The following is a 286,888-nucleotide window of genomic DNA, read 5'->3' as shown; positions in this document are numbered from 1 at the left end:
GTATGCTCAGTCCTGGTACCGGGCCAAAAGTTGTCCCTTCGATGTAAGCATGGACTTAATAACTTTGAAAGATTTCAAATTCAAATTCAAAAAGCTTTTTTTGTCCCCAAGAGGCAATTGAAGTCAAGAGTTTTTCAAGAAACACTGGAGTACACTGGAGCGTTGAGGAGGTCCCTCCTGGAAGTAGCCTGGACCATTATTATTCCATCAGAGCAACAGCTAGACATTAGCTGGTGTCACCATCAAGCTCCGTTTCTTTTTTTAATTTCATTTCATCCAAAAAGTCATCAGCGCTGCTGCTTCATATTTATGGGAAGTCCTTAACCCGAATGATTGATTCTAATGAGACATTTTGATCGGCTTCTACACAAGCATGCATGATTAATTCAGATTTGATTAAAGTTTAATGACGCCCGTGGGGAACTGGACTGTTGTTATTTGCAAACAGTGAATTGGAATATGATTTCACGAGAATGAGCCAAACAAATGGCAAAGATCCAGACATGTAAAGTAGAAATGCGAGAATGAATCTTTACGGCTGCTGTTTGTTTTCATTATTGGTTAATGTGACAGTCATTCTTCTCCGTTAATCAGCCGGGTTGCCAGATGTCCTGGAGATGTCACAAGTTTGTTTTTTACTCCCAGAAATGCAACGCCCAACATTGAAGAGATGCTAATCCTCAAAGCTATCCTCTAGCTAGCCTACCGATAATGAAGCACCAACCGTCGGTAAATCCATTTCACTTCTTTGGATTGTTTGACCATTCTTGATGTCAAAACAGTCGTTATCATCCAATCTTCAGTCGCTTATCCCAATACAGGTCTCGGGTTAGACTGAAGGCTATCCCAGCTGACTCCTGGTACGACAGTCAAACAGCAGGAACATCCAGAACTTGGAAAGGAAGAGTGATCGAGTGTACAAGTACCTCGTACGAGTCAATAGGAACAGAGATTCCTTTGGCCGACGTAGACTGATACCTCGCTGGGTCCAATATGGACGTCACACACACATTAATGGAGGTAGAGATACTAACATGGTTGAGCCTGATCCTTGTCCACCGAGCATCTTCAGGTTGGGAGGAAGCCATGCCAGATCAATCGTGCCAACCCTGACCCGTCGATCTTGCCTTGAGGTTTTTGAGATGAAAAACAGCAATTCTTCCTTTTCATGTTATTATAATGACATTTTTAGGGAATCTTTTCATCACCAGGGTGACTTTGTGCAGGATCACCAATAACATAAACAAAAAATAATACTCCATTCATGACCGTTCATCCATCCAAAACTCCATCCGTCCGTCCATCCATCCATCGGGTTTTTCATCGTTCCGCCCGGTGCCATTTCACCATAGCAATCCTACGCCAACTCCTGTGTCAGGCCCAATCCAGGAGCTAATGCCTGTGACTAATGAGCGCTAATGCTTATCCACTGATACAACAAATGGCCTCGGATAGCTACAGTATTCTAATAGCGGGATGTGATTATGTGGATGAGCGGCTACCAGAGCCTGTGTCACTTTTCTGTTCTTCATCCTCCTCCTGATGGCGATGGCAGAGGTAGGGTTTCCATTTTCTTTCCCCTTTATTACCCCCGGTTGGTCGTTTTAGACCTGAGTGGCGGCTGAATTTCAGTGGAAGTGGAAGTTGTCCACTTCCAGAAAAGGGTTATTTATATTTCGTGTCACCGGGAAAGCCGGCGACAGGCGGTGAAAAGAAAGGAAGAGGGAGACAGAATAATTGAAATATAAAAGCCCTACAGCAGCCGGCCCGTGTGTCCATCAGCTAGGTGGGTGGGCGCTGTGTGTGCTAGCGTGTTAGCATTCGCCTCACAGAGAGAGGGGGGACCACATGCCCCAGCTATTCTGGTGCGAGGGCGAGATTGACGGCGGCGGTAGGGGTGCCATGCGACACACACACACACACCTGCACAGCCGGAACTTGTGGCAAGTGCTTATGTGTGTGACAGGTTGTTGGGGAAACATTTTCCGTGTTAGGTTTATGCGCTGTGATAAGGTCGGCCGAGTAAAAGTGCTCCGGTGTGGAGAGTGGGACCAGGGTACTTTCAGCCTCTGGGTTTGCCAAAGCTGGACTGGAATTTGAAGCGAAAACAGAAATTTCACAGAACGGAGCGGCCTGAGTCCGACCTTATCCAGGTCAGCCAGGCAGGAGGGATGGAGGCTTTACAGCCCTTCCAACTGGTGTGAAATCCCCGGGTGGACCCAAACCCCCCCACTGCAGAGATAATGGGATCTCGTCTGACCTGGGAACACCTTGGAATCCACTGGAAGTAGTTTAACTCATTGACTGCCAGCGCTTCACAGCAATTCATCTCCTTTGACGGACTTTCTCTGGACATTTCTTCATGTTTTCTTTCTGTTCTCGACCAATCCCAAGATGCTTTGCTCGTGGGTGAGCTCTGTCATCGATACCTGACACAACTTTTACGTCTTTCTCTGATTCTCCATCTTCTGTTCCGTAACTGGATCAGTCGTCAAGACGATAAATCCTCATGCCCAAGACGAGTGCTTCCATTTTGTCCTGCTTGAAAATGCAGGCATTAACTTGTAATAGAGTCTCTGGTATTAGTTAGATATGAGTTTAAAACAGATGGCCAAAACCAGAATACCTTCAAGTTAATTTGTCAAACCCTTCTGTAAGTCAGTGTCGGTGTCATCATCAACCATGAAGCACCAAAAACAGGCGACAAACATCAGTCCGAGGCTGGCATATGCCTCCTCTGCAGGGAAGCATTAAAGTCTCACAGTCTAGAGGGCAATCAGAGCCAACATATGTCGGCTGAGTAGTTATCATTGTGGGCTCCATCTTCGTTGCCCGTCGGGTCTTCCGTGGTCCTGATCACAGGATCCCTGGTATGGGGGTGCGACCCAGGGGCCACGCTTAAAGACCTAAAGCCTTTACAAGAGCCAGTAATTAGCCAACACCGTTCTGCAGCCACACTCCTGGGTTTGATCTGCTCGCTGATCAATTGCGAGGTCACGGTGGTTTGATAACGGGTTTACGACCCGATGAGCGGTGTGTGTGCACACACACATTCAGGGGCGGGGTCATACCTGAGGTCCTTTCATAAGCGTCGCTCTCCTGAATCGAATTCAGATGGAAATGAGCGTCACTCTTGACACTTGTCGAGGTGTTTGCCTCGGTCACATGACTACCTTCTTAAAGGGGCCACTCTGGCCGCTAACGCAGAATACCTTACCGCTAAACTGAAACTACCAAGCTAGCAGAACCAACAAGAAACAAACGTCGGTGTGACGTTATGAGGACACCGCTAATAAAGTTGATACAAACTGGATTCAACTTTATTATTATATTTAGAATAAAACACTTTTCATACCGGTTGTATCGTTTTATTTAGTTGTATTTATCCACCACACCCTAAAGGACGGTCCGCGAAAACATTGTCTGGCGTTAAATCGGTCTGTGGAGGCAAGAAAATGTTGAGGATCACTGGACTAAATCAATCGGGAATAGCCTCTAAGGTAATGCTAAGCTAATGCTACCTTGTCTGATCATGTCTCAGGTCGTAGGTGGGAACGTGGACTATTGTAATGATCCACTAATGCTTTGTGTACTACGCAGCTTGGCACGACCTCCTTCGGTACTTCAGGCAGGATTCCTGACCCACAGGGATTATTTTATATTTTATCTGGGTTTGTTGTCTTAGTTTTTAGTGATTCTCAACAACAGATAACAATTCCAACACAGTCCTCAGACACCACAAAGTTTTATGAACATTAGATAAAAGACTTGTGACTTGAAAAGAAGCACATTGATATTTAGGCCTTTCATCTGATTGACTAAGAACTGAGACATTGTTGATAAAGTGAACGCTGACTGTACGCAGGATTCTTTGGTTCAAATAATCCCCGCATTTTAAAAGCAGCACATCAGTAAGTGCTGGTTTTCATCCAGCTTTTATATTCCTTTTTGTGATTCTGACACTACGCAAAATGCCTCTTGTGAAAGAAATCCAAGAGGTAAAAAGGATGTGGAGCTCCGACGAGCTCCTTATTATGCATCAGAAGTTAAAAATGTCTGCAATGATCACAATAACCCAGAAAAAAAAAAAAAGTGGAAAAAGATGAGTCCTACTTTCCTCAAGTTACACAGTTTAGCAGACAATTTTTTCCAGCTTGATGGGACGGACTAACAGAACCACACGTGATTATTCCTCCCCGCCTGTGTAATTATTCCACTTGTAGTTTCATGCAATATCCCATCAGAACAGTCTCTGACTTGTGAAGGCGTCGTGACTGACGTAACGTCGTCGATATTTAACCAAAACATGCCTAAAAAAAGGAGGAGCTAAAGTACAGGGAATAAACCAAACCCAAGGTCTTACATTGTCCATGCCCTACTCTTTCTAGAGGTTTTTCCAGATCCAACCAACAAAAAGAAAACAAACCAGGTAGTCCCTACGAACGTTTGACTTATGATCAACCGCGCTTCATCATATCCAACTATTGTCCTGCAGTTCTTCCTTCTACCACAACCCCTGCGGGGGCAGCACCCCTGCGTTCATGCGGCTCCAACACTCGTCCCCCCTTCTTGTTGTTTGCTGTTGTCTGTTAGCATCCAGAGCGTCAGGCTCCCTACCCTGGATACTTTACTGTTTATGACTGATGATAAAGCGAAGGCTAGTGAAGGTAGCGGTAATGGTGACCATCTCTCTGATGACAACTCTGACTCTGACCACGATAACTCCTCCCTCCTCCTCCTCTTCCTTCCCTCTAAAGTGAAGGGATTATTTTTCCGTGTATTTTCTTTTGAAAACTGAAGTATAATCAGAAAGACTGAACTCTAAACGACCTGAACATGTATTTTATCTATTCTGTCTTGTTCTGATGTCCGGTAATTGTTTCTGGTCAGTCTAACGACTTATGAACAATTCAATTTACAAACAACCTCTCAGTACCGATCTCGTTCATAAGTTGAGGACAACCTGTACAGGAAAACTGGACATCTATAGAAGTGATGCCGTCGTTCCACCTGTCACCTATCCTGGTGTTGGGAACTTTCTGCGAAGTATCCGTGGTGTGAGAGGATCCGGACGGCGGGGGGGCGTGGCCCCATTAACACGTAGGTCGACGCCCACATTGATGGATGCACCACCGGTTTAGTCCTGATGCTGATTGTTTCAGCTAGTACAGAACAGTTAACGGCTGACCTCAAGGTGTGAACCTGGCGTCGGACGGATGGACAGACGGATGATGGATGGATGGATGGACGGATGACGGATGTTTATTTAGCGCCTCCTCATGTCGGCTGTCGGATGCACAAAGAAAGCAGAATGTCGACTGACGGAGGAGACAAACAAAGAACAGGACGCCTGACTGACAGTTCAGAGAGTACAGTACGTATTACTGTGTCTGCAGGGGGACGGGGGTGTCTTGGGGGGGGGGGTGTTCGTTCTTTTCTGCGCATCTCAATAATAATAATTAAGTCGCGACGTTCTCTCCTTTTGTTCCTCTCACACTCAGCTCCTCCTTTCCTTTTCATCCTTCTGTCTTCCCTCTCTTCCCTTCCTCTCTCCTGTCATCCCTTCGCTTTCTCTTCATTCTCCCATTCTTCTCCCCCCCGTCATCCTCCTTCCCTTTATTATCTACATCCCGTGACGTCCCTCTCACCCATCCCACTCCTTTATTTGTCTTTTATTTTGTCCTCCTCCCTTTCTTTCTCCTGTAATCGTTGCTATTCTCATCCTTTCACTTCTTATCCTCCTGTTCATCCCCTTCTTCTCTCATCACCGTCTTCTGCCTCTTCCTCATCCCTTTTCCTTCCATCCATCTTTCTCCTCTTATTTCTCTGTCCTTTCAGCCTCTCCTCGTCACGTTCTCTCTCATCCTCTCCCTACTTTTCCTCGACACTCGCTCCCCTTTCCTCCCCTCTCCTCCTCTCCTCTTCATCACTGAGAGCGGTGTTGATGTTGAGGCTTATATAAACTCCTCTTCAAGGGGATGAGATCAGAGCCGGCGGCGGCGGCGACAACAGACTACCTGACACTTCTACCTCAGTCATCCCATTCCAATCCCTCCTCTCTAAACATGGGTCATGTGACCTTTGACCTCACGACAACCCTTGCCCATGGACGGAGGAAATCGACGGAGAAGTCCAACCTGTTTCCTGTCAGATCGTTTCGTGCCTTCGGCCATCAAAACGTACATTTTGCTCATGTTGCACCTGCAGTTTCTGCCCCCCCCCCCCCCCCTTAAAGAACCAAATCAGTCTTAACGTTGGAGATGCCAGCGGCACCAGACTTCCCTTTTCCTCACGTCGCAGCCGGTTCCAGGAGTAAAGAAAGCGAGGAGCTGTTTGTCTCATTTGAAAGTCTGATGGCGGCGTGTTCTCGCTGCAGACTAATTGCTGGCTCATGGCAGCTCTCCACTTGATTCGCCGCTAATTTCAGCTCGTCATCACCATTCAGGCGGCGGTCGTCTGCAGACCTTTTTCTCGAGGCCTCGATCTGTATTTTTTTTTTTTAATATATTTTTTTAAACTTCCTTGCTTTCAGAATCCGCCGCCACCTCAGGAAGTGTAATTACGGTTTGTGTGCATTCGCCGTGTCAAACAAACCAGAGAATTGCTTCACACACACTTAGTCAAGCGGCGCTGAGCCTCACGCGCTGCATGCTGGGCCGCGGATAGACTAATCATGGCTCGCTAGCTGCAGCTTGATGAGGTGTGTGTTACGCATGTGGGTGGATGCATGCGCTCGTGGAAGAGTGTGTGAGTGTGTGTGTGTGTGTGTGTGTGGACCGCTTGGACAAGCCTGCACACAATTTCCTGGCACCTAATTGACAGGAATTGGAGTAGTTGTTGGAGTGGAGACATTTTTTTAATGCGGATGTCTAACAGTAGATTAGACGCCGTCTCTTCGCCATGGAGGTGCCGTTCCGTCATTGTCAGCACCCCCGTCTCCTTTCTTTCCCACTTCCTGTGACATCTCCTTCCCCGCTCCTGTCGTCAGCGTACCCGTTTCCGCTAATGAGCGGTGTTTAGACGAAGGGAGGATTCTCTTTTCATCCCATTCTTTTTTTCTTGCTCCTTTAGTTCGTCTGCCACCGCGATTCTGGAGTTTAATGATCCACTCTGGGACCGAGTCTTCTTAAAGTGCTCAGAAACATTAGTGGAGCTGCAGGGCTCCTGGGCCCGTCGCTGCTGATGCTACCTGAGCTTCAGGTGCAGCTGAGGCTTTACCGGTATCAGGTACGCGGCATCAACTCCGCCACTGGTGGCATCAGATTAGCAACCGCACGGGGACGCCGGCTGACGGAGGAGGGAGATGGGAAACCAAGGAGCTAAATATCACGTCTAAAGTTGTTTAATCGTCTTGTTTTTCCTCTGCTCTCCAAATAAAAAACTGAAGAACTTCATGACGGGGAGATTAAAAACGTCTCCCAGCACAGGGCCAGACAATCTGCCGTCGTCGTCGCCACCTTCTCACCGATATGACAGGTTTTTCTCACACTCCGACTAAAAACCCTTAACTTTATATATGAAGGCATTTTAATAATAGAAGCTTACAAACATGAAATATACATTTTAATATAGTACTGAAAACGAGATCTAAGTTACGAATACAATTTGCGATGTTGTCCATACATTGCAGATGCTTTATTTCTAAATGAATGATTATTAAAAACCCTTTTTAAGGTTATTAAGCAAATACAGAAATTATTACTCTTTTGCAATCGTAAAAAACTAATTTATTTTAAATTTGTCAATAAGTACGTTCACTTTGGTGTTTAACATCGTGAATATAGACTGGTGAACATCAATTGACAGCTAGTCCTCAACTTCCGAACATTCGTAGATACAAACAAACACGCTTCACCATATCCAACTGCAGTTCCCCTTTCTGCCAAAACCCCCACAGGGGCAGCACCGCTGCATTCTCACCAACAATAACTCCTCCCTCCTCCTCCTTCACGCTAAAAGTAAGTTACATGCTACAGTAGCGTACAGTGGATCATCAACAGCTGACTCGGACCTCTTCATCAGACGTGATGCAGCGGAACCGGGTGGGTTCTGCGCCCCGTGTTCTGGACTCCTGCGCTCTGGACCGTATGGATGGGGATAAATATCCGTATGGATATAAGACGAGTCGCTCTCCAGATGAAGTGGAAACGCGTGAAGGAACAGACTGTTTTGCTCCTGAGGACTATTTTCAAATGGTTCTGCTGAGTTCCCAGGAGGACTGTCATGTGTGTGTGTGTGTGTGTGTGTGTGTGTGTGTGTGTGTGTGTGTGTGTGTGTGTGTGTGTGTGTGTGTGTGTGTGTGTGTGTGCTCGCAGACGGCGCTGGTGGACGTGTGAGGCAGAGTGTGTTGTGTAGGTGGAACCTTCTGGAGTGTTGGAGGAAAACCCATAGGAGGCGACGGTGTGACTGGGCAGCAGCAGAAACCAGGCGGGTTGATTCATCCTGCATCCGTTCCTTCACTCCTCCGTCTCCTCTCCTTCCATCCGTGTTTACTTCTCCTCCATCTCTCTCTTCATTGCTGCATCGCTAAACAAAGAGAGAAGAAGGTGGTGCGTTTCAGTTCACGCTGATGTCACCATGATGTCATAGCTTTACTTAATCGTGCCAAATAAAGTGTTTTTCTTCAGTGGAATCTGACCCAGCTGCCCCAGCCGGGGTATTTCATTCCAATACACCCTGCAAAAATTTTTTTAAAAATCATCACAATTCCTCGCCAACTTGTAGAAACATCTTTCCGACAGGCAGACATGGAAAACTGTCTCCCCCCAGCTCTAAAAAAAATGAGATGCGAGGTCACTTCCTGCTGCTTGTCCACGCAGCAACATGTCCTGCCTTAGATCACACCTCTCCCAGCATCCCTTTGGCTTCTCACGTCCCTGCTGTCATGTTTGTACGTCTGAGTGTGTGTGTGTGTGTGTGTGTGTGTGTGTGTGTGTGTGTGTGTGTGTGTGTGTGTTGTGGTGGCAGCAGCCGGATGTCTGACAATATACTTACGCTCACTCCTTCTGTCTGTCTGCGACTGGAGGATAGTCGTCAGCGCCGCTCGCTGCCGGTCCCACCGGGCCTAATTGGCCCTGCCTGCTTAGTATAGCACTATTATTCAGCACTTCTGACAAAAATATTCTGTGTGTGTGTGTGTGTGTGTGTGTGTGTGTGTGTGTGTGTGTGTGTGTGTGTGTGTGTGTGTGCGTGCAGTAAAGCTTCCCAGTGACACTTAAAGAAGTCCCTGGAGAGCTTCATGTCGTCTCAATGCTTTGACACATCTGTCGCTCGCTAAGGAAGGAACACCTTTCTGGTTTTCACACAAGTTCAGAACATTACACACACACACACACACACACACACACACACACACACATAGAAGTGAAGGGATGGTGGAGAAAGAAAGTTTTTTAATTCCCCTTCACACCGCACAGCCGTGATGATGTTTTCCTCAGACGACTTATCAGAAATAATTTTCCTCTCCTCCTCCTGCGGATTGATTGCCTCGCAATAACAAACTAAAGCCGGTGTGTTTGGCTGGGGGCCAGCAGACCCCCCCCTATCCCCACAGAGGAAATCAGGGCCGTGGCATTGGCATCCCCATCCTGCCCCCCGCCCCACCTGATCGCTCCTACAATCAGCCGCCTGGCACTGTGAGATGATTATTCCTCTTCCTGCGGCGATTTGTGTCTTCAGTCGTCAACAGGTGGCTTCAGAATAACGGTCTCCCCATGGACACCCACCCATCATCCGGGGGGGGGGGGGGTTGCTACTCCGCTGTCCCGTGATGATGAAAAACTGGAACATCCTGGACCCAACATCTGATGGATGGATCATCTGTAGCCACAGTTTGGCCCCTAGGGGGCAGAAAAACACCCGCCTGCCCCCCTTTGTGATCTCATCCATACTCTGCATTCCTTCCATCCATATTTGCGCACGTATCTCCCGACCTTTACCCCCCCGGCTGCTCACCTGTTCCCCTTTCATCTCATTAGTCGGGGGGGGGGGTATTTCTGCTGATTCTCCGTCAGTTCCACCTTTTTAGCGTCGAGTCCCTGATAGCCTGAACCCGAACCTTGTCCCCCCCCCGTCTGCCCCCAAATCCACCTTTATTCTCTTTCTATTTCTGTCAGTCAGTCATTTAAGAACCATGAACAGTTTTGACTTTAGCAACACGGTTACCTGGTTTCTACTATGTTTGCTGTGTGTTTGTCAGGACAAATCTGCACATGCTTGTTAGGGAAAAGTCAACATGCAGCAAAGCAGCAGTTGGCTTGAAATAAATCTCAAAGTGCTGTCACAAGCACTAAATACCTGCTCAGTGCCGGTGACACTCACTTTAAAACTTTGATGAAGTTTTTTCCCTCTCGTTTGGTTCTCCATCTGCTCCGCTCGTACGACTGAACGACGCTTTTTGGTTTCCTCTTCCATCTCGCACCGTAAATCCGCTTTTTCCCCCGTTTTTTTTTTACCCTTCCTGTCATTATGTTTCCCGTCTTAAAGCGAGCACACCAAGGCGAGCAATAAACCACGTTTGAATATCTTCTGACACCTCGTCTTCACAAGGCCTGATTTCCCAGGGGTAAACGGGCATTTGGCGTGTTTACATTTGTTCCCGTCGCATCAAAAACCCTCCGTTTTCGTTCTCCTCGCCGCCGCGATGCAAACCAGACGTTCGCTGAGAGAGAACAGATGCTGACCCGTCTCCTCATCTTAAATAGGAAACGGGTCCTTAAAAAGGCAAAACAAGGTTTTGCCTATTAAATAGGCAAACAAGGTTTGCCTTTTTTAAAACTCCATCTTAAATAGGCAACCAAGGTTTTCCTATATAAGGCTTAAATTGGTAAACCTTGTTTGCCTATTTAAGCCACGGCAGCGTTTGTTTGCTTGAGAGATTCCTGCTCCCAGCTCGTGGCGTGTTCTACCTGCAGGACACGGCTGGCGCTAAAACCTGCTTCTGCAAAAAAAAGGTTCTTTATTATTTCCTATAGTTGCCTTTGGATCCGAAAGCCACCTGTAGGCTCGTCTGGGGTTGCGATCTCAGCTTGGGTAGGTGAGACTGACGGCAGCATGTTGACAAGGAGAGACAGGTTGAGACAGACTCGTGTTCGTTGGGTCTTGACGTTCCTGACAGGCCGCCGCGTTTTAACAAGCTATCGGAATCGCTCCTCGTCCGCCCGTCCAAATCCGATCGACTTTGCCTTCCTTTAACCGTTTCTGCTCTGCTTCCGTCTCCGGTCGCTTCGCTGCCTTGAACATCTTGATTAACATCAGTCGTAGGTCAGTTGGCCTCCATTCATTACCTACAACTAGAGTGTGTCATCGATTTCTCCACTTATTTGACCATGCAATGCTAATTTTTACTTGGCGCCAGCAAAGAATCTCCAAGAAAGGAGTCTTCAGTAATTACTGTGTACGCATCAGCACAGATTCTGATTATTCTATCCTTTTTTTCCCCTTCTTCTTCCAAAGTTTGGTCTAAAAATTCTCAGTTCATTGTCTGGAAGAAGGTCACATCTAGTGATGAAGGCCTTCCCGTCCAAAATGATTCGTTTCAATGAGCCGGAGACAAAAGGTCACGGTGGTAAACAACGAGTGGAGGAAGAAGGACTCTGATCCTCCGAAATTTTGTTCCGACACATCAAATCGAAAATAAAATCGCACCGAATCAAAATAAACCCTTTGGAAAACGCAGGTCGCGTTCGCAAAGACTTCAACAGAAGGTCTGGTGGGACGGGTCCTGACCCTGACCTGGGTTCAGTTTTAGGAGTTCTGATGAATTGTCCGTGATCTGTTGACATGTTGGGGAGTTTTTCAGATCAGGTAAACAAATAACCGAAAGGAGGAAGGAAAACAAGGAGAGAAGGGGCAGGAGTTCTCCTCCCAACACGAGTCAGGATGTCATCGGATCAGAAAAGTGTCTCTGATGATGGATTTGAGTAAAAAACGGCTGCTGTTCCGATCGATGTGATCGATCCAAGCAGCTCCATCACCTGATTGACGGACGGCATGATGCCGATACTGGACTGACATTTAGACAAAAGGAGTATCCCCGATTCCCCTGCCCCCACCTCGTTAGCCTCCTTACTTCCACTTCTACCCCCCTCCACTACCTCCTTCCTTCCCTGTCACCCCCTCTAATTTGAAGTGCAATAGTTTCCCTCTGGCATGAAAATATTGCGTCATTCATCATGTCTCTCTAATTCGTCTTAGATATCCTCCACCCCCCCACCTCCGACTCACCGCCTACCCCCTTCCAATCACCCCCACACCCCCCACTGCACCACTTAACCAGGATATTACCCAACACACACAAGGTGAGTCACATCCATCCAGGCTGTCATTTCAGGTACAGTTCTGCCCCCCCTCAACCCCTAATCGCGGGCCTCATCGCCAGGGGGGGCATTCTTGTGGCTGGATGCTCCGAGCTAAGCTGTTAGCCGGAGGTGCGTGGCTCCAAATTGAAGCGCCGGCTGATCAGATGGCGGCCCGTCGATAACACCCGAGTGGAGTTCCACTGAGGAAATGGAGCCGCCGGGGAGTCGGTTAGCGGGGGAATATCACCGATGAGCGCCGAGACATGAACCGCAACACGAGTGAACATTTCAAAACCCCCCATCTCCAAATATTCATCGTCGTCTGGTTGGAAAGTCTTCGCTTGTGAGGGGCAGAGAATTAAAAATCGGCGTTAGTCCGATTTTTAATTCTGCTCTATCTTCTTCTTCTTCTCCTTCCTGTTTTCTCACCGCCTCTCAAAAATGGCATAACTCTTTAACTGTCAAGAAAATGTTTCTACATTTTCAACCAGTTAACCTTTGACTTGTTTTTTTCATGCAAATGTTTAATTTTCTAAAGTTCTCAATCAGGGAAAAGCAGCACGTATTCTTATTTACCTTCATTTTAAATGACTCAAATGAATATTTGAGTTCTTTATTTTGAATTCTCTGATGTCTTCAAGCTTTTTAAGCTTCATTCTTGACACGAACTGAAGCTAAATGAGACTAACTTTATTTTTGACGTAGTAATTTAACCCCAGATGTCCACTAAACCTCTTATTCCAGGCTACCAGCTGCATTTCCGCTAACAGGAATGAATTAGTGTAATATATGGTTACCTTATAAGGAATAAGGAAACACCCATGTCTGCTCCGTCTAATTCAAACATATGATTCTGTGGCACAAGGTGATTATTATGTTATTATGAAGAAAGAGCTTCAGACCAGGAACATAAAACCAGGTCACCTGGTGCTGTTTATACTGATGTCAGGTTCATCTTCATTGATGATGATGATGATGATGATGATGATGATGCTGGAGCGCCGTATCGTTCTCATTCACAGGGGGGTCATTAGCCCCGCTCGTCATCAATAATATACATGATGGCGGCAGCAGCAACAGGGGTGATCGCCATTAAAGGTAATGTAGGAACTTTTAGTTCCAGCTTTATTAGTATTATTTTTAATAGTAAATATAGTCTATTAATAATTTAACACTAGGAGTTCAGTGTTGCTTAAAAAACAAACAAAATTCAATCCATCCAATTGAATTTCAGAGCAAACAAACAAACAAACAACAGGTTTATAGTTCCCGTCAGGAGTTTCGATTCGACTTCATTTCGGCGGCGGCCTTAATTTTCTTTCTGACTTCCTCGCCTTTGTGTTAAATTGTGTGATAATCACACACTTTTCTGTGCAGTGATAACATGGATGGATGTTGATCTCAGTGCGATCAAATCCTTGACCCGCAGTCCTCTGAGTCTGTTGTGGCGCATTCACAACGCCGGGCGCTCTCGTGAAAGAGGCTTTAAATCTCAGAGACTTCCTGTTAAATAAACATTTCATTAAAAAACTGATTCATGTGTAAGAAGGACGGCTCAAACGTCTTTAAACGACTGAAGACGCAGTTTATATCGAAGTTCAAGCTAAAAAAAAAAAGCATCTCTGTCTCGTCTTCAGTTGCTTCTTCCTCGTTGTGGGTCACGGGGGTTGCTACAGGCTAATAATATGATATTTTACTAGTTATTAGTTATTATTTTATTCTGATTTATTCTACAGTAATATGATAATATGTGCTTTTAAAGGTTTACTACTGATTTTATGATTCCGATGTTTGTGTCGGACAGACGTAAAGTGGAGTAAAATGACGCAAACTTGACATAGAATCGACATAGAATCGATAACGACGTAACTCCAAATGACGTAATGGTCGTTTTCTACAAACTGATGCACTTGTTGCTTCATTGGAGCCCAAACTGAAGGTTTTCGTTCTATTTCGTGTCGGTTGTTCCATCGGTGAGCGTTCCTGAAACAGGCGCGCTTTGGACAACCCAAACAGGCGTTAATGAATTGTTCTTAGCGATCAGGCGTCTGGCGACCCCCCTGTCGCTCCATCTCGCCCACTTGCTTCCTTACATCAGCGGCGGTCTCACTCCAGTGCATCAAGGGAAACGTGGCGCCTCTGACAGGAATACTTGTAATTATCCTCCCACGCTCCCGTCTCTTGAAGGTGATTGGACGGCAGCTTTCCTTTCTGACACGCGAGCCACCACCCACGACACACACACACACACACACACACACACACACACACACACACACACACACACACACACACACACACACACACACACACATACACACACACACACTTCAGAGGTCGCCTCCCACCCTAACCACATGTCATGTTAAATAGATTTCGGGCAAGCTGACAGGTGGGACACACACTTACTGTACGCACAAACACACACACACACACACACAAACACACCACAAGCCGGCAGTGACGCACATGCAATCACAACGGTGAGCAATTCTTCGTCAGTCGGCGCAGCGTGGCGGATCGCTGGAGCGCCGCCATGCTCCGCCCCCCTCATGCAATCACACCAGTCTGTTTCTACCTGGAGGTTAATTAGAACTCGTCAGACATGATGTTCTTAGTCAACTGACGGACCCGTGGTCAGGTACATGTAAATATAACACATATCCATGTATGTAGGTACCACATGTAGTTTCATTTATAACTAGCTTTTACTTAAAACTAAATTCATTTAAATTTCATGTAAAACCGGCTTCATTCAAAACGAGGTTCAGTTAGAACTAGCTTCATTTAAAACTAGCTTCATTTAAACTGGGTTCAGTTAAAGCTAGCTTCAGTTAAAGTTAGCTTGGGTTTCAAACCAGCTTGATTTCACCCTTGCGTCATCTTTACCTGTTTTGTAATACAGGTAACATTCAGCTGTATTCCAAAAATTGTATACAGAAAAATAAAAATCAAGTTTATGTCATTTTACTCCTCTTTATCAAATAATATCATGTTACTGTAAAATAAATCAGAATCAAAACATAATATAAGCCCGTAGCAACCCCCGTGACCCAAAACGAGGAAAAAGCAGCAGGAGGCGAGACTGAGCCGCTTTTTCTGTACTATATTAAAAAATAAATTTTAATTATCAGCTTCAAATAGATTCATATTAGCCAAATATTATTGATAATGATGATAATCTCGCGGTTTCTCCCGGCGGTTCTGATTGGTTGTGACGCCTCTTTTCCTCCGTTGCCATCGTTCGAGGTATCGACAGCCGGGTGTTAGCGTTCCGCTACAACACGGCATCAACTGGTCTGGTGTGTGTCTGTTGGAGGGAAACGGGACGCCGTCCTCTGAGACGGAGGAGGAAAATGTCCTCATTCGTAGTTGGATTCAGCAGATCGACGGAGAAGAGTTGTTCAACCTCATATTAACACATTTCATTGTTTCTCATCCTCTTCCTCGATCTTATTGTAAGAGTCAAGACACTTTTTGGTATTTCCTGCCCTGGTTCTCGGTAATTATTCCTCGTCTGAGTCTTAATCGCTTTGCATCTGATGCACGCAGGCGACAACAAGCTGAGCAGTTCACCTCTGACCCCGTTGGAAATGCCACTAACTGTCTTTCAGGCACTAATTGCTTTCAAACTGCGCTGAGAAGAAAAGCCGTAACCTCCAGAGTTCGCCGTGGCTGCAGCGACTGGAAGGCCCCGAATTCTTTGTTCAGCTGATTAATTAATTTATTAGCGCGGCTCATGCTAAATGTTAATTAAAGGCTTGTTGATCCTCTTGAACTTATTACCATAGTTTCTTGCTAACGACTGAAATGAAGCCAAATGCAGAGGAAATGAAAGCCAGGAAGAAAACAGGCCTTTATCTAAGAGACCGGAAGGAGGAAACTCGCTTCTAGCTTCGTTTCTTTGCTTCACCTTTACAGAGAAATAACTCTTTTTCTTCCCCACTGCCCATATCTGCACTCTAATGGCAAGTAATTTAAGGGAAATTAACATTTTGACATGCTCCTCGGGGGTTGGGGAGAAAGTGGAGAGGATAAGAGAAAAGAAGAGGAGGGAGGGCAGAAAGGAGACGGAAGAAGAGGATGAATTAGTCTGTAATTCAGAACGGATGGGCCGTGGGTCTGGAGGCGATCAGCGGTGGAGTCGAAGCATCTGCAGCGTTGCTTTTACAATCGTGGAAAGATGGCGCTACGAGAGTATTCCCTCGGAATGACCACCGATGATACAGATGATCGGTATCCTCCCGTTTTTTTGGGGCGGACTACCCAATGGGAACTTTAACCTCCAATGAAACAGCAAAAAGAACCAGGATGGAATGGGATGGAACACTCCCAGACTGCTTGATGACCATGATACCCCAACTTGTGCCAGCTCCCACTGGTTGGGGTATCAATCTGTGGGAGTTGCCACAGGTTGATACCCTAACCTGGGATACATCATACCACCAGTTGCCCCTGGGTGTATTGTATCCATTTTGCGTTCCAGACATTAATAATTTCCGACCCCTTCTACCGAACTCCAGAAAAAAAGGAAATAGACTTTCTAGTCGGTCTGAACCTGTCGGGACACCGCAGCGGTCCGACCCGTCCCATTTGACTCCAAGACAGTCTTCCATCCCAGACCGAACCTCCCGGAGATGGTTTCCCGTTCTTTACCCTCCATTGTTCTTTTCTTCTGCTCGTTCTCTTTGTGCCTCCATTGGTATCCCCGATAGGGTCGTGTGGATTAGAGCTGAAAGCTAATGAAATGTAATTACCTCCTTCGTCGATAAGAATCGATCGGCTCGGGTCTCGCAGGCCCCTTCCCGGAGAGGGGGCCCCCCCAAGGGCCGGTGAAGCCACGATGCAACCCCCTCCAGCAGTGCCCAGGCTGTATTTCCTGTCTGGTTGCCCTGAGCGATGGGAGATAGCATTGACGGGGCAGTATAAAGTGGATCTGATCTGTTCGATGGTTCCCCAGCGTGGTTCCACAAAGGGGAATGAGATTCCTTATCACATCAGCCGGATTAGAGCCGGGCTGTTTGGGGAAAAACGTCAATCCCTTCATCAGGTGTCGGCGTTAGCGTGGATCGAACGGAGACTCCGCCGCCTCGTCTGCTTTAACGTTTAACTTCACCTCATCTGAACCACCATGAATATTTCAGATTTTTTTTTTTTAAATTTCGCAAGTTTTACGATCTGGATTTTATTTTTATTTCTCATTACCACACAAGTTTGGTGGCTAGTTTGATTCTGGTTTGTGTTTTTTAATCAAACATTTCACGGTAGGAAGACAAAGAGAACATCTCAAATGACATTTTAATTAAACCGAAGCTAAACATAGAAATGAAGTATCTGACTAATTTGATATGAAAATAATCTGCATGTGTTTTTCTCTGGATTTAATTCCACTCGATTGTTCTCGTTGGCCGTGTGGCGGCGTGAGGATTCCCTTTAATTCTTCAATGGTTGAATCGTCGCGTTGGCTTTATTAGCGACCTTCAGCAAACGCCGGAACGGATCCGCTTGGCGTTTTTTCCTGTGAAAGTCATTTGAATCAAAGAAACGTAGCCTTTGGTCGATTTGAATGCGTTAGCTGCAAGATGATTACACATTCTCCAGATGGTTGAGTTTAATCATCTGGAGAATGTGTAATCATCTTTTCTTAACCTTAGAAGAACATTTTCATTAAGATCTTAAAATATTCCTTGAATCGCAGGCGTAGATGCGGTTCTACCAGTCTAGGCTGACCCTACGTCTTCACGGTGACCTCTAACCTTCCATCTCGTGTCGCTATCAGGTCAGACGAGGCTTTACTGTCTGGTTAAACCTAAACAAGCGAATACTTTTTTCCAGTTTACTCACAGCGGAATGTTTTTTTCTTCTTCTGTGGTACAAACTATTTCTGTGCAGGAAATGGCAGAAAACAGGCAAGAGGTGGACGAACGGAGTTGTATCTCTCCCACACACTGACGCACACACACCAGGAAGGGGCCAAGTGTGTGGGAGCGATGGAGGGAAGGATCGATAGAGCAGCGAAAGAGTGCTGTAAACCATGAAAGAAGACAAAAGCCTCCTGTTTTCCCACAGTGCACCAGACTCTGTTAGCCTGGGAGCCACAGCGCTACCGCCGGCGCTCTCTCACACAGAGACGCTCTCGTAGCATCGCCCAGTCAAGACGAGTAATAAAGGGAAAAAAAATAGCAGGAAGCCAGGAAATATCAATAAGCAGCGCTCCGTTCCGCTGAAGGAGGGACGGCTTCTCCTGCAGGTTGTCAGACGGCGTCTACGGGGATTCGTCGTTAGGCTTTGTTTATGTCCTGCAGTGCGAAGCAGAACTTATTTTATGCTTGACCTCCGATGCCCACGGTGTCTGTCTGCTGTGGGTTTTTTTTTTTTTGTTTATTTGTTTGGTGGGGGTTTTTTTATTTTTTTTTCATTTTTATTTAACCCTTGCGGCGCCTCCTCCACGCACCAGATGAGATACGTGTTTACCTCGTGTTGGTTGAGAAGATGTGTTATGATAGGTATGATAGATGCGGGACTCATACACATGTGACTGAATGTGGTCGCCCTTCTAAATGAGCTCTACGGGTGTGCTGGGAATGGGCGGGGCTTAAGCAGCAGCTGGGTGAACAGGTGAAATCCGTGTGCAAATTAGTTTTAGAATTTAAATCCGGGTCAGTGTACCTGGATTAAAAAGTTGTGGAAAGACTTTATAGTGCAATACATTATTAGATGAAATAATGGGGACATTTTTTGAGAAATGCTCTTTGTTTTCAACATTTCAAAATCTTCTTTAGTAAAATTTTTTGAAAATACTTTTAAAAAAATTCAACAATCTGTAAAGCATTTAAATTTTTAAAAAATATTTTTAAAAAATGATATAGATTACAAGTGTTTTTAATAATTGATACAATTGAAGGAGAATATTGTGATTTTCAAGCATATCAATTTTCTATATCCCCCAAAATGTTTCACATTATACAAATTTAATTCCTCGTACGACTGAACTTGTATTACAGTATAAACATAAACATGTGTTTACAGCAGGAGCTCCTCTAATTTCCTCATGTTTCTGGGTTCTGATGGTATACATCGTGTGTGTGTGTGTGTGTGTGTGTGTGTGTGTGTGTGTGTGTGTGTGTGTGTGTGTGTGTGAGGAACGGGGCATAGCATGTATCTGTTTGACCAATCAGAGCGTGGCAGTCGTTAGCACAGAGATTAGCTTTATTTAACAATCATCTGAGCAGAAGCAGCAAAGCCCCCACTAATAATAACCCAAACAAACGGCTTCGACGGTATGGGCGCGGCGGGAATACTATTAATGCGTATGTAAATAGCGGGGCTATTTTCAGCGGCTGCTGGTGCTGCTGGGGGGTTGTTGTAGCATCTCATTTGTTCTGCTGCGCGGAGCGGTTGCGATTTGACTCGACGAGGGGTGAAAAAGTTCTCTTTGTAAACAGTGTTTTTGCTGTTTGTGCACATGATTCACTGCATCTGGTTTGACGTGGTTTTACTGTTTGTTTTCCACGTCTCGTTACCGATGCGTCGGCCTTGGATTCTGATTGGTCCTCTGGGCGTGGAGGCCAGAAAGGAGTGGCGTTCTAACCTTCAAATATTTTTTAAAACTACATGAAGTACGTTCTTTATTTGCTTTAATTACCGGATCGACGCTTAATATGAAAGCTGTTTATCACATGGAGGCATTTTAGCGGAAGAAACGACTGAATGGATGAACTCATTGTTGGGGGGGGTGGGGGGGGGTAAAAGGGGGCTTAATGGTGCCAGTGGGGGTAAGAGAGACCTCCTCTGTTGTCACCATGGCAACTGGGAGGTGGATTTTCTCCTTCCAGGAAGTTAAACCGCTGCCAGCCGACACGTCTTAGCTCCTTTCCGCCTGACCTTCTCCGATCACCTCTCCACGCCAAGCCGGGTTGGTCGGGAGGTCTTTCCCCGCCGTCTACGTCATCTAAACACTCCCACCAGTTCCCCCCCCCCCACACCACCACCAGTTTCCTCCCATCCACTTGGAGCAGTTTCTTCCTCTTCCTGTCAGTGTGTCTTTCATTCGGTCCCCCCAGAGCGAGAGGATTCCAGCGGAGGAGTGGCATTTAGAGAATCCGACTCTCCTGTTGCTGCGTCTCCGCTGGGGTTAGAGAAAATCAATCCCACTAATTAGATCTGTGCATCACTGTTATTTTGTCTCTACACGTGTGTGTGTGTGTGTGTGTGTGTGTGTGTCCTGTAATCTATATTTAATGTTAGGAAGCAGAGCTTTAAAGAGCGCCACAGCTGGCCTGTTTGCTAATTAATGACATTTCCCCCGTTAATCACCATCCAGCGCTCTCCTCTTATCTGTCTTTGTCTTTGCTTTGTTTTTCCATTTATTTTTCCCCTTGATTTCTTTTTTTTAATCGCTCCTGTTGTCTTCTCCTTTTCACCAAATATGCTTTTAGTCCCCCCCCACCACCTCACCACCACCACCACCACCACAAACACCTGTCAGGAAGACCCTCGCAATTAGCTCGGGCAGGAACTTCTGTTCCGTTTGAGGCGTAAAAAAAACAAAAAACAAAAACTTGAATGGGTCGGAAATAAATAATAATGAAATCAACACCCGACTCAAATGTCACTCAGCCCCCCCCCCAAAAAAGAAGATGCAATCACCAGAACTGAGCTTTTCAAGCTCGGACCGGATCATTAGCGCCGCCACACGTGTGTTTTAATGAGATTATCTCCTAATATTCAGGAAATGTTTGTGTTTTCCAGGGCTCTGCTTGGGATAACGGAGGGGGGGGGTCATCGAGAAGATTCAAGCGTGGGGCTGCTGGACCGGCGTCCCCCCCTTCCCCCCTTTAGAACCACAACACTGGGGTAGAAGGTATTTACGTCGATTCCTAAAACACTTTGGATTTTTTTATTTTTGTTGTTGCTCGAATCTGAAGTTGGGGGTCGCTAAAAAAGAAACCCCACTTCGGCTCACGTCTCGCCTCGCTTGGCGTTTCTTTGTACCCCCCCCCCCCCACCCCCTCTTTCTTTCTCTTATTTCCATCTCTTGGCGGCTCAGATCTCATATCGGCTGTTTGTCTCCCCGGGGAGAAACGACGAGAGCCGAGTCTCCATCTGTCTCTCAGCCTCGTCACCCCCCCCCCCCATCCCAGCCTCCTTCCCTTCCTCACCCTCCGACTCTCCCCGGGATCTTGGTCTGTCACCACCTGTCAGATGCCAGTCTCCCCCCCGCCCCATCCTCCATCCTCCCCCAAAGCCGCCTCTCCCTCTGTCCAGCTATCAAATGAAAATCTGAGCTCTAAAACGTCTCAAAAACCCTGAAATGTGAGAATTTCACTTCAAACGAGCAGAAAATGTCACTTTTTCAGAGTTGAAAATGCCTCAGTTTTAAAATACTACTCATTCCTTGTTAGACTATGTTAAAAATATTAAGTTTGGCATTTCTGGGACACTGTAGTCACAGAAGATGTTAAGAAAAACATGTTTTAGCATCAGAAAGGTTCCAGCTTTATTTTTCTACTTCCTGTGAAAACTCCCTTTCATTTCCCCTCAGACAAAGTCACATAAATAAACTTTACTGAACGTCTGACTCCTTGTAAACCGCCGTTTATATGCACAGAATTGTAGTGTTTGTTTTTTTTTAAATCTCCTTTGACACGGCAGAAACGACCAAAGGTGAGGTGGTTCAAACCGCGTATGCAGACGATGAATTTCTTTCTGTCTGAGTTTCATCAGAGAGCCTTCAGCTGGTCTCTTCCTGTCCTTGTTTATTCAATATATTACATTCTTAGAGGAAGATTTTTCACTGTTTTAAATCCTTGTTTATTATCAGAAAGATGCATTTTTAGATGAATTCCATGCGTCCACGAGACCCAGATAGAGTCTTGATGTTTCTCAGCCGATCCCAGATCGATATATTCAGAAACGAAGGCTGTTTCCTCAAAGTGCTTGCACAATTCCAGTTAAACTTTCAGAAGTTGTGGGTAATTTCTCTGCTATTATTTAGCACTAAGTGAGGTAAAATTAGTCTGCAGCGAAATTTCAAGAAATGACCGTATTTTCTAAACCATTACGGAGACGAGTCAGAACGGAACTTTCACAGAGTCTTTGTGTGACTCATGATAGTCTCTCGGGGACCGGGTGTCAGCGGGGAGTGAAGTCGGTAATGAATCTGCCTTTGCCTATTTTTAATCTCTAATGAGAATTAAGAACCTCGGAGATCAAGCTCGCTCGGCTGAAGACTTGTCGGCTGCCCACACCTCGTCGTAGCACAGAACGCTTTGACATGGCAGACAAAGTGCCCGTTGCTAAGAGACAAAGGAGGAAAATAGCATGGTACCAGAAGAAAATGTACAGATCAACCCGAGGACATGACAGCGTTCCCCGCCTCAAGTTCCAGTTTGTTTGGATATCAGTTCAATGTAATCGGGGACGTCTTATCCTTTCAGGCCTGTGGAGGTCAAAGGTCGGCTTGGTATCGTCTGAGTCTCGTTTATACAGCGAGCAGGGAGTCAGAACTTCCACTCAATGCTGAACAAAGACATCCAGTTTGCTTCAACTCTGTTAAAAACACGAGTTTAAAAAATACAGTCGAACCTCGATATACCTGTTAAATTTGTTCTGAGCTCGTAAAAAAACCCCAAACTTCATAAATTATGATTAAAAAAACAAATTTTTATCAACCAGTAGACACGCAGACTTCACCTGTGTGTAGTTAATTATATATAAGTCACATAAACAATGATAAAGAGTGAAAATAAACACAAAAGTCATGAGAACACACGAGCTACGTCTTTACTCCACCAACGAGAACGAGATCCGGTCTCACTGATGTTGTATCCATCCGCCAACACGTGGTGGATGGATGTGCGACTCATATCTCGGACTTTGCTCGTATGTCAAACAAAAATATGGACAGAGTGACGACTCGTATCTCAAATAACTTGTATCTCGCGGTACGACTGTACCAAAAACGTGGATATCGATTGTGAAAAAGGAGCGAGGCCAGAAAGACATCGTCTTTAGCGAAGATCTCAAGATATCTTTCTCCCTCGGTTTGAAGCCGGGGCCTCTCCATCTCCTGGGGGACTCCAGCCCTCCAGTCCATGTGTTTATTTCGAGTGCTAGAACGACTCCATCCGTATGTATGTCTTGTTTTTCTTCTTCTGCTATCACGGCGTCGAGCTGTTTATCCGGCCAACTGCTCCTCGGGCCTCAGCTGCGACGCCACTTGACCGGAGACGTTAGATTGGCCGTTCGTCATCTCCCTCCAACCGAATCGGCCCATCTACTCCCTCGAGTGCCGCCACTCCGAAATGCACCAGTTATTCTAATTCTGCCCCCCACCCCATCCCACCCCCTCCCGGTGCAGATGCCCCGCTGCCAGTCGCCTGAATCAAATCTCACCCTCCAGTCATTCATTGAGGATTGTGGGATGTGGGCTGTCTCCTGCACTGCCTGTTCCTTCTGCCTTTATTCACGCTACGTCGATGAACATCCACTCGTATCCCACAGCAGCAGATGACATATCACATCCCTCTCAAGCTTTTGTCAGGCGGCTAAATCCCGTCCCCGATGCATTGGCGCACCGACGTGCGGAATGGAACCCCTAAGTCACTCGCCAAAGCCCCGACTGGGGCCCCGATCAATCCCACTTCCCCTGAATATCAGTAAATCAAGCGACGGGCCGGATCCCTCCCTTCCCCCGGTCCGTCGACGCGGACTAATTCTTCAGTTTTCCTCGATAGCGATCTCCTTAAGACCCCTAGTGAATGGCGAGGAACGAGAGAAAGAACTAGCACGGAATAAAAAAAAAAAAAACGCGAGCCAACAAGTCTACGGAGCAGGGATTAGCGGGTAAAGTGGATTAGGAAGAGGTATTCTGATATTCCGCCCAGGCTGCAGAGAAGGTCTTTAGAAAAGCAGAGAAACATCTGCTGGGGCTTAGCGAGGCGATGAAAACACCGCAAATCGGAATGGCTAGAAGACACGCGCACGAACACACGGGGAGATTTAACACAACGCGGCGACGAGGCAGCGGAACCGAAACCAAACCTTAAACACTTTTAACATGTATAAATGTGCACACAGCAGCACCCTGGGGTGCTCGTGTTCTTGGCGCCGGGTCGGTGCATCTGCGAGAGTATTTTTGAAGACCGGTGCGGTTTTTTTGTGCGATTGCACCATCCAGACAGGTCCTGGCAAATTAGAAGCTCTAGAATCCTTTGTGCCGGCGAAAGCCAACGGGACGCACCGTCTGCACGCCGCCGCGGTGGTTTTTTTTCACTCCCGTCTCCTGTTGTCTGTTTCCTCCACCTTTATTTACAGCTCCATCGCGGCGCTGACATAATGAGGACACGAGTTCCAAATGAGATGAAATGAAGTAAAACAAGATTCTCCCGTCAGCATCGCTTTCTGGACAGCTTCTAAAAACAGCCGGCGCCGCTTCCTTAACTGGGCCATTAACTCAGAAAGCCAGCCTTCAAAGTCCTGCTTTCCACTGAGCAAACAGTCCAAACGGATGCTAATGCGGCACTGAGTGTGATGTCACTTTGATGGGACGGCCACGCGTTGTCGCACGGATGAGCGCAGATGGGAAGCAGAGATGCGAGTCGGGAGAATTTAGCATCAGGGAGGAAAATTGGGTGACGGGACTATTTTTACTCGAGCCGGTAGGAGTTTGGTGCGACGTCGGTGATGTCATCAGTCTGCAACACAGACGCGAGGGATTATTTAATTCAGACGAAATAGAAATGCGTTATTCGCGGTTTATGCGTTCCAGGAATTGCATGCTAATAACGAATTCTGCGATAGAGCGACGAACGTAGCACACTTCCAGATGTCGTCAGCCAATAGAATGCACGTACGGTATCACATGACTCCGCGATGAGGGGAAGTCGTGAGCGTTGATACGCGAATGCGCGACGGATTACTGTAGCTTCATTATTAAACGGCTAACGCTAGCAAACCCGCATCCAGCCCTGCTCTGATTGGTGGAGAGATGATCCTACTTTAAAATGATGCATCAACAACTTCACCACCTGTTGGGGTTAGCTCGCTGCTATTGACGACGTTAGCATTCACTAGCATACGCTAGCGGCCCGACCTTTTCGGAAGCGTTTGCACGGGAGCGGCGAAACGGAATGGAACCTTTGAGTGTCGGAGTGTGTTCTCCGACCGCATGTGTGTGTGTGTGTGTGTGTGAGTCCAGTTGGGGTGTCGCGTGTTAAATATTGATGCCTGACCAGTCCCGGGGGGGAGTCGGAGTAAAGGTTGTGGCTCTAACAGCAGGCTCCAGGGAGCTGCAGTATATCGCTTACCCCTCCCCCCCACAAGAGCCACATTATTCTGCCTTATTTTTTTTATTTATTTCAGGCTTCTCGACTCCCAGCAGCAGCGAATGCAACCTATATTTCTTCTTTTATTCTATCTTCTTATTTAAACCCATGAGGTATCTGCAGGCGGCCATAAAACTCCATTTATCTCACACGGCTGCGACGGAGAGCCGGGTAAACCGACCAGGCTTTTCTGATGTTGGTTTTCATCTCACACAAAGTCTGAAAGCCTAAAAGGCGGCGTTTGTTTTTTCATACATGATGAAGATGCAGCCGAGAAAGTAAAGACGAGGGATCCAGTAAAGAAGGCAGTACGGAAGCCCACAAGGGCCAAATGAGGATGACGGCTGGTGACATGTTGGGTCTGGTGGTGTCGAGAAACGTAAGATGTTTGGGTTTAAATAGAAATTCATCAACAGAGGAAAACAGAGAAAACGCGACTTTAATTATGAGAACAAGATCTAATTTCCTTTCATAATCAGAGCTTCTTCTTTTTTATTTCTGTCCCACAGTTGTGATCAGTGAGCAATTAGTCCTGGAGATGAATGAGAATTACATTTCAAATAGTCGTACCTTTAAGAAGAAGAAGAAACCATCTTTATTCAAACCCAAAGGGGAAATGATTTTTACATTTTTATTTTGATTATGTTGTTATTTTTATTATTTTACATACATGTTTTATGTTATTTTTATTTTATTATTATTATTATATTTATTTATTTATTTAAATTTTTCATTTTTTTGAATTATTTCAATCATTTATGAATATTTACTGAAAGAGGCAACGTGTGAACATTTTGCAGCTGATTTCAAGAGCAACACGAGTGAACCCAGAAACGTACGCTTTTTAATTCAACTTAATTAAATTCATCTGCATTGTGTTTGGCCTGCGGTCTTTTCCCTTTATGTCGGAATAATAACCGGATTCTTATCCCGGCACCGTTCCTACGAGGAACGCGTTCATGCCGAGTCATGACAAAAAAAAGAGAAGTCCTAGCTGATATGCTCGGCGCTGGCGAGGCGAACCGAGGGCAGTCCGGGTGCGACGCACTTAATTCTCCTTTATCTGCTGCTGCTTTTTAGCGTTTGATATGTGGGAGCGTTCAGCGGCGCAACGTTCTCCTCTAATGGAACATGGCAGCGACGCCAAAAACCTTCTGCAGCTCCCGTCAAACAAATATTACCCGACCGGCTCGCCCAGAAAGACACGTTCACCCATGATGCCGTTCTTCCCGTCTCTTTGCGGTTGAATCGGTCTTTAGTTTCTGCTCACATCGGGATTTGGGTTCGTTTCGCTGCGCAGATTCCACGCCGTACGGTTGTTGTTCCTGCCAGATGTTCCTTTTCTCTTGCTCTTTCTCGCCGTTTTTGGCTCTCATTACCCCCCCCCCCGCCCCCAGATCCCTGATCCGGGTCCAGATGTCCATCTGTCCCGGGAACGCCTCTCTGTCGGCGTGTCACTGCTTGTTAGTCCGTCCCAACAGCTGGGCGGCGGCCGCAGAGGCGGCGGCGCTCGTCTCAAATAAATGTCGTGGAATATATGCGTTTGCGTTCACCCGGGTGGATTTTATACGCTTCCATCCATCCGTAGAACCGCTGAGCTCATCAGGCCCCTCCCCCCTCCTCTGGTAGTCATGGTAACCGGAGGTAAAAATACAAGCAGGTGTGTAAACGTGACTCACGCGACTCATTTCCACTCGCTTCTCTCTTGACATTGAAGTTTGTTTTTATATATATATATATATATATATATATATATATATATATATATATATATATATATATATATATATATATATATATATATATATATATATATATATATCCTTTTGTTTCCTCTTGATTCTCACGAGCGATCCAGGCTGAATCGACCAATCAGATGATTCCTCCTCCGGGAGCCGCGCCGCTGGGAGGGATGGACTAAAAAATCCAATTAGGCCGTTTTTTTAAATTTACAACAGGATTTGTGTTTTGCACGTGAAGATCGTCCGCCGAAGGTCACGTTTTTCCCAGCTTTTCATTCGACGCAGCGTCGACTCACGCGAGAACGAGACGGAGAACGAGTGAAGGAGTGAAGGAGTGAAGGAGTGAAGGAGTGAGGGAATGAGGGAGTGAACGGCGCCGCTGATTTAAACTCTTCCTCCTCCCCCTTCCTTCCTTCCATCCTCTCAATCACACTCACAGCATGCTCCGGGTACGAGACTGTGTGTGTGTGTGTGTGTGTGTGTGTGTGTGTGTGTGTGTGTGTGTGTGTGTGTGTGTGTGTGTGTGTGTGTGTGTGTGTGTGTGTGGGAGGTGCTTTGGCAGCCTGTAGTACAGTATAATAACAAAAACTGTCCGGTTGGCGTTCACTCGTACATCCCAGTTCGTCCTTCGCCCTGTCTCTTCCTCCTCCTCCTCCTCTTCCTCTGCGCTCCTCTTTTCTCTCTGCCATCTTTTTTTTTTTTTTTTCGCAGCACAGATGAAACGCTGTCCTTCTCCTCCTACGTTCCCCCACAAAGTCATCTTTTTATTATTTTTCTCAAATCATTTTCCTGTCTTAATTCTCTGGAAAATCATTCCCTCTCTCCTTCCTCCCTCCCGTTGCCGGGGCGTCGGATGCTCGGACGGCGTGCGCGCGCACACACTTTCATTTTGCGCAGATCACATTTGCGACTCTGCGAGCGTTCCTGTAAGAGTGTGTGTGATTTTATAATTCCATCTTCGCCAGCGCCAAACGTCCTAACAAGGTTAGAAAAGATGAGAGGAACCTTCTGAAGGATGGAAATTCTGGCTTCCGATCATGAAGCCGGGTTTGAACTGGGATGACCTGATTGAAGTCTTTTTGATTCGGAGCCTCTGGAATCTCTACGAAGCCAAACCACTGCAATTTAGAGAAAAAATGTTCTCATAATAATCATATTTTATGCATAACGTTGATGTTTTCGGAGCTGATCGTTCTTGTCCTACTCCTTCCATACATGACGACCTCTCTTGAACTTCACCACGCTTTTTGTGCTTCTTGAAATTCTCCGAGGAGACTTGTCAGTTTTCAGAGCAAAGCTTTAAGAGTGAGATTTGAAACATTTGAAAACTCCTGGGAGTCCAAACGGAACCGGTTTCGCTTGTTTACACCGTCGGAATCGCGCAACCGGATTGGAATAAAATCGTTTAATTATCTCCAGTAGAAATAAAATAAAACGTGATGGACGTTCACAGGATTAGAAGGATGTTCTGCCAGAATTTGATGTCTGATCAAAGTGTTCCCTCACCCCCACCCCCCTCCCACCCTGACCTGTCCAACAATCACACCTGGAGACACCTGACTGAGTCCAAGCCGAGTCCGAGGGATTGAACAAGACAGAGTGGACATTCCTTCAAAGTAATGTTCCACCTGTGAAATGAGCCTGAATCTCATTTTCCAGCCAGGAACCGCTCTATGGATTTGAGTTGGGGGAGTACATGGGGGGGAGCGCACCCTTGTCTCATGCATTAGAATGAAGGTAATCAACTGGATGGATTTGCTGGATGGTGGATGCATCGCCTGATTTCCATGATGAAGAGACTGATTAATAAGGAAGTGAAACTCGCCCACGCTTCACCACGCTTCACCACGCTTCACCACGCTCCGTGGGAGATTTGAGCAAAACTGGACCACCGACGGAAACCAACGACGTCCAGACGGGGATTTATTCCTCTGCTGTTTGCTCTATATATAATTTATCTACAGATGCTCCGCTTCAGGACGGGACCAACGTTTGATTTGGAACCCGAACGTGAGCTGAAGAGACGGTTCCTCCACTCGCCTGGCGCTGCCAACGGGGACTAGAGTTTGTCCAAATTCCATTTTTACTTTCAGGATCTTTCCAAAGATATTCTGGAAGATTTTTTTTTGCGGTTCTTAGAAACGACTTCACTTTTACTGACGCAGATTCTGGATCAATTTCAAACTTTTTCTGACATTTTTACAGTATTTTCTGGACTATAAGGCACACTGGACTATAAGGCGCACCTTCAATAAATCCAACATCCACGATTTTGTCCCTTTCAGCTCCACTTTTCCTTGTATATAATCACTTTTTGAATAAAGCAAAAAAATCTCCGAACGCTTCCATGTGAAGCGTCTTTGTCTGCATCAACATGTTCATGTGCATTAGAGAGGATTAAACAGGAGTACTCGTCGTGTCATCTTTTGTGCTAAGCTAATTGTGTTTTTATTTAGCGTCCAGCGGCTAAAGCAGCGACAGACGCTACCTTTAGAGCGCCGATTCTGGGACCCGGTCGGTTTTGTTTCCCAAACATACGCGAGACCTTTAGCCTCAATCAGGGGCTCCCATTGGCTGAAAAAGTAGTCCCGCTCCCTTTTTTCTTTTCTTTTTTTTATTCATTAAAAATATTCTGATGGGTTCAGGAAGTGTTTTGGTTTATGTTGAACAAAAAAAAAAAGGAATTTTAAAGGAGATAATGGCTCGTCGTTAATGGCTTTTTTCCCCTTCTTTTTCTTTTTTGCGTGAATTTCATCATTCGCTTTCTCCGTGATGAGTAGAGTGGCATGATTTGGGTTTATTTTATGATTCTTCCAACAGACACACACACACACACACACACACACACACACACTCAGAGGAACATAGTGATAATAGAATCATTGATGAATGAGCTGAATGCAGTTAGGCAAGCATGAAAGAGAGAGAAGGGGCGTGTTGAGATTAACGTAGCACAAAGCAAATTGGGTTTGCCATTATTACACAATTCACACTGCAGAAAGCCCCTAACCATGAGAGACAAATGAGGCCTGAGATTCATAAAAGCTCCATTAACGAGAGCAAAAGGAGTGAGGGCAGACCATCAATGGGTCTGTTTAATACCAAACATTTATGGATCCGTCTATGGCCTGTGGCGTGTAATGACTAGACTGCAGGTATCCTGCTTTCCAGGGACATCCAGACCGCTAAATTAAGATCGGAATAGATTAGTCCGAAGCTTTTCCTTTCTCAGACTGGTTTCGCCCGTAATCCTTGAGATAACCGGGCGTTGACGTTACCGTCCCGCGTCGGAGGAGGAGGCGTCCTCCTGCCTGTTTGTCATTTTAATTAAGCTAATTTCCGATCCGCCCTCACAAATCTGGCGCTATTCCGTCGCTCGCTCCGACGTCGGCATTAGCAGGTGCGTCTGGAGATCAATGGAGTTGTCAGCGACTCCATAAAACCATCACCATAACCGTAACGCCGCCGCTATAATGCCCCCGCTTAACTGGCTAATGTGCTAATACGTCTTGGTGCTAATGTCAGCGCCATGGCGCAACGCTACGGATGAGGCCCCCAGCGCAAACCAGATTATCCTTCCGTACGAGTCGCTCTCAAATGGCCAGAGCGAGGGGGGAATAGAGTGTCTCATTATCGTCGTCTGCAGACGGCTCTTCACATGTCGAGGAAAAAGGAAGCCGCCGCTATCAGAGTGTGAATATTTGCTTTAGCGTGCAAGCTCAGAGACGCCGCAGATTGCCAGACATAAGTCGCAGACACTCATCATGAGTGGTGTCAGCACCCGACGTGAGGGAATCCGTCAGCGGCGTCGGATGCAAACGGTGGGTCAAGTTTCAGACTGAGCGAGTGGGGGTGGTGGTTGGGGTGTGAGGGGGGGTTGGAGCGAATCTGGAATTGTTTATTGCTCAGCTGTAATTGGATAAACCTGACGTCTAACCTCTTTAGGCCTGTCACATTGCTTCATTCTCATGATGCCCTGATTGGGTTTACGCTCAAATTGAAACCTATCAGATTTTGTTTTCTTCTTCTCTTGTTTTAAGAGCGACAGAGTTCGGATCGGGGGAGAGGAGGGCGGCGTTTTCAATCAGCGGTCTCTTGGGAGTTTCAGTTCAGCAGTAATGTATTCAGTTGGTACCAACGGACCGGTACCAAGTGACCCACGGACCGGTACGGGTCCATGACCCAGGGGTTGGGGACCACTCTCTTTAATCCTATCTGGGGCTATGCTGCTAGCGATGACGCTACACGTGTTCTCCTCACGTAGTGGTATTTTTCCTCAGGGCAGGAAGTTGCCCTGGGAATGACTCGGCGTCCCGCAAACTGCTACACGTCCAAAGCGCCGCGAGCACACATGTACAATCTGCAGTAATCGCCTTGAGCAAACATATGCGCCGGTCTGTCGTGATGAAGAGCGGTGTCTATTAAAAGGTGGGGGGGTGGGACTCATCTTTCTCTTTTATGCTACATGATTACACTGAACTCATTTAAGTCGCGTCGAGTGCAGCAATTAGGCATGTAATTAAAAACACGGCGGAGTCACGCTAATTTGAGGAACAATACACTAATATCCCAGTTAATTCTGGAGATTTGTGATCAAATCAGCCTCCTTGATGCAATTTGTCACCTTTAACTGAAGTCTTTCCTGCCAGTAGATAAGAGATGAGATCTTTTGGAACTGGTTTCACTTCTGGGATTTATATCGATGTGATTCTTTTATCCCGACAGGTGGGCTGCAGATGTGGGGTCAGGCGACCGGTGATAAATTCCACTGATTGTATTTGAAGCCAACTGGTTGTCATGAATTACAATTAATGTCAAAATGAGTAACTGGTGGTTTATTAAAGGCCAAAGACTCTGACCTGGTGGCATCTGGACCCTCAGTCCAGAGACATGTAACCCTGATGATGGCCAGTCTGAACCACCAAAGAATTTCCTCTAGTCAGACCCTGTCAGGTCCATTTTATGGGTGAGAGTTTTGTGCTCATTGATTCTGCTTTGATTCTGGTCTGAGGTAAAATAGAAGCTCAAATCTTTAGTCCGTGTTGATCCTTTTATTAAGTTTAGAAAGTCTGTGGTCCTGGTAGTCCTGCTTGTTCCAAACACAACCACGCTTCATGACTGTGTCAGAAGTTATTGGGATTGGACCAGACTCACCTGAGAACCTCAGCCAACCTGAAAGTTTGGACCAGAGATCTCATCAGCGTTCCCGTTTGGTCTTTCGGTCCTTTGGCAGTGGAGTTCTTGTGAAGGTTTGATCCACACTCGCCCCAGCAAGAACAAGTTTTCCCTCCTGAGTCTTTCACACACTTTCTCCGACACACTTCTGGAGTGTAGTCAGTTTCTTTCAGCTCGGTCCATTCACCTCTCCTCTCATGCCGATCCTTGCCCCTCTACCTCTCCCTTCATGAGTTACTTTCCTGAACCAAGGTGCTCTTTACATTTGAAAGACGAGTTTCTTCTGTTGGATTAATTCATCAAAGTTTCCTCGGAGCGCGTTGACCGCGGCGGCAGGAGGAGACAAATGTGGAGACACCATGAAAGGCCAGTCTCACTAACTTCCTGCCTTTCTGTGGACATTTCACTCTCGTCCGTATTTCTGATTTATTCTAATCCAAAGATCCTTCCTGTGTCACGATGTTGAAACCGTCTGGCTGGGTTATTTTTTACTTCTTTCACGCTCGCTTTTCTTTTTCGTATCACTTCTATTGACTCGTTGAAGCGTTTCGGAACTGGATATGCTTCACCTGCCCCCTACTTTGACCCGATGAAAATACATCTCAACACCTGCTGGCCAGATGCTATATGATGATGGGTGTAAATAACCTAAGATGCCCCCACGGACACTTCTTTCATCTGCCCCACCAGTGAAGGTCGGTCATCACAGAAATATCCAAATGTTAAAGCGAATTATGAAGCAAACTATCCAAACTTTTAACTGAGTTTCTTTCCTTCTTCTCTTGTTTACATGATGTTGAAGTTTCACTGCGGCCCTGGAACCTAAAGGGTTCGTTTGGAATTTCACTCCTGTTTTGGAACCTTGAGGTGTGGATCTCATAATTGGTTTAGGCGATCTAAACTAGTCTTGAGTTTCTTTCCATCTCCTCTTGTTAACTTAATGTTGTGTTTTCATGGGATGTTTTACATCTCAGACTCAATGGAAGAGGTGAAGAAGCGTGTCCAGGCAGGATGGAACGGGTGGAGGAAAGTGTCAGGTGTGATGTGTGATAGAAGAGTTTCAGCTAAAATGAAAGGAAAGGTGTACAAAACTGTGGTGAGACCAGCGATGTTGTTTGGTCTAGAGACAGTGTCCCTGAGGAAAAGACAGGAGACAGAGCTGGAGGTAGCAGAGATGAAGATGCTGAGGTTCTCTCTGGGAGTGACCAGGATGGATAGGATCAGGAATGAGTACATCAGAGGGACAGCACATGTTAGAGGTTCTGGAGATAAAGTCAGAGAGGCCAGACTGAGATGGTTTGGACATGTCCAGAGGAGAGATAGTGAATATATTGGTAGAAGGATGCTGAGTTTTGAACTGCCAGGCAGGAGGCCTAGAGGAAGACCAAAGAGGAGGTTTATGGATGTAGTGAAAGAGAACATGAAGGTAGTTGGTGTGAGAGAAGAGGATGAGAAGACAGGGTTAGATGGAGGACACTGATTGGCCGCGGCGACCCCTGAAGGGTAAAGCTGAAAGGAAAAGAAGAAGAAAACTCAATGGAATTTGATTCCTGCTTTGAAACCTTAAAGTGTGCATCTCATAATTGGTTCAGGGTTGAAACCAGGTCTTTGCAGGGAAACACTATCACCCCATCCAAGTTCATCTGAGAGAATCCTAGACGTTACACGCTGTCACGTTCTAATTGAAAACTACCCACACACTGTAATTCAGTCAGTATTTTATTTTCCAATTTCTGCTGCTCTCATCGCCTGGACGACCACGTTAAGTTATTCGCCCCCGTCTCCGCCGCAGATTAAGTTGTAATTGGTTTTTTCAAGAGGCTACTGGGTGAACCGGATCAAAAGGCCCCCGATTTGACTTTCCTCTTCCTCTTGACCTGGGATACCTCGGGAGGCTCATGGTGCCACGTCTCCCGCGGCAACCAGCTCCTGGTGGAGCGTTAGCTGTATCCCTTTTTTGTTCCTCACCTGGCGTTTGATGCGGCCCCCGATGACAGCGCAGCCACTTTGCAGATTTAAAATCAAATTATCTGAAAGCCCTTTAAATCTCCCAGCACACACACACACACACACACAAACACACACACATACACAGCCTGATTCCTAATGCAAATCCTACATTTTAAACGTCTTGCAGCCCCCGCCGCGTGTCAAACAATATAAAGAAAGGAGTATATGTTGTACAAAATAAACATATTATGAAGAATATGGATATTACTCTCTTCTTATTTTCATAAACAAGCCCTAATAGTTCCTGCCGTTGCAGAACGCCCATCAATGCGACAACTAAAATGTGCTTGTCGTTCCTCTCGATTACCTAAAAGTCATAATTGGAAAAAGGCTAAGTAGCTGTCGTCTGTCTCCAGCGTGGGTTGGGAAGCACAAGTTCAGTCGCTGGCTTTTAAGACGCGTGCATGCTCTCCGGTTCCTATAGTATGATTTCCAGCAGCGCACAACTGTCAAAAGCAATGAATCATATTACTTCAGTCAGTCATTAAAGATGTGCTACCCCTGTTACACAAAGTACCCACATCAGCGACTCCCTGCGACACCAAAGGAAGCTTTTAAAGCTCTCACCTGTGACATTTACTGTTTTTTTTTTATTCCTGTAAAATCTGAGCGCTGATTGCTGTGTTTTTCCACCTGTCAGTCAAACGGCACCGGCAGCTGGATGTCGTATTTGTCCTTGTGAAACGTGACGTTTCTTCGTTTTCTGCAGGATCCATTTACGAGATACAACAAAAAATACAACAAGCCGACACACAGGACGGCGGTGCGTGCGTCAGGCGTGTATTGAAATGCTTTTTTTAAACCCCATTAGAGAAAAACATTCAAGCAAGTCGGCTTTGATTCAACTGAAGTAGTCCTTTACTTTAAGATGTTTGACCTTCGCCATACAGAATGAGGTTTGACATGAACTCTTTTCACATGGAATATCACGCTCTGCTAATCGAGAATCACAGTTTCGCATTTATGACGTCACAATTAACCATCCCAGAGGAAAAAAAAACCGTCACTCGGACCAGATTTACCTTGAAACACGTTTGGTTATTTGTGTTTGCCTGCCCCCGCTATCATCCAGATCGGATTTATCTTGAAATCTTGTGTTTGCCTGCCCCCACTTTCAATTAGATCAGATTTATCTTGAAATCTTGTGTTTGCCTGCCCCCACTTTCATCCAGATCACATTTATCTTGAAATCTTGTATTTGCCTGCCCTCGCTAGCGTGGTTAGCATCCGGTGGTTGATTGGCGGAACAAACCCGCACAGATCCGCCTCTTTTTTTCTGAGATCAACGCGATCCATTCCGAACCCCACCACCACCAGTTTTCCGAAGAAACCCGTTGAGCGGTTTTTGTCTAATCCTGACGTGAAACAAAGACCTCTCACCTGCAGGTAAATACGATTTCAATGCCGCTATTGCAGGAGCTAACGCGCTGATATCAAACATCCCAGCTTGATCATGACTGGAGTTCACCGGGGTCAGCTTCTGCTTTTGTTGCTCGGCTGAAACGATCTTTCAAATCTGCACTGGGCGGCTCTGGAAACAGCGAGAGGTGCGGATGGAAATGGAGCATCGGTAAATACTGTGGGGTAAACCCAGCAGGTGCTTCTTCCCTGAATATCCTGCTCCTCATCACCATGTTCTCGCTGTCACGTTGCAGACGCCCACGCAGGAAGTGGCTGTGCAGACACCGCTGCACGGCGGTCAGTCGTACACGCCGCGCCACGAGATGGCTAATAAGGAGGAAGCAGGCTGATGTAAGGAGTCGCAGTATCTCGCTCCCCCTGCTGTTTCAGTCACATGTCCACCCCGCCGTGTCGTCCACGCCGTCTGCTGTAATGAGGGCGTGCTGACCCCCCGCTGCGTGTGTTCAGGCGGCGTTCGCTCGCTGATTGACTGTCAGATTCATGTTGAGTGTCAAAGGAAGTGGACGGTGGTTTGATCATGAGGAAGAACGTTTTTACCTCCGCGGAGGAGGCAGAGGAACATTTGTCTGCCCGAGAGCGAAACATCGATGAAAGGTGAATTAATCAGCTTCGACTAAAGGATTAAAAGTTGTGTTTGAGCACCAAAGTTCAAGCTGGAGTCCAAGAAAGAGGAAATACAGTTCCAGGAGTAAAGCTGAATTAGAAAATTCTGAAATGATCTTTACTTGTAAAAACGTCTGAAGCCTTTAAAGCCTTGACGAAGGGGATAACGTAATAAGAGGTGGTAACGTAATAAAAGTCCTATATAACGTTTGGCTCATAACGTAATAATTATGAGCCAAACGTAATTAATAATGTAATAAATTATTTCATTATTGACCAATTATTTTTTTTAAAAATGGGCAAATTTCTTATATTTTTGTTGCATTTTTGGCTTTGATAAGCCTGAACTATGAACTAATTATCAAAAAAACTTAATTTTTGGAGTTAAGACTTCTGACAAATTTTTCTAAAATTTTTAGAACAAATTTGTTTATGCAGTATCTGAGCTTTAATTTGTATATTATTTGCTAAAACTGCTTTTTTTGCGTGCAAAATGCAGATGCATGTATTTGATTGTACGCATCAAGTTTTTCAGGAAACATGTATCGCAATTAGACGTCTCTAAATCAAATACACCTGTGTTTAAAGAGTTAAAATAAGCTGGTTCCAGTAAATTATGATTCGAATCGTGTTTCCAGATGGCTTTTTGAGGTTTGTATCTCTTGAAACTTACAAGAGTCCCGTTTCAAAAGATGAAAACTTTTAAAAGTCAATCAGCTTCATATTGTAAACAAATGGATCGTAACAACACAGCAGCGCTTCGTACACGACTAGTACGATCTAAACAACAAAAAAACAACAACAACTACAAACCTTCAGCGCCTCCTGGTGACCCGGTTCCGTCTCTCGACCCGCCATCTCACGCGTTGAAGTGTTTTCCTCCAAGAATGGAATTAACTATAAAATGTTCTCTATATTTTTTTATTTTTTTTCCAATGGACTGATCTTTTGTCCCTTTCTAAATGTCACCGCTGGGGGGGGGGGTTGGGTGGCGGGGGGGGGGGGGGGCAAGTACAGCAAAATCCCAGACAAAAGAATCATTGAGGCCCATTACATTACATGGAGATAGGCTGTGTGGGCATGTCAAGGACCTGCATAGCAATTACAGTTAAAAAATAATTGATTGCATTAACCTGGCCTTTGGCGCGTTTACGCAGCGGATCCATATTCCTGAGTGGTCGCTCCGCGCCGGGTCGCAGCGCCGGGTCGCAGCGCCGGGTCTAACCTGAGAGGAAGCGGCGTAACGATTTGTCAGGCCAGTATTGAGTCACTCAGTGGTGTTGGCGTTGCTCATGGTGTGCTGCCTTTCAGGCATCCACAGCACAATGGAAATGTCAGACACACACACACACACACACACACACACACACACACACACACACACACACACACACACACACACACACACACACACACATAGTGTGATAAAGTCTTCTGAGTTTGGGTCTTTTCTTTCCATTCTGCTGCCCCCCGTTCAGGGGAGTGAAAACCTTCTGTATGGTCTCAGAGGCAACTTTGTTAAACCAGAAATAGAAATCTATGAGTCATCGTTTCTTCATGGGGATGAAAGCTGATGGACGTAGAAACCAGAGGGTCGATGGTTTGGAGCCAGTTTGGTGGGGTTGATCTAATAAAGTAGAAAACCATGGGTTCCTCTCTTTCCACTCGTCTTCCCTCTTCCTCCACGTCTTCCCCTCTTTCCCCTTGTCTTTCCCCTTCCCCTCATATTCTCTCTCTCCCCTCGTCTTCATTCTCTCCTCTAGTCTTCCCCCTTTCCCCTCGTCTTCCTCTTTCTCCTCGTCTTCCCCCTTTCCCCTCGTCTTCTTCTTTCCTCTTGTCTTCCCCCTTTCCCCTCGTCTTCCCCATTTCCACTCATCTTCTTTCCCCTTGTGTTCCCCTTTTCCCCTCATCTTGCCCCTTTCCCTTGTCTTCTCTTTTTTCCCCTCTTCCCCCTCGTCTTCCCCCTTTCCCCTTGTCTTCTTCTTTCCTCTTGTCTTCCCCCTTTGCTTTCGTTTTCCTCTTTCCCCTTGTCTTCCCCCTTTCCCGTCATCTTCCCACTTACCCCTTGTCTTCATTCTCTCCTCTAGTCTTCCCCCTTTCCCCTCCTCTTCCTCATTCCCCTTGTCTTCCCCCTTTCCCTTTGTCTTCCCCCTTTCCCCTTGTCTTCCCCCTTTCCCCTCGTCTTCCCCCTCTCCGCCGGGGGATAAACATATAGTCTTGATAACACCACTTGCTCTCACTCGACTCCGATGTGGAGGAAACACATTTCCCTGCGGACCGAGCCGATTGTCATCCTTCCTCTCCGGGAAGATTACAAAGCGACCGACTCTACCTCACCACCCCCCCCCCCCGTCCTCCCCCCTGGCCCCCCCAGCATCAGCAGGCGACCGTAGGTGATGATGGCAGGACTCCCAAACTGCTCCATCCATAACGCGTGTGGCTGCACCTGTCGGGTTGCTGCTGTATAATTCATTATTATGTACTTATGGATTCCTGCTCGCCTCACGGAGATTCATAGCGCGGGGAATAGAAGCGCTCTAAACCAGCTTTATTACGGCGAGCACACTCCTCTGCCGCCGCTCAGACGGATGCTTTGTTATGCTAGCGGTCCTCTTGTTCCGCTAAATCACTCAATAACAACGGAGCTGTAACACGGCTAATTATCGACGTTGCGTCTTATCGTTTAATGACGCGACTCCGCTCCTTTATTCCTCTGTTTTCTATTGAAACTCACATTCCTATGATTCCCTCTTCTTCTCGCCGGCGCGATTATCTTCAGCCTTTCCCGTCCCTCGTCTTCCTCTCATGAACGTTGTTAACGGTCCGGCGGTTTTCCTGCCCTGCATTGCTACACGGCGCTGCTGCATTTAAGCCATTAGTCGTGAAATGTGTTTGTGTCGGTGTTGTTCTCCCGCCGCCTCCGCCTCCTCCTCTGCTTTTTCTAAGGCTGATGTGTCTTTCATTACCGGGGTCTGACAGCGCCGAGTCGGGTGGACGTCTGTTTGTCACCCTCTAATGGGGCTTGGCAGCCTACAAGGTGTGCACAACACCTCGGAGAGGCTGGCCTTCCCCCTCGGCAGAGGAAAAGACCAATAACACCACGACGCGCCCTTCAGTCCACCGCTCAATTCCACTCCACGTCCACGTCGGCGCCGTGAATTGGATCGGGCAGCGATGGACAAATTCCACGTCCATTTGACTTGATGGGAATTGACCAAACCTGGCCGGGATCTCACGCGGCGCTGGCTCTGATCCGGCTCTGGCTGTCAATCGCAATATACAGTTTAGAGGTAAAGCCATCTAATCCATTCGGAGTAAATCCTGCTTTTTGGTGCTGGCCTATCGACCCGCGTTCTGCTGTACTGTTGCTTATCTCTCCCTCCTGAACAAATGTTTTCATTCCCAGACAGACTTATATTAGGACCACGGACCGCCGTGTGATAAGATTTCATTGGGAGGAAAAAGTTGATTTGGCTTTGCTATTGTGCGGTGGAGCTTTACCGGAGAATAAACCCGCGAGTCCCCACGGAGACGTCCGGTTTGAGGACCCCAGGAACAGGAGTCCAATTCTGGTTGGGTTTGTTCTAACCATCTTTGCATGTAGGGAAGAATTTATCTGTATATATACTGTAGAACTACAGTAGACCCTTGAGATACGAGTTTAAACCTTTACGTAACTAAACTCGTAAATCAAATAATTCCCCATTTAAAAGTACTAAAATCAGTTTAATCCTTTCCAGCTTCAGAAAAAAGCATCAAACCCCCTAAACTATGAAAAAAACAAACAAACATTTTTTTCAACCAATAGACATGCAGACTTTATCTGTGTAAAATTAATTATATATAAGTTACCTAAACAATGATGAAGAATGAAACGAGATCCGGTCTCACTGATGTTGTATCCATCCGCCGAGACCTGGTAAAGAAATGAAATGAAATACGGAGAGAGCGATGACTCGTATCTCAAATAACTTGAGTCGGTTTGACCTATCCATCCACCGTCCTCCTCCTGAAGCAGTGGCTCTCGTCCTGCCGTTGATGGTTTTTTGCGGCGCCCTTCCTTCCGAACTCGAGGGCCTGAAGCGCCGCTATTTGATAACCTGACAGTGGCGACGGGGAGGAGGAGGGAAGCTGGAGAGGATGTGGCGGGGAGTTGAAACAGGATGTGGGAGTCAGAAAGCTGCTTCTCTCTGCTCGGGGGATGAAAGGTTAAAAAACCCGACTGATCTTTGGGTATTTAAATGCACCTCTGCGCCGGCATGAGCAGCTCACACACACACACACACACACACACACACACACACACACCTATCGGTGTCTGGGCCGATGTGTTTGTGCAGCGAGTGTTTGTCCTGGTGCAGAGTGTGTTAGGATGGGGAAGTGCTGGCTAATAACAAGATGTTCCTTTGAAAATTGCAGAGCATTCATCCTTTCAGGCGAGTGGCACAGAGCGAAATGTCAAATATTAGAAATAAACAGCCTTGTCACGACAACTCTTGATGGAGAGAACAATACCGGAGAGAAGGTGAGGGGAGAAGAGAGGTATGGATACAGCGAGGAAGGCGAGGAAGATGACAACACTTCCTCTCTTCTGCCTGCCAGTCCCTCCTTTCAAAGCCAAATCTCTTCTTCTTTGTTTTTTTTCTTTCATTCACCATCTCATTGGCTCTTTCTGTCATTTTTTTTTTCTTGAACAACCTCCTGATGTCTCACTCGTCTGTTTAACAATCCACACATCATTAGCGGCTGGCGAGCTTTTTTTTTTCTTTCATATCTTTTGATTTTGCGTCGCCGCCTGAGCTGCCGTTTCGGGATAATTTAAGATTATTAGCATCAGAAACGGAGACTCGAGTTTACGACTCGGACTCGAGTCGCGCTTGACACTTAACTCGCTGCTCTGCCTCAAAGGACTTCAAACCGGACTTGAAATTTGGAATTCATTAAATTAGAAAGAGAAGTCTGAGAAGTTCATATTTTTTGCTATCCTAGCTTCAAACAGCGCCTGAACCTTTGCTAATAGCATTGTGGCTAGTTTGAATTAACCATTCTGCACACGGGCACCATTCTGTATTTATATTACCTTTACTGTATGCTAATATTCCAAACCATCTGATGTTCCTGGGGGGGTCTGGCCGGTCGTTCTGCTCTCCTGTTGAGTCAGGGAATAACTTTAAAGTGATTTATTACAGGAGGATGAATATTTTAAAATGCATTAGTATTATCTATCATATTAAAATAAACACATTAAGTTCATTCACACGTTTATCCCCATCCCCAGATTGTTGCACGTCACTCCACACTCACGCAGGAGGCTCTAATCCCATTTTAGAGAGGAAGGGGTTCAATTGCTCAAGATTTTTTTAGATTTTATGTACAGATCCTAATTTGCTTTTGCAAAAACGTCAAAAATTTGCTTTTAAGAAACAGAAAACTGAAGTCATGACGTCACCACAAACACACAGAAATCACATGTAAAGATCCTTTACACCTCGATTCCAATTAACCAGCCTGTTGGTGGGAAATAATTTGCGACTGTTTAGGATAAAACGACCGCCTGACCTTGGAAGCGTATCTCTGGCTTTCGCCGGCAGTTCCACGATTAATAAAGATAAAAACAATTCAGGAAGAGCAGAAATCCTCCATCAGCATGGCGGCCGTAATCTAATTGACATCTCCTTCGCCCAAGGCCAATCTGCTCGCTAAATTTCACAGCTGATCTCCCTGACAGACATACTAAATATCTAAGGCAGCGTTTTGAACTGAGCTAAATATATCTGATCGATACACCTGAACCACCAGCGAATATTAACCAGTCTGGCTTTCTTTTTAAGTTTGAATTTAAGCAGCGCATCACTGAGTGTCATTAAACCCAATGCTGGAATGTTTTAGCTAATCAGAACCGTAATATCATGCATAAGCTGAATAATAAGCAACCCCCCCCCCCAAAAAAAAGCAATTATGCTAATGCCTCCCCAGGAGGAAGAGCGAGTGTCCGGCAAACAAAAAAGCTGCACCTTATCGTTGGCGTGACGTCAGCCAACGGAGGCTTGTTGTGGCCGGCAGATAAACGAACAGTCATTACCTGTTGTCAGCGCCGCGTCCACTTCACTTAAACTGTTTGCAGTGATGGACCTTCCTTTCGGCGCTGGGAGGCTTTACAAATTACCCGCTGCCAAAAACAAAAAGCGTCAAATTACTCATAACTACACTCAGGACAGAAAAAATACAAGATCAAAACGCCTCCCCTGGAAATAATATCCACATTGGACAGAATGCAGTTTCCAGTCAGTGTGGGCAGCAGTGTCCTGCCTTTAGCAGGGGCGTTCGCGTTAGCGCCATCAGAGCAATGATCTCATAGGGGGGTATGTTAACCCTTTAAAGCCTGAACCATGAGATTATTGCCAGAAAAATCTATTTTTTGGAAAATTAGCTCCAATGGAACCTTTTGGCAAAATTTTCCAAAATAAATTGCATATATGAGTTTTTATTTGTTGGATTATGTCCAAATCCAGAATTTTTTCACGCTGGAAATTGTTGATACATGCATCTGATTGTATATATATCAGGTTTTTCGGGGAAAAAAGTGTCAAATTTATCATATAGATGAATCAGAAAGTGAATGAAATATGATTAATTTGGCTTTAAAGGGTTAAAAATAGGTGGAGTCACATGTCAAGCATGCAGTACACCTGTAAATTACCTGTAGAGAGTAAAACCATAAATCTGCTTTTAGTATGTTTTCCTCCGACATCGGAAGCGACTTTCCTCCCGGGATGAAAAAAGTTCATCAGTCGATATCCTAACCTTCCAGGCTACGGGAGGATGTCGCCGGAATACGACCTTTACAAATCAGTTATCGGACGTTCATTTGCATCCTGACTGAAACTAATATCAAATTTAGCAGAAGTTGTAGAGAGTTGGTGAGAAATCTGGTCCGTGGGATTAACTGTAAACTTTAGAAAGTCGCGTCACCTTAAAGTTAAACCAGCGCATCATCAACGTATCGCATTACTTAGCATTGTTTTGTTGTCAATTTGGTTTAAGCTAACACTGGCTATCTTATGTAGGTTGCTTGTCGGTATCCAAGCACTCCCATAGAGGTTTTTCTATTTTCTTGAGTGATCAGTCGATGGATTAGTCCAAATTACGCGTCTAAATAATCTGGACGATAGAAAGCAGAGGTAACAGGAAAATAGTTTTTAACACCGCTAGAAGAAAATAAGCGTCTGAGTGACGTTTCTTTGCCGAAAAAAGATGTTTGCAATTAGATTCTATCAAGCTAAAGCTTGTAGCTTGACCAGCAACAGGACGGCCCTCTGCTTTTCATCGCCGCCGCCTTTGTTGTCGAAACACCCGAGTGATTACAGTAAAACGTCTGCACGAGCGTTAAGTTGAACAATGAAAGCTTCAAATCCCTGAAGAACATGTCACATTCATTATTCGGGCTTGTTTTGGCGTGTTCCGGAGGCTTCCAGCCTGTTTTTCGGCACCGTATTTATTTCCAAGTCTGATGAGGATGGAAGGTGGTGCAGCGCTGCGAGGCGAATCCCCCCCGCCCGTTTCCACGGCGCACCGCCAGGGACGTCAGGTCTGATTGTTCCAAAGTGACACCCAGCACCCAGATTCTGCCATGCTGGAGATGCTCACAATAGCAGCCTCCCCTCCGTCTCGCCTCCCTTCCTGTCTTTCCGTTCTTTTCGTCTATTCAGCTGCCTGTCTGTAGCTCTGACTGGTTCTTCCTCATTTGCTTCACTCATATCCCCAGACTTGACATCGCCGAGCAACCGCATCCCGCTTCCTCTCTCCCATCCCTGTCCTGCTCTTGATTGTTTCTCCGCTTAATCTTCAGGTTATTGCGGATTATTGGCGGTGTCTGGCTGTGATGTCTGGAAGTCGCCCCAACCCGTGATCGCAAACCGATATGAGGCGACCAACTCGTAGAATCCGCTTTTTTTTTTTTTTCGCTCTTATCTTGTTTGAAGGAGATTCACTTTTATTCCAGGTGTGTTTCATGTTGTTTTCCACACTTGAAACTCAGGTGAAACAACAAGGAGAGAAAATAGGATGTTCTAGGGGTGATTCTGATTGGCCTGTTCCTCTCCAGGGCTTAATCTGCCTGATCTGTAATTAGCGACGACTGTGCCGCAGCCAGACCGGCTTAGAGAGACGAGATGGTCCTGGAAGGCTTGCAGGAACCCACGGTAGGAAAATAAATTGCGTAAACAAGCGGACGTAAAGACCGGATGCGGCGCCGCCTTCGAGAGCGTCCGTCTTTAAGAGCGCGAGGCTTCAGAGAGCAGGGAAGGAGCCGGCTCTGAAGATTCCTACGCCCTTTTTAGGCGGACCAAACGTGTGATCGGAGGGTTGAAAGCTGCTCTTCCCTCTGAAGCAGATAAAACGAGAATATTACCCAGAATTCCACCGAGGCACCAAATCCCACGTTACACTTTCACAGTTGCCTTCTGTAAACACTCTTCAAAAATCACCCGTCGACACACAGTCGGGCCTCGCAGCCAATCCGATGCCGTCTTGTTGCCTCCGGTCGGAACGAAGGCACGCAAGAACCGTCTGGTGTCCATCTGGTGCGTTCGCATGTCCGTCCGGCGCAAGTCAGTTCAGTTTCATAGATGCCAATCATCTCAGTTCATATTTTGGAGCTAATTTTAATAACCTTTTTTGCTAATACCTGACTCATTCCGCCTTAAAACTGCTTTGTCATTGCCAGTTTTTGATCCCAAAGCTGATTTGGCAGCCGCCAACACAGTCCACCTGAAATCTGTTGACATACGCAACAGTTTAATCCACTTTAAACCTTTGGGAACCATTCATCTCGTCCGCCATCTGTCTCAGGAACCACAACTGACTCTTGGCGGTTTATCCCACTTTCCTAGAAGGTGTGCTGAAACATGTTGGGGAACGTTGGTACAGTCCAACGTCAACCTGTCTCAGGAGATATTGGTCCAATCCAACCAAAACTAGGGTAATTGTAGGTTTAGCCCAATTCTAACTTGACTTTCGTCGACCCAAACATCTCGGGAACGTACCCGACATCAACTGGTTCCTTTCACTTTCCTTTTTCTGTATTTGCTTTCTATATTTACAAAGTCAGACAAAAACACAGTCTAGTCGACTTCTCTACTCTAAATGTGAACGGGTTTTAACCTCTGGGTGAACGTCGCTCACGCTGACGGGTCGCGTTTCGGATAGAAACAGGTGTGAAATCTTGGTCGAGATTCACGGAGCGAGTGGGTTTTGTACATTTCGTCACGCGCACACAGCGATTTTATTTCCCTCAGTGCTTATCTGGTACTGTGAAGGCATGTTTCACGGGACGGGTGGGAACGCTGTACCTGTCGGTCCCTGATTGGCATCCACACACACACACACACACACACACACACATGCCACCCATGTTCATAAAGTCACAGAAGCTGCCGGAGCTGTTTTCTTGCTAATTGCCTATGCTAATTTTATCTCCAGAGTAGCAGTAAAAGTATTAGTGCAAAGCTTTTCTTGGCACTTAGATGTTTTCTTCTTCTCCCAACGTCTTTGAAATAATAAAAAATAAAAATCTGGCAAACTTCAGACCCCCAGTAAACGCTGATTGTAAAAAGTTTCTCATTCATCCAAACGGCGTTGGCACGAAAGCAAAACGCTGATTCATTATACCGACTCCTTGGCGGCGTTTTTTAAAATTTTATTTTGAAGAGTCATAACAGAATTCCGATGTTCTCACTCACTGATTCCCTTCGTTCATGCTAAGGCTACATAGCTAAGATTTTTAATTCGCCCATCAGCCCGGCTTGTGACCTCCAATCACGGCTTGACCTTTGAACCCTGGGACATTCCCATTTGGACGGTTCAGTATTGACTCGCAGGGTATTGGCTCAGCTAATTGCTATTTACATAGCTTTATGAGTATCCCAGCACCAAGTCCGTGACATTTCCGTCTTCTTTCCCTTTCCTCTGCCTCCCGTCTGGTTTCCTAACATTCCGAGGACAGGAATTAGACAGTGTTTGGCGTGTGATTAAGAATTCATGCTTAAAGTAGCGACGGGCAGATCTCAGGAGGACGAGAGCAAACATTAATATGCGTTTAATAACTCTATCTGCTTCCCCGTTTTCCCGTTCTGTCTGCCGATCTGTCTCCAGCTTCACTCGCTCACGTACTTTTGGTGAATTTCAAGATATTGAATTTGAAAAGGCAGACGTGTTCAGTCGATATCAACCAGCGCACGTTTGTGGAAACGCGGGGGAAAGTTGGCGTGACTGAGACTATCAAGAGTTCTGTGTAGAACCGTTATTGGGCAAAACCATGTTGGCGATTGGGTCGAAACATCTCCAGAACTACAGGACTTCCTGTTTCCTGTGGTGAGTCAATTTGGTACCCAAGCCAAACCAGGTCCATGAGCAGAAGACTCTCCAACCGGTGGAACCTCTGATCCATGACACCACATCGGACCTTCCGAAGGTCTCCTGGGGTCCGGAGTCAAGAGCACCAGGAGTCCTAATGTGGCCACACCTCCTTCTCCACCTCATTTCCTCCTTTTGAAGGATGCTGGAGGGACGCCACATGTTCTTCTTCCTCCAACAGTTGCGTCCAGATCCATTCCAGATCTCGGATCTGGAATGGATCCGCCCGGCGAACTCGTCTCTCTCTTTGCGGACGCTTGTATATTTGCGTGGCGTGCGCCTGTGTGCAGGTGCGTGCGCCATTTCCTGCCCCGCGCCATTGTATTTGTCTTGCAGTATCTCAGCTCAGGGACTCTACGAGTGTGTGTGTGTGTGTGTGTGTGTGTGTGTGTGTGTGTGTGTGTGTGTGTGTGTGTGCGTGTGTGTGTGTCTTACAGAGTGAAATGTCAGTCTCATTTCGCTTTTATTACTTGAGGGACAGGAAGGAGGGCTTTACTCTGTAATCTCAGCCTCCCCGCGGCCGCCGCTCGGCCCCCGACCGACCCGTGAACGCGTTCGGCGGCGGCGCGGCGAGGCTTTTATGCACCTTATCCTCAGACGGTTCCATTATGGCTGCAAAAACATTTTGTGTTGTCTGCATTCCTGCTGCGCCGGCAGGTGAAGGCCGGCAAATTGTATGTTTAAAAGCATCGTGGAAAGAGTTTGACTGGCTGATTGCGATGGATTGGCCTACGGGGAGGGGGTCGGAATAATGAGCACCTTCCCACCCCGGTTGAGGGCGACTGAATGCACAGAATGTCCAGAACTCGTGGCGAGAATTAGCGAAATAATGGCGCTGCGTGTGGCGCCGCTGAAACGTACGGAAGTCAGGGAGGCGGCGCCGACGTCACGCCAGGTGGACGTCTGATAGGAGCGGCTGATTACAGACGTCGCTGGGGGGGGGCGGAGCCAAACGCACGGTGTTTCTTTTTCAGCTGATGACGTCTTATTCTTTCCCCCGTCGGGCGTCGGCTGTGAATTTGTCGTCCCTAACGACGCCCAGCGGCGGGGGATGAGACTCCGCTCGTAAAAGGAAGCATGGAGCCAAATCCGGTTTTAGTATTCCGGATGTGAACGCGCTTTTCTGTGGCTTTCATCATTCAGAATCAGGAACTTTAGTATCTGGAGGGAAGAGTGTGAGAAAAAGGAGAAGGAGAATGTTTACCTCCGTCAGCCTGCAGGAGGAGAGAGAGAAGAGGAGAAATAAAACCCCAGTTCCTTGGAATGAAGGATGGAGTTAGATTTTTAGTTTGATTTGTTCTCCTCTCCTCGTCTCTCCTCCTCGTCTCCTCAGGTTTTCTCCTTCCTTCACCTCCTCCCTCCACGGTGTCGTTCCTCCTGGTGACTCCAGGCTGCCCTTCTGTTCTCCACCTCTGCTGGTAAAAAAAAAATCTCCTCTATAAATAAAATTACCGTTACGGCTGAACCTCAACCCGCTGGGGGGGGTCTGCTCTTCATCCTCCCGTCTGGTTCCAGCCACCGGCCCCTCCATCACGGCTGAATACGTTATCATGCCAATGAGGCCTCTGCAGTTCCACTGTGCACCTTTACTCGCCGCTAACCGGTGCGCCGCTGCCGCGTGGGAGGGGGACGCCGTTCCCCCAACCGCCCCCCCACCCCCACCCCCTGAGGCCGAGGGGAGAAGCTGTTAAAAATACCCACAAGTGTCGCTTAACTCGCCGCTAGATCCGTTCGGTGTCGCTAAGGTGTGTCCCCGCCCCCCTCCTCCACCCTCCAGAGAGACCAGGTGGCAAAAGGGCAGAAATGGAAGTAGTTGGGGAGGGGGGGGGGTGTGAGGGGGCAGGCGAAATTGAAATCCGAGTCAGTGGATAAAGAAAGGGGACTCTTCATTTTACCGTGTTGTGTTGTTGTGCATCCGTGTAGATTTCCCACCCGTGCCCCCCCCCCCCTCCATCTCGGCCCCCCGGCGTCCCCGTGATGATTGATATGCACCGAGAGCGAAGCTAGCTACAGAGAAAATCATGCATAAAAGATGAACACAGTTTATTGTGTTTTCCTGGGGGCCGAGGGGAGAGCTGAAGTTATGGATTTATGCGGCGTGTGATTGGATGAGAGCTCGGACTCATGGGGTATCTGCCGAACGAGGCGGGGGTTGGTTTAGGGTTTAGCGGTACGGGGGTGAGAATTCCTGTCGGACAGGAGTAGCAATGAAAGGTGGCATTGTAGTGACCTGGCCCCCGCCCGCCCTCACCTGTTCATTCAGGTGAGGGCGGTCGAACGATGGGCGTCGTTCTCCGATTCTACCCAGGATGGATTCAGGAAGTCGATATCGGATGCATCTGTGGGACGGCGCATAAATAGCACGCCGCTTTGAAAGATCCTCGCTCGTTTCTGCTTTTCAAATATCGGGTGTTCGAGGGAAGGAAGAAGTCAGGTGACCTGTGGTTGTAAGTCAGGTGACCTCTGGTTGTAAGTCAAGTGACCCGGGGCTGTAGCTCAGGTGACCCGTGGTTGTAAGTCAGATGACTCGTGGTTGTAAGTCAGGTGACTCATGGTGTTAGCTCAGGTGACTCATGGATGTAAGTCAGGTAACCTGTGGTTGTATGTCAGGTGACTCATGGTTGTAAGTCAGGTGACTCGTGGTTGTAAGTCAAGTGACTCGTGGTTGTAAGTCAGGTGACTCGTGGTTGTAAGTCAAGTGACTCGTGGTTGTAAGTCAGGTGACTCGTGGTTGTAAGTCAAGTGACTCGTGGTTGTAAGTCAGGTGACTCGTGGTTGTAAGTCAGGTGACTCGTGGTTGTAAGTCAGGTGACTCGTGGTTGTAAGTCAGGTGACTTGTGGTTTAAGTCAGTGTGGTTTTGAGTTCAAACAAGACTAACTTTTTAACGACGTTTATTTCCTTCAAAAACGTTTGTTTCTGCGATCTTCCTTAATCTCGCGGACCACAGCGTCTCATCGGCGACATCTGGAGAGAACCTCTCCAAACTTCTCCTAAATTTGTGGACAAACAATCCAGTACGAAACGGGGAACTTGATTTAAACGGAGATTCAAATTTATTTACATGTCGATCAATCCTGACTGGTGATCAATCAGTAACCTCCGATCAATCCCGTTAATATTTCCGTTCGAGTCACATGCAGGTGACGGCGGCGGCTCGCTGCGCCGCCGTTATGAAGGTTTACCTCTTGATTATGGACGGGGTCTCTGAGAGCAGCCGGTATTGATCGGTGGTCAGAGAGCACCAGCGAGTCTACCTTATTGATCGGCTTTGATTCCTTTGTTTCATCTCCTCCTAGCTCAACTAATTGGACTATTCTTTGTCGACAAGATTGACTTTTATGCCTGATATTACAGAGCTCTATTTATTCCCTTGAGGGGAAAAACAAATTAAAGGGAGTGTATTCTTCCCGCTCCTCTCCCTCCTCTTCCTCCCTGATATAATTCATATGAACCCAGTTTTTTTTCTGGAAGATGCTCATAAATTCAGAGAAGAAATCATTATTTTCTCATAAACGTGATGATATTGCTCTCATCAGGCAGGCTGTGATGTAAAAGCACTTTATGAGATGGGCTATCCATCCTGCTCGTCACCTGACTGCCTCCTCGCTCTCTGATTGGCCGGGCGCCGCTGGCGGTAAGTCCATTTCATTAAAAGGAGACGCGCGGACGTTTCCCATCTGGGGTGGGGTGGGGGGGCGTCATCTGTCTCCCTTAAAGATGAAAAGTGACCCTCCCCCGCTCCCCCCTGCGTCCGCTAGCTCCTCCTCCTCCTGTCGCCGTGACGACTGGCTGACCATCTCGTAAACAGAGATGCTTCGACACCCGTCCAGCACCCCCACAACCCTCCCCCAGGCCCGTATTGACCAATGCATTACTGGGAGGTTTTGTCCAACTGGAGTGATTACAGCGCTTAGCTGAGATTTACTCGGCGTTGGGGGAGACAGGTCTGTCTGAGGGAGATGAACTGGATGGCAGGCGGCAGGTTGTGGGTTCAGCTCCCCGGGGAGGGGGGGTTCATTAGATGCTTTGTGTTATTCACAGGCAGGATTACTAATGCGGGGAAGAGGGTCAGCCGGCGTGGAAACACACTCCTGTGAAGGTTACGGAGGACGCAGGTGGCCAATCTGCGCCCTGGTGGGGGCATCGTAGAAGCGGGGGGGTTGATGTAAACTGCATATTTACCTGATGTAAAAGAGGAAAACATCTTACATCAGGTGTTGGTTCAGTGCTGTTACCACAGACCGACCTTTAAGATAAAAACAACTAAATAAAACACGACCAGCGTTAAAGAGTTTTATTCTAAATATAATAATAAAGGTGAGTCCAGTTTGAACCAACTTTATTAGCAGCGTCCTCGTAACGGCACGCGACGTTTGAGACAATCCACTCGTTCCAACTGGGAGGTTTCTCTTGGTGTTTTTTAAAACGACTCGACTTAGTTTGGCTCCGCCCAGGAAATGACCCGTGCAGACTGGCGCCAACACCCCCCCCCCGAATGAAAAGCGTCCAGTAACCAACGAATTTAATACCATCCAAATAACTGTGTGTGTGGAAGTGGATTCAGCTTCTATTGGTTTTATGGTGCTTCCCAGTGGGGGGGCTGGAACCATTAGCTGTAATGAAGACGACAGAACCCCCCCCCCCCCAGCTTTCGGGGGGATTATTTCCCTGAAGACTCCTCGCTCGTTCGGCGCCGTTCACGCCTCATCTGGGACCGGCTCCATCGACTCGGCCCTGAGGGAAGCGTAGAGTCGTCCGTCGAAGCCACCTGGGGGGCGGGGGGAGCGCCGGCCTTGTCATTTCAGAAGGGGAGGGGTCATGTTTGGTTACGCTCTCCATAATGGAGAGCTCCTCTTTTCATTACCCTCGCTTTTCAAACGGGCAACATGTTGCAGCCATCAATTTGAATGTCATTAACACGGGCGGCTCCAGGTCCCGCCTCCATTCTCCCCGCTCCCTAAACCGCTGTAATTGAATCACGGCGAGCGGCGGCGGCGGCGAGCTTCTGGTCAAGCAAACAAAAGGATTATGAACGTCGCCGGTGACTTTGTATTTACAGGAGAGGCTGAGGGAACTGTGCCATTTACAAAGCAATTTGCCGCCGTGATGATGCAAGAATAAATAAATGGGAATTTGTTGTTGGGGGGAGGGGGAGGAGTCACGTACGTCCTCAGGCGAGCGCTCGGCGGCGGGTTTAATATGCAGCGCACTCGTCTTCAACTTCCTCTAAGTTTTAAGAAGATTACGGGTCGAGCCGAGGAGTGGCCGACTTGACGAAGCCTCCGCTCGTCTTTCTTACCCCCGGGTGTTCTAGTCGGTTCTGATGCTGCGGTTCTAGTCGGTTCTGATGCTGCAGTTCTGTTCTAGTCGGTTCTGTTGCTGCGGTTCTGTTCTGTTCAGTTCTGATGCTACGGTTCTAGTCGGTTCTGATGCTGCGGTTCTGTTCTAGTCGATACTGATACTGAGGTTCTTTTCCAGTCAGTTCTGATGCTACGGTTCTAGTCAGTTCTGATTCTGCGGTTCTGTTCCAGTCGGTTCTGAAGCTGCAGTTCTCTTCCAAACATCATCGTTCGTCTATTTTCTGAGCAGAGAAATAAAATCCAGGCCCATCTGCAATTTGTCTCGATTAAGCGGGGTCTCCATCTGCGAGCCCCGATCTCTTGTTGGTGTCTTCTCCCATTTGCAGTTTATTTCATTCCAGCCCCCCCCTTACACCCCCATCCTGTCTGCTGAACACCCCCCCACTTCTTCTCCACAGGAGATTAACAGATTAGAAGCAGCACAAATGGCTTGTTTCCTCTTTTTCATTCCTACCTGCCACCTTTTTCCTGACAGGAAGAAGAAAAATCCGCTCTGTGATTCGTTTCTTCTGTCGAAAACGACCACAGGTAGTCCTCAACATACAAACACAGTCAGTTCTGAGAGGTTGTTTGTAAATTGGGAGGAGTTATAGTGGAGGGAGCAGTTATTATTGGTGCCCTTGTGGCAGAAAGAGGAACTGCCGGTCGATCGTCGACTATGGTGAAGCTATCTATGAATGTTCGTAACTTGAGGACTTCTTGTATTCCCACCGTCCCTTCTCGCTCTCTCTGGGATCACATGACTCGTTCATTACTATGCAGCGCAGGTGCGCGGTGCGACCGGGGCCTATTTCTCCGGCGCGGCGCGGTGGAGGCCCTATCACACACTTCAGCAATGCGTAACCAATAACTGAGAAATAAACGCATGGATGGAAAAACGAAGCCAGATAGAGGAATATGAAGTGATGAGAGAGAGGAGTGGAGGAGGAGTTCTCACAGCGGGGGGGTCCACGGGCTGGGGGGGGGTAGAGGGAGGGTATTAGCAGGGAAAGCCTCTCCACCCCTGCTCGATAAGAGACGGCCCTGGCCAATGGTGTGGAATGGTTTTGATTGGCCGAGCCTGATCCTCCCCTCACTGCCCCCGACAGCACATCCGACCGTGGGAGGGGGCACCACCGTGACGCCGCTGGATATTTCATACTTCGGCCCAGCGGCCGTGACCGCCGCGGGGGGGGCGACCTCATGTCCACTCCTGCTGCCGTGGCGACCGGAGATGTTGGCGTTCCTCCGACGCGATTGGTCCGTCGAGACACCTGGGAGTTCCACTTGAAGTTCAGGTGAACTTGAAGCCCCTCCCGCTCCTCCGCCCCCCCACCTTCAAAGTGAAGCTTCTTCTCTTCACCATACTTCTGGGCATCCTGACCTCTCCGTTACCCGGGCAACCAGCTGGCTATGATTATGTAGCTTGGAGCCTTTGGCAGCGGGGGCTGAGGAGCCATCTGGAGCAGCGGGGCTTCTGTCCCCGGGGGTGGGGGGGCATGAACCGACGCCGGTGCTTAAATCAAGCAAACACTGTCGCACGGACGTCGAAGCGCACGTGAGTGACGGAAACGAGTGGGTGGGGCGGGGGAAGTCACCTCTGAGGCGGAGTTAAACGATGATGATGATGATGATGATGATGATGACTCCTGCTCAACTCGACTCCGTCGGGGTAATCTGATGAATCCGGGGCAGATTTAATCACCGCCTCCTCCGTCCGCGCTGACAATAAGTGACAGCTATCGTAGCTTCAGCCGGGGCTCCGATGGGGGAGCGACTATATTTATCGCCGTTTAACGAGCCACTAAGAGACTGAAAGTGTTAATTAGGTCTGATTATTTTAGATAAAACTTAAATGATGCTTGAAGGGAGACGGGGGGGACGGGGACGGGGGGGACGGAGACCGTGGGCGGAGGAGAAAACCACATTTAGCGAGAGGACGGAAAACAACATTACGCTTCAACGCTCGCCACTTCACCCTATCTTGGATTTTTGGTAGGCAGTCACGTGATACCGTACCCGCATTCTATTGGCGGGGTCGTCTCTGATAGGTCATCGCGCGACATGTGGTTTATGTTTCATCCCCGCCGTCATTGCCGTTTGATTCCGTTGTTATCTTAGCTTCAGCACGCCCAAACACGGCCGCGGCGGCGAGGTCAGACCTGGAGCCCGAGCCTCAAACGTTCGGCGTTAGCGGCGGCGGATTAGCGACGGCGGACCAAAGCAGCGGACTGTCGTCCGGACGCCGGGTGGCGCTTGAAGTCTTATCGCGGCGAGCGGCGACACGGCACGCCGCCGCCGCTATCAGATGACAGGAAGAGCCGCTAGCAGGAGCCGACTCAGCAACTCCTGCAGGACAGGAAACGGCGGCTCGATGCTGGAAAACGTAGATCCTCCAGCTGATTGGCTGCGTCCAAACTGCCCCCCTAGGAGTCCGTTAGCGGCGGTGGGTTTGAGTTGAAGCGCCGCCACCGTCGGCCATCGGGTCCAGGAAGTAAAACAGTGTCAAAAAAAAAGAAGAAGAAAGAAACAGGAAGTCACAAGTAGCACTTAAATGATCCTGTTTCTCTTTTTTTTTTAACAGAAGGACATAAAAACCTTCAGGCTGCACGTGCGTGCGTGTGTGTGTGTGTGTGAGTGTGTGTGTGTTTTCGTGCGGGGCAGGGTTTCCATAGAGACGAGGCCGGCTAATCCGGCGAGCCGCTGAAGACGGAGCGAGCGGGTTGAAGTGCTCAGCATCACGGCGGCGCTAAAAGCTCCCTGCCTCTCAGCGCCTTAGTCTTCATTACCTCCACATCCCCTTTTGATTGGCTGCATTTATCCTGAGCACCCCAGGTTTGGGAGGGGACCCCACCACCACCACCACCACCACCACCACCACCACCCCCCTCTCTGGCGACAACACACACCATCATTTAAGTTGTCATAGCAACCCTCCAAGGCAAGAATATGGACTCATAAATTAGATATTGAATCATTTTCTCTACCTGGTATTTTCAAGACACGCCCCCTCACCCCCCCCAACCCGCCTCCCTGGCCGCATTCCATTTCACAAATTATAGAAAACGGTACAGCTAGCCGGCGTTAGCATGCTAAAAGCGACCGTCACTTGGCTCAGGTGCGTGGAGGCAGCTGATTGGCTGCTCTAAAGGTGAAGCCACGAAAACGGAGAAAGTAAAAACAAATAAATAATGAAATCTATGGAACAAGCAGAGGAAACACCTTGACTCACACCTCCAGTGCTGCCTTCAATGTGGTCACTCCATGTCTTTCATCTCGACTTAGCCTCGTCTCTTCATTCCTAACACACCTGCTGGAGGCGTGTCATCCTCTTCTTCCTCCAAAAATGTTGGTTTGGACCCGTCTCTCTCTCTCTCTTCTCTCTCGTGGGTTTTTAACGTGTTTAAATTCTGACTTTCGTAACAGTGGCAGTCGAAGCGATGAACCAAAAACGCGACTTTTCTCAGGTGGTTTTATGGCCCAAAGCAGAATTGTCTCCACTGCTGTGACAGAACATAAAATTCCTCCTGATAACTCTGCAGCATAAACACCTCGGCTGGAGGTCTGGGGCGGGCGGGGGGGGGGGGGGGGCGACGCTATTGATTATAGTGTTCTTGCTTTGTGAAGTCGTTCTAAGGTTCCATTACCTCTCTGCTGAAAAAAGTCCCACTCGAACAACCACTCACGCACATATTTGGACAATTTGAAACCGACCAATCCGGATGAAGTGCATGTTTTAGGGGAACCAGGAGAGAACCCACACAGAACGGGACTCTAACCTGGAACCGTCTTGCCGCATCTTTCAAACCTTTTCAGTTTCGCGCATTTTTTAATTCCGATTGGATTTGACCAGGAATCTCAGAAAAGTGAAGGAAATCGAGTTTTATTTTGGTCTCCTTTCATCCTGACTTCTATTTATTCCTCACAACAGCTGGTTGCACCGTGAAGGTAGCGTTCCCTAAAGCCGGGAGCCGCGGGACGCCGGCACTGCCTCGCAGTTTAGTCTCAGAATAACACGCTGGCCAAAAGCTTTAATTACAAGCTTCTGAATCCTTGTTTACAGAAGGAAAAGCGAGACTTTATTGCAGCTTTGAGGACTTCGGTTTGCTGCTGGACTCCAGACATATTTCACTTCCTGCTGCTCGTATTCATAACTTCTCCTTCTACGGTCAAGCGTTGCTTAACCAGCAGCTTTAGCCTCATCGTATATTCCGATAATGTGAATCGGAGACTCTAATTAGGGTAAGGTCAGGCTGGTAACGCGCTAATCGCTTCCTATCAACGGCGCTATCATAAATTATGTAGAACAGCCATGAAATGATATTTATGGCGCCGGCTATGGCTGACGCCGCTATTAGCCATGCTGATTAGCAAATGAAACCTCCCTGTAGTCTTTTAATTCTCCGAGGCGATGATTCATGGGTACCAGAACCTCTACGAAAAGTCGCACATGTTTGCCCGTGCGGGATTGTTCTCGCACGTGCGCCGCCATCCGTCTCCTTCGCACGGCGCGAATAGGGGGGCGCGTTTAATTGGCGGCTGCGGCGTTCTCTTTCCCGGATCCACGTGCCGCCTGACGGGCGCCGCCGCCGCCCCGCCGCAGCTTCCGCCTCGCCATAAATCCGTAATGGAGGGGAAAGACAATGGCACGTGAGGTAATTTGTGTCCGACCACACCCACCCCGGCTCTAATTGCGCCGCGAGGCGTGTAAAGGAAAATCAGCGGCTGTGCGAGGAGACTGTCAAACCCCGGGAACACTGTGGCACTGACAACTTTAATTGGTAGTTGTCGTGTATATCCCTGTCTTCATTAGCAGCTCAACACTACCTGCCTCTCCTCCCACACACACACACACACACACACACACACACACACACACACACACACACACACACACACACACACACACACACACACACACACACACACACCGCTATTGGTGAAAAGGTCATTAGATGTGCTTGGTTTAATAGCAGATTGTCATCCTGAACTGTTCCGCAGACTCCTGGAGGTATTTTCATTCACTTTAATTCAAATTTTTGTGAATATCTGCTTCTATGCCTTGTAGTGGAGCAAAGTTTTATGGGGAAAAAAAGCAATTACAACAGCTGACAAGATGTTTTTTTGGGTTTTTTTTTTAACCGCTTCTAACCTCTGAAGGCAAAAGGTAACGCGCCTCCAGAGCTCCAGGAGGCGACGCGTCGATTCAAGACGAGGTTCTTTGCCTGATCCTGCAGGTGTCATTCATGCATTTAAAGAACAGCCAATCACAGCCCAGCGCACGCCAAACCATAAATTGCAGTGCGGGGAGCGACAAAAATGCAGGTTTGGGTTCAGAAGCGGCGGTGGCAGGGGGGGGGGGGGCGTCAGAGGTTCTTCAAGCTCGCCGGGAAGAAAAACAAGAACGCAGTGAAGGTTATTTTCTGCTCTCCGCGTTTCTGCCGACGCAGGAACTAAAAATATTTGATGAAACTGATCTCTGTGCTTTTCAAGTGGGGAAAAAAATAAAACCACCGAATGGGGAAAAAAAAGTCTTAATCCAGCAATGAATGAATGAAATAATGCAGATTAGGAACGTGTTTTGCTATTTTAGACTTTGTTGGTGAAACGTCGTCTGATTGGAGTCAGTGTTGAAGTGGTTGAACTCTTTCTGCGAGCTGCACCAGTAGGATTACTGGAACACCGCGTTCTACGCCTGACAGGCGAAATGAAGGGCACCAAAAGCCCAAAACATTGAATTAGACCCGAGCAGCAGAGCCGGGTGGGAGGTATCAGTATCAACGCTGGGTATTCATGTTTCATAAATACGTCATAGGAATGGACATTTTTTACAGTGTAAGTGGGGTGAATCATGTGATCACACTATAAAAAGAACGGTTTGGCAAACAGTCAACAAATCACAGAGTCAGAAATCAAGCGACCCCCCCTGAAACAGACGGAGGTGGTACGACAGATGGGGAGGAAGGCAGCGGGAGCGGGGAGGGAAAAGAGGCCCAGGTGACACCAATCAGGCGGCGCCAGCGCTCAGGAGGAGGCGGCTCTAAGAGAAGGTAGAAAAGTATAACAGGAAACGCGGGAGGGGTCGGTTTGTTTACCACAAGCTCTCCGTGGAGTCTGTCGGGGGTCCGGGGGCGGATCGGGTCTGGGGTTCAAAGGAATTTCGCCAAAATTCCGAATATGCTAAAAGCTAGCGTCAAACTACCTGAAAGAAACATTAGTTGTACAAATATAATTTGAAATATTTGATTAAAAAACTCAAAACTCACAGTTGTTTGAGCTTCTCGACTTCATAGTCTTGAATGATGTCACTTCCTGTTTGTGGTGTGACTGACAGGAAGTGTGTTGCATCAGTGCAATTGGATAAAGCATTTTTAAAACTAAAATAGCTCTTTTTAATATAATTAACACATTTCCTACTAAGAGGAAAGTATTTCTAACCATAAGAACAGTTAATGTTTGAGATTTGTTTGATATGTTTTAAGTTTTACATAACATGAATGACAAAAATGCGAACATGAAAGAATTATCGAAGTTCAACGAAAAACAAGTTAAAAATAAAAAAAATTGAGCATTTATTGTTTAATTACATATTTTACTTGATGTTAACAACTAAACTTGAATCACTGACAGCTTAATTATGTCTCCTATTCAGTTATCATGGAATTACCCATGATGCATTGCTCTCAGCTTTTAAGCCAACGGGTCTGTTCGGACCGGCTGTTGTCGAAAACGACGTCTTCATGCTAACCGTAGCTCCGCTTTACACGCTAGTGCGAGGGTGTGTCTTAAGCATGATGGCATGAGTGTAAGCCCCGCCTTCTTTCAAGTTCAAGCCCCGCCCGTGATCCAGGCCGCCGCCCCAGGCGTCCGGAGAAGATCTATGCATTATTGAGGAAGGGCTTAGGGGGGGTCAGGGTGGATTAGTCTGATATTAACCTCCAGAGGAGGACAGAAAGGGATGCGGCGACACGACGAGGATCACCCCTGGCCATTTAAACGGCTTTAATTAAATCCCGGACGGAGACGCCGCCGCTCCGACGCGGAAAAACCAGGAAGACGGACGACGAAGAAAAGGGGAACGAAATGAGGAAAAGTTAAAGCGGCGGCGAAAGAGACTGATTGGATGGAAGCAGGAGAAGAAGTGTGTGTGTGTGTGTGTGTGTGTGTGTGTGTGTGTGTCTGTGTGTGTGTGTGTGTGTGCGTCCCACTGTGATGAGGCAGACTAATGAGTTACCCTTTTGCCATGCCGGTCACATGTGTGTGTGCTGACAGCGACCGGGGCGAGCTGATAAATCAGCAGCAGAAATGAGATTTATAAAAACCTGATCTCCATCCCAACCCCCCCGCCTCGCTCCCCCAGCCACCCCGTCACCTCGTTGTCTTCATCGCCTCAACACTGAGGTGTCGGGGGGGGGGGGGACCACAAGAGGAACGTTTAGTAATAATAATAATAATTATTACTAAACTGGTTTTAGCTCGATTAGCATCGAGCTAATCTGATCACGCATTTTTATGATGACTAAAGAGGGGGCAGAAGGGGCGGAGCTTGAATCAGCCAATTGGGTTGAGTAATGAAGTTTAAATTTGCATTTTAATTTTGTTTTCGCAAAGCTTTTTAGCGTCTTCCAGCTTTGTTTTGGATTGAGATGATGTTTGTTTCATTGATACGAAGAGTACAGAATAATAATAATAGTGATGTAGAGTCGTTTTAGCTTCTTCCTCACATCGTGCTAAAGAGGAACAGAAACATCTTTTCTTCTGTGGTGGAATTTAGTACATTTGTTCATCGTCCAGCAGCTCGTCCATCAAATAAACAACATCACTAAATGGACTCCGCGAAGCGGCGACGACGGCCGATGGGTTCCGATCCACGCCGCTTCAAAAGGCTTCGCTTAGTTCGCCGCTAACCGTGCGTTTGCTTCCTCCTCTCATTAGAAGGACAGCGTTTCACGCCAGCGGGTGTTTTAAACTCAGACGAACAGCTGTTGTCCAGACCTTCATCATCCTCATCCTCGGGTTTTTCTAGCTGCTGTAAACATCATCTTAGCATCGCCAGCGCGGTTCTGATGCTCCAATCAGAGAAGACTCAGCCAGGCGTGGATCGCAGCCTTTGATTATCTCAGCTCTGCCTCGCTGGCTCCGCCCCCTGTGCATCTCTGATTGACCCACAAAGCAGCGTGGGTAATGAGCGAGCCGGAGGGTGACGTCATCGTACGTAGCTACCCCCATCAGCACCAAACGGGTTCTGCTGGAGTTTTTTTTTTCATCTCTGCAAATGTGAAAACAAGAAAAAAATATGGCGGGGCTCAGTTTTCATCTGTGAAAACATGAAATATGAGGCCAAAAAGAAACACAAACCAGCTGCCAAAGCGTTCAGAGACAATTAAAAATTTCTATTTAAAAAAAAAAAATTCATGTTTTTGTGTTTTTTAGGGACAGTAGATATTTAAATCAAAAAGTCGTCCTCCAGGAGTCAGGGTCTGCTCAAGGGTTCTGCCTGTTAAAGGAAGTTTTTCCTCGATTCTGTTTGCTCCTGTTGGGTTTGTGTAGCTAGCTAAAAATATTATATTTGGGGGTTATATAAATAAAATTTGACTTGTTTGATTTATTTTAACACCGGGTTGCAGTAATGGTTCTAACAGTTTTTTTCCACACAGTAATTAATACGTTTAATTTTCTGATATATGGACGTGAATTTGGGAAGATTTTCCTTCAGTTGAATACCTTCAGAGATGTTACTACAAATTTTCCCTGAACTTGAAGACATCCTTAAAATAACTTGAACCATCAGATAAACAAATAAGAAGCGACTAGAAATGAATCTGATTTTTGCAATGTGGACCAATCAGAACATTCCAGGAACCTGAAATCGATGCAGTGATTTGAGTCGTCCCTGTAAATCCTGATGCCTCTGAGTTCACTGCTACCTGCAGGCTGGATGGAGTGTTTCCACGCTTCTTCTGTCCGTTCTGGATCTCTGGCTTTCGGGGTTTGAGTGCATTCTTTTTCTTTCTCATCTTTTTTTATTCACATATTTAAACACCCTGATTTTTATTCCACCTTCCTTCTGTGGTTTGGGGGGATGTTCCAACTCTGTCTCGCTCCAAAGTTCCAGAAATGTTTTGCGAGCTCACAAACTTCGTAATCAAACGGCTGCGTCGTGGCGAAGGGCTTGACCTGCGTGGTCTTCTTTGTGTGGGCTGGAAACTCGGCGTCGGATCAGCGGAGGGTCCGGATCGAGGTCGGACGAGAAAAGACAAGACCATGAAAGGAGGACATCGGATTTACCGCATGCATAATCGTGTAACCGACACCTTTTTAGAAAGCGATTGTGGCCGCTGCTATTAAAAGTGAAATATTTCTACAGTTCTGCCCCGCGTTTCTCATTCAGCGCTCAGCATTTAATCAGGTCTCCTGAAATGGAACTCCTGTCCTTTGTGAGGGGACTATTCTGTCGCCGCGCCGCCAGAAAGGCAGGCTATCTTAGACGTCCATTGTGTGGCGCCGGCTCTGCCTCACATTTACTCCAGGAGCTGATAGCACCTTCTATTTGTTAGTGATTAGTGTGCGCCCTGCGTGAGGGCCTGTTTGTACCCACTCATATTTTATCCGGGGGAGATGGAGGTCAGGAGGACGGCGGAGAGAGGCTCTCCGTGCCCTATTACCCATTCAAGGGTTGTGTTTGTCTTCATCACAGCTCTTTTAGCGTCAACACCCTCCTCTTCCTCTTCCTCTGGACGTTATTCCGGTGAATCTTTCTGCTTTTGGTGAAACTATTCTGTGAGATTTAAGGCGGCGGCTCCACGCCGCCCTCCCCCCCCGGGGCGCCGAGCCCTAATAACTTATTGGGTAGTTAAAGAAAGCATGTTAATATTACGGCTGGAGAAATCATTGGCCGTTACTCCAGAGTGGTAAAACCGGCGCGGAACAAGTGTAGTGCTTTCAGCTGAGGCTAAATATGCAATTCCTCATCGTGTCCCGACCCAATAAAAGAGTGTTTGTGCGCCGCCGAGATTCAGATCCAATCAAAGCCGCCTTTACTGTGTTTACCTGCAGTTATTATGTGTTGAGCTGCACTCAAACGTACAAGAAGTGCTCCCGACGCCAGGCCGCGGTCGCTCGAGCCCTGATGAAAAATCACCCGTCACCGAAGCCCAAATCGCCGCGTCTGTTCCGCCTCTTGGGCAAGACCGCGGGGTTTCCTTCCTGCGCCGCGGCACCGGCCCACATGTGGTTCGAGTTGCTGGGAAAATCACAGGCTGCTAGGGCTTCCAGTGCGACCGCTAACCGCAGTGCTAACACATCAGCTGGGCTGCAGACACGACCGCAGCCGCGGACCGGCAGCGCTAACCTCACTGGGTTTGGCTGCAGCGCTGAGACGGCCTTCTGGAGTAGGGCACCCATATGTACCCGGAGGGGGGGTTACCGAGAGACTCATGGCACCTGTATACCTGGAAGATTGATGAGGTTCTCAAAGGTAGATGACGATCCTAAGGGTAGATGCGGTTCTCAAAGGTAGATGACATTCCTAAAGGTAGATGAGGTTGTCAAAGGTAGATGAGGTTCTTGAACATCCATGAGGTTCTACCCCAGTACAGCGTTTTCTATCCTACGTTCTCGGTGACTCTTTGTGTCGTGGGTTCATCTGGACGTCCAACCATCTATCCATGTTTTTCTATGACCCCGTCAGTGGTAGTGTCGTCATGGCAACATGCTAAGAAAGGAACCCCAAACGCCCGTCTGGAATCATTCCGTGTCGGACGGACCTCCAATCCCTCCGGTGGGTCGTCCATCTCAACCTGCTGCCATCACAGATCCTTCCATTTTTCCGTGGAAGTCTAATCCCACTCTGGGCTGTGGTCTCATTTGCGGCAGCGGTGACTAAGGTTCTAAACAGAACCCACCGGTTGGTTTAGACCCGTTAGCACCATGTGTTTGATGAAGATGAGTGTTTGGTGGTGGCTTTTAACAAACTGTCTGCATCTCATTCACCAAACAACCAGCCAGAGGAGCGACTTCAGACCTGTTATCCCAGGTGTTCTTCCTCTGAACGCTGCTGTCTGCTGGTTCCAGTTTGTATTAACGCTGCTCCGTTCGTCTCTGTTTGGCGAGTCCCCCCCCCAAATATTCTGCCAAACCCAACCCTGACCCTCCCTTGTGACCTCTAAAAGCTGAAACATCGCCAATGGGGGAACGGCGAGATGGTTTTTTTTAAACATCTCGTTACCCGACTTGTTCGTGATTGTTTCCTCTGCTTTCGCGCTAAAGCGAGCGTCGACTTTGACCCCGCCCCCCCCCTGATCTTTTGAAATAGAGAGAGGAACACCAGCGTGATTGAGCTCCTGTCTTTTATTTCCCCCCCTTTGCCCGTTTCCTCTGATTGAATGTGTTTTATCTATCCGTGGGGGTTGCTGGGTGGTTGTGTGGGGGGGTGGGCGACGGGGGAGGGGGTCCTGTGATGAAAGGGATCTTTCACTCTTTCGCTCTGCCCGTCTTTGAGGCATCTCATCAAACGGGCTTGAATAGTCGACGTGACACTATCTGCCTCTCCCCCACCCCCACCGCCACCCCTCCGCTCAGTATCTCCCTCACCCCCCACCCCCCATTTGCCTTCTATCTACCTGCGACCGCCGCCGTCCGTCCACCCATTCAATCGCCCACAATGCCGCCCGGTGACCGCTGACAGGAAGTCAGGAAGCCACCTGGAGTTCAGGCTGGACGTTAAATCTCCACTTCTGTTTCGACTGTTTGCTGTAAATGAGACGGAGGAGACACTCAACGGCCTCCATGTCCTCCATTCACGAGGATTCACGCCCCCTACAGGTGGGAGGTCAAATCTTAAGCAACGACAAGGACAAACTAACTGGTAGAGCCTTTGGACAGCCGTGGTTTCAGTTTGTTTCTTTCCATTTCCTGCTGCTAATCTGAAGTCAGGATGATCCTGATCAGATGCCCATCCCAAATTCCAAATTCCGTAGTCCCACCCATCTGGAAGCCCGATCCCGCCCACGTTACGATGGTAGAGCTCGCGACTCTCTGCGAAAAACGTCATTAAAATTTGCAAATGTAACATGTTTTGGATGGTATTTCCCATAAAATCATCATCACCTTCGTTTTTACTGTTCACAGTGACATGCTAATTTAAAAAATGCGCAAATATAATTTCCCCAGTAAATATGCGTATATTTCAACACATGTACGTAACTGTATGTGCGTATCTGTAACCACAAACCCTGATTTTTTGTTCTACGGTGTTGTTCAACGACAAAAAATGAGATTGGTTGTTTGATTTCTCACGCTAATCCTCAAATTTGTCTGCCTACTGCATAACGATGCTTCATCATACTTGAGTTTAATGTCAGAAAAATACATCATCCTCAAACCTCTTCTCAAACATCTCTGGTTGGTCGGTGTTAAGATTGAAGCCTCCAAATAAGCGTCTGAATTGTGGTGAAGTTCCCTAAATTTTGGGGCAGGATAGCTTCCCAGGTTGCCGAGGGAATGAGGGGCAGGCAAACGGAGGTGGAGGCGTTTAAACAGGAGGGGAGAAGGAAACTGGAAAACTGGTGGGGAGTTGAATTGGTAAGGAAAGAAAGGGCGGTTTAAGCAGCGGAGAGAGAGAGAGAGAGAAAACGCCGGCAATCGGGGGAGAAGAAAGATAAGGTTAGGAGATCTGCTTAAAAGGGTGCGCAGGAGATGGATAAGGGGAGGAGTGGAATGAGAGAGGGTGAGAGATAATGAGAGGGAGAAAAAGGGGAATGAGAAGATAGAGACGATTTCCTATTCCGTCAGACGCACTGTGGCTCATTCATTATATTCCCCAGGCAATTACCCAGGCCACCTGCTTTGTCTCTCTGCTCATTGTTTCCATCGCTCTCCTCCGTCTCTATCTTTCTCTCTTTCTCTCACTCCATCTCTGTCTGTCACTCCCTCCATCACTGCTTCACCGTTCCTGTGTGATACGCGCTATTTTCTCCGAGAAAAACCGCTTCGTTTCTCGGTTTCTCTCTCCCTGCATTGTCTGTAACCTCCTGCTTTTTTCGTGTGTGTGTGTGTGTGTGTGTGTGTGTGTGTGTGTGTGTGTGTGTGTGTGTGTGTGTGTGTGTGTGTGTGTTTGTGTGATGTTAGGCCAGTTCTAATGAGCTCAGCCTTGCATTTAGCCGGCTGCCAGGTCTGGGCTAGCTGCTGCTTTGCTCGTCTCTAATGCTTCCCTTCTCTAAATGCCTCTGCGGGTAAAACCTCCGACCTGTGCGTTTCCACCATTTTACTCTCTTATGTTCCATCTGAAGCCAAAGAAAAACTCCACATTTTCTTCTCCCTTAATCCTAAAAAGTTGTACGAATCTGTTTGTTCATTGTTTTCTGTTGGGATGCGTGAATTCGTGGGACCAAAAAAATGTTCGTTTACGTCGACGTCGAAACAAAAAGTACTCCAGAAACGGGCAAACCACAAATCCACCAAGACGACGACATCACAGCCCCGACTGACGCCGGCTTATTAAGTTTCCTGTCGGTCTTATTTGTGTAAAGAGACGACTCCGGCCAGGACAACAACAAATAAACAACGACAGACAGTCTGGCTTGGTTTTGCTGCAGCCTCTGGTTTATTACCAAACCTCTGGAGTAGATTTGCTGCATCACTCCCACCTTTGCATTTGTACGAGTTTCCGTCATTCTTGTGTGTGTGTGTGTGTGCATGTGTGCGTGTGTGTGTGTGTGTGAGAGAGAGAGAGAGTGTGAGGGTGTGTGTGTATGCAGGAAATATATTGTGGAAATGAAGAATACAGGAAGTCCTCAACATACGAACACAACTGGTTCCTAGAGGTTGTTCATAACTTGAATTGTTCGTAAGTTGTTATTTATTAAATTTCAATCTATGATCAGCATTTGAGGTCATTTAAAGGTTCCATTCCCTAACACTGACCAGAAACAATTACAGGACATTAAACATCACATAATAAATAAAGGGAGGAGTTAATGTGGGTCAGAGTCAGTTGTCATCAGAGAGTTGGTCACCACTGCGATTATCTTCACTAAACTTTGCTTTGTCATGAAAAAACAGTAAAGTACCCAAGTTAAGAAACCTAACGCTCTGAGATGCTAACAGAGACAACAACAAAAGGGGGAGATGAATGTTGCAGCGCTGATGCCCCATGGGGGATTGTGGCCGACAGCAGAACTGCAGGACAATCGTGAAGCGCGTTTGTTCGTATCTCAGAATGTTCGTATCTTGAGGACTAGAAGATCCAGGATCGGTAGGAGAAAACGATTGAGGCCAATAAAATCCATCCTTGCCTATTGAACTCTAAGGGAAGTCAGAATGTCTCTAGAGCTCTTTAATTGGTCGTCTCGACCCGCCACCGGATCTGTCGCCTCTTTCGTAGCCAATCAGAGGAGCCGAAGCCATAATGGAGCCCAGCTCATTAACCAGAGCTGTGTTTTGGGCTGTGATGGAGGGGGCTGTCTCAGTAAAGGTCAGGTGTCAAGTCCCAGCTGCCCGGCGTCCGGCGGGGGGTCCGCCGCGGAAACGAGCGGGATTGGCCACGGAACGGCCGGGGCGTCATTAGGACACAGTGGGCTCTACCATTAGACCTCATTACCACTGCGGTGATGGATCGACTTAAATCACACCCCGCGCCACAACACGTCCGCAGAGACAACGCCGACGCCCACATCCGCGAATCAACGGCGTTTAAAGTCATTTTTCAGTAAATAATACGTGTTTGTAAAGCAACCAGAAAGAATCGCGTCCGCTTCACCGGGCAGATATTATCATAAATCAATTTTTCCTTTTCTTTGTTTAACGCAGCGACATCCCCCCCCCCATCTCTGCTCGCTACGCCGTTTTATCTCTTTTTACAGTAGGAAATCACACCCCTGACATTAAACATGCTACATGCAGGAGCTGCTAATGAATATTTCACTGTGAAATCCGGTGTGATGCCTCATTCTAATGCTAGCTTATAAATAAATGCATTTAAGCCACTGAAAGCATTGCGGGCCAATGGGCTGCTTTTATTCGCTCCATATTTTGCACTTTACGTGTAAAGTGGATATTTATATACATACATGTATAAAACCCAGGAAGCTTTACGTCACGCTAATCCCTCCATCGTCTTTCATTTTAACTCAATTTCCTAATTTCATAACGCTCTAAATCTCTACCTATAAAAGCCTCTCCTCCGTTCCTCTTGCTCTCTTTTTCCCGAATTCCCATCCGTCCATCCACAAATACGCATTTAAACATCCTCCATCATGCCTGCAGGCAGAGCAGCGGACGCCCACGCTCGTCCCGGGCAGGAGAACGTCTTCCGATCCCAATGAGTGAGTGTATTTTTGGCGTCAGAGGAGAGGAGTGACCTCCGCCTTCCTGCACTCCAACACTCCAGCGATAAATGTGCAAAATGTTTGTCTGATTTCACACAACTTACTTTACGTTCACCTAGTTTCTCCAGCCAATAAGGCTTCTGAGAAAAAAGGTCTGTGATTGGATAAAACCTGACAGCCACGCCTATCCTCCCTTCCCGCCCACGGCTCCACCCGTTTCCAATTCCGTTACCTGATGGAACTGAACCTAGACCTGTTTCTAGACCCGTTCTGGACCTGTTAGAGCACATGTGTCAAACCCGAGGCCCGGGGGCCAAATGTAGCCCTCCAATCATTTTATGCAGCCCACTAAAGCATAAAAGGTCAGAGTGTAAAAATAAATAGGTCAAAAGTGTGTTTGACTAAAACTACATTTCCCACAATGCAGTAGTTCAGCTCATTTTAACTCTGACTAAAACGTTTTGAACAAAGTTAACGTCCTAACTTGTGTCTGATGTTATTTTTCTATTGATTTGATAGTTTGATCCTTGATTGATAGAGTTCTGTGGGTTTAATAACCTGACAAATTAAAAGGATTTATGTTACAACAGAGAAACAAACATGTTTTTCCTGTGTAACTGTAATGTTTGTAACTTGAATAATGTTTGTAAGTTGAATAAGTATTGAATTGAGAGTTATTTAACATTGAGGATTAGTTACATTTTGTTTGTAACTTGAATAATGTTTGTAAGTTGAATAAGTATTGAATTGAGAGTTATTTAACATTGAGGATTAGTTACATTTATTTTATAATACATTGAGTTACATTTATTATTATTTATTATATATATATATTATTTATTACATCTGGCCCTTTGAGGACAGCCGTTACGATGATGTTGCCCATGGTGGAAATGAACGTCCTCACTTGTTTTATTTGTCTCCAGTCTAATACTTCCTCCTTGATCCTGGTGTTTTTTCACTCCGTTTGTCCATTTCAGTTGCACACAATCAAATTTCTTCCAACCAACAATTGGCGTCTTTCTTGTGCTCGCTAACGCGTTCCAAGATGCTTCAGCTGGCTCCTGCTGGAGGACTGGAAGTGTTCAGGGAAGCGGGAGCTTCCTGTCAGCGCGGCCAACAAAACCAACGTCCCGTTGAAAGTTTTTAAGAAAGAAAATCGAGTGAAAAACGTTTTACCTCCCTCTGCCCCCGTTTGTAGACAAATCCCTGGCTGGTTGTAACAAAAGAGGCGCTCCCCCCACACCTTCATGACGAAGTTAATAAATTGGTTCCCGTCCCCTTGCTTTCCCCAGCGATGGCCGTCGCCACCAGATTTCTTGTTTTAATACCGCGTAGAGCGACCGGGACTCAATCCATACACAGTCGCGACGGCGAGTGGAAGCAGACACGCTGGCTTTGGTCGGCGTCGAGTATCTGGAGGCCCTGGGGGCAAATACACTCGTCTGTCCGGCGCTGGTCGATGGCCCGGCTTGGCTTTAACCACCGCGGACACACTCCTCCTGCAAGATGGAGGGTACTTCCTGTGGGCGGGCGCTACAGGAAGTGACCTCAAACCAGCACCAAGGTTTGACAGGTGATAATACAACCGATAATATCTGGTAAAAATGATGTGAACTCAACTTTTTTTGCCGGCTTCATCTGGTATTTATAGTGATAACGGCTATTTTTCTTTGCTGAGATAAGTTTTTACAACTCGAAGGTCTTAAATGTGACAAAAGCAGAAAACTTAAATAAATGTAGTTATTAAATAACCTTAGAAATAACCTTATCTCTAAACGTCTAGAAGGGAATACGAGGTTTAGCAACAATAAAAAGGAATTATTAGACCGCTTCATTCTAATATCGGATCCACAGGCTTTGATGTCTAAAGTAGAAATCTGGGAACTTTTCCTTCGATTACTGTAGACACTAAAGTGTCTGATTTCATCGGTGGACGTGGATGTGTCGGTGACATCACAGCAGGTCCCCCATTGGCCAGAGGGCTGCTGTTTCTCTTTTCTCTATTGGCTGAGATCTGGACCGCCCCCGACCCGCGGCATCCGACGAAACGGGCGTCCAAAGGAACGGGCGTCCGACAAATCGGGCGATGTTTTATCCAAAAAATAAGAGACTGGAAAAGAAAGCGCCCCACTCCCCCCCCCCCACACACACACACACTCACTTAACACCCCACACCCCCAGCCTGACACTCACCACACATGCACCATGGGAGCCTGTTACCATGGTTACAGCTGGCAACAGCTCCGCTAGGGCCCTGGCAACTCACCACCTACCGCCGCCGCTCCTGTTAGTTCTCTCGTTTTCTCTCCGTCATTCTTTTGTTTTTCTTCCTTTTCTCTCTCTTTCTGCTGTTTTGCCTTCTGAAGCCCCCCCCCCCACCACCACCACCACCACCTCCCCCCACCCCCCCAGCTCCCTCTGCTCCCTCTCAGTCTACTGTGGTGTAGATTTCAGGAGCTGTTTTCCCTTCAGTCTCATTGGACTCATTAGTGTCCTTTACCGAGCCTCCGTCTGTTCTGAGCGTGCAACGGAGCGGCGCACACGCATGTCGGTGCGTGCTCACATGTGTGCATGTTTTGAACCTGCAGTCGTCTTGCGGCGCGCACGCCGTTGTGTTTTTGCAGATCCCTCACGCTGGCCCTCCCAGAAGCCTATAATTACGTGAGCTTCAGGCGGACGCTTCCGGTTTGATTACAGTGATCAAGGCCCGAGTTACGGAGACTAAAGTACCGACATCCACCGGCGTGTTTAAGAGCACAGCCGTCCAGATGAATTTTTTCCATCCGCGTTAAGGTAGAGTTCCTCCCACGACAACTGTGGATGAAGCCGATCCAGTTTGTGTCGCGTACCGGCGCAGAAAACCCAAGAAAAGTCAAATATTAAAGTCAAAAGTTGACATTAGGAGGAGCAAAGTAAACCAGCGGGAGCTGAAATCACCGCCGCTGTGAATTATGGGTATACAAGAGCGTCGTCTGCAAACTTCGGAGTTTCATTAAGCCGAACGGAACTCGTCTCCTCCGGCGGCGGCGGAAACAATGAGTTTGCGATTCCCGGCGGCGGCGCCTGTTTAGCGTGGTGTGTAGAGGGTCGGCGGTTGATTGGCGGTCATCTATAAATGATGCTGCATAATGTAGTACATCCCTCCGATGTGGGGGGTGGGGGGGGCGGCTCAATAAAACATGAGGCCTGCAGTCAGGGGATGAAATATTAAATGGAAGCAGACAGGATATAGGAGCTGGTTCTCCCACGGGATTGGCCGGAGCTGTGTTAGCGCGTTAGCGCTCTGCCTCCCCGTACCGCCGCTAAACATCCACGCTTCCGTTTGTCGCCGAGAATAAAAACATGAAGGTGGGATGTAAAGCGAGGGAACTCATTTGGCTCCGCCCCTCCCCCCCCGCTGAGCCGCTGGTTTTGACGGGAGCGTCCGGAGAACGGTTTCCGTTGTGGGAGCTCGTCTACATTCTGCTGCTTGTCAGATCGGATTCCTCTCCTCCTCTAATAGGGGCACCGGAGAGGACCGGCAGCATCTGCTGTCAGAACCAAATTATCCTCTGTCAACAAAGCAGGGGGGAGACACACACACACACACACACACACACACACACACACACACACACACACACACACACACTCATATATCTCAGCTTCAGACTGTTACAGGTCACCTAATGGAAGGCCGGTTGTGATATATTATTTTTTCATTGACTTACGGCGATTTGTGGAAGCGGACCTCAGTTGGGACCGCCTGGATTAGGAATAATGGTGGGGGGAGGGGGGTTCGCCCCTCCTCTGACAGGTTTATGATGGAAGCTCCCGAGAGGACGATGAAGTCCTCGCCTTGGCGTTACAGGATCGCTCCGAATGGCGACTGGAATCAGATTGGCTCGGTAGCAGACTGATGGATCGGTGGCCGTGATAAACCGGTCTAATCTCAATCCAAGAAAGATTTTGTTGGGTAAGCATCGTGCAGCATCCAAAGAACCACCAGGAACCGGGTGAGGCGCCTCGACCTGCACCTAAAAAGGTCTTTGAGACGTCCGTCTAAAGCCACAAACACGTAAACACAAGTAAAACTCGTTTGGAGTTACGTCGTTCTTTTTAACGTCAGTTATCAAAAAAATACACAGAAAAATAAAAGTGAAGTTCACGTCATTTTACTCCGGTTGATGTCTGTAAATCATAAAACTACTAATAAAGTGCTAAAAGCACATAATATCATTTTACAGTACAATAAATCAGAATAAAAACATTGACCCTCATTGAGGAAGAAGCGGCTGAAGATGAGACGGAGACGTTTTCTTCTCTACTATATTAAAAAATAAGCTTCAAATTGATTTGTATTAACGGATATTATTCAAATGGATGTGTTAATAAAGTTCACTAGAGAAGTGGGAGTGGTTAATTCAACTTACATCTTTTTTTCAACTTACATCGGGTCTCTTGGAACATATAAACGACACAAACTTAGGTTTATTTATTTTTTGCTCCTATTGTCATCGGGCAGAAAATAGATAGTTAAATATATACTTTATTAATCCCGGAGAAAATGTGAGCAATTTAACGATGTGAGATTTCAGGTATGTGGAACCTCGTCTTTATTTTGCTGCTTCTTAGAAATTCAAGATCAAATCTGAAGCGTCTGAAACGACTGTCGTCTGAAGGAGTTTGGAAATACTCGATAGAAATATCAGTGTAGCGCTTTGTGCTGCTGTTTTAAACACACACACACACACACACACACACACACACACACACACACTCACACACACGTGTGTCGACTCCCCAGGCCTTCCCGTTTGTTTGCTCGACCACCCGTTCTCTCTCTCTCCCCGTCGGTGTTTGTCGCTGTTTTCCTCGGCTGCATCTATTTTTCATGGAGGTAAATTGCACGGCGGCGTTGTGCGCTGAACTCTGCCTCCGTAATCCACAGAGATGACCTCTAATAACTCACCCCCACCACCCCAGCAACAACCCCACCCCCCCACCAGCAGCTCCACACCTCAACACCGACATCTCACCAATCCCTCGCTTCTTATTTTGGATGCTCTTTACTCCTTCCTGTTGTCCGTCTTTTTTTTTTTAACGTGGTCTCAGTTTGTACGACCACAGTTCGTCCCGACCAATCAGACGCCCGGGATGCGTTGCTAACACCAGACAGCGACGCCTCACAGGAGGGCAAACAGGAAGTGTCGCGATCTCGTTGACACTTATTATTCCACCGTCCTGAAACTTCTTGTCGCCGACGGATGAAACACGTTTCTCCTCGTCCTCCGATGGAAACGAGGAAACGTGTTTCTGAACGCAGATAAAAATAGAAAAGACGTGTTTACAGACGTGTAATACGTGTTTACACGCCAACACGGGTCCAGACCACACGTGTCCAGGGTTAACAAAGAAAACACATGTTTAAAACGATCGTCATGTCAGTTTGTCTGTCCTCACCACTGTCTCTGATCCATCACCACTGTCTCTGATCCATCACCACTGTCTCTGATCCATCACCACTGTCTCTGATCCATCACCACTGTCTCTGATCCATCACCACTGTCTCTGATCCATCACCACTGTCTCTGATCCATCACCACTGTCTCTAATCCATCACCACTGTCTCTAATCCATCACCACTGTCTCTGATCCATCACCACTGTCTCTGATCCATCACCACTGTCTCTGATCCATCACCACTGTCTCTAATCCATCACCACTGTCTCTGATCCATCACCACTGTCTCTGATCCATCACCACTGTCTCTGATCCATCACCACTGTCTCTGATCCATCACCACTGTCTCTGATCCATCACCACTGTCTCTGATCCATCACCACTGTCTCTGATCCATCACCACTGTCTCTAATCCATCACCACTGTCTCTGATCCATCACCACTGTCTCTAATCCAATTAATTTAAGAGCATTGTTTAAATTAGTATATTTACTAGTTTAAAATCAGAGTCAGGAATGAAGGAGATTAGGGATGGAGAGATGGAGGAAGAGGAGGATGAAGGAGGAAGAGGAGGAGGAAGAGGAGGAAGGAGGAAGAGGAGGATGAAGGAGGAGGAAGAGGAGGATGAAGGAGGAGGAAGAGGAGGATGAAGGAGGAGGAAGAGGAGGGCGGCAGATAATCAGGATCGGGATTGGGGATCTTTAATGGATGTCAATTAAAAACTAATTAGAGGGTGTAAGCTCAGCGAGATCGGCTATCAGTCCATTTATCATCACAGCTGTCTGAGACACACACACACACACACACACACACACACACACACACACACACACACACATTGTATTTTCTTTTCAATTATCGCCGTCCTGCCTGTTCTGCACAAAGAAACACACATGCACCTGCACGTCCGAGCACACACACACACACACACACACACACACACACACACACACACACACACACACACACACACACACACACACACACACACACACACACACAGTAAATACATATGGAGCTCATTCAGCTGTAATGGACACGTTCCCTCCCCCGTCTCTTTCATTTACAGAACAGAATTGCCTCTGAATTGACGACAAATAGTGGAATTTGATTTCTATAAACGTCTGCGAGCCGAAGCGCCCATGAGATCACATGACCTGATCCCATGCACCAATCAGATCACATGACCTGAAGAAGATGCAGGGATTCCATGACAACCAAACGGAGACAAATGTCACCAACATCCCCCTCCTAACACACACACACACGCACACACACACACACACGACCCGCGTGTGTTAGCGTGGTTTAGCTTAGCTTAACATAAAACCAGAGCCATGCCTCCCAGCACCTCGGAAGCTAATGGAGTCATTAAGGCGCTATAATTAACCTGTAAATTAGCAAAAATCTAAAAACAGCTGGTTTTCTTTGTGGGGGGGTCTTTTTTTGGCAGCCCACACATTCAGGTCAGCAGATTTTCTATTTTACCTGCGTTTGCCGCTGGATTTTAAAACTTCTTTGCGTTATTTTATACTTCTAATCAGATTGATTGATTAAATATTCTCTTATTGATCATCAATACCTTTTCAGAAGGTCGTCCTGGAGACCTTCAGTCCTGGAGGGGTCATTTAAACCCTAATTTGCTCCCTCGAAATTGCTTATTTTCGGCGATGCTGCACTTTGTCATCTGCTTGTCGAAATCAGCTGCTACGAGTGTGTGTGTGTGTGTGTGTGTGTGTGTGTGTGTGTGTGTGTGTGTGTGTGTGTGTGTGTGTGTGTGTGTGTGTGTGTGTGTGTGTGTGTTTGTGTGTGACGTCTAGACACAAGCAGCCCAATCTATTTCCCTTGTTCCCATCCGGTGCTGTTGGAGCTTTGAATGGCAGATAAACGGAGTGGGGGGGCCCAGCCGAGGCTTCATCAAGAGGATTAATTCTAGCAGTCTTATCTGCAGAGGAGCCTCTCTTTCCTCACCCCCCCCTCCCCTCCCCATAGGCATCTACATCATCCACAGTTCACCCCCGGTTCCGGCATCGTAGCGTACGAACCGACGCCCCCACCACGCACCCGGCGGTAGGGTCCAGATCGCAGATCGACGTCGTCGAGCGGCGAAAAACAAAACGTCCGTTTAGAAGCGGTTTTGGCGTTGGAGGGAGTAAACACAGACGAGGAACGCAGACGGATTAATTATGAAAAAGATGGAAAATGGAGCGAAGACAATGAAGGAAGACAAAAATCAAACCGTTGTTAAAATATGCGGCGCCAGCCGAGGACGTCCCGCTGATGTGGAGCGGCGTCGCTTCTTAGAAGCTCCGTCTAGAAACCAGGACGAGATGAAAACGTGTCCCGTTTCCTGTGAGCGCTCCGTATACTAACTTACACTGCTGTGCTGAGTGAGGCTGCAACTTCCTGTTTGTCCAGACATGTGATGAGGTCACGCCCCCTTCACTGGGATTGGACCAATGAGGAACGAGCGGATCATCGGCCTTGGTGCTCTCTAAGTGCTCCTCGTTTAAAGGCCTGTCTGCCATTGTTCAGCAAGTTGGGTGGGCTGTGTGTGTGTGTGTGTGTGTGTGTGTGTGTGTGTGTGTGTGTGTGTGTGTGTGTGTGTGTGTGTCTTGTAGCCACCAGGCAGCAGCTGACGATAATCTCTCGGAGGGGTCGATGTCGTGGTTGTCACGGCGATCTTCCCAGGGCTGATGTTGGCTGACGGCTGGTGTCACCATTGCTTTCCATCACCAGCCCTCTGATGGCTCTCATTTCAGTGTGTGTGTGTGTGTGTGTGTGTGTGTGTGTGTGTGTGTGTGTGTGTGTGTGTGTGTGTGTGTGTGTGTGTGTGTGTGTGTGTGTGTGTGCAGCACAAATTTAGACTTGAAGACACTTCTTTCCTCAGTAACAGAGCAGATAAAAACACAACTTCTGTTATCAGCTTTAAGCAGAACAAAACCACCAAACCCTCCTCCCATGGATTGGCCCCGCCTCCTGATGATGTCATCCATCAGGATGCAACCCACGCTTTGATCCAAACTGCTTCCTAGTTTGTGGAGAATGTTCACGCCCACCCACCCCACCCCCAGAACTATGACATCATAGTCCTCAGCGTCCCGTTAGCATGATGCTAGCTGGAGATCCACATTTCACCAACCTAGACCACATGACCTGACTCGATCACCTCCGTCTTTATTTTCACATTTCCGTTATCGGACTCCCAGGATTCCTTCTGTTCTCGAATCCGTCTTCATATAAATATTCATTTCTTCCAATCAGCGGATCCACGCCCGGCCTCACCTGGTCGTCGCCTCTCGTCAGCGTCAGCGGCGCCTGGAACTCGTGTTTCTACCCGCCGGGTTGGAAATAGCAGCTTGTCCAGCCGACAATGAATGAATGAATAATAAACAAGTTCACGAGTGCAATTTATTTCCTCTGATGAGTTTTCTGATTAAATTAGACAAGTTGGTTTCGCTCTCAGCGGAGTCATCTGCTCGCCGCCTTGTGAACATCTCCCAGCACACATGTGTGCGCCGCCCCGCCTGCCGGCTGCGCTCGCCTGCAGATGGCAATGTGTTGCGTTTCTATAACGCTCTCTGGCGAGCACAAGCGCTGCCGCCGCCGCGTTCCTGTGGTGGAATGTTTAAATGTTAAAATGGTATAATAAAATAGAGAAGATGACAGGCAGAGTGTTTGCTGTTCCTGAGACCAGGTGACTACAGTAATCCCTCGCTTGTTCGCGCTTCAAGATACACAACCTCTACATCGCGGGTTTTTAGTAGGTAGTCATGTGATACCGTACATGCATGCTATTGGCTGACAGCATCTGGAAGTGCCTGCGTTCCGAGACTCAAGGAACGCAGGCACTTCTATGTGTTTAAGAAACACTTCAAAGTGCTTTAAACAGTCTGTAAGAGTGTGGGAAAAGGTAAAACAGATGTAAGAAGGTTTAATATCAGTATGGGGAGGGTTCATAAACGTTTAAATTACCGTAAACAAAAAAATAGTACATCCAAATGGTCCTGGAACGCATTAACCGCGAGTAACGAGAGATGACTGTATTGTCATTTATATCATCACTGTACTTGCATAACGTGTTTTGCAAAGATAGATAGATAGATAGATAGATAAATAGATAGATAGATAGATAGATAGATAGATAGATAGATACTTTATTAATCATGACCTATTAAGGTCAGTTTGACATATAGTCAGTTTGACATAGGGTCACTTTGACATAGGGTCACTTTGACATAGGGTCACTTTGACATATAGTCAGTTTGACATAGGGTCAGTTTGACATAGGGTCACTTTGACATAGGGTCACTTTGACATAGGGTCACTTTGACATAGGGTCACTTTGACATAGGGTCAGTTTGACATAGGGTCACTTTGACATAGGGTCACTTTGACATAGGGTCACTTTGACATAGGGTCACTTTGACATAGGGTCACTTTGACATAGGGTCATTTTCCAGTAAATCCAGTAACCGCCCACTCAGGTCCACAGCAGAGCTCATCTGTTAGAGTTCAGCAGAGAGTTCAGTTCAGGCGAGTTCCAGCTCGACTCCCAGAGGTCTGGTTAGAGATGTCTCTGTTGAAATTGTTTGTTTTTATCATCGATGATACTGTTGGTCCTCTCCACCACCTACGTATGATTTGAATTGACAAATAAATATTTTGTACTTGTGTACTTTGTAATGTCTGAAGAAAACCACATCTTCGTCCACCGTCTCTCTTCGAGGCAGACATTGAGCGCTCCTGAATCGACTAAAGCAGGACAAAAATGAACGCACTCTTTGCTTTTCAACCTGACTTCCTGGTTGGCTGGAGCGGCATATTGTGATCACGATAGGAAGAAACTATCGGCGCCGCCTCCATTTCCCGCCTTAATTCGAGCCGAGAGTCTAATTTCAGATCCAGGTTGTCAGCATTTACAGCGATCTGTCATCTCTCCGCTCGGCAACGCTGCACTTTCTCTGCAGAGAGAGGGGGGGGGGAGGGAGGAAGATGAAGAGAAGGAGGCACAGGGGCCATATGGAGGCTCCCAGCTTCAGATTCCTCTCTCAAACTGACTCATGTTGTTTGTGTTGCTCCTGACAGGAGTAAACAGCTGGCGTCGTGGGGCGGGGCGTCTGGAGTCCTGTCTGTTTGTGGGTTGGCGTGTTTGCGTGCACACGTGTCTTTACATATGCAAACAGCGGCGGCGGCGCGCTACCTATCCTCCGGTGTGGAGCGAGTCGATGCAGCCGTGTCCAATCGGAATAGATTGGAGCTGTGGAGGCGGCGGCTTCTGGGCGTGTTTGCGACCGTGTTGTAATCTCCACGCTCCGCCACGCCTCGTCTGCTCTCGTTCTCCTACTTTATATACATAATGAGATCGACGGCGTCGCCGCTCCCGCACAAATAGAATCTCAGGATGAAGAAATGAGTGTTTGTCTGCAGATAAATCTAATTTTGAGGCTTTTCATTGCTGTGTTTACAGGTTTAGTCAGAGTCAGATCCTTCAAACTTACATACTTTTAAACATTCGTTGAGGCAACCGCGATAGTTACTGTAATTTCCGGACTATTTTGCACACCTGAATATAAGTTGGGGCAGATTTCTTATTTCGACAGCCAAATTGATTGTCTTTAAATTAAAAGTTGCACCATCTGCATTTCTTCTTGTGTTTTCCATCAAAATGCATGATTTGAAAACAAACTCCAGTAGTGTCTTCCTCGGTCTTTCATTCATGGCGACTTATAGTCCAGAAAATACGGTCATTTCTCACGATCTCAGTCCCGTAAACCCGACACTCTGGAGCGATGAAGCTTTACTGTTCCCTCTTATCACGCCGCTACAATGATCTTGACAAAAACGCTCCGATCTCAGAGCGTTTGGGCGAATTTGAGATGTGTGTTCCCGATAAAAGCTTCACCATCGGCTCCTTGGATCCGTCTTCCTCCACAAATACTCCTGTTTACTCGTATTTACCGAACGCCAAACGGCGCCGCATCCAGACGCAGATGTAACGCTGATGGGATTCCATGTTTTTATCTCCCTGTTTGACTGACAGGCAGAAGCTAACAGCCTCCCTTTGCTCTCCTCCCCCCTTCCTTGCTTCTTGTTCTTTCTCTCCATCTGCGTCTCGCAGGACAGAAATATCCGGAATAGCACCAGAGGGGGGGTCGCACACACCTGACGACAACAGGTAACGCTTTTTAAAAGATGCACCACACCCTGATTTTGTTTCATCGTTCACCAGTTTCATTTTCATTGGACGGATTTATCCGTCGTCGCTGCGACACGTCCTTCAGGGACACGCCCTCAGTCACACCTGGGGGGGCGTGTCCTTTCATTTCTCACATCAGAACAACTCAAATTTGCCTCCGTTTACGCCGCCGTCACGTCTGAAAGTTACATCTACTTTTATCAGTGAGGCTTCTCATCAACCAATCAGCTCCGGTTGACGCTGTTGCTAGGCGATAGAAGCGACTCTTAAAGATACAGGATGAGGAATCTTATCTGGAACTTGTGCATTTTAAGCTGGAGGGAGCGAAATCATGCAAAATATTAGGAAATACTACATTTTACATCAACATTTTAATTATAAAATATGTGGAGAACATGCTAATGAAGTTATGCTAAATGTACAACATTATAGCCTGAATTTTATGAGTTTATTTGCTGGTTTAACTCTGAAATATTATGGGAGGAAGAGCTCTGAAGGGACACACACACACACACACACACACTTCCATTTGTCTGTTTACTCAGCTAACAGAGTCGACGTTTGTGCTGCGAGTCCTTTCTTTATGAGTCCTGAGTGATTTAGCCCTGAGAAGCAGAGTGCACTCTGGGAGCAGTCAGAGCCACTCAGCGCTCAGCGGCAGACAAGATGAAGGGACGTTCAAGTGTCGCCTTAAAACCTCGCACATCCAAACGCTTCTTAGGGTTCCATTCCAGACTCTTTCATCTGGAGGCGCTCTTAAAGACGCCCCGTGACCCTCGAGGCCCCGACAGACCACCGTGGAGGTTTGGACGAGCCTTCACTTCCTGTATCGGGAAGTCCTTCCTGTCGGTCCGACCGCCGCTTTCAGGCCAACTTCACTTCAATCTGATCCCCGTCGGCGACGGCGGCTGATGAACCGACCGGCAGACGTGGGCTACATGCATCAGAAATCTGCATTCATTAGCGAATCAAGCGCAGGGCTGCAGAAAAATCACGCCTGATTCGCTAATGAATGCAGGAAGACTCGGCGACAGATTAATACCAGTAATAATATAGTTCAGTTCTACTTCTGGTCCCTCCAGCTCCCACTGGGATGCAGGAAGTGATGTCATCGGTCGCTATGTAAACCAAGTGGCACTTCATCTGCCAATCAGCTGGTCTATATGTGACTCTGAAGCGTTGGGTGAACATTGAACCCATTTGGACGTCTTCTATACTTTTTTAAATGCGTGATTGGCTGGATAAGCCATCGGGGGGGCGGGGCCACTTTATTCCATGCTGTGTCAGGTGCAGGGCGACGCCCCTTCACTTCTCCGCCGTGCCCTTTCTCCACAACCTCATCTTCTGGTCTTTTGGATAATGCGAGACGAGGGCATTACCAACACACACACACACACACACACACACACACACTCACACACACACACACACACGCTGAATGCATCCTCTTCATATATGCATGATAGGGAGATAACGCCGGAAAGGTCAACTCCATTAGACGATCACCTTTTAATGTCAGCGTGGCTGAAAACAGCATCGGCGACCTTCGTGTCTGCGCGTCATGTGATTACACGGCGGCGGTCCGTCGCGCCGTCCCAGGAGCCCCCAGCTGATTGGCGTCGGGACGGATTGATATATCAGTCTGATCGCGCCGAAAATCACCCCGAAAGGTCATCGGAGACGGTCCCATGAGCGCCGGGCGTGAGCTAAATGTTTACTGTGCCGACGGTTTTAGATTATTATTTACGTCTGATCTGAACCGTCTGTCTCTGGGAATCTGCCTCCTGATTGGTCGGCAGGAAATGTAAGGGAACCCAACACATAGGAAACTTTATCTTCTAAGACAGCCTTATCTCGTCCCATCATCCCCTGCCCTGATTGGCAGATGCTGATATGCTCTGATTGGCTGGTACTCTTGGCTTTCCTTATTGATTTCACCTCCTTTTAATGACTACAGCAGGAAGCCGGAGCTAAAATATGCTGCCCCCCCCCCGTCTGCCTGTAGACATCGGAAGGTGATGTACGTTTTTATTAAACGTTCGCCAACAGGAAGTCGTTACAGCCGATAAAGTAAAAGAGACAACATCTAAGTAAAGAGCAGCTCTAGGTAGAAGTGGGGGGTTGGAGGGGGGGTTTACGCCAGGATTGGTTTTATTTGGTTCCAAACAGACCAGTAGAGGAGAGCGTTTGGATTTAATCACGGCGCAGCCAGGCAGCAAAATATTAATATTACAGCTCAGAAGAACAAGAAGGAAAACAAACCCGACATTTAAAGTTAGCAACCGGCTAATAATATGTTTTTATTCTGATTTATTGTAGAGTAAACTGGTATTATGTGGTTTTAACGATTTACTAGTGATTTTATAATTCCGATGCTTTTTTGTTGAGCACAGCCGTAAAGTTGAGTAAAATAACGTGAACTTGAGTAGTTTTTTAAAAAGTGACGTATAATCGAGAGCAACATAACTCAAAACCACGTAATCCGAGACTTGTTTCCATGACAGTAGTTTTGAGAAAGTTTGCGCTTTTCAATTTATAAAAATCCCGTGTTTTAAACGCAGTAGTGAGCATGCCACACCAGTAGATGGCAGCGTAACTTCTCACCATGTGTTCTCTCTGCCTGAACCCTGAGGAGATCGACCATGTGGTCACAGAATTGTCTAGTTCACACAACCAACATTCAAATTTAGCATTTTTAGCAAATATGGTAAGGCTTTCAGTATAAAAACATGCGGCGCGTCATCGTTATGCAGATGACGCCTGACTGTTGCAACGGATAGAGAAGCCTTGATTGGCTGATGCCAGCCTGAAATTGTAAAGCTAATCCCTTTGAAACACAAAAAGCAACACTCCGTCGGACATGCCCACAAACATCACACACACACACACACACACACACACACACACACACACACACACACACACACACAGGTGTTTTCTCTGTATGCCCGCCACATTGTCTGAATGTTAATTACATGCAGGAGGCATCTGGGCCCGTCCATCGCTAATCCTCTTTTAATTATATGTGTCCTCGCAATGACACAAGGTTTACAATGGTGATTACAGCCGTATTAGACATAGTGGAAAATACGTGAGGGGGTGTTGTTGGTGGTGGTGGGGAGGGGGGGTGTCAAGGGAAATGACAATCATCATAAAGCAAATAAGAGTGCTTGTTTGTCCGTGTCATCGTGTAGCGGCAACACTTTTGTGTACCTGTGTTTGCTTTACTTACGATTAATTTTATCTATTTTGTTAAAACAAGTGTGTACTGAAGTTTTCCTGTTTGCGCAGCAGAGATGATTAGCTTTAGCGTTAGCCGAGAGCAGCCAGTGTGTTCATTACTTAGTATCAAAGGGAGTGGCGGAATATTAATCCTGAGCTGTGTGAGCGGTTTGGCGCCGTCGTCATTTGACCGAATGTCCTCAAACGCAAGCCGACTTCCACTTCCTGTTCCACTTCCCTGTTCCCGTAACTGGATCAGTCGTCATGACGATAAATTCCATGATTAGAACCCTGATTTTCACTGAGAACCTCCAGCCCTCCGTGTTGATTTATTACGTGATTTGTTAACAGACGTATAGAGTCACCATTGGCACCTGTTCCTTATTGTCACCTGTGCCTCATTCTCCTCCGAGTTCCTCCGTCACCATCAGACTTCTAACTGCTGCTCTACCCTTCAGTTTGTTTTGCGTCGGAACCCATCTGCTATATTTTCCGTGGTGTTCGCCAGCTAGCTGATCACGTGATCCTGGATGGGGGGAGGGGCTACAGACGCCTCGGCCCGTCCGCCCGCTCTGCGTTCTGCTGAGGATTCCTTCCGTTTCCTGCATTTCCTGTTAAATCTGGACCGGCTGTTGGCTCGGCTCGACAACATGCGGTGGCTTCTTTGCCAGAGATCCGCTCAGGAATGTCCCCGACGCGGCGGAGCAACATCTGCTGCCCGGTCAGGACCAATCAGAACGAAGCACGCATCACGAGGACACGGTGAGGCGCCTAGCTTAAGTAGCTTCAGGCTACGAGGAGCATCGCCCCCGCGAACACACACACATCCAACACCTCTGAGGTGTGTGTGTGTGTGTGTGTGTGTGTGTGTGTGTGTGTGTGTGTGTGTGTGTGTGTCGTGGATACTAGAACTCATCCCGGTTGCGTTCAGGCGTCTGAAGACACTCCCCCCCCGCTTTAAAGCGTCCTGGGGGGCGGCGTAGGTGGACGTGAATGAAGTGCCCGTTTGACCCCGGCGCCTATAAAGCGTATCTTTGTTGGGCCTCACAGGACCCTCTTTATCCCTCCTCTGTCCCTCCCCCCTCCCTCTCAGATAAAATCTTGCCCTTTTGTCCCCCCCCCATCTTGTCATGTAATATTCACGAGGCATTGCGGTTCTGGTTTTCCTCCTGGTGATGTACAGTGGAGTCCCACATCACAGCAGCGACCTTAGACCCAATTGGAGTTGACCCCTGACCTCTGGCGGGCCTGGATGGGTGTGGGGTTGGGGGGGGTGGGGTTGCCTCTCATTAGTCACATGACCAAAGGATTGTTGTGTGTTCACGCAGACCCTCCGGCCTCCATTCGCGATCCACAGCGGGACAATAGACTCCTTCAGCCGCCGCCGTGTGTGTGTGTGTGTGTGTGTGTGTTTGTGTGTGTGTGTGTGTGTGTGTGTGTGTGTGTGTGTGTGTGTGTGTGTGTGTGTGCGCGCGCATGTGTGTGTGTGTGTTGGTATGCGAGCGTGCTTTGCAGAACGCCTCTCCTCACGCAGGGAAACAGTGAGCTCACATGACTCAGGTGTTGAACCGGGGTCACGGATCGGACCGCCCACTAACACAAATCACATGTCACAGTTCCCAGAATGCACTGCGTTCCGTCTGCAGACTTTTTTTTTTTTAAAGGCTGGAATGATCAGCTGCTCTCTCTCCCTCTTCACACGATGCAACTCATTTACTCGTTAATTCATTTTGTGCAGAAATAAAACTTTACGTATTCGGTTTTTAACCCATTCCCTTCCAGACCTTCATCGTTGATCTCCTGCGGTGAACTTCCTCCGAAATTTAACGGCGTTTTATTGATTCTTGACTAACCTCAAGAGAGGCATCGCGTTCGCTCAACATCGCCATCCTCTATTCTGTCATATAAGTCGTCATGACGATAAATTCCATGTTTAGAAACCTGATTTTCTGCTGCTGACTTCAACTCTCCGACAATAAAAGTGTTTCACAGGATTTTTTTTACCCGGCAACAGGAAGCTGCAGAGGTTTTATTGTTAAATTCTGCTGTAAATTGAATTTAGTTTTCTGGATATTATTCTCCTGACCCTTTAGTAAGCAGCGTGGAAAAGTTTACATGAAGTTTTTTTTTTTTTTCACCTGACAGCAACACCGGCAGTGAAATCCTCCCACATAGCGAAACACACGGCAACAGGCTGTCACACTTCAGCACACACACTGGTTGTACACACACTTTTTTTTTTTTTGCAGCTATAAATTCAAGAAACACACACCAGAAAAACACACTCTTTGTCAGAATGAGCCTGGGGGAGGCGCCGTCTCACCCCTGACCCTGTCAGAGCTCCTCCAACTGATCAACACCCCCCAGCTGAGAGGAAGACCATCGGTATCATCCTCTTCCTCCACCTTCCCCACCACCAGCTGGATCTGGCACCATCCCAGGACGCCCCCCTTGGGGTCCTCGGGGTCTCTACTGGGATTTAAATATCCGCTCCACGATAACGCGCCGCAGCCGACAGAAATAAATCATTTGCGTTTGCGTTAACGAGCGTTTAACCGCCATCGTTCACCGACGGAGCCGTTTGTTTCCGCGGTAATGAACGTATGTATTCTGGACAGCTGAGACGAACAGAAGGATCAGGAGTCTCTCCAGCAGGTAACCACCTGCTCCCCCGCCGGGTTTCAAAAGTGATTAATTTACCCAGATGGCATTGCTGCGCTTAACGCCACCATTAAGACAACCAGCGTCAAGGAGGAGCGCAAGCCGGACTAGAAAAGGTCACGCGTTGGGTTCAAATCACGGAAGGTACTCCAAGGATGCTAATCTCTACATATTAGCAAATATGGCTGCCCTTCATCCTCCTCTTCCTCCTGCTTCACCTCTGTAAGGTGAAGGAGTTGAAGAGGGGGCGACCTCGTCCCTCACCAGAGGACTTCCAGGAAGACTGGACCATATCCGTCGTGCATGTTTATGGTATCCATAGCGACGGAGCGCCTCCCCTCCCATCCTGCCTCTCCAGCCTCGTTCGTCCCTGCGTGGAGGACCCTCACACCTGGTGAAGAGCGCATTGTGAGCACCTGTGCCTCCTCCTACGCGCCGGCGAGCTCCGCCGACACCCGGGCGACGCTTTGTTTACCCCGACAGAGCCGGGTTAGCTCGCTCATTGTTCCCGCCTCCTCTCTGTCCGACCTGTCGGAGCCGCGACAATGACAGTCGGGTGAGAGTTCACTCGCAAATGGATGCTTGATCCGCGGCGGACGAGGGTTCCTGTCGCCGCTTTCATCAGCTGATGGTGGGATGAGTGCGTCGCTAACAGCTGGGACTTGAACACAACTCTTATGTGCGGCGTGTTTGAATGTCAGCACGGATGTTTGGTCGATCTGAGCTGCAGGAAGGAGATATTTAGCACCAAAGTCCGATTTTTCCAGTGGAATTACAAAGAAGTTTAACTTCCAATATCGTTACAGATACAAGAAGATATGAGAGAATCTTAGAATACTGTCTGTGTTGCATCCAGACCGCAATCACACACTCAGTCACAGCCTATCTGACTCAAGCTTCAGTCCTCGGAGAATGAAGTCATTGTGGAAGAAAGAAACGAGTAATTTAGAGATTAATGTCTACTGAACTCTATCGTTCTGTTGGGCCAGGAGCCGCCGTACCATCTGCTTCCCATCGTAGAGGGTAGTTCAGGGTTTATTTGTTCACACACGTCGTATCAGCGTTGTTCTCACTTCAGTTGGGTCTTAAAACAACGATCGGACCCAGAAACAACCGAAGAACCAAACCCAGAAGATACCCTCCATCCAACAACGAGATCTGTCAGGTCAGGTCTCAGCTGATGTTGACTCGTATCTCAAATAACTTGTATCTCGAGGTACTAATGTACTAAATTACTACAAAACATTCCAACATGACATCAGAATGATGCCACAGGGTTTCACACTATAAATGAAAGTTGATCCGCTCCATTACGGTTTCTCCCTCGGAACAGTTCTGTGGTCAACCTTTAAATCTTGTGGGGAAAAGAAAGTTTTAAGTGTTTGAAAAGGAAATATTTCTCGTGTACAACGAAGTTCATGCGTTTGTCCCTGAAACAAATCCGACCGCAGAGTCTCCAACAAGGTGCTTTTTGTGTAACCAAACACAAACCAAACCAAATAGAAGCCAATGAAATCATCACCTCATGACCACCCAACCTAATTCCAGTCGGTCTGAGGCGAACCGAAGCCATAAACAACAGTGGAGCTAAACACACAACAATCAGCTGTTTGTCTCAACCTGGAAGGAAAGCCCAGCTAACTTCGAGCTACAGCACTAGCTAGCAAACCATTTTAATCCTTCGGTACCAAACAGCCAACATGGACACTTGTGTTCCCGTTCCTGATAAGCCTGACTCTTCCTCTTGCGTGTTACTTCATCTCCAACCGGCTAACTTCCTGTTTCTGCGTCTGGGCGCCATTGAGCAACGATCCTGTGGTTTCAGTTTGAGGGTTTTGGTCATGTGAGGACCCCGCCTCCCTCTAAACATCTGTTTCCTCCAGATTAAAGTCAACACACGAGAACATGCATGTTCACTCCTGATCGCTAAAGCACACGCCATCCTGGGGGAGGGGGTCACGGAGGTTCCCCCAAGTGTTTGGAAAAAGCCAGTCATCAAACCCGACCACAGTGATGATGTTTCTCCCTCTCTTCACCGGCTCTCCTCGTGACTCTAATGTTCTATAATTTATTTCCTCCACATGTTTATTAAGAGTCTCCGCCTCCCCTTTAAGGCCTTTAAAACCACCAGTATGGGACTGATTAGCCTCAAGGCTAACACAAAGCAGACATTCACATGTTTACCACAATATCAAGTACCGTCCCAGATTTCTCAGGCGACTTCAAGGGTGGAGACAATTTTTTGGACACCATTTCTATCAGCAAGGGGTCAAAGGTGACCTCGTTTGTGGCTAAGGAAGTAAAGCTATCAGCCGCCGTGGATGTTAGCGGAGCAAGACCGTCGAAGAAAGGCAAAAGAAAGAATGTGGAGCAAAGCTTTGTAGCAGATGTCCCTTTAAAAATAGAGAACATGGGTTGTTTTCATGCCTACAAGCTCTCCATGCTCACAGCAGGCCTGCAAGGATGAATCACGGACAGACGGTTTACTGGGGCGGAGTCTAAAAGTTGAGAAGAAATGTTTGGAAAAACTAAATGAAGACTCAAAACCTCCTTTTTCTACCAGATGAACCGTTCTGTGATGTAACTCAGTGGTAGAGCGCAGGCTACCCTGGGTTTAATACCCGGCACCTACAGCCCTACAGGGGTACAAGCTAGTGCCAAAGGATTGTGACAGGAAGGGCATCCAGCACAAAAAACGTTGCCAAAACAAATGTGAGCGTTCATCTACAAATGGAAAAAGGATATTGATGAAACGCCTAACAGCACAAGAAAACAGGAAGTGTAAGATAGTCTGACGACTCGTAGGACTGGCGCAACAGCGGCCAAACGTTTTGTTTGGGTTGACGACTAAAACCAATGAGCGACCAGGACAGCCGTAACTTCATGAAACGAAGTCTTGCAGTCTTTATTGCGTCTTATCTGCGATGCTCGGATTTGTTTGTTCACCTTATATCGTTGGTCTATAAGCGTAGGTTCCCACACAAATGCCTGTTCAGAAACCCTAAACCCTACCGGTTGTTTTCCTGAGAGCACAACTCAGGACAAAACATGACTAATTATTTCACACTAAAATAGTAAAAAAAAATGTTAAAAAAACGATGAAAACTGGCAGAAAATCAACGACATCTGCTGTCAGATCAACGTTCCAGGTTTAGTCGCCGGCCGGCGCTCGTGTAAAAGTCGGGCTTTGAACACACAGCCTCCTGTTGGAGGGTCCCGAGGTCTTTAACGGGGAGCGGCGTGACCACAAGTCACCAGAATCAAAACCTTCTGTCAGAGCGAGAAAGTAAAAAGGCTTCTGGCGCGCTGTCACACACATCCTCCTTATGTTTTTGCGCATGTGTGTGTGTGTGTGTGTGTGTGTGTGTGTGTGTGTGTGGCTCGTCTCCACCAGGCCAGCACTAATGAGGCAGGTGACAGTGTGGGTCTGAGCGATGGAACAGAGTGTCAGCAGGCCTACCGACAACCGGCTGGCGCTGCATGACAACCTGGTCGGGAAGGACACCGGTAACGGGAACAAAGGGGGGATGGGAACAAAAGGTGGGGGACGGGAACAAAAGGGGGGGACGGGGAAGAAGGGACGACGGACGGAGAGAGAGAGAAAGGAACTTGTTCTGCCTTTAATGGCTGTGTATAAATAGTTGGGAAGTGAACTCCCGCTGGCATCGCGTCTATTTTTACCTGACTTCGGTTCAAAGCGCCGGACAGAACAAACGACGGTTGAAAACAAGCATTTTTATTGTCTGTCTGACCCAAAACTTTACGATTGATTTGTTGGGGATTCGTGAAACGAAGCGTCCGACTTGTGCGGCAGGTTTCCTCGATGATCGGCAAAAAATTAATAACCTAAAAAAAACCGCATCGTTACAACAGGTTTTAAAGGCGAACTTTTTCCAGTCGTCTCGGCGCCGCCGGAAAGGAGGGGGATGAATAAAGGAGTGAAGGAACGAGTCGATGGATTGGCTGCTGTGGAATTACACAGGAGGGACGTGGATGATGTACGAGTGTTATCTGCACAGGCAGGTTTTAGTGCTGGAATATATCCTCAGCAACAAACACGCACAGACGCACACGATACCCACAAGCCTCTCTGTTCGTTCTCTCTGTTGGGTACCGCCATTGTCCTCATATCTATAAATATCAGACTTTTTTCACTTCCTGCTTCTCTGTTTGCTCCGTTTCTGGGTCACCTCAGCCCTGACTGAGATATTCCAGCTGAGAAACATTCATGTATCAGACAGCGAGCGTTTGGGAGGATGCCACGCCCACTGGATCGCATGACTCCAATGCAAATGCAGAATATTATCCACGTTGTTAGCCGCTACTTCCTCCGATTTGAACTGACAGATCTTCCCTCATCCCAAGCAGAAACAAGTGTGTCACCTCGATTTTCCGCGGTGGGGGTGTTGCTAGCTTTAGCTTTAGCGTTCTTCGCTAACATTGTTTCTTCATGGCGGAGCTGAGCGGTGCGTGGTAACGTGCTAACTCGTGATCGTCTCGCTCCGGAGCAAACTGTGACGATTCCCACTTCTTCGCTGTCGACGTGGGAGTCCGGCTTTGTTTCACGCGTAAATTTAATTCACCCTAACAGATGGGAATCTTGTTGTTTTTTCATCTGCTCTCTTTTGTTCATTGTATCACAATAAAGACCATTATTAATGTTTTAGAACACTTTCTGCAGCACGAATCGCATATACAGTACATCCAACAAAACTAAACTTTGTGATGTGTTCTTGCGCAAATCAACGAAATATTTGACATTTTTTTGAGATTTTTGGTATTAAAATGCCTTATTTTAAACACGCGGACACACTGCAGAGGGGACAAAGCATACAAACTGTTTTATTTTTATTAATAAACGTGAATCCAGTTTGTATCAACTTCATCAACAGCACCTTCCTAACGTCACCAACGTTTGCTTCTTGTTGGTTCTGCTATCTTGGGAGTTTCAGTTTAGTGGCCCCTTTAAGAAGGTAGTCATGTGACCGAGGCAATAACAGAAACAGATGAGGGGAGGAGCTAAGGTGCTTCAATTATTAGAATTGAAGCTGTGCATCCTCTGCATAACAGCGACTGTGATTGTTGTGCTCTGGTTCAGAACTATAGCGGAACCAGAATGAAGCCCTAAGGGTCGCCATAGCAACAAACACAAGAAAACAAAATAAAACCATACGACCAGCATAAAAAGTGGATTCTGTCTGTGTGACCCGGTACCGACTGACCCACGGACCGGTACCGGTCCACGACCCAGGCTTTTGTAACCACTGCCGTGAAGGACTCTGACAATGAAGCGCTGCTTTATTTTTACGCATCATCTCCATGAATACATCGACCATCCAACCCGACGATAACTAGACCGACGGTTCTTTTCAGATGTTTCTCTTAGACGTTTGTTTGTTTTTTAAAAAAAATAAAGGAATAAAAGTCGGCGTAACATCCATTGTGGAGCGCTTCTTTTATTCGATTCGATTGTAAACCAGGACGCGCCGGTGGAAAATGTCTCAGCTGGGACGCTCCCGTCCCTCCAGAGGTGTGAAGTGAGAGAATATCGGGCGCTCTGATTACATGATAACAGCAGAAATACAGAATTAGCACTTCAAACAAGCAGGCATCGCGTTTAAAACAAATAAATAGGAACGCACTCCTCATATCCGCTGGGGTAAACACGGCCCGCCGAGCCGGAGCCCTTTTTAACGGGAGATTATCCTGGATGGAGGAGGACAAACATCCAGTGCCACTTGTAGCACCGTTGTGTGTTCAGATGTTTACCCAGATGATTGCTTATCTATGGGATGGCGACGGCACGAAGATGCTAACGTGCATCTATTCTGTCTGTTTTTTCCCTGCTTCAAACCCAATAAAGATCGAATCAGCCCCCGTCCGATGGCAAAAATATTAAAGGAATAAAACAAACCGCGGCGTTCGCGTCATCTCCGCTCAGATTTCAGTTTTGATGGAGAAAGTATTAAAACCACAGTTCACCCAGAAATTGACATTCAGTCATCGACGAAACGACGAACTGTAATTCCAGAAGTAAAAAAGTTAGCATAAACAAAACTTCAGGAAATCTGTTATTTCTGCTCAGAAAGTTTGAGAAGATTTTGGTACGTCTCAGCCGGGTGGAGTCAAATCATTTGTTTCCCGTCTCTGTCTTCCTCTGATGGTGGCAGAAAAGCCGCGATGCGAAATGTCTCCGAAGGACCGACAGACTTCACTGACCTTTCCATCTGCAAATCCAGAGAGGAGATAATGAGTGAAATTTTATTTTTGGGGCAACGCCTGACATCCTCCTCTCCAGCCGCTACACTTCGGTAGCGCATCGATGACTCACGTCTTGATAAATATTCAGCTTCCAGAGGGTCGGACCCGAGCTCGGATGGGCAACGAGCCAGCGCCGAGAACCAAAGAGGCAACGAAGTCGATCAACAGCCACTCAAGGACAGGAAGGGAAAAGGTGGAGAAGCCAGAGAAATGAAGATATGTGTGGATTTGGACAGATTCGACGGAGGGGGTGGATGTATTTCAAAGTGAATGTTTGGCAGTTTAGACGGAACACGGTTTTCCTTTCCAAAAGGAGATGAAAGCGGACAGCAGAGGATGAAAGGATAAAACGGCAAGCAGCGGGAAGGAAGAGCGAGCGGCTCAGGTATCTTAGCCTGGGGACACGGAGAAGACTTTAAAATCCTAACAAAATTTAAAAATGAACTGCAGCTCACATCACAGCCGAGTGACAGAAACGAACCGGTGACAGAAACGACCACGAGCAAGACGAGCAGACCTTAGTTCACTCTGGAGTTTGGTGGTTTGTTTGTTCGGTTTGACCGAAAAGAGTGAATATTACAGAGGAACCTACAGGAGAACTTACAGCAAACCTAATGGAGAAACTACAGTAGAACCTAAAGGAGAAGATTCAGTAGAACCAACAATAGAACCTAAAGGAAAACCTACAGTAGAACTTACAGGAAAACCTAAAGGAGACCCTAGAGTAGAAGCTAAAGTACAAGGTACAATCAATCCTTGAGCTGATGTTGTATCCCACCACCAACACGCTGTAAAGAACGAGATCCGGTCTCACTGATGTTGTATCCATCCACCAACACGTGGAATACAGTGCCTTATTCTAAATAAGCTCTTATTATTTATTGAGCCAACAATTCAAGTCCGTCCACGTTTCACTGGATAAACAATTAGCACCACACTTAGAACCTGGTGGCCAAATAAGCAGCTATTTGAAGCGTCCCCTCTCCATCAGACCTAATTCCACTTGATCCCAGTCCTTTGTTCAAACGGAACAACAACCATCATCAATCAGCCACAGGAACAATTCATTACGGCAAACAATGGCTCGCTTTAGTCAAGCAGAACACGCATTTAATCAAATTACACCAATTTTACTTTTAATTAAGCCAACAATCATACTCTGCAACGTGGAAGTAGATGTAAATGAGGCATCATGTTAGGGCGGTTCAGAGCCGACAATTAAACCCAGACTAAGTTGTTTTTTGATTGATTTAAAGACAAACAACAGCTGCATGCGAAGAGGAAAGGAAAAGGTGAGGCGAAGACACGTCAAATCTGGAGCGTAGACCGTCCAAACGTTCCTCCTGTAAATCCTCCTGCAATAAATAAAATCCATGAATCTGCCTGATGTAATCCGCTGCATGTCACCGGCACTGGAACGACACTGGCTAGTGCTGATATGGGAGCGTTTAGAGAAGCCAACTGGTCTTCATACCCAGGATGGACTCGTTTCTGGACCTAAATGGTCTGCTAGCGCTAAGGCTACCAAATCCAGAACAGTCTGAAAAAGGTTTCCAGGCTTTCTGTGACATTGTAAAGACGTCTTCGTGGAACATAATGGTTCGGAACCATAATACGCATGATTGAGATGTGAGTCCAGGTTCCTAACTTCCCTAGCATAGCCTTTCTGCTAGCATTTGCATCCCTAGCCTCCTCCACTGGGGTACAGTTGAGGGACTTTTTTGTCTCAACACCCCCCAACATCTCTACGTAAGCCTATCTGCGGGGAGCGATGTGATAAATTAAAGCGTGCTGAAGCGTCGCTAGCGCCGCTATCCGGCGTCTCATTCTAGACGAGTCGAGTGGCAGTGAGGCCGGCCATCAGCGCTGAGAGCCTCTTAACCATTCCTCACATCTCAAGCCGCCACCTCCAATCACACGATGCCATCCTCAGCTTAATGATTCCGCGTAATCAGGAGCGGCGACTGTTTGATTCCACGCAGGAGCCCTCTTTGGTTTGACTTCCGGTTCCTCGCTTTCGGTTTCTACCACATTTCCCCATCCTGATCACGATCTCAGTCGATCACGTCTTCCTGAAGCTTGTCTTTATCTGTTTTCTGGCGAACATACCTCAGCGGACATCTGAAAATGAGTAATGTGGAATTCATGAGAGGAGTTTCAGACGCGTAAAACATTTTTTATCTGTTGAGAAATGTCGGAGGACGAGAGGAGACGACTTCATTGGTCTGTCCGCCTGCAGGGTTTATGATGAAGACAAATGAAAAGACGTGATATAAAAAAAATCAACATAATCATCTGCATATTCACAACGTTGGCACTCTGCTCTCAGCGTGAGCTCATAACGGCGATATGAAATTGGAGAATATTGCATTAATCATGTAAACGTTGCTCTTGTGATTAAAGCAGAACTGCTGTTTATTGCTTGTAATTGTATTCGGGTCGGGCTACGCTCCCAGGAATGCCGCGCGTCGCATTAATATTTGATGAACTGACTCCGGATCAGACGCGTTGAGCCGGTTCCACTTTTATGTCGATCCGGGCCCGCGGTATCGGGGCTGACCTCGGAACAGCATGAACGCTTCACAGGAGAGGATTTAAGGACTTGCGTCGAAAGTGAAACCTCGCAATATTCATTCCCATTTTCCCATGAAAAATGTCAGACCATACGATCACTCAGGAGGAGTGGGAACAGGAAGAAGCTACACCACGGAGTGACGGATGGAGAAGAACTAGCTGCATGCTTCACCATATCCTCGTGACCTCGACCAACCTCAACTGGCCTTGACACGAAGCAGCACTCCGCCTCTTTGCGTGCTGCACCATGTCCTTGTGACCTCACCCAGCATCGACAGTGCTCCGCCTCTGCATGCTTCACCATGTCCTTGTGACCCCGGCCAATCTCAACTGGCCTTGACACAAAACAACGCTTGCCTCTTTGCTACTTCACCATATCCTTGTGATCCGGACCAACCTCAATCGGCCTCATCCCAAAGCAGTGCTCCGCCTCTTTGCACGCTTCACCATGTCCTCCTGACCCTGGCCAACATCAACTGGCCTCGACATGAAGCAGCGATCACCTCTTTGCATGCTTCACCATGTCCTCGTGATCCCGTCCAATCGTAACCAGTCTCGACACAAAGCAACGCTTGTCTCTTTGCTACTTCACCATATCCTTGTGACCAGGATCGACCTCAACCGGCCTCAACACAAAGCAGCGCTCTGACCCTTTGCTACTTCACCATGTTCTTGTGACCCGGGCCAACCTCAACTAGCATCAACACGTAACAGCTCTCCACCTCTTTGCTGCTTCACCATATCCTCGTGACCCCAGCCAACCTCAACCGGTTTCGACATCAAGCAGCGCTCCGCCTCTTCCCTCGATATCTCTCTGTTTGTCTTTCCCAAACGCAATACAGTCCGACTTCCCTGCGCTAAACGTGTGGGGTATAAACTTCAAACGGCTCTGATGGATCACCGCGGCTCAGTGCACGTCTGAAGCATCCGACGGGCTCGCGCTCAGCTTTCATGTGACGTCAGATTTAGTCCACGCTAGAGGGTGAAAAGCTTTGTCGAGGAGGTTTACAGGGGCTGTAAACACGTGTCCCAGCTTAAGGAAACTTCCTCCAGGCGATCTGGATGCAGGCGTACCCGGAAAATTTGATCGCCCTTGTTTCCCAGAATGCGGCCGAGTCGGAGTCTTGCTGATTCACTCACATGTCAGCGTGTTTGATTCGCTTAAAACACACAACAGGCATGACAAGTAAAAAAATGCTGCTTGTGCAGCCTGTCATCGGAGGGAGTATTGACAGTTCCATGATGCAATTATGCAGAACTCTCTGGACGTGAAAGCTGAGCTGGTGTTTTTCTTTCTCTCCATGGAGTCCTGACCCGGGCTCGTCTTTGGCCTGCCTCGCACTCCTCCTCCTCCTCCTCCTCCTCAGATGATGATGAAGTAGCTGCCAGAGATGTAGATGCTTGGTGCACAGCCACACTTCCACAAAGTTGGGGGTTGGGTGTAAATCTAAAACATTTTGACACCTCCAAGACTATTCAAACAAGTTGGGACGGGAAACAAGTCTTGGAAAGTTGTGGAATGCTGGAAAACACCTGTTTGGACATTCCGCAGGTGAACTGGTGAAGTGTTAGCGTCAGGATTTCCATCGATTATCCGTAAACTACCAGATGGATTTTGATGGTCCAACTTTCACATGATGGGGTCACCCAAGCAAACGTTGGGTCTCCATCTCCACCCTGATTATAGTTGCTGCCTCCTCATTTATCCGGGTTTGGTACCAGAACCTCGGTTGTGTGTCCTGATAGTTAAACTAATTGACACTAATGCGGTTCCAGATTCCGGAGGCGGGTTTTCGTCACATTACGAGGGTCAGACCATCATGTGGACTTCAGTTGCATTGAGATAATGAGGATGCTGTGGTGGAGTCTGTTTATGCATTAGATGGATACAGGTAGTCCTCAACCTACAAACACGATCTGTTTTGAGAGGTTTGTAAGTTTAATTATTCGTAAGTCGTTATTTATTAAATTTCAAGCTATAATCTCCGTTTTACGTCATTTAAATATCATTACTACTCTAAATACTAAAGTTCTATTCCCTAAGACTGACCAGAAACAATTACAGGACAAAGTTATTGTGGGTCAGAGTTAGAGTTGTCATCAGAGAGATGGTCACCACTACCACTATCTTCACTAGCCTTTTATCATTCATAATAAACAGTAAAATATCCAAGGTAGGAAGCCTGACGCTCTGAGATGCTGCCCCTGCGGGCGTTGTGGCAGAAATTGGAACTGCAGGACAATCGTCGGATATGATGAAGCATGTTTGTCCGCATCTCTGAATGTTCGTATGTTGAGGACTAGCTCTATTTATAAGTGTATTTTTTTAACAGTGAATAAAGATGACATCACACATAAGTATGACAAATCCACAGATGAAAAGTGAAAGCAGCCGCTGAGATTAATTCATGTGATCAGAGTCCATTTGTTTCAATTAAAAACGCATTAAAGCAGGTGTGTGTGTGTGTGTGTGTGTGTGTGTGTGTGTGTGTGTGTGTGTGTATGTGTGTGTGTGTGTGTGTGTGTGTGTCTTTAGCATGTTTATAGCATTACTAAACCATCAACAGGCTCTCCATGTGACGGCCTTGACTCCGTTTCAATGCTTTAACCTGAATAGATCCATATCACATTTCTACAAACACAACAATGGGCTCCTTCCTCGCCGTTTGGGGGTGGGGGGGGGGCACGAAAGATTCCTCAACAATGCGAACCAGATGATGTTCTTCTCTCCGCGGCGGCGGCGTGTGTCCATGTGTGAGTGTGTTCTCTAAACTCCACCGTTAGCGCGTTTGGCTAACCCCCCCCCCCACCTCCTCTCCAAGTCGTTCTCGTTTTCCAGACCTCTCCCTCCTCCCTCTATCCTCCCCTCTCTCCCCCCTCCAGCGGGTTGAGCAGAGGTGAACGTGTGTGGGATGGCGTCGCCGCGGGACTTTGCAGGGAAACAATGATTTTTTTTTCCTCCGGCCAGGAAAAAAGGACGGCTCGCGCTCGTGGAGAGTTCTGCCCGGCGTTACGAAACGCCGTCTTGGCAGCTGGTTTCCTCCCGCGCCCACCGGTTAGCGGCTAAGAGTCGTAGCCTGTGAAGCACACATCCAGAGATGATGACATCCTGGCTCCTATTAGCGCCGTTAGCTTTGTTAGGAGTTTGTTTTTAGCTCCGGTCTGCTAAACTGCAGGCTGGCCCCCGGCTGCTGTTTGACAGGTCGGGTGGGTGTTTCTGGTAAATCACTTAAAATGATTAAAGCTGGGAGCCAGAATTCAGCGTGTAGATTTAAAACCTTTGATTTCCAGCTCAGATCTCATTCCGCACGTAAAATCTTGTGTGTGTGATTGAAGGATACAACTTTACACCGTTTTCAGCTGCGACGCAAATCAAAAGATTACGTAAAATATTACATTCCAGTTCTGCTTATTACTTTATGAATTAATGTTTTTTTCAATAAACTTTGGTTAATTTTGATCTATTTTAAACAGTTTAATTTTATTTTTTAATATAGTCTATAACCCCTCCCTCGTATAAAACGCCGCTCCATCAGACGCCCGTAAACGTCTGTGTTTCCAGATGATTTATGAGCCTTTTGAATGTCGGGGTGCCATCTTGAACTTAGGGGGGGTGGGTGTTTATTCTCCACATCCATCTCTGACCTTCCATTCCCCCCCCCAATACATGGAACACTTGGATGGACGTGTTCCATCAAGCCGGCGAGCGATGCCCCGTCCTGCCCCGCGGCAGCCTGGGAAATGAAGTGTGCTGGCCGGCAGTGAAAATGAACGCATTCTGTGGACTGACGACCCCCCCACCCCACCCCTGGGTTTAAAAAAGATTGCTACTGGTCCCCAGGAGAACGCTGAACACGGCGCCCCTCAAGCTGGACGAGGAACATGCAAAAACTTTGTTGGAGCTCAAGAAGATGGTTCCGTGCCCCCCCGCCCCCAACAGGACCTAGGAATAATGTTCCCAACCCCCCCCCCCCGGGTCGAGTCTTCACCTGATTTGACAAGACGACTCGGGTGAAGATGGAAAAAAGAAAGACGTCTAAAAAAAACACACAACCTAAAAATATACAGGTGGGCGGGGGGTCTTGGTGACCAGGCCCCCCCCAGGCGGAGGTGCACAGATGGAGCTGGAGATTGTTTCCTCCTGGTGTCAGATCTGCAGGGATTTAATTGGCTGCTGCTGCTCCGGCTGACCTCTGACCTTTCGGCACAAATGACCGCCGCACCTGAGACGAGGAGAAATTTCCCATCAGGCCCGGGTTTGTGAGAGGATTCCCAGGACTGATTAATGTTGCTGGATCAATTGGGGGTGGGGGTGGGGGTTCTCTTTATTAACAGGAGAAAGAGTTCCCCCTCCCAACTACCTGGTCCCATTCTTTATGGTTCAGGTCCGCTGGTTCTTGTCCACATTTAAATATAATATGCTGACGATCATCAGCTTTACGTGTAGCATGTTAGCATTAGCATTATAGCATCAAATGGCGCAAAATTTGTGTTTTCGCGTATGTGCATCCAATTAGACCTGCAACCCAAGATCACGCAGGTATCAAGATTATAACACCTCCACCAATGAGAATCAAGAGGCCACGTGATTGGTCGGTGTGAACCGAGATCCGGTCTGACTGTAACTCGTATCTCGAGGTTCTTTTGTATTAAAATTCAGCTCAATATAAAATATAAAAATATGCATTTACATATGACTCTCTTTCATCCTGTCGGGAGTACATTTCTAAGTTAACGTTTTTATATTTTGTTTAAATCTTGCATATTAAAATGTTAAAATGTTTATCCATACGTTCTGCCTCTGTCAGCTCCCTGCTACATAAAAAAATAAAATCCTGACTCTGGGAAGCCCGGTTTGGAGCGGCGGTGACAGCTGGCATTATTTTATTCATGATGGGAGTGAATTAGTGCGCCGCATAATGCTTTTTAAGCTATTCACACGCGGGGAAGCGATGGGAAGGAGATTGGGTGAAGCGTAGGAAATAAGAGACGGCGGGATGGAGAGAGGTGAGAGCGAGTGGGAGGGAGAGAAAATGAAATGGAGAGGAGAGAGACGATAAACAGACGGGATTTATGCAGGAAGCCATGAGGCCGCCTCGCTGGTAGGACGCCAAAGAGGAAGTGAAAGTGAGGGCACTTCCTTCCTCAGTGTCCACCCCCCCGAGGGCAGATTCAGGGTTTCTTTATTCCGATGGATTCCAAAGAGTCCGATGGAATCTGACTGATATTTCAGTTATATACAGATAAAAACTAAAATCGCTCTTCCAGGGGAACCGCCGCTCGTCCGGATTGCGACCTTTAAAACAGACGATAACGGAATTAGAGCTGGACAGACGCCAAAGACGGCCGTCTGAGGTCGTTAAAAACCAACTAATATGAAAAATCAGGTGAACATCACCAAAAAAAAGCCTTTAACATTTCATAAGTGTACATAAAAATTTAATTGGTGTGAAATAAAGAACTAAAAGGGGTAAAACAACAAATCCTCTAAAGACCAGCGAGACGCTCTAAATGTTACTCAAATATTTATTAGTCGGATTTATTTCCTGTGTTTGGGTAAATTAAGGAGAATTTAAGGTTTTAAATGTAGAGTTTAAAGAATTTATACAAATGGGAGAAAGGCTTTATGGGAAATGGAGTCTTGTTGCTGTAGCGCGTTAGCATGCAGCTAGCATGCCCGTAATCAGGATTAAATCTCCGCGTCTTCGTTTATCCTTCGTCGCTCGTCTTCATCGACCCTCCATCTCATCTCAGTTTAGTCACACCTGCCCCCCCCGTACTCCCTCACCCCCCCCCCACACCTCACCCTCTCACCCTTTGACCTCTTCATCACCCGCCCGCTCGCCCGACGCCAGCGATGATCACCTCCCCAGCTCCGGTCGGCGCAATCGTTTGGTCGATGCTCTAATTGCGTTTTGTGTGTGTGGGGGGGGGGGCAGAGGGAGGGGATCGATCATCGGCTAATGAGAGGTGTGTGTGTGTGGGGGGGGGGGGCTACTGTATATGAGCTGCCCCCCCCCCTACATTAAGTGCTCTAGCTGCTTCATTACAGCCCACACAGTATTGACCTGGAGTTCAAACCTATCGATATCCTCACGCACGCGGGGGCGGGAACCAAAGTCACACGGCGTGAAGAAGCTAACGCTAACGAACCCGCGTAACCGATTGTCGGTCCGCGTTAAGATCGCGGAGGATTCATGATGCTTTGACCTGCAAGCGCGACATCCGCGCCCAGTTTGACCTCGGCGCACGTTAGCTCACTCATCTACGCTAGTTTGGACGCTTGTTAGCGTCGTTAGCGCAGCACAGCAACGCTGCTGCACCCGCCTAGCTAAGTGGGTATCGCTAGCGCTAGCGGTGTCGCCCCTAGAGGATAGCCTCGTTTGCAGAAACGTTAGCTTTCATTTCCGTTTAATTTCACTGGGAGGGGGCGGAGCCTGATCAAACAAATTCAGGTGTTCATTTCAAGGGGCGGAGTCGAGATGCAAATATTCTTTAGGTTTAAATTTATTTTCTTTATTTGCTTCTAGATTAGAAATATTCTTCTGTCACGTGATCGCCTGAACTTCAGCGATGAAGCCCTCCTCTTCCTCCTCCTCTTCCTCGTCTCCATCCTGTCGTTCTCTCGTTCTCTTCCTCTCCGGCGGGCGAGCGAGTGGGCTGCATATTGATTCTCGGCGTTGAACCGGTGTACCCCCCCTCCCTCTCTCTCTCCCTCTCGCCCCCACAGACACAAACTGACGGAGAAGTTGATTAGGAGCAGCTCTAAATATATCCTCCATCTCTTCCTCCTCTCCTCTTCTTCCTCTTCCTCACCCACTCGCTCTCCCACGCTCGCTCTCGCCTGGACGCCGTTCTCTTCCTCCCCCCCGTTTCCTTTCGTTATCTGAGCACCCCCCCCCCCAGGAGAGACGAGATGCATTGCCAGGTTTGTTCTAAAAATCATGACAAATCCATGATGGGTTGGTTCTGTTTCCTGGATGTGGACGCTCTTGCTAATTAGCATTCTAATTGATGCTAATAGTTTGGCGCCTGTTAGCATCAATTAGAATGCTAACAGGTGTATTTTAATTGATCAACAAAACCGGATAAACAGAACCGGCTCAAGAAAACCAGATCAACAGAACCGGATCAACAAAACCGGATAAACAGATCCGGATAAACAGAACCGGATCCACAGAACCAGATGAACAGAACTCCACAAAACCGGCTCAAGAAAACTGGATCAACAGAACCTGATCAACATAACAACATTGTCAGAACCGGATCCACAACCAATCAAGATCGACCCTGATGCTAACAAGTTAGCATCAGGGTCGATCCTGATTGGTCATGAAGGACGAGTTTCTGCAGCTTTTTTAATTTAGACGTTGAGATGAGAAGGAGCGGAAATGTCTTGTGTGTGTGTGTGTGTGTGTGTGTGTGTGTGTGTGTGTGTGTGAGTGTGTGTGTGTGTGTGTGTGTGTGTGTGTGTGTGTGTGTGTGTGTGTGTGTGTGAGTGTGTGTGTGTGTGTGTGTGTGTGTGTGTGTGTGTGTGTGTGTGTGTAAACAGATCAGCTGTGACGGCGTTAGCTACGCCGGGTCCAGATGAGAGAAGGAGAATCTCTGTTTGTTCTCCGTCCGGAGGTAAACCTAACAAACCAAAAGGACAAAACAAACAAACACACACACACACACACACACACACACGCTGGGTGTGTGTGCTGCAGATTTAAATCTCATTTACCTTCTCTTGGCTTTCTGAGGCTGATGTGGAGCCGAGCAGCTCTGCTCATTGTTTGAAGGGTGGGGTGGTGGTGTTGTGGTGGTGGTGTGGTGGTGGTGGTGTGGTGGTGGTGGGGGTGATGTTGGGGGGGGGGTCTCATAAACTGAGCATTTTTCAAACAATGAGGACGTGGGCGTTTGGCTTTAGGCACATTTGACAGGATCAAATGACTGAGACTGAGAAGCAAATTCTGTCGTTTATGAAATAATCCCTCCATACTTATTTCATCCACATCCTCTCCTTCGCTTGTTCCCCCCTTTCTTCTCACCTCCAACCCCCCCTCACCCACTCCTACCCCCCACCCCCACCCCCCGCACCCCAAATGAATGGAGGTAAAAAGGGAATCTGTATTCAGTGGGTGGTTTTTAACACGTAAACCTCAAGGCTCGTCCTTAGATCTGTGTGTGTGTGTGTGTGTGTGTGTGTGTGTGTGTGTGTGTGTGTGTGTGTGTGTGTGTGTGTGTGTGTGTGTGTGTGTGTGTGTGTGTGTTATTGTTTGTGCTTCATGGCGAACACGTGTGTGCGTGTCGGCGAGGGTTTTTTAAATCCGCTGCTGAATAATGGGATCAGCGCGAGAGGAAGCTGATTGGAATCATTTGCATCCGGAGTTGACGGATCTGCATCCCGGTCACACCTTTGGAACTGTGTGTGTGTGTGTGTGTGTGTGTGTGTGTGTGTGTGTGTGTGTGTGTGTGTGTGTGTGTGTGTGTGTGTGTGTGAGATCAGGATCAGGAGGCCTCCTGGTGCCCAGACTCGACCCGACGCCGGTGAAGCAGCAGAACTTTCTGTTCCGGGTCTGTTGATCCGGTTTTCTTGATCTGGTTTTGTTGATCCTGTTTTGTTTATCTGGTTCTGTTGATCTGGTTTTCTTGATCTGGTTCTGTCTATCCAGTTTTGTTGATCCGGTTCTGTTGATCCAGACTCCCTCCTGCTCGTCCTTTAGCTCCTCCCACTCCTTCCAGTTTGTTGTGTTTCTGCTCAAACCGGTTGCGGCGTCAGAATTAACGCGGATTAAACTCGCGTTCAGAAATAATCCCAGAACTCTGAGTTCTGAAGAACCGACGGAACAAAATGTTCTGAGAGTTCTGATCGGAACGAGACGCTCGATAGCGACGAGAAGAAGATAATTAAAACCTGCAGGTCTCACCCTCCTCTGCTCGCAGGTGTGTGTGTGTGTGTGTGTGTGTGTGTGTGTGTGTGTGTGTGTGTGTGTGTGTGTGTGTGTGTGTGTGTGTGTGTTCAGGAGTGTGAGAGACAGAAATAGACGGAGGAAGAGGAGCGATGCTGTCTCCTCCTCCTCCTCCTCCTCCTCGCTGGAGGTCCACCGGTTCTTTTTAAGGCGGCGCCCTGAACCCGGGGGGTCAGGATCATGGAAGACTCATCTTGGGGGGGGGTGTTGGGGTTGTGGGGGGTGACTTCAGGCCTCACCCAACGCTCCTCCTGGGGCGCCAACGGGTTTCTCAGAGGCTCCGCCCCCTCTGCTCTGGTGGCTTCTACTTCCTGTCATCAGGTCTTATCTGCCCCCCCTAAAATAAGTGAATTGATAGGAGCCTGGAATCATGAGTGGAACTTGTCTGGGGGGGGGGCTCATCTGTGGCAGGGGAAGCGGTTATCAACAGGAAGTGGCGATGTCGGACAGGAAGTCGGCGCTGACGGGGGTTACAAACAGGCGGGCAACGAAAATCATTGGTTGGACTAACCTGACTTCAGTGAAGTCTTCACGTGGGCGGGGTCACAGGTGTGTCTGCACCCCCACCCCCCCAACATGATAAAAAAAACAACCTCACCAGAGATGGACACGTTTTACAGTGTGCATATTCAGCAATGAAACAGGCTTGTAAACTACCCCCCCTTTCTTTACCCCCCCCCCCCCCATCGTGCATAAAGGAGGTGGTGGTGGGGGGTCGCCCTCCTCTTCCTCCTCCTCCTCTGCTGTGCATCTCGGCTGCTGCAGCCCCGCTTTATGAGGAGGAAGCGCGGAGACGCGTCTGCAGAGCGCAGGCTTGGAACGGGAGGGGGCGGAGGGACAGAGAGAGAAAGAGAGAGGGGGGAGAGAGAGAGAGAGAGAGAGGGGAGGGAGGGAGAGGAGCTGTGACAGCGCTCATCACCCACTGAACAACCAGGACGGGTTTCATCCGCGCTGCTCGCCGCCGCTCAGACGGACTTTAAGCCTTTGCGCCGCTTTTTTCTTTCGATCCTTCCGCCGCGCCCCCCTCCCTGACCCGGTGCCGCCCAGCCCGTCGACCATGGTTTCTATAATTTCAGACCTGGACCCTCTGAAAAGCTGGAACGTGTTAAGGTAAGCTGCCCCCCCCCCCGTCCGCTTCTCTGCAGCGTCGCTGTTGGCGGAGCGCAGCGAGTTGAAGTGTGTGTGTGTGTGTGTGGGGGGGGGGTGTCGAGACGGGGGTTTGGAAGCCGACCCCGCCGGGTTTCGTTTTCTTTTTGGATCTCATTCGGGTGGGACGTGGCGCGGGAGAGAGGTCCCCGCCCCCCCACCCCCACCCCGGGCTCCGGTTCGGCTCCGCGGTGCGTAATTACGCACGGAACTCATCCGCGCTCTTTCTGCTTTGCTCCGCGGCTCCGCGCTGTCACGAGTGTAACTCACGCAAGCTGCTCCGTGTCTGCGTGCATCTCATTAACCCCCCCCCCCCATTGCCCCTCTCACCGTAACCCCCCCATCCTGCCCCGCACGCACTCCATCATCACCGGCGTGTCCAAACTTCATCCAGTGCAGCTTAGAAGTAAGAATAACACTCATTTATCACCATCACGCGCCCTCCCCTCGCCCCTCCTCCCACGTTTGCCCCCCCCCCCCATTTTAAAAAATGCTGAAGCGCCTCCTGCGCTGCCAGAAGAAAAGTAACCCCCCTCCAGGAATTTATCTTGAAACATTTGTGGGCCGGTCGCCGTTCAGAACCGTAGATTTTATCTCCGTGTTTACGGCGTTCAGAACCTGACAGGAGGTTCAGATCGACTGGCTCCTCCTGCCAGGAGGTCAAAGGTCAGACGGTTCTGTCTCACCTGGTCTGGGGGGGTCTGACTCCGACCCCTCGTCGAAATTAAGGTGGAATTTTAAGAAGCTTTGATAAATAAATCATCTATGGCAGCGGCGGCGATCGCACGTCCTCCTTTAGAACCAGAGACAAGAGACAGGACCCCCCCTTTTTATTATTTCAACAACCCCCCCACCTTTATCATGTCAACCCCCCACCCCCCCACCCCCCTTCATGCCATAATTACCCACAAATCCGAAATAGAAAGTGAGTGGAGAAACGAGGAGCGGGAATATTTCAGTGAACTGCTGATGGATTGGGGGGGGTGTTGGAGTGGGGGGGGGTAATGATGTCATTTATAAATAGGCAGACTGAGAAATAGGGCATGGAGCTGACACACACACACACACACACACACACACACACACACACACACACACACACACACACACACACACACACACCTGCCCGTTAGAAGTGTCTCTTCTAGCTAATTTTAGCGTTTCTTTTTGGTTTCGCGGCGGCCATGTTGGCCCGACAGCGGCGGGGTCAAAGGTCAAATTCAAGTTGAAGGATTTTTAAATACAACCAGGAAGGACGGGTGATTGGGGGGGTAAAGTGGGGAGGGTGTTTACCCCTCCTTTCGTCTCTTTGTTGAACCTTTTTTGTTCCAGATGAGAGGCGGGAGCAGCCGGTCGTCACGGCGACGTCTCCATCAGTTGTTCTCCATCGTCAAAAAACAAACGAGTCAAAGTTTGGGTTCCGGCGCCGGTCGGGTTCTTTAAAATCAGAGCTCCGCCCCTTCGACCCCAACGTCCACATCCGAACCCCGCCCCCCCGCCGTAACCCCCGGCAACCAGCAGCGTCGTCGCGTGAAAGTCGTCAGCTGATCGAGCAGAATCTGGTGTACTTTAAAAGCAATTAGGAGTGTGTGTGTGTGTGTGTGTGTGTGTGTGTGTGTGTGTGTGTGTGTGTGTGTGTGTGTGTGTGTGTGTGTGTGTGTGTGTGTGTGTGTGTGTGTGTCGTCTGCCCAGCAGCGGGTTGCGTTCCATTTCTGTCATCTCACAGACGGTTTCTCTGTAAACACACAACGCTGTCTGAACGCACACACAGCTGGGTTATTATGAGAACACACACACACACACACACACACACACACACACACACACACACACACACACAGCTGTAACAGGAAGTAAAAGACGACTTAAAGAGGAAACCTCAGAAGAAGACGACGGTCGCGGTCGTCTTCCCCTCCTCGACCTCTGCGGCGTCTGTTCTCCTCATCCGCCAATCATCCGACGCCCCCCCCTTCAAGCTGGGGGAGGGAGAGGATGACAGCATGAGAGGGCTTGACCTTTGACCCCGCCATGTTGGTTTTAATTAATCTACTTAAAGAGTTCGTCCGTCGCTTTGACTCCCCCCGGACCGCCGGGAGAGGCTCCAATCCATCCGCCTAATTACCCACAAATCCCCTCTGATAGCGTGTGTGTGTGTGTGTGTGTGTGTGTGTGTGTGTGTGTGTCCGTTCAGGTTTGTTACAGTTTATTCCGTCTCATTTCTTCTTCACGTTTCGGATTAACGACAGCAGAAACAGGAAGTAGAAACGTCCGACGTCACCCGAACGCGTCGTGACGCCGCCGCCGGATGGTTCACACAAGATAGACCTGAGAGGCTTGAACCCGTGCTGGTCGTCGTGCAGACGGAGCTCCTCCCAGGAAAAAACAACAACTGAGTGACACATTTCAAAATATAAGCGGCGTCCGCGGGGGGCGCTAGAGATCCGCTCCCCTCAGCTGTCAATCAAAGCTTTGTCGCCGACGACGACAATGAGGGATTCAGCATCCGACCGACGGTGGTGGTGGGGGGGGGGGTGAATTCCTCCCAAACCTCCCTGGGAGGGGCGAGGGATAATCACACGGACCAATCAGGCGACGGCGTGACAGCGTCATGGAAACGACACGCTAGGAGCGTGTTCCTTTATTTCCAGAGGGAAATTCCAGAGGATTTAATCTGATGATGCGTCATGTGACTCGACATTTTTACGCTCATACGTGTTGAATTATGGGAAAAAAGATCCCTGAAAAATTGAAAGTTTAATGAAACTTAATTTACATTAAATCTGTTTGTCGCTGAAAAGCTTCTCCATAAAGTTGTTAAAGTTTAAACCCGTGTCAGCAGCTGATCACAGGAAGTCGACGTCTTTTCATCTTCCATGCGTCGTCCGCGGCGACGCAGTTAAGCCCCGCCTCCACGCTAGAACGAGGCGTCGTTATCGGCGAATCAGAGCGCACGCCGGCGCTCCTTCTCTGCATCTGTTACACGTTTCATCTCGCTGCTGTGGATAAAACACACACACACACACACACATACACACACACAAACACACACACACACACACACACACACACACACACACACACACACACACACACACACACACACACACACACACTGATGGCCCAAAGTGACGAATCTGTTTAATAATGAAGCACCTGGAATCCGTGCGTTGTTTTATTCTTTCTCTCACCATAACCATAAAAGAAATGTCATATCAGTGTGTGTGTGTGTGTGTGTGTGTGTGTGTGTGTGTGTGTGTGTGTGTGTGTGTGTGTGTGTGTGTGTGTGTGTGTGTGTGTGTGTGTGTGTGTGTGTGTCTCTGATTTCTCCTTCACCTCCCAATCATTAAATTTCCATCGTTGTCTTCCAACACATCGGATTCCTCCCCCACCTTCCACCCCCTCCTTCCACCCCCTCCTTCCCTCCCCACTCCCCCCCCCCTCTCTGTGATCCTCTACAAGTGTGTCACCGAGGGGGGAGGGAATGGAAGGGGGGGGAGAAGAGAAAGGGAAAAATAGATCTCGTTTGAATAAATAAACAGCTTTTCCCTCACAAACGGAACGGAGAGCTTAGTGGAGTGGGGGTGGGGGGGTGAGGAAGACGAGGGGGGGGTGAAGAAGACGAGGGGGGGGTTGAGGAAGATGAGGGGGGGGTTGAGAGTCAGCAAAGAAAGGGAAACATTGGCTCTCTGCCCGGTGGAGATAGGAGGGAGGAATGAAATCTCTTTGTGTGTCTGACTGATGGAGAGACCGGAGGCCAGACCGGACCGACCAATCACAGCCCGCGATGGGTTTTTGGCTCCAGTCCCGTCAGCCAATCAGAGGAGAACGCTTTCCTTCACGCAGACAAACGCCGGCGACTTTCATCGGACGTCCGTCGTCCGGTTTGAACTCCTCTTCCTCCACGCTTTAAAGGTGTGGGGGGGTATCAAGGGGTGAGGGGGTGGGGGGGCATTAAGGGGGGAGGGGGGGCATGAAAATGGGCCAATTTAAAACCTGCTGAATGGCCGAGCGTCAGGCCAGCTCCCAGAAGCCCCATCGGTCACGCTGCAGGGAGGAAGACGAGGAGGAGGAGTAGAGCAAATGAATTATGGGTAACCGGCGAGGGAAAGAGAGGGAGGCGTGCCCCCCCCCCCCCGGGTTTACGGAGGTGTCACGCTGGGGAAAAAGAGACAGGAAGTGGTTTTGTGGTTCAGACTGAGAGAGGCAGTCTTCCTCCTTCGTGTTGGTGGTGAAGAACTCATCTGGTACCCCCTCCCACCCCCCCCCATTCATCAGGCGGGGTGGGGCGGAGCCCCGCTAGCAGGAATGCTGGGTGATGTAACAGCCGGCGCTGATTCAGTCCAGATCCTGACTCACGTTGTTTTCATGAACGAAAGGAAACCCCCTTGACCCCCCCCTCCACTCGATCCCCCCCCTATCCTTGATCGCCCCCCACCCCTTGTTCCCTGGTTCTGTTTCTGCTCGGTTCACGGGTTAGTTTGACGTCAAACGCCGTTGAGGTGTCCAATTGTGTGTAAATTTCCGTTCCGCACAGTGTAAACGGTGAATCCGGTTCCACTCCGGTGAATCCGGTTCCACTCCGGATTCACGTCTGAACGCCGTCGCACCATTTCAGGGTTTCCGTCGTTTCCCAGCTGCAAAGAGGAAGTTTGAATCGCCGAGGTCTCGCAACATCCGTGACGCATCTCTGCCCAAAGCCGCGCTCTGATTGGCTCGCCGGTAGCCGTGTGACTCCAGGACGACTCATCGATAGTTTTTGTGTCCGTCACACACGTTAATCCGGTTTTATTCAAGTATATTTTTTGCTTCAACCAATCAGAAACGACGTCAGACTTCAACATATTTTCACCTTAAACCCCAAAAAATCCCGTTTTAACACATTAAGTGAAGCTTTTTCCTCCTTTCTTTGTCCTTAAATTCCCTAAAAAACGGGGCGTCGCGTCTTTGCGCCCCGACCGTGTGATTACCAGAAGGCAGCGCCCCCAGCAGGAGCCCCCCCATCCTGCCCTCCACCTCGTTTATTCCCGTCTTTTCTCAGTTTGAAACAAAGCATCTTCTGATCTTTTGTGTGGCTCTCTTTGACATAATCCCGGTGTCTGTTGCCGTGGTTACGCCGTCTTAATGTGCCATTGATGTAAGTGTGCGTATTAAAAACATCGCTGACTCGCCGCCAGCGGGAAAAAAATTGAAAGGGAAAACTTTCCCGCCTTCCGTTCCGTTCTGTCGCGTTTCACCTCGTCCTTATCGATCGATCGATTGCCTTTTATACTTATCAATCGGCCTCCGTCGCGTCGCCGTGACAACATTCCCTCTCATCCCTCGACGCCCCGCTTTGGAAGACGACGGTAATTTGGAGGCGGCGTTCTGGGCCTCGGGTGCGTCAGGACATTCAGGCGACGACGGCGTATGAACGTACAACCGACTATTAAACGACAATCACACACAGAAGAGCTCTTTTATAGACGAACACATTTCTGCTTCATCGCTCTCGGAGCGGAGTCGTCCAATCGTGGAAGCCCTCGGAAACGCCGCCGCCGATTAAACCCCTCGCTGGAATCTTTCAATTTATCCGTTTTTCCTTCGACCGGAATCAAAACCTGGAATTCTCGGCTCCGATAACAGCATCACGCGCCGTTAGCTCGACGCTAATGGCGCCGTTATCCCAGAAACATCCCGCTCCCTAACGGCTGCCTGTGGGCGGAGTCACCACCGCCATCAGCTGGTCGCCTTCGTGCCCCTGGGAGTCCCCGCTCCACCCCGCCTCATTAATTTCAAGTGCTACTCACATCCTCGGTCGTCCCCCCCCCCACACTCCTTCCATCATCACCTCGGCGCGCCCGGCCCCAATCTCAGCGCTCTCCCGGCTCATTTTGAGCTGTAATTGGACGGGAGTCTCAGGGGATCGCCGTCAGCACGCGCCGGTGCCTCGCGTCCCGTCTGGCGCCGGGGGCACAGTCGATAAGCAGCGCCCCCGCGCCGTCATGTCCCGACGTTCCCCGACCGGCTCGGGAAGAACGACCGGACATTCATCACGTCGAAGGGGCCCGAAAGGACCGACGGCGAGGAGTGACACCCCAACGACTCCACCGATGAGTCCTGAGTCCAAAACTCTGCTCCCATTGGCTGGAACACCAGAACAACAGCTTTGACTTCCTGTGCAGAACTTCCCACAGACCTACCCCCAGAAGCGCATGAATATTCGAGTGTCCCGCGTCTCGACACCCATCAGGTGCGAATCCGATCCCGCCGTTCCGCCCGACGCCATCGGCTTCGCTCTCACACCCGCCCACTATCCAGCACGCTCACTCCAGCATCCGACGGCGCCGTCTTCGGATCGCCGCGCCGGTTGCCAGCGTTTCCTGGAGGAGCATTTGTGCTGTAATCTGTCTTAGGAGTCTGATCGGAGGCGCAGGAACATTTGGAGCTGCGAACAGAGAGGCAGGATAACACCCTAAACGCTCCCCGCGCCGCTCGCATTGTCCACGGATCAATCCTAGTGCCGCAATCCTCTCTCCTTATCGCCTCGCCTTTATTGTCGAAGCTTGACAAGTGAGAAAAATGCCCCAAATTAGGGCCACGTCGGCTGTTGGTGCTTACCTGCAGCGCCCCCCGAAGGCCGGGCCGCTCAGGATGAAGAGTTTCTGACTTGACTTTGTCTCTCTTGAGTCTCACCACCGACCTCCAGTGTTGTATCCATCCACCAACACGGCTCATATCTTCCATTTTCGCTTGTATGTCGAACAAAAATATGAACCGAGCAACGACTCGTATCTGAAATAACTCGTATCTGGGGGTTCTACTTTATTCATCTGGTACTTTCTCCTCCTACGACCTCCCTCGCTGTCCACACCGGAGCGATGGAATGCTTCTACAGAATCATTTTCCTGCCATCAGGAAACACCGAAGAAAAAAAGACTCCTGTGTGCTCGGTGTTAAAGTGGCGTCCATTGTGTAGGAAGCTGTTGTGAACCGCGTCTATTGACAGGGGAGTGTATTTACGACTTCCTCCACATTACCCCCCCATCCTCGCTGTCTCGTTAAAGATACGTATTTGTTTACGGCACCGCTCCATCTTCACTCTTAATGCACTCGCCGCTCACCCTCATTAATTGGCTTGATGGTCTTTGATTCGCCGGGCATCACTAAGTCGCATTAAGAAATGTATTTCCCAGCTCTTACTTAACGCTTCCAGAACCAACGCAATTAAATGCACATTTACATACTCAAGGTTTCCCTCTGCGTTCACGAGAGGAGGCGGCGGCTTGATGAGCGCCCTGCAGGAAATTAAGCAACCGCAGAAAGGTGACGCTAACGTACTCTTACTGATAGCGTAGCATTAGCTCCGGTCATGGCAACCGTATCCGCAAGATTTAGCGTCCACCAGCGTGACGGCGTCGCTAGCTAGCTGATAGCCTTCTGGGTATAGCGTATGAATGCATACGGAGTGAGTTGTCGGTCTTTATTAATTCATCCCATCTCTCGTGATTTTCCCCCAGTTTTTGCTCACTCATCTCATTTTCATGTTTGCATACCTCTTGAGCGCCGCCATTGAATGGGCCTAATTGAATAGCTGATCACATATTAATCTAATTATTGCGGTTCAGACCTGGTCATTGTGAGCGGAATTCATTTATTCCATCTTGTTATTGTGTTCTCTCAGGCCAGAGGCTGTCATTGGCCCCAGATGGTTTACCGCGGCCAACGGGAGCCACTTCCTGTTTTGTTGGGATCAGACTTCCATACGGCTAGAACAGAAACAAGGGATCAAGAGACTGTGGAGTGAAAAATGGGGCTTGGGCAAAAGGGGGAAAAAAGAGGATAGAACCATTACTGTCAAGGGTGATCATCACCATATCAGAGTCTTCCATGAAAAGGCAACAAGTGGAGCCTAATGGGAAATATGCAAATGTGCGTTGGATGGGTCGCCCAGAGGCCCAGTGGAGATTAAACCTCTTCGGGATGGAGAGGGCTGTGGAGAAGACGAGCTCCATGAGCTCAAAGCTGCCAAATGAAACGTAGGGAACCAACCACGGGCCAATCAGGGGGCTTGTTGTCCAGCTTTTTGCCATTAATCTCGGAAATAGAGTGACGCTAACAATAGCAGACCTGGCAATCTGTCAAACAATATTGGTAGTTGGAGAAGTGATCCATGACAGACGCCTTTAATTTGATGGTTTCTTGGTGAAGATGGAAGTCTTTCATTGTTCTCCTACAATGTGGTTACCATTCCCCAAACGGGCCCCTCCAGGGCGCTCCACCAGGACGTGATGGATGACATCCCCGCGTCGCTATTTCAAAGTTGTCTTCTCGGGTTGATCCGCCCAAAGCAGAAAGACAACGAGGCAGTAAAGACTCTATCTCCGGTTCTCCACCATTCACGCTCCACTTAAACGTTTGATCCACGGCAGTCCCTCCACCGCCGTCTTCAAGCTGCCGGGACGAAGGTGCAGCTGAGAGAGCGTCAAATTGAGCGGCGGAGCAAATGGAAGCCGGCGTTTCTGGCAGCCGGGGATATATAAGTAACCCAGAACGCCCTGGAAGTGCTGAAGTAAATCCTTTAAATTGTCTTTATAGACTGTGCTGAGAAGTAGCCGGCAGGTGGAACACTCAAGGATCAGATGAGGAGTCGAGTCATCAGTAGAGAACAAGAGCTCTAGGAAATATCGGGTGAAGGATTGTGGCGTCATTCTACACTTCATCCAGACTAAACACTGATATTCCACATTAGGACCTGACCTAGAGGGGGAACGTTTATTTCTTTATCTTTATGAGAAAATACAGCGCTCCCTCGTCCCTCGCGGTTCCAGGAATCACACGCGATTAACGAATTCCGCGATCTGTATTACCTTTTCCCACACTCTTATCGACTGTTTAAAGCAGTTTTGTGTCTCATGGAAGTCCGAGACTCATGAAACGGACTGTATCACGTGACGGTATCACGTGACGGTATCACGTGACGGTGTCACGTGACGGTGTCACGTGACGGTATCATGTGACCAAAATTCCGTGATGAGGTGAAGTTGGGAGCGTTATTGCGCGAATCAATCTGGATTGACTCTACATCAATCCAGATTGACCAAAATGCCAACTGGCTAAATTCAGTCATGAAGTGAGTCAGTTTGAACACTGCCACAAGACCTCCCCAACACTAGGGGGTGTTCCCAGGCAGGGTAATCCCGAAACCATAGTACCGTTGACCCAACTGCCGTATTTGGAGTTGGAATATCTCGCCATTGACCCAACACTTTGCCCTGTGTTGCGTCCCATATGAACGGATCTATTTCCAACCATCTGTGAGGTATTCCAGGATGTGGCTCGCTGCCATCTTTAAGTCCAAGACTGTATAGAGGTCTTTATATCCAGGCGTACGCCAGCAGGTGTTCGGTCTCAAATGTTCACATCCGTTCAGCGGTATTTGGTATCTGGCAGTGCCGTAAATCTACAGTTTACTGTTAAAACAGGCCGTCTCTCCTGTTAGAGTGCCCACAAATCATTAGCGTGACGTTTATAACTCTCCCAAACCTCGTGAAAGACTCTCGCCTGCAGGATTCCGACTTTTTACACCTTGTTTTTATAGAACTCTACTCCGTTTTGGTCCTCCGACATTAATGAAGGATCTATTTTCTGTCCAGAGAGAGCAAGTTTGGCTCATCACGGGTCTGGTTGAGTCAGAGTGTTGGCGGCGTGCTGGTTGTTAGCTAGCAGCTCTGTCTTTATATGTTTATACCAGGAGAGCTGGATGTGTTGGGACCGCTGCACACGGCACAGCTGGACTTTAGCACCCACATAAATCACCTTTACGCCCCGCCACGCATTACCTCCCCTCTCTGAATTTTCCAAAAGGCTCTCCGTTTGGTCATTTGCTTCTCGGAGGAGATGCTCCTTCTTAGGAAACAACCAGAACGGGACTCTTTCCCGACGGCGGAAATAACCGTCTGTCACCCGTCTTTTACTTTCTTTTCTACGTGCCTCACTCCGTCGCACTCACCTCGCCGAGCCGCGTCAGAGCCAAGTGAAACAAGATGTGATCGGCCTAATGTGATTCTCATGTATCACCACACTCTCACTCTTGTCAGATTCCGACTCACATAAGCACTTCATTTCTTCTCCGACCACGCCGGGGCCTCATTTATCCTACTTTTGGGGGCATGTTGCCGTAAAGTGGGAGTGTTTGGGGACGTCTTTGCCGTCTCCATGGAGAAAACCAAACAGTCACGAAACGCTACGAGCTCGAGTTCGGGCGCCGAGCCAACCCCTGATTGAGGCCATTACTTCATAACAAGGCAGTGCTGTTTTCTAGGAAAACGCAGAGCGTGTCATACCGGCGCAGAAATCTCGCCACGAGGTAGCGAGCGAGGGATTGTCAGGCTGAGAGGTGCTTCAGGTCGAGAGCGTCCCCCCCCCAGGGCTTCAGACCGCTCTGTCTGGACGTGCTCTCGCAGCGACGCCTTCCTTAATGGTATTCGTCTGCACATCAGCTCCCTGTCACATCCCTCCGACTCATTCCGTTCCTCATCCTCTGCTCGCTGTCGGTGCATAGGCCGTCGCCGCCTGCTTGGGCAGCCGGCTGTGATTAATCCAGGAGTCCCAGGCGGTTTGGACGGATCATTCCTGAACAAACTAACTTTTTTTAACCCAGTCAATCCGACTGTTTCCTCCAGAATACCCAGTTGAGTGTTGAATTTTAATGCCTAAAAAGGGCAGGGTTTGGTATTTTTATGGATCTCGGAAAAGAAAAATGCATATTTGCTCAAGGCATCGAGGGTTTTTGTCAATGAAGTTGGGCGATGAATGTCGAGGGAGCTGCGTTTGTCAAATAATGCCGCGACATTTACAGCCGGAAGCTTCAGAAGACTCTTCGTTATTCGAGATGGAGGTGCTGCAACCTTTAGGACTCTTCGTCAGTGACATCATCGTCACTGATGTTGCCTACTTTAATTCTAACTCCTGCAATCAAATCTGTTTGATTCGGCGACAAAATTCTACCTCCTGTAATTCTCGTTTCTCATAGTTTCAAAAGTTATTTCAAATCCTTCGCATTTCAAAGCCGCTACGAGACTTTATCTCCGTATCCGGGGGCAACATCCCTTCATCATAAATCTACAACTCGTCTTTTCGTCTTCCGTTCGCATTCCTTCCTTCCTTTTACCTTCTAACCGGAGTCTCCTACATGTGAAGCTGAGCAAAGCCCACTGAGACCCTCTTCACGGGTCTGGAGTGGGACTCATCCACCAAGTGGGGCTAATTATGCAAATCCCTGCCTCATCCTCATTGGCCGGGGTCAAAGATTTAATATTAATGACTAAGGAGTGATGGAGTGACAGCAGGAGGAGAAGAAGAGCGCTTGTGTCGGGAGTCTGACGGATTAGACGAGTCTTTTTCATGTATGAACCGCGGCGCGTGTAGCCGACAGCGTGCCTAGCTTAGCATAAAGCTAGCAGGACTTAATCTGAGGTTACGGGGTGGATTCTGCCGCTTATGATTTGTCATATCAGTTATAAATTGGACAAAGTGGGCTAGCTCCTCAGAGACGGGACATTATTCCACGCACGGACTCCAGAACCAAGAGTTTAGATGAGGTTACAGACTAGTCTGGTTCAAAGCTCTGATTGGATGATGACTGTGAGTCGAAGCGAAGATGAAATGAAAACAGTTTGGCGTTGATTTGGATTCCTTAATCTGCCGTCAACAGGTTGAGCTAACAGTTAGCTAGCCAGCATCTCAGCTATTTCTACAATTGTGTCATTTAAGAGTTATCTCAATTTTTCAACACATCATTGAGGCTTAGGTGCTAATACTCGAATTCTTGTTAGCTTCAGCTGCTATTTCAGCTATTAATACAATTGTGTCACTTAAGAGTTGGCTAGCTAAATTTTTCACGATTGAAGCTGAAGTGCTAATATTCAACTTCTGGTTAGCTTTAGCCGCTTTTTTCAGCTATCACTACAGTTTTGCCATTTTAAAGTTAGCCAGCTACGTTTAGGTGCTAATACTTACTCAGCTTCTGGTTAGCTTCAGGTGTATAGCTGCTAAACTGTTTGATTTGAAGGTGGTTACATTTAACACCAGCTGGAGGCCCGTTAGCTTGGATAAGGCTAGTTCTGTTAGCATGGTGCTCTGCATAAAGCTGCTAGATGGAATTTGGTGTACTACCGTAGCGGTAATGCTACAAAGACATAATTTGTGCCATTAGCCACATGATTAGCTTTAGCTTCTGTGGATACCAGAGAGTAGATAATGAAAGCATTGGAACACAAGTGTGTTTTCACACACACACACACACACACGAGTGTGTCGGCTTCACTCGCTAAATCGTACCCGAAAGCACGAGCATCGGATCTCAACGTTAGCATCGTTAGCTTGAAACCAGAGCTCCTCAATGACGCCGCCCGAACCCAACAAGTCCAGGAACAGCGCCAAAACAAAAGCAAGCCAATTCCCCCTTCCGTCCCCCTTTTCCTCCCCCACCCTCACCCCCGCCCCCACCCCCAGCGTGAGCAATTCACAGCTAATTCAATTTCCCGCGGCCGGGCTCACATGGGACGGCGTTGGAATTCCGGTTTGTCATGATAAAATGATTACACGGCATTGTGTTTCTGCGGGCGCCTCCCAGCACATTTATTAGAATCTGTCAGTGTCGATGTAGATCGGCCAGCCAAAGTGCACACCCCCCCACCCGAAACCCCCCCCCGACACCCCACCACCACCACCACCACCCCTGGAAACTGGTTATTCCTTATGAAATACGTCGCTCCTGGCAGACGCATAATCTGATTACATCCGCTAGATTAAAAATATATTGAATTTTTTTCCCCCCTCACATTTTTAACCCCTCGTTCTCCACTTCCTGCCTCCCCACCCTCCCCCCTCCCTCCACAAAGGGCTCGTTTCTTTTCCCAGTGACTTTATTATCTCCGGTTTGACGGATGACGCTTCGCCAGCAGTGGCCATTTTTTTTTATTTTAAATGAGATCCATGCCGGTGGAATCCAGACAGATGGTGATGTGATGATTGATACGATTGATCATTAATATTAAATCCATATTAAAGTGATCCTACACCGGGAACACCCCACCCCCCCCGGGGGGGACCGGAGCTAATGATCCGATCTGTTTTTTTATTCGATTTTAAGGTCTGCGTGAAATCGTATCGCCGTGACAGTTTGGGTTACGATTCGACCCGGTGGGGGCCGACCAATCAAATCAAAGCCTCGTAAAATATCGTTAAAGTGACATCAAAGTCAGTTTCACTCCTTTATCACGCCCCCTTAACTTTTAAGACGCCGCTCGAGTCGTTTCGGAGCCTCCGATTCGCTCGTTCCGCTGAACGAAACGTCGTCGACCCGGATTGGATGATACGCCGTTTAGAGGCGGAGCCTGGACAGAGGAAGAGATGAGGTCACGTGATCAGCGTTGTTTATAGTATAAGAGGAGAAGAGGGCGTCGATGATGTCATCGGCGTGCTCCGAAATGCTGAATTAGCAACAAAAAAAAAACGCGCTGAAAAGGAAAATTTGAATTTAATGAGTTTAGAAACGAATTTAGAGACTAAAACTTTTGGAATGTTAGCGTTTTAAAAATGAGTCATCGTTTTCTGTTTTCCTCTCACGCACACACACACACACACACACACACACACACACACACACACACACACACACACACACACACCTCCTGTCTGGATCATATTACATCTTATTATTTTTCATATTTCCATCCCTCCCCTGCCCGCTCCCACCTGTCAGTCAGGCTGTCAGGTGTGATTTGGAGCCGTCACTCCCACTCCCAGTTTGAAGTGGGGGGGGGGGTATATGAGAGGGGGTCCAATGGCTTGTTTACTGAAATGTGACTGGAGGTGTCACGCTGAATAATCCCACCTCACCCCCCTGGTTTCCTATCGCCCCCCCTCCCAGGGTGGGCCGGTGCCCCCCCCAGGTGCCAGGTGGGATTCGTCTAATGGCCATCTTGCCGTGCCACCTTCGATTTCAGGTGTGTGTGTGGAGGGGGGGGGTTACACTGGAGGTGCGCCGAGCAATTACTGTCCCGAGGAGCTGACAGCTGTCGCCGCCGCCGCGCCGCTGTCTCCTCCTCCTCCAGCGCCATCTCCTCACTGGGGGGGGGGTGTGGAGTGGGGGGGTCTGAGAGGAGTCTCCGCTCCGGGTCCCGCTCCCTGGGGGAGTCATTACATAGCTGTGGGACACACGTCTCCTTCCATCTATCACCACGCCACCGCACCCTTCAATTAAGCACACACACACACACACACACACACACACTCATCTAATCCTAATTCCACCTCTATATTTGTCATTTCCTTGGTCCCAGATGGGACTCGGCCCCGTTTCTTTTTTTTTTGGGGGGGGGGGGTTGGACTATTTTCCAGATTTCTTTCGGTATTTTTTCTCAACAAATTCTTGAAAACTGGAGTTTTATTCCACATTTTTTATTTTTTTTCTCTCTCTCTCTCTCACACACACACACACACACACACACACACACACACACACACACAAAGCGACTTTCTCCTCATGCGGTTGCCACCGTGGGGGCGATTTAAGCGAGAGTGTTGCCATCCCTCGGCAGCGCGGCGCTATCTCCCCCCTCGCCACTCTTTTTTTGTTATCTGAGACTGTAATACAAACCAGATTGGTCTTATCTGGCTCCTCACACACACACACACACACACACACACACACACACACACACACACACACACACACACACACACACACACACACACACACACACACACACACTCCCAACTCTCCCTGATTCCCACTTCTTCATGTAAACACGCACACACTCCGCTAGAGCGTACACACGCTATCGGTTGCCATCTGTGAGTGGATACGCCAGCTATTTCACTTAACCATGCAGGCTATGAATGTTGGCGGTTTTTCCTGGGGGGGGGGGTTGGGGGGGAGGGGGGTTACATTGGAATAGACGCGGAAAATTTCACTTCAACCATGAATGCTGCGAGTAGATAAGCCGCCACTCACTCCCGGTAAGCGGTGGTACGTGTGCGCTCACACAGGTGTGTGTGGTTCGGTACAGTCTTACCCCGACACACTCGTTAATCACAGAATTCATTAGTCACCGACTCTCTAATTGTTTACTTCCCCTGCGGCGCTGCTACACAAGGTTGCTGGCCCTCCCTGTTACCATTTTGGAAGAACATAATGGTAAATTAATTTTCCTGCTACCTCCGATTCGATTAGTCATTTCTGAGTACACTCTATTAGCTGGGAAATCGTGTGTTTGGGAGTCAGGATGGAGAGTCTGGGTTTGATCGTGTTGCTTACCTGGAGAGAAGGGGGGGGTGGCGGGGGGGTAATGACCCCGAGGGTCCGGTCGCCTTCGAGTGGCTCCGTAAAGAGAAATCGATCTATTAATAAAAACATAATCTGCTGATGAAGTCACATCGATTAACCGGCCGGCTGGAAAGAGACCACATAGACCACTTGTGTCACACTCAAGGCCCGGGGGCCAAATGTGGCCCTCCACGTCATTTTATGCGGCCCCTCAGAGGATAAAAGATGTCTAATTTCCCACAATGCAGTAATTTAGCCAAATTTAACTTTAACAAAACGATTAAAAAGATTTATTTTATAACAGAAAAACACACTTTTTTCAAGTTACAAACAATAATGTTTGTAACTTGAAAGAGTAATAAATTCAGAGTTATTTAACGTTAAGGATTAGTTACATTTATGTTACATTACACTGAGTTAAATGTAGTTACATTTATTAGTTACATCTGGCCCTTTGAGGACAGCTGTATGCTAATGAGCCCTTGGTGAAAATGAAACTATACGGATTGCTGCAGCTATTTGCATAGCGGCTATGGGTTGTGGATCAGCCGTTAGCCGTTAGCCATTAGCGGCTAATTCATAGAAGAAGAAAATCTGACATGTTCAAGTTGGAGCGACTGAATATCTTGTGGCCTTTGCGTTCTAATTCCACGTTGTAGGAACACGTGAACCCGTTCCTGACTAATTGGCTCGGTGGTTTCTGGAGGAAGCAGGACCTGGAGCTGCTAAAGCTGCTCTGCACGTCAACATAAAGACGTATATTCATGTCGGCCGGTGTGTTTGTGGGCGTCACGGCCTGAGCTGCATATGGATGAGCTAACACGGGGCAATCTGCGCTTCAAGGGGCGCTAACACGCGCTAGCACGTCCACTTCTCCCACAATACTGTAACACAGATGCAATAGAGCGTATCACAAGTGAACTTACTGAAACTATGCATTATAGATCAACGCTCACACACACACACACAAACACACACACACACACACACACACAAGTGTTCGTCTTCCTCGTTTCATTGAATCCTGGCGCTCGCACGCCACATCACAAATGATGGGATTTAAACATCAACAGTATGAAATATTCATGTGTCAGCGCCCAAGCAGAACTACCACCAAGGGGGATTTGCCTTCAGATCTGAGGATACCATCGCATTCGCCCCCCCTCCCTCACTTTCTGCCCCCCCACCTTACGGTTGTGTAGCAGCAACGGGAGCCATTGTCACGGTGTTGCGTATCGCTGTTGTTCTAGTTTTTTTATGATGTTGCCTTCACGCTCTCAAGTATTGCATCTTGGGGTGTTTGTGCCCCCCCCCCCCTACTCCCCCCCAAGCCTTACATGGTTTCTGATGATGTATTGATTTGTGATTAACTGTTAACGTGGCGATTCTTGCTGACGGATCAGCCAGTGTTGCGCTAAAACCTCCGGCCACTAGATGGCAGTGCTGCAATCCATCGGTAGCTTCTGAGGTTGCTCTGCGTATGCCTTGTCACTCTGCTGACCTAGGCTGACGCTAGAATACTAGCCTAGCTTAACGTAGCCTATCCCATAACTCAATAACGACAAAATTCACAACGAATAGCGGCCAAAGAAAACGTTTAAATAAATAAAGACGTTAAAATACTCTCCCATCAGTACGGTAAACTTTTGAACGGAGTCCTCATTACTTTACTGAAACTGAAAGCATGGCTTTGATGTTGCTAGCGGCTCTTGACGAGTCACATTTAGGGAAAACAGCCAATCACAGGCAGTGATTAAGGGCTAACATCGGAAAACTGTGTTTACGCTAAGCTCTCAGACCCTGAAGGTTTAATTCTAGAGAGAGATGAAGATCAGGTGACTCTGATGTCATTGACAGAATATTATTCGTGTCGTACATGTGATTTTACACGTTGAAGTTGGCTATAGGTTGGATTTTAAGATATTATTCTGCAATTAGAGGCGTGGTTTCAACCTTTAACCTTTTAAAGACAAGTGTATTTGGTTAGATATTTGATGCGCTTGGCCTTTCAGGGGTTTTTTTAGTAAAAACTAATAAATACAATCTGACGCAGGCAAACATACGAATTAAAGGTCATTAAGACAATTTTTTTTTAAATGTTTTGACAAATTAGTCGGACAACACCTCGTTTTCCAAAAATGTGATTTTTCAGGCGATTACTTAACAGTTCAGGCTTAAATGGGTTAAAACAGGGTTAAGATTCCACGCTGGTCACAGGCGGTGAAAACAGGCGACTGGAACAGCCGACTTGTTAAAAAGTCTAAACGGACAGAAGTTTCAGGAGCTGGAGCGAAAGCAGGAGTGAAGTAGAAAAGTTTGGTTCGATCACCTAGCGGAAGGGAGCGTGATGGAATATCCACAGATACGAGGAACCGGGTGGGTGGGGGGGGGGCGGGGGAGTCAAATATGGGTCCAGTGGTCATTGTTCCTCCTGAGATCCATCGCTTTTTCCATTTAAAAGATGTGATTACACCGCAACACCGCACACACACACTTTCACACTCTCACACACACGCTGCCGGCAGCGGTGATCCAATTTAGGAGGTTAGAAGGGAGGGATAAGGAGATCGAGGGAGCAAACTGGGGGGGGGGGTGGGAGATGAAATGGAGGCGGGTTGAGAGTGGGGAGGGGGGGGCGTCCTCCGCCTCGCTCTCGTTTGTCATTCTGTCAGCGCCGTATGCAGATGAGACGCTAATATGATATCTCTGCTGAGCTGATGGATGTTTAAAGTGATATGGCGACCCCGAGCCTCGCTGCTCGCCGCCTGCCAGCGATGGAGCGGCGAGGATCACTCAGCGAAAAAACCAGATCCTGATCGCCGCGGCAACCACCGCAAACTCCCTGCTGCCTTCTCGGGGATCACGGCGGCGTGGCGGCGCTTCCACGCCAACATGTGACACGGTTGTTAGAAACCGGTCAGACATTTAGGTTTGTCGTCCGAACCAGGAAGACAAAACCGATTTACAGGAAGTTCCATATGGGAACAGGAAGTTCTATGTGGGCTGAATTAATGCATTGTGGGAAATGTAGTTTATTTTTATACATTCTGACCTGTATGCGCTCGTGGGCCACATAAAATGATGTGGAGGGCCACATTCGGCCCCCGGGCCTTGAGTTTGTCACATGTGAGCTAAATGAACCGAACCGGTTCAGTTTGATCCAAAAACCCGCCAAAAATATAAAGTAATATATGAAGCTAATGCTAATATATGAGCTAACATTATGTTATTGAAAGCCAGGGGTATTTCCTGGTCGGGTGCGGATACTTCCTGGAAAGTCGACGATGCTTTTCAGGAAATCATCTGACATGAACTCCAACAGCAGTTTGAGGATGTGTTCATTTTTCCACCTGGGGGGGCCAGAAACAGGGTAGGGTGGGGGAGGGGAGACGGATCAGATTCTCCACGGACTTCATTGGTTAAAACAAAGCCGCTCGTCCATTCGGGCGCTTTCACAACCTAATTGATATCGATCTACCGATTCGCCATCATCGACGCGGCCTTTCCTCTCCATCCTCCCGTTGCCAACGGAAACGCATCACCAGGAAGCTCCTTCATCACTGTTTATTTTACACCGATTTTCACCAATGTCCCCCTCCTGACACGCCCACGGAAGCGATCACCGAGGGTTATCTCGTCCTCGCCTCCTTCCCCCCCACCCCACCCCTAACTGGATAATAACAGTTATCATAAGCAGTTAGCGGTTGGCTAAGTGAAGCATTGAGATCAATGGCGGCGCTGTTAGCGTGGGAACGAAGGAGGCCTTTCATCATGTTGATGGATGGCGAGCCCGTCGTTAATGTGACGTGTTATGATCATATCAATTTGTCCTCCGTTTTCATCGACATCGCTTTACTGCCTCACCCCCACCCCCACCCCCACCCCCCCACACTGTAAATCCAGTCTGGAAATGGCAGCGCTCCATAAACCAACCATTCCTCTTCCTCCTTCCACTCCTCTCCTCTTTTTTATTATTTCCTGGCTCCGGCTCTCTTTAATCCACTCCATTTTGATACCCCTCTCTCTCTATTTACCCCCTCACCCCCCCTCCATCCGTTGACAGGCGTCCGCTGACAGCCTGAACCAAAAGAGTGAAGGAATCAGACTGGGATTAAAATGTAATATCAGACTATTAAAAAGATTAGTGGTTGAGATTCCAGCGTCTGAGCCACATCCCAATCTAATGAACTGACATTCATGATATTGATTTATTGCCCCGGCTGCTTTATCGCGGCGCGCTAGCACACGGCTGATACGGTGGCCTTTTATGAGGGCGCTTGTCACGGGGCGCTAAGTAACCGCCGCCCGGCTGACAGAAATGTTTTTACATCCAATCCGTAGCTTTGAAAGAACGGCTAAAAAAAAAAAAAGAAGATGACGGGCAGACGAATGGCAGACAAGGGGGCAGACGAGGACATGACTGATTTGCGTTTGTCGCGCGGACAAAAGCCAGGTCCGGCTTCCGGAGCGGCTAATGAAAGCTTCAGACGCGCCGGCATCGCCACAAAAGAGCCGTAATTATTTCCAATTATGACAAACAATCATTTCAGTCTGATTATGTCGGACATACGGCAGCGGCCGTGTGACGGAGGCTCGCTATGAGCGCACAAAGCGTCGCTAGCGTTACGCACCCCGCCGTCAAACGGAGCACACGTACGACTCGGGTTCGTGAATGTTCCATTCACGCTCCTCAGCGTGGGCTTGGCCGTCTTACGCGCCGCATTGTTAGCAAATGCGTTTTAGTCGTTAACTAAATCGTCATTTCTGCTGAGTCATGTTTACTGCGATGGAATGAAAACATGTCCGTCCCGCTACTTGTGGCTCTTGCCCTCCATCAGGATCCACCCAATGAGGAATTAGCATCGCAAGCATCCACCAATCACCACCTTGATGCCCCGCCCCCACCTGTTCCCGCCCACTCCCAGGTCACACGGGCGGCGGCGATGACGTAATCCTCATTTGCATGTGTGAAGAGGTCTGGACTAATGGAGCTGATCTGTTGTGCTGTTATTAAATGGGGGGGGAGGCAATGGGGTGGGGGGAGTGCTGGGAGGAAGGGGGGGTTGTTATTGAAGAGGAGGGGGAGAAGAAAAGGGGGGGTCTTCTCTCCACTCCCAGAAGTATGATGGATGATTGGGGGAATCAGCGAATAGTAGACTTTCTAGCGGTCACACGGCAACACACACTGTACACGTGTGTGTGTGTGTGTGTGTGTGTGTGTGTGTGTGTGTGTGTGTGTGTGTGTGTGTCCTGCGTACCCTTTGAATATCACGGGGTAAATGAGGCCTGCTGCTCGACGACCACTTCTCTCTTTTGTTCACCCGTTAGCGCTCAGGTCGCGTTTAAATGTCCTCCGTGTGTCACACACACACACACACACACACACACACACACACACACACACACACACACACACACACACACACACACACACACACACACACACACACACGGGGTAAATGGAGCCTGTTAGGGCACTTGTTCCAGCCCGTCTTTACGGCGCTCACATGCAGCTTTACTGCAGTGTATTATGGGTATTATAGCGTAATGGTCGTTCCGCCGCTACGCCAGCATCAAACTGCAGAGTGGCTGATTGAACAGACTGTAATGTTTATCATTACTGTGCATCGCACACACACACACACACACACACACACACACACACACACACACACACACACACACACACACACACGTCCAATCTTTTCTCATTGTTTAGCATAGTTTAGCTTAGCATACGTTTATTTGTTTAGATGCCTTCAAGGCGTCGGTCACATGATGTCGTCCATCAATCAGGCTCAGCTGACATCCTATGAAACACACACACACACACACACACACACACACACAAACACACACACACCTGCAACAGAGATGTACATGACAAAATAGGTGTGAAGGTGTGAAAGTGGAGCGCAGGAATGTATTTATCTGTTAACAGACGTGTTGATTGGCCGGGGACCGTGAGGCGTGTGTGTGTGTGTGTGTGTGTGTGTGTGTGTGTGTGTGTGTGTGTGTGTGTGTGTGTGCGTGTGTGTGTGTGTGTCTGTGTGAAAGGAGGGAAGGCAGGTGAGGAGGAAGTAAGTGCTAAAACCACTGAGTGTTAAAACCACACAGATGGGCCATGGGGGGGGCAGCAGCACCATCAAGCGGGATACGATCGGCTTTTCTCGATATTTGATTGATTATCATCGTCTTTCGTCGAGATGGTGACCTGGACGTTCTTCACGTGATTCGAAAGCGTCTTTAAAATCTGCGTCTTCCCTAAAATCTCGTCATGCTAATTCAGAATTAACCCTTTTCCTTCCTGTCGTTGTCCATCTGCAGCTTTAACGATAACGACGGGTAAAAAAAACCCAACAAATATAAATTACTGATGTTTCTTTTTTAAATTCTAAATCATTTCATGCAGAAAATTTTAAAATTTGCAGATTCTACAAGTAAATAATAAAGGTTATTATCGTTTGCGGGTGCTTTTGTGTCAGCTTCAAGGCTTTGATGTCATCCACCTTCCGAACGGAAAAAGTGATGCGACCGATGTTCACCTGACGTCTCAGATATCTGAGCGTCCGTGGGCGTGTCTCCGTGGGCGTGTCTCCGTGGGCGTGTCTCCGTGGGCGTGTCTCTGTTGTGCTTGAGGGGACGACCCAAACTTGGAATTAGAATCCGAAAACCTCGTCTGAATACGTCGGCGTTCGTTCGTTCCGATGGCTTCAGGTCGTGCGGTAACCGGGTTACGGCAGCGCGTCTGATTTCCTTCCGTAACCTGATTTCTCCCGGTAACCTGGTTTCCCGTGCCACCGATGATGGATTAACATCAATCCCGTCGGCGGTACCCAATGTTTCAAACCGCCACAGAAGCATCCGTGTCACTTCCAATATGTGTTTGTGTTTATTAAAAAGACGGAGGGGGAATGCTATTGTCATCGACGTGGCGCCGAAGAGCCATGACAGCTGCTTGGCGGCACCCCCCTCCCCCGCTGTAGTCCGTATGGATGTGTCTGCATCCAAGAATACCGGCGCCGCTCACAGGGTCTCCCCCACCTGCTCCGTCTTTCTGGCGTCGACTGCCGGCGGCGGACTTACACGGGTTGGCACTCGCTTGCTTCCCTTCCACCTGGACGCCGCCGTCGCCCCATCAGTTCCCCTCCCGTTGGTCAGTCCAGACCCAGATCCTGTCACCGGGGGCAACGGAGGCGGGTTGATCCCCTTGAATTGACAACTAAAAAGCTTCTTCCAATTTCGGAGACGTGTTTACGTTTTAAGTGGTTTTAAAGCCAATAAAACTCCGATACTGTCGGGACCTAAACGCTTTGGGTAATAAAAGAGGCTCCCGCGGGATTCTGGGATCATAAAAGGCTTTTTAAGACTCCGATCTTCCTCTAAATGCCAACTTGTTCTGACCTGAGACAAACGAGTTTGTTTGGAACTTTGTTTCTGGGCATTTTTTATTTTTTTTTGCGCTAATTGGAATTTTAGGAGTTCTGAGAAATTGTGGATTATGGCTCTGAATCCAAATATTTCTCTCTCTGGAGAAGCGTTCACTTCACAAACTAAAACAAATTAATTCATTTATTTATTCATTCATTCATTCATTTTCTTCTGCGTACGTGGGTCACGGGGGTTGCTGAAGCCTATAGGCTCGCACTTATAGGCGAGATAAAATATGACTCTAAATGTTAATTTAAATGTTTTCGGATTAGCACTCATTTTAAAAATCTGTCCATCATCTTAATACGAACCAACAAATGAAGTTTTTTTTTTGAGCCGTTTCTGTTCCGTTTAAGCGGCGGCGAGTTTTTTAACCTCCAGCGGTAATATGGACTAAATCAGTAATAGGAACCACGCGGCGCAAACGTTTTACTGGTATATAAGTATGCAGATTCAGGAATATGAGAGATGGTGTGTGTGTGTGTGGGTGTGTGTGTGTGTGTGTGTGTGTGTGTGTGTGGGTGTGTGTGTGTGGGTGTGAGCTGTGTGTGTGTGTGATGCTCCATTTACCCTTTTTCATAATTCATTGCATTGGGAAAATGGACTCTGCAGCGGAGGCGGGCTTCATGTGTGTGTGTGTGTGTGTGTGTGTGTGTGTGTGTGTGTGTGTGTGTGAGTGTGTGTGTGTGTGTGTGTGTGAGTGTGTGTGTGTGTGTAGCAGGATAACAGGATGAGCGTTCTGTGGTCGGAGATGAAACGGACAAGAGTACGTCTTTGAAATGCAAAGAGTGGCAGTGATTGGCCGCTATGTTGAGGAGGAGCATTTCATCATACACACACACACACACACACACACACACACACACACACACACACACACACACACACACACACACACACACACACAGGTTATTAATGACAGCATTGTTAATTCATTATTATTTTATTTACCTCCGTGACTTAAAACCCGGCTAATTTAGAGCGGCTCAGAGCTCTGGAGGATTTATTGTGCTACACACACACACACACACACACACACACACACACACACACACACACACACACACACACACACACACACACACACACACACACACACACACACACACTCACACACACACACACACACACACACACTTAGGCTCGGTGTCTACTGGTTGGGCCTTTGGGACCAATTTATTTACATGCAGAGGAAGAGGAACAGAGGAGTGGAGGAAGGGATGAAACAGGAAGCGTCCCCAGTGGGGGGTCTCTGGAGGAAAACCCGGTGGAACCGACCGGCATCCCTGCTGCTCCAAGGACACACCGATCACCATGGAGACGATCACTGTTTTGTTTTGTCAGAATCTTTTGTGATTTCCGCCGTATTTCCAGCCTTCAGCTGATCCACAATCAGTTTTAAGCGTAGCTAAATTTGAAGCCATCTTTTTCAGGGCGGGGTCGGTCAGAGCGTTTGGAAGCAGGATGCGTTATGAGTTGGCTCCACCCACCTGAAACAACTTAGCAAATAAACTTATCACTTTGAGACTTTTTAAGATCGGCACCCAAAACATAGAAATAAAACAAAATTGAATGATATTGAGTCAAATTACATCTATTTTTAAATCTAAAATTCCACTTCCTTTTAATCTTCCCTCAATAAATCCTCTTCTTTCAACTTGACAGCATCAACATTTGCATTTTTCCTCCTGAAAGTGTTGCGTCTTTATTGTGCAGGGGGGGGTTGATGAGGATTTATCAAGTGTGGTGACAGCAAAGTGTCATCAGCGTATCGAGAGATCTTAAAGGGTATGAATGAACGGATGAACGACAGTTTGATTGATGTTTAAAGTCATGTGATTCAATGCTTTGTTAAAAGAATTCATATGTAGCTTTTGTAAAATTGAGTAGTTTTTTAAAAATAAATTCCAAATTTTCTGTTTTGTCCGCAGGCAGGACGCCAACGACCTCTCTGGACCCATACAAAGGTAATGCCATCCACCTTTTATTCCCCCGCTTTCACGCCTCTCTTTACCCCCCACCCCACCCCACCCCCAGCCTCATCCTCAATGAGGCGTTCAGTGTATCTCCAGGCTCCGGGCCAAACGCCGCCGACATCAACGCGCTGTTGTTCAGGTTGACGGCGTCGAAGGACGGGCAGGAGATGAGAGGAGGAGGTGAATATATACATATATAGAGAGGAGAGATTTAACACGGAGCACATCGACGACCGCGGAGGGTCATTAAACTAAAGCCTTCGGCGACGGAGCGCTAGATCAAGCGAGGAGGAGGAGGGGGCTGAAGATGCTTTAAATAAGATCTGAAAATAGCTCCACCTATTCCTCATCCCGGGCGGATATAACAGGAAACGGATGAACATCCCGCCCTGGGAACTGTCGCTGCCCTTTCAACGAGAGGAATGATGGAGGGGGGAGGGGAGGAACCGTTTGTCACCTGTTCCATTCGTTTCGCTTTAATAACACTCGTAAAGGGCTATAACGCACCTATAATGCTTTATGAGCTGGAATATAAGAATTAAATATGAGCAACCCTAAAGGCCTGAGTGATGGAGCCTCTCGTGAAGGTTTATCGGATCCATAACGCGTGAACATATGTGGCTGTAAGCGTGCTCATTACGCATGATGAGTTGGTTTTAATCTTTAAATCTTTAAATAGTAAAATTCTGGAAGGTTTTGAGACGAGTGAAAATCCTAAACGTTCCTCCCGACTTATACTCGTGTCATAAACGGATGGTGGCGTCAAGGAAAATGTGGACAAAGGTGAAACACGCTCCCGATTTGATAGATGATCTCCGTGGCGACGGCTTTTAGTCTCCGAGAGCTGATTTTCATTGGGAGATGAAATGAAGTGCATCTAATGGATAATGGTGCGAACGCCGTTTCAGCACCAGCGTCTGCGGCGGTAATGTAAAGAATATGTGATTTTAATGGGCTGGATCGCGTCCCAGTGTCGACGCGCTCTTTTAAATAACTCGGCGCCGCTTTGAATCCAATTTTGACGTATTATTTGTGGTTGTTCTTCATCGACGTGGCCTTTAAATAAGTCGTCTGTCGATGGGATTGATTTTTAATCAGAACCTGTCGGAGTACGGAGCGCTGTCGTTCACACCCCAGCAGGTGAATCAGCTGCGATCAGAAACGAGATCCGGCGCTTTAACGAGACGCCGCGAAACACCGGAGGAACGGGAAGAGACGGCGGCGACGACGGCGGATAATTAGGCAAAATAGTTTGGCTTTTGTTTTTCTCTCTGATTGGAGGAGCTGTGACTGCAAGAGGTGTGTGTGTGTGTGTGTGTGTGTGTGTGTGTGTGTGTGTGTGTGTGTGTGTGTGTGTGTGTGTGTGTGTGTGACACGATAATCCCACACACAGCTGCGTCATTCCAGAATGTGTGTTTACTTCCTCCCTGCCTTCACCGCCGCCGCCGCCAACCCCCCACAATCCATCTGCAAACACACACACACACACACACACACACACACACACACACACACACAAAGGAGAACTGGGCGTGTAATTTGATCCTGTGCGCTCTCCTCCTCTAATGAAGCTCTCCGGCGGTTTGACTGACACCCGGCTCGTTATTTAAGTGTGTGTTTCGGTCCGGGAGGAGGAAGACGAGGGAGGGGTGATTGGGAGATGGAGGGAGGAAAAAGTGGAAACAAGGGAGGTGAGAGTAAAAGATTAGGTTTGGAATGGGGGGGTGCAACCTGGATGGAGTTTTGGCGGAACGGAGGTCGGTGGGAGGAGCTTAAAATGAACAAGGGGCCGAGAAGGTTTTAAGGAAACAGCAACAGCAATCAGGAGGAAAGGAGGCAGTTTGGGAGGAGAAAGAGCTGATGTCGGAAACAGGGGTGATAAAGGATGGGGGGGCATCATCAGTGGGGGGGGTAATTGCAGGTCTTTGTGCTGATAATGTTCTTTGAAGGCACACAGCTGATAATTAGCAAGCGTGGCTGCACAGGCGACTTTCAGCATCGGTCATTACGAACCACTAACCCTCCATTGGCTCTGACACGACCTCCTGAGGCGGCGATTGCACCCCTCCCCCCCGATATCCCCACACCCCCCGACACAACAACAAAAAATACACACATCTGCACAGGAGAGCAAAACGATGGGCGCCGATTAGCATCCGCTCACGAGTAGTGAGCCCCTGAAGACCTGGATTTCCTGCTTGGCCACAGGTGTGTGTGTGTGTGTGTGTGTATGTGTGTGTTCACATGTGTGTGAAGCACACACACACACACGAAAGGAAGTGTAACTACACGGATCTGCACAATAAGGCGTCTGGAAAGGCGGGTTCCCACAACGGATGGTCTGTTCCTGAAGCCTCAAAACGGTGGAAAGACAAGAATTTGTGTGTGTGTGTGTGTGTGTGTGTGTGCGTGAGTGCGTGCGTGCGTGCGTGCGTGCGTGCGTGTGTGTGTGTGTGCACATAACAGGAAGTGTAATTACAGGGATCTGCACAATGCGGCGTCCCGGTTCGCTGCCTCTCCGGTTGCCGCTCGACGACGGCGGTCCCTCGCTACGCCGAATGCTCATCGTGGCGTTTCCGGGCCCCGCCCCCTCCAGTATTCCCTTTTGTGAATATTCATGAGGTGGGAGCAGGCAGCGAGGAGACGCAGTCATCTGATTCGTCCCTAACTCAGACTGGAACGTGGATGAATTTGCCGGCTTGGAGTTTCGGTTCTGGATCCGGGTCCAGGCTCAGCTCCGGACTTTGTGATTGGTAGAAAACTTTCAGCATCAGCTGCAGCTTCCTGTTTGCGTTCACACCGACCAATAGGAGTGCTGAAGTGATGCATCCTGGATGATGTTTTTTGTAGCAACGTTGCATCGGCATATCATGTGCTTTGTTCCGGCGTTTCCGGGGTTACAAGCTGTTGTTTACACGCCGAGCGTTTGTGACCGGGTTTTCAAGATGGCGGTCGATGGCGCCCCTCACCGCCTGTAGAGGTCCAGTCAGGACTTTGTTCTTGAGAACCTGGGTCGCAATCGCCGTCTATCCATTTTTCATCCAATCAAATGAGTTATAAATGAGGGGGAGGAGTCAGAGGCTGAGGGGGTGTGGTTCAGGGAGGGGGGCAGCAGTCTGCAGAGAGCTGAACGGATGTTTAGACGTCTTTTCTTCCTTCGCTTCTTCACAATCTGTCTCTTCTCTCTCTGGAACGTTTCCTGCTTCTCTGAGTGACAAGGGTTCAATTTGTGGACAAGATACACACACACACACACACACACACACACACACACACACACACACACACACACACACACACACACACACACACACACACACACACACACACTGGGTGGCAGGTGAACATACAGAGGCTCAGGAGGGGTTTAGTTCTTTCTGTGTGATTCAGACCATTGACCTGGAACACATTGGGTACTGAGAGAATAAAAACTATTAGGCACACACACACACACACACACACACACACACACACACACACACACACACACACACACACACTCACACACACACTGTTCTCAGCTCAGCCTTTATTATCAGCTCCCTAAGAGTAAAACAGGTTTTGTTTTTTTATGCGTCATTATTTTTTGTTCCTGTTTGTTTTAGATTTAAAATGTTTATCTTTGTTTATTTAATCTTTTATTTTCTGTCACTAATAATAACAATAATAAAAAAGATCGTATATAGACATTCAGTATTTATTTAATGCTTTTATATTGAATTTTATTTGCTATTTATTAGTGGATTTTTATTTTTTACATGCGCAATGTAGGAAGTGTTTGTTTATTAATTTTTTTATAGATTTTTTCCAATAATTTTTCTTTACTTTAAACATGTTTCATAATTTATTCATCAAAACATTTTCAATTATGAATTATTACTTTCTAATTGATCATTTCTGATATTATCTTGAATAAATCTTTATACGTTGGTGATGTCATAAGTTAACAATAACACACACACTCACACACACATACATGTGCACAGAGCATCAGCTGGGAGAGGAAACACTTCGCCCTCCCAGAATGCCCTAGGGCATGCCTTTCTGACTATGTATGTGTGTGTGTGTGTGTGTGTGTGTGTGTGTGTGTGTGTGTGTGTGTGTGTCTTCATCACATTCCTGCACCTTCCTAAAACATTCCAACGTTTCTAAAACACCGTTCTTCAACATCAAGTCATAACGCTTCATTATGGTGTGTGTGCGTGCGTGTGTGTGTGTGTCTGTGCGCGTGTGTGTGCGTGTGTGTGTGTCTTTAGGAGCCACACACTCATTTTTGTTATTAAGTCGTTTCTGCAACAAAAACTCTTCAATAATAAGAGACGTTTGGAAAATATCTTTACATCTGCTTGTTTGCACGTTTGTCTTTGCTCAGAGTCAGACACAAGTGTGTGTGTGTGTGTGTGTGTGTGTGTGTGTGTGTGTGTGTGTGTGTGTGTTTCTGTGTGTGTGTGTGTGTGTGTATTCTTTCCTGAGAGGCTCCAGATGGCTGAGAGACAGGTGAGCCAATTAGCGAGTCTCACTACATGGCAACATCATCACACCGACGGAGCGCGACACACATACCCACACACACTCACACACACACACACAACCACACACACACACACACACACACACAACCACACACACACACACACACACACACAGACACACACACACACACACACACACACGCGCTCCATCAATACGCCATCATGAGCTGTCAACGTCGCGCTGGATGTGGAATTGATTCCACGAGATGCAACGATGACAAACGCCGCTCTATATTTAGCCGCCATCCTGGCCCCGCCCACCACACATACACACACACACATGCTCACGGCGCCGCCCTTCAGGCGTGTTCCCCACCCCCCTCAGCGGGCCGATGAATCACACTTTTATTTTGAAAGAGCCGACCGCCCCCCCATCTCTTTCTTCTCCTCTTTCCTGGGAAATGCAAATTTTCCCGTTAATGAGCCGTCGCCGCCGTGGAAACGCGTCACATCCGACCTGCGGCTCCTATAAGCGCCGCATCGTCGTATGCGTCCATACGACACGTCGTATGCGTCCATACGACCAGACGTTATTATTATCCCGCCGCCTGTTTGTTTGTGTGCTCCTCTTTGTGTTAAAGCAATAATTGATGACTGTTTTGCCACCTAATGGAAGGGGGGGCAAATTAATCTAGCGGTACTAATGGAACAGGACCCCCCCACCCTGAAGGGACAGAGTGCCTTCAGGTATCGGATGATGATGGATGTGACGCAGTTTGTATAGAAACGCACTTATTTTCTCGTTTATGTTCTGCTGAGTCGAGATAAAAGGTTTTAAATCGCTGCTTCTGGTCGTTCAGGGTCACGACCCCCCCGCCTCACACGGGTGGGGGGGGTTAGGTTTACTTCTGATGCTGGTTTCCTTTTGGATACGGTCAAAAATTAAAACCCAAACTAGATGAACGGATACTGAATCGTTCCTGGTTTGGACCATCGTGACCTCCGACCCCGGAAAAGCAAATATTGGGTTCCGTCGGACACCCCAAAGCGACCCCTGACCTCTAGTTCTGTTCTCAGATATTTCAGGGTCACATTTAAATTCCTGTAGCCTCTAAGCCAGCAGTTAGCACGTAGAGCATCTCTAGCTCTTTTAACTTTTATCCATGTTTTCTGTTTTTGATGGATCACAAGACACTACCCTCAGAGTGACGCCGTGTTCGCTCGACAGACTTTGTAGCTCCCGCAACTTCTCCAGTTTCCTCTGACTCATTATCCTCCGTTCCGTAACGTGATCCATAACTGATCAAGTTACGTAACTTGATCAGTTACATAACGTTATGTACGTACGTATCAGTTACATATCGGTTACGTAACGTTACGTACGTACGTAACGTTACGTAACGTTAGATAGATAGATAGATAGATAGATAGATAGATAGATAGATAGATAGATAGATAGATAGATAGATAGATAGATAGATAGATAGATAGATAGATAGATAGATATTTTATTAATCCCGGAGGAAATTGTATACGTAACCTGATCGTCATGACGATAAATTCCTTGATTAGTACGTAACATCATCGACGTATGAAGATGTCTTTGACAGCCAGCAAGCTAAAGGTTAGCGTGTCTGAGAGGCGACTCCTGGGGGGAGGTCATTGGGTCTAATATAATTTTTTAATCCAGATTAACTCTTTTAAACTTTGTTCACGTCCAACTTTCCAGGATTTAAAATCTACAAGACTATCTAAAGTTTCCACCTTAAATCCCAGAACACTAACCGACCCCCTGGCGGTTCGACTCCCCAGCGACCGCCGGTCCGCATAGGAACCATCCCTAAACACACATTAGAGCAAAAATGTTCTTGTGATTCGATCTGGACTTTGCACTCGAGGACTCGACGCTAAAACGTCATCACGGCTAATTAGCATCGGCACGCATTGAAAACTAATTAGCTTCCCGAAGCGACTTGGCAGCGTCCTCCGTTGGAGTTCGTCTCTCGTGGAGGAAAAACCGGGGCTGAATGTCATCCGGGTTTCCCATCTTAATAGCCCCTGATCCCCACCCCCACCCCTCCACCCCGCGTGTGACCTCCAGGGGGGGATGGTGTCGCAGCCGTTCGAAGTACAGACGAGTTGATTAGCGGCGCGGCGGCGCTTTGTTCCCCGCGTTCGGCCGTCCTTGGCTTTGGAGAGAAAAGAGGAAGATGAGAAAAGGAAGGAGGAGAGGACTCTTATCTCTCCCTGGGGGGTGGGTGGCGATGGTGGTGTGTGTGTGTGGGGGGGGGGTCGTGCATCCTTTCATTCCAGATTGTCTTCATGACCTTTTTTTTTTTGCCCCCGCCCGGTTCATCCCGACTCTCCGCCGCCGCCTCGCCGCTTGTTTACCGTCCCGTAATGACATTGTCAGAGGTAACAATACAAGCGCTTATCGCCGGGTGTCCCCCCCCCACCACAATGGGAGAACAGCGGCGTAAATGGGGGGGCCCGAATTTGTCCTGTTGTTGTCTTGAAGTCTTGGGAGGCGCTTGCCGTCGTGGTCGTGTGTGCCAGCGGAAGATAAGATGGGTCTGATGGCGGAATCTTGTCTCTAATGCAATTTTTATCCCCCCCCCAACCCCCACACGCGCCCCCCCATTCCATCCCGTCTCCTCTCCTTTTCTTTCAAACTGCAGAGTCAAGCTTTTTTTTTTTTTTCTCTCTTTTTGGGAGAAAAAAAAAATCTAAATAATTTATCTGTATTTTGGTGCCCCCCCCCTCTTAAAAAAAACCCCTCCTGACCCCCCCATCCTGCACTAAGATGGAGACAGACGGGAAAAAAAGCAGATGAGTGGAGGGTTGTTTTTTTTTCTTGAATGGGATGAACGTGAGCTGAATGCTGAAGGGTGGTGGTGGGGGGGCAACAGTGTGGGGGTGTTGGCGAGGATGGGGGGGGGCAGAGAGGAGCTTGCAGACTTCGGTAATCCCTCTTTTATTAATGTGAAGCCGAGCTCAGCAGAATGCAAACCGGTGGGGCGACGGGCCGCGTCCCAATCCGCTCGTCCGCCTGGGGGGGTCGACGCTCCGCCCTCCAGTCCGGTGAGTTCCCGCCCCTTTTTTTCCGGTGCCGCCGTCCCAGGTCTCGCCGTTTGGCACGATAACCCGCCACGTTACCATGACAACCCCCCTGACATCACTCAGTGCCCCCCGTGTAGCCAATGGGCATTGACCTTTCGCTGTCAGAGCGTGTTAGGGAGCGAGAGATAGAGGGGGGGGGGGGCGGCATCGGCGGCCGTGAGGGAGGGGGGGGGCAACAAACACAAATAGGCCATTAAACCGTAAACACAACAGGAAGGGGGCGGCGGCCTTGAGATGGTTGTGATGTCGCAGGTCAGAGCGAAGGAGGCGGAGTCAGAGGGGTGGAGGCGGAGTCACGAACGTGTTAATATACGATTCATCTTCTTGTCCTGCTGAAAGGAAGTCAAGTTTTACCTTTGATGATGTCAAACATCGCCATGGAAACCAAACGCTAGCGTACTTCCTATTTACAGCAGGTGGGGCAGCCGAATAGCGACGTATCGCCATGGTGATGATGATGATGATGATGATGATGATGATGATGATGCTCATGTCAGGAAACGCTGAAGATTCCAGAGAGGGGGAGAAAAAATGACTCCAGGGCGGGTCACGCGCCGCCCGTGTCGCCTCGCATCTCGTCACGCGTGAAACGCTGGAAGCCTCACGCGGAAACGCCGCGTAATCGAGGGACATCAGTCGAGCGACTGTCGATCAAATCGACGCTTACCGCCGCGTCGCGTCGTGGAACGACTCGCCGAAGCCGTTGCCGTTTTGACGCGGCCTGGACGCTCTCTACGCCCAGCGCCGCGTCTTGCAGGCTCACGCAGGAAGCGTAGGCGTTGAAACGACGCGCGTGTAACTCAGCGAATAACGAAACTGAAGCGTTAGCTAGAGCGCCCACGTCCGCCGTTAGCATGCTAACGGCGGCGGCCGGAGCGCCGAGTCATTTTGGGCGAGATGCAGGTGTTTGGTGAAGACAGACGAGTAGCCCCGCAAACATTCTAATGAAGCTCACGTACGATCCATAATTTTAACTATCCCCACCTGCCAGCTAGCCACACACACACACACACACACACACACACACACACACACACACACACACACACACACACACACACACACACACACACACACACATTGTGCGCTAATGAAGCTGTTCTCGCTCCTCTTCTTCGTCCCTGGCTCGGTGAAACATGCATAAATCATAATAAACAGCGAGATGAATTTTTAATCAGCGGCTCCCTGCTTCAGCCTCTTGTGGGGGGGGAAGGGGGCATCATGTGCCAGGCTTGGGGGTGGGGCCTCCTTCTGGAAGGACCATGTAGTGATGTCATCGCACCTGTTTGTCGTCCTTTATTAATATTCCTGTTATATTAAGTTTTATTTCATTATTGCCCTGTAGGGGGCGCTCACGTCACCTGATTTCCACTTTTTAAGCAAAAGTTTGGAGAAACATTGAGCGTAAAGTGGCAAATAACGGATGCCAGAGGGGCGGGGTTACCTCCTGAGAAGGCGGAGTCTGTTCTATGAATACATTATTTCACCTGAAAACAGGAACCAATCGTTACTTGAGCATGGGGGGCGTGACCGGTCAGGGCCCGGTGAATTATTCCGGTGTGATGGACCCGCCTCCTCCTGGTGAACGTTCCAAACACGCCTGACTGGACGCTGCCCCCCCCCCCAAACTTTACTCCCACGTTTCCCTATTATTTACCTCATGAAAGCTGCATGAACGAGTCGGGTCGCTTTAGCCGAGCCCTACCAGACCTGGGTGGGGGGGGGGGTCCAGATCGTGGCAACATGAGCCGAGCTGTCACGGGGGATTACTTCAGCGAGCCGAGCCAGCGGGGGTCTCTGCTGTGGGGGGGGGAGCGGCGATAGAGGGAGGGTGGAGCGCTTGTTTCTGCATGAGGGTAAAATAGACGAGAGGAGAGGATGTGGTCGTTGCAATGCATCATGGGAGTTAATATGTGGGATGTTTGGCGCTAACAGGTTTCTGCAATATATTAGCAGCGCTAGCATTAGCGGCTAGCGCCGGACCCATCTTTACTTTCCATACAGTTTTTATCAAACAGTTGTTGTCTTTGCCCTTCAGCTCATTTACATATTCGTATTATTCCGCCCACGTGAGCATGAATATTTATCCGTTATATTATTTTTTCCTCTTCCTTCGTGTCAAGAGTTGCGCGATCCGTCGTTCCGGCGCCGCAATGAGAAGCTTCTGCTGATGAACTCGGAGTTTTAAAGCTCCTGGAAAACACTTTTAAATAGTAAAATAATCGATTTTAAAACTTTTTTTGTCGGGAAAAATGACGATAGTTTCAATATTTTCCAGTCCTGTAGAAGCTAACAATGCTACCAAACAGTTAGCATTTCGTCTCGAGATTCTGAAGGTGTGAAAAGAACCCGATTTAAAGACTCTGGCGGCAAAGATCAAACAGAAATGGGTTTGTGAGATTTTAATTTAAACAAATTAATTTAATTTAAATAAATAAATAAATAATAAAAATGTAATTATATATTTGTGTGCTAAATATTATATCATTAAAAATATTATATTATTATATAATATAATATAAAATTATATATATACAGTATATATATAAAAAATTGAAAGTTTATATTACTAAAAATAATTTAATTAAAATTTAATTTAAAACTTTAAGAGGAGGAGGAGATGAAGCATCCAAACGACGAACATTACCCATGTTTCACCTCCACTTCCCCCTCGCCGTCACTCTTTACGCAGATGACACTCTCTGATTGTGAAGGCGTTGCTTCCTCCCCTCCGGTCGTCCCCTTTCCTCACCCCCCCCCCTGTCCCCCCACTTCTGTTGCATTAAAGACTGAATCACGTGATGATGAAGAGCCGTCACGCCGAGGTCGGCTTGTTTTAGCGCGTAGTGAACGCCTTTCATTGATGTTTGCAGGTAGTAATTTATTGCCCCATAATTTACTGACTTGATCTGCCGACGCTTCATTGGCTGACAAATGAAACGGCGTTTGAGGCGTGAACTTCATTTGCAATTTCCTGATGAAAAATATGACTTTGAACGCGGCATGCATCACCCGCCCGCCACCAGCATGGGAGGAAATTTCCAGAGGTTTAGCCCGAGAGCGGGGCGGCGGGGAGGCGGCGAACATCAGAGGGGAAACCCCCCCACCACCACAAAAACAGGAGGGTTCAATAGAGGAGTTAATAATTCATGGGGGGGCGCAGAGGAAGCTTTCCAGGACGATGTGTTTGAATTGAAACGGCGACGTGATGCTTAACGGCTGGCTTTAATTTGAGCGTGTTCGCATGCACGTCGGCCGCAAAGCATTCTGGGACAGGATGAACCTCCTGCAGGGAACGGCAAATCCAACACTTCCTTAAGTGTTGGAGCTCCTGCTCCTGACAGTTCCTATTTAACGCTGTGGATCGGATTAGTCTCCCATTATAGATATGACCTGCCCCCCCCTCCCATCCTCACCCCCCCACTACAATGATTTAATCTGCCTCCACCTTTTCAATCTGGGGTGTCAGGCTGGACCAACTCTAATACAATGCACGGACACACACCAACAGGAAGCAGGGGGGGGGGAGGGGGCAATGGAGGGGCGGGGCACACGTGCGCCACACAACCGGCGCCGATCAATACTCGCAATCACCCAGGTGACAATGGGCGCCGGTTTATCATCCTCTGATTCACACAGCGCTATCATCACCTTCACACAATCACACAATCAAGACGAGGGAGGGGGGGGTGGAAGAACCAAGGGGGGGGCGGACGTGAAAGAACGAGGGGGGGGGGGCGTGCAGGTACATGAAATGTGTGAATATGTGCGTGAAATGAATTGAAATGGGTGTGAAGGTGCATCTATTTGGAGGCAGATGCAGAAACGCCTCCCTTTGTGTTGTTAGCGTGTGTGTGTGTGTGTGTGTGTGTGTGTGTGTGTGTGTGTGTGTGAATGCATGTTTTTAAAAAACGGCATCTTTCCATGGTGTGTGTGTTGCATGCACGGGTGTGATACGTCATTTTTTTCTGCTTGTATGTGTGTGTGTGTGTGTGTGTGTGTGTGTGTGTGTGTGTGTGTGTGTGTGTGTGTGTGTGTGTGTGTGTGTGTGTGTGTGACACCTCCCTGCTCTCTCTTCAGCCCCCCCAGAGGATCAGTGGAGCTGCACCAGTTTCAAATGAAAATAAATGAGAGGCAGTGACCGCTCCTGCCTGGGTCCCACTTTAATGAGGAAGAGGAGCAGGCGAGGGGGGGGGGGGGGGGCAGGAGGGAGGAGGATGGGCCGGGGGGGGGCCGTCGGTTGGAGTCGGAGATTAAGGTGCGGATGAAGTGTAATCGGGGAGGGAGGGGTTGATGAATGGAGGCCTCGCCGTGTCTCCGATGCGCCGCAGGTGGAGCGTATAGCGTTACCAGTAGCCCCGCCCCCCCCCGTCATATTAGGACATATTAGGACGACCAATCGCTGCAGCTTTACCGCACAACCGCAACGTGTGGGACCCTCAGCACCTAATATGGTCATCTGCACTTCCTGTTTGTGAAAGTTTCTTTGAGAACGGGCCGGAGGAGCCCCGAGCGCTCCTATTGGCTCAGAGCTACCAGCCCACCACCAATAGGAGGATTCCTTGGAGGTGACCGGGGTCACCTTGTCAGAACCAGGAGGCAGCGGTGTTCCAGCAGAGACCAATAAACTAGGACCGTGGCTTCAGAGGCCTCTGCAGAATGCGTGTCGTAAAATGCTGCGTCAGCAGTGCAGTGAAGTGGGCGTGGCTTGGTGCACCTCCAGATCGGACAGGTGACTCACCTGCGTGATTTTCTTTGTAGGTTTTGTCGCGTTTACTTGTTCCAGTTGTTTCTTCTGATTCATCTCAGTTGGACGTGACGTGACGGAAAGCTAACAATGATACGGGGCCTTGATACGGTGCTCGGGGGGCGGGGGGGTGGCAGGAGGGGGTGGGGGTGGGTGTCATACCTTCAGGCTATGTATAGCGCATGCCTGTGGAGGCCTCTGGCAGAGGGCGGGCCATCAATCTGCCCGCTGTCATGAGGAACCTGCGCTCAGGAATGCTCGTCGCTTAGCTAACAGCGTTAGCATACATCTCGTCAAACGCGCCTGGAATTAGCTTCAGCCGAGCTCTGGGGCTACGCAGATTAGCGATAAAGTAATATAATCCACAAATAATCCACCAACGTGATCCTGACGTAGAGCGAAGTGTCATCAGCGTGTACAGTATACGTATTTTACGCAAAAGATACTCATTCACGCCCCCTCTGGTTAACATTATATCGCATTTCTAGCCAGAATGAGGACATTTAGCATGAGTCAAACTTCACGATCAAAACAAAAATTTAAAGTACGATTTAAAAATAAGTAAACGCTGCGTCCTGATTGGTCAGTCCGACTGCTGAAGCAGGTCAATGAACATTTTGGAGGCCGCGGTCCCACAGGTAGCTAGCTCGCCCGCTAACTGGAACACGGTGTCCTAACCGGCTGACAGGGGAGATGGGGTGAGTGATGGAGGAGGGGGACGGACGAAATACGGGATCGGAGGATTGAACGGCGAGCGGCGGCGAGAGTGACGAGTTGATTCATCCGCAAACACTCAGAGCGCCCAGAAAAACCTCTTTTTCCCCCCCGAGTTTTTTCTTACTTTAATTTTTTTTATTGTCAGGATGAGGATGAACGGGAGCTGTCTGCTTCCAGGCTCCTCACATGTCCACTTAGGCTCAAACACAGCTGCTTGCTTTTCTGAATTATTCATGAGCCCTTCATTAAATATTCACGTGTGAAAAGCCGGCGCCATCAGCTTCCCACAATCCTCTCCTGCGGGTGATGCGGGAGGCAGAGGGAGGCTGATCAGGAGCGTCGACACGCTTTTTCTTTTTGGTTTCTTTGTCTCCTCCCCCCGCCCCCCTCCCCTCCCAATCAATCGATCCGTATCGTTCAGACAGCTGAGCCCCCCCCCCCCCCCCCCCCCCCCCAGGTGAGAGAAGACAAAAATAACTAGACGGGAGGAGAAGATGCAAGAAAGTTGGGGGTGGGAGCAGGGGCAGACCTCGCCAGGAGGGGCATCTGGGAGAACACCCCCCACCCCACTCCCCTGGGGAGGTGGTGGGGGGAAGAGATGGAGATCGGGGGGTGTGAAAACATCAATGCAACAGGGTGAAAACACAACATCAGAAATGTAAGCAGGGTGTGACCTCTGACCCCGTGAGAAACAGGTTCAAGGATGCCGTTCTTAAAGGGACAGCGCACCGACAAAAACGCAAATGTTTTATCGTTTTTTGCAAATTATCCCTTGAAGGATGCAAACAAACCTCTTTAAATTAAATATATTCCTTTTTGTGCTTCATTATTTCTTCTTTTTGACGAGCCAGAATAACAAACGATCAATCGGTTCCTGGATGAAGGGACCGCCGTGAAGCTCCGCCTCCTGACCAGAAGACGCCTCGTGTTTTTCATCGGCTTCCAGGAGAAGATCGAGCTCATTAATTCAGAAATTATTTTTAAAAATCCCAGCGTGTGATCGTCTGTGAGTAAAACCGGTCTCCGTGGCGACGCACGCAGGTCAAGGGGTCAGGGTCGGTCCTGATTGGGTTGGGTGGAGTTTGCGTTTAAACCACGCAGGCTGTCCCCCACCCCCCCGGGCTAAAGTGGTTGTTTGCTTCGCCCCTGGATGGTTTATGGAGCTGCACTCTGAGCACACGCAGCCCATTAGATGCTAAATTAAACAGCTCAGATTAAAACCACGTCGTTTTGTTCTTGTAAGACGTGGTTTCACACGACGACACGCAGAATGACTGACTTCATGTTTTATTAATGGACGCGTTTTGTTTGGCAAACGAGGGGAGAGGGTTTGATCGGAACGGGAGGCAAACGAGGGGGAGACCCGACGGGGCGGGGCAGGACCAGGCGGGATGGGGCGGGGCGAGCAAGGCGCGGCGAGCAGGGCGGGGCGGGGGGATTCGGCGTCACGTCAGGCCATGAAGCTCTGTGTTTCGCGATACATCCGACTAGCGATACATCCGACTAGCGATGCATCCGACCGGCGATGCATCCGACTCACAATGCGTCCAACTCACGATCCCTCTCACTCGCGATACATCCGAATGCGATGCGTCCAACTTGTGATGCGTCCGATTGGCGATGCGCCCGTCTTCCGATTCGTCGTGCTGCGCTGACCCTCCTCAGCCGGGGGTCAGGTGCGGTGAATCATGAGGCATCATGGGACGCCTCTGATGCAGGATCAGCGTTTCCCATCATGCCCTGACCTCAGTCCTCACACATAAACACTCAAGCCGACCTGGGGGCCAAGACCCGCCCACGCCATCCACTCCGCCTGCTGGAGGTGTTCACAGCGAGCGCTCTCTCTTCCCTCCCATTGACCCAGATACTCGTGCCCCCCCCAGACAGACGCCTCTCTCCGTCTGAGAGAGGCTCATTATTGTGCTGGAGTGCCTCCCCTCTTTTCTGCGATGGAGGGGGGGCGGAGTGGGGCGACGTGGTCGACGTGCTGCGAGGGGGGGGGCGTTTCCACAGGGACGCATCCCGGATCCACGCAATTAACACGGCGTAGAACCGAGTCAGCGAGTTTGAGGAGAATCACGGCGCGATTCGTTATTAGCAGACGACCCCCAGGCGGGATGGCCCCGCCCCCCAACCTCAACTCGCTCTGATGACGGCGTCGCCACGCCGACGCAGGCTCGTGGAATTTAAAGGGCGCGGTTTTATTTTACATTAAAAATATGGGATGTTAGGCGTGGGCGGGGCTAGAGAGAACGAACCGCCGCTAGTTCGACTAGCTCGTGAGTCACGCCCGCTAATTCTCCCAGGATGCACTGGGGCGGAGCACATGAACGAATGGAATGTGGCAACGGGTGCGTTTGATTTTGGCTCCAAACAAATGACATTTACTTCCTCCAGGAAGTAGAATGATGTCATGGTATTAGTCCAACAACGGGGACTCCTGATTGGTCCAGCCATGATGATGTCATTAATTCCATGTAACCTAACTGCTCGGCATCCATCCCATAATAACCAACAATTACACCCACGTGCCACAAACAAACGTTCGTCTTTGCGTTCCGCTCTGTCACGTGACACACAATTAAAACCTGAAAGGTTAATGGCGGTCACGTGACCGCCGGGAGCCGTCTAACGGCTGGATCTTGACATTTACCTGCTTGATTACATCCAGCTGATCGTCTGATTGATGACGCGCGCGCGTCTATCGGAAGGAGGACACCTAACAGTTAAAGATCAGCGCGCGTGCGCGCGCGCCCGGGCCACGCCCCCCTCCCTCCCCTCCCTCCCTCCCTCCTTCGCGGCTCGACACCTGGTTCTCCAAACAGTCCGTTAGTCGCGCTGCTGCGGAGCGGATCCAGACAGGACCCGCGGAAGAAGAAGAAAGAAAGAAAAAACCGCGCAGGAGGAAGGGAGGAAGAGGAGGAAGAGGAGGATGTGACAACTGGATGCGGAGGGACCGCGTTGGGGGAGGCCTCGTCTGGAGCACCTGTCCCTCTCCGTCTCCGCGGCAGCCGGGGCGCAGTGTTTGGGGGGCGAGAGCGACGCGCCTTGATTCCGTTCAGGCGGGAGCGCACACACACACACACACACACACACACACACACACACACACACACACACACACACACACACACACACACACGCGTCAACATGACTTCATCCTACAATCTGGATTTCCTGCCGGACGTGATGGAGAGCCGCCTGCTCGTGCCCGCGGACAGACTGTGAGTTCGAATCCCTTTTTTCTGCTGTCCGATAATGGAACCCGCCGCTCCGCCGCTCCGCCGCTCCGCCGGACGCGGCGGAGCGGCGGAGCGGCGGGTTCTCCGCTCACGCGTTAGTTCTGGTTTCTCATTAATACCCGTCGATATATTCTAAAGGTGGGGGGGGGGGTGTTGGGTTGTGTGGGGGGGTCCGTGGGGGGCTGTTATCAGCTGTGCAGACAGGACGGTGATGAATGAGCGCCATTACGGGGGGGATTATTGCCCCCGCCGCGGACAAACCGCGTCTTGATGAAGCCGTTACCGGCGGGCGAACCGACCTGTCAGACTCCCGGTTCCGTTCCGGTGTCCTCCTCACCGCTCCCGGGAAGTTGCTCCGGTTTGCGGCAGCTGCCCCCCACCCCCCCACCACCAGACCGAGCAGCCAGGCTGGAGGGGGGGGGGGGGGGAGCGCACCGCGCACAACCGGCACCGAGTCCGCAGCACCGGAGGCGCGATGCCCGGTTCCCGGGAGAGTGTTTGGAGGTGTTTACCGGAGAGAGCCGCACCGATGGGGGGGCAGGGGGGACGGGGGGGGGACAGAGGCTCCACTCAGACCCGCAGGAATGCGTGATGCCCGCGTCCCGCGTGCGTCTCTATTAGATTGGCTGTAATTCACTTCAAATCCGGAATTTCCGGGGGGGGGGGACAAAGGGAGGTTGTCGTCCCGACACCGCGTCAGGCCGTCTGGTGTTTTTTTCCCAGAGTGCATTTCCCTCTGCCGTCCCCTCACGCGCCCGCCCGGTTGTTTGTCACGCGCCACCGGTTCTAACCGACCCGCGCGCGTTCAGACGGTACCGGAAGGCTGCCCCGAACTTCCGTTTGACGGGGAGGAGGGGGCGGCACGTGAGGACACGTGGGTGTGGTGGTGCTGACGTCACAAACCGTGTTTCCTGTTGATGCTGTGGTTCTGGTTCTGATGCCAAATGCCGACTTCCTGTTACTCCTCGTCACTTCCTGTCGTCATGGGTTACCTGAGGGGCATCAGGGTCCTGGACCGCTGGGGTTCGACCCATTGGTTGGTTCTGGAGTGTTTTGGGGCGTGTCTAAGGACCTGTTTCCATGGCGTCTGGTTCTGTTGCCCTGGAGACGAAAGGATCATCAGCATCATCGGCGCCGGATCCGCCCTCCTCTCCCTCCCTCTAACGTCTCCGGTAGCGGGGATGCTAATCGACGTTCCTCTCCGTGGCGAGGGGGCGGAGCCATCAGACCCGATGGCGCTCTTGGGGCATTTTAACGGCGCTCTCCTTCTCCATTGGCGCCGTTCCCCGTTTCTTTTCGACTCCGACGGCGTCCGATGTTAGCTGCGTTCGCACGCGGAAGAGGTCATGCTAATCCGTCAAAAAGGGGGCGGAGCTTGAGGAGCGGGAACTCACGGAAGCGTCTCTGGGCAAAACGCGACGCCATCACCTCCATCCGGTGACAGAACGCATCGGGTTGTCATGGGAAACGCAAACGAGCGACGTATGTTTAGACCAGAGGGCGGGGCCATAGGCTTCATCTGGCTCCGCCCACTTGTTTTTCATACAGATTTGAAGTTTTGAAACCAAAAAGCATCAGAAATATTCAGAACTGAACCGACAGCAGCGGGAATCGTAATTCTGTGAACGCAGAGTTCAAACGCGTTTGTGAACAGGAAGTGACGGACAGGAACACAGGAAGTGACGAACAGGAACACAGGAAGTGGTTCAGGAACACAGGAAGTGGTTCGATGGGTTTGTTGTTGGGTCGAAAATAAAAAGACAAGAACGTTAAAAGAACACGAGGCGTTTTATTTCTACACAAACTAGGAAAAAAAAGAGAAAACAGGAAGTGAAAATTGGCGTGGGCGGCCTGGGAGCCGAGATTTACGGGTAGAGGTGTGAAAAGAGGGGGGGGGGGGTGAAGAGGAGGGAGGGGGGCGGACGGAGGGAACGGCGAACGGCTCCCCGGACGAACGGCTGGAGATGAAGAAACAAACGAGTGAAAGAACGACGCGGTCGTGTCGGAGGTTTTATCGTTCTCTGAAGCAAACTGAGGCCTACACACACACACACACACACACACACACACACACACACACACACACACACACACACACACACACACACACACCACACTGTTGTGATGCTGTTCTTTAGGCAGGAACACGTACAGTATGTGATCTATGATGTGATGGAGTCGTCTTCACGCATCAGCAGCTGCAGCGTCGCTTTATGGAGCGTGTGTGTGTGTGTGTGTGTGTGTGTGTGTGTGTGAGTGGAGTGTGTGTGTGTGTGTGTGTGTGTGTGTGTGTGTGTGTGTGTGTGTGTGTGTGTGTGTGTGTGTGTGTTGTCATAATGATGAATGTCTTTGCTCTGCTGGGGCTCAGGAGCACTTGTCTGAGGCTGACACGCCGTGTGTAGGAGGTGATGCATCGCGACCGTGTGTGTGTGTGACCAGGTGTGTGTGTGTGAGACCAGGTGTGTGTGTGTGTGTGTGTTCACGACGGGTCAACAGGCAGCTCGTGATAATTGTGTGAAGAGGTGGTGTGTGTGTGTGTGTGTGTGATCCAGGTGTTTCATTCGTGTCTCGCTCAATTAAAATCAAATCCAGCCAATCAGAAGCCAGCAGGGCTAATCGCACCTGCGCTAACAGCTATCTATAGTTAGCTGAGCTAGTTTAACACACCGTTAGCGACCGCTCGCCCTGAAGGAAATATATCTGGAAAAGCCAGGAGAAGATAATGAGATGCTAAAGCTCAAGTTAGCATGCGGATCGCTAAAGCTAACACTTCCCTCATGGCTAGCCTCCAGTGGCTACTAGTTAGCGGTTTCTTATCGGGTTTCTGCAGCTCTTCTACTTCTATAGAAGTAAATCAATGACTTTGTAGTGAAATAGCTTAGCATCGTTAGCATTGACTTTGGGTTTTCTTGCTAATGAGATGCTAAGTCTTATTTCTTATTGACATGGAGAGGAAGTGCTAATTTAGGTTTAGCAGTCTGATGCTAACAAGAGCTACGAGTTTTTGCGCCCGAGAAAGCAGACTATGGAGAGCTTGACCAATGATTGCTAATCCGAGTTAGCGCTTCCTGTTAGCATCCCCTGGGCGTACCCGTGACCCCGACAGCTCTTCCTTTTTTGTGGCGTTGCGTTCTCGTACTCCCCGCCCCTCCCTTCACAACATTTCCCGCACCAATCGAGCGTTAGCATCCCCGGCTAATGTCGTCGCGCTTCCTCGCCTCGCGAATCGAGCCGAGCGATGAAACCGTGCGACGGCACGCGCGGGTGAGACGGCGTTGTGCTTCCTGAGGGGAAGCGCGTCGTCACTCGGCCTTGAAGCGAGTGATGCAGGCGCTCGCTTTTCACCCGCCCACGTAAACACGCGGAGGGTAGTCGTCACGAGGCACCGGCGCGCACTCGGCAGCGGGAGCGCAGGAAACACCCCCCCATCCTGTCTTCATCCTCCTCTTCCTCCCCGTTCAGGCGCTAACCGCGTTAGCCTGAGAGGAGCTCATTATGGCGTCTGGATTAGCGGCGACATCCGCGGACGAGGCTTCTGATCGGCTGGAGGAGACGTACCTGCGTCAGGAGGGGGGTAATTCCCTCCCCAGAGTTGAGGGTTTTAGCGTGATTCTAAATTAGCTCCTCCCCCCAGACGTGTTTTTCTTTTCCAGGGAAGAAATTAAATTTGTCTCCGTAAATAAAAACTGATTTCAGGCAGAAATGGAGACGATTAATCGAGGCTCAGTAACGACGACCTGAAGGCTTCTCTGACGCGTCTCTGGGAGATTCTGGAGGCCACTTCATATCCACTGTGTGGACAGAAGTATTTGGACAGACTATGTGTGGCTGTGGAGGTGGGGTCACGGTCCGGGGTGTTTCCTGAAGGGGTTTGGATTGGGGTCGGAGTTAGGACTGAGTTGAACCCAGTCTGGGCCTGAGATCAAGACCCGTCCAGACGTCTGTCCGACTTCACAAACCCTCTGCTGAACGGAGGAGTTTAAGACCAGACGTAGTTCAAACACCTGTAGGGGAGGACACGCCTCCTCATGTTTTCTTTTGGTTTTCCTTCTCTCTGATTGGCGACAGCATTAACCTGCCCCCCCCCCCACCACCACCAACCAGAGGGGGTCACATAAACACCCCCTCCTCCAGGACGAGTCGGTGGTCCTGCTGGGAACGCTGCTCCTCATCCCGGTGGCGACCCGGTCGTCTCGCTCCTCATTGGGGGGGGGGGGGGGGGCTCATCAGGAATGCGGACGCCGCTCGGGTGTCGGCTGGTTGGGTTGCAGCTGCCGCGCCGCGTGACCGCCGCCCTGCTGACATCGGGCGTGTCGAGGGTTCAAAGCCCCGATCGGATGGCAGTTAAAGGTCACCGGGGGGAGGGGCATCAGGGTCAGTAAATCAAACGCTCCTTTTATTCCACTGAAACACTCCCGTGTCCTTGTGGTCGGGCTCGATGGCGTTCGGTTCCGTCCGGGGGGGAAGAGGATGTTTGATGGGGTCAGGCTGTCCATTAGCGCGCCGTTAGCTCCTCGGCTAACCTTTAAGAATTCACTACAAACTCACTAAAGTGGACAGAACGTATTTATCACCAGAGAACCGTAAACAAGTTCTGTTCCGCTCCTTTTGTGCAGACGTAGCTTTATTGTAATGCGAATAATAACATCATACGGAACACAGCCAGCAGGTGAGCAGTGGTTGCACCGCAGGTAAATTTACCTGCCCCGTTTGCCTCCGTTTGCCTTTTTTTGTTTCGGTCATTTTTCCGTCAAGAATCTGAATCCGACTTTTTTTTTTTTTAGCCCCGTCTCGTCGATTCGCACAAAGACAGGATTGTAATGCGAATAATAACGTCAAAACGGAACACAGGGAGGAGGTGAGGAGCGGTTGCACCGCAGGTAAATTCATCTTCCATATATGGACAGGGGCCATTTAAGGGGTGGGACTTTAGCGTGACGTTCAATTCCGTTGTAAAAAAAATGTTTTTCGGAAAAGTTAAGAAAAAAGGTGTCGAAATTTAAAAGACCCAACAAATACTGACGCGTATGAACCAGAACCAGATTAGCAGGTGGATTAGCAATCCGGATTATTCCCTCAGAGAGGAGAATCGAGACGTTATCGGAACGCCGCGCCGGGAGAGGAAGTAACGCGATTTGGAGTCCGTGACACGAGAGCATGTGCGAAATCGGCGCCGAGCCGGAGATAAAGTCCCCAGCAGTGATGGATGTGTGTGTTCCAGATAGCGGCGTGATCGATGGGGGGGTGGGGGGTTGTTGTGGAGGGGGGAGGGGGGGCGTTCCATTATTGTGTTTGGGAACGCTAAAGGGAACCGCAGCGCGAGCCGAGAGCTTGACGGGTTTATTGAGACGCGTGATCTAGTGCACCGCCGCGGGACGCTCCGACGAGGTTAGAGAGGCTCGTAAAGGAAAGAGGGATGGAGGGAGGAAGTGGAGGAGGAAGAGGAGGAAGTGGAGGAGGAAGAGGAAGAGGAGGGGCAGGAAGTGAGGGTGGGAATAAATGTGGAGGTTATCTGCTGATGTTTATCCGCCGCGTCCTGAGGGCGCGTGGAGTCATAACAGTGATCTAATCTGCACACATGCACACACACACACACACACACACGCACACACACACACACACACACACACACACACACACACACACACACACCAATCATCCATTTAAACCGTCATTTCTCTCCATATTTTAATTTATCCTCCTTTCCGCTGCAGAATTCCTTCCATCTCTGTCGTCCCCACATCCTGCTGAAATCCAATTGCCCCTGCCCCCCCCCCTCGCTGCCTCGGGGTTCACTGGCCTTTTAAACGCACACCTTTACCCAGAATTCCCGGCTGAAGCTGCTGACGGCTGATATTTTGTGCTGATAGTCGATATTTCTCAAATTGGCCAATTTCATGGCGAGAAAACGTCGCTAATATTCAAAAGATTGTCAAAAGCCCCGCAGGAGGGGGGGGGCAAGTGGGCAGATTGGGGGAGTAACAATGTCATCTGAGGTGATGCCACCGGGGGGGTTAACGTTGAGAGGGCGGGGCCTCAGCCTGGCGTTATAAACAGATCGCTGCTGGTGTGTGTGTGTGTGTGTGTGTGTGTGTGTGTGTGTGTGTGTGTGTGTGTGGGCAGAAAGCACGGATGAGTGTGTTACACTAGCCACGCCCCTTCCTTCGTTTGAACCAATGAGCTTCCGTCTGTTTTCTGCCTGAACATCTGATGGCGGCGTGTCGTTCAGGGTGTAGAGCGGCGGTCCCTCGACCTCCTAGAGGATGAGGTGGGAGTAGGTTGCCGCGGCGATGGGAGGATAAGTGGCGGATCAAACAGGGAATCACCGAGGGGGGGGGGACCCTTAAAGGAGCGGTTTGGCTCATTTCCTCCAAACCAGATCTATTTTACAACGTCCCAGACCATTTCACACCCCGTGTGTGTGTGTGTGTGTGTGTGTGTGTGTGTGTGTGTGTGTGTGTGTGTGTGTGTGTGTGTGGGCTCCATTTGTAGAACTGGAAACGGCGTCTGATGTGTGCTTCAAACGACAGCAGCTAGCATGTCGCCCTCTGGTACGCGAATTAGCTCCTTAGCACCTTAGCTAGTTCAGTGCCAAAGCAGCGAGTCTGAAGCCTCTGAGCATCAAATGTTTTATTTAATTTAACGATGAAGACTCCAAAGTGTTGTAGGTTTTTAGTTTTAGTTTTTTGTGGGAAGAGTTCATGTGGAGTTCTGAAGGATTTCAGGTGGGGCAGGTTAGTTTTGAAAAGTTTAGCTTAAGGCTGAAAGTCTTGAAAAGTTATTGAAGAGAGAAAAAGTGTTGATTATTGTTTAAATTTAGAAGCTGATCTCGATTTGGAGATAAAAACCCGTCTCATTTAGAGCGAAAGTCATTGATTTTTTTATCCAGCGACGGCCTATGAACAGCCAAACCTAGAGATGTCCAACTGAGGTAGCTGTACGTTGTCCTCCGTCAGGCCGGTGGAAGGAGATCTACTGAGGTAACCCTGCCCCGCCAAAAAAAAGCCAAAATTATGGGAAGTCTTTTATCGATGCGTTAAAAGAACGTAAAAACAAAACAAAATCGTCCTGGTTGGACGTTAGCCTCAGTTTGCCTCCTTTTTTTTTTTCCGTTTGCCTTTGTTTGCCTTAGTTTGCCTCCATTTGCCTCCATTTGCCTCCGTTTGCCTTCGTTTGCCTTTGTCTTCGTTTGCCTCTGTTAGCCTCCATTACCCTTCGTTTGCCTCCGTTTGCCTCCATTTGCCGGGGGACCAGCAGTAAAAATGCGCTCCGAGGCTAATCCACGTCGGCTCAGGTCGGCTGTGCGTTAATTTGATTTCAGAAACAAAAATGGAAATAATGAAAACGTCTCCGGGAGGAAACACAGCACCTGAAGCCCCGGCCGAAGTCGGCTTGTGACTGGTAATGTGCTGCTCATGCATATTCCGTTCATATCGGCCGGAGCCGCTCGACCTGCCGTAAAGCCTGCAGCGTCAGGTTATTACCGGCGTGAATGAAACCGGATATATTTGTCTGTAATGATCCTTAATCGCCATGACGACCGACAAAATCGCTTCCTATTGTTTCCCGTGGAACGGAATCCCCCCCGCCGCACCTGATTTCCCCGACGTTAAATCCCTTGATTTGTGGATAATGAAGCGTCTCGATGGACCGTTAAGCAATCACACACGATAGCGAAATATATTCAGATGCTAACAACGCCTTAGCGGCAATAGCACGAGGGAAAAGCCGCCAAAAGGTTTGGAGTTCATCAAGTAACCATTACGGACAGATTACACACGAGCACCATCTGGGGGTCCGGTGTGTGTGTGTGTGTGTGTGTGTGTGTGTGTGTGTGTGTGTCCCCTGGCCACAGTGTGATGCCGTTTTGGACGGCTGCCCTCATTCCGACGTCCCGATCGACTCGCTGGCCTACATGGCTGACGCCGGCCCGCTTCCCGATGCAGGTCGATGCGGACGCAGCCCGCGGCGCTGACACACACGATCACACACACACACACACACACACACACACACACACTGATGCATGGAAACACAATACCTCCCCGTGTTCGGAGCATCGTTTAGTCCAGGTTCTATTGAAGGGGAAGTGATCGACGCCCACTTCCTGTGAGGTTTTAGGAGATACTTCCTGTCAGGAAACAAAACAGGATGTCAGACCTTTTAAAAACTACAAATCTGGAGCCCAACCGATGAAAAACATGTTTAAAATGAGGATGGTTCTTCTTCTCTCTTCCTTCTTCTCGTCGTTTTCCTCCAGTTCATCCCGGGAAGGAAAGAACTTCCGCCGGCGTTTGAGGCGCTGCTTGTTCTCCTTCCTCCCCCGAACAGCTCCAGCAGTTATTACGACTTAAAGCACTACAGTTGCTGACAGGGAGGTTGTGTGTGTGTGTGTGTGTGTGTGTGTGTGTGTGTGTGTGTGTGTCGTGTGTGTGCTGTAAAACACGGGTCTGATGGCTCCCTTGGGTATTTCCGAAGCTGCAGTCGCTTCTCTAAAGTTCAAGCAATTACATTTTCCGACCGGGTGCCATTTGCCAAACAGTCTCCGCCTGTGTGTGTGTGTGTGTGTGTGTGTGTGTGTGTGTGTGTGCTTCTATGGCTCCTGTGTTTGTTTGTTTGTTGTATGTGTGTGTGTTGTGTGTTTACAGTCGTGTTCTCCACCTTGAACATTAAGACTCCTGGTCAAGTGCGCCTCTGAGGTGAATGGAATGAATATGCAAACGCTGACTCGGTGTGTGTGTGTGTGTGTGTGTGTGTGTGTGTGTGTGTGTGTGTGTGTGTGTGTGTGTGTGTCGGAGGCTCGTAAAATAAATTTTCCCTCCAAGGCCAGAATCAATTATTAGCTTCATTTTAAAATAACCTGTTCAGTAAATACGGCTTTAATCTGGCGTCTGTGGTGCATTGTGGGCCTTCATAATGACTTATAACGCATCGTAATGATGATGCTCGTAACACACGCCGTCAGCCGGCGTCAAACTTTATTGATGGGGTTGAGAACGAACGAGACGGTTATTCTTGACAAATATTTTAATTCTATCAAAAAAATCGCATGTATTAAAAAATCCCGTAATCGCGCTAGTCAAGCTAGCTCAAGCTAACCGTCATGCTAAAGCGCTACGAGGCGCTAAAGTGCGACCGGATGCAGGAAGAATCTGCTAGATTAAGTAGAGGCGTGGCTTATAGCAGTGGGTTCTACTTCCTGGTTAGCATCGCGCGATATGTTAGCATAGCGAGCGCTAACATGTTTACTTTGAGAACAGCTGGAGAACAAAACGGACATAAAAGACAATTTTTATCGTTACAGTCGGATTCTACATCCGACAATGGGTCTGGCATTGATTTATCGATTCGTCCACTAGGGGGCAGCAAAGAGCCCGTTGAATCAGAACGCAGCTGTACCAGTTTGAACTGGTTCTGGCTCAGTGGAACCAGGAAGCAACGTCATTGGCTGACAGGATGACAGCTGTCGCCGAGGAAGATGAGACATGCCGAGAACACACACATTCTGTGTGTGTGTGTGTGTGTGTGTGTGTGATGCGATGCGAATATAATTGGTTTGTGTTTTTGTCGTACACACACTTTTCTCCACACCAGCAATTACAGTGTGTGTGTTTAAAAGTTGCAAGACGGTGTGTGTGTGTGTGTGTGTGTGTGTGTGTGTGTGTGTGTGTGTGTTGGCTCTGCTTCATTAGTTCGTATTGTAAAATCGATGTCGCCCGTTTGCGGAGCGACCTGCCTCGTCTCGTAATCGCCCGTCCTCCGGTGTGTGTGTGTGTGTGTGTGTGTGTGTGTGTGTGTGTGTGTGTGCCCAGTAATAGTGACCCTGGGGAGGGAATCTGATGTGTGTGTGGGGGGTGAGCCCCCCCTAAGTGACCTGGAAAGGAGACCCATCCATCAACTCTTCTCCTCTCCATCCTTTCATTGCTTTTTTCTCTCCTCTATTACAGCAAACGTTGCTCTGAAAGTAGCGGCGTGTGTGTGTGTGTGTGTGTGTGTGTGTGTGTGTGTGTGTGTGTGTGCGTGTGTGCGCGCGGCGGTTAGTGGTGTGTTTAGTCGGAGCAGCGTGAGGTTGTGTGTGTTTAACCTGGACTAGCTGCTCCTGCTAGGCTAATGGTCTTTAAAGGATGGAAGGCGGAGCCAAAAGGAGGCGGAGCCAAAAGGAGGTGGAGCTAGCAGGAGGCGGATCTCGCAGTAAAATAAACCAGGTTTAACTTCGGATCAAAGCTGTTAGGTTTGGAACCAAACACTTCACTCATTCGATTCAGTCAAATCCCGATCCTGAGCTCTGATTGGTCAGTTTCTGTTCGCGGCCCCCCAGACGACATCGTCAGCCGAGCCGACACTAATATTTGTTTTCACAATTATTTCTGGATGAACAGTTGAACCTATGGACGAGTGGAACGGCGCTCAGGTGGAGTAAACCCTGCGCTAATCGTTTCACAGCGATTTACTTAAAAAAAACCCACCCAATCACGTTGAAGTGCCGCCCCCACCGCCGCCGCATCGACCGCTATCATTTCTGCTCCAGAGGTTCGTTAAATATCCAAAGTGTTAATTCACTTCCTGTCAATTCTCTGTTTGTCGCAGCTCCGGCTAAACGTTAGCATGTCACAACCGTTAGCGCTCAGGTACTCACATGCTAATGTAATATCGTCACATGACGCATGATTTCACCTCTGACCGTGTTTACAGATGGGTGGCGGCTCAGCGCATCAAACGCGTGGCGTGATGAACGCCGCGTCCTCCAGCCGCCCTCAAATAGGATGAAATAAGGAAACCTAAATCACGGTTAGCGCTGATTATTCCGCCGCGCGGGGGGGTCGGCTTTTATTTTTGAGCTGCTTAAATCGGGGAAATGATTCGGCGCCGACTGATATTGGCCTTTTCATCATCCTCACCTCTGATAGGATTTTAATGGACTACGTATTTACCGTCCCCTCAGTCCGCTGATCAGATTTACGCAAATGAAGGCCGCCCCCCCTCGCCGCCGCCGCCGATCAGCCGGGTGGGGTCAAACGACGGGGAGTTAAAATCGGGATCACGTTCCGGTCGCCCGGCGCGATTCTTGAAAGGTTACCCCGAGGCTACGGGGAGAGGAAGGGGTTAAAATGGGATGAGGGTGTATGTGTGAGCGCAGCAGCAATGCATTGTGGGATCATGGATGTGTATCATCATGGAGTGTCTCTGCAGCTTTGATTTGAATTTGATCTGAAAGCAAAACGTGTTTGTCAATCCTGCATCCATTTAGCTCCCAGTTAGCCGCCGCTAAGGTAGTGCTGCTAAGTAAGCATCGCTAAGTTAGCGCTGCTAAGGTAGCGCCGCTAAGGTAGTGTCGCTAAGGTAGTGTCGCTAACGGTTTCTGTTGATGTTTCGACAGCTAGCTGTGTAGCTGCAGCTATTACTCTTAAACTAGCGTGTTATCATGCTAAATATGGAAACATATTAGCAGCATGTTGATGCGTGTGTGATATTCTATCATTCCATTCCTTCTCTTTTCCCGGCGGTAATTATGTTCTTGTTGTGCAGGTTAGCTTGAAACATTAGCCAAACGATGCTACGCTATCATGCATTAGCCTGCTTGTTGTTGTTGCAACTTGTTTTTTATCAGTTGTGATGGCAATGCTGCAACCAAGCACACGCTATGCTATGATATCTATGCTATGCTAAGGTGGCACACGGTAGCGCCCGATTGATTTGTTGGAAATAGGAAAGCGTAACTCCCTCCCCCTCTCTGTTCTGATTGGCTACCGTTTGACACCAGCAGCAGGAAATGAGTCACTGTTAACGGCGGCGGCGCCACACGAGGTCCACCTCTGTCATTTAGAGGGAATTGTAATTATAATCCTGAAGCTTTTAGCATCGCTAGCTAGAAATGTCAGGCCGCGTGACGTCTGGCCACGGTTTGAACTCCACTACCCATAAACCCTTGAGGAGGAGGTATCGATAAATGTCAAGTAGCGTGTTTTTGATCGGGCGCCACATAACGAAAACGCCATTTTCAAATCCGGGATTAGCGCCTCTGTCCACACACACACACACACACACACACACACACACACACACACACACGGACCACCTCGACGTGAGTCGGCGGCTGGTCCTCCGGTTTGTTTGTCCTCAGTTTAAAGTTGTCACAACCGGTTAGCATCACGGTGGCGCACATTAGCATCCTGAATATTAGCGCTGACATGTCGCTAACAGTATGCGGAGGGTTTTGGGGTGTTTTTCTTGGAAAGTGGGGCCGTGGGACCGCCTTGTGGGGGGGGTCGCGCAGCGAGACACTTTGCAGGTTGTCAGGCGGCGATAGAGGCGGAGACACGTGATTGACGTCGAGCGGCACAGCGGGGGGCCGGATGGCGACGGTGGACGGCCGTGATTGGCAGGCGGCTCTTTTTAAGTGTGCTAATTTTACAGCAGTTCCCTGTGGGGGCGGGCCTTCACGCAACCCCCCCCCCCTCGGTTAGCCGCTAATGCTAACACCACCTCGGGACGTTACCGAAGTGTTTTTAATGAGGCGTTAGGACGTCGACTCTGTAACGTCCCGCCTTTTGGCCCCGGGAGCTCGTTAGTCTTGAGATTCCTACACACACACACACACACACACACACACACACACACACACACACACTACTCTCAGCTGGCCGGCTCTTACTGCAGCTGTCATTGGCTGGTTAGCGACACACACTCTTCTGTAAGAAAAAACACAAGTGCATGGTGCTGGTGTGTGTGTGTGTGTGTATGTGTGTGTGTGTGTGTGTGTGTGTGTGTGTGTGTGTGTGTGCAGGAAGTAGCGGTGACACAGCAGTTAGCATTAGCCTCGTTTGCCTTTCCCCGCCCATGGCTGTCAGCCCGCACTTAGCTTAGCGTCTTCATCTGCAGCGGATTAGCATGCAGCGCTAGGCGGCGGCGCGAGCGGAGGCTCCCGCTCTGATTAGGCGTGATACATTTGAAGCCTCCACGGGGAGGGGGGGCTGGTTTGTGGGGGGGGGCATGCCGGTCTGCATATCGGCTCATTGTGTTAAGCGGCGTGTGCGCCGGATGTTAAGCAGATGTTTAGCAAACGCAGCTTTAGCGGAGAGCTGGCGCGCGGCGGAGGGGGAAGCACTCGCCGCTCGGCCGCGTCCCCTTTCGCTTGGGCGTGTTGTGTTACACCACGTCAGCGCTTTTCAAACGAACAGTTGTTTTGCAGGAGGGTCGCCCACAGCGATATAACATCAGTGAGACCGCACCTCGTTCTTTACCACGTGTTGGCGGATGGACACGACATCAGTGAGACCGCATCTCGTTCTTTACCACGTGTTGGCGGCTGGACACGACATCAGTGAGACCGCACCTCATTCTTTACCACGTGTTGGCGGATGGACACGACATCAGTGAGACCGCATCTCGTTCTTTACCGCGTGTTGGCGGATGGACACGACATCAGTGAATCTAATAGAGTTGGGATGAGAAGCGGGGAGCGTTCCTTTATGGAAATGACCATTCCGTCTGTCGGGGGTCTCCGGGGAGCGGCAGCGGCGTCCCAGAAGTCTTTGCTGACTTTTTTTTGTGTTGCAAATCCCCGGAGAACTCATTATTGGAGAGTGCAGCTCCCTGAAACGCGGCGCAGATTGAAACGGGAGTTATCTTCGCTGGGGTGATTCTGGGGGTCAAGCGTTGGGACTGGAGTCGTGGCGTCGTCATGATGGATCAATCGGAACGTCTCCAGGAAACGGCGGCGGGTCGGCGCCGCGTGTTTGGTTGTTTCCTGCTTTTAATATCCGTCGCTGCTTTTCGGTTCTCAATTATTCTGTGTAATAATAATAAAACTGGTAATTATTACCGACACACTAATCACACACACCGAGCAGCTGTTCCCCCAAACTCCTCCAACACACTCAGCGCCGGTGCCTCCGCCTGTAAAACTACGGTTTTAATTTGCTTTTTGGCGTCTGTGAATGAAGACGTTCCTCCCTGCTGCTGCGTCGAGTTTGAACGGACAGATTACAGACAGAGGTGTCGGATTAGAGACAGTGGTGCACCAATGATGGATTTATTAGAGACAGTGGTGACAGATTAGAGACAGTGGTGACAGATTAGAGACAGTGGTGACAGATTAGAGACAGTGGTGACAGATTAGAGACAGTGGTGACAGATTAGAGACAGTGGTGACAGATTAGAGACAGTTGCTGCAAATTTCCAAACTGATAAAAGTACTAAACCATCCAGGAAGTTGACGTCTCTTCTATCTTGTCCAGGTGTGTGTTTGTGTGTTGTTTGTGTGTTGTTTGTGTGTTTGTGTGTTGTTTGTGTGTTGTTTGTGTGTTTTGTTGCAGCTCTTGTGTGAAGTGTGTCACTCTTAGAACCCGCTCACGTATGTCACTAATAAGGGGCGGTTCCGTGTGACGTCAGGACTTCTCCACCTGTCCTTTCCTGCTCCTTCTCTGCGAACGTGATGGGAGATGATTGATGCAAGGTGAGGCGAGACACAGGCGCAGACGGAGGGCGGGATGAACGGAATGGAATGAACGGAGGGAGGGGGGCGGGCAGACGCTTCCTGCGGCACCTCGGGGTGCTGATTGCGTGTCGGGGTGTGCGCCGCCGATGATTAATGACCTCTGACGTGCGCGTCTCCCTTGTCTCGTCCTCCATCCGTTTCATCATTACATCCCATCAATGTCCCCATCTCTCAATCTCCCTGTCAGCTCCCTCTGTTCGCCTTCTGCCCCCCCATCGCCCCGTTTCCCCCCACACCCCCGACCCAGACAGGCTCCTTCGGCGGCGTCCTTGAGGTGTTTAACTCCTCTTCCTGTTTCTCACCTGAGCCCCCGTTTAATTCCACCCAGACAGCGGCGCTCACGCCCTCGTGCGAACGCACTCCATCACCCTCGTGCACGCTCGCGTGCTTGCACACACTCGAAAAAAGGTGCTGTCAAGAGTAATGGTGTTTAGTGTAATTTACTGTACCGCCGTTGTGGCCCCCGCTTCCTCGATAGGAATCATTATAGAGATTACATAATGGGGGTAATTTTTCTTCCGCGCGCTGATGGCAGTACAAACCGTTTCGGAGGTGGGGGGAAACCCTGTTTGCCGCGGCTGAGGAGTAAATGGTGCCCCCCCCCCCCCCACTCCAAATCCATGCCTATTACTTTTAACAAACCAGAATGGATCCGGGGTATCGATCCGTCGGGGGAGGTAATGCTCTCTTTGTTCAAACACACACCTAAAAGGCCGAACAAGCGTCGGCGCTGACATTTACACCCCCCACCCTTCCCCCGCAGGAAGTGGTGGATCCAGGGTTCACCGGCGGTTTGTAAGACCCCCCCCCACCTCAACCCCCGTTAGACGGCACTCACAGGTGACGTCGTTGGGATATTAAAGGGATTGAGTCGTTCGTCTCGGGTTCATAGCTGGTTCCTTTGGCGGGGGGGTTGGATCCGACTCCAGCGGAGACCCGGAGGCGCTGAGGGGGTGGAATCAATCCCGAGTCTGGTTTCCATGAGTCCCAACTTGCTTTTTCCGAAAGGAGAAGTTTGATTTACGAGAAGCAGAAAAGCACCTTTTGTTCCGAAATGTCTCGAACGCCCGATCGTCGTCGTTGACGGGGATGTTTCCGTCACGCCAAACATCAGATGCTCCGGCGTTCATCAGTCACGAAGGGATGGATCCCGATTTGTCTCGTTCCGAGTCCGGGCAGCGTTCCATATCTCAGAGCACCAAAATCATAAAAGCAGGACGGCGAATATTTCCTTCGCTTCGTAAAAATCGGTGATTCGTTGGCTTCATACGCAGATGACACTTTAATGTTTATTAATGGACTGACAAAGATGTTTCCATGAGGCAAAACTGGGGACAAGATTCATTCTCAGGTAGTAAAAGACTTTCTGGGTCGGGCCGGTTGGGGGTTGTCAGGATGGACGACACACGTGGGGCACGTTAGCTTGTGATGTCATCGCCGCTTTGTGAAAGCAGTCCGTTATTTTACTCCAGGTCGCCGGAATATAAACGGCTTCAACCTGTTGGAGTCACCTGTTGAGCGAGTCTTTTCAGAGTCTCTTGGCCCCGAAAACTAAGATTCAATTTGCGAATTCGTAAGGGTGAACCAAAAAAATGTCATTTGAGGATTATAATAAATTAATGCTACGATCAGAGTCGTTAAATCAGTTCTGGAATGAGTAATAAATAATGTGTAACACGACCAAGTTGTGCTATGAGGGAGTAATTGACTCCCCTCCGTGGCGTTGCGAGGTCATTACCTCCCCAGCGATGATTCATGTGTTCTGTAATTGCGCTGACATCATCCGTGTTGGACGCACACGCCGTGTCTTTAAAACACACTTCATTTCCTCCCTTGGCTCGACCGGGGAGATGACGCGGCCGATGTCGTATTTACGTTGGCTTGTGTGTAATTCGATCAGGAAGAAGTTAGCTTTGGCAGCGGCGTGGCGACACAGGTGCGTCACCTTGACTCCGCAGCCAGAATGGCTCTTCATAGGCCATTAATTAGAGCAGGATTCCTCCAATTAACACACTCGCTTTCTCCCTGGCATGCTCGCTCGTACGTTCACTCCGCACTCCTCTCTCTTCACGTTTGAGTTCCGTTTAATGCGCCCTGTTTGATTTGCCCTACTAAAGTAATGAGTTTGGAAAGCAGACAAAAATTCTGAAGTGTGTTTTGGAGGAGCCTCGGGATAATTTGAAGTCCTGGGGCTGGGAGTAGAAGTACACTCGCTTGCTTACGCCCACGCGCGAGCACCAAAACACACAAGTGTGCAGCGTCGTTTGTCGAGATTATTATGTGTGTGTTTTCAGAGTAAAGTGAGAGGTTTTTTGCGCATTTTAAATGTTCTTCAGACGCCGAAGGAAAGTCAGAGAAAATAAGTCTTCATCCTGAAAGAACCGCTTGTGTTTTAACCTGCGAGTCATTTGCTGCGCCTTTTGAAACGACTCTATTGCTCTCTGTAAGATTCTGTTGATCGTTAATCAACTTAGCTAGTTATTTGTTTTCATGAGTCTTAAAGGACTCGTTCAAGTCATGTCTGAAGGCGGCGTAGACTTGTTTCAGTAATGTCTCGAATCTCAGAGCCAAAGGTCGGTTTTCTGGTGTGCAGAAAAGAATTGCCTCGTCAGGATAAATTCAAGTCTTTAAAGCAAGTCCAGAGTTCTTGAGGACAAGTTTAGAGTTCTTGAGGACAAGTCTCGCGTTCTTGAGGACAAGTCTCGCGTTCTTGAGGACAAGTCTCGCGTTCTTGGGGACAAGTCTCGCGTTCTTGAGGACTAGTCTCGCGTTTTTGAGGACTAGATTTGCGTTTTTGAGGAGTAGTCTCGCGTTTTTGAGGAGTAGTCTCGCGTTTTTGAGGAGTAGTCTCGCGTTTTTGAGGAGTAGTCTCGCGTTTTTGAGGAGTAGTCTCGCGTTTTTGAGGACTAGTCTCGCGTTTTTAAGAACAAGTCTCTCGTTTTTGAGGACTAGTCTAGATCTGGAGTTCTTGGGGACAAGTCTGAGTATCCTCCAAAGAAGTCAGCAGTCAAATCAGGAAATGCAGAAGGTCTTTTCAAAACAAGTCAAGTTTCGAGGTCTTCACAACTCGACTAAATCCGTTGTAGGACATTGAAGAAAAGGCAAAAGACAAGTCCCTTTTTAAGGTCTTTGAAATGTGTCCCAAGCTAATTGTGACGAGTCATGACGCGTTTTTAAATTATAAAATGTTTGTCAAAACAAGATAAAGTCTAGTTTTGATTTCATCAAGATAACTTTTGAGTAACCGTTCCAAACAAGTCCAGAGTCACTTTTACTAAGTCCAAACAGATCTCAAAACACTCAGATCACAAGTTGTTGACTCTCAATCAAAGTCTCCAACACTTCCTGTCGGTATTTATTCAAATTGTTCCGTTTCCACCCGTTAGAAACCGCTTCTTATTCCTCTGAACTTGCCCTCAGATTAATAGATCTAGTCTCTTAATCTGACCGAGTTCTCTCTGAAGCCTGACATGTTGGAGTTGCATCCTTCAGTTCACCTGCTAAACAACGGATGGAGTAGATTAACAGACGGAGCTGTTGAACAGGTGAAAGCCGCTTAATTCCGACAGGTAGGAAAGATAAAGGACGTCTTCCTCGGAATTGGGACGCGGAGACGAGTGCAGTAGATTAAGCCTAATGAAAGAGAGCGGCGTCGATTCCGCCGCCAAATCCTGTTGTCTAAACAATAACAGCTGTGACTCGGGGAGTTCACAAACAGCATTTCCACATCGCACCCTCCTGCCAAAAATATTTGCCAGTTACATTACAAGCACTTATGAGCTGGAACGCCGCTGCCTCACGCTTCCCTCATGTGGTTAACATGGAAGCGCTCAAGCTAGCATCCATTCAGGATGGCGCGTTAGCGTCTACCCCAGACCGTCCCGTCAGGGGAGACGCCCCGCCGGGCGCCGCAAATTGCTAAAAAATTTCAGACATGGAGTGAAAAAAGCGGAGTGAGAACAAATGATGTGGTTTTTTTTAGCGGAGGCTGGAACCGGGCCAGAGGGAGGCAGACGAGCCTCCTCTTCCTCTTCCTCTTCCTCTTCCTCCTCATCGGCATTCAAACCTCGTCCTGAACGAATGTGAGGTACGCGTTCGCCCGCTGGGACGGAGAGACGGGCAAACAAGGATGAAGTGAGAAAAAAGTGGATGATGGGTGAGAGAGGAGAGAGGGACGCTTCGTTAAACATTCAGAGGGATGGCGAGCAGACAGGCCTCCCTTTCTCTGCTCTCAGCGTTCAGGAGATTGAACGTCGGCGTTCCCGTGCGCCGCTGCACACCGTCGCGTGTTAGCGCGCCTTTTTCCTGAAACCCCCACACGTTTGATTCCGCGGGGCCGAGATAATGGTTTGGAAATGTAGCAGTGTGACCCTAAATATAGCCACCCCTGTCACGCCGCAGCAACGCGCCTAATCCCTGCAGACACAGGCGCAGACAGCGGCGCAGATGCAGTTCAAGGCTAGCTAAAGGAACATAGCGTTAGCCCAGTTTACCTTGCAGTGTGTCGGCCTTTGCGTATCGTCCCATTTAGCCCGGTTGCCACTCATGTATTCTGATGGCCCCTGAGGGCCCCCAAGGGCCCCGCCCATCTCTGCTGTCTATTAGCAAGCAGCACAGATCAATGGGTTCAGGCACCGCAGCGCTAGCCCATTAGCGCATCCCCATTCAGACCCACTGAGCCGTGGCTAACGCCGTGTTTGCTCATGTGAAGTCCCCGGAGTGGATGGAAGCACCTGTACCCCCCCCACCCCCCGGCCCCGCCCCCGCCGCTAGAGACGTAGCGCTAAAGCTACGGAGTCGCACAAAGCCGTTCCGCATCGCAAGACCGATCGATGGATTTACAAAGCAAACGATTCTGTTTACTCACCTGCCTCAGGTGGGCGACGCCCCCCGAGAACCCCCCTGACCTCGCCGTTTCCTCCCGGAGACGACGCGTCGGCGATAAAAGATGCGATATGTGTGGCGCAAACCGACCCCACCTGCACCGATCAATACCTCTGATTGGTTTGTAAGTCGTGAAGAATGTTCCTGTGGAGCTTCTGGTGCTTTTCCTGAGCGGGCGCTAACAGGAAGCAGCGGCGGCTCCGCACCGGCTTCAGGCCCCTGGGGGGCCCCCCGGCAGTCGGGATATCGAGTCGTTGCCGAGTCATCGGGCGAGTTTTCACGGCTCGACTGCTGTGGAATCGATCAATACAGCTGATGGAACGGAACGCGTTTATATTACTAATGTGGCTACGAGCGTTTTATAGTTATGATTAGGATTATTTATGTGGAATATTATCTTTAGAATATTATCATTCTGTGGAATCGTTTATTATTCCTCTCCATCTGTGTTTCCTTCTCCATTTATACGCCTGTTTACCTGTGAGGAAGACGATGCTGAATATCAACAACAGGAAGTGGAAAGTCGATCAGACAAACCTTTGTGTTCATTTGACAGTGTTCTCACACACACACACACACACACACACACACACACACACACACACACACACACACACACACACACACACACACGCCGTCAGCATATGTCAGCATATGGCCCCCTCCTCAGAGACTGATCCAGGTCTGATGTCGCCCCAGAGGTCCCCCGCCTGAGATGAAGGGTAGGAAAGATGGGAGGAAGAAAAGGAAATGGGGAAGTAGAGAACAGGAAGTGATTGAAAAAGGAGGAATTAGAGAAAAGAGTTGGAGACTAGAGGAATGGAACGCCCCCCGCTGTCCGGCCCCATGCCATCGTCTGGATGGTTGTCGGACTCCTGCTCCCTTTAGCACACACTCTTTAAACGTGTGTGTGTGCGTGTGTGTGTGTGTGTGTGTGTGTGTACATGCTAGCGTATTGAGCCATCTGTTCCAGTGCTAATTGGTATGCATGACAATGTTTTTCCAGCCCATAAAACCTAATGAAAACGAACACCCCCCCGCCCTAATAGCGCTTAACGCTATCATCTTCTCGTCTCCGGCCCGCCCCCGTCCCACCTCCCCAACAGCATTACAGACACAATTACCCTGCAGAGGGGATTTAGCGCTTCTTCTTCCAGAGCCCAGGAGGCGGGGCCAAAGAGGCATCCTGTGGCCTCTTTGGCCCCCAGATTGGGACTCTGTCCGGATTGGGATTCTGTCCGGATTGGGACTCTTGTCCGGATTGGGACTCTGACTCTGGTTCTGGACTTCCTGACTTGGACTTGCTCGAGATTTTAAATGTTTTGACCCAACTTGACCCTTCAGGACATGAAACTTAGACCTAAATGAGACCCGACTCACCAAGAAGAGACTCAAAGCTCAGGTCTGGACTTGGACTCGTCATGATCGTGAGTCCAAGTCCAAGACGGTCTAGGACAGTCAAGTCTAAGACAGTTGGACGAGTCGTAGTTGACAGACTTGGGACTCGAGTTTAGCATCATTTTGAAACCTAGACTTTTGATCAAGTCTAGCTTAAACCCAAGTGTTTGAGAAGACTCGACTTGGACTCATAATGGCTGGAATAACAAGGACTCGGGTTGTGTGACGAGTCTTTTCCGATCTTCAGGGAGCCAGAAACACGGAAGACGTTGAGCTGCAGATGTCGTGTTCGACTCCACTTCCTCTCCACGCGCCGCCGCCGCCTCCCGTGTTGCGCGGCACGCTGATGGCGCTCCATTAAAGCACCGGAGGAGATTTAGTGCGTGTCCTCGCCGCAGGAACACGCCACAGACAACAGGAAATGCTGGCATCACGCGTGTTTTCCCTCATTGTTATTGCCGCCGCTTTGCCAAATGCTAATGGAGGCTTTTGTAACCTTTGTGCTGCGAGCGGCGTGGAGTTTACTCACAATGGGACGTAATGGTGCCGAATCAAACGCACCCGTGTTGTTGGAGCGCCGGCGATTCGTCAGCGTGTTCCCTCTCCCATCCTCTATCACGCCGGTTTCTATCTCCACCCCGCGGTTTCCGCTCAGCCGTCCCCTTTAAGGAGTCACGACCGGCGAGCGTGATCACATGGGGGAGGGGGACAGGTGCGGCGTAATGAGGACATCCTGTAAATCTCTGAGGCGCTTGTGTGCGTCGGATGCGGGTCAATCGGAGCGGGACCGATCTGACGGCGGCGGAGTGTTAGTGGGAGGGGCCATCAGCCCCCTGCCAGCCAATCAGGTCATGGCTTCTGGCAGAATGGCGCCGCAGCGCTGCTGTGTCATCACACGGTAACACACAGCGACTGATGGGGTGGCAGGTGACAGCAGACGTGAGATGGGCGAGCGCCCTGCACCCGGTATACACCCCCCTTCCCCCCTGATGTTGTCATGGCAACCAGATACAGCGAGGAGGAGAGGAAGTGAGGTGAAGATTAGCTGGAATTTTGCTGCTGCCTGGATTTGACCAATCTGGTGTTGAGCTCTAAGACGCTCTGGAGCCATCCCTCTAACACACACACACACACACACACACACACACACACACACACACACACACATACACGACTAGACGAACGTTAATCATTCGTGATTTCAACCTATTGCAGTCGGCGTTTGGGGGCGTGGCCTTTACGTCGTTCCTGACCCCCCGGAGGAGGAACCCTTTTGGGTCAGCTGACCTCTTGACCTTTCCTCCATCGGATCTCGTCGCTGTGAAATCCTGAAGTTCCTTTTTTTTTACCGATTCATGGTGGCAAAATTCAGATGATTTTGATCCCAAATGAACTTTTGAAGTTTTTTCTTTAAAATCCATGGTGAACGCTCCCGTTCACCACAAGGCGACTCTAAATGGAACCCAGCCGCAGGAGCCAGATTAGCTTTTTCACGATGCTAAACGTTTGAATCGCTCGACGCTGAATGGCTCCATCAGACCCACATGGATTGTGGGTAAAATCCAGGTTTAATTTGAGCGATATAGACGTTTTTAACTCCTTTTTGGTATTTTATTTATTTTTCTTTATTAATAATCGCCTGACATCCAGTCAAACAGGAAACGCTCGGGACCTTTTCTCCTGCTCGCCGTCGTTCAAGGCCGCTTCACGTCTGAAGAAGTAGTCCCGGCGCCTCCGTTTTTATGGACGTAGATACGTTAGGAACCGATTCCATTCGTGTGTGTGTGTGTGTGTGTGTGTGTGTGTGTGTGCCGTCTCTCATTAGCAGGCGGCGGCGTGTGGTAGCTCGTTAGCGCAGAGCTAGCTGAGCGTCGGGGCACCGGTGCAGCTTCATTAGCTGCTGTGACATTTATCTGATCGTTTCCCACCGCGTTGCGTGTGTGCGCGCGCCGCCGCGTCGCCATGGCGACCGCAAACGTGCCGCACGGGCGTGAGCGTCGTGGCGCATGTGTTCTTTCAGTTATTCACCGTTTGCGTCCGCAGCAGAGGAGGAGGCAGCGTTGGGAACCGGTGGCGGTCGTTACGGCGATGTGTCACCAGGTGGGTGGGGGGCACAGTGGCGGCGATGTTGCTAATCATGTTTGACGCGACGACAGGAATTGTGTTTCTGGATGGAGTGAATCCTGATTGGTGCACGCATTAGCGTTAGCGCTAGCATCCCGCCCACTCACAACGTTTTCAGACAGCACGGGAACGCATGATTGGGCGTTCAGTTACTCATCGCTGGAAGCTAAGAATATTAGTCATCCTCCCCACGCCGGTCTCAGGTCAGGTGATGCTACTCAGGAGCTGAGTAGCGGATTAGCATCATGCTAACAACTGAAGTGTAAAACCAGCAAACGCAAACAACGACTCCGAACAGTGCAGATCTGAAACGGACGTTTATGTTTGTGCAGAAATCTTTACATTAGCGGCTGAGCTAACAGAATTAGCCTACACCCAGTATGAAGGTGTGCATTTCTATATGGTCACAAGTTTGTTTTGTTTTTTTACCATCAAGGAAATTTCAATTGAGAGAAAACCACTACAAACATGCTAATGGCTAATATTGTAAAGGCTAACCTAAGTTTCAACTCTTGGTTAGCTGTGTCACTCACCACCACACTAACGTCACCATGTTTAGCTACCTGTTGGCTTATGAACGATATGTGCTTCAAGCTAAGAGCTATTTCAGCTACCAGAAACAGCTGCTTTACGCTGATTAGTGTTGCTTGTTGCTAGGCTAATGGCTAATTTAAAATATGGCTATCCGAGATATTACCTGTTCCTTCACCTAACTAACATCTAATAAAGAGGGTTGTGTCAGGAAGGGCATCCGACGTAAAACTTTTGCCAATCAAACATGCAAGTCTTCACCTAGCTAACATCATTCGACCTAAACATAGCTCCTGGCTAGCAGTATTTCTAGCGAAAAGAAGATTTTATTGTTTTGTAGCTTACGCGGCTAGCTGACGCTGTTCAGAAGTCTGTCTCCAGAATAGCGAAAGTTTTTACGGACAACGAAGAAAAAATACTACTTCGTATTTTAGCATCTCGCTCTGCTGCCCACTGGTGGCCGAACCTGTTACTGCTGATTAAATTTGTTTTTTACATATATTCAAACTGCTAACTTTAAACGCATCACAGCTTTCAAAGTTACTTCTATTTGTTAAATAAAACTAACAATAATCAGCTTCTGTGGGTCTAAATGTGTTCAGGTGAACTCCTGACCCCCCAGGTACAGGGAGGAATTTCAATATTGTCACATTCAGATAAACGAACGATAAAGAAAACTTGTAGAATTCCGTGCAGATGAAACCTTACTGCTAAGCTAGGCTAACGGCGCGGTGTCGGAGGTGTCGGATTCGCTCCTTCAGCATGAGGGGGGTGAGGGTCTCCAAATGACCGTCTTTATGATCAATACGGAGCCGCTTTAGTCGAGCCGGCCGTGTAATGTGTGTGAGGAGAGGGAATAACAGCCTTCAGCTGCTTGAAAGACACACACACACACACACACACACACACACACACACACTGTGCTGCAGGGAGGCTGGAGCGATGGAAGCAATAGTTAAGCCATTAAGGCAAACTATTGGCTCAAATTGAGAGGAAGAGGAGGAGGAAGATGGAGAGGAGTGGATCCACTCAGTGACTTAATCCCAGCCCCGGGACACACACACACACACACGCACACACACACACACATACACTAGCCTCTAACACCTTGTCGGTTTTTGGCCGGGGGGGGGCATTCCGTTGTGGCGAGGATAGACCCCGCCCCCTTGGGAGGGACGCCGGCATGCAATCAGCTGAAGACAGCCGCATCAGCGTTCGCACACCGTGAAGCCGCTCATTGTTTAACGGGGGGGGGGGCGGTCCTCCTCTGACACCCCTTATTGTACGCCGTCCCCCTCTCCTCCCCCCGGATAGGTCGGCCCCCGCGGGTCTCGCATAAACAGGAAACAATGAGGGATTGTCTCCATCAGCTGTGCGTGTCAGGGGGCGAGCCGTCACATCGGCCGTCGCCGCCACCCTTCCCTCTTTCCTCTTCCTCCGGGGCCGCCGAGGCCCCAGCGATTTATCGGACGGCTTAGTGAGGAGCGGCTGTTGCCCCCGGGGGGCAGTTAGCATCGGTTTGACTCGCCGACACGTCGACATGTCCTTCAGGTCCCTGAAAGATTTGGGCGTTTCCGCCGAGCGCCTCGGTTCGTTCTGTAAACGATGGATGGCCCGCGTCCAGAGGTCACTTCGCTTTGGCATGGATTCCAGATGTGGAAATGTGTAGCATAGCTGCTTCTTCTGCTACCCCTAACGCCCCCTCTCCCCCCCCACCCCCACAGTAACGGCACGGCCGGGAAGATGAACGGGGCGCTGGAGCACTCGGACCAGCCGGACCCGGACGCCATCAAGATGTTCGTGGGTCAGATCCCGCGCTCCTGGTCGGAGAAGGAGCTGAAGGAGCTGTTCGAGCCGTACGGCGCCGTCTACCAGATCAACATCCTCCGGGACCGCAGCCAGAACCCCCCACAGAGCAAAGGTACCACCCCCAGCGAGGCTCCGCCCCTCAACTCCCGTGATTCTCGTCTCTTTTTCCTTCCTTTGGTTTTTCCTCTTCTTGTTATTTTCCTTATTATGTTTCATTTCCTCTCCACTTCCTCTTTTTCTTTTTCTTTCGTCTGTTTACTTCCTCTTCCTTCCTCCTTTCCCATTCCTCATGATTTTCCCTTTTCTCCTTTGGAATTTAACTGTTTTCTCCATTTTCATCTTGAAATACCTTTTCCACCCTTCCTTCCTCCTTCCCTTCCTCCTTTATTTCCTTCCTTCCTCCTTTCCTTCTTTTATTTCCTTCCTCCTTTCCTTCCTCCTTTCCTTCCTTCCTCCTTTATTTCCTTCCTTCCTCCTTTCCTTCCTTTATTTCCTTCCTCCTTTCCTTCCTCCTTTCCTTCATCTTTTCCTCCCTCCTTCATTTCCTTCATCCTCCTTTCCTTCCTCCTTTCCTTCCTTATTCTCCTCTATCCTCACTCTTTTCCTGATTCCTTTCTTCTCTCACCGCTGACAGAAGTCAACCACTAACATGTGACTGAACAACGCAGGCACACAATTAACACATGACTATCCTACACACACACACACACACACACACACACACACACACACACACACACACACACACACACACACACACCGGTGAGCCTGAGTGGGCCGTCCCATGCCGTTAGCGTCGGTAGAAATGATATATGTGCAGAATTACAGGAGAAAACGGGCATTTCGTGCACCGCTGGAAGACAAAGCGTCTCGCAGCCAGACTTACAAAGTCAATTGTGCAAAGCGCCGTTATTTGCAGCTATTTTCTGCCGCTGCTTTTCTTTCTCTTTTGATGAATTTGTCAAGTGTGAGAGCAAACAATAGAGACGGCAGCAGACAATGGCGCTGCCATATTAACGGAGTGGGGGCTGATGACACTCCTGATGAGACACGGGGAGTGGGAGGGAAGTGAAGAGACACAAAGACGCCGTTGGATGTTCCGTCCAACGGCGAAGAAAATTTCAAGGCAGTTCCAAAGAGTCACGTAGAAGAAAAGCTGAGTCTGGGCTGAAGCCAGTGAACGCTCCTCCAATTAGGAACGCATCATCTGCCTTAGCTAGCAGGCTAAACGAGGAAGCCCCGCCTTCCTATCCCATCAGGTGTGTTAGGTTGGTGACGCCTGACACCTGTGGGTCTTCCCCAAACGGGACGTCCCGAGAATGTCCGATGGATGGCAGGACGGCCAAGAACCCACGCCTGGAGATGCGTTTCTATGGCAATGAAGTGACGTGTTAATCCATCTTTTAGTCCGTGTCAGGTTAACAAAATCTGTCCAGATCCCACCGTTGGGGAAGTATTCCTGAATCCGACCCCCGCCTGGAGCTCCTCCATGTTTCATGATAATCTTTCCAAAGATCCGGAGGTAATGGATCCTGTTCTTTCACAGGGTAATAATAACTTCACTTTATTGCCGACTTAAATTGTAAAGTGGTTTCCTCCAAACTGTGAAGAACTGAAGATCCAGAATTATTAGCTCTTCATCGTCCGGGTCGGCCATGTTTTCTCCAGAGGAAGCTGCACAACATCTGCTCGTAAATCCTGTCACAGAGGAAGGCGACGAGTCTTTTACGTCTCCTGATCTTGTTGCCGGTGTTCTCCGCCATCCTGCTCTCATCCACTTAAACGATTCCCAGCGTGCCGCCGACCATCTGCCCGAATCCGCGTGAACGCAGTTTGAAGTTTTGTTGAGCTGCCAGAAACGGTTGTCGAAGTCAAAACGCTCAAAAGAACGAGGGACGGCGTGACGCAGCAGCTGCCCGATGTTCGTGGGTGGGGTCGACTGACTGGTGTTGACGGATGTTCAACCTTTTTTGGGTGGGGATGAAAGGAGTGGCTTTTCAGCGTCGTCAGGAACATGTCCTCCATCCTCACAGCGTTCCAGAACAGCTGTACCACGGTGTCCTGCTGGTCTTATTGTACTGAACATCCCTCCATCCAAACTTCTCTCTCCTCTGTAACATTTGTCAGCTCCTCCTGGGGTGTCCGAGGTGTTCCCAGATGTGTAATACCCCAACAACATCTACGTCTACCTGAGAGTCTCCTCCAACTTTGACGTGGCCAGAAAATTTCCAAAGCCTTGCCTCATCTTACCCTTCCCTTCCCTTATCTGCCCTGTCTTCCCCTGGCCTGCTTTACCCTGACCTGCCATCCCCTACCTTCCCCTGCCATACCCTGCCCTGCCTTCCCCTGCCCTGTATTGCCCTGCCCTGCCCTGCCTTGCCTTACCCTTTCCTACCCTGAAACTGCTTCCTTTCGACTCAAAGGAGGGTCTCCAGATTTCCTGGACCCTCACCTTTCCCACAAACATGTAGGGAAATTGACTCTTCGTATTGGGCAGAGACTTTTATGACTTTTTTTTACCATTTAGGGGTCAATAAATAATTCTCTGCTTGATCACCTGGTCGGGCGGAAGGTCGAGCTGCCATCTGTGGTCAAACTCCTGGAGGTGGGCGGTCAGAACCGTCCTCGTCCTTAAAGGAGTCTTTTTGGATTCTGCCGTCTCTACTGTCTGGCCTCGCTTTGAGATCCTGCGTTCCTCTCGTTTTCAGTCATGTGAGCTCACCTCATTCTCCTCCAATCATTTCTTTGCACACTAGTCATGAGCTTTGTGTTTGAGCCCTTCCCCCCGCCAGCTTTTATTCTCCCACCTCCCGTCCTTCATCTTCACCACCCTGGAAATGAGTTGTTTTTATGCCTGATGAGTCACGAGCGTTGCTCCGTCGTTCGTCTACGTGGGATAAGAAGCGCCGACCATGTCTTTTATTTTCCTCCTCTGAACGGCCGTCCCTCTTTATATACCTCTTTTTTTTTCCGGTCTCTCTTCCTCTGCTGTTTAAAGAGGAAATGTAGCATTTGATTGGGCTCTTACTGGCCTTGTTATTCACCGACTTTGAGCACTACTGTTATTTCCTCATAGTTAAATAAGCTGCCTGGCCTCATCTGCACTCGCTTAACTTGGAGGAACCGCGATGATCCTGCAGCCGGCTACACTGCGATGCTAATTCCACCAGTGTCAGAGAAACCGTGGCCCCTCTCTTCCCTCGCTGTGTTTATTTTAAATTAGCGATGGTGTTGTTTGAAAAAGATCTCAACCATTTGGGGCAAATGAGCCCTCTCCGATGCCCCGGCGGCGACCCAGAGGCCCTTTTCCCTTTTTTGTGAAAGAGCACATTTGGATTTAAATGAGTTTGTTAGTCCCGCTGAGATGCAGGAAAAGCTTCGACGGCTGCAGCCGTAACTCCAACAACTTCCCCGCTTCCTCCTTGGGTTTTGTTTGGATCCTCATTAGCTGACACTTCAGCTAGCGCTAGTCAAAAAAAACAAGAAGTACACCGACAACAAAAAGACAGAAAACTGCACAACAATGTAAATTTAAATTGACAGCGGAAAGTTGGCAAAGACGAGAACTTCTAAATGAAATGTTGGGCTCATGAATCCGTGGAGGATGTAAGGAGGAACTTTTGGAGTCCTTGTTAAATTCAGACTCATCAGTCAGCGCAGATTTTCTTTTTGGAATGGTTCTCATTTCATAACCCCAATCAGGAAGTTTGGAACCAAGTGGGCGTGTCTCGGACGGATAGCTTTCAGATGTTTGCGAGCTGAAGTCGGATCCATCGATCACTGGAGAGAAAAGCAAAAACACAATTATTTAGAGACTCATCTGTTTTCCACACCGTCTGAAAACCGATGCGTCCCCTCATCCTTCACGCGTCTTTTACGTTGGCATCCATACGTCCACCAGGAGGCAGCGAAGAGTCAAATCTTTGAGCTGAAAATTCTTAATTCGCGTCCAAACTGGGATGTTTGGAGTCCCGTCGCCGTCATCAGCCGTCACCGCCACCTCATTCCGTTTCACCTGCTGTAAAATATTCTACAATTTAGAAAGAAATAGCGATCGGATTGGGGCAGACATCAGAGCGGGACGGCTATGAATAAATTAATGATTAATTACAGGACGTGGAGATAAAACCCCCAGATTTAATGCTCGCTCGGAGCGACGTCTGGAACAGTTCTGCACATCAAACCGCAAAGTGGGTATCTGTGGATCGGTGTAATCCCCCCCTGATTTATTACTGTCATCATCTGGCGTCACATGACCGTCACGAGTGGCGTTGAGAGCCTTCAGAGCGAAAGGAAGTTCGGTTCGCACACTATTCCGATTTTGGCCTCAGAATCGTAAAGATTCCTTCTCGCGTTTGGAACCGGGGATACCGTGGCGCCGCTGTTTGGAGTTAATAACCAGATGAGAGGAAGAGGAAGAGGAGGAAGTGAGAAATAGAGCAATTTGGCATTCGGTGCTGAAAGAGAGGAAGAGATGGAGGAAGAGATAAAGAGAGAATGAGACGGGAGCCAGAGGGGTAAACAGAGAACGGTCCGCTCGCTAAAACACAACCTGAAGCGCCACGACGGTGTGTGTGTGTGTGTGTGTGTGTGTGTGTGTGTGTGTGTGTGTGTGTGTGTGTGTGTGTGTGTGTGTGTGTGTGTGTGTGTGTGCACGTTTTGGCAGGGGATGCACAATGTCATTTGTCTTAATGATACGAGGCGCCGACACACACACACACACACACACACACACACACACACACACACACACCAGCAGAATAAGTTTAATGTCTTCATTAACATCTATATCCTGCTGAAGAGTCCCAGAGCAGCGCCGGCCCGGAAATCATTCCCAACCGAACTAATAACACAAATGAAGGAGAGATGAGCTCTGGGTAATGTGGTCTAAAGGGGGGGGGGTCATAAACAATTTGGGGTGGGGGGGGTTTAAAAGGCCATGACATGAAATGACTGCGTTATAAAGAACTACTCCAGCACTCGTCTTACTCATTTAGCTTAAAAATGAGGCGTCGGCTTACTTATTCTGGCCACGCCCACCTCCTTCTTGCTGATTGGTGGTGATCGTCGTCTCTCCAGAACCGATGGTCCATCATCCGTCATTCCGGCTGATTATTTCACGGAGATAAAAGAGCCGCCTGTAAAAAAAGAAAATCAAACCTGGGAACCCCGACAGGCCGACACCCACGCCGTGATTGACAGCCCGTCTCCGGGGACGACGCCGCCGCCACGGCAACGCGGGCAAGAAGTGTTTAGCAGCAGCTTGAAAACAACAAGTACAATCAATACGGCGCCCCGAGAGGCGAGCGTTTGACCCGGATTCCTGAAATAGCTTCACCCACAGGAGGGTGTCGTCTGCAAAGAAACGCCCCAAAAACATTTTAGAGAAGAGATTCGAAAAAAAAAATTTGGGGGGGGTTGGGACCGCCGTCGTCCGCTCCATCCGACACAATTATCTGCTCTGATGGATTCAGTCGCGACCCGAGTAAGAAGAAGGTTTTTTTTTTATTTTATTCTTCCCCCAAAAAACCAGAGCGACCAATTAAACGGCTTTAACTAGACGTTAGCTTTTTAAGCCGCGACTGAGGCCCAATTAGCCGCCGCCGCCGCAGGTGGGTTTTAATGGTGTTTGTGTCCTTTTCCCGTCTGTTTGAAGTAAAAAAGTGGGATTTAGGGAGAAGTTGCAGAGCTTTTTTCTGTTTTATCTTCAGGGTCGGCCAGAAAGTCGCTCTGATTTTGCAGAAAAAAAGCGGTCCGGTTGTTTTCGGCGGCGGCGGCGGCGAGGGACGGTACGGATGGGTGAGGTGCTGCGAGTTGGAGCGTTTCCCCCCCGCTGACGGGATTAGAACATCAGCCAAACAGCCGTCAGAAACGTCGCTCCATGCCAGCCGCTCACGCCCCCCCCCCCCGGCATCCCCGTCTGACAATCTGTTCTTTATTGCGCTGTCAGACTCGCACGTCTGCGCCGCTACCCCTCCCCAGTCGCTCGGCGGCGGCGGATTGACGCGCATAAATTAGAAGCGCCGAGGCGTTTCCACGGCGATGCAAAACCTGGATGGAGATAGTCGGAGGGAAGTCATCACGGGACGAGGAGCCGATGCGGGTCAGCGGGGAAGTAGAACCCCAGGGGGGGTCGGGATGTTGCTCCGCCTCCCCTTCCCGGGCCAGGGTGACATCATCAGGCATCAAACATGGGTGATTGATCGGCGAGTTTCTCTGAGAGGAAAAAAAAAAAAAAAAAAGCGAGAAAAAACAGTTCGGTGCATTTTTATGAAAAGTTCATGTTCGGAATTTTACGATTTTATTCTGGGTTTTTTTCCCTCTGAATCGGAACGTTTGAAGAACTTTCTGAATTTAATTTCCAGAAGAGGCGGAGACATTTGGACTGATTCTACCCTGGGGGGCGGGGCAAGGAAGGGGGCTGGACCAGGATGTTCAGACTGCGAGGAGGCATCTGAGGCGTGTCCAAATAAAACGCTCATAAATAATGAAGAGGTCAGCGCCGCTGCCTCGCAGGAGGAAGAGGTCGACCTGTTGGAGGAGGAAGAGGAGGAGGAGGAGTATGATGGGGGGGGTTGTGTTGACAGAGGGAGGGGGGGGCATCTTTCACTGAGTCAAAGGCCGCCTTCAGAAGCCATGAAGCATTTATGAAGCGCCGTCTCCCTCCTCTGCTCGCTATTCCGCTCACACTCCTCCTCTTCCTCCCCCCATCCATCGCGCTCTTCCTCACATGTCAGCATCTAATAGATTTCCCTGCTTTCACTGTGTGTGTGTGTGTGTGTGTGTGTGTGTGTGTGTGTGTGTGTGTGTGTGTGTGTGTGTGTGTGTCCGTTCGTTTGAAACCCCTGTCGGCCTTCAGGTAAATGTTTGCGCTGCGACGCGGCTTCAAACACACACACACACACACACACACACACGTTGATGGAGGGAGCTTATTAGCGAGAGTCTCTTTCCACGCGTTCAAGGTTGTCGATGTTTGGCTGTAAATAAAAGCGGCGTCTGCTGACACGCACTTAAAATAATATCTGCAACCTCATTGGCTTTCAGCCGGTGTGCGCCGCCGGCGTGCTGACTCTTAAACAGGTGGAACCGGAAACACTGCAGGGAATGTCTATGGATGAGCGCGTGTGTGTGTGTGTGTGTGTGTGTGTGTGTGTGTGTGTGTGTGTGTGTGTGTGTGTGTGTGTGAGGTCCACTCCGCTGCTCTTTGATCCTCGTCTTGACAGCGCACCACCTGGGACGATCCGTCAGGCGCCGCTCGGGCTCCCCGGTGCCGGCTACACCCTGGGAATCACAAGCCCCGGCGGCTAACGCAGTGCTAACAGCCGGCCCCGCCTTCGCACATCATACACTGTCGGAATCGCTAATGCTAACACCAAAAGCTAAGCCTCCATATACAGATATGCAAAAAAAAAACTAGCCACCGGAATAATAATTGGCGCTGCGCAGCTAGCAGCCCGCCCTCAAACACTTTTATTGGAATTGCTAATCTCACACGAGGGGCCGGAGTTTGAACACAGGTGCAATTGGAATTATAATGGGATTATAATGCGGCGTACTGAGCTAATGCTAAGAGGATCCCTCCTGTATAAACATGGCGTCGCTCCGCAGCAGCCGGGCAGGAAGTCTAATGAACGGAGCTAACGCACCTCGCATGGAAATCACGCCACTGCTAACGGCTATGTGCGTTAGCCGCTTTACCTAGAGGGCAGGTTCACCTTGTGTGTTACACACACGCTAAAACAGACTAACACACTCTAACACATGCTAACACGTAGGACTGAAGACTACCGGTAGTCCTCAACATATGAGCACAATCTGTTCTGAATTGTTTGTAAGTCCAAATTTATTAAATTTCAATCTCTAATCTCCCTTTAAAGTCATTGGAATGTCATTACTACTCTAAATATTAAAGTAATTTTATTACAACTAAATACTAAAGTCATGTCATTACTATAAATACTAAAGTCATGTCATTACTATAAAAATTAAAGTCATGTCATTACTATAAATACTAAAGTCATGTCATTACTATAAAAATTAAAGTCATGTCATTACTATAAATACTAAAGTCATGTCATTACTATAAAAATTAAAGTCATGTCATTACTATAAATACTAAAGTCATGTCATTGCTACTCTAAGCTACTATTACTACTACTATCTACTGTGGTGCTGCTTGGAGGGTGTTGTGGCAGAAAGGGGAACTGCAGTAGTCGAATACAGTGGAGCATATTTGTTCATATCTCTGAATGTTAGTAAGTTGAGGACTAGCTGTCCATCGGTGATGGACGACGGCGTTTGTTGCAGGTTTTTGTCACTGAGATGAGTCGTGTCTGAGCTCCTCCCTGTTCGTTGCGTTCGTTCACCTCGTTAGCTCGTCACATGCTAACGTTTAGCTATGCCAATTAGCCCTGCGTACCTCCAGCCGTCCTGCCCTGCAGACCCGTCTGGATGCTGACAGCGCTGAAAGGCCCTCCGGGGCAGGAAGGCATTTGTTTACCCCAGAAGAAGACGAAGACGACGGTTTGCTGGAGGAGGTTTGCGGCGCCTGTAATCATCAGCACCAAATGACAACTGAAAAAACTCTTTTAATGGACGCTTTTCTTAAATTTCCACTTAATTTGCAAATCGGACTTTGACGGCGTGTTTCATGTTTTTCTCCTAACGCCACATTTTAGAGATTTAAAAGTGGATTTCAGTTTTTCAGTCCAGTTTTTACCTCTAACAGCGAGCAGAGACCAGGAGTTTTTTTTAACCTCAGAGGAAGTCGTAGTGGCGGCGGCGGCGTGTGAATCGCAACACCAATCACGTCGCTGACGCTAGGCTAAGGGCCAGACTTCACAGCCGCGGCGCCTGGAGGACGCGGCAGGATTCAGATCGTTTCGGCCCCCCAGCCCCATCAGAGGGACTCTGGGAGCAGAATGCTAAATGTGCTCCAGATGCTCGCTGTTGGGTTTCACTAAGATGCACCGCGGGTGGGGGGCAGGGGGGGTGTCGCCGTGGCGATACGAGCCGTAAATATGATGGAGGGATGTAAACAAGCGTCTCATCTGTGGAGGAATGAATGGAGAGGCAGGAGGCCAATCAGAGGCAGGAGACGGAGCTGAAAGAGGCAGTCAGGCTAATGCTAACTCATACTGATGCGCTGGCGTCGCTCTCGGAGTGTCCCCCACCGGATTTTACATCCTTATTGTGTTTACTCGGAGGATTTCTACGTTTTTCTTTCGTGTAAATCTGTTTTTTTATTCTTTTTATCTGTTTTATGTCTGTTGATGCTGCTGCGATCTGTCTGTCTGTCTTGACCCGTCGGCGCCAGGTGATGCTGGGCGGAGGAATGGAGGCGTGGCTCTGTGTTGCTCACCCCTCCCTCTCTCTCTCTCCCCCCTCCAGGCTGCTGTTTTGTCACGTTTTACACACGGAAAGCTGCTCTCGAAGCCCAGAATGCACTGCACAACATAAAGACCTTAACAGGGGTGAGTGTGTCTCCTCTTCCTCCTCTCTGCACTCATCACAGCGGTGGCCACGCCCCCTACACGCCCCCAAAGCGTGAGCTGGAGACCCGTCTTTATGTCTGTTATGATTTGCATCATTTCACAAGGGCTGGGTTCCATTTTGCTGCGTGGATCTCAGTGGATTAACACGGTTCTGGAACCCTCAGGGGTCGTGGATCGGACCCCTGGTGGTCTCCAGCAAATAGATGGGTCCTAACTCGGGTTGATTTCAGGGGTGGGCGGTGGAAGCGACTTTTGATTGGACAGATGTAGTCAAACGAGCAGGAAGTTGAAACGAAGCTCCCACAATGCAACAGTTCTCTACCTCTTTAGCAACAGTTTGACATCAGATTATATTTTGACGGATCGTCGTTGAAGGCGTGGTGGATAAATCCAACAGAATAAAGTCCTGTTTTATTCTAGCTATAATAATAAAGGTGAATCCAGTTTGTATCAACTTTATTAGCAGCGTCCTCGTGACGTCACACCGACGTTTGTTGGTTGGTTCTGCTAGCTTTGGGAGTTTGAGTTTAGCGCTAATGTATTGTGTGTTAGCGGCCGGAGCGGCCCCTTTAAGAAGGTAGTCATGTGACCGATTGACCCACGGACCGGTACCGGTCCACGACCCGGGGGTTGGGGGTTAAAGCCCGCCCATCCGTACAGAGGTCACCAGAGGTCAAACTCCCTCTAAGTGACGGTGGTTTTCGCCAGTCTTTCCTGTTCCTTCCTGCTGCCACCCCCCCTCCCACCCCAGGAGGGCGATAAAGGGAGCGGGGCGGGGTATTTACAGGCCTCCCGATCCCTCCCGCTGAAGGCGATTGGCTGCTTCTCTTCTTGGCTGCGCCGGCCCACTGGAGTCTCATCAGTCGAGCCTCTGATCGCTCGTTCCCCCGGTCTCCCGGATGCCCCCCCCACTACCCCCCAGCACCGAGGCTCCCGATTGGCCGCTGGTTGTTTTGCGTCTCGGTGTTAATTGCTGGTGGAATCGGCGCGTTCAAGTCGACGCGGTGAGAGTTACTCACTTATCCCCCGTTGGAGGTGTGAACCGGCCCCCCAGGACGACACGCTGCCGCAGCTCGGGATTATGGGAACATGAAATTGCCTTCTCCTCCAATATAACACCCCCCCCCCCACCCCATCCCCTCCTGGTGTTGTGGCCGGTCACCCCCCCCCTGCTATTGTCTCCTCCTGCGGCTCTGCTTGTTATGTTTGGTTTGTTCAAATTGCTCACCAGTAAAGTGGGACGCCGCTTGTTTGAACTGTTGGAGGCGCAAAAAGTTCCTCCAATAAAACTTTATAAAAGATAAACTCAGCGTTTCATAATCAAATTAAAAGCTCTTCTCTTATTTTTACCCACGTAAATAAAAAGATGAATGGTATATGAGATGCGCTGGCAGGACGTCAGTCTGCAGATGAAGTGTCTGAAAGCAGCGAAATGGAACCTGCCCCTTCCATCCAGACGCTGATCAAAGCTGTAATATGCGCATAATTAAAACCGCCTGACGTCCGTCGCTAATAAAACGTTATTGATGGACAGACGTGTTCAAACCTGATACACCAGTAAAGACGGGAGCCAATCAATGGCAGCGGAACCACGCATCATTATCTGGAGGGGGTGGGGGGGCAGTAAAAACCCGATACCTCCTCATAAAGCCCCCCCCCCCCGCTAGACTCGTAACGGGCCACTGGAACCGTGTTTGGATTGGAACGCCCCCCCCCATCTGCTTCAAAGGCCGAGCTCCGAGCAGGGGGAGGCGGGGCCAGGCAGGTGGAGGCGGTCCCTGACGCTGACAGCACATGTGACCCACATGAGGAGGCGGGGTTTTATGCGGCTCCAGATAGGCGGAGACGATACATAATTATGTCCCGCCCCCCGGTGGCAAAACACGCCCTGCATCTGACAGATGTCTAGATGCCCCGCCTCCCCTCTCCTCCCCCCTCACCTTGGCGGCGGGGCGGGAGGCGGGATGGAGGGGTGATGGGAGGGGTAAGAGCTAATCCAGGATGCGTCCTCTGGAGCGCCCTCCATCTCGGAGGAGTTCTCCCCTTCATCCCCGTCGTTCTGCCCCCCTCCCTCACCCGTCCATCCGCCCCCTCCCTCACTCTCTCCCTCCGTCTTTCCTCCTTTGTCCACTTAGGTCTCTCCCTCCACCCCCCCCACCCCTTCTTCGTGGAACAGGATGAAAAGCCCTTTGATTCCTAGTTTCTCTCAAGGATATGTCACCCTGCCACCGGGGGGGGGCGTTCAGACGCGATCAGTCGAGCCCCGTCCTCCACCCGGGTGGATCAGAGCGTTTATCGAGCGCCGAGTTTGATAAGAAGCGCGGGGCTCGTTAAAAGCGAGCGCTGCTCCGAGCCCCCCCCCCGCCTCCGTTACCTTTCTGCTAGCGAGATAATTAGCGACGCTCCGTCATGCGTGTTTGTGTGACATCACAGTGGGCGTGTTGAAGTGAGGTGAAGGTCGAGACGCGGCGGATGCGCTTCCAAACGGTCATTTGTTACAACGGGTTTCTGGAGCGAGCAGCAGATGGACGTGATGATGCGTGTTCCGCCCCCGCGGTCGTGCGGGATTGGCCGATTCGGGACGTCCTCAACGTGTCACAAACGACGGCCGTCCTGTTAGATGGCGGCGCTATCCGCTCCAAACGGCGCCACTCGATTGGAGTAGAACACAAACTGAATGAGCTCACAGGACCAAGAGGACTTTGCTGTGCTTCACCACGCTCAGGCGCCGATATACGACAGTTGGCCTGTTCGATGGCGGTGTTCTCCGCTCCGAATGGCGCCGCTCGATTAGCGTACAACGCGTGGTTCCAAACTGAATGAGCTCACAGCACAAAGAAAACTTTGCTGTGCTTCAGCACGCTCAGACGCAAACACGACGGTCCCCGCACCTGACTGACGCCGGAGGAGGGCGTCGTTACGCGATCACGCCGGACGAGGTTACTTCCGACGAGAAACCCGAGCGCCAGAAGACCAGGGGACGTGGATGTAGGTGGTGCTTCAGCACGATCCGGCGGCGTGGGATGTTAAATTTCTCATGCGCTGAGCCGTGCGTCATCAAACATTCATGCGTTCTCGCCTGGAGGAGATTATGCAACGCGCTGAAAGGTCAGGCGGCGGACAAGCGCCGCGGAAAAGTGGCTGAGCGGAGACGTCTGACCGCTTATTACAGCGGCGGGACGGGAGAGGCGTGTTCATGCGTCCTCCAATCCCGCGCCGGGCGTCGCACACACACACACACACACACACACACACTCGCCATCCCACGGCGGCGTCGTTACAGAGACTCATTATCAAAATCAATTCAATTAAAGGCTGTAATTGCTGTCGTGAAACCAAACGCTATCGCAAACAGAAAAGGAAGAACCTCATCGATGCGCCGTGTGTGTGTGTGTGTGTGTGTGTGTGTGTGTGCGTGCGCATACTCTTAACGAAAGAAATATTAATCGCTTTGTTTCACAGTAACTCTTTTCTCTACGTCGGCGGCGGCGTTTGAGTGTATTGACTCTGTGGCGAGAGGGGCGGGGCCTGGGAACTATCTTAAACACGAGGAGCGGTTACGCGGAGACGCCGCGCCGCATAGCTAATGCTAAATCCTTCCATCACGGCACCAGGTTAATTGTTTACTGAGGTAAATGAAGTGGGGCTAATGGAGGCTAACGGCGAGCTAAGCGGCGCTAAGACGACACAAATCGTAAAGGACAGTTTGATTTATGGGCGTCGGTTTGACGGAAGGAGGAGGAGGATTGAAGTCGACCTCCGTCTGGATCAAGGTGTGTCACAGGAAGGAGAGGGGGAGGGGCCAGAAGACGTTCAAACCTGACAACAACAACAACAACAAAGGGAAATATGCAAATTAAGTATAAAAGACAAATATTTTTTTACACCCAAATTGATCAATAACTTTCAGTTTCTGATCACCCTCCAGAGATTTATTGATTTTATTCTGATATTATTGGTTTAGAAAAAAACATCTTGATGAATGTAGTGTGTGTGTGTAGCAGCGTCTAGAGGTCATTCATGTTCAGGGGCCTGTGTGTGTGTGTGTGTGTGTTTGTGTGTGTGTGTGTGTGTGTGTGTGTTTGTGTGTGTGTGTGTGTGTGTGTGTGTGTGTGTGTGTGTGTGTGTGGTAAGTCGTACGGTCCCGGTCATTGATATTGAATCCCGACTGTGAGGACCATCTGTCTGACTTTGACCCAGCAGCACACCTTCAGAGTGTGTGTGTGTGTGTGTGTGTGTGTGTGTGTGTGTGTGTGTGTGTGTGTGAGCACACCCAGGTTCCTGGCACACACTCCAGTCATGTGATCTTCCTTTGAAGGCGCCTACTGCTGGCACACACACTCTGCGTTAGCCTCCAGTAGGTCCTCTGGCTCCAGGTCCGCTCGACCTTTGACCTTTTAAGCACCAGGAAGACGTCTCCAGGCGGGGGGGTCAGGTGTGTGGGGGGGTAATGCCAGCTCGGGGCGGCAGTTAACATTTCAGGAGCGTCGGGTTTCCTGCACTGGATCCACCAGGAGGGACTATTTAACGACGGGCCGCGGGGCTTAGCACAGGGGAGTTAGCGGCTGTAGGCTAGCCGACAGCGCTAACAGTAGACACCTGCCCCCCCCAGGAAGGGGATTAAGGAGGCCGTCCTGGAACTCCATCATGACCGCCCCCTGGTGTAATCGGACCGTATGGCTTCCACAGCTGGGACGTGCCTCAAATTAAAGCGCAATTACTGGGTTGTTAGCCGTGATGCTAACGGTTTCATGAAGCCTAGAGGGAATAGATGGAACCTTTAAGCCTGTTTTAGCTCATTGTTTTGATGATTCAGTCTCCTGGTGACGCAGTTTTTCAAAAAGACACTTTCTATAGATGAGCTAAGTTAGCAACAAGCTAGCTGGGTAAAAAAAAAAACGTAGCTAGAAGCTCACAGGGGGACGAACAGAATGAATGCTAACGTGTTTATGATTTTGGAGCGAAACCGCCCGTTTAAATGTAATAATTAGCATTAGCATAGCGATTCTGAATGACGGTTTTAAAGGTTTTCTTTTGCATTTTAGACATAAATAAATAATCAGTTGTGATTTTTTTTTTTTTTAATGAAAAATCCAAACAGACAAAAAACCTTTTAAATCATAAATATAATTTTTCGTTAGCATTAGCATACGGAGCTGTTATTGCGCGGCGCTTCTTAACCTTAAACATCGGAACGACACGGCGGTTTTAGCAGCTCGTAATTGGCGACTTTCCGCTAGCGTATTAATATGTAAATTAAATGTTAATAGATTTTCAAAGGTGTGCGTTTATCATGTGTTTTCCAGCGGCGCCCAGCGTGACGCCGCCAATCAGTGGCGAACCGTGTGATTCGTACCAAGGCGACGCTAGCCCTCTGAAAATTGATTAAAAACTAAGGGCGACACTAGAGTTCGAGAGTGATGCCGATAACCCCCCCCCCCTTCCGACGCGCCCAACGCCACGCCTTTACATCCCGGTTGATGATGCAGGGGCTTATGGGACGGAAGGTAAACAGGAAGTGGTTTACAGCCGCCACCGCGCACTGTTTCTGGTCGTCTGGGTTTTTTTACGAGCTGAGCACACACACACTGCTACCCCCCCACCCCCCACCCCCGCTGAGCAGCTAATGAATGGCGGGTTTCTGTTGCCCCGCCGGGCAACAAGGAGCAGCACTGTGGAACTATGGGATGGCAAAAGGAGAGGAGTGCATTGTGGGTCCCAGCGGGGGCCGGCTGAGATCAAACGTGCTGACGGCGGCACCGCCCGCCAGGCATTCTGGGTAGACGGAACGAAGGAGAGGGCGCCTGGAGTGAGTGTGTGTGTGTGTGTTGTGTGTGTGTGTGTGTGTGTGTGTGTGTGTGTGAGATCCTTTTAATGTATTCTATTTTCCATTCTTCTTTAATTTTGTCTTAATTTCTTTTATTTCTTCAGATCTTTAAACTCATTCATTACCCAGAATGCTTCACTCCACCAGCCGAACAATTGAACAAACTTTTAGTGATTCGTACGTGTCAGGTTGTTTCTGGCGCCGCCATGAGGCGGCATCTGTGTGTGTGTGTGTGTGTGTGTGCGTGTGTGTGTGTGTGTGTGTGTGTGTGTGTGTGTGCGTGTGTGTGTGCGCGTGTGTGTGTGTGTGTGTGTGTGCGTGTGTGTGTGCGCGTGCGTGTGTGTGCGTGTGTGTGTGCGTGTGTGTGTGCGTGTAAAGGAAGTAGAGTGTAGACGATAAGGAGGAGAGCGTCGGGATAAAGGTGTGTGATAGAATTGGCTGATCAAAGCCTTCTGTCACAGCGTGACTGAGCCAAGGGGTGTTATGGGTACACACACACACACACACACACACACACACACACACACACACACACACACACACTGCTATCTGACTGGGTGTGATTGATACTGGAGAGTGACTGTCACTCGTCTCTGCAGATCAAACGACCTTCTAATCTCCCATAAAGGAGTGGGGGGCGGGGATAAAAGGGGAACACAAGCCCCCCCCTCCCCCCCCCATCTGGGAAGTGTTTTCCTGTTTTCCATGAAAGGCGACCCGTCACCTTAGTAACCTTAGAAATAAATCCTGTCGTCTCCCGTTTTGAGTCGAGTTTGCACGGAACCGGGAGGCGGAGCCTATGCACCTATCCTCGCTCCTGATTGGCCGTTCCATCAGGTGTGAATGTCGTTGGGCTAACGCCACTCAGCATTTCTGCACACCTTTAATTTGGTCGCCCGTTACCCGCCGGGAGCGAGTCGACAAACATGATTCAGCAGCGGTGACTGACCATGAGCTCGGCGTTTGTGATCATTGACAAATCAATCGATTGATTTGGAAACGAGCTGATGTCCTCCTGTTGTCTCCACAGATGCACCACCCGATCCAAATGAAGCCTGCAGACAGCGAGAAATCCAACGGTGAGTCCACACACACACACACACACACACGCACACACACACACACACACACACACACACACTTTCACCACTAGAGGGAGCAAGAGCTCGTGCCTGACCTTTCACATCGGGGGGGAAATGTTCCACCCACACGTCACACAGCAGAACGTCTGCAGCGTCTGACTACATGTCCCAGAATGCATCCTGGCATTCTTGTTTGTTTCGCTTTCTGCGCATTTAAATGAGTGGATGCTTTTATTTTTCACGCGCTGACGCTAACAAGTTAGTGCGATGTCACACAGACGTCTGCAGCATTTTCACTGTAGTTAACTGGTTTTAGGAGTTAGCATGTGAGCTAGCTCGCTAAAAACAAAAGATAACGACATGACGGGGGGTAAATATTTTTTGCTAATAAAGACTAGCTAGGTTGCGTTTGTTTTTTTTTAACGTGGCTGTACGAGATTCAAAAAAATTTAATTTACGGCTGAAGTTCGAGCTAACGATGCTAACCTTTAGCGATCAAAAAAGGCAACAAAAGAAGAATGAAAGGAACGGAGGGAAGGAGGAGGAGCAGAGACAAACGCCCCCCCCCCCAAGGTGACGCTAATATGTAGCATGTTAGCATGATGTTTTAATATTTATGAATGGAAAAGGAATTTTTATGTTTATTTTACCAAAAACTAGAATCAGTTTCTTTATTTCTTTAAAAACCGTCTGAATTTTATCGCTCTTTTTAAAAAAAAAATGTTAGTCTTTCAGCAGCGAGGAAACTGTGTGAAAGACATGAATTCATCCAGATTTTAAAAATGAATTTCCATCTGCTCCAGAGGTCGGAGGTCAAAGCGGACTGAACCTAAATGTCGGATGGAATTAAACGTCTATGAAATGTCATTTCTGAGGCTCGCCGACCTCCAGGCCTCCACGTTTGATTATCTGTTTATCGCTTCTGAACGGAAACGGCGGCGCCGGAAACGTACGGAACATCGGGGTGGGGGTGGGGGGGGCAGATGTGTGAACAACCTGGGAAATAAAACCGAAATTATTTTCACGGTTAAGTGAGAAAATGTGTGTTTCTGTAATTTGTGAGAGGTGACCCGTAAGGCGGAGTAATGGAGGAGGAATACGGATGGAAGCGCGATTGAATGAAGCGACTGTTAAAATCTGTCGGATTAAAAAAAACGACGACGTCCTACTCATCCGCTGGAATCCGACGGAATCCGACGCGTCCGACGAACGTCAACAGTCGATCGTAAGCGTATCTCGTCTCTTTTCTCCTCCATCGACACGCAGTAAATTAATTACATCGCTGTTAGACCGGCGGTAATCTTCCTCTGGAGTGATGTACACACACACACACACACACACACACACACACATGCATGAACGCCGCGTGCAGAAGAAGTTCAAGCTTTTTGAAACGCCGCTCGTCCCGACGGTTCGTTTCTTAAACACACAAACAATTCAAACAGCAAAACAAACAAGTGCGCTATTGATTTCCCAGAGTGCATTGGGCCGCTTATCTCTTTCGCCTCGCGGTGAGAGCTGACAGTTTCCTCATTAAAAATGAATTGGATTAGCATTACATTGGCGCCGGCGCACACGTAGGGGTGTAGGGAGTTTGGGATTTTTTTTTTCTACCTGAAACCGACCCGATGTTGCACCGGAGCGGCGGAGGATTGTGTCAGCGATGGGGCGGGGGGGTGAAACCACCTGGGACAACATGTGAGGAGGGGTTCGGCGTGCGTTCCGTGTTGAAGCGATGAAAAGTGATTGATCGGGCGTGGTGAAGCACGCACACGTCTGATCGGCGTCTCGTCACGTTCTTCATTTTTTATCACGTCTTTTTTTATTCCCTTTGTTGTGACGCCCCCCCCTCCTCCAGGGGGGGGCGTCTTCTCTTGCTAACATGCTAACACCATATGCTAACCCTTCTTATTCTTCTGCAGCGGTGGAAGACAGGAAGTTGTTCATCGGCATGGTGTCAAAGAAGTGCAACGAGAACGACATCCGGGTCATGTTCTCGGCGTTCGGGCAGATCGAGGAGTGCCGGATCCTCCGGGGGCCGGACGGGCTGAGCAGAGGTGCGTGTGGCCCCGCCCACTCCCACCCGACACGCCGCACCTGAATGCATCGCCGGCGCGCCCTCCGGTGGACGCCGACCGGCGTCGCGACTCGAGTTCGACCCCTGAGGGAAGTACGAGAATCGGCTGGTTGAGAAAAATATTGTTTTAGTGTCGACCTTTAATGACCTTGTGATGCGGTTAAAGTGCACACGTTACCACGGCGATAAGAATGTGAAGCTTAGACGGGGTTGGGATCGTTTCTTTCACAATATCACAAGATTTGTTGCGTCAGGCAACAAATTATTAAATTATAAGTAAAGATAAATAAGCAATAAATCAAGAAAATGCAAATAACAAAAATCTAAAATAAATTTATATTTTATATAATTTTATAATAATATAAAGGTTAATAATATAAATAATACTCAGAGATAATATGATATTTTTTACAAATTAATTCATTTAATGATTTATTATTGTATTATTTTTTATTTATAAATGAAGTGTAATAAATGTTTACGCTGCCCCCTATGGTTTATGGTGGTATTGCACCATCTAATCCGTATTTGGAAGTTTTTAAAAATGTTCGAAAATAATCTATAATAATCAGATTAATAATCCCTGGATTGAAACATGATTCCCGGTGACCTGGATGACCCCTTCTGATTCTCAACCAGCTGACTCCTGGACTCAGGTTTCCTTCAGGGTGTTGAACGGGTCGGGTGGCGCAGCGCCACCTGGAGGCCGCTGTGAATACATGCTTCTCCTTTTCGCTCTATATATCTCCTTTGCCTCTCTCTTTTTTCTCCCCCTCTCGCTCTCTCAGCTCCAGATCGCCCCCCCGCCCATCTTCCCTCCTTCTGACCTCCCCAACCTCCATTCATATCCTCCACCTCCCCCGCCGTCGCCGTTTAGCCTCGCCCTCACACCTCTGACGCCGAGGGCATCTTCAAACGGCGACTCGCTTCTTTTCCACTTCTCCACAAATCGCTTCGTCTGATTGGTCGATCAGAAAACGTTCCTCACCCCTGAGTCGGTCTCAATTTGATTTTGCTGGGGGGGGGGGGTTTATACAAGAAATTTTTTATATTTTTGGTTTCCGTTAAAGAAAAAAAGAAACGGAACAAACCCCGAAATAAGTTTCTGGTTTGAATCCGCGTGATAAACGGTAAAAAAAAAGAAAGTAATTATTAATTTTGTCGCTCCGACTTTTCCAGAATTTTGGTAAAATATCTGGAAAACAAGTTTTTTTGGTCGTTCTTTTGCCTCGACTGGGGGGGCCACGTTCCATTCCGGAGAGGGAACCAGTCCACGAACCCTCACACCTTTTGAGGTCCGCGTCGAAACCCGAACGTATCCCTCCGCCATCCTCCCCCGCCATCCTCCCCCTCCATCCTCCCCCTCCATCCTCCCCCTCCATCCTCCCCCTCCCATTTCTATCTCTTCCTCCTTCCCCCCTAAGCCCTGCCCCCCTCCCTCCCCTCTGTGGTTTCTATGTGCCGAGGAGGGGGGGACACCTTCCTCCTCCTCCTCTTCCTCCTGTCACATGAGCTGTGGTTGGTCAGTGTCGTGGGTGTTTGATCGTCGTATTCTCTCCGTGTGGCTCCTCCCTCTTCCTCCTCGAGGGGCGGAGCCTCGACCTCCCTCCCATGATCCTCTGCTTCTCCAAACCACTCCTTGCTGTCTCCATTGACCCCCCCCCCCCCCCCCCCCGACTGTCCTAGAATCTAGATTTGTCCTCGCTTCCCTCCCTCCTCATCGGTTCCTCCTCCTCTTCAGTCCTCATGAATATTCATGATGCCGCCGCCCAATCCTCCTTTCTGTCTGATTTTAACCACTTAGACACCGACGCTAGTTAAAGAGGGGAATGATGGGGGTCCGGCTGGTCTGGGGGGGGTGGGGGGGTGGAACAGCCGTAACAAGGTTGGAAACAAACAGGCATCCTGGGGGGCTGCCTGTCCTTACACCGCCGTATCAATCAGAGGAGCGCTCCTCCATCCCGCTATTAATAAAATATGGATCGCCCCCCCAGCGGGCAGCGGGCCTGGGGAGCTAGCCTACTTTCATTAAAGTCCTGTTTGCCTCTCTGCTGACGACAGAATGCGGCCTGGGGGGTATTTTTAGCACCCGACTCCCCCGACTGAGAGATAAACCCAGGCGCAGACTGGACGGTACGGTTCCATTCCGCTCAGACGGTAACGGATCGGCGACCCGGAGCGGCTAAAGATGGAACCCCCCCCCCCGCAAAGGACTGATCCACTTCTGGGAAAGATGGGGGGGGGGGCGACCTCCTGGAGACAGGAAGTGTCTAAAATAGGCGGTGCCCTGGATCGGTTGGAGGATGACCCCGTTTCTGGTGACCTACGACCTTGAGTCCGTTTTTATCCAATCACAGAAGAGCTCGAGTCGGACTAGAACTCCCACAACGAAGGGTTCGGAGAGGCAGGATGAAAGTTTAAAGAAATAAACTTAAAAGTCGTAAAAACCTGCAGACGAGAGGAGGGGCGTGGTTTCCATTTCCTCTTCTCTGATTGGTTCCCAGACCAGCAGTGTTAGCATTAGCATTAGCCTCGTCGCAACAGCAGAGGAAGAGGACGGCAACGACATCTTCACCTGTATACCTGTCCCATCATCATCATCGTGTGTGTGTGTGTGTGTGTGTGTGTGTCCGCATCAGGCCTGGCTGTGCTAACACGGCTAGGTGAGCCTGGGGGGAGGTTTTTTGAACTCACTCCAGAATGACTCCGCCCAATTACACTCCACTAGTCCCGCCTCCTGCTGCTTGCGATCTGATTGGTTTAAATCAAGATGAGGTCGATTACACAAGGCCTCATCCCCCTCCCCCCATTAATCTTCTTACCTGCTTCCTGTCTACGGAGCCCCCCCACCCCCACCCCCCCCAGGTGATGTTAAGTCATTCCATTGGCTCCGCCCATCACCACAACGAGCCAATCAGATGCAAACAACGAATGATTTGAGCTTCCAATGAATTTGGCCGGAGGAGGAGGAGCAGGGGGGGGGTGAAGGCCGCCTCCTGTGGGCGTGGCGTTGGAGGTGGAGGGGGCGGGGCTTGTTGGAACACTGTTGTCTACCTGTGAGCTGTTCTCTGTATCGATCTGTTTTTATAACGACGTGTCCAACCCTCTGTCCTGTTTTTGTTCTTTCTTGTCTTCCCTCCTCCTCCTCCTCCCCCCCCCCCCCTCCGTCCCACCATCCCTCCTCCCCCCTCCCCCCCCCCCTACAGGATGTGCGTTTGTCACGTTTTCCACCAGAGCGATGGCACAGAATGCCATCAAAGCCATGCACCAGTCTCAGACCATGGAGGTACTGTAACCCCGCCAAGATGGCCGCCGTGTGTGTGTGTGTGTGTGTGCGTGTGTGTGTGTGTGTGTGTGTGTGTGTGTGCGTGTGCGTGTGTGTGCGTGTGTGTGTGTGTGTGTGCGTGTGTGTGTGTGTGTGTCTCACCTGTCTGAACGTCCTGACTCACTCCAGGTTCAGTTCCGTCGCGCTTCAGATAAAGATTCCAAAACGTTTCTTCATGTTTGTTCTTTTCTGTAATCAACCAGTGAGAGGAGGGGGGCGGAGCCAAAATGCGTAGGGAGGGGGTCAAATCAGAGGTTATTGGAGGTCATGCTAGGTTTAAGGGCAACTTTTGGGCGCTGGATTAGAACCAACAACCTCCTGCTTTCCTACCCGCTGAGAATCATTTGACATATAAAGAGAGACATCATCGGCGTAGAGACGTTTGCAGCGCCGTAACTGACGAGTCCAGTTAGCGTGTGAGCTAGCACCTGGCGCCAACTCACCTGAGGTTGCAGGTAATGGTTCTTGGGAGTCTCTGGTTGATGTTCGTTGCTTTCTGCCCCCCCTCCCCCCCACCTTTGACAGACAGACAGACATTTCCTGTGAGAATCTGAATCAGAGATTTGTCAAATGGATAAAAATAACAGACGGGAGCGTTTTCCCAGGTGAGCGGCGCCGCCGAGACGTTTATGATGTGAGAGCAGCGAGTCACGAAACACTGCAGCTACAAAATCCCCCTAAAAAAATAAACCCCGAAATAGACCGGTTGTTTCCAAAGATGTGGAATCAGAGACCGTTTAAGACGGAACTTTTTTTTTTTTTTTACGACTCTAAATTAGTATTCCTACGCCGGATGGCGTTATCCGTCTGCTGTTAATAAATTTGCTGTATTTTCTTTCGCTAATGGCCGACGAGGGTCTAATGAAATATTTTGGCGCCCGCTGAGAGGTAAAGTCATCACGTTGCCCCCCCCTGCTGTTTGTGTTCAGAAGTGGCCAATTCACAGCCAATCAGGCGCTTTGCAAATTTGGTTTCACACCACATGAGGCGTAATTGCCCCCAGCGGCAGGTTTTGCACCGACGCCCGTCAGCAATAAATTGGGAAAATCCACCCGTCGCACTTTTAATGATTTTTTTTGTTTCCCCCCAATAAATCTCTAACCGTTTACTCTTCAGGAGCCAATTTAGCTTCTAACCGACTTTAAACTTCTCCTTTTTGGAACCACTTCCTGTCAAGCTACTTCCTGTTTCCTGCTCATCCCCCCCGCGCGTTGGTTTTAAATTCCATTGAATGTTTGTTCTGCGGATTAAAAGAAGAGAAGTTAGATTGTTATCTCAGGAGTCTGAAGAGGTGTTAGCGTTAGCGTTAGCGACCGGAGGGAATCTTCATCAGGTTTTTTTTTTTTTTTTGGCGGGAAACTTCCCGTCTGTGGTGTTTCACGCCTGATTTCGGCGGCGTTTGATGGATGAAAGTTCAAGCTGTTGCTAATCTCAGATGAATTATTACGAATAATAATTCTCCTTCAAGTCGGCCGTTGGGGTAAAAAGGGGGGGTGGCAGATAGGAATACAGGTACACTGTAAAAAAATGAAAAACTTGATTCAGTATGCCGCCGTGAAATTGTACAATAACTGAGTTATAATTGGTTTGGATGTCGGCGCCGCGGAGCGCGAGCGGCTCGCTAACCGCTCTGACGCTTCACTACTTTGTCTCCCAGTTAGCTGTGTCACACGTTGTTATGCTAAAGATACGTTAGCAGCCGCCGAGTGGATTCGTCGGACCGAATCGACCAGGGGGCTAAAAAGGAGCTAGCCCAGAGTTAGCTGCTAGCAGTGAAAGATCTAATTGTTTGAATCTGGTGGTGGCGGCCGATGACTCTGCTGAGACTTAGTGATGTTAAGCGATGCTATTGGATGACGGAAGATGACAGCGCGGTCAAATCTGAAGGAATCTGGAACCACAACTTAATTAAATTAAAGCTAGCATAGCATCTGTTAGCGGTTAACACATGTTAGCTAATCCAACACATGTTAGCTAATCGGCTAACGAGAGAAACTGGTTCCTTCCTCTCCTGGAAGTGGGCGGGGCTTTTGTTTCTTCTCCGGGGGCGTGTCCTCTGTTTCCAGCAGCTCCGCCCCCGGTTGGGCTTTGATCGCGGCGTTCGAGTAGCGATGGTGTGATTGGTTGTTTCAGCGCTTCAGACGCTCCTGCAACTTTCATCCGGAGCGCTGTGTCACTCCACATTCATATCACACACACACACACACACACACACACACACACACACACACACACACACACACACACTCAGCTGCCATGGTGAATATTTAGACGATGTGTCACCTGATCGTCCAAAGTTTTAAATCTTCCTCTTGTTCTCTCTTGCTGGTCGTCCCAATCAATCAGGCTTCACTAGTCACACACACACACACACACACAGACACACACACACACACACACACACACACACACACACACACACACACACACACATCTAGTCTGTCTTTGTGTGTGATGATGAAATAGTTGGAGAACTCAGGAAATCTCAGTGGTGTCTCTGGACTCAGAGATAACTGAGTCGAGTTCCCCAAGTCACCGTGTGTGTGTGTGTGTGTGTGTGTGTGTGTGTGTGTGTGTGTGTGTGTGTGTGTGTGTGTGTGTGAGCATCAGGGGGAATTTGTTGATGGAAAATGTTTGTCAACAAATATTTAATAACTTGGGGGGGGGTTTCCAGTCTGATCTGGGATGGGGGGGTCAAAGGTTAACGGAACCATCCTGACAACCACCTGGCTGGCTTGTGGGCGTGGCAGACAATCGGCCAATCAGATCGGCCCGTTCCCTAAACTGACAGACATTCTGAACCATCAGCTGTTTTATCAGTTATTGATCTGATCGATCGATTTTCTTACCAATAACCAGAAATTGAAGTAAAAGCAGCATCATGTGATTTAAAATTTAAATATCTGACAGGTTCATCCTCGTCTTCCTCATCTTCCTCTCCTCTCTTCTTCTTTGGTTCTTCTGTGAGTAAATAACACTTCTCCTCTCCTGCCCCCCCACCCCTAATGCCCCACCCCTCCCCTAATGCCCCCCCACAGGGCTGCTCGTCCCCCATCGTGGTGAAGTTCGCCGACACGCAGAAGGACAAGGAGCAGCGGCGCCTGCAGCAGCAGCTGGCGCAGCAGATGCAGCAGCTCAACAGCGCCACCACCTGGGGGAGCCTGACGGGCCTGGGGGGCCTCACCCCCCAGTATCTGGCTGTAAGGAGAGCCGCCGCGTCGCCCACCTCCATCACCGCCTCCACCCCTTACTGCAGCCCAGTGGCCAACGCCGTCAGTGACACCCCCCCGCCATCTTCATCCTCCTCCTCCTCCTCTCCTGCACCCCCCTTACCCCCCCCCCCCCGAAATGAGGCGTCTGAATTGTCACGTTTAATTATTCTAAAGGTTTCGTCTTCCTCGACCTTCATCCACACAACAAACCGTTGCGTCACCCGTAATGGAATGCGGCCGCGTCGGCTCTCCTCTATTGCCATGGCAACCAGTCGGTTCATCATGACTGTCGCCCCAAAAAACTTTGACGTCATGGCTTTAAGATCGTCCGATTGGATCATTCAATCGAGGTCCGCCTCCGAAACGTTTTGACTCGTCTCCACGGCAACGCCCCCCCCCCCCCGACATTTATCGGCATTTTCCTTCTTGATCGATCGATGCTTTCGTTTGGCAGCCGGAGGGTTAACGACACAGGAAGAAGTTTTCTTCTGATCCGCTCCATGAACTTGTGGAGCGAATCAGAAACCCGCTTGAATTAGTCGACTTCCTGTCGGACACCCGGGGGCGTCGCCCTGGGGGACGCCGCGGCGCCGCCGGCGAAACGCCCCTGATCCCTAATTTGAGAGGCTCGACTGCACGACATCTGAGCGCCGCGGGTCGATTGGCTGATCGTGGGTGGGGGAGGTTTTAAAGGGGGGGTCAGGAACCTCATTTCCTCCTCAGCTCCCCAACCTTTGACTCACTGCTCTTCAGAATTCAGAGACGCTAAACAAGAGCGCTAATTAGCGGGCTAGTGTGTTAGCGCCCCTCCACCCTTTACTGGATATCGATTTATTTTTTTGGGGGGGGGGCGAGGCGAGACGCATTTAATGAATGGGGCGCCTCTTTCTCCGTTAAAAAGAAACAAACCCTTCGCTCACAATAGCGACAAGATGCTAATTAGCTGCTAATTCAAGTCGCTAACAGCATCGGTTTCCTTTTTTTGTTTGGGAATCTAATTAGCCGGCTAGATTAGCGCGCTGCAGCTACGTTAGCATTAGCGGCTCATTTACCCATTGAGCACTGAGGCAAAAAAGCACACGGCTAACCTTCTCATTAGCGTCCGCGCTAGCAGCCCCGCCCTCTCACCTGTGTCTCTCTCTCCCCTCCCCCATCAGCTGCTCCAGCAGGCGACGACCTCCGGTAACCTCGGCGCCTTCAGCGGGATCCAGCAGATGGCGGGTGAGTCCGGCGCCCCCTCCTGGCGCCCCATCGCCATGGCGACGCACTCGTTTGTCGTTGCTTCACTTTTTTTGTCCTCAGACGACCAATGAGCATCAGAGATGAGGCGGATTTACATCAGATAAATGGAAGGCGGGGTTTGGTTTGATCTGCTGCCGTCTTATTGGCTGTCCATCTGCTGTCCGTCTTTAATGTGACACGCCAAGAGGCGTCAATCACACCGACGGGCGTCCAATCAGGCGCCGCCGCCACCAACGTGCTTCCTCGTTCACGCCATCTGCACGGCCCAGAGACAGGAAGTGGGTCCTGTTGGGCTGGATTCCAAACGCCAGGAAGGATAGAAGGAAGAGGAGGGAACGGGACCCGCCTTGAAGAGGAAGAAGAGGAGGAGGAAGAGGAAGGAGAGTGAAGCACCAAGGAGGAAATAAGAGAACAAAAGGAAGAAGACGAGAAATGAGGAAAAGATGGTGAAGAGGAGGAAGTGAGGAAGCAAAGGAAATAAGGAGATGAAGAGAACTTGAATGAAAAAAAGAGGAAAGATATGGAAAAGTGGAGTAAATGAAAGGAAGAGGAGGAGGAAGAAAAAGGAAGAGCAGGAAGGAAAAGAGGAAATTAAAAAAAAAAAATACAGGAAAATGGAAATAAGAGGAAAGAACAGGAAGTGAAGGGAAAAATGAAATTCAGGCCAGGAAATGTAAAAGATTAGAAAAGAGAAACAAGGTGGAGAGGATGAGGAAGATGAGTCAGGAAGAGGAAGGAGGGAAGGAAGTGAAACGTGGAGACGAAATTAAACAGGAAGTGAGAAATGACAGGACAGGAAACGTGACGACGAAGATGACAGAGGTTTTATCCCCACTTGACGCCGGATTAAAAAATCCATTTAACATTGAACAGAGTCCGGTCACACACACACACACACACACACACACACACACACACACACACACACACACACACTCACTTCCTCCTGCAGCGCTTGTTTCCTTTCTACTGTTGGTCGACCAATCAGGAGCGAGAGTCAATCTGGTTGGTTGTCTGGGTGGAGTTTCTTCCTCGTGGCGTCTTGTTCATGTGTGTGTGTGTGTGTCGGTGTGTGTGTGTGTGTATTTCCATGGTACTGTATATACACCTGACTGTATATACGAGGCATACACCCCACATCCACCCGCTAATGTTAACCTGACACCTCCCTGGTAAGAACACCTGGTTCTGACACTACACACACACACACACACACACACACACACACACACACACACACACACACACACACACACACACACACACTGGATTAAAATGTAGATTATTCTTCTCCTTCACCCCCCCGGGTGCCCCCCGCCGATCGGGACATTGAACATCACACACACTCCTCTGCTGTTCCGACTCGCCTCGGGACGCCCCCCGGCTCCGCCCCCTGGGCCTCCCTCCCCCAGGTTTGACCCCCCCCCTCTCTGGCTCCTCCCCTCTGCAGGTATGAGCGCTCTGCAGTTGCAGAACTTGGCGACTTTAGCGGCGGCGGCGGCGGCGGCCCAAAACTCAGCCAGTCCCTCCACCGCCAACCCCCTGTCGTCCAGCGCCGCCTCGCTGGGAGCGCTGGCCAGCCCAGGTAACACCGCAGCCGCGGGGGGGGTGGGGTCCGACGCTGGGGGGCGGAGCCACCGCCCGCCTCCGCCCTGCGCCGCCACCATCACCCGTGTTGTCGCCCCCATGACCCCCCGGCACGCCATCGCCCATCCACGCCATGTCTCCGCCCGCCTCAGAGGCGCCACCCTGTGGCCATCCCATAATACACGCACCGTATATGTGTGAGTGTGTGTGTGTCCAGTCCCGTGTGTGTTCAGTGTGTGTGTGTGGGGTGAGAACCAGCAGGTTGGTGTCAGGTGGAATCTCGCCCCCCCCCCCCTGACAAGCTTCCTGTTTCCGCTCCATCATTTCCTCCTTCATGTCGGCTTCGCTCCGTCGTCTCGTTCCGGGCGCCGTCCCGACAGCATGAATATGGAAAGCCCCGCCTTCTCCCTCCCCACCCCCCCGACCCCCCCCTCCACATCCTCCACGCCGCTGCCATCCCGCTTCGCCGGCGTGAACGTCTCTCTTCGTTTCGCTTCGTCAGACCCGACCTTGAGGCGTCGGGCTGTCGGACGAGCATCCGACCCTCAGGGGGCGGAGCCGCTGGACCCGCTCAAGCCTTTTAAGATGTCAGGGGGCGGAGCCACCTGGCCCCCGTTCCCGCCCCTCACGTGTCTGAAGACGTCGAGCGCAGCTAGCTATCCACGTTGTTCTGTTAGCGTGTTAGCATCAGAACGACGTCAGCGTCTGATTGGACGATTCGGCAGCGAATCCAGAACTTTTTTTTTTTTTTCCAACATTTTTGTTGAAGCGCCGGAACTGGATCCTGGATCAGCTGTTCCGGCTCTACGTCGTCATGGCGACCATCTAAACGCACCTGGGGGGGGCAGAGGGGGAGGGGCTTGTGATCTATGTGCACCATCCCACCCCCCACCGCTGATGATCCATGCATCCACACCCGTGTGTGTGTGTGTGTGTGTGTGTGTGTGTGTGTGTGTGTGTGTCTCCTCAGAGGTGACCGACCCAGCGTTTAGCCTGGTCCCGGGCCACGATGCATCTCTGCATAATAAAAGCTGTTGATCCTGGAGGGGGGGGTCTCCTCTGAGGCACTTTTGTTGTTGTTTACAGTTATAAAGTAACAACGGTGGTGATTGGCTGTTGGATCGGACTTCCTGTGTGAAGCTGTGAAGGTTCAGCCGCTGGAAACGTTAACACGAGTTGAACAGGAAGAACCTGCAGGTTCAGGAAGTCTGGTGTAACACGTCTGTCTCTGTCTCCCTCTTCCTCCTCTTCCTCCTCCTCTTTCTCTCCCAGCAGGCACCACTGCCGGCTCCAACGCCGGCGCCATGAACTCTCTGACCTCTCTGGGGACCCTGCAGGGCCTGGCAGGCGCCACCGTGGGCCTGAACAACATTAATGCACTAGCAGGTAGCATCAACAGTGAGTATTCACCCTGTCATCAGACCCCACCCCCATCTGCACCCCCACCTCCATCTGCACCGTCCCCTCAGCCTGCGAGTCGACGCTGAGGGAAAAGCGGCCCCACAGTTTGACCCGTCTGATTTCCTCATTCAAAGATTTTATTCTAAAACAAATTAGATCCAGATTCAGGTTTGTTTTTAATCAAACATAGAAGGACGGAATAAAGAATTTAGTTTTTTTGTTATTTTAATTGAAATCCGACGTGAATTATTCTCAGATTTTTATTATTCGCACCTGAAAACACGTCCTTGTCTAGCTCTAAATGTCAGCGGCCTGCAGACGAGCGATTCATTGGATTTAAATGGAGGTTTTCTGTCCGTTTAAGTCGTTTCAGTTTGTTTTTCCCGAAATTTAAGACTCAATAAAATAAAACGATAAAAACTCCAACAGCTCAGCTTCCCATGAAGGTGTAGGAAAACACTGTAAATGAAGTCCCTCCTCTTCGGTCTGTGTTCCCTTTCTAAACAAATCTGTAACGGAGCTGACCTCCACGGGAGCTCTGTGCCCTCTGCTGGTGGAAACCTGCAGGTGCAGCGAAAATTTAGCAAAACTGTTTCTTTGGCGGAGGAAAAAAAAAAGTGTAACAGAAGACAGATTGTCCTCAATCGATGGACATGTTTCATCCATCCGTCATCCATCATCCATCCATCATCCCTCCATCTGCTTCCTGGTTGTGTCTCTGGTGATGCTCGCTGTTGCCGTGGCGTCCGCCTCACGTCTTCTATCTGTTTAGTGTTGATTGTTATTTGTGTGATTGTTGTTTTCTGTCGTTTCTACAAATATTTTAACAAAAAAGCAAAAACAGACAGAATTTAGTCAGATGTATAATTCAGTTTGTAAAAATATCTAAATGTAATTTTACAGCAATATTATACACAATTTTTATATGTTAACGCTTCATAAATTCAAATGTTTAAATATATCCGTAATTTTATCATTTATATTCCATAAAGCGCTAAATTTGTGAAATTTTAGTTTCACGTAGCAAAAAATCAATTATTTTTAAAATTAATGTCAAATACAATTATGTTAAAAAAAATAGTATTTTTTTTATTCTGACCAAATCAGAAAAAAAATGTCAAATTTGATCATTTATATGCTCAAAAAAACAATTTGACCGGGAAAATTAAAAATTTCTTAAGGATGATTTTAACAGAAATTAAGTAAAATGTCGTCACAACTAATTATTTCTTGGGATGTCAGAAAAATAATTCTCAAAAATGTTCACCGGCCCTGAAATAAATGGGTTTTGTAGCGTTTCCTGGATCCGCCCCCTTTGATAACAACATAACACTTTGAATTCTGGGATTTGTTCGTACGTTTGCTGACGACGCATTTCTTTATTTCGTTTGTTCGGTTTTGGCGTCGCTGCTTCGCCTCGAGACTCAGGCGTGGCTCGTTGGCGCCGCCCTGTGGCGGTTTCCGGAGCGACGCTTTGGGGGTTCTTCATCAGCGCCGTTCTGACCGCGTCGTTCCTGAACGCCTCGTCTTCCTCCACGTTACTCTCCCTGACCTTTCCCTCTCCTTGGCGCCCGTGGCGTAAATCACATCCGTGTCCGGAACACCGCGCGCAAGGAATGGACTGCTAACCGGCTAACCCGTCACTAACACCCCCCCCCCCACACAGACTGCCCTCAGTTAAACACATCCAGCCTCTAATTGAATTGCAAAGGTCAGCGGTGCAATTATTCCTGAATAAATGAGTGACCTATAATCCGGAGCGCCGCAGTGATCATTTATTTCTGTGTGTGTGTGTGACGGGGGGTTGGGGGTGGGGGGGGGGGGGGGCGACAGGACGGTGAGCCAGTGTCGACCCCCCCCCCAGACAAGCTGCCCTCCGCTGTGATATGAAGCCGTTACAAGCGGCTAATGAGTGTTAGCGTCGCGTTCCTTCACGTTTAACGCCCCCTCCCTCGTCGCTCCGTGTGACCCCCCTGAAGTGAGACGTCAGCGCACGGAAAAACCTGACCCGTCATGAACCGGATCCAGAGCCAATAGAGAGGTTTGTGTTAGAGCGCCCCCTTCAGGTGGGCTGACCTGCGTGGCCACACCCCCTGTTTGTGTCAGTCATCGTCATGCCGATGTTGTTCCATCCGTGTGTGTGTGTGTCTGTGTGTGTGTGTGTGTGTGTGTGTGTGTGTGTGTGTGTGTGTGTGTGTGTGTGAACACAACCTCCGGTGGGAGCGCTAACCAGTAAGAGCATTCTTCTTTCTTTATTGTTGGGTTTTATGTAAAGTTGCTCAAATGCTCTCAGGTATGGCGGCTCTGAACGGCGGCCTGGGGGGGGCCGGGCTGACCAACGGGACGGCGGGCACCATGGACGCGCTGACGCAGGCCTACTCAGGGATCCAGCAGTACGCCGCCGCCGCGCTGCCCACCCTCTACAGCCAGTCGCTGCTGCAGCAGCAGGGGGCCGCCGGCAGCCAGAAGGAGGGTGAGCGTCCCCGGGGGGGTCGGGTCGCCCCGTGTTTGGAAGCAACGACGAGCCCCACTTCATTACAAACCAATGCTGACCTTATGACCCCCCCCCCCCCTCAGGTCCCGAAGGCGCCAACCTGTTCATCTACCACCTCCCCCAGGAGTTCGGGGACCAGGACATCCTCCAGATGTTCATGCCTTTCGGAAACGTCGTCTCCGCCAAAGTCTTCATCGACAAACAGACAAACCTGAGCAAGTGCTTCGGTAGGAAGACGACCAATCAGAGGCTTCGAAGCGTCTCTATTCGCTGACACTGGTTCCGTGTTCAGGGGGGAGAACCAATCGGGTTTAGGTCGAACACAACCGAAAAGTTAGTGTTGGAGTTTGAAAACTTCTTGGATCGTCCCGTTTATCCCGTTGGGTCACGTTTCATTTCTGACAAAAGACGACCCGCATTAAATTGTTCTATTCTAACTATAATAATTACGGTGAATCCAGTTTGTATCAACTTTATTAGCAGCGTCCTCGTGACGTCACACCAACCTTTATTTCTGGTTGGTTGTTGGGAGTTTTCTGTGTTAGCGGCCCCTTTAAGAAGGTAGTCATGTGACCGAGGCTAGCATCTCGCAGTCACACTTGTCAGGATGTGGGACAAGCGAGACGCGGCGTTCTCGACAGGAAGCGAGGAACCGGATCCCGACCTCCGGTTCGGCGTTGGGTCCGGCGGAGGTTTTCGGGTCGGCGCTCTGCGGCGTTTTTAACGTCGGCCGTCATCTGTGTTTGTTCCACTGCAGCTGCATTCTTTCATTATTCTGTTGACGCGACACGGCGGCCCCCCCCCCCCTTCAGGAGTCATTAAAGTTTAATCCCGTCTTATTGTGCGCCGGCGGCGTCTTTTAATGTCGATGTAATCCAGATAAATCAGATCTGGAGGCAGACGACGCCTCCCTCAGACACTTTATTATTACCTTCATTTTTGAGACGGAACAAACTCAGTAAATAAACAGCTAGGAGTCCGGGCGGCTGCCGCATTGCATTATGGGTCAAAACAGCGAGAGATATGTGTGTTAGATTGTGGGAAATGTTTCTGCACTTGTTTCCCCCAACCTCAGGTGAAACACGTTAGCATAGCATGTAGCACAGGGGGGTCAAACTCATTTCATTTTAATCAAAGGGCCAGATGTAACTAATAAGTTTAAGTAAATGTAACTCAATGTAATTAAGTTCCTCGCAGTTAATGCGAAAAATGACATCAAACACAATTTAGATCATTAACTTTGTTCAAAATGTTTTTGTCAGTTAAAACGGGCTGAACTACTGCATTGTGGGAAATGTAGTTTTTGGTCAATCCACACTTTTGACCTATTTATTTTTAGACTGACCTCTTATGCTCTCGTGGGCCACATAAAATGATGTGGAGGGCCACATTTGGCCCCCGGGCCTTGAGTTTGACACATGTGATGGAAGTGGTGCCAATGTCTACTTTTGCCCCCCCCCCCAGGCTTCGTCAGCTACGACAATCCCGTGTCGGCACAGGCAGCCATCCAGGCCATGAACGGCTTCCAGATCGGCATGAAGCGGCTGAAGGTGCAGCTGAAGCGCTCCAAGAACGACAGCAAACCGTACTGATTAGCTCTGTTAGCCCCGTTAGCACTGCTAGGGTAAGTCCCCCCCCAACGAGAAAACAAAAAACCGAGCCACGACCTCCACACTGGGACTGGGTGGGGAGGGGGGGGTTGAGACACGCCCTGTTTTTCTCTTGTTTTTCTTGCTTTTTTGAAGGTTTTTCTGTTCGGCTTTTCTTATGATTTGTGAGTTCCTTTCGACACATGAACGCTTCCATTCCCGCCATCACTTTGTGCCGTTTTGCTTCGTTTACAAAGGAAGGAAGTCGCTTCGTCCTCTCAGTGATTATTCACCCATCCTTCAGGTTTCGAGGTCAACAAACGAAGCCGTGGGGATTTTTCTATTTTTTTTTTTTTTTGGTTTTTCCTCTCATTGGCGAAAGGTTTTTTGGGTTTTTTTGTTGGGTTTGTTTTGGGGGGTTTTTTTTCCCCATGCGCTCGCAGATATGCACATTTCGACCTTTGACCTCCGCGGTGTTGGTTGCAGGCCGCCGCTGCTTCTCCAAAAAAAAACAACAAAAAACCCCTGAAGCCTGCTGGCAACCCGGGAGCAAAGGCTGCAAAAGTATTAGTGGCCTCTTCACATTATTGTTAGCGTTAGCGCTTAGCCTCCACGACCAGAAGACACACCCACTCCGGCTATTATTTGTGTGAAAATATAAGGTTTTTTTATTTCTCAGAAGATGAAAACTAATAATTTTCTGGGTCAGATCACATTGGTCTAGAAAGGGATCTTTACGGCGAACATTTTCCAAACCACATTTTCCGATGAAGGCTCTAATAATAATAATAAAAAAAATTCTAGTTAGGAGTAGAGTTTATGGTTGGAGGTGGGAACTGACAATACTTGATGCTTGTTGAAAGATTTAAAAAAAAAATAATTCAAAGTAAAGAAAGCCACAGGCCTGTAAATTTTATTTGTAAAAAAAGCAGTTCTATTTTTATACATTTTTACTGCCTCAGATTAAAAAAAAAAAAGGATTTTATTTATTGCCTCTTCGTTAATTTATTGGACTCCGATAAACTTCGTTCCCGTCGACCCTCGTGGAGACGTCTCGTGGAATTGGGTGTCTCTCTTTTTTTGTTTTTTCCGTGTTTTTTTTATTTATTAATTTTTTTTGTCCGGCGCAGAACCAAATCCGCCGCCATTCGAAGCCCCGCCCACCACGCTCTCCCTGTGTCATTGATTGGTCTGTTTGTCCGTCTCTCTCTCTCTCCATCCGTCTGTCCTTCATGGGCTTGTCGACTTTCTACCTTTCATCCTCGCGTTTGCGTTTTTCGTTTTGAGTGGTTTTTTTGTTTGTTGGTTCGTAGCCCCGTCCCCCCCCCCCTTTTTTTTTTCAAATACTTCTAAATGATAAAAATTTTAAATAAATGGTCCCACCTCCCCCCTCACCCCCATTTTTTTTCTCTATTTTTTAATTATTTTTTTTTATTGTCTCCCAAATGACAACATCCATCCGGGATCTGATGGATCAAGATTTGGGGTGCTGTTTGTTTATTTTCTGTGTGTGTGTGTGTGTGTGTGTGTGTGTGTGTGTGTGTGTTGCCTGTCACTATAACCCTATAACCAGATATCACTTAAATAAAAAAGAACAAAATCGAAGCTAAAAAAAAAAAAAGCCAATGAAGTCGGTTTAGGTGTGTTGTTGTTGTTCTTTGCCTCGTTGTTGTTGTTGTTGTTTGTTGTTGATTTTTGACTAGATGCTGTAGTGTTGTGCTGCTCTGGCTCTCTGTGTGTAACTCTCTCCTCTCCCTTGTTTTTTCTTTCCCCCTTTTAGAACCATCTCCATGCCTGTTAGCTCATCGTTTGCCTAGCATGTCTCCGTGGCGTCCCAAACAAAAAAAACAAAAAAAATAAACACCAAAACAAACAAAAAAATAAGTGCCATCGTCCTCCTCCTCCTCTTCCTCCCCCGTCATTGTTTTTTCTGATGTCTTTTCCAAGCTCACCTGATCATAACCGGTTCTCCTCCTCTGCTGCCGCCTACTGAACTTTTTGAGCTTTTTTTTTTTTCTTCCTATTTTTGTGTTGTTTTCTTTTTATTGTTGTTGTTTTTTTTTTTGCATGTGACCTCATTTGGATCTGTTTTGTAGGGGGGGGGGGGGTTCAGGGAGGGAGCGAGGTGACAAAGGGTGGGGCCGGGTCAGGAAAAACGAATCAATGTGAAAAAGATATAAAGCTGCATTCATATGAAAAAAGACTGAGATTTTTAAAAACAAAACGTTATTTTTGTTGTTTTTTTGTTGGTTTTTTTTCAGGTTTTTTGGGGAGAAAAACGTGGCAAAATAATTTCCATTCAGTGTTTTCTTGCCTTTTTTTTTTTTTCTCCTTCTTCTTTGTGTTTTATTTTTCTTCTTCATTTAAAGTAAACTTGAACGTTCACCGCAGGAATTGGCGCCGTCTCGCTTCTGGTGCGACAATTTAAAATTAAAACAAAAAAAAACACAAAAAAAAGCCGGCGCGGACCAGAAGCGTTCCACGCCTCTTCCTCTGAGAAATAAGACTACTTCCAAACAGTTTTGAGTAAAAAACTGTCTGATCAATATTAGACTCTCAGAGCTCTCCAATGGTTTTTACATTTTTCAGGCAGTGTAAAGTTTTTTGATAAGGCCATTTTAAGTGGCTCTGTTTCTCATTCAAAGTCTATATATAGAACCACTTTTTTCTAGAGTAGTAAAGGTAAAAACAAAAAAGACATTTGCCCTGTTTGGGTGGGAGAAATGCTACCTACTTGTGTCACCTTTTGCTGAACTGACTCACAGATAGACAATCCGTGGTTTAAATGCACATGATGAAATGACCTATATTTTCTACTGTTTAAATGTATAGAGGAAAGAAAAAAAAAAACAACCTACTACGATACCTGTAACCTGCGTTAACGTCGGTGCTTCTCGTGAGTTTAGTTGTGGTTTCATCACAAAGTCTAACGGTCTTAAATGTTCTCATGTTTTTTTCAAGAGAAGACTAAAAAATCGGTTTACTTGAACAAATAGAACAAAGCCTTTCATATTACTATAATAGTTCATTTGTTGGATTTATTTCTTACTTTTCCTTTTTTTTTTTTTAAGGAGTCCCTATTTGCTAAATTTATTGTTGGTTAATTAGCTATATAAAAATTCCTAAAAATATATATAAATATAAATATATCTATATCTATATTATATATATATATATATACATATATATATATAAAATGTCAGCTTGTGAAGCATCAATGTCATTTTGATTTTATTTCTCTCGTGGGAAACAATATTTAGATGTGTTTTGTTGTTCGGCAAAAATGTCTTATAACGAAAAAAAGATCAGTGGAGTTTAGTGCCAAATCCTGGAGGTACTTCCTGCCTAGCGCGTCAGTGTATTTCTTGTGAAATGATTTGATAACATGGGTATTTTATTATAAGTGTTTTGTATGGATCCCTCATATTTAAAATATAGATTTAAAAAAGAGTTTGTTAACTTGCTATTCTGTGGTCTTGTTGCCTGAAAATGTCATGTTTGCTTTTTTTTTTTGCTTTTTTTTTTTTGGTTTGATTTCTTTGTAAAGATGTAAAAAAAAAAAAAAAAAAGTGCCCATGTGTTCTATATAAATATATCTATATACACGCACACGGACACGCACACGCATCCTCGTGCAGACCTCACACTTTTACTTTCTTGTTGTGCGTGAGAGCCCCCGAGCGTGAAAGCCTCCGCAGGTGACCGCCGACACACACACACACACACACACACACACACACACACACACACACACACACACACACACACAGACACTGAATTCTATTTTTACAACCGTTCCATTCATCAGAGCCTTACCACAGATCTTTGCACTCCTCTATTCGTCGCACACACACACACACACACACACACACACACACACACACACACCGACGTCAGGGTTCAGTGTGTGTTCTGTTTGTCCTCAGCCCAAAAATAAAAAATAAAAATAAAAATTTGAGGCGCGAGTCAAACGCCAAGCCTTATTTTATCCAAATCCTCTAATCCCCCCATCGTGGGGTTCAAACCGTTTCTGAGTTGTAGCCGCCGCCGCCGCCGCCACCTCAGACGAGCTTTGATGATGTAAGCACAGCGCAAGATGAGTCGCCACGTTTGGAGGAACCAGCACACGTGTGAAGAGAGGCGGGACGTTTGACTCGGACTCTTTTTCTCCATGCGTGAGTCTTTGTGGGCCAAAAAAAAAACAAAAACGTGTTCAGATGCCAAAGTGTGTCCGTGACATCCTCATCGTCTCGCCGTCGAAGCCCCTCCCCCCACCCCCTCCCTGAAAGCCTCGTTTACGCTCTGCAAAAAAAAGAAAAATGAGAATAAAAAAGGCAGCATTATTTTCTACAGAAGCTCACCAGTCGCCTTAACCAGGGAGCGTTAGTCGTCAGTCCCTCAGCGATGTGTGCCGCGTCCAGCTTCACCTGTGTGTGTGGTGGCCCCGCCCACTGGAAGGCCGCCGCCGCCTCGCCCCCGGTTGCCGTGTTATTGGAATGGCGATGGAGAAGGGCCTCAACAAAACCACAGTTTTTATTATCAGGAGCCGGCGGTCAGGTCTCGCAACGAATCGCCCAAAAACCTCCCCGCGGCCTCCGGCACCAAGCGTCTGGGTTTGAACGTCGAAGCACAAGGAGGAGGGGCGAGGAGAAAGGGGGCGGGGATAAGGCGGACTTCCTGTGGGAGGGGCTCACCTCGGGGGCTGCCATCGCCGATGCTCGTCGTGATCTTTCTATCTCGTCACTTGTTCACTTCTCTGTTCTCCTTCTTTCTTGATTATCTTAAGTGCTATTTATCAAACAATGAAAGGAAAAAAAAAAATCAAACTTGTCGTTTCTTTGCATTTTTAGCTTCTGTCGGAGTTTTTTGAGGAAACAAAATGTTTTGTGTGTTCTTTCTTTCTCTTCCTCCACCTCTTCTTTCTCTCTTTTCTCTCTCTGTGCCGTAAAAGAAAAGCTTGTTGTCTGTAGAAATGATCCAGATGATTATGTTTCTGTTTGACTTCTTTTTTCGATTCTCAGAGGTTTTTTCAGTAGTTTTTTTTTTCTTGTCTTGAGAGAAGCCAAAGTCAATGCATTTCAGTGGATCCTGTAAGCGTGATGTATGTTTGTTTGACAACACGGAATCTGTCACTGGATGGGATTTAAAAAGTACAAAAAATGCAGGCTTTCCTATTTCTACAACTGATTGTACTTATGCATTTTGTACCAGTGGAATTTTTTATACTGGAGATTAAAGGATACAACAAAAAAAAAACCTTAGAAAAAAATCGCTGTCTGGCCTGGTGGTGGTGTGGCCGACCCTGACTGGTCCCCGAGTTTGATTTCCTGCTGGCATCCAGAACGTTGGCTTTTGATATCAGATTTTCTAGGAGATCTTTGGCTTGATTTCTCACTTCTTTTTCCTCACTTTCTTTCTTTCTTCCTTTTTTTTTTCTTCCTGTTCTCTCTTTGTTCCCCCCCCCCCAAAAACCAGAGGATAGCTGAGCGTCTTTTTGCTTTCTCAGTAGTTCTAGCCAGTTTGTCTCTACAGCAGCGCTAAGTTTCATTTGACTTCTGTATTGTGCCGTCTACACGATAAGACAATTATAGAAAAAGAAGGAATAGAAATATTTAGTCACCTTCAGTGGATTAATGTATTAGTTTAATAAAGAGATCAACTAATTAGAACTTTTTTGCTTTTAGCTGTTTAGATTTTTCCGGTTTCTCTGTCCTTCTCTGTGAACTAACTGTGTAGCTGAAGCAGTCAGAATTATTTTTGTAAACGTATGTTCTTGTGTGATGCAGTTTTTTGCTTCTGTCTCCTATATTAAACCATTTTTCCTAATACTTGTCTCTCTCTGTGTTGTTATGTTCCAGTTCCTGTCTGATGTCGTGCCGTTCCACCTCTCCTCTCTCCTCCCTCCACAGTCTCTCATTCTCTTTCCCTTGTGTTCATGTTTTGTTCTTTTTTTTCCCCACTTGGTGAAGTCGATTCCATCTCCAGCGACGATGCTGTTCTCACCCAACATGGTGAATATACATCAAACTGTTTGTATGTATATTACTGTGTGGCCCAAGCCGCCGGGCGACAGTCAAAACACGCCAAAAACCAGCCGGGAACGATTGACCGCTGGCATTCCCTCAGCTCGCAGGAATAGTTTGACATTTTGGGAATTTTACATGTTTTGGAAGAGTTTTCCAGTTAGCCGCTAACTAGCGGCTAACTGGAAAAGGAGAAAATCGTCCAAAAATGATTTATCAGAGCAGCGATCAGCCGCCATGTAATCAGAGTCATCATCGCACCCAAGCTCTGGGGCTAGCTGGTCAGAATCCTCACATAGCTTAGTCAAAATACGGTGTCTTTTTTACGGTTTTTATTCTAAATGTGTGCCGATCAATAAAGTTTAATCGGACACACACACAAATGTCATTTTAGTTGGTAAACTTGCGATTACGTTGATCAGAGATTCAGACCATAGCAGAGACTTCTCGCGCTAACAGAATAGCTAAACCGCTCAGCTTCTAACAGTGCTGGTTGGCTGAAATTGTTGTAGTTGCTAAAGCTAAGCTAGCTGCTAAGCATAAGCTAATCATTAATCATATCAACACATTGATAACGAATCGAGAAGTTGGCGAATTTCCCAAAATGTTAAGTGTGAATCCTGCGAGTATTGACGAAGTAAATCTTCATCATTGGCTGGTTCTTCTAATAAAAGGGTCAACCGATTGGGGAACAGCTGCTGATTGGCCCTGATTGGTGTGTTCCCTCTTCCTGTCCGCCGTCCTGGGCGGGGCCTGTCCACCTGAGTGTCCACTTTGTGTCCGATCCACCCCCCTCCCCCGTTCTGTCTCACCGTCACAACTGCATCCCCAGTAGAGAGAGAGGAAACAGAAGTCAAAGGTCAAAGGGTTCACCTGTCCAGGAGGGTTTAGACGCGTCTATTTCCTGGCTGCTTCCAGGAAATAAAACATCCCATAAACTGCACATTTTCCACTTGAAGTTGCAGCGCTCTAAATATTTAATCTTTACGCCTTCGTGCGACGGATCTCCACGTCGCTGTACGTTATGAGCTCTCCGGCCCGTTGTGGTGTCTTCAGGTTTTATCGCTGCACCCAACGAGTCTCTTATTAAATATTGATTGTGAGGTTCAGTCAAGTCAAACAATAAACTGCCCTCAGCCGGTGAAACCAATCCGTGGACAGGTTGATATTACACCTCTATTACGGTACTGTCGACGTGCGGGCTTTAATTCAAGAAGGGTTTCAGTTTTTTCGTCAGCGTTCTTCAGATTGCTCTTTTGGTTTTATTCCCTCTTCAATAAAGACTTTAAAGGTCGGGAGGAGCAGGAGGGGAAGGCGAGGTGTGCATTTACAAACCAAACTAACACGATTGGTTGGGGACGCTCACATCAGGTAGCCTTGAACGGTTCGGTGATCCAACCTAGGATGAGATGATCAGCCATCGCCGTGGAGACTGAAGGTAAGGTCCACGCAGTTGGACGCGATCCTCCGGCGAAGATGCCTGAATGCCAAAAAAAACCACTTCAGTCTTTTGAATCGGACCGCGTCCGGGAGATTTCAAGGATTCGCAGTTGAAAAGTGTGCTTCCTTTCAAACTAATATTTTATTCAAAGTTCAACAAACGATTCACGAGTGAAGAGAAAATCACTCAACGAGCCAACGTGTCAAACGGTTCGCGATGGAAACCTGATGGCTTAACCTGCTTTTGTTGTAATTAACCGAGTAAAAATGAGCGAAAGGTGTCCAAACAACCTTGAAAACTTCAGTCGTTCACTCCGGCTGATTTCTCTCAACTAAAAAATGCCTCTCAGGTCTTTGAAGAATAAATGACACTTGAATAAATCAATACAAGACTATTTGTAGTGAGTAGCCAGGAAAGAGATTGGATCAATAACCCAAACATAAGTTATTGTGTGCAGAGCGAAACATTGGAGCGATCAGTCAAGTCATGCAGTTACTCCACAGGTTATTCAGAGACATAAGCAGCTGTAATGACGCAGAGAACGCAAAGTCGATTCGGTGACGTCCCCATGGAAACGTGAGCGGGTCCTTCCTGCAGACGCCAAGGAGGAGAACGAGAAATGAACGAGGTGAGCAGTTTAGTTTAGGTTGATGGCCTCCTGATGGCGCTACTATGCAGTTGGAGGCAAGACTCCAGGAAACGGTCGGTTTCATTGTCGGTCAGTCCGACAACTTTTTGGCTCATGAACTTTGCCCCACCCTTCTACAATTTTTAGCTTATTAGGGAAAATTGAGAAACTTTAAATGTCTGCAACTAGAAAAGTGTCAGGTTGGGTCCAAATTTATCCAAGTGGGGTTTTGTCTCTGACCTCAAGTTGACCAGTCAAATCTGGAGAGTATTACCTCGAACTAGCATAGGCTTGCCCCCAGCTATACCATTACTCAGTGAATTGACACCTTTAACAGGTAAGGCAGGGAGAACAACTTTAAAACTAGAGACGCATCATTAATCCCAAAGGAACTCACGTGAACTCGGTGGAAACACTGACGGTATTCTCTTTGCAAATGGATCAATACACAACCATCTCAAAACTCGACAAAGATCGGATTCCCTCTTAATGCCTCTGAATTGTTCCAGTGTCCATCCATCTTGAACAGTCTGGTTTTGGTTGAGAGCTCAGTGAAGACTCTAGTTTTAGCTTCAGGGTCAAACATTCCCCCATACTGGGACCCATGTGGCTGGAGAAGCGTCCAAGGGTCTCTTGAAGGTGGCAGTGGACACTCTGAGTTCTCATAAAGAGGAGGTCTAGAGAGTCTAAGAATCACTTTCACCTTCACAAAAGAGTTGGTGCTAAAAGGAGGTCTGCTGACACCAAAACTTGGTTTCTGAAGTGAGGGGGTGGAGTTGATAAATGTCTGAGGAAGTCAACGTAGGACTGCTGAGCATTATTTTCTTATTCACTAAACTTAGTCTACGAAGATCAAGTTCTGAACACGAGAGGAACGAAGTGATCAAGCCAAAAAAACTAAATATAACAAAAAAAATCTGAACTAACCTTGAAAAGAAAACCTCTTGACTAAAAACACCAATCAATCCTCAGCCTCCCTCTACTTTTACCTCATTTGTATACATAGTTGATCAAAACCATCCAAAGCTGCACAGCATAGCATAGCATTCAGTCTCTTGAAGTGAAGTCAGGTGACCCCCACACACTCATCTACCCACAGGAATGCTATGCAAAGTTTGCATTTGCTTGGGAGGACCTGGAAAAAGAAATGTCTACAATTTTTTCTTCCAGGTCTTCCAGGAGCGCCGTGTTTCCACGGTTTAGTGATGCGATGCCGCCATCTGGTGCCGACAGTGGAGCATTTAACCTGCTGGAGACACTCCAGCCTACAGCCAACCATAGTAGAGCAGAGAACACGTGTAACGTACAACTGGCTCAACTGTGTGGTTCACCTGTGTGGCTGGGAGTGGAATTATAATCTGCAACTGCACCTCGTGAGACACGGGTGGTGTGTTTGGTCAGAGGTGGGGAGGAGGTGAGTTTTCTGTCTTTGGATACCCCAGCTGGCCCTTCATGACTGAGGCGTTGTATTCCAATGTGTTTTGTTTCAGGCGATTGTTACTTGTAATGGCGTAGAATTGAATTGGATCAACATAGCGAATTTCTTTGGCTGATTTTGTTGCCTGGCAACAAAATCAAAGCACCGCAGGCCACATGGACATGAACCTGACGTTTGATCACGTTTCACTTTGATGGCCGCATATTTCCTTATCATGTTTCTGGTTGTAAGGGGACATCAAAGCTTGACATCTCTGTAATTTATAGTTATATACAATAAGCAGTAAAGACACGAGGCATCTGTCGGACGAGCCATTCTGAGGTTCGTATTCGCTGTTTGTGAGACTTCACTCAGAAAAAATTGTACCCATGCTGAGAACTACCCGCTAACACACAAATAGGTTCTCCCCGTGTTTACGTGGGTTCTCTCCGGGTTCTCCGGCTTCTTCCCACCTCCAAAAACATGCGCTTCAGGTTGATTGGCTGGTCTCAAATTGTTCATAGGTGTGTGTGTCTGTGTGTCTTTCATGTGACTCCGCCTTGCACCGGTGTCACGCCCAGAGTGTACCCTGCCTCTCACCCTAAGGGATAGGCTCTAGCAACCTTACAACAGCAGAAGAAGCACTTCATGAAAATGAATGAATGAACACAAATAGGAACTTTTTTGGCCTCTGTTACGCGGGTGATGTTTGTGTGCAGCAGCAGGAGTTCTGTCATGGGTTGACTCTCATATCTTTTGCGTCTTTAGGAAAAACATGCGCATCGAACAGACCTGATAGTATGTACTATCTGCACAGTGACACCGCTACCTACTCTGTCCTGACTACAGTGTCTAAACATGACTCTGGTTCAGTGCTCAAGGCCGTGACTGCCAATGGAGAGGAAGTCATGATTCAGACTTTCAATTATGCCATTGAGGAGAAACAACAGAGAGAGGTACACTTCTGCACTCCGTTTCACTCGTTTGAATCCTCTTTACTTAAATTAGTCAGTCCCATCACAACAAACTAAATGTTTTCTCTCTTTCCTCCCAAGTTATCCAAGTGGAAGGAGATATGTGTCCAAAATCCAGAGGGCAAATTCACGGTCAAGCTCTTTGAGTGGTTTGTCCAAAACGACATCACCTACCTGGTATCGGAGATGAGGGACGTGAGTCTCCTCACGATGTCCAAAGAGGAAGTGATGCCACTGTGTCTGCAGTTTATTAGGCCTATCGCAAAGCAGGTTTGTTCTGTCAGAACATGGAACCAGACCGTTAACATTACCCCTTGTCAAACTGATCCTACCTTATTCTGGCTTTGTTTCGGCAGCTGTTCCTGGCGTTGGAAGAGCTCCAACTTGCTAAAACTGTGCATGGTGACATCACACCGGTAAATGTTGTGTTTGTTGATGAGAGGAAACAACCGCACAGGATAAAATTAATAAAGACGATCAACAGCATGAAGCCTAACAGTCTTATTTCTGGGAACAAAGACTATTACAGGTAACCCCGTCTGATGAGGCTCAGTCTTTAGTCGGACATTGCTCACCGTCCTCCCTTCAAACATCTGCAGTGTTCTGTTGATCCTTGTTTCTCAGTTTTGGTTTTTGCACACCCTCCCCAGAGCTCCTGAAATTGGACTTGGACTGCCCGTCACCGAGGCCGTTGACGTGTGGGGAGTCGGCTGCACGCTGGCCTTCCTCTACCTGGGTTACCATATCACCCAGGAAGCTTTTAACAGTCTGGATGACCTTAATGTGAGAACTGTCCTTTTTCGTTAGGTCTGAAACACTTGCTAATGACTCGTCTCTGGGAGGTAGGTGGACTGAGCCAGCTTACCAGATGTTGTTTCCAACACGCAGGTCAAATCAATAGCAGAAGAAGCTGAATTTGAGGATGCGTGGGCATTTGTTAACCTCTTGAAACAGCTGCTGCAGCCATCCAGCGAGAACAGAATCTCTGCCCATGAAGCCCTGCAGCATCCGTTCATCACTATGGTCCACCTGATTCATCACTTTGACAGCAAAGTCTAGTAAGTGACTGGATGTCACTTTGGATGCAATGATGAATTAGTTGATTGCATGGCTCTGACTGTCATATTATGTTTTGCAGTCTGGGTGAATCCCGAACTGTCATGGGCGAGTGTCAGCTGTTTTCAGGGGAACCTGACCAAGAGTGCTGTGGTACGTTGAATGTCAGAGGTACAGCCTCTGCTGTCAGTGATGACCCTGATGCTACCAGGTCTTTTGATAGATATAAAAGTAGCTCAGATGTAGTGCAGTACAGAAGCACAGACACAAGGCAGAAACCTAACAGTTGCAGTTCAATGACTTGATATCAAAAAGTCCATTTCAGAAGTGAAATAAGTCAAGTGGTCAAAAAAATGGACATGGAAATGTTAGCCATCCAGATAAAACAGAAATGTTTCACAAGAATGGATCATTACTGAAACTGTTGCCCAAACAGAAAAGTTCTCATGGTGTTAAAACGACAAGTCTGTGGTTTAAAATGTGTTTTGTCGCTTTGATTCGAGTATCCAGGCCTCACATCTTTCATCTTTCTGCCTTCTTTTCTAACAGCAATCTTATCGCCAAGCAAAAAGAAATATAGACTTGTCCTGCACAGTACCACTGATTCCTACACCATTTTAGACAAGATTGGTTCTGGCTCCTTTGGTAATGTGGTCATGTGCCAGAATAGGACAACGAAAGAGAAAGTGGTTGTGAAGATCCCCAAGCCCTCTTGTAGAGGGGCCTTGATGGCAGAGGTAGATTTTGGATCCCACTGAATCATTTTCTTTCAATAATTTATGTGTTCCATACATCATACCTCTTTTTCCCCCCAGATGTCCATACTAAAGGAGATCGGTGTTCTGTTTCCAGACAACAAGCACATCCTCAAGTTCTTGGGGGAATGTGGCTTCCGAGGACGGACCTGTCTGGTTTTTGAGAAGCTGGACCAGAGTCTTCATACATATATACGAGCCAGAAAAGCAGAATCTCTCCTAGTGATTAGACCTATTGCAAAACAGGTTTGTATTCTAATATGGAACCAATCTATCGGATCTACGCATTTGCAACTCATGAAAGAAAAGCCAAACATCAGCAAATGGAAAACTGAATCCCGAACTTGTCCTCTCTTTGTTTCCACAGCTATTCCTGGCTTTGGGTGAACTCGGGACTGCTCAGATCGTGCATGCCGACATCAAACCGGACAATATTATGTTTGTCGATAAGCAACGGCAGCCCCTCTGGATAAAGCTGATAGACTTTGGCTTAGCCAACAGAGTCTTCAATTTCAAAACTGGCATGACACTTCAGGCGGTAGCATACAGGTATCTACAAGACTATCCTGCAAGACTCATCAAGTCCTTCATTCGAATGTCCACCTTGTTCCATTCCTACCCATTCCACATCTTTGTTTTTGTTTTCCCTTCCCAGGTCTCCAGAAATCTACCTTGGCCTGCCCATCACGGAAGCCATTGATATGTGGGGAGTCGGTTGCACCTTGGCCTTCCTGTTCCTTGGATGTCACCTCTTCACTTGTTTCAATGAGTGTCAAATGGTAGGTCAGCTACCTCAAACAAGTGTGCACAATCAAGTAAAGACTGTACTTACAAATTCAGCTCATGTGACTCTGACTTGTGTTTTGTCTGTAGGTAAGGCGCATCGTAGATCTTCTAGGTCAACCAGAGGACCACCTGCTCAGTAATGGGAAATTTACCCATAAGTTTTTCAAGTTTGATAAAGGAACAAATACTTGGGGATTAAAGGTTGCGTAACGATTTTGTCCTTTATTTCATATGATAATTCTCTGATACTATTTAAAGATGGTTCTCATACATTGTTTGTCTAGAAAGAAAAATTTTCATCGACATGGAAATCAGAGGTGAATAATATTACCAAACATCTGACATGTTTGCAAGACCTCATTCACGTGAGTAACACTGGCTCATGACCTGTCATTGAGAGGTAGGGATAGATTCACCTAGGTGACACTGTTTCCAAACTCAGATCCACCCAACCCACAGTGAGGAGACGTTGGTCGACACGACGGCTTTCGTGGACTTGATGCAACAGATGTTGCATCTTGATTGGAACAAGAGAATCTCTCCCCGTAACGCTCTGCAGCATCCATTTATCACGATGGAACACCTGACCCAACAGGGTACCTACAAAGACTAGTAAGTAACCGCATGTCTGCCGAAAGGTGTTGTAAGACTGATTGACCGACGGATGATTCACCAATCGATCGTCATACTTTTTCAGTCTGAATGCCTCTCAAGCCGTCATGGACGAGTGCCCAGCGTTTTCACGACCTTCCCAAGACTCCTCTGGTACGTTGATGTCACAAACAAACCCCCCCTGTCACCAAAGACACCAAGATGGACTCTTGATTAATTCCCTTTTTTTCTCCAGGTGCAAAGGTTTCAAATCCAGATCCACTTGTCAGTACATCTCAGAAAGGAACTGGTCAGCATTTCAGGTTGTCTGAGGAGGCTAAAGACAAAAACTCGAGTACTGCTGTCCTCGACTCTTCTTGTTGCCTGCAAAGACTCCTGACAAGGATTCCCAAATTCTTTCCTCGAGTCAAGAATTCTGATGGAGAAATTCCTCCAGTCCCAGATAAAAAAGACCTGGAAGTCGACCCGTTACACCCAGGACATTGTCAATGTTCTAAATATGAGAACTCTCCTGTAAGGTCGCCAGAAAGGCCTGAACAAAACAGCTCATGTTCTGATGTCCCCGCCTCCACTGGTCGCCTGAAAAAACTCCACAAGAGGATTCGTAAATTATGTTGTCGTGTCAAACGTTCTGATGGCAAAATTCCTCCAGTGCCAGATGGAGATATTTCTCAACGTTCCACGTCGGAGAATATTCCGGGCAGGACGTCACAAAGGACTGAACAGGACGAATCCAGGCCTGATGTCTCCACCTCCGCCGGCTGCTGGAAAATAATCCTGCGAAGGATCGGCAGATTAAAGGTGTTGACCTGTAGGTGGCGCATTGGCAAAAACAAAGTCGTTCCCCAACACGTGGGCAGTAGCTCGTCTTGACACATCCATCCATCCATCCGTCCATTTTCTTGTGGACGAAAAGACCACAATTTATCGTCTACGCCACTTCTTCCACTTTGCGGGTCACATGTGTTGCTGGAGCCTATCCCAGCGAACTAGAGGCGAGGTACACTCTGGGCACGTCGCCACGTGAAAGACCAAGAAACAATCACGCACTCAATCTGACATCGATCCACCTAAAGGAAGCCGGAGAACCCGGAGACAACCCACGCAGATACGGTGGTGTGGGTTGTTTGTCTTTCGCGTGGCTTCACGGTGCGCTGGCGTCACGCCCGGAGTGTCCCCCGCCTCTCTCCAATAGGTGATAGGGATAGGCTCCCGCAAAAGAAGAGGATAAAGAAAATGGATGAATGGATGGATGGTTCTATTGATAAATATATATAAAATAAATATTTATATTTTTAATAAACATTATTTTGTAAATGATGATTTTGTTGCTAAAGATGAGACCATAAGCAATTCAATGAGAATGAAATTAGAACAAATACCAAGTAAAAACAGATTTGCAAGGCCTGCAAAGCCACAGAAGGCAGCAGAAGAAACACTGGTAGAAACTTTTTGAAGACTGCGGCCAGTAGAAAACATGTCCTAGTACAAAACTATGGATGAATAAACCCAACCTGTTTATTAATAAGAAAGAAATTATTGCTAGTGTTGTTAAAAGTTAGAATATCATAATTATTCCTAAAACTTTGGGTAGAACCCTCCTTATTTGGGCAAAGTGACCCAAAAAAGACAACAGATCACAAATTTATCAATAACACTTAGAAAATCATTAAAAATTGATAAAATAACTATTTTCAAAACTACATCCATGCACATTTAATAAAGTAAAGCGGTTTCTGCAGGCAGGTGGACCGTGTGTCGCTAGAGAAAAGTAAACCCATCAGTTTAGACCTGAAAACTGAACAATCCAACTTATTCTAGATTAACGCATTCATGGGTTTTAAATAAATTAATAAAACCATCTACGTAGAAGCGGTGGGCTTTTTTGTTTGGGGCATCAACCTCTTTTAGGATTAAATTAATCTCCAACATGCCTAATGTTTTAATTTTAGGGTTCCATACTTCTTAAATGCTCGTCCGGCCTGAACTCCAACACACCCTCTCTGCCTACAGAGGTCAGTGTGAACGTTCAGATCAGGTCAGCTGACAGCTGACTGATGTTAAACTGTGGTCACATGACCATGTCACATGACGTGTCAAATAAATCACTTTACACTGCTGTGAATGTTGTTGCTCTGCAAACATCAGTAGAATGGATTCTACTGGGAACAAGGGGATCTAGAGAAAGACTTCAGATCATCAGCAGGTGATCGGTTTTGATTTGATCCTGTTTATGTAAGTTTTACAGGATGTAAAATGAAATTATAACATTTTAAATCCCATTTACAGAGAAAAGTGCATCATTTATCCCCTTCTTTCCAAGTCCAGCTTGAATGAAATATTTTAAAATATTTCTACAGAACATAATCAAACCCATTTACGTTGCATTACAACCAGGTTTTATAAAATGTGCAACTTTTAACCAAGAACTGATCATTTTTGCACTGATTCATATATATATATATGTATAACTGATTTACATGGAATTAATGAACGTAAACACATTTCTTCACTTACACGTGTTGTGTTTAATCACAATTATCTTATCAGATTGATTTTTTTTTTTATTATTTACACCATATCTATATATCTATCTTGGGCTGTACATTTAACAAACGTATTAATTATTATATAATTATAATAATTGTTATATTTTATTAATTTTTAAAAATCCCAAAAATAACACACAAAAAGTTAATTTTTTAACATAAATAAACCACCCGTGCCCGGTGAGCGGGGCCGGGCAGGCGGGCCGAGCCGCAGCGTCCCGCCGGTGACGGCGGGCGGCGCTTCGCTACCTGGACGGGATCCTGGCGGAGTTTCACACAACTGCTCCGGACTTCCTGGTTCGGGACCATGGACGGTTTGTGCTCCGGTTCAGTCCGGGATTCACCGGCGGCGATGTGATCCGGGACGAGCTGCCGAGCCGGGACCAAGGTGAGGTTCCGGGACTCTCACTCCGGTCCGACCCGGACGGAACTTGTCCCGCTCCCGAACGCGTCTGTCGGGGAATCCGCGGCGGCACTGCGGGCTTGAATGACGGTAGCTCGGGAACCGGAGCTGCGGGAAGTGACGGGAACCGCGGCGGCCGGGCTTCGGGGACTTTATTCGGGGTGTGTGTGGAATTATTCTCGTGGTTTTACGTCCATTAAGTTCTGAATGTTGTGTTTTATTAGAGTAAACTTTGTGCTTATTTGTATTCACCGAGGCCTACCGAGACCAACCACCAGCGTCAAGTTCTCATAGCACGACGGGGCGGCTTCCGGTATCGGTTTACAAAATAAAAGTCATGTAAACACTGACTTGACATGGGAGTTTGGGGGAGTTGTAGCTTTACATCGCGTGATTAAATTCTTTAATATTTACGTACTCGTTGTGCAGTTTATTCCCATGTATACGATTTATAGCAAATTTATAGTTACACATCTGTAATTGTTTGAATATGTAGATGTGGAGCTATTAATTTGGTAATCAAGTGAATTCCATTTCAAAACTAAGTTAACAAAGTTAAATTTAAATTATCAACGGCTAATTATCATTTCACTTTTTCTAAGATTCAAAAATCTTTTTTTTTTTTTAAATAATGGCTAAATATTTTATTGTTAATGTCTATCTAGATGGAGTAAGTGAAGATGGTAACGGCTGTCGGTTGTTAAGTAATACCGTGGACTTTTATTTTGAATGTCAATCCGCCGTACTTCCGGTCGGATGTCAGCTTATTGTTTAAAACTTCCACGGCCGAAACCCTCAAAGGCTGCCTCCCGCAAAGGAATCAATACTCCCAGAGAACCAATCACCTTCGCTCATTGGCTGTTGCCGCGGGCTGTGAGCCATCTGATTGGCTGAATCGGCCTGTCACTCACGAGGATGAGCTCGGAGCTGTTGCCGTTGCCGCATTTGTAACGTAAATGAATCGAGTTGTTTTTACACCGGGAAATGAGAGAATGTAAGGATAAAAAAACCGGAAGCTGATTGTCAGCGCGCGTGTCTGGTGAAGTTGAGGCTCGTGTTTCCATTTCCGCCTCTTGACGGGGGGGGGGGGGGGTTAGGGTTACCTGCGGTTACCTACGGTTAGCAGCGTGTGTTGAGGTATAGGAAACTCAACTGAAGCGGAAGTAACGCGGACACACTTTCAAAATAAAAGCATGAAACGTGTCACTTTAGAACGTGTAAATGCAGCAAAGCTGTCATCTTATCAGATAGATAGATACATACTGTAATGATCCTAAACCGAGATGTTCAAGTTCAAATTATTAGCTTTCATGGTAAAGAAAAATATATGAAAAAGCTACATCACACCTTATAATTAATAATTAATAATATATACTTATATATATGTGTAACGGTGCTAGAATTGACTGATTGGAGCATCTGATGTCTTGAAAACATATTCAGTTTATTTTATCACTTGTAAAACATCTATAACACATACTGACTGCCACATATCTATACCCAGTGTGAGCGATCCTATTTAAAATGTGTTTTATTTTGAAAGTCGTGTTGGAACAGAATGCGCTGTAGAGCTGCTGACTTGACAGAATTGCCCCCGTCCCGTTCCAGGATAATGCGGCTTAGCGCAGAGAGGGGCTTTACGGTCTGACAACACTACAGTAGGAACAGCATGAGGCCCGGAGGGGTTTAGAACCCACAACCCTTGTGAGAGATGTTCTCCGCCTGTGTTTGAGTCCCCAGAAACAAAAGTACCACAAAGCATTAAATGTGTTTTATTATTTAGAATTATTAGAAATTGTCAGGCGTCTCTTTATCTACAAAATGACCTTTTCACACACAAACTCTGACTTTTACTCCGTGTGTTATTCTAGCGTGGACACCAGCCGCGTTTCCTCACGCAGTTTCCTCTTTAACTTAAAGTCAGTCGTTCTGCCACTTAATTTTTTTGGGCTTCCCGAACTCAAACGCTGGTTAATTCTGGCGGTAGCTTAGCAACAGAGAGCGCTTGTGTCTCCGTCTGTCGTCTTCAAACTGGTTTCCTTTCTAACGCCTGCGGACGGTTTTAGCTTCTTCACTCGCTTTATTTTTGTCGCGTTCTGATTGTCGCGCGTTGGCTTTTGATCGCCGCTCCAGGCGTGATTTCCGCGTGAGATGCTTCCAACGGATTTCCGGGAAACTCCACGGAGAGGTTCGAATTAGCAATAAAACTTTGGGCCTTAAAGAGCGCCTGACCAAAAAAAACAACAACAAAAACTTCAAAACCCCCGTGACCCACGAATGCGGGATAAAAAGTTCGCGCCAGACCGCCCTGAACAGGCGTGGGTGTTTCTGGGTAACGGTTTCCTGTGGCGCGTTGGCGGGGCGCTAATGCGCTTCAGATCTCTAGCCGGCCTGAGGTTCCGCGGTTACTCTTTAACGGTGGTTACACATCCGCGGCGGCGGCCGGCCTGCTGGGTTTACGGCGCCGAACAAAAGAGGTCCTGTTCCTCCTGCGGCGCCGCCTTTAGATCCCAGATTGAAGCCGACAAGAAAGAAGCTTTTGTTTGTTGTTGATCCAACATGGAGGCAAATATTCAGTTTTTACAGCAGGGATCATAAAGGCTGGAGTTACAGACCAGCTCCTGCGCTAACGATTAGCGGGTGGCCGCCGCAGTTCCCCCGGTGTTTAGAAACACGTTCCACTTCGTAAACAAATAAACAAAATGGTAAACAATCGTTAGCTGTCTCTGCTGGGATCCGACCTCTTCTCAGACAGGAAGGGCTTGTGTTAGCCGCTAAATGCTACTAGCTGTTTTATTACGTATCTGGAGGAGGAGATGATTAGAAGGGCCTGAACTGCAAATGCATGTTTAAATGAAGATCTGCATTCAGAGCAATGGCAGGAAACAGACTCCGCCCCCTCTTTGGAACCCGGTTAGCCTAGCGGGCTAGCAGCGGGCTGATGGCGGGTCAGTGGCTCCGTTAGCGGACCTGATGGTGGACAGATGGTCCGGTCTAATCCCAGGTCACAGCTTCAGAGCTAATAGGGAATAAAACGCTTAAAACCTGCCAAGAACTCATGAAGACGCTCTGGTTTGTGTTTACTCGTCCATGTTTACTGGAGGTTTGTAGCAGTTGCTGATTTTTTTTAAAAAAAAAGAAAAGACAAAAAAAAACATTCTAGCAATAAAGTTGTGTTCAAATTACTGTAAGTTTACCCATTCAGACTAATTTGTAGAGATATTAAACTATTACTCACATTTCCTCCATCTTACTCTATGTAATAGTTAGCTGGGATGCTAGCTGTCGCTATGCTACAAATATTCACAAGGTTAACAAAAAGGTCCTCCACTATTACTGCATTTATAAACAATAAATAATATTGATAATATATAATGATTAAATATAAGATCCATTCACAAACCAAGTTAGCTACCTAGCCACTAGCAACGTTAGCTTTTTTCTGGAGGATGTTGGGTGTTTTAGCGTCTGCCGCTGTCGCGCTCGTGACAACGTAAGGGGGGGGTAATTTCAACATCACCCCCCCCTTCCTACTCACCCCTCCCTCCTCATCCGCAGGATGATCAGACCCCCCCATTATTACTGCACCCTACCATCAGATGGCTGTTATTTAGTCCAATGAAGGGGCCCATTTGGTGTAATGTTCATGTTGCTGTGCCCCCCCCAAACACCGTGACCTGCAATTTTATTCCAGTAAAAACTTTAATTGGGGGGGGGACTGGTTCATTTGACACAAACACATCCGAATGCTTCCGTCTTACAGAACCACGCAAAAAATGGTGAAAAATATCCGACAGTTTCCTGCAGAAGAAGATTTCAGACGTTTTTATTATTTATTATTGTTTACTTTATTATTATTATTTATTTTATTTTTATTATTATTTATTGTATTATTATTGTTTTATTATTTATTATTATTTACTTTATTATTTATTAGTGTTTATTATTAGTATTTATTTTATTATTCATTCTTAAAATAAACCTGAATTCTAGAATCCTGAATCAGCTGGTTTGACTAATGTTGTCTCTTCCTCCTCAGGTCATGAGTTCCTCTAAGAAACGCCCATTGGAGAAAAGCCTCACCTGTCCGAAGCCCCGCCCCACGTGGGCCACGCCCTGCCCCCCTCCCCCGGCCTCCCAACATGAGTGAGTGTTTTCATCTCTTCCTGTGTCGACGCCGTGTCGCGGTGAATGTTCCTCTGCTGCAGAAACGTGGCGCCGCAGCCCCCACCCCCACCTCGACACCCATCAATCACCGTGAGGGGCGGGGTGGGAGGGGCTAACAAAGCATCAGCATTTGTGTCCGTGTCCGTGTGTGTGTGTGTGTGTGTGTGGCGGTCTCACATGTCGGATCAGTGTGAGTCATCCACCCTGCAGTGTGTGTGTTCCCGTATGTTCATGCATGTGTGTAACGTCACACACACGTTCTGCAGCAGAGCAGCAGATCATTTTCAGCCCGAGGGAGTGTGTGTGTGTGTGTGTGTGTGTGTGTGTATGTGTGTGTGTGTGTGTGTGTGTGTGTGTTCAGTGATGCGGCGCCGCATTTCTCCATATCAATACACATCCTGATCATCAATACATGAAAGAGTCATGTTAAAGTTTTAATGTTGATGATCCACTACTGTAGCATGTAGCACGTAGTATGTAGCATGTAGCTTAGCTTTATATTGAAGTAAGAGGAGGAGCAAGGAGGAGTTAATGTTGGTAAAAACACAGCGGTGCTGCCCCCACGGGGGTTGTGGTAGAAAGGGGAACTGCAGGATGATAGTCGGACACGGTGAAGCATGTTTGTTCATATCTACGAATGTTCATAAGTTGAGGACTTCATGTAGTGATGATGCTTTTAACTCCTGGTTTCTGTGACTGAATCCTCTGAGCTGTAATATTCATGTTTGGCATGGATTGTGGTGGGGGGGTGGGGGTGGTGGGGGGGTTATTATCAGCTGTTACTTTCAGGCTGTTGTTGTTGTTGTTGTTTACCTCCCTCTCCTCCCACCAGTGCCGTAAACTCTCCTCGAGCCTCTCACCGTTCCGATGTGTCTCTGCAGGGCTGTTAGGTTGTAGCTATACTGGGTGTGTGTGTGTGTGTGGGGGGGGGGGGGTTACCGGGGCAACCCAGTGCATGTGAGGCGTTTCCTGGAGGGCGATTGGATTAAACAGGAGCTGACGAAGAGGAGCTGTAACCCGATTACTGGCCTTTACTTCACACACGCCGTTACACACACACACAAACAGGTGTGTGTGTGTGTGTGTGTGTGTGTGTGTGTGTGTGTGTGTGGCGGTTAGGTGGTTGATCTGATTGATTGTGAGAGATGAAAATGGAGGGAAGGCTGATTGATGAGTCGGCAGGAAGAAGCCCAGCAGCGGCTCGCTGCCCCCCCCCCTACCTTCACCCCCCCTCGACAAAATAAAGCGCCAGCCCCTCCCCCACGCTAAAGCGATGCCATGTCGAAAAACGGAGACATAGTTTTGTCACAAAGTCGCAAAAACAGCCGCGAGAAAATCTAAAACTTTGCGTCGTTTTCGGCTGAAAAATGGTCAAATCCAAGTGAGGTCAAAGGTCGTCGACGGCGAACGAACACGAGGAGCTTCGTACGCGTTACAAAGATCCGCGGCGACGACGGCCGATGAACCGACGCAGACGGTTTTAACGTGAAGCGGCGCACACGCTTCGAGGACCGCGGGCTCGCCGTCTGGGCGTGTTAGCGGGTAATTACCCCCTCTGTAAAACCTCATGTGGGCCCCGTCTGCTGGCTAGCGCCGTTAGCTTAGCCGCAGAACACACACGCTGCAGCCCCTCCCAACACAAACACACGCGGCCTACGGTCGCCCGCGGAGACGCTCCGACGGAAAACCGCTTCTGAGGAACCTCGGAGCGCCGGGAGCTAGCGCTGGCGACCGCGGCTAGCGGGTGTTCCCAACCAAAACGGTGTTTTGGCAGGGGGGCGTTCCACTTCGTGCCACCCAGGTTCTTTTTGGGTGGGGTTAACGTGTGATTCCAACACAAATAAACCCCCCCAGTGTTCTGTATTCAAAGCTGTTGGACTGAAGGAGGAGGCTGTTAGCTCTTAGAGTTTAGCGTTGCGGCTAACACCTGGAGCATCATGGGATTTTAAGTGTCTCAAACCCCCCCTCCCATTTTTTACCAGCTCCTTTGATCCCATATTTCCGACGACACCTGAAGGCATCGTGTGTTAGGCGGCGACGACGCGTGGAGACGTGCGGGGGCGGAGCCCCGGAGACGCTGGTATTTATATGTTCAGAAAACACCTGAGGAGAGAGGAGCGTTGGTTCGCTCCGCAGGTCGGGCGGGTTTATGGCCCCGCCCATTTCCTCCACCTGAAGGACTCGTCGCCACGGGAACGCCGTGAGGTGGCAGATTAAGAATGGGACGACACGCCGTTTGTGTCTGAGGCATCCCACACAGACGGAGGTCGTGTGTGTGTGTCCGTGTGTGTGTGTGTGTCCATGTGTGTGTGTGTGTGTGTGTCCGTGTGTGTGTGTGTGTGTCCGTGTGTGTGTGTGTGTGTGTGTGTGTGTGTGTGTGAGGGTTACAGGAAGGAAGCCTGACTGGTATACGATTCCATCCCCCAGTAAACTGGGCGGCGGTGGGAACGGATCCTCGGGCGATCCTCTTCTACTGAAAGCGCCTTGATTGGTCGGATTCCAGAGCACTTCCTGCCTCTCCTGATTGGACGGAGGTGGGGGTTCTGGAGGGTTTTTATTCCCGACATTCTTCTGGACGTCCGATGCGTTGCACGCGTTAAAAGCAGCAGCCTCCCGATTGCCTGAACCGCGTCATGTGACTATATGACCCCGCCCCTACGCTGCTAGCCAACAGGTCGCACAATAAAACACACAACCTGTCAAAACATGATGCACGACGTCTCTGACAGATTCATCGCATCGTTAATAAAATATCACACACACACACACACACACACACACACACCAGTTTGTGACAAACGCCTCCCCCGCCGTCAGCCCGTGACAAACGACGCCTGCCGCATCGACCCGCGTCAAGTGGGATCCACCTGATCAACCTTGCGATGTATGGAGCATGGGGCATTATGGGTAATATTCGCTCGCTCCCAGGCCGGTGTTTTTACCCGACGTCACAGGAGGTCTCTCTGCAGAGGTCGGCGCCGCCGAGTCTCGCTCCCGTCGGACTGATTGATGTTCCTTCAGGGGACGTCGGACTCCCTGTTTGCTTTTGAGTTCAAACCGATTGAAACCGGTTTGATGTGAGCTGATTGGTCGAGGCAGCAGCGACTGTTTCCCAATGGGAAAAGAGAGATCGTCCACTGGCTTCCTGCATGGTTTGATGCTCATATTTAGCTTAGCTTAGCTTAGCCTAGCATAGCTAGGAATTGTCGAAGCACTTGTTTAGTTCATTTCCGTCTGGTTCGGAAATGATGCCCGACTGGTTCTTCCTGGAGGGGTTCTCGGTCTGTATTCTGGGTTCTTAACAGAACCTGTCTTCTCGAATTAAGTCTCGTTAGCCGTTAGCCGCTAGTAGCATGAGGGAAAACCTCCCAGACTGATCCGAGGAAGCGCGTCCAGATGAAGTCTGAACGGTTAGCCTGTGACAAACGGCTGCGGCTCGCCGCAAACCTCAAACCACTGTTTACAGAACGGGTTCGCGTTTTACGACGCGACGCAAACCAAAACACAACGCGGTAGAACACAGGAAGTGGACCTGAACTGAAGAGGTTCAAGACAGAAACCTCCAGTCAGAGTTCTGAATTAGTTTTATCTAAATTTTAATACGATATTGATAGAATATTTGAGTTGTTCTCCCATAGGTTTCTACAAACGGGGCGGTTGCAGATGTTTATTAGGACCTGTGTTGCGACGGAGGCGTGAAGAAACGTTTCGTAGCCGTGAAGGTCACTGAAGCTCTGGCTGGAGCCGGATTGGTCGGAAAGCTGCACACTTCAAACAGGAAGTGACACGGGGCGGGCAAACAGGAAGCGCGAGGCGGAGAGGTGATGTTGTTCCACTGTGTTTTCTTTCCCGTCCGTTCCCATTCCCTCGCTCGTTGTGGCTCGGCGCCATCTGGACAGGAAGTGGGGAGGAAAGGGAGGCGGGGATTCTCTTTGTTTGCCCTGCAGACTCTCTGTGATCTTATTCTAGGGCGCTATGCCGCCAACTAGTGGCCTGGCATGTTTCGACCCTCGCCAACCCGCGTGGACGAATCACATGACGTCTAGCGATGCTAACGAACGTTGTTTCTCGGTCGATTGTTGAAGCGTCTGCTTTACCTCCAGCACCGTTGAATCGTGCTCTGCCTCCGGCGATCCATTCCCGCATTAGGCGTCTGATTGGGATTCAGTTTCAGGACTCTTCAGGACCATGATGCATTGCAGTGCGACGCACCTCGTTAATCAAGGCGCGGCGCAATCAGCACCGAGTCTAATTCAGTCACCCCGACAGCAGAACAGAGCCATTAAGCCAATGTTATGTCTGCGTGATCCAACTCCACTCGCCCCCGCCAGCCCAGAACCAGCCCCCCCAAAGAGTCAGGGTGGTGACAGGAAGTAGGCTGTGGAGGCGGGACAGTTTAGGGGTTTTGGTTAGTCTTTGGTCGACAGTCTTTGCTCGATGTCTGCAAGGGTAAATTCATTAATTCCAGCAACATTCAAACATTTCATTGGATGGAAACTGATTGACTCCGTCTGTTAAAGCAGCAGAAATGGGTGTACGTTTATTTTATCGTCCCTGAAATACCTCGTTTTGCTTGTTTGATCAATAAATGCCAAAAAAAACAAGATAATTCCAACACTATCCTTCGTCGCTGAGGAAAATATCCCAACGATAAGCGGCAGAGCGGCAGCGACTGTTTGATTGTTCAGTTAGTTGATTGAAAGGAAGTGAATCAGATGATTTTTTTACACATTCTTAAATTTTATAAACAAATCAGAACAAGAAACTCAAGTCAAACTGAACACGTCAAACTTTGTGGCCTCAAGTGGCTCAAAAATCAAAAATTCTTCCAGAATTTTTGTTGAAATCTGGACGTTTCTTGCGACGCCCTGCTGACGATCTCGACAACCAATGAAAATACAACCAATCGATATCAGTATTGATCTACGTCTCTTCATGCCTACAGTTTTTTTTTTTAATTAGTCGTCTCATCTTTCTGGCATCCGCGATCGAAGAGCCAATCACAGCATCGGTAGACTCAGTTCCTGTTTGAGCGAAGCCAGCAGGACGACCTCCAATGTGGCGTCAGCGCCCCCCCCCCCAGGGGTACTGTACCCATCAGCTGTTCTCACTCCCATTCCCTCGCTTTGTCTCCTCCATCATGTGACTCTTCTGATATCCCTGTTGTTGATTTTTAACCCTCGAGTTCGATGGCGAGGAAGCGGTCAATCACAAATGGGTGGCGCCGTGCGATCACATGACCTCCATCCAAGGCCCCGCCCTACAAAAATTCTGTTCAATCTTCTTCAATCTTGAAGAAGATAATTTCATTATTCTCACTTTTCATCTTCTTCCCTGGATCATCACAACTTGTTTCATGGAAGTCTGAGGACTTTAGCACTGGCATGAACAACCTCCGGCCCGCGGGCCATTTACGGCCCGTTTGGCTTTGTGATCCGGCCCTCCAAACGTCTTCAAATTATATCATTGATTTTATGAAGTACATGCAGTTGTATCATAATTTTTACAAGCCTTTTATATCTGTGCTTTGCTGCCTGTTAAAGGACAAGAATATCCATGCATTAGCATTAGCCATTAGCACGGTTTTGACGCTAATCTGTTTAGGAGTGACGCTGCTTTAGCGATAATTTCTTTTAAGTGGGCATTAAACCGTTTTTTGTCACTGAAAGATGACCCCCCATCGTGTTTACCCAGTTTCACCCCATGTGGGGGTCACAGCCTAGCAACGGTGAGTCTGTACGTAGCAACAGCAGCTGCAGTCAGTGGAGCAAAGCAATAATTGGACCTTTTGACTCGACGCCAACGAGCACAGACTTATTTATCACAAGGACACGGATGTATAGCGTCGCCAGAACGAGGTCCGACGCTGGTGTTATTACTGCTACTCTCCACACACGGCGCCGTCCTTGGGTGTGTGTGTGTGTGTGTTAGCGCTAATGTAGAGTGAGCTCATATGCCTTGAAGTTGTGCAAAGTGTCGCAGCTCAAGGTCGCGTCATCTCAATTCCGTCGCATTATTTTCAACCAGCAGCGGTTTTTTTTTCTAATCCAACAATAAATGCAAATATTTTTGAAGAAAGTGTCGTCACGTTAGCGCTGGGTGACGCCCCCGACACGCCCATTTTTAAAGGAACACGTCAATGTCGGTTTGATGAATTCTGGATGGAGAAATGACACCCGGGGCTAAACGTCGCTAACAGGAAGAACGCAGTGAATATGGAAATATGGAACTGAAAGCAGGAGAAACTGTTTGTGGACTCACGTTGGTTAGAATTAAATCCAATCAAATTATTGATCACAGCTGCTTTTGCTAGTAATTGTCTATTTTTTCAAAACAAGTGCTTGTAACGGAAGATTATCTCACCCTGAATGAATTTAGCTCATAGTAATATGCTACATCTGGTTAGCATTTCAAAGTAAAAAGCATTTTGCTGTTCGGTTAGATTCTGGTTGGGCTCAGAAAACGACGTGCGCTAAAACAACTTCAAAAAGTTTAAAAGAGGCCACCGTAATGTGAAACAAACGTGTTTGAACTATCCATCCACCGCCGTCTCCTCCCAGTGCAGATGTTACATTACAAGGGGATAGTGCCACCTTGTTGAGCAACTTTTGGGGGGTATTGCTAGCTTTATCATATTCTAAAACAAGCTGAGGTTAGGATCTTAATTTTCATTGGATCATTCCATGTTTGTTTGGGGGTTTTTTTTTGGGGGGGGGGGTGTAAACTGAAGGTGGTCCTGATGCTGCCGGATGCAAAACATCACACATTTGCGTCCTGCTCATCTTCACAGGAAATGCACTCAAAATAAAAGTCTGTGGTGACTGAAAGCAACACAATGAGAAGTGGAGGCGAGGAGGAGGAGGAGGAGGAGGAAGGGGAGGGAGGAGAAAGCAGAGAGAGAGAGAGAGAGAAGGGAGGGAGGGGGGAGATGCTGCGGGTGATGGAGGGGAAGCCGTCATTAATACGACTTGAAATGATGTGAAGGGAGGACGGCGAGCGACGCACGCCGAGCGAAGGAGAGGGTGATGGGAGAGGAAGAGGAGGAGGAGGAGACGAGGCATCGGCGCCGGTTCACGAGGAGCAAGTGCTTCTTCTGCCGGAGCGGAGAGGATCGCTGCGTTCTGCACGTCCGCCGCGTGCGAGAGCGCTCCAGCTGAGCGGTGCGTCGCACACGTGAACAACTGTCCGCAAAGAGTCGACACTGTCTCAGCAGTTGTGTTCCGATGTGGGAGCAGCAGGAAATAGAACACCAGAAGAAGAAGAGACTTTCCTAAAGTCCGGCGGAAGACGACGCCCCAACAGCGAGCACCGGACGCGTATTCTCCCCCGCCTCTCCCCTCCTCCGGGATGCTGGAATCGAGATTCCCCCAGAGGAACGCCGGCGGCGGCCATCAGAGGATGAGTCCTGATGAGGTTGTGGGGGGTGGGAGGGCGAAAGCGGGCTGCCACCGCCCCGCGGCGCGAAGGTGAGCATGCAGGTCCTTCAGATCGTCAAGGAGCTGGTGTCGCCGTCCAGACGCCGGGCAGCCGCCAGGTTCGGAGGTGCGTTGACGTCTGTTCGCGATTGTGTTTGGTTTTAAAAGTTCAAATGTAACGTGGTGATTCCGAGTGGCTCCCAGAATTCCGTTGGGATTGGCTCCAGCAACCCCCGTGACCCACGAAAGCAGAATAATCAGTGCGGAAATTGAATGAATGAAACTCAATCTAGGAGTAGGAGATCAGGTGATCAAAAATAGCGGCTAGCATGTTAGCATGATTGATTTCAAGGTAATTCAGTCCTTTGATCTGTGGGATCGGGCGACGCGGAGGTAAAAAATACGCTTTCTATAAAAAACTGTAATGGAGCTAGAAACTGAACAGTGGAACGCAGGTTCCTCCAAATGTGCACCTAACTTCCTGTTTGGGGAACGTCGTTAAAAGGAAGTTCCCTCCAAGGACCCCCCCCACACACACACACACACACCGCTAATACCCGCTACTACCTCCAAGGCAATCTCAATTCTGGAGAAAATATGTCGTAACTTACTCAGTTTCTGCCACAAACAAAACCATGCTAGCCACTTAGCTTAGCATTGACTTGAGATAGCAGCATGTTTGTTCTACAGATTATTTACACGTCAGTTTGAGGCGACTTGACCAAATGGAAAGTCACACGCGTATCGTCCACTTCCTGTTGCCGTGAGGAAGGTTAAACTTCCTGCTGGTTGTGCAGCTGTCCCCTGGAGTTCTCGCAGTAATAGCCTGTTTTGACTTCTTCTTCTGCCTTTTAAATAAAACTTAAGCGTCTGTCGCTGCAGGACGATTTAGCTGAGACTTAAAAAGGGTTGATGGAGAGGTAAATCACAGCTTAGCCTCAAATGTCACATAATGAAGTCATTAAACGTAATTATTAGTATACTTAAAGGTGTGTGGGTCCATATCTGCCTGGATTTGGGTTCTTTTCAGGATCTTTACCTCAACTAACTTCATTGAGCCTGAAGAAGATGTAAGTCTTGAATCTCTGTCGCTGCTAAAAAGGTGCTTTGACTCTGTTTTCCTGATTTGTCCAATGAAACAATCCAATACTCCGGCTCTGAGGCACAGGAGGACTCTGTTCAGACTGTTATTCAGGTAGAAACAGCCTGTTCTCTCCTGCCAGCTGCCTTTGACAGCTTTAATTTATCAAGTCCCCCCCCCCCCGGAGCCCTCGCGGCGGACCGATTGCACCCCACAAGGAGGTGACGCCGCTTGGGGATCCATCGGGATGGCAGCGTTTTGGGTGGAAATGGCTTTTTGATTGTCTCTCCCGAAGATCCCAAACGGATTGGAGAAACAAAATGTTGGGAAGTAGGAGTTTAGGGAATGTCTCACGGACTTCTGACTCTGGATCGGCTCATGATTGAGTCGATTGACTGCACAGAATCAATTGTTGCCTGAGGTAGGGGAACCAGTCCGCCCAGTGTCAGAGCTTCCAGTCTGGTTTGTTTGCCCTAAATACCCTAATGCAACCAAATTCCTGCTGCATTGATCTATCGATTGGAACCTTTTTGCTTTTGCCTCCACTTAGCCTTGCAGACGTTTTTCTTCCGCTTTCACGCCTGTCGGGGACGATTCACGCCGCCCGTTTGGGCCGTTGGCGTCTTTATCTGCGTCCATCAGGTTCACCTCGACTTCAGTTCATCGGATCGATGCAGGCAGATTTAGAGACCGCCTCCGCCAGACGCCGACCACGATGCTGCGCAAGATTTAAGGTGCTGAGCTGGGGTGTGACGAGTCGGCTGAAGGTGGAGACGAAGGTTGGTTCAGTCCCTTGCTGAGGGCGGAGCTCTGACTCCAGCGAAGAATAGACTTGCTACAAAAACCTGTAATGGAGCCAGAAACTGAGAACAGTGCAACGCGTGTCTTGATGACCTCACAGCTTTGTCTTCATAATTAAGCACTACCTCCTCCAACCGCCGTGTTTGTCCTCCAACCCTTCAACCCTTCGCTGCCCTCTAGTGGCGGTTTTGATAGCGGCGTGTAGAGTCACGTCAGTTTTCATCCGTAGATGTGGACTAAATGAGCCTCGGGGTCGGGGGGGGGGGGGGGACTAAACGTCGTTTGGATCTCTGAAGCAGTTCTACTGCCAGGTTTCCCTCTCAGGCCGGCGCCGGCAGAGAGATCTCGCTGAATTATTCAGCGTCTCCGCCTCTCGATGAGGAAAAAACCTGGCGATGGACGCTTCAAACGAAAACACGAATCCTCGTTTTGCAAACCTCTGAACTGGCGTTGTGTGTGTGTGTGTGTGTGTGTGTGTGTGTGTGTGTGTGTGTGTGAGGGACCTCGAACTGATGTGTGGAGCTGAACCTGAAAGGCAAACCACATGCTGGTTGGTTTGGGGGGTAGCAGGCGGCTAATTGCCCGCCTGTCCTCCCTAAAGGCCAGAGCTCTTTGCGTTATTGCCGCCGGCGTCCGCGGCAGGAAGTCGGTTTTAATCTCAAACTGCAGACGCTCGGCGTTATTTGTTTCGTACGTCGGGTCCGGCAGACGGTATCGATCCTTTCTCGACTTGAACTCACCTGCTGGAGGCGCGTCGCCGTTCACACTGACTCCCTGTTCGCTTCAGCATTGATTTGAAGCTTATTGATCACCTTGAAAGCTCTTCTCCGCCCAGCTTTTACTCCCTGGAGTTGTTCCAGATCCTCGGGTCACATCCAACGCTTCAGGACGCAGGAAAGCGTTTCCTGATTGGACCCCAGCTGGCAGAAACTTGCGGCCATATTTAGGTGGAATATTTGCACTATGCATCATGGGTAATGTCATTCACGCTGGGACACAAATACCTCGCTGATGTCCCCGTAAGATCGAGCACACATCAGAGTCTGATCCACATCCAAGTAATTTAATTAAAAGGGTCCGTTGGGCGTCGGCCTGCCCGACGGCGTGCCCGTCTGGTTTCATTACGGAGTAGAAATACGTTTGATGACGATACAAATCTAATGGATCCCACCAAAAATATTTATTAGAAGGGAGACAAAATTTAAAGAAGAGACGACATCCATCCAACATCGACTTAATGCTTTTATTTTGAAAAGGTAACAATCGTCACACAGGAGAAAGGAAGTGTCTCCAGGACTCTGGGCGATGATGAAGTTGGATGTAGAGCTTCAGCCGTCCTCCAGTAGATAATGAGGACGATTGATTGATTGGTTGATTGATTGGATTGGTTATATCTCATCGGGTGTTGGAAGTCCTGTCAGGTCTTGTGGGACACGTCCACTTCCTGTCCAGGATGGAATCCAAACACGTAGAAGTTCGACTTCCGTTTTCTGGAACTTGAATCCCTTTCATTTACCCTTTAATCGTCTTGGAGTTGAGTTATTGATCGCCCTCCAGCTGATTGATCGTCCTCGCCGCCGGTAGAAGCGTTGGGTTGTTGGGTCCGTGATGAAACGCCGTCGACGCCCAGCCTCTGGTGATAACAGCACTCGACTCTCCCAAACAGATACTTCCTGTTCCGATAGAGCGTGGAGATAGAAGGCCCCGCCCTCGCCCTCGTCTCCGATAGGCCACAGACGACCAGCTGATAACGAGGCTTTGATGGAGGCTGTTTATCACCAGACTGTCATCGCCGGTTCTCCCTGACCCAACTTCCTGTTTGGAGGAACTTCACGTTTTTCCGTAATGGTTCTGTGACGGTGGCGTGATCAGACCGGCGGCAGGCGTGACATCATCGCCGCGGTGCCGTCCCGCTCTGATGTCCTGAATAGAACTTGTTGTGTTTGCGAGGAGAATGTTGTGAGTGGGACCGACTCCGCGGCTCTGCGGCGTCCCGAACAAGCGGCGCCATTGTGAGCTCACTTCTCCTTTTCCCGTGGGTCGGGCGGCGCCACGCAGAGCCCAGCGAGGGCGATGGGACGAGCTGGTGTTGGGTTCTCTCGCCCCGGTGGACCCGCCTGAACCGTGACCGATGCGGACCAAGACTCCGACTCGCTTGGAGGTCCGTCAGGATCGCTGGCGTCGAGGTAAAGGAGGAGAAGGTGGAGCTTTGGGTCCGTTCTGGTTTAAGTGTTGGGACTTGTCTGGCGGTGCAGCTAGAGGACTTTTCTGGGTTGACGTGTTTGATGGTCTTTATACCGTTTTACGTCATTTTTCCACTCTTTCTAGCAGGTGTGACTGTTTTAAATGAAGCTAACAGTCACAGCTAATTCTGACAAATCAAATTAAGTTCATTTGGGTTCGGTTTAGCAAAGCAGCTGCTGTTCAAATCGATTTTTGGTGATGTTATGTAGCACTTAGCCGCTAACAGGCTAACCGTGATGCGTTTCCATCAGCCGCTAGAAGCTTTAATTTAGGCTTAAATGCCAAATCTACACAATTTAGCATTGCGCTCTTCTTATAATCAATTGTTAACATCAAATGCTAACGGTTATGTGCTATGATGCTAAGTGCTAACACAACGTGCAGCGTGTCAGGAGTTGCATCATCAAATTTTTGAGCAATTCTTACTTGAAAGAATGACAAGTTAGCAGTTAGCCCACAGCGGTAGCATAGCATGTAGCATCTTTCCCTAGTTAGCATCCTCACATTTCTTTTTTTTTGCATCAGCTGACCTCTGTCTTCATTTCTGTGGTTTTTACGGTTGTGAGGCAACTAACGCTAATGCTAATTAGCCGTCTGTTATCCTCCTTTGGGATCTCACCTGGCCGTCTGGGCGGGGCTGTGGCGGTCAGGTGGGAGGAGCGACAGGTGATTGTTTTGGAGGCCAACGTAACGACGCGTCTGCATCCTCCGCTTCCTGTCGAGACGATGACATCATCGTCGGGTCAAATGCGTGGTTAGCGTGAGCCGCCGCCGTCTCCACCGCTATCATTTAAGAGACCCACATCAGCAGCTGGCGAAGGGGGCGGAGCCACGAGCAGCAGGAAGCGGCGACTTGTTAGCATGAAGAACAATGAGAGGAAGAGGAACACGTTATTATTGTGCTGCCATGTTGTTATTAACAGCCCTGATACCCAGGGACAATTAGCACTTCCTGTCACATGACCTGAGAGTCTGGTTTAATGCAGGGAGATAATTATTATGATGGAAGGCTAAAGATAACGATCAGAGACTCAAGTAAACAATCAATGGGTAATTAAGTGAGTGAAGTGGGGGGGTGAGTGAAGGGGGGGGGGTCAGCTGACCTGGTGGTGACGGCCGGGACATTTCAATCACAGCAGGATGGGGGGGGGGGCAGCTGGAGATGACATCACCCTCACCCCTGGGGAGTTAGTCAGCTCAGTGGGGGGGTGGAGGGGTCAGTCAGCGTGGGGGGGTATAATGGACAAACAAGATGATGATGAGGGTTTTTAAAGGGATTATAATCCTGAACATCAAACTAAACCCTTTAATGTGGGGATTATTGTTGTTTTATTGGTTAATCCCTGTTTATTAGTATTTATTGTTTGATCCATTTCTATTATTATTTATTGTTTCATCACTTTTTAGTATTTTTTTTATTTTTATTGATGATCCATATTTGTCTGTTTTTGATGAAGAGCTGTGAACGTTTCTGCTCTTCATCATCACTCAGAACCAGACAGAAGAACCTTTAGTTCTGGAGCGTTTTTCCGTCAGTGGGGTTCATCCTCTGGGCTCTGAACCCATCACCTTCCTGACCCCCCTGAGGTCAAACGGGCCCACGAACAGGACCGTCGTCTCGTCTCCGTGACGGACGCCGGCGTGATCCTCAGAGCATGAAAAGAGCTCTGATGGAGTTCCTGAGCACTCCTCCGGCTGTAGAATACTAATACACACAAGTCCGGCTCTCATTCCTCCCCAGATTCCTCCCCTGTTACCATGGTAACCACAGGGCCTCCCGGGGTGGCGTCCCGCCGGCGAACAGACTTTACTGTATTTGTTTATTCGGCCCTCAACGACGCGCTTCACCATCCTGTCATAAAAATACCAACCGGCTCAAAGAGGAACGGGTTTGTTGGGAATTCCAGAGGAGCGTTTCCTCCCGTTGAACCCCCCCCTGATACCCCCGGGACCCCGAGACCTCCGAGAGGAAGTCTGAGAACGACTGCAGCCAGATCAGTAGAAAAGAGACGGATCAGCAGAAGTACACAACCAACTGATCTGTAATCAGTTTACAGAGAAACCTTTCTGAAAAAATACACGTAGAAATAATTGATTGATTAATTGTAATTGATCATAAATTTAAAAATATTGATTCCTGATTTGTTTCTTAGTGAAAAAGTGAAAAAGTTTGTTCCTGTTATTTTTAAAAGTGGCCTTAAGTTTTTAACTTTATATTTCTTCTCCTCCTGCACACAAAAATAAAGTTTTATTCCATCAAACTGTTAAAGACGGGTGTCGATGCTACGTGCTGCTGCTAAGCGCTACGTGCTACATTCAACACACACACGACATGACGCCGTTGAATGGGACGTGTGCCAGCTTTGTGAACACACCAGGGTGTGTGTGTGTGTGTGTGTGTGTGTGCACGTTACATCATCAGCTGAGTGTGTTCCAGCAAACATGCCCGTGACGCCCCCCCCCCCCTCCGATGTTCTTTAAAGGAGCGCCGTTTCTGCAGCAGCCAGCATAAACATGCTAAGGTCACATCTGCCGTTTGTTGATGCTAATGTTAGCAGCGTGTTTCCAGGCCGACAGGCTAAACCAATGGGAATCCAGTGTTCCTCCACCTTGAATTGTCCACAGGAGCCGGTTCCCGCTGAGGGGTGGGGTCCAACCCCCCCGCAACCCTGAAAAACAGTTGATGGTCATCAATAAAAGTCGGATGGAGACGACGTTCTCAGGCGTAGCTTGTCGGGTTCAGCCACTGGAGACAAACACAGACTCGATGTTTCCTGGCTGCTAACAAAGATGCTAATCAAGTTTTCTCTCTTTTCATTCCAGCGTCTGACACAGAGCAGGAGGCGGGGCTGAAACTCGAGCAGGAACGGGCCGATATCGTCGCCAAATATGACAAGGTAGGCTAACCGCGCCGCAGCGAAAATCTCCCATAACTGACTGCTTTAGAGCCCGTTGAGTAGCATCACTGTAGTTATTCACCTAGTAAAACAACCCAAAGGTCCCAGAGGATGAACCCTGGTGACTGGACTCCTGGGGATCCCACCCCTTCCTGCTAGTGTCCCTATGAAGTTCACATTGAGATTCAAGAGACTTATTGTAAAGTTTCTCTTGACATTTTGTACATTCGTGGTCCCCAGAGGACGAACCTGTCTTTACCGGACTGCGGCTGATCCCACCCCTTCCAGCTAATGTCTTTATGGAGCTCATATTGAGGCTTGAGGAGGGATTTCTGAACTGCTGGAAAGGTTCTCATTCATGGTCCCCACTGGGTGAACCTCTCTCCACAGGGCTCATTTAAGCCCCTCTGTATCCCCTTTAATGTCCACTTTTAGGTTGAAGAGAATTATCGTAAAGGTGTCTTGACATTTTGCAAATTTGTGGTCCCCAGAGGATGAACTGCGGTACATGATTGATATTTTCTCTCTGCCGCGATCAATTCTGTTTTGAATTCATTAGCCACTGCTAACATTAGAGTGTTAGCATTTGACCTAGCATAACTACAGATGCTTTGACTCACGGCGGTTGAATCGGATTTGTTTTCCAAATTGGCCGGCGTGGTTTAAATAAAACGGCGTCCTGACTCCAGAGCAGCGTCACCCGGACAAAGTGCTTCGTACGAAGGCGCACAATTTGATTTACGGTTATCGGTTAATAACTCCGATGGGGAACCGCCGCTCTGAAAGAAAGCGAGTCAATCAGAGCAGCGTCGACGTGTAATCACAGAAACGCTGAGCAGCCGGTTCTGCTTCAGTTCTGCTTCAGTCCTGCTTCAGATTGATTTTAGGCGACGAGAGAAATGAGAAACGTGTCGGCGGCGGTGATGAAGCACGAGGACGATGAAACGCTAACTTTAACGCTTCAGGGAGTCGATTTGTAGGAGGGACAAGTGCATTTCTGAAGAAATAAATATATCTTTGGTTTTTGTTTGTTAAAATCATGAAGTTACTAAACTAAATCATCTTCTGATGGAAAATAATGTTTTCTAAACCTTTATTATTATCTACTTCCTGTTTACATCCAAAATATTTTAGAAGTATAAAATGTTAAGAGCGGTTTTTACAGCTTCGTTCTCAAATATAATTTAACAAACTTCGACATTATTACATTTTCCTTGCGTCCTTAGCATCTAAGTCCGGTAATTCCCTCCCGTCTCCACTAGATGGCGACGTTTGAGTGAACCTCCTTTAATTAATTAAAGTTATCTGCGTACGCATTGAATACTTTTTGACGAATTTGTGGCCACGTGCGCTGATCTGTGGAGGTGTTTTTGAGAAGTTACATCGCCACCTAGTGGCCTGGCATGCTCCCTGCAGCTACACAACGTGAAAAAAATCCATCTCTTGTGATTCCAGGGGAAGGAGGCCACCGTGGAGCCGTGGGAGGACACCAACTTCCACCTGTACAAAGTCATCGACCGCTTCGGCTTCGTTCAGTAAGAAAAATCTCTTTCCTTTATTGCCAGTAGGGACGAGAACTTCCTCCGGGACCATACGATGCCTTCACTGACAGTTGGATAAGCTAACGTTGTAGCTCCACCAGTTACTTCCTGGGTTCTTCGTCAAAAAATGGAATAAAAGATGAAATTTTAGCGTTTAGGCGGCGCCGCCGAAGGCAAAGACAGACGTGAGGAATCTGGAGAGATGTTTTCCTGCAGACGGAACTCAATTAGAAGTGGTGCGTTTACACAGATTCAACAGAGATGAAACCAGATTAAACGCCCCACGAATTGGCTGCTGCAGGAAAACACAGATAAGACAGGGAGGCGTGGCTAATGTGTTATTTCCTGTTTGATGTCGTTTGATCTCTGGGGTCGAGAGTGAGATCCCTCTCTTTACTTCCTGTTTTTGTTCTCCTCTCATTCGCTCCTTCTCTTCTCCCCCCAGTGAGAATGAACTCCCGACTTACGACTCCATGGAGGAGAAGGTGAGTGACGTGGTAGCGGCGTTTACGATCGTCCCTGAAGGCATCACGCCGGCTGACGCGTCGCTTCTTCTTCCCTCCGCAGCAAAAACACACGGAGGTGGAGAGAACCGGCAAGTGGCTGAAGATGCTGAAGAGCTGGGACAAATACAAAAACAGCGAGAAGGTGCCCCCCCCCCCCCATCCGTTCACACCCGTTCACACCCGCCTCCTTCACAGGACGGAGCCGCTTCACACCAGAGAAAAACAAATTTCACATCCAGCTTTCAGTCACTGGTTTCCTTCCAGTTGTAATTCAAACACATTTAATCTGCATTTCTTTTTGGCCACCAGGGGGCAGCAGAAAACAATGATGTTTATGCTATTAGCTTGCTAGAACGCCATACATTAGCAAAAATCTACTTCCTGTTTACATCCTGCACATCATTTTGAGACGCTGAAAATGTTAAAAACTGTTTATGTGTCATCGTTTTCACATATACTTAAAAAACTTCCATATTTCCACATTTCCCTCGGCGGACGTTTATTCCGAGTATCAAAGTCTCATAATTCCCTCTGTGTTCCACTAGAAATAGAAAACAAATCTTTTAATTTCCTGCTTTCTTTAGATTCATTAGACAAATTTAATCTGCATTTCTTTTTCTGGCCACTAGGGGGCAGCAGAAAACACCAATGATGTGTTGAGATGCAATCATTTCCGTTAGATACTGCTGTTAGCGCTCCAGTACCCGATCAGGAGTATCAATCGGTGCAGGGTTCAGATCCGTTGTCACGCCGGCCCACCGTTAGCAGGAGGCGGAGTCTGACTGGACCCTCATCGCTCCGGGTCGGGTTGTGGCGTCGCCCGGAGCACTTCCTTTCTCCCTCGGGATGTCGTCTGTCCTCGCTGCGAAACATGTGAAACGCTTTTTGGCCTCATGAAGAAATCTTCACATGGAGACGGAGCCAAGGACACGGATCACACTCCTCCTCCTCCTCCTCCTCCTCCTCCTCCTCTCCTCCAGGGATGTCACTCTTCCTCTCTGCCAGTCCACTTCCTGTCAAACAGGAAGCAGCTCAGGCGCCACACATGCCACCCCAGTGATGATGTCCTTGTGAAGCCGAACACCCGGCAGTGTGGCGACTGCTAACAGGCTGTTAGCGGTGGCTAGTCCAGTTAGCACTAACGCCAAACTTCAATGTGGCATGAAGTTTAATAGGGGGACACGGTGATCTGTCCCTTTAATGTTAGGTCATGTGACTTCCAACAACATCCCCATGCAGATATCCAATTAAAAACACTGACGTTAGCGTTAGCAGCTAGTTTAATGTGATGTGGTAGCTGTGTCGTGAAAGTGGGTAACAGCCAGTTTAGCTTTAGCCAAAGTAGCTTTGGCAGCAGCAGGGGAAGGCTCGGTCACTAAGAGTTAGCATAGCGGTGGTGTTTGATGTTTGGCATTCAGACGCTCCCATTGGCTCACTGGGCTGGTGGCGGAGGCTGATGGAGCGTCACCACCAGCAGATGAGGGTCGACTCCCAACGCCGCGTCGTCTCATCCGTCGCGTTTGCTGCTCGTCTGAATGTTCCTGCTGGTTGGGTGTGAATGGGCGGAGACAGAGAATCCTCTGCTCTGATTGGCTGCTGTTGACCCCCTGCTGTGTGCTTCCCACCCCCCCAGCTGGTCAGGAGGATCTATAAGGGAATCCCGCTGCAGCTCCGGGGGGAGGTGTGGTGCCTGCTTCTCGACATCCCCAAAATAAAGGCGGAGAAGAAGGACTTCTACGAGGTACGACTTTATCCAATCACCTGAAGCCACGCCCACATCTGTGTGAGAGCTCCTCTGATTGGATATCTTGTCTCCAGAAACTCAAAGTCCGCGCCCAGGGACTGTCGCCCGACATCCGTCAGATTGACCTGGACGTGAACCGGACCTACCGGGACCACATCATGTTCATGCACCGCTACGACGTCAAGTAGGCGTCTCCACAGCCAATCAGCTGATTCCTAGACGTCCAGAAGCCCCGCCTCCGCCCCCGTCTCAATCCTGATTGGCTGTTTTTTGTGTGTTTCCAGGCAGCAGGCTCTCTTCCACGTCCTAACGGCCTACTCCATGTACAACACGGTGAGTGGAGGTCACGTCTACCTGTCGCCAGGTGAGGCGGGATCAGCTACTCATTGGCCCCTCCCCCTGTGTGTGTCGACAGGAAGTGGGCTACTGCCAGGGCATGAGCCAGATCACCGCCCTGCTGCTGATCTACATGAACGAGGAGGACGCCTTCTGGGCGCTGGTCAAGCTGCTGTCGGGACAGAAACACGCCATGCACGGTAAAACACGCCAGTAACACGTTAGCGCCGCCGCCATCACGGTGTCAACACAGGCAGTACAACATAAGTGTAGGGAAGTAATGGAGTAATGCAGTAACTTTTGACCAGTTAGCCTCTCGGCTCCTCCATGCTAACCGTTATGTCTTTGATGATGATGATGATGATGATGAAGTCGACGCCTCTCTTCACACCTTCAGGGTTTTTTGTCCCTGGTTTCCCGAAGCTGATGCGTTTCCAGGAACACCATGACCGCATCCTGAAGAAGACGATGCCCAAACTGAAGCAACACCTGGTGAGACGCTAACGCGCTAACGGTAGCATATCGTCTGCTAATGCTAACGTGTTTTAACGCGTGTGTGTGCCGCCGCAGGACGGTCAGGAGGTCTTCACCAGCCTCTACACCATGAAGTGGTTCTTCCAGTGCTTCCTGGACCGGGTGAGTAGCAGAACCCATCAGAACGCATCTCCATGGCGACGGGTTGCGTAACGTTTCCCGCCTCTCGTTCTATCCAGACCCCCTTCACCCTCACCCTCAGGATCTGGGACATCTACATCCTGGAGGGGGAGCGCCTGCTGCCCGCCATGTCCTACACCATCCTCAAGCTGCACAAAAGTAAGACCCCCGCACCTGCAGGTGGCGCCGTCTGGAGGTGGGGGGGTCTGACGGCGCGTGTGTGCCTCCAGAACACCTGATGAAGCTCTCCATGGAGGAGCTGGTGGAGTTCCTGCAGGAGACGCTCTCCAAGAACTTCTTCTTCGAGGACGACTTTGTGATCGAGCAGCTGCAGGCGTCCATGACGGAGCTCCGCAGGGCCAAGCTGGACATGCCGGCGCCAGGTACGCAATTGAACGACGGTCCCTGAACGCACCGCGGCCTCGGAGCTCCTATGATTGGCTCCAGGAAGCAGCAGAAATGTGGTGTTTTTGTGGCTGATTTACCTGAACGTAAAAACGTCTGTGAGGATCCGCAGAGGAAACAAACAGGAAGCAGCCCGGCGGTCGGCGCTAGCGCCCGCTAGCTGCTGGTCCGCGTTAGCATCCTGTGCTAATCTAACCTGTATGCTCACTGCTCTGCCTTCTCTCCCTCTCCTGTCGCTCCACGTTAGCCAACAACAAAAGCGTGGCGGTGGGCGGGGCTCGCATCCCCTCCTACAACAGTAACTGGTGGGCTATCCTGACTGCTGTCCGTGTCTCTGTCCATCTGTCCGTCCTGTCTGTCCCCCGTCCGTCCAGCGGCGCGCCGGTTTCTCCTCCTCGCGCTCGACTTACGGATGTCGATGTTTTAACCAAGAGTTCCGCCTCTCTTCCTCCTCTTCTTGTTTTTTTTCTTCTTCTTTTACAAATTTTCGTGTTCTCCATCCCTTAAAGTCTGTCTGGTGACAGCACGCCCCCTGGTGGCCGGTAGGAGGTACTGCACGGCGCTGTTTCATGGAGGACTTCTGATCAATATCTGTTTGATGGTTTATCAGTAATAGTTTATAATCAACAGCTGTTTCGGAATCAGCTGTTTAAAGGGACAGTTCACCTGTTTTTACCGTTTTATTCCGACGTGAATCCAGTGGGAGGTCTTAACACCCGGCGGCGAGACCCCTGCGGCGCCGTTCCTGTCCGACCTTTCCGCCGCAGCGTCGCCCACTTTTAATGAGGCCCAGTGAAAAGTCAGAGCGTCACAGGCGACTTGATCGAGTGTCACTTCCTGCTTCCGCCACCCCCCACTCCCCGGAGCAAACGACATCGGGTATCTCCGATGCTCGCCGCCCTCGTCCCCGTGGAGACACGTTTGTCCGGTTGTTGCTCCTCCCTCTCGATGGCGGTGGTGTTGCATGAATCCATGTCCCCCCCCACACACCCCCCCTGTTGTGACTCCTCATCCGATGTCAGTCCGCTCCACCGTGTCGAACCGTCGCCGCTTCTGTCCCCCCCACCCGCCTCTAAAGACTGTCCACCTTTTTTGCAGGTAAAGACGAGGAGTTTCCCAAGAAGCCTCTGGGTCAGCTTCCCCCGGCGCCGACGACAACCATCACCACGGCGATGACAACGACGGCGGTGAATCACGTGGCCAACGGTCAGAGCCACGCCGAGCCGGCCGAGCCGAGTCCCGTTCAGGGTCGCCAGCAGGAAAGCCGGCCCCCCAGCCGGGCGCGGCGGGATTCCCTAGATCGCCCGATGCGCCTCCACAAAGCCGACCGGAGGGACGCTCGCTCCCGGGGGTCGGGGGAGATCCCCCCCCAGGAGCAGAGGAAGTCGTCGTCGGGCGGCGCCACGCCAGAGAAGAAAACGGCTCCGCCCCCGGCCGCCACCCCCCAAGTCGCCGGGGATAAACGACGCCACAACGCCAACGCGGCCCCCAGTTCTCACCGCGGCATCACGCCGCGCTGGTTCAAGCCCTCCGAGACCAAACTGGAGGAGGCCAAAGCCGCCGCCGCCCAGGAGGTGCAGTCCAGCCGGGGGGCCACGCCGGCTCCCGCCAACCCCGAAGAAGCCGCTCCGCCCCAACAACGGCCGTGCTCTAGGGGCTTCGCCCCCGGGTCGGACCGCGGCTCCAATGCCTCCCAGTACGACAACGTCCCCGGGATACAGGAACCGGAACCGGAGCTGGAGATCCTGGATCTGGAAAGACCCCCCTCCAGGATGAGGGGCCCCCGCAGCGAGACCCCCCTCCACCAGAAAAGCCCCAACCGCGGGACGGGACAAGTGGTGGCCGTCACATCCGGGACCAGGTTGGCTAAACACCCTCTGCCCCCCCAGTTTACCCACAACCCCCCAGCAGGGGTCCAGATGGCCTACCAGAACCAGTACCACCCCCCCCCACTGCAACACTCCCCAGGCAGAACCACCACCGAGGTCCCCATCTTCCACCCCGCCTACAACGTGAACCTGGATCACCGGGGGGGCGAGGACAGACCCTATGCTCCGCCCTCCCGTTATGCCCCGCCCTCCAACGTGCCGTACGGCGAGCGGGCGTACGCCACCACCCAGAAGCCCAGGGGCCAATCGCCCGAGAGGGCGCTGATGAACTACGTCACCTACCGCCTGCATCCGCCGCCAAACCCCGCCCACATTCCACGCCATGCCCAGCAGGGAAGCTCCACCCCCATCTACCTGCAACAGTTCACCTCCGCCGCGCCGGCGTACGCCCCGGCGGACTACCGCTTCGACGGGCGACCCCGAGGGGAGGCGCACCCGCCGGTGGCGGACGACGCCCCCTGGGGGCCGGAGGACGGCACGCCGCCCCCGTCCCCCGGCGGGATGCCGCGCTCGCCCAGCTTCCAGCGAGCCCAGATGTCGCCCGTTCAGGAGTTCGGCTTCCCCGACGAGCCGACGCCCTTCAGGACTCCGCCCGGCGCCAGGCAGCAGCTCCCCCAGCTGTTCGGAGGACCGCACTACAGGCACGCCCAGGAGGCGTTCGCCATGCAGGAGTCCATGCTGCTGTGACGAGTCCCACACTGTCCCAGTCCCACACTGTTCTAGTCCTAGCACCGACACACCAGCGCCCCCTACTGACTGAAGAGCTTTTATTTTTGGGTGTAAATCCTGTTGATCTGTTAGTCTGACGTTGTTTTTTTCTGCATCTTTATTTTTTATATGTTACTTAATTAGAGGTCATTTAACTCTTTAAAGCTCGTGAATGTAATGAAATAATACCGACGGTGAGGGACCGCCCCACCCCCAGGTGAGCGTTCACACCTGTCGGAGGCCGGCGTCATTAATCATTTCCAACCCGATCAGAGACTCGTGAATAGAGGGCTAAGAATATATATTTATATATTTGTTTCCTGGTTTAACGTGTAAAAAACTACTGCATCCGACTAGCGGCACAAACTAGCGTGACGACGAACACGCGTCGCGATCCGCGTTTGTCGTCTTTAACAGTAATGTTCTACTGTTGCCCCTCCCCCCACGCCGTCTCCGTGTGAACGACCTGCTGACGTTCTGATACTTTGCTTAATAAAACGAGGCAAACTGGAAAACTTTTAGGCTCCGCCTCTGATTTATCGGAAACAGAAATGAGATAAACACAGAATTCCTGAAGATTCTGGTAAAACAATACAACTATATATATTTATATTTATATATTTATATTTTTGCACATTGATATGAAACTGAAAACATCTTTCCCGATGTCTGAAAATTCTAAATAGTTTTAAATTGAATTTAGAATAAATGTCAAAAATAAATCTCACTTAATTTTAAATTGATTTTCAGATTTGTTTTTGAGTTTATCAATTTCCTGACGTTCACAGTTCATCATTAACCAAAAAATGAAGAGAAAGATTATTAATGTACAAACAAACTGATTTAAACGACAAACATGAACCATAACTCTTCTAATGTGAAAAATTCTAAATGTTTTTTCCCTTTCGCTGCTTTTTTAAAATCCTGATCATTATATTTATATTATTATATTTTATTCATATACGGGCATATGTTAGAATATCGTTTTACGGCTTCATCTAGTTAACACAATTGTGCCACCCTGTGGTCAATCAGGAGCACTACAAGGTAATGTTATTACAGTATTCCCGTTACCCAAAGAGATCAACAGTCGGATTTTAACATCTATATTTAATTGTATGGACATGCACAATGTTTTTATTATTGATTAATCTTTTTAAAATGTTATCAATGACTCATTCAATCGTTGAAATGACAAACAAGAGGTGATGTTAACACATTTAGCTGCAAACTGTGAAAAAAGCAAGTCCTGAAGTAATTAATAAATGTAAAGAACAGGGGGGGGGGCACCCGTGGGACACGGTCTCCAGGGTTACCAAGACTCTCTTCTACTTATTTGCCCCTGGACAGCCCCCCATTACCCCGCCGCACATCCCTGTGTGTGTGGGCCCCTGAGACTCCAGCCGAGCCCCCCCCCGGCGATTCAATGACTTCTCCATGACCCCTGGAGGGGGCGGGGCTTCGTAAAGGTGTGTTGTTGTTGGTCCACGCGTGCGTGACTTCGCGAGACTTTGCGGGGGGGGGGGGGGGGGGGGGCGTGAGAGCGCGTGAACGAGCGGTGTGCGGGAGTTGTGACAAGAAACCGTTAAAAAAAGGCGTTAAAACCGTTAGAACCAGTAGTGACACCGTTAGAACCAGTTTGTTCACACACACGACCCGGCTCCTGGACGCGCGTTCCGCTTGGTTTTGACCTACATTTGCGTTAAATGTCAGCCGCCATAATACCGGGTCCGGAGCGGCGTGAAGGGATGTCCCGGATTCTCGGTTCCGGTCCGCGTTAACACAGAACCCGCAAGATCTGGGAAGGGAGGGGGCCTTGACCCGGGTTGGAACCCGCAACCTGCGTCAGAAGCCGGGTAAGTGACGGAATGCGTTGTGGTTCATCCTTCAGCAGCATCACAGCTTCATCCGACGCGTTCACCAGACCCCATTTAGAAAAGAGAGAATTTAAACCTCGGCCGCCTTTTGGCGAGAATCTGTACATTTAAATGAAATTAAACGCATTATTTGAATAAATAGAGGAGTAATCTTGATTTCGGCAGTCATGTCATTCACTGTTCACATGTACATGAGCTAAAATTGAGTCTAATTCACCAAACTGTTCAAGATGCGTTGGGGGTTCTTTTGTAGGAATGACACTGGGAGCGGTTCAAAAGATTAGGATTTTAATAAACACACAATTTTTATTACGTCTTTTGTTGATGCCGAATTTAAGTATGAAAAATTCAAATTGATAACAACACGTTAAATGACATTTTGTGTGAAGAGTTTTGTGTATACGCGTTAAAACTCAAAATTGGACGATTTCTAAGGGAGGTTTTGCTCGTCCCGGTGAAGGACAGCAGATCTGTTCCTTTGCTTTGTCTCTATTTTTTGCCAGAGATCTGCTCCTGCAGCCGGGATCCGATCCTTTCTATTCAGATCTAATGACACCGTCGACAAAAGGAATTTGTTTCGCTTCACTGCGCTCAGCTGAACGTTTCCAAGACAAGAGATTTCACATTCAGCTCCTCCTCAGCCAGACTTGGATAATTCATGATTTTAGACCACGCTGTTTGTGGATTTGAGGATTTCAATCATAAGAATAATTAAAACAATTAACATTCTTTCATAAATTCTACTGCAGCACTGTTTTTTTTCTCCTCAGAATCGTTTCAGTATATGTTAAAAGTAAATAAATGCATACAGCATTTTTTTTACACATGTATGTTTCATTAGTGTGATATTATTTTAATTATATAACAACCGACAACTGAATGAGTGGATTTTTTCCTGTAATATTTGTTTCAATTGCTAAGATGAAAAATTATTAGTAATTGCTTTCCTCGGGTTGCAGATGATTATTTTAGTGCATAGATGTGAACATGTGACCAGATGACGTCATACCAGCTCAGTTGCGGGTCTCTATGTGTCACACATGTCAGGTAACTGCTGCTGAAGCCCGTAATAAACCCGCAACTCACCGCTAAACTTGTTCAAGTTTGGAAATCCGATAGGATAGAATTTAATCAAAGTAGCGGCAATCAGACGCATTGTTACCGGAAGTTTTAAGTTGTGCACCTTCACAATAAAGTCAACATTTACCAGGAATTTAAGTGAACACAAACCTTGGAACAAATTAAATTTTAAGCAAAGAAAAGAAAAAATACAATACCTAAAAAAATGCCCTTATAATAAGGTTAATATCAAATGAACAATTGTAAAAATCCTTGTATAAATGGCATTCTTAAGTTTTTTATTCAATTAATCTAAAAGTAATTTGATTCAAATGGATTCCTGTAGGCATACTTAATGTTAAGGTCTGTTAATGCATTGAATATTTCAGTTGAACATGTTAAAATGACAACGCATTTTAATAAAATTATCTGATTAAATAAATCTACATTTCAATCAAAGTGCAACCATATTTAACAAAGGTTTAATTAGTCTGAGTCTGCGCTTTTTACCAGATAGTATGTTAATCAGAATAATACTGATGGTGTTTAGAAATGTCTAACATCGGTACTATTTGTATTCTCCAAAAGCTGGTGAGTCGATCCACTGGACGTTAAGAAAGTTCTTGAAGACGTTTCGTCTCTCATCCAAGAGACTTCTTCAGTTCAGAGAGTGGCTGAGAACCACTGACTGAGAACCCACACAGACTTATTTGTATTATTGTTAACGCGTAAAAACCGCGCTTGTTTTATTTTGTAGGGCACTACCGGAAGTGGCTTGTTGTCTTCCGTGTAGCTTGACGCCCTGACGGCAGCAGTATGCGGAGCAGCTGATGCTCTCGCCGGGCTAAAAATAATCAGCATTTTACGGTCCGACCCGGAGCGAGTTTTATTTCTTTTCTCCTTCTTTTTCTCGTGTTTCTTTTAATCTTTTCTTTCTTTTTTAAAGAATCCAGATCCTTGGAATGAAATAGTGTGAATAAGGATTACTACTTTTCTCTGAGGTAGGAAACTTTAAGATCTATGCAGTAGGTGGTTTGTCTCGATAAAGTAGGCAGAACGCTGCATTAGCATTAGCATTAGCTCAGCTATTCAGACGTTTACCTAATGGGTTTAATAAACGCGGCTAAAATCTCACACAGGTGTCTTTTTTGGTAAAACTTGGATTTTAACTTACATGTCTGTCAGCTAACGTGTATTTTTATAGTTTCGGGGTAATTTTTTTTGTTTTTCTGTCGTATAATTTTACTTAAAACGAGTCTTGTCAAGTTTCTGAAACCAGGAATCAAGTTAAAAGGTAAAGTAATGCGTAAAGAACACAGACTTGTAGAAATTTTTACTCTTTCTGGAGATAAATGTGTAATTTTTATTTTACATATTTTAATATCTTTAAAAAAAATTTATCAGAAACAACTAAAACGTCCTGCCGCATTTTTTATTAGTCATGGCGGCCAGCTAGCGCATCCGGCGGCCATCTTTGTTTTCAGTTTGAAACGGTGAACCGCCAAAAAATGCTAAAACAAAAAAATCTAAATTTGCTCTTTTTCAAAGGAAGTATTTCAACAAGACAACAAAATTAACTGTCAACTCACACACTTTCACTCTTACTAGTATTAAAAAATATCTTGTTATTATCTTCCAACGGCAAAACGTGGAGGTATGTAGCGATTAGCGTATGTAGCGATGTTTCTAGAGTGAAACTCAAGAAATGGTTCAATATATTTAAGTAAACTTTTCACACACACGTCCCATCTACTGTAGAGGTGATATTTAATGACCTTAAACATTATCATTTTATTTATATATTTATATTTTGAGTTATAAAACATAAAAGGTGAAAGATGTGATGGTTGGATGTTGGCTACACCCCAAAAAATGTCTCCAAAGGTCAGTCCTGTGCTAAGCTAGTGATGCAGATGTGTTAGCATGATGTCATGGCTCTTCTTCTGCTCGTCACAGATTGGCTGGCGGTGGGCGGTGGCATGGCCCCATCGTTCTGCGGCGGCGACAACGGTTCCAACGCCTACAGCGTGACGGAGGGCGTGCTCAACAATGGCTGCTTTGTGGACGCGCTCAACCTGGTTCCACACGTCTTCCTGCTCTTCATCACCTTCCCCATCCTCTTCATTGGTATGTGACGCAATTTTACGCACGGAAATGAATTTAATTTAGAGAGACAAGAACGACGCTACAGGAAGCTGTAAAACAAACTTAAGTTAAATAAATAGAAATAAGTAAAATAATTCCTATCTGCTTGCCCACTTCCTGTTTGTTTGCTGATGAAAAACTAACTTCCTAGCGGTTAGCTTCTTGTTAGCTGGGGTGATCCTTTTCTGTTGGTTAACACCTCATATGGTTAATTCTAGCAGGGAATAAAAATACAAATAAAGAAGTTTTTTTATATAAATAAACCAGGTTTCTTTTAAAAAATAAAAGCATGGAAGACGTTGAAGCTTTTAAAGAACCGTCTGAGTGGAACTCAGTGTTGGTGTGTTTGTCCTTCTGGAGTGTTTTAGTGCACTTTACTCCCCAGGGGGGGGGGATGGGGGGGGGTGGAGAGAGAGACGGGGGAGGGGAGAAAATGAAATGTTTACACTTCCTGTTTATTTAAGAAATGGTTCTTAATTCAGGATGCTTCATTTTGATTGGCTGTGATAATCAAGGAAAGGTCAAAGGGCAGGGAATGTTCTTCATCACACGTTTGTGTCTGTACAAATTAGACTTATCACGTCCTTCAAGCAGCAGCTGTGTTTGTTAAAGAATGTCCTGTGTGTGTGTGTGTGTGTGTGTGTGTGTGTGTGTGTGTGTGTGTGTGTGTGTGTGTGTGTGTGTGTGTGTGTGTGGAGGAGGAGGAGGGAGGAAGACACAAGCCAGAGAAGTTAAAATATAAAGATGATTGTAAAGGAATCCAGCTAATGATGCGCACAAGTGTGTGTGTGTGTGTGTGTGTGTGTGTGTGTGTGTGTGTGTGTGTGTGTGTGTGTGTGTGTGTGTGTGTGTGTGTGTGTGTGTGTGTGGAGGAGGAGGAGGGAGGAAGACACAAGCCAGAGAAGTTAAAATATAAAGATGATTGTAAAGGAATCCAGCTAATGATGCGCACAAGTGTGTGTGTGTGTGTGTGTGTGTGTGTGTGTGTGTGTGTGTGTGTGTGTGTGTGTGTGTGATGGGAATAGTCCTGACCATACGCCCTCAGCTGGTTCCCAGAAGACCGGCTCAGAGCTGCTTCCTGGTTGTAGGTTCATGCCCCCCCCCCCCATTACCGCCACCCCCTTTACCACCGACCCCCCCACCCCCTCGAAGCCTCCAGAAGCACAAATAACCTGCTCCGAGGAACCAACCCATAAATACCATAAAATAAAACGTTCATGTGCCTGAAGCGGTTAAATTAGCCACATCCGCTAACGGGGGTCCTCACCCGTCCTCGGCCACCTCTCTGCCTGTGTGTTTTTCCTGTCAGGGTGGGGCAGCCAGAGCTCCAAGGTGCAGATCCACCACAACACCTGGCTGCACTTCCCGGGACACAACCTGCGCTGGATCCTCACCTTCTCCCTGCTGTTCGTCCACGTGTGCGAGCTGGCCGAGGGCGTCGTGTCCAACAAGTCAGGCCTCCTTCATCACCACCATCACCGTCATCATCATCATCATCATCAGGTTAACCCTGTGTTTGTCTCGCCGCAGCATGATGGACACCAACCACCTCCACCTCTTCATGCCGGCCTTCATGGGCTTCGTGGCGGCGACGACGTCGGTGGTTTACTACCACAACATCGAGACGTCCAACTTCCCCAAACTGCTGCTGGGTGAGGCCACATTAAATGACGTGGAGGGGCCACGTTTGGCCCCCGGGAACCTTGAGTTTGACACATGTGGTCTCTCCCGTCCAGTCCTGTTCATCTACTGGGTTTTGGCGTTCATCACAAAGTCCATCAAGCTGTGGAAGTTCCTGGAGCACGAGATCGGCCCCCAGCACCTGAGGTTCTGCATCACGGCGCTGCTGGTGGTTCTGTACGGGCTGCTGATGGCGGTGGAGGTCAACGTCATCAGAGTGAGGGTGAGGCGGCGGCCCCACGCGTCTCCAATGCGTTCATGATGTTAGAATAACCGTTTCCTCTCTTTTGTCCCCTTTCTCTCCCCGTAGAAGTACGTGTTCTTCTCCAACCCCCAGAAGGTGAAGCCACCGGAGGACCTTCAGGATCTGGGCGTCCGCTTCCTGCAGCCGTTCGTCAACCTGCTGTCCAAGGTAGACCCCAACGCGGTGCGACGTCGGAGCTAGAGCGTCTCCCCCCGGCTAAACGGTTCCTGTTTCCAGGCGACCTACTGGTGGATGAACCCCCTCATCATGGGGGCCCACAAACGCCCCATCGAGCTGAAGAAGATCGGCAAGCTGCCCATCGCCATGCGGGCGCTCACCAACTACCTGCGGCTCAAAGACGCCTACGAGGACCAGAGGGTGAGTCCAGCCAGCGCCCGTCTGGAGTTTATGTTTATATTTATATTTTCTGCACTATAAGGAGCACTGGACTATAAGACGCTCCTTGACGCTCCTTCCGTCGCCCCTCGCAGACGGTGGAGAACCCCGACCGGGCCCCGTCCATCTGGCGGTCCCTGTACCGCGCCTTTGGTCGCCCCATCCTGCTCAGCAGCACCTTCCGCTACCTGGCCGACCTGCTGGGCTTCGCCGGGCCGCTCTGCATCTCCGGCATCGTCAAGTACCTGAACAAAGAGGGCGGAGTTGCGCCGATGGACAGAACCAAGGTGGGTGTGTGTGTGTGTGTGTGTGTGTGTGTGTGTGTGTGTGTGTGTGTGTGAGCTTTCAAGGGGCCGAGATCGGCCCGCCGGGCTGGCGTCGACGCTTCTTGCGCTCAGCTAGCACCAGATGTTCAGATGTTTGTGTCTCTCGAGGGCCTCGTCCGTCCCGTCGGACTCTGATGTTTTAGCTGCCCCCCCACCCCACCCGGGTCGACCTCGCGCCACCAGATGAGCGATGAGGGAAGCAGCGTCCCCAAAGCGGACGCCACGCCGTGTGCAGAGCGCTGTTCAGAGCCAAACAGATTGATTAATCTGGATTAGTTATTTGATACAAGTTTTTCATCTTAAAATAGATTCATATGAACTAAATATTATTGAAATACATTCATTATTGAAGGACAGAACGTATCTTCAGGAGTTTAACTTCCGCCGCGTCCCCTGGAACTGGTTAGCGACGTAAACTGAGGTTTAGCTGAATCCAGACATGAAGCAGATATCATGAGATTTAATCCGTCTGGCGTAAGAAGACACATCGGAGATTGAAACTCCTTTTAATCTGGTGCCAACTTCCTCCAAAGGTCAGGAGCAGCCGGGGCTGCTGGGAGAGGCAGAGCAGATGCTTTGGTGGTGACAGAGTGTTTTCGTCCGGGCCGTCCGGTGGACGTCGAGTGTGCGATGCCTTCAGTGCCAGCCGGTTAAGTCGAGACGGAGAGCAGAGCCGCGCTGCATTTCTGAGTGGCGTGACACCTCACCCCTCACCCCACACTCAGCGTCACTCTCACACACAGGAAGGTCTGCAGAGCGTCACGCCGAGCTTTTGGTGCCGCGGCGTTTCATCGTTTCATTCAGGCAGAGGACGTTTGAAAGTTTCATGAGGCTCAAAGAGGGAAGAGAGTTCTAATCTCTGCAGCCGATGACGCTGCTGGAATGGATGGCGATGAAAATCGGTAAAACTTACTGGCTGATGATATTGAGATAGACTAATAATAATAGTAATAAATAATAATAATAATAACAATTATAACAATAATAAAAAATAGAAAGAAAGTCAACTTTAATGATCCCCTATGGGGAAATTATCTTAAATATAATAAAATAGAATATAGTATTAATATATGTAAAAAAAATTATATGAGAATTAAATATGTGATGTATAATATATTACATAGTGTAATGTTGTATATAATGTAATAAAATAATGCAATAAAATATATATAATATATAATACTAATAATAATAATGAAATTGTTATATTATACATAATTTATATAATAAATATAATGTTGTATATATATACAATGCAATAGAATAAAATAAATATTGTATGTGTAATATAATTTATAATTTACATTATATGATAAATATAATAATAATAATAACGGTGACTGCTGTGTGTGTTCTTGCGTGTTATTTGCGTGTCTTGCAGGACTCGTACTTCGGCGTGTACTTCATGTCGTCCTCCGACCTGCTGCAGAACACCTCCGTCCTGGCCGTGCTCCTCTTCCTGGCTTTAGTGCTCCAGAGGACCTTCCTGCAGGCTTCGTACTACGTCACCATAGAAACGGGCATCAACCTGAGAGGAGCGCTGCTGGTGCGTCACGCGTGACGGACGGTAAAGAAATAAAAAGCGTCTGAAGGTGGATGAACGTGTCCGTTTGTCACCAGGCCATGATCTACAACAAGATGCTGCGTCTGTCCACCTCCAACATGTCCATGGGCGAGATGACGCTGGGCCAGATCAACAACCTGGTCGCCATAGAGACCAACCAGCTGATGTGGTTCCTCTTCCTGTGCCCCAACCTGTGGGCCATGCCGGTCCAGGTACGGAACTCCTCCTTCTCTTGCTGCTGACCTCTGACCCCCAGGGGCGCGTCGGTTCCTCACCGGTTCCTCCCCTCCCTGCAGATCGTGATGGGCGTCATCCTGCTCTACTACCTGCTGGGCTGCAGCGCCCTGGTGGGGGCCGCCGTCATCGTCCTGCTGGCCCCCGTCCAGTACCTGATCGCCACCAAGCTGGCCGACACCCAGAAGAGCTCCCTGGTGAGTAGTTCTCGCCGGCGCCTCCCGGTGGAGACGCCGGCACCTGACGCCCACCGGTCTCCCCCAGGAACATTCCACCGACCGCCTGAAGAAGACCTCGGAGATCCTGAAGGGCATGAAGCTGCTGAAGCTCTACGCCTGGGAGAACATCTTCTGCGACAGCGTGGAGGCGACGCGAGGGAAGGAGCTGACCAGCCTGAAGACCTTCGCCTTCTACACCTCCATGTCCAGTAGGAGGCGCCGCCTCACACGTAGCATCAGCATCCAGTTAGCCTCACGCTAACCCGCTCCCTCTCCTCTCCAGTTTTCATGAACGCCGCCATCCCCATCGCCGCCGTCTTCGCCGTAAGATGACCGTCAGACGTTCTCTGAGCTGTGTGAGCCTCGAACACGTCGATGACGCGTCTGTAAATGTGCTCCTTCAGACGTTTGTCACGCATCACTTCCTGGATGAGAATGGGCCCCGCCCCTCGGAAGCCTTCGCCGCGCTGGCGTTGTTCCACATCCTGGTCACGCCGCTCTTCCTGCTCTCCACCGTCGTCAGGTTCGCCGTCAAAGCGCTGGTCAGGTGAGCGTCAGTGATGTCATCGGGTGATGTAAACATAAACAACGACAACGATGACACGCCGGTTTTTGTTTCCAGCGTCCAGAAGCTCGGCGAGTTCCTCCAGAGCGACGAGATCGGAGACGACTGTTGGAGAAACGGCGACATGCCCGTTTCCTTCGAACCCGGGAAGAAACACGCGGGGATGGTGAGTCCAGCAGGAAGCCGATCAATAATCAATCAGATGGTTTTATTGAATGTAACTCAGTGTAATGTAACATAAATGTAACTACTCCTTCATGTTAGATAACTGAATTTATTACATGTTCAAGTTACAAACATTATAGTTTATACAGCTTTATACTTCCTGTATTCCTCGGGATCCACTGGGACGTCTCCAAGGACCCCCCCGGGCGTCCCATGTCCCCCCCTTTTCCGATCCATTGCCTCAAACTGCGGACGCTAATAGGAACTTCTCTTGATGTGACCTCCAGACCAAAGCCATCAACAGGAAGCAGCCGCTGCGCTACCAGATGGACAACTACGAGCAGCCAACCAGGCGGCAGATGAGACCCACAGAGACGGAGGACGTGGCCGTAAAGGTCAGGGTCAAAGGTCACACGTCGGAGGATGGTTAAAATGAGAAGTTTTAATGTGTCCACGTTCGAGGCACTCCTTCGTCCCGTTGTTTATTGAACCGACAGCTGGTTCTTGTCCCCCCCCCGGGTCAGTGGCGTGTGCGTGTGGAGTCACACACGTGACCCGTGTTTGTGTGTGAACTGCATGTTCTTCTCAGGAAGTGTAAGGTTCACACGAGAACCGGCCGACCCTGAAGGCCTTTTTTTTTCTCGGCCGCTCTGGAGGGGGGGGGTCGCTCTTCCGGCTCCCTCCCTCTGGAACGACGCCGCGACCTGACGGTGGTCCGCTAATTAACTAATCCACTAAAAAAAACCCTCATCACTTATCTGCGGGTCTCCGTCAGCCAATCAGCTCACAGGAAAGTGTTTTCATGTTTCTGGTATCTGCTCATGATTTCATTGTTCCTGCCTCATCCTGCTCTACAAATAAAAATAAATACCAATAAAAAAAGTTAAGCAATCAAAAATAACTGCTGATTTAAACCCCTGTTTGGTTGAAGAGTCACTTCAAATTAAATTAGAATTAATTTCCTTTCATTCCCAGCGTTCGAGGCTCTCAACACAAACACGTTCGTTGGTTTTTCTTGTTGTGTGTTTACTGATGATGGAAAAAAGATCTGTTGGGATCCGTGTCAGAGCGGGGATGGGGTGGGGGTGGGGGACGCCTTGGGGGTCGTCAAGACGAAATAAACAAAAAATAAACAAGTAATGCAGCAGATGGGGGGTTGGTGGGGGTGTAAACAGTTGTAGCAGGAAGCAGGGGTGATGGATCACTGGTCTGGGATTAGACAGCCAACCCTCCGCTTCATGGAGATGCTTCACATTCAGACTTTGCAATTATAAAGTTGAGATATATATAAAAAAAATTTAAAAAATTCAAATTTGGAATTCTGGAATATGTCATGAAATGTAAACAAACACATTTTTCCTCAGCAAAAAAAGTAAAAAACAATTTTTTTATCACAAGAATCTGATTTACTGAGCTTGATTTGACCGGATTTAATCTCGTCTTCCCATGGATACAGAAGTAAAAGTGGACTCAAGTGAACTTCCCAGAATTCCCATGGTGATTTTCATCATCAGTGCAGCAGTTTGATCACAGCGTGCGTTATTATTGTGTAGTTCTGTCCAACGTACTGAATTGTGAGTTCTCATGCTGTGGGTCAGAACACAGCGTGGGGTCCGCTGTGGTGGGTCTGCATGAGAAAACGTGTCGTCGTGTGTTTGATGATGAAGGTGATCCACGAGAGGAGACGTCGTCATCGTGGTTTAACGGTGAATCTCTGGTGTTTCAGGTGAGCAACGGATGCTTCACCTGGGGGAGCAACCTGTCCACGCTGTCCGACATCAACATCCGCATCCCCACCGGTAGGAGCCGCCGCCCGTCACAGTCACGTGTGTGAAGAAGCACACGCTTAGCCCAGGTTCAGGTGGTCTCGAGGCAGATTTAGCAGTTAGCAGTTAGCGCTGATGCTAAAATATAAGGAGCAGCTGTAGGAGGTTTAAAGGAATGCTGGAGTGAGAGGTGAACGGATCGTGTTCAGAAGGCTGCTGACAGACCAACAGTCGTATATCACACACACACACACACACACACACACACACACACACACACGACTCCTCTGCTATCCCAGACTCCTCTGGTTTCCAGCGTGGCTTTAATGTCACATGTAGTAACTGTAGAGCGTTTGAATCTGGACCAGAATTCTCCTGGCGTTTCTGACGGAGTTCCCCCTGCACTAAATCCAAATTTCGACCCATCTGGACCCTTAGCTAAATGCTAAACGTGGCTAAACGTGTGAAAAAAAAAGCTTTAAAAACCAAGTTGGAATGATTCCATCAGCATCACCCTTCATGTTGGGTTAGCATAGTTAGCTGGTAGCCGTGCAACCATACTGAGGCTAGCATTAGCTTCTCCTGCTAGCAGTCAGGGGTGATTTATTGCAGGACGTCCCTGTCGACACGGAAACCAGAGCAGATCTGGACAGCTGAGCCGTGACGGACGGCCAGATTGAAGGTGATGATAACTCCATGTGTTCAGGTCAGCTGACCATGATCGTGGGCCAGGTGGGTTGTGGGAAATCCTCGCTGCTGCTGGCGATGCTCGGGGAGATGCAGACCATCGAGGGACGAGTCTACTGGAGCAAGTAAGACATCAAAGAACCCGTTAGGGGTTCCTGTTGGGTTCCAGCTTCAGTCCATCCATCAGCAGGAGATGAACGGATGAAACAATCAATATGTCAACGTCAAGGCTCGTCAATAACTTGTTTTTACTCAGATGAGTTCATTATTAAATCTTCAGTTTTGATTCATCGTTCCTTGACAAGGTGGTTAAAACGTTTGTTTGCAGATGATGCATTCATTTATTTGTATTTCAGACCAGATGTGATTATTTACGTTATATTTTGGCGAATTAACTGCTCCTTCAGTGTTTTTTGGCTTCCTCATCGAGCTTAAACACATCTGCACGCTAACCTTTGCTGTGTGTGTGTGTGTGTGTGTGTGGCGTGTTTCTAAACGTGTGTGTGTATGCATGCATGCGTGGACGTGTGTGTCTGGTTTCTATCTCTTTACCTCCTGCCTTCTCGCCACATCAGGCTGCCTGATTGTGAGAAGCCCCACGAAGGGAGCATCAGGTATCTGCCCCGCCTCTTCCATCTTGAACATCATCATCATCATCATCCCCACCGTAAATATCCACAAAAATATCCGTAAATATCGAATTTAACGCCGACATGGCATTTACGCGTCAAAAGTCAGCATCGAAACCAGTCTGGGCGCTGCTGGCGGCGGCGGCCGATGAGTCTGCAGAGCCATCCTGGGGTTGTTGTTTTTTTGTTTGATATCTTTATTCGACCGAATCGCGATCAGACTCCATCCCAGGTCACGGTTTCCACGCCGACAGCCCTCGTTCTCACTGAGTGGGAGACGTGATCTCAGACGGGCAATGATGTCATCGCTCGTCTGTTCTGGGTGTGGCTTTAATTCGATCAGCGGTCGGCGGGTTATCGTGTCATCATCTGGGGTCTGGAATGAAAACACCTACGTCTTCCAGTTCTCCTGGTTTCTTCTGTCCTTCCTGCCCCCACCCCATTCTCTTTATTGCCCCCCCCCCCGCCATTAGCTTGTTTTATCCGTTATTTTCACACACACACACACTTGTTGGATGTGTGTGTTCTAACACACTGACGTGACTTTGACAGCTGGTCAGGAACAGAGGAGTCTGAGGAAGACATCAGGAGGTACTCGCTCTTCTTCTTCCTGTTTCCTGTCATGTGACCATCTCATTTAATATCAGGCTGTGTTGCTCATGGACACAAATATAAAACATTTTTGTTTTATTTAATGAGCTTCTTATATTTTTAAATATTTTTTAATTAAAATATTATTGAATTTAAATAAAATCACTTTATTTACTATTTTTATTTTTATTAGATATATACTTTAATCCAAGGGAAATTCGGGAAATTATTATGAAATTATTTTAATTATTATTAATCATTTATCATTTATTATTATTAATTATCATTATTATTATTATTCTAGTATTCAACATTAGCATCGCTGCTTCTCGTGTGTGTATTCAGCAACAACCGCATCGCCGCCTCCTCTTCATCGCGTGGCGTTTGAGTGTATGTGTGTGTGTGTGTGTGTGTGTGTGTGTGTGTGTGCTTTGGTTCTGCTCATGCATGCGTGTTCTATGTCACGCATTAGATGGTTCCGTGTGCGACGGATCGGAGCTTCCTGTTTGCTGCATCCATAATCCCAGCCATCGTCCATGACAGGAAGTGATGCTGCGGTGGCGTTCCCATAGTAACCCCCCTCCTCCCCCCTCCTTCATTTAATGTTGTGGCGTTCATAAAGCTGCTTAGAGCAGGAACACTGATGCCCCCCCGCCGCTGGAGGACCCCTGTGGTGATGTTTGATGCAGCGGTGGCTCCGCCTCCTGCCCGTCTCCATCCCTGATAGGACAGAAAATTAAACGTTTTTATCCAACCTGACCTCGGATCAGTTTTCCTGCTCTTTGAGGCTTCATGAACTCCGGACTCGTTCTCATCCGTCTCTCCCCCCACCCCCCCAGTAAGAACCGGAACTCCGTGGCCTACGCCGCCCAGAAGTCCTGGCTGCTCAACGCCACGCTGGAGGAGAACATCACCTTCGGAAGCCCCTTCAACAAGCAGAGGTCCGACCCGTCTTTTTAACGCCTGTGTGAGAAAAGTGTATAAAGTGTGTACAGCGTTTTCTGCACTATAAGGCGCACTGTTGGTTTTTGAGAAATTAAAGGCTTTTAGGTGCCTTATAGTGTGGAAAATACTGTTTTGAGGGGTTTGACAGTCTTAAAACAGCTGGAATATATTCAAGATGCAAGTACGTGTTAAACACTGAGAAGTGCTATACTGCGGAATTTTGTTTTTCGTGTGTGGCTCCTGGAACGAATTAACCGCAAGGAACGAGGGATTACCGTTACTGTGAAAAATAAATCTGATGACTTCTCATTTCACCTTTTGCTGGTTGTTTTATTTTATTTATTTTTATTTTATTTTATTAAAAATCTCCTACGATAAACAAGGAACCAACATTTTTATTTAACGTTTATCATCATTTGACGTCTGACTGACGCCCGGTCACGTGTTCCGTTCCCGTCTGCAGGTACAAGGCGGTGATCGACGCCTGCTCCCTGCAGCCGGACATCGACCTGCTGCCCTTCGGCGACCAGACGGAGATCGGAGAGAGGGTGAGTCGAGGGATAAATCCCACCTCCTGATGTTTTTCTCTGATATTTGCTCGTTTCGACGCTCTACTTCCTGTTCTTCCAGGGCATCAACCTGAGCGGGGGTCAGCGGCAGCGGATCTGCGTGGCCCGAGCGCTGTACCAGAACACCAACATCGTCTTCCTGGTGAGACGCCTCGTCTTCCTCGTCCCACCGCGAGGATGAGGAGCGTTTGTTTAGCCGCTCTGATTCCCATCTGGAAGTTTTCCTCTCCTCTAATGGGATTATCCTCGTTTCCTGTCACCGCCGTAATCTCTCCGTCCTCATCGCCCAGACGCCGCGTTAAAAGCCGTCGGCGCTCTCGTTCATGCGCTCATCGCGCGTCGGCAGATGACGCGTGTTTTTTATTCATTAGCGTTAATTTCACTGGGAAACTTCAGCCGCCTCTCGTATCAGATGAAGCTGAACTGGAATGGATCCCAGCCTGAAGTCCATCAGACACACAGCAGGACTGATCGCCATGGAAACGAGCGACTGTCGTGATGTCAGAAATAGCTGGGAATTATGAAAGCTACAGATGTCAGCGAGTTGAAGACGTTCCTCCAGTCGTCTCATAATAATAAAAGTCGCAAACTTTAATTCCATTCAAAATAAACCTCATAAAAAACACGTAAATATATTTTAGACGTGATTATCTTTGTTTCTCACGTCTGATTTCTCGCAGGACGACCCGTTCTCGGCGCTGGACATCCACCTGAGCGACCACCTGATGCAGGAGGGGATCCTCAAGTTCCTGCAGGATGATAAACGAACCGTCGCCTTGGTAACGCACAAACTGCAGTACCTGATCCACGCCGACTGGGTATGAACACGCGTTAGCTGCACGTAGCCCGACACGCACACCGAGGCTAACGCTAACGCTAACCCGACAGATCATCGCCATGAAGGATGGCTCGGTGCTGAGGGAGGGGACCCTGAAGGACATCCAGACACACGACGTGGAGCTGTACGACCACTGGAAGACCCTGATGAACCGCCAGGACCAGGAGCTGGAGAAGGTACCGGGTCGCCATGGCAACACGCCGAAGGGGTTGTTTGTTTGTTGACGTGTATGTTTGCGTCTCCACATGAAGGACATCCAGCAGGACAGCCAGACGACGCTGGAGAGGAAGACGCTCAGGAGGGCGTTCTACTCCAGGGAGGCCAAGAACCAGATGGACGACGAGGACGAAGGTGACGGAGGAAGACGAGTGGATAGAACACGTGTGAACACGTCTGACGTTAATGTTTTCCTTTTTTCATTTTTTGTTTTTTCACTCCAAACCTGATGGAACATGAAATATAAATGTAGTTTATTGTCCAGACGGAACTGCTGGTGTGTTCCTGGACTGGACTTTTTACTTTACTCCACTTTGTACTTCACTTTTTACTTTACTCAACTTTGTACTTCACTTTTTACTTTACTCCACTTTGTACTTCACTTTTTACTTTACTCAACTTTGTACTTCACTTTTTACTTTACTCCACTTTGTACTTCACTTTTTACTTTACTCAACTTTGTACTTCACTTTTTACTTTACTCCACTTTGTACTTCACTTTTTACTTTACTCCACTTTGTACTTCACTTTTTACTTTACTCCACTTTGTGCTTCACTTTTTACTTTACTCCACTTTGTACTTCACTTTGTACTTTGCTCTGGAGTTCACTGTCAGGACTGTTGTTTCTCCCACAGAGGAAGAGGAGGAGGAGGAAGATGATGACAACCTGTCCACCACCACCAACAGGAGGTCAAAGATCCCCTGGAGGGTAAGCCCCTCCCCCAGCTGTGGGCGTGTCTCTCAGTTGTTCCATCCATTGGGTTCAAACCCTGACCCTCCCCACAGGTGTGCTGGTGCTACCTGTCCTCCGGGGGCTTCTTCATGGTCTTCCTCATGGTGTCCTGTAAGCTACTCAAACACTCGGTCATCGTGGCCATCGATTACTGGTTGGCCATCTGGACGTCCTCCAAGACCAATCAGACGACAGCAGTGGGAGGAGGCCTCAACGGGACCGGTTTGACCTCCAGTGGAAACGCCACGACGCCCACCGCACCCCCCGGGGCGGCCGAGGCCGAGGTAACGCCACCACACCAGGGTTAAGACCATCGTAAAATGTTATACAGGAAGTCCTCAACATGCAAACATTCATAGATATGAACAAACGCTTTCACCATACCCGACTATCATCCTGCAATTCCCCTTTCTGCCATTACTGTAGTATTTAGAGTAGTAATGACATTACTTTAGTATTTAGAGTAGTAATGACATTACTTTAGTATTTAGAGTAGTAATGACATTTAAATGACCTCATATGGAGATTATAGATTGAAGTTTAGTAAATAACTTACAAACAATTCAACTTATGTACAATCTGTAAGAACTGATTGTGTTTGTAAGTTGAGGACTGCCTGTGTGGAATAATAATTATTTGTGAGCTGTAGAGACAAGTCTCTAAGCGAGACGGTTAGCTTTACCTTGAACGCGTCTGGGCATCGATCAAATAAAAGCTGGTTGGTTGATTGATTGATTGATTGATCGATCAGGACGACTCCTTCTACCTGCCCGTGTTCATCGTCTTGTGCGCGGCTGGAATCACCTTGTGTCTCATCACGTCGCTGACGGTGGAGTTTCTGGGTCTCTCTGCCGCCACCAACCTGCACCACAACCTGCTGAACAAGATCATCCACGCCCCCATCAGGTGCCCGACTCTGCCCACACCCAGATGCTCCGCCCATGAGCCCGGACGCTCCGGGCTCATTCCGAACAAATAGGTTTTGAACGATGCTTTCATTTGCTGTCTGCTCAGGTTCTTCGACATCACCCCCCTGGGGCAGATCCTCAACAGATTCTCCGCCGACACAAACATCATCGACCAGGTGAGACGGAGAAAGGTGTTTCCTGTGTTTTCAGACGCTCAAACGGCTCAAACGGATCTGGTTTCTTCCTCTCAGCACATCCCCCCCACCCTGGAGTCGCTGACCCGATCCACGCTGCTCTGCTTGTCCGCCATCGGCGTCATTTCCTCCATCACCCCAGCATTCCTCGTCGCGTTGGTCCCCCTGGGCGTGGCCTTCTACTTCATCCAGAAGTACTTCCGGGTGGCGTCAAAGTGAGTCGTTGGTTTTGCAGGGGGGTGCGTGGGGGTGTCTCAGAGACGTCGACTCCATTGGTGTAATTCTTCTCCTCTCAGGGACCTCCAGGACCTCGACGACTCCACCCAGCTTCCTCTGCTCTGCCACTTCTCAGAGACCGCCGAGGGCCTCACCACAATAAGAGCGTTCAGGTGCGACAATATGATCACAATAATCAGTTTGATTGATCACAGCTTTAATGATCGAGTGTAGGGAACAAATGTGTTGGTATAAAAACATAAATTCCAGATTAATCATTATCTTTCTATCGGTTTTTGAGTAAATTATAGTGCAGAAAATACTGTAATCCCGAACATTTTAATCAGTTTTATGGGTTTAGCATTATGCTAGCTAGCGGTCGGTTTTAATGTCAGGCGATGTGTTGGTGGTTTCTTGTATTTCTGTTTCCCATCGTTGGTTGGATCCAACATCAAACGGCTCTCACGCTTCTTCCTCCCATCCTCCCTCAAGACTTCCTCTTCCTCACACACACACACACACACACACACACACACACACACACACACACACACACCGGATGGTTCCCATTATCTCTCCAGTCCGGTCCGATTTGATCCGAGGACTTAAATGAAAATGTTTCGTGTTTCAGACAAGAGGCTCGTTTCAAGCAGCGGATGCTGGAGCTGACTGACACCAACAACACCGCCTACCTGTTCCTGTCCGCCGCCAACCGCTGGCTGGAGGTCCGAACGGTGAGGAACCGCTTCTGGAGACCCGGCTCACGCAGTCGGGTCGCCAGGAGTTTTGAGTTGAGAGCTTGAAAAGTTTATCTGAGTTGAAACGGGCTGTTGGTTCGTCTCCAGGACTACCTGGGAGCGGTGATCGTGCTGACGGCGGCGGGAGCCTCCATCTGGAGTCTTCATTACGGGCTTCCTTCTGGAGGCCAGGTGGGCCTGGGCCTCACCTACGCCCTGACGGTAGGCGGTTCTGTTCTCACCTTGTTCTGCTTCCCACATAAACTATAAAATAAAAGAGAACCTGTTCTTTAAACTGAACGTCCTGCAGGTCACCAACTACCTGAACTGGGTGGTGAGGAACCTGGCAGACCTGGAGGTCCAGATGGCCGCCGTGAAGAAGGTCAACAGCTTCCTGAGCACCGAGTCGGAGAACTACGATGGATCTATGGGTAATGGAGTTTCTGTCAGGGTGTCGACACACCAGCATCTTACAAAACACACACACACACACACACACACACACGTCTCATGTGTGAAATTACACGTCTGACTGTGACATTTGGGTGACCACCAATAAGAAGAACCACGTGTTCGCTGCTTGTTTTCACATTTGATGTCTGAATAATTCAAACGTCAGGCTTGAAAAGGACGTCATGTCATCAAGACATGCTAAGCTAACGTAACCTAAATAAGCAGAGAACAGCTGGTGGGACATACTAAAGGCTAAACCCTTTGTTCGCGTGGTTCATGAAGGGAAACATTTTCTCTTCTCGAAGCAAAAGGTTTTGTTTTTGCTCCACCAAGCGCTCGCCAAGCTAGTTTAAAAGCTTTCAGCGTCACGATGCCTCAGGTTAGCTTTCACTGCTCTCTCTCCTGCGGTCTTTGTCGTCGCTCGTTGCTCCGGACACAAAAAGCTCTTGCATTAGTACTTAAATGCTAATAACCAGAGCTAACCTGCAGCTACAGTTAGAAGCGTAGGAGAGCTAGTGCCGAGTAGCGTCCGGCACTGCCATGAAATACGCGATCTAGGTGTGTTCAGACGTCCAGGTGTTGGAGACAGAACTCAAAATGCCTATGAAGCTATTAGGAGTTAAACAAACGCAGTTAGATATAATGTTACACACAAACACTGCTACACGTGTAGCTACACGTGTTAGCTCGATGTGTTGACGCCTCCTGATTTACTGAAGGAACAGAGTGACCGAGGCTCATGATTAAAGATGTCAGCGCGCAGCTTTATCTCCTGTTCCTGAGTTTGGAAGCTGTGTTGTGAGTTTGTGGGGCGTTGCTATGGTGACATAATAGATGACGTAAACTGTTTTATGATTGAACTTTTATTTATACTGGGTGCCAGCAAGGGTTTCTACGATCCAACAAAACCAAAACTAATCTTGAACCCGACCGAACAAACCGAGGAGTTTTACTGGAATCCAACAAGAGGAGCTGGAAAGTGAGATTCTTTATTTTTAGATTATATGAAAGTACAGAAAATTAAGTGTTGAGGACAGATTTGTCTTTTAAACCACAACATTCCGTCTCATGGACGCTAACTGTGAAAACCCAACAGATAAGGAGAGTGGTTTGCCTCCTCCCAGCTCGACACTCCCCCGACGGTAAACCTGCGTTTGTTCTGACTAGTTAGAAGTTAGCAAACCTTAGAAAACATTAGCGGTTCAGTTGGTTTCTGGTTCAGTGATTCGGAGTTTTATAAATAAAGTTGACTTGACTTAATGTGATAAACTAAGACAGCTAGAAGCTTTGATGTCATAGATACAGTATTATTAACCATTCGGTGTGTGGCTTCGATGTCGTAGATAATCTCAACCATGTGTGTGTGGCTTTGATATCATAGTGTGTGTGTGGTTTTGATGTCATAGCTAATCATAGTCATTGATAATCCTGTCATTGATAATATTACTCATGCACGTTTGGCTGTGATGTCATAGATAATATTAACTGTGTGTATGTGCTGCTTTGATGTCAGATATTGACCAAACATGCTTGACTTTGATGTCACATGAAATAACTATTGTGTGTGGGCTTTGATGTCACAGACAGTCATGCGTTTGTGGCTTTGATGTCATCATCAGCGCTTTAACAAACCTCAGTCCGGACGTTTGTCTCCGGTGTTTTGACGTTATGCATGTGGTCGCTGAGGTTCTGTTTACGTAGACGGACGGTCTGGTGATTGTAGGGCTGAGCGACAGAATGGTGACCCCGCCCCCTGTGTTCCCCTACCCCTGCACCCCCCCCCTCAGACACCTCTCAGGTCCCTGACAACTGGCCCCAGCACGGCGAGATCAAGATTCAGGACCTGTGCGTTCGCTACGACCCGATGCTCAAGCCGGTGCTGAAGCACGTCAACGCCTACGTGGAGCCGGGACAGAAGGTAATAAACAGGGGGGTGTGAATGCTGGGGGGTGGGGCTATGACATCACAGGTCCCCACTGTTCACTATATTCCAGTAGGCACACTTTGGCGTGTGGCGTCTGTAACTGTTTGATGTCTTCACGATGGTTTATGATCTAAAATAACGCCGCCGGTCTCTAGACCTGGCATCACGATCCGGTTCTTCACGCCGTCGCCGGCGGTCGCTACTTCATACGCTGTTGCTAGGAAACGAGGCACCCACCCGTTAGCACTCAGGTGTGTGATGTCACACCCTCGCTCAACGCCGTCTCCCTCCCTCCTTCCTGTCAGGTGGGGATCTGCGGCCGCACCGGCAGCGGGAAGTCGTCGCTGTCGTTGGCGTTCTTCAACATGGTGGACATTTTTGAAGGTGGGTCAAACCGGCTCTTCTGATTGGACGAGGCCGGACATTAACATTCCTCACTGCCGTCTTTATTTTATTTAGTCGTTAAACCTTCACGTAAATCTGCAGATGAGACCCGTTCACCTGAGAGAGACAGGAAGTGTTTAGTCTCACCTGTACAGTTTATTCTAAAGCTGCACTGATGGATCCGGATCAGAAGCGTTTACACCACAACTAAACACTCCTGAGGGCCCCAGAGGAGCCGGAGTGGAATAACAATGAAGCCGTAACGCCACTCCTCTTCATTGGATCAACAATAAAAGTCTTTAAATTGTCTTTTATTTACTGGATCCTGAAGGTCGACGCGTTCAGACGCTTATTTTTAGTCTGGATGGATTATTACACCGAGATGAGATTACACACTGTTTCCAGACGCACAGCTGAACACACGCTTCGTTTAGCAGTAACTTAAGACAAGTGTGTGTGGTGTGTGGTGTGTGTGTGTGTGTGTGTGTGTGTGTGTGTGTGTGTGTGTGTGTGTGTGTGTGTGTGTGTGTGTGTGTGTGTGTGTGTGTGTGTGTGTGTGTGTGTGTGTGTGAGCAGCATTTCCTTATATAGCAGTGAAACAAAAGCGTCCTGCCGGTCGCCTCCTCCAGACTGCTTCAGTTTATGACCCCAAAAAATCAAAGACAGTCTTCAGCCGAGAAGAACGGAACACACACACACACACACACACCAATAAACGACTAACTGACCAGTTAAGCAATTAATTGATTATATAATTGATAAATTAATTGATTGTCCTGATGAGATCAAACTTATGATGTCATACTTAGAATAAAAACCACAGCCAATGGGAGAGCAGGCTGACGTCGATGCCAGGCAAACAGTAAGCGACGTAGCCTTAGCGGCTAACGTTAGATAGATAGGTAAGCGCTTAGAGCATCGCTGTGTTTACACCTGTGTCCTGGTGAGGTCATGTGACGCAGGTGGAGGTCACGTGACCTCGTGTTGTCTTCTCGTTTCCCTTCAGGGAGGATCGTCATCGACGGGATCGACATCTGTCAGCTGCCCCTGCAGACGCTCCGGTCGCGGCTCTCCATCATCCTCCAGGACCCCGTGTTGTTCAGCGGCTCCATCAGGTAGGGGGCGCTAGCGCTAGCCGGTTAGCATCCTGAGCTGCTTCTTAAGGTTTATCTTGTTTTTTTTGTTATTTTACTTTTTTATAATTTAAAAATGTAATGTATAATTAATTAATTATGATTTAATTTATAATGTTATTTAACGTCTTTATATAAAACGTTATTTTCCGTTAGAAAAATTAGCCGTGAAGCGACGCGAGGGTTCCGTGACCTCGATGGGACCCGTCCCAGCTGTGGGGTTCATGCTCGGGTCTCAGCGGGGCGGGGGAGGGGTGCCGAGGGGCCCCGATGTGACTTTGGTCGCGGACGTCAGGGGCCTCGGCGGCGTGTTTGTGTTAGCGGCGGCCCCAGCGGCTCCGTGTTTGTCAGAGACAAAGAGTCGCTCGCTGTTTGTTTGGACAGACCGGCGCTCCAGATAGCGGCGCCACTTTAAGGGGGTCGGGAGTTTCCAGCGCCGCGTGTTTACGCCAGCATGAGCCTCGGCTAAACGCTAACGGCTTACAAATCTCAGAGATTCATCAATAATCTAGACAAACGATTACTGATTAATCCCGCCCCCCCCCCTAAGTGTGAACGCGTCCTGTTGTTCCAGATTCAATCTGGATCCGGCGAGGACGTGTTCCGACGACCGCCTGTGGGAGGCGCTGGAGATCGCCCAGCTGAAGAACATGGTGAAGGCGCTGCCCGGAGGCCTCGGTAGCTAAAGCTAATCCCAATCGCTGCTGACCTCCAGAGTAATAGATTACTGGAGTAACTGTAACTGTGCGCCCAGATGCCGTGGTGACCGAGGGGGGAGAGAACTTCAGCGTCGGCCAGCGGCAGCTCTTCTGTTTGGCCCGAGCGTTCGTGAGGAAGAGCAGCATCCTCATCATGGATGAAGCCACGGCGTCCATCGACATGGCAACGGTAGCTAAACGTCCGCGTCAGCATCAAAGCATCACTTCCTGTCAGGCCTCCAGCTGATTTATTTTGCTCCTCGCAGGAGAACATCCTGCAGAAGGTCGTCATGACGGCGTTCGCCGACAGAACGGTGGTGACGATCGCTGTGAGTCTGTTTGTTTTACGTCCTCCTGCTCTTCGTCCTCCCCCCCGACTGTTTCCATCCCGCGTTTCATTCCGTAACGTCCTCCTCCTCCTTTGTCTTGAAGCCTGTTTTGTCCTTCTACTTCCTGTCTTTCCTCTGCTCCTCTTCCTCGCTGCCTTCGCCCCCCCACCAGCACCGGGTGTCGTCTATCTTGGACGCCGGGCAGGTGTTGGTGTTCTCCTCGGGCATCTTGGTGGAAAGCGCGTCGGGTCCCAGCCTGCTGGCGCAGCCGGAGAGCCTCTTCAGTGTGTTAGTGAGGACCCACAAGTAGACCCGGAGCAGCTCCTCCTCTTCCTCGTCTTCCTCTGTTCTCCACACGTTTCTACTTCCTGTCTGTCCCGGCTGACTCTGGGTCTGCTGGAGCCTCACTGCCACTGGTTGGTATTAAACCCACCTGCTGCATGCTGGTCCTGATGCTGCATGAAGCTCCATCATCAGATGTAAAACTGGTTTAGTGATGCTCTAGAGCCATTTTTAAAAATCCTCTGTGATGCGTTGAAGTTTTCCTGAAGGTAGATTACAACACCGCCCCCTAGCTATCGGAGGGCGAAACACAATCCAAGTGAACGATGGTTGCAAACTTCGATGAATCGATAAAATATCTCGTTGCTCAAGAGTTTCAATATTTTCCATCTAAAATTTGAGATTAACTTTACAAAATGTAAAATAAAGAAAAGTATGCTTTTGCATTGTTTAAGCAGAAGGTGGCGATGTTAGCTCGGGACTGAACAGGAGGAAGTACGGTTGTAACTTCAAAACAAAACTTCTAAGAAGGCAACTTGTAGCTCAGCCAATAGCAGCAGTGGAAACTGATCAGCTGTTTCCCACGTCAGAAGTGACTCGGAAAATATTCTCATGTACTTGAATCTGGCGAGGAATTTCATGACGCCAACTGAAACAAATAGAACAGCGTCATCTGCAAAGAAACTCACCCCTGCTCTGGACGGCCTGCATGTCGCTAACCTGAAGCTTTGATCCACCGACATTTATTCCCAATCCAACGGCGGCGGTCTCTTTGTGTTTCCAGCACCGCGTCCACACCATCCTGACGGCCGATCTGGTCATCGTGATGAAGCGAGGGAACATTCTGGAGTACGACAAACCCGAGACGCTTCTGGAGCAGGAAGACGGGATGTTCGCCTCCTTCGTCAAAGCTGACATGTAGTAAAGTTGGTCAAAGCAGCCGACCGACGGACGGACGGGCGGACGGATGGATGGATGGGTCGGTTGGTTTCTCACGTAGGACCGACGGACCTCTGCGCTGCCGCCGCGCCTCGGTGAAGAGATAATCCAACGGAAACGTCGTCGGTCGACAAAGTCGTGCCTTTTTCTTGGAATCACGCTTAAAGGTCGGGCGTGTCGATCCAGTGGCGTCTGCTCAGGTGATGACGCGCTGAATAGAACCTAGCTGTTAGCGTTAGCTCCTCATTTAGCCGACAGACCCCATGGATCCACACACCGGACCTTTAAGTCACCAAACAGTTTATAAATGTTAAAGATGAGCGAACACGCGTGTGCGGCGAGTTTTTTAAAAGGTTTCTGCAGTAAAACAGGCGGTTTGAATATTTTTACTTTTACGATTACAATTTGATCCAAATTTAATCTGCACTATTTTTTATTTACTCCAAAAAAAGGGGGGGTGTTTGTCAGATGATTAGCAGTTAAAGCTTTTAAAACAAACATAACGGAGGAAGGAAGAGGATTTCTAGGTATGAAACGTTGGATTGGACGATTCTGTGTTGTTTACCAGATAATGTGAAACAGAGTTTAGGTTCATCTGATCACTTCAGGCTAAACTCTGAGTCTCTAATTGTTCAGATGATTTGTGACATTTATTTTAAACCTGTGCACAGCATGGGTCAGTCTTACTAGCCTTGGGCTCTGTTAGCAATAATGAGGAATTTAAAATCCCTTCTTTAATGAGCGTCTTTGGCCGGTGAGAATGAAAAGAGTGTCGTTAGCGTTTGTGTCTCCACTCCACTGGAGGGCGTCGGCCCGAAGCCGTCGACCCGCTGTCTGTCTGCAGTCGTGCATTGCTGATCGTATTTTATTCTGGGACGACAGACGACCAATCAGGAACTCCCGTCAACTCCAGAAGTTGTTTAGTTTGTGATTTTCAAGATGCTGAGGAGCTCCAGAGGACCGTGGGTCGATGCAGTAGCCCTAGCTTGAGGTGTTCCGATGCTAGCAGGAGATGAATAAAAACATTTACAGCGGGAATTTACAGCTGCTTAGCATAGCTTATCTTAGCTTAGCACTATGAGTGCGTCTTCTGAAGGCAAATAAAGCAATATGAGATTTCTGTCAGACCAGCGTTGTTGAAAATACCAGCTTTTATTTAGTTTTGTAATAAAATCAGGTTAAATCTGATTTTATTAAATAATAAACTGAAAGCAGCAGAGATGAACTCAGGTTCGAGTCATGACCCAGCATCTTTTGTGTCTTTGTATTTCTGTGATTAATTACCTTTAAATTTCTTAATATTCTGTAATCGATACTCCACTGGGACTGATACAGCCACGACTACAACAGTTTTATGGTTTTATTTTCTTATTCTTCTGTTCATTTTTTTGTTTCTTTTTTGATTCTGTTTCCGTCTCCGTTCTGAGAATCAAACAAATAAAGAACTTCAACACAGACTTTAAAACCCGTCTTAGACAGTTTTATTCTCATTTAACTTCCAGAATCCACTTAAATAGCAGACATGAGTGCAGATTTCTCACCTGCTGCATGTATGACATGTATATTCTGTATGTCCAGTATTTTTAAACGTGTATATTAACGTTTCAAAATGTGTGCCTGATTCTTTTTTTTACACTTGAAATGATAATAAAATGGTTTTGAGTGAATTTTCTCTGCTGATGAAAATCAATTTATTGCTAAACGGCGCCGCCTGGTGGTCAGAAGTCATGACAGATTTAAAGTTTGAAAAACAGACTAAAGTTTAAGTAATTTATTTGATATTTATATCATAAATCAGAAATTTATGTTTTTAAAGCCGATAATATCGACTGAACAAATTATGTTCAATTTTTAAATCATTTGTATTCTGATTATCGATCTTAAAGATTGTTATTAATCTGGTCACCCAAAAGGAAGAGCAGCAAACTCTAAATCATGTTTGTATTCCACACCTTCGTCACCACAACTGTACTTTAAATAATATATGTGAAAGATTGTGGGTTCATTTGAACGTTTATCAATTTAAAAGACATCAGATACACTGTAAGTCACTAAAATGTTTTCACTGGTTTTAGATCATAACATCCATCTGAATCGAGATTTCTGAGGATAAAGAGTCTGAAAGAGTTTAGAATAATTATTTTTAAGGAGTTTAATCGTTTAATTAACTCAATCTGTTTGATTGAAGGCGATATTTAAACGTTCCTTTGACGTCAGTGTGTTTTCCGACGGTCCCTGAAGGCAGCAGCGCCCCGGTCGGACCGGGTCTGGACTCTGGATGCTGGTCTACGTCACCAGGAGACCGGAGACCGTCCCATCCCTCAGAGGAGCTGCGCGGAGGCGGCGCGCTGTTCGTGCGTATTTCCCTCCAGCCGTGCGTAAAGACGCGCCGCACAGCCGCTCCGACCCTCAGCGGCAGAAGATGCTGGCCAGAAAAAGCATCATCCCGGAGGAGTTCGGCCTGCCGGGGCTCGCCTCCCGGTTACCCCGCAAGCCGGTCTTCAGGGACCGCGTGAACAAGGCGCGCTTCATCGCCAAGAACGGCTCCTGCAACTTGGCGCACAAGAACATCCGCGAGCAGGGCCGCTTCCTGCAGGACGTGTTCACCACGCTGGTGGACCTGAAGTGGCGCTTCACGCTGGTCATCTTCACCACCACGTTCGTCAGCAGCTGGCTGCTGTTCGCCATGAGCTGGTGGCTGGTGGCCTTCGCCCACGGAGACCTGGACCCGGAGCGGCAGAACGGGACGCACTGCGTGACGCACGTCAAGTAAGAGGAACCCGACCGACGGGGAGAGTTCAGAGCTCACTTTTCATGCATCTTCATCCCTCCTCCTCCTCCTCCTCCTCCTCCCCTTCTTTTTCTTGTCCTCCATTTTTAAAGTGGGGTACGAGGAGGAGGAGAGAGAAGAAGATGAAGGGCCAGGAAGTCTGGAAAGTTTGTCTCTCAGAACTTCAGGGGAAATGAAAATTAGAGGAGATCAGCGCCCCCTACTGGAGCTAAACGTCTTCCTTCCTTCCTTCCTTCCTTCCTTCCTTCCTTCCTTCCTTCCTTCCTTCCTTCCTTCCTTCCTTCTTTATATTTATTCCATTTCAGGAGGAATCGGTTTTGACTCTTTTAAATCTTTTAGACACAAACAACAAATAATCAGATTAAATATTTTCAAAGTTCTGTTTTAAGTTCTTCTTAGAACTTGTCTTTAAAGTTCTTTATCTTTATCTCCAGGTCGTTCACCTCAGCCTTCCTGTTCTCCATCGAGGTCCAGGTGACCATCGGCTTTGGGGGCCGGATGATAACAGAACAGTGTCCCACGGCGATCACCGTCCTCATCATGCAGAACATCGTGGGCCTCATCATCAACGCCGTCATGCTGGGTGAGACTCAGGACCGGTTCAAGATCGGTTCTAGACCGGTTCTGGACTGGTTCTGAACCAATACCAAACCGATTCTAGACCAGTTCTGGACCGTTACCAGACCGGTACCAGAATGGTTCCAAACTAGTACCTGAGTAGTTCCATATTGATTCCAGACCAGTTCCAGACTGGTACTAGACTAGTTCCAGACCACTACTAGACCGGTACCAGATTGGTTCTAGACCAGTACCAGACCGGTACCAAACTGGTTCCAGACATGTACCAGACTGTTCCAGACCGGTTCTAGATCGGTTCCCAGTTCGACCATCTTCAAAGGCTTCACCCTTTCCGTATTTCTATCGTTCTATTGATTATTGATCAAACAGTCGGTTCTGGTCCTGACCCAGCAGCTGGTCTCCTTCTCAGGTTGTATCTTCATGAAGACGGCTCAGTCCAACCGGCGCGCCGAGACGCTGATCTTCAGCCGCCACGCCGTCATCGCCATCAGGAACAACAACCTGTGCTTCATGATCCGCATCGGTGACCTGAGGAAGAGCATGATCATCGGGGCCGCGGTCCGCCTGCAGGTCTGGGTCTGGTTCTGGTTCTGGGTCCCGGTCCGGGTCTGGGAGGACCGTTTCTCACGCTGGTTCCTGTCCAGGTGGTGAGGAAGACGACCACGCCCGAGGGGGAGGTGATCCCCATCCACCAGATCGACGTCCAGACGGAGAGCGCCGTGGCCAGCAACAGCCTCTTCCTCCTCGCCCCCCTCATCATCTGCCACATCATCGACAAGAGCAGGTAGAACCCAAAGGATTCTGGGTAGAACAGCGAGGAGTGACTGACACGTGTGTGTGTGTGTGTGTGTGTGTCCAGCCCCCTGTACGACCTGTCGGCCATGGAGCTGCAGTGCAGCGACCTGGAGGTCATCGTCATCCTGGAGGGGGTCGTGGAGACGACCGGGATCACCACGCAGGCCCGGACCTCCTACGTCTCCGAGGAGATCCAGTGGGGGCATCGCTTCGTTCCCATAGTAACGGAGGAGGAGGGCGTGTACTCGGTGGACTACTCCAAGTTTGGGAACACGGTGAAGGTGAGGAGCGTCATAGTTGAGACCTTCAACCTGAGGTTCACCTCTGACATTTACGTGACCGCCGTCGCTCCTCCGCTCCTGCAGGTGGCGACGCCGCGCTGCAGCGCCAGAGAGCTGGACGAGAAGCCGTCCATCCTGATCCAGACGCTCCAGAAGAGCGAGCTGTCGCACCAGAACTCGCTGAGGAAGAGGAACTCCACGCGGCGGAACAACTCCATCCGTAAGGGCGCCAACCTGCGCCGAAACAACTCCGGGCTCGTCGCCCCCAAAGTCCAGTTCTTCACCCCGGGCGACGGCGGCCAGACCCTCAACGCCGTCACCTGACATGAGGCCTGCCTCCTGATGGTCGCCCTGCTCCTCCTGGCGGGGAGGAGGATTGTGGGTATCGGCCTGGCCCCTGCTCTGATGGGACTTCTTCTGTTTCCTGCCTTATCTAGATTCTAGTGTTAATGTCACCCCATGTTTACATAGCTGGAGTTATATAGCTCGTGTTTTAAGGATTAGTTGTTTAAGAGCAGATTTAATCTTAAATTCACCACAAATCAAGAGAGAAAACATTTTAAATGTTGTTTCTTCATTAAAATCACATTTAAAAGACAAGAAGTTGTAGCTAGTGGAAGTCGATCGCTGTACTGTATTAGTTTATTTCACTTTATGGTGTCAATCAAGTTTGACAATAAATGCACTCACGTCATGTGACTACGTGTTTCAACAAATGAATAAATGAACATTTTAGAAAAACATCTAGAAAACTATCTAGGATGGCTCAGAAAAGGAAGAAGGAATATTTTGACCGGAAAACAAAAGTAAAAATATGTTTTGATAAATTTGAAACTGAAACATTCACACTCAGTTCACCGAAGTTCAGAGACCTTGTGACACACGTGATGCAGCACGTGTTTGATGGTAAATGATGAATTAAGTAATAATAATAATAAAATAATTAGTTTGAAAATATTGAACTTTCACATCACGATGTTTTAATTTTGTCAATTTTACAGCAAAATATTCAAAAACAGTAGAGCTACCGCTCCGTGTGTCGCTTTTGGGTTCTGATTGGTTCTAGCGGCACCACATGACTCTGACGTATCCGGAAGTGATCGCTGGAAGGTGAGTCCACGGGGTAAACATGGCGCTCGGCTCTCTGCGCGGAGCCGCCGGTGTGTTCCGGCTCTGCCGGACTGCAGGTCGGCTAACGGGGGTTCGGTTCTCCTCCCAGACCGAACCGGAACCGCTGACGGTGACTCACCAGAACCAGGGAATCAGGTGCAGTCACTAAATATGTCCGTCACCTCGGAACTGTTATCTCAGGTAGTTGCACAACATTTATGGAGGAATTGAGTCCGGATGTTTGGTGCTAACAGAACTTTAGGATTCGAGTTTAAGTTTAAATACAAACCCGGCTCACATTCTGTGGCTGTTTTTGTCTGATAAAACATTAAAGTTTATATTTTACTGGTTTATTTTGGTTACTGGAATTATCTACGGGGGCCGAGAGGAAAAGCGATTCATTAAAAACGGTGTGGAATCATCAATTGGCGACACTTCCTGTTGACACTTCCTGTTGACACTTCCTGTTGACACTTCCTGTTGACACTTCCTGGTTTGCACTTCCTGCTCCAGGAGGATCGTGCTGAACAATCCCAGGAAGAGGAACGCTCTGTCCCTGTCCATGTTGGAGTCCCTCAGGGAGAACATCATGGCCGACGTGGACAGCGACCACCTCAGAGTCATCATCATATCAGGTGGGGGTTTGTTGGAACAGCCAGGGTGTGATGATGCAATCTGATGCTGACCGTTTGTGTGTGTGTGTGTGTGTGTGTGTGTGTGTGTGTGTGTGTGTGTGTGTGTGTGTGTGTGTGTGTGTGTGTGTGTGTGTGTGTGTGTGTGTGTGTGTGTGTGTGTGTGTGTGTGTGTGTGTGTGTGTGTGTGTGTGTGTGTGTGTGTCAGCCAAAGGCCCGGTGTTTTCCTCCGGACACGACCTGAAGGAGCTGACGTCGACTCAGGGGAGGGACTATCACACCAAGGTGTTCCACACCTGTTCTGAGGTGGGTATTCACCCCCCAGTGTTTACCCCCCCATAAATAAACAATTTGTTTATTTTTTGATTAATGGGAGGAACTACGCTGAAACCTGACACCCCGTTCTCTCACTGTCTCTCAGGTAATGACTCTGATCCAAGACATTCCCGTCCCTGTGATCGCCATGGTGAACGGCGTTGCCACGGCGGCCGGCTGCCAGCTGGTTGCCAGCTGCGATGTTGCTGTAGCGACGGATAAATCCACCTTCGCCACTCCGGGGGTCAACGTGGGTTTGTTCTGCTCAACGCCGGCGGTGGCCCTCGGCAGAGCCGTGCCGAAGAAGGTCGTAGTCCGGAGTTCTGTTTTATTTTATTTATTTATAGACTTAAAAACAGGAAATCAAGATTTTAGAAAACTTTATTTATAAATGACAAACAATAATAATAACAAATTCATGAAGTCACATTTTACCCTTTTAATATTGAACAGTTCGTTAATTCAGATGAAGGAACAAGTTTAGATAGTCTTATTGGACTGTTCCAGGTTGCCATGGAGATGCTGTTCACAGGAACTCCCATCTCTGCCCATGATGCTTTGCTCCACGGTCTGGTCAGTAAGGTGGTGCCGGAGGAGCGACTGGAGGAGGAGACGCTCGCCATCGCCCAGCGGGTGTGTCGGGCCAGCCGGCCCGTCGTCGCCCTGGGGAAGGCAACCTTCCAGAGGTAGCGCCGGATTTCACACAGTTTGTTTGTGTTTGTTTATTTAAGGGGAAGTAATATTTATTCCAGGCGCTCATGAACATAACTAATCGTTAATCTCTTCGCTCCTGTCGTCTCGTCCTTCATTTCCTCCACAGACAGATGGCTCAGGGTCGGGACGCAGCATACGCCACCGCCTCCCAGGTCATGGTTGACAACCTGGCGCTGAGAGACGGGCAGGAGGGGATCCGGGCCTTCATCGAGAAACGGGCCCCAGTGTGGAGCCACAAGGCAGAGAAAGCCCACGACTGATGGCCTTCATCATCATCGTCATCAGAAGAGGAGGAGATCTGATGATGACGCTGCCTTTACTCCACATTAAAACTCAGACGTGTGATTTAAAATCATGTGGATTTTCTGCTGAGTCATGTTGTGCCTGGATGTGATGGACAGAAGATGTGATGACTCAACAGACTTGCGAGAACGAATGATGCCCACTGTTGGTGTAGAAAACGATAAATCAGGGTAATTTTAGACATCCAGGGCTCTTGATGTTAAACTTATTTTCTTAATGGAAGCGTGGGGTGATGGAGGGAATGGATTATTTATTAGAATTAAAGAGAAATGTACATTAAAATATATCTAAGACATGTATTTCTATTTCAGTTTTTTCCCCCTTATTTGCACAAATTAAACTTTTCAGACTTGATTAAAATACATCGTGGACATTTTTATTGGATGTGCTCTCTTTTTAAATAACAGTTTAATGTATATCACGTCTGTTTATCATGTAGTGACAGGATGTGACGTAAACACGTCAAGTGAGGCAGGAAGTAACTCCGCCGTCCTGCAGAGGGCGGACGTGAGCCGACGTTCATTCTTCTTCGGTGGTGGCTAATCTACGCAGGTAATAATGGAACTTCAGTAGAAATCCTGCAGAAATGGAGGATATGAAATATTATATCGAAAACTTCTCAAAATTAGACTTTAAAGGAAAGCGTGAATAATAAATAATGGAACTGAATGTTTTTAACACGTTACTGTGTGGCTAGTCGGCTAGCTGTCTGTTAGCATCCGCTGTGGTGTTTATAGGGAGACAAACAACGTTTTATACGTTTTATATTCGTCTTTGCGCTAATGTGTAGCTGTTTGTGTGTGGAAGGAATCCTGACGGGAGTTAAAACAATAATTGGTAAATATATTTAGTTCGTATGTTATAAATTTGACAGAAAACGTCAGAAATCTGAAAAATCTGACGTGCTTTTATTGTGAAGGAGGCGGAAGAGTAGCTGGAGGGAGAGGGGGCGGGATTTGGGCGGGGTCGGACTTGGGTCCGGGGTGTGGAGCTCACGCCGCCTGCTGGACAGTAACCGCAACTACAGGAGACCTGGAGGGAGGAGGAGACGGATGTCGATTGGCGCGTGCCACCTCCTTCCTGTCCCCACCGGCAGAGGGCGTGACGCAGACAGGAAGCGGAAAAAAAAGAAAATGTTCTTTAGATTTTAAAGTAGAAAAAGATTCACACACTTTTTTAAAAAAATATTTATGGATAAAAAAAGAGAAATAAATTTTTTTTTCTTCTAGACTTGAAAGGATTACAAACCGGGGAGGAACAAAGGTTGTTGGACGTGTCCCACACAGTGGTAAGTGTTGTTTACTCTTGTGTTTAATGCCTTGTTGTTGACTGTTTGTTTGTTGTCTGTCTGCTGAACTGTCGGTTTTTCCTGGCTGTGTTTGGACAAACTAAGCTAAGCTACGCTAACCCATTCGTGATGACGCACTTTATTTGGTAAATAATGTACTCATTTAATTGTTTTAATGTAAATGTGACTAATCGCATATGAATTAATTTATTTTCTGTTAATCATTGATGGTAGAATTTAATATTATTAATTTATTATTATTAATTATTAATATTTGGGGTCAATTTTGAAACAGAAGTTTCTCTTATTTCCTGTTTTTGTCTGACAAAATAGGTTTAAGGCTGCATGTGTGTGTTTTTTCACATTTTTTTGAGTAAACAATCAAAACAATCATTAACAGATTAATTAATATTCTGTAACATCCTGGTGTTTTCTGATAGTCGACACTCACAAACAGCACCTGGTAGCGACAACAACAGCAGCATTAGCTTAGCTTATCACACGATGATACAAACATTATAATATGGAGGAATACTAGGAAATAGTTGTAAAATCTAATTTGTGTGTGTGTGAGTGTGTGTGTGTGTGTGTGTGTGTGTGTGGGTGTGGAGGACCGTGTGAGGAGATTCCCATCCACTAGTGTTTCCCAAGAAAGTATGAAGGAAGGAGCTTGACCCCTACACACACACACACACACACACACACACACACACACACACACACACACACACACACACACACACACACACACAGACCCTTATCTCCCCCCGGGTCGGACCAGAACTCCTTGTCTGTTTCTTCATGAACGGTAAATAAACAGTCAGCTGTTAACTTTGACCTTTGACCTTTGTGTCACCAGAGGAGGAAGAACCATGTGACCTGTCGTTAGGGGAGGAGCCACTGGGACACCCAGGGAGAGAGGGTGATGTGTGGTGGAAGCGGGTGAGTGAACGCTCCGGTTTGAACGCCGGGCTGTGATTGGTCCAAACGCCCATCTATCCATTTTAACCTCCGGGTTCAGAAACGTGTTTTTCTGCATCCATGTGATGTTGGTTTCCTCTGCAGCGTGAGAACGCTCCCCCCTCAGGGAAGAGTTTGACCCCATGCAGCCCAGCAAGGGAAGTGGGGAGCGTTCCATTCTGCAGAAGATGCTCACAAACAGTTGTGTGTTCAGGAAAAAAAAAAGTTTAGTTGATTTGCTGAATAATAGACTTTAGTTTGGACGCCTCTCCCTCCTCTCTTAAATCATTCCTGAGCATCTTTACTTACTACTAAAAATTTCTTCAGCTTTTCCAAATATTTACACCCAGTTTCTTATTTTGCTGAATGTTTCTCTTCTGCAAAAATGTCTCTAGTTTATACAAAGTCCTGATTATTTCAAACAAAATGTCAAATGTAAGAACAAATTAATCTCTGCTTAAAATACTTACCAAAAATGCTCCTAAATGCTTTTATAAGATGCCAAAAATTATGGTTTTATAAAGTGGTTTTTTTTTGCAAGAGTCCTCAGTCTCTTAAACAGTTATTTCTTTGCAAAACTTTCCAAAGAAGAAAATATAATTTGCTATCGAATTAAAATACCCAAAAAATGTACACCCTTTAAGAATACCTTCGTTGTCTGAAAAAAAAAAATCAAATTTTTCCAATTTATTTTCACTCTTTCTGAAACTTGTCTTCACTTTTCAACATTTATTCAAACCAAAATTGTTAGTTTAAAAAAATGTCTAATTTTCCAAACAGAAAAATTATTTTTACTTCTAAAAAAATCCTCTACTTCTAAAAACAAAAAATGTGCTCACTTGCTAATATTTCTTCTCTGTCAAAATTATCTTATTCTGAGATTATTCCAAGGAAAACATGATTGTGGAAAAGAAGTTCTAGAATCCCAAATAGTCGGTGGAGAGAAAAGACGCTGTGGGGCCACACTGCCCCCTGCTGGGGACAAACTGACCACTACTCCCTGAAGGTTCTTCACGGTGTGTCCGCATACTTTTGGCCACTATGTTTATTCTACATTTACTTTGAATAGATTTTGTCTCTCGACTCCGACATGAACGAGACGTGAACGCTTCGACCACCAGGGGGAGCCCTCGCCTCAGAGTATCCGATTGGAATTTGGGGCATTTCTTCAGTTTGAATATAGACTGCAGATTTTTATTTGATTTGATTTGAAATGTGAAATTTGTCACGTGATGAATTGTTTAACACAGGACTAGTAAAAACAAAAACCACCTGGAAACAAGAACATTTGATTCAAATCTAACAAAATTCATAAAATCATTCATGAACCGTCAGCGGTTTTAGCATCGTTTTGTAAGTTTTATTATTACATACAACTTCTACACGCGTGTGGAAAAAAAAATGCTGTTTGATGTCAGGCTCGGAGGCGCAGAGATAATTTTAATTATTTTTTAACAAACCATAAAATCCTCCTGTGGTTTCTCTCCGGTTTTCCTTTGATTAATTTTTTCGGAGCAGCTCAAAGGGCGGATTACGTGTGAACGCATCATCCTTCCTGCAGTTATTTAAGTGGACTTCATGATGCTCTTTTTCAGGATATTTGACCATGTGTGACCATATTTGGCTGAGAGGGCGGAGCCTGAAGGAGGGTCCTGTAAGCTTGACAAATGAATCAGTTGATGCTACAGCTACCGGAATTAGCGATTTTCATAATTCAGGCGATATGAAGTAATCAACGTCACGTTTAGGTTGTGTCGACAAAAGGTCAAAGTTCACCCCAAAGAGCCACACCCCTGGCTCCGCCCACCAGCTCCCGTGGAGCGAATCAATAGACAGGTGGCGCTGCAGGCGGATAAAGCGAGCGCAGTCGTCACACGTCTGGTTTAATAGAAACGAATCGCCGTCTCTGGGACAACAGCGCCGGAGGATCCTTGGGCCGCGTATTATGGGATGTCTGCAGAATACTAAACGAGGCTGATGAGTGTGTGAAGGTGCAGGAGGTGGATTAGCATGTAAACAACCCACATCCACTAGAAGTAGTCCCCGCGGAGCGATCGGATCCTGAAGGTGGCGTAAACACACCGATGTGAGCCGGACACGCGTGTAACACACACACACACACACACACACACACACACACACACACACACACACACACACACACACACACACACACACACACACACACACACACACACACACACACACACACACCTGCTGGCAGTAATCAGAGAGCAGTGTGTTTTTCTCCGAGCTGTAATTCATCAAGATGACGGCTGCCACTGATTCTCCGTCAGCCAGACGCCCTCAACCAATCAATCATCAATCTACCTGCGCTACGTCTCGCCGTGTGGCGCTCGACACGCCCCCCTCCCATCACGGTTCATATTCTTGGTCCCGGTCCGAGTCGGTGTGCAGATCTCACCCGGGGTCAGAGATCCAGGCTTCTGATTGGCTCGTAACTAATGTCCGTCATGTTCGATGAGGGCGATTAAGTTTGATGGATTCAAACGATGGCGGTGGCGTTGGAGTGGTGGAGCAGCTCATGGAGTAAATATTAAGATAATAAATTATTCATTGATGCTATATTTTTATCACACTCTGTATTTAATCAGTCCCGGCTCCTGCATTAAAACCCAATCAGGTCTCCTATAAAACCTGATCGTTAATAACTTTTCGTCGATCCTCCTCTGGAGGGAATAACCGAGGCCTGTAAGTTGAGCGGCGATTAATCCTGAGCCGTCGTGGAAACGCGCGGCGTATTGACGGCCGACGTTTTCTGCTTGTTCCTTAATGGACTCCAGGAATCGCTCAATTTGTTTCCTCCATAATTGGAGAGAAGATGTACCGATCTGTATGATCCCCCCCGATCAATACCCACAATCCACTGCTGCATCCTGTCAGTGGGCCGCAACAAATTCCAACGCGGTCAGACTTAAACTAACCGGATACAAACTGGCTCCTGAGTAGAGCTGCCGCGATTAGTCTACTAGTTACGATTAGTCAACTAGTTACAATTAGTCATAGTTACGATTAGTCAAATGGTCAGGATTAGTCAACTAGTTACATTTAGTCAAGTAGTTACGATTAGTCAACAAGCCTTGATTAGTCAGGTAGTTACAATTTGTTGACTAGTTAAGATTGGCCTAAGCACATATATTTCATGTGTTTACTGTAACGTTAATAATAATAATAATTGTAATAATAATAATAATAATAATGGTAATAATAATAATAGTTCCAGGTGCTAACCTCATTGTTGCTAAGTTTGATGCTAAAGACAAATTAAGGAAAGAGAAAAAGTAAAGAAAATGAACCTGAAGTTTTTATTTTTATGTCTTTCCCTTATTTAGCTCAGCTGTTAGCTCTTTATGCAAATATTTCATCAAAGGTTTAATGAACTGTCATCTTAATGGTCTTTGTTTTTAGTTAGCATGTACCTTAAACACATGAAGCTAACAGCTAATGATGGTTAAATCAGAGCTGCTTCCTACTGGATCCATCAGGTGGAGGTTTGGCGTTCTGTTTACTTTTGATCCCTTTAGTCGACTAATCACATTTTTTTTTCAGGGTGATTTTTCAGTCATTATCGGTGATTTTCCCATCAGATTTGATCAGAATCAGACGCTCTGGCGCACACAGCCGTGATTCTGCCTCTTCAAAGGCTTCATTACAGAGACGCTGGGAAAGAAATGAAGTGTGGGTGTGCTGCACAAAAACAGTGTCATTACACCAGGAAGCACGGAATGGGCTTTTTAAATAACATCCTGAAAGCACCGTATTGTCCTGCTCTCACATCCCACCGCCTGATGTCACACCTGGGGGGTTTTATTCCCTCGATGACATGCAGGAGGGCGTGAATGGAGGCATGTTTGATGCTGAAACCCAGACAGGAGGTTTAACAAGATGTAAATGTGGCTGAAATTTGACGCTACCGCTAAGGCTTTGTTTCCTCATGCATGCTAAAGACGTTAACGACCCAGAGAGGCTAACCCCACTAGCTGAACCTAAACCTGAACCTAAACCTAAACCTGAACCCGAACCTGAACCTGAACCTGAACCTAAACCTGAACCCGAACCTGAACCTAAACCTGAAACCCGAACCCGAACCCGAACCCGAACCTGAACCTAAACCTGAAACCCAACCTGAACCTGAACCCAACCTGAACCTGAACCTAAACCTGAACCCGAACCTAAACCTGAACCTGAACCCGAACCTGAACGTAAACCTGAACCTGAACCCGAACCTGAACCCGAATCTAAACCTGAAACCGAACCTGAACCTGACCCCAACCTGAACCTGAACCTGAACCTGAACCTAAACCTGAACCTGAACCTAAACCTGAACCCGTACCTAAACCTGAACCTAAACCTAAACCTCAACCTCAACCTCAACCTCAACCTAAACCTGAACCTGAACCCGAACCTGAACCTGAACCCGAATCTAAACCTGAAACCGAACCTGAACCTGACCCCAACCTGAACCTGAACCTGAACCTAAACCTGAACCTGAACCTAAACCTGAACCCGTACCTAAACCTGAACCTGAACCTAACCCCTGATTTATGAGTCAACTAAACTATGATCTGACTCTGCTGGGGGCTCCTAGGATAGTCAGCCGGGGGCTCCTGGGGCCGTCAATGGCCCCCAGGGTCCCCATTTGAATGCAGCTCGGGTCCAGTTGGGCTCCTGTAATGTAAACACCTCATTTAGATGATGACATCTTTTACTG

At 48.5% G+C, this 286,888-nt stretch overlaps 6 protein-coding genes across 20 annotated transcripts; all 6 read left to right on the top strand.

The window, feature by feature from the left end:
- The first annotated feature begins 103,867 nt into the window (after positions 1-103,867).
- Positions 103,868-209,640, top strand: celf2 (cugbp, Elav-like family member 2). Of its 6 annotated transcripts, none has more exons than XM_068306375.1 (15): positions 103,868-104,084; positions 128,793-128,828; positions 170,294-170,490; positions 179,772-179,854; positions 186,733-186,781; positions 188,707-188,841; positions 192,068-192,147; positions 195,225-195,458; positions 196,556-196,619; positions 198,091-198,225; positions 199,500-199,625; positions 201,922-202,101; positions 202,206-202,349; positions 203,587-203,746; positions 205,492-209,640. In XM_068306375.1, the coding sequence occupies exons 1-14, from the start codon at positions 104,032-104,034 to the stop codon at positions 203,712-203,714; spliced, it is 1,644 nt and encodes a 547-aa protein (XP_068162476.1). In that variant the 5' UTR covers positions 103,868-104,031; the 3' UTR covers positions 203,715-203,746; positions 205,492-209,640. The 6 variants fall into 6 exon arrangements, with proteins under 6 accessions (XP_068162476.1, XP_068162477.1, XP_068162479.1 ...); XM_068306376.1 differs by having other exon boundaries at positions 195,225-195,386; positions 205,492-209,639; XM_068306378.1 differs by lacking the exon at positions 198,091-198,225 and having other exon boundaries at positions 199,503-199,625; positions 205,492-209,639.
- Positions 209,641-210,374: 734 nt separating this feature from the next.
- LOC137589062 (uncharacterized) lies at positions 210,375-219,438 on the top strand. Of its 4 annotated transcripts, XM_068306497.1 has the most exons (18): positions 210,375-211,172; positions 211,679-211,803; positions 212,974-213,217; positions 213,989-214,176; positions 214,276-214,464; positions 214,551-214,723; positions 214,845-214,977; positions 215,083-215,252; positions 215,333-215,403; positions 215,800-215,987; positions 216,066-216,251; positions 216,373-216,554; positions 216,661-216,784; positions 216,879-216,992; positions 217,076-217,156; positions 217,234-217,403; positions 217,489-217,556; positions 217,639-219,438. In XM_068306497.1, the coding sequence occupies exons 4-18, from the start codon at positions 214,021-214,023 to the stop codon at positions 218,274-218,276; spliced, it is 2,643 nt and encodes an 880-aa protein (XP_068162598.1). In that variant the 5' UTR covers positions 210,375-211,172; positions 211,679-211,803; positions 212,974-213,217; positions 213,989-214,020; the 3' UTR covers positions 218,277-219,438. The 4 variants fall into 4 exon arrangements, with proteins under 4 accessions (XP_068162598.1, XP_068162599.1, XP_068162596.1 ...); XM_068306498.1 differs by lacking the exon at positions 212,974-213,217; XM_068306495.1 differs by having other exon boundaries at positions 212,974-214,176.
- A 748-nt stretch (positions 219,439-220,186) lies between these two features.
- usp6nl (USP6 N-terminal like) lies at positions 220,187-247,258 on the top strand. Of its 3 annotated transcripts, XM_068306501.1 has the most exons (15): positions 220,187-220,340; positions 224,395-224,501; positions 238,887-238,960; positions 240,416-240,495; positions 240,947-240,986; positions 241,069-241,149; positions 242,641-242,748; positions 242,826-242,935; positions 243,036-243,084; positions 243,167-243,287; positions 243,485-243,579; positions 243,658-243,723; positions 243,801-243,900; positions 243,972-244,124; positions 245,245-247,258. In XM_068306501.1, exons 2-15 carry the CDS (start codon positions 224,498-224,500, stop codon positions 246,720-246,722), a joined length of 2,559 nt encoding a protein of 852 aa, XP_068162602.1. In that variant the 5' UTR covers positions 220,187-220,340; positions 224,395-224,497; the 3' UTR covers positions 246,723-247,258. The 3 variants fall into 3 exon arrangements, with proteins under 3 accessions (XP_068162602.1, XP_068162600.1, XP_068162601.1); XM_068306499.1 differs by lacking the exons at positions 220,187-220,340; positions 224,395-224,501 and adding an exon at positions 231,961-232,064; XM_068306500.1 differs by lacking the exons at positions 220,187-220,340; positions 224,395-224,501 and adding an exon at positions 235,055-236,005.
- Positions 247,259-248,273: 1,015 nt separating this feature from the next.
- abcc9 (ATP-binding cassette, sub-family C (CFTR/MRP), member 9) lies at positions 248,274-274,055 on the top strand. Of its 5 annotated transcripts, none has more exons than XM_068306492.1 (41): positions 248,274-248,599; positions 250,626-250,680; positions 251,636-251,806; positions 253,134-253,275; positions 253,355-253,476; positions 253,561-253,727; positions 253,815-253,916; positions 253,986-254,126; positions 254,240-254,431; positions 255,852-256,016; positions 256,091-256,246; positions 256,331-256,465; positions 256,533-256,695; positions 256,770-256,810; positions 256,891-257,033; positions 257,109-257,217; positions 257,504-257,611; positions 258,943-259,015; positions 259,689-259,794; positions 261,729-261,830; positions 262,298-262,382; positions 262,465-262,545; positions 263,084-263,221; positions 263,292-263,417; positions 263,493-263,592; positions 264,094-264,167; positions 264,245-264,475; positions 264,943-265,097; positions 265,206-265,275; positions 265,351-265,508; positions 265,590-265,682; positions 266,141-266,243; positions 266,355-266,468; positions 266,557-266,677; positions 268,487-268,617; positions 268,929-269,007; positions 270,014-270,122; positions 270,715-270,818; positions 270,895-271,028; positions 271,105-271,167; positions 272,234-274,055. In XM_068306492.1, exons 3-41 carry the CDS (start codon positions 251,659-251,661, stop codon positions 272,369-272,371), a joined length of 4,722 nt encoding a protein of 1,573 aa, XP_068162593.1. In that variant the 5' UTR covers positions 248,274-248,599; positions 250,626-250,680; positions 251,636-251,658; the 3' UTR covers positions 272,372-274,055. The 5 variants fall into 5 exon arrangements, 4 of the variants coding, with proteins under 4 accessions (XP_068162593.1, XP_068162594.1, XP_068162592.1 ...); XR_011034138.1 differs by lacking the exon at positions 248,274-248,599 and adding an exon at positions 271,340-271,583 and having other exon boundaries at positions 250,486-250,680; positions 272,234-272,373; XM_068306493.1 differs by lacking the exon at positions 250,626-250,680.
- Positions 274,056-274,169: 114 nt separating this feature from the next.
- Positions 274,170-277,718, top strand: kcnj8 (potassium inwardly rectifying channel subfamily J member 8). The gene is made up of 6 exons (XM_068306502.1): positions 274,170-275,157; positions 275,614-275,762; positions 276,168-276,328; positions 276,403-276,542; positions 276,618-276,834; positions 276,919-277,718. Exons 1-6 carry the CDS (start codon positions 274,667-274,669, stop codon positions 277,156-277,158), a joined length of 1,398 nt encoding a protein of 465 aa, XP_068162603.1. The 5' UTR covers positions 274,170-274,666; the 3' UTR covers positions 277,159-277,718.
- A 199-nt stretch (positions 277,719-277,917) lies between these two features.
- Positions 277,918-280,262, top strand: echdc3 (enoyl CoA hydratase domain containing 3). Its single transcript, XM_068307156.1, has 6 exons — positions 277,918-278,100; positions 278,458-278,579; positions 278,785-278,882; positions 278,998-279,198; positions 279,399-279,577; positions 279,712-280,262. The coding sequence occupies exons 1-6, from the start codon at positions 277,964-277,966 to the stop codon at positions 279,863-279,865; spliced, it is 891 nt and encodes a 296-aa protein (XP_068163257.1). The 5' UTR covers positions 277,918-277,963; the 3' UTR covers positions 279,866-280,262.
- Positions 280,263-286,888: the final 6,626 nt, after the last annotated feature.

Source organism: Antennarius striatus, chromosome 22, assembly GCF_040054535.1.
Source record: "Antennarius striatus isolate MH-2024 chromosome 22, ASM4005453v1, whole genome shotgun sequence".
Lineage (NCBI taxonomy): Eukaryota > Metazoa > Chordata > Actinopteri > Lophiiformes > Antennariidae > Antennarius > Antennarius striatus.
The sequence above is the reverse complement of the archived record's forward strand: the minus strand, read 5'-3'. Positions and strand labels throughout refer to the sequence as shown.

Bases quoted from the DNA above. Each gene is read 5' to 3' on its own strand.
- abcc9 (XM_068306493.1), top strand. From the start codon at position 251,659: ATGGCCCCATCGTTCTGCGGCGGCGACAACGGTTCCAACGCCTACAGC. The intron at 256,466-256,532 runs GTGAGTAGTTCT...GGTCTCCCCCAG, and splicing joins ACACCCAGAAGAGCTCCCTG to GAACATTCCACCGACCGCCT. The intron at 266,244-266,354 runs GTGAGGAACCGC...GTTCGTCTCCAG, and splicing joins GCTGGCTGGAGGTCCGAACG to GACTACCTGGGAGCGGTGAT.
- kcnj8 (XM_068306502.1), top strand. From the start codon at position 274,667: ATGCTGGTCTACGTCACCAGGAGACCGGAGACCGTCCCATCCCTCAGA. The intron at 275,158-275,613 runs GTAAGAGGAACC...CTTTATCTCCAG, and splicing joins CACTGCGTGACGCACGTCAA to GTCGTTCACCTCAGCCTTCC. The intron at 276,329-276,402 runs GTCTGGGTCTGG...GTTCCTGTCCAG, and splicing joins GGGCCGCGGTCCGCCTGCAG to GTGGTGAGGAAGACGACCAC.
- usp6nl (XM_068306499.1), top strand. From the start codon at position 231,995: ATGCAGGTCCTTCAGATCGTCAAGGAGCTGGTGTCGCCGTCCAGACGC. The intron at 240,496-240,946 runs GTAAGAAAAATC...TTCTCCCCCCAG, and splicing joins GACCGCTTCGGCTTCGTTCA to TGAGAATGAACTCCCGACTT. The intron at 243,580-243,657 runs GTGAGACGCTAA...GTGCCGCCGCAG, and splicing joins CCAAACTGAAGCAACACCTG to GACGGTCAGGAGGTCTTCAC.
- LOC137589062 (XM_068306495.1), top strand. From the start codon at position 213,883: ATGAACACAAATAGGAACTTTTTTGGCCTCTGTTACGCGGGTGATGTT. The intron at 216,555-216,660 runs GTATCTACAAGA...TTCCCTTCCCAG, and splicing joins CTTCAGGCGGTAGCATACAG to GTCTCCAGAAATCTACCTTG. The intron at 216,785-216,878 runs GTAGGTCAGCTA...TTTTGTCTGTAG, and splicing joins GTTTCAATGAGTGTCAAATG to GTAAGGCGCATCGTAGATCT.
- celf2 (XM_068306375.1), top strand. From the start codon at position 104,032: ATGGTTTCTATAATTTCAGACCTGGACCCTCTGAAAAGCTGGAACGTG. The intron at 104,085-128,792 runs GTAAGCTGCCCC...TTTTGTCCGCAG, and splicing joins AAAAGCTGGAACGTGTTAAG to GCAGGACGCCAACGACCTCT. The intron at 195,459-196,555 runs GTCAGTGACACC...CTCCCCCATCAG, and splicing joins GCAGCCCAGTGGCCAACGCC to CTGCTCCAGCAGGCGACGAC.
- echdc3 (XM_068307156.1), top strand. From the start codon at position 277,964: ATGGCGCTCGGCTCTCTGCGCGGAGCCGCCGGTGTGTTCCGGCTCTGC. The intron at 278,101-278,457 runs GTGCAGTCACTA...TTCCTGCTCCAG, and splicing joins CACCAGAACCAGGGAATCAG to GAGGATCGTGCTGAACAATC. The intron at 278,883-278,997 runs GTGGGTATTCAC...ACTGTCTCTCAG, and splicing joins TGTTCCACACCTGTTCTGAG to GTAATGACTCTGATCCAAGA.